The sequence below is a fragment of the Pangasianodon hypophthalmus genome, chromosome 26 (genome assembly GCF_027358585.1).
Source record: "Pangasianodon hypophthalmus isolate fPanHyp1 chromosome 26, fPanHyp1.pri, whole genome shotgun sequence".
Taxonomy (NCBI): Eukaryota; Metazoa; Chordata; class Actinopteri; order Siluriformes; family Pangasiidae; genus Pangasianodon; species Pangasianodon hypophthalmus.
In genome coordinates this window covers 7,003,131-7,212,951 of record NC_069735.1, presented here as the reverse complement: position 1 = coordinate 7,212,951, position 209,821 = coordinate 7,003,131, and the positions used below count along the sequence as shown (strand labels likewise).

Sequence of the window (209,821 nt, the reverse complement as noted above, 5' to 3'; positions counted from 1 at the left end):
TATTAAAAGGCCACTGCATGCCGTGTTGCACTAATGCTTGAGGTAGTCACGAAACTAAAAAGCTTGATATAAGCTTGAGTACGAAAATATACGTATATAATTTGAAATGTAAGATTGAAGACTGGATGTAGCATGGATTTTTAATGACTACAGTTGGAAGAAACATGCATATTTTCTCTAGGGTAGTGTTCCAAACTCATTAAACATATTTAATTTTGGATTTACGAAGACCATGATTTTGTAGGCACAGTTTTATGAGCAGTTAATTTAAGTCAAATGTAATGTTGTATTTATGAAGATCACAATTCTATGGCCAATTACTGAATCTATTACTTTAATTAATACTCTAATGCTGCATTTCCTTAAGGATAAAAGCAGTGCTTGAAATGCAGCAGCTGTGTTCCCCTAATCCAACTTGACTGATATAACACAGAGGTGCCAACTTCTTCAGGTTAGCTGGAGCATGAAGGGGAAAGGACGCAGGGTGCGAAGACATGCATTCGAATGGTTACTTTTGCTATGTGCCAACTTTATCTAGGTAAATTTTGTGAATTTATGTGAGCCAAAAGAAAGCCAAAAGGCAAAATGGTGATCTTTTTGGTTGGTTAAAAAAAATCGAAGAGTTGCTTATTATTAAGTGTCAGGTCAACTCAGTCAGCGAATTCCATTTCCCAGAACACACTGCAGCCTCCAAACATTGCTGCCCTGGACTACACTTCCCAACTCTCATGCACCTTGTCACGTTCGCAGTCACCAGATTTCTGATCATGCACACCTGTTCCCAATCACACTCACTCCCTTTATAAACAGACTTCCACCATGGACTCACCATGCACTCTGAGCACGCACAGTTTGCTCATTCAAATGTGGTCAGTCAATACCATTCTTTATCTCTCCAGTCACTTATGCTCCAAATCATGGTACAACACTCAGGTGTGGTCTCTGTTTTGATAGAGTTTATCGAATCTTGTTCGGCTGTTAACTCAATCGACCAGGAAACTGTGAACCCTTGAACATCCCGACTCAGCAGCACCCCCTTTATATCCATGCCACCAACGGAGGGCCCATTGGAGGAGGCAACATCACCCGCTGCACACAGCCCCTCCTCCTACAAGTCGGTGTGGTCCATCATGCTACATCATCAGTGCAGACAGCATATCCATGGACCAGCCCAAAGTGGTTGCCGTCACTGCCTGGCCAACACCCAAGAAGGTCAAAGACCTGCAACGATTCCTTGGCTTCACCAACTTTTACCAGTGCTTCATCAGGGGTTTCAATTCCATAGCGCATCCCCTGATGTCGCTCCTCAGGAAGAGACCTAAGTGCCTGGCCTGGAACCCCACAGTGGAGGAGGCCCTTAACCAGCTCAAAACAGCTTTCACTACAGCTCCCATCCTCAAACACCCTGACCCTTCAAGGCCCTTTGTCATCTAGGTAGATGCGTCAGAGATGGGGGTGGGAGCCAAGCTATTTATACCAGATAAGCTACACGCCAAACTCATCCCTTGGACACACCTCTGTAGCCACCAGGCACAATGGCACGCAACACACCTACCACATGCTTTGGAACAAATACTGGTGGCCGAACATGCTTGTAGACATGTACCTCACCGTCTCTTCCAAGAACCAAGAACCCTGCCAGCCGGCAAACTCTTGCCCCTGCCCACACCCCAATGGCCCTGATCCCCCATAGCTGTTGATTTAATCACCAACCTGCTGCAATCCCGTGGTCACACCGTTACCCTGGTTATCATTGACTGTTTCTCGTAATGTTACACCTCGTCCTGCACCCCAACCTACCCACAGCCTTTGCCACAGCAGGCCTCTTCAGCCATGTTTTCAGGTACTTCAGTATCCCAGAGGATATTTTGAGAAACTGGGGCCCCCAGTTTACCTGCATGTGGGCCAGCTTTATGGAAAACCATAAGCCTGACTTCAGGGTATTACCCACAAGCTAACGGTCAGGTGGAAAGGGTGAACCAGGAGATCGGCTGGGTCCTGCGCATGTACTGATGGGGCATCTAGGAGGATTGGGCTCAATTCTTGCCATGGGCAGAATACACCCAGAACTCACTCACTACATCACTCAGCAACGCAACTCACCCCATGCCAATGTGTACTTGGGTACCAGCCTCCGCTTTTCCCCTGGAAAACCAGCCCCACCAACTTGCTGGCAGTGGACGACTGGTTCCAATGGAGCAAACAAGTCTGGGAAAGCACCCACCAAAGTCACCAAAGGAGAATGCTGAGCGGCACAGAGGAGAGACCCCCGCTATCAACCGGGACAGGGTCTGGCTCACAACAACCCCAACCCTGCAAGAAATTAAGCCCCAGGTACATCGGCCCCTTCAAGGTTCTTAAACAGATTAACAAGGTTACGTACAAGCTGGATTTACAACGACACTGCCGCATAGCCCCCTCACTTCATGTCTCCTGCCTGAAACCTGTCATACCTGGTTCCTAGCCACAGACATCCCACCTACCACCCCACCTGCTCCTCTAGACATTGAAGGCCAGCCTGCATACCTGGTGAAAGGCAATCCTCAACTCCTGTTGCAGAAACTGCCAGCTGGAATAACTCTTCAAATGGGAGGGGTGCAGACCAGAGGACCAATGCTGGGTTTGAGCACATGACGTCCTTGAACCTAACCTTTGCCAGGAATTCCACTCAAGTCATCCTGAATGACTGAGGGGGGGGACCAGAAAGAGCAGCGCTCCCAGAGTGAGCCCTTCAGGTGGGCTCTGTCCTGTCAACTCACGTTTGCAGTCACAAGATTTCTGAGCATACACACCAGGTCTCAATCACACTCACACCCTTTATAAACGGACTTTCACCGTGGACACTTTGAAGTATATTGCTTAGTTTGCTCAATCACCTGATGTTACCAAGTCTGCATTTGCCTGCTATCGCTACTCTGGTTTGACTCTGACTTTGTTTCCTGGTTTACTTACTCTGCCTTAGCTTAGTATATCCTGTTTGATGATTGCCTGACATAAGCCTATTTCTCACCCTGAACTTGTCTCTTGTTTTGGATTTGTCTGCTTAGCTCCCATTAAAAAACCCTTTACTGCAATTGCATCTGTCTCAGCTTCCTCATACATGACATTACGCAGGAGTCACACGAGACTTTTGCCTTGCTGCTTTCTTATTATTGCTTGGCACACATCTAAAAAACAAATAAGCTTTTTGTGTTAAAAATCCATTTTTTTTCTCTGCCTTCTTGGATTTTCTCGTTAGCAGTGTTAGCACCTCGGTATAACATGTTAGATAATTATCAAGCCCTCTATGGAATTAAGGTGGCCTGTTATACTGGGATTGGAAACCATTAAAATAGTTCTCGTACAAATGCACTGAATAACTTTATTTTAAATATTATTTTATTCCATTTATCCATGAGTTCCAGTTCTGGCCAGATGCTGCACTGCAATTTTAGGAGAGTCACACAGCTCTCTTAAATAGTAACAGGACTGAATAGGTTTATTTCTGCAATTAGACAAAAGTCTTTAATGGACACCCTTCACAATGGGACCTAAAGGCATGTCTAACATAATCAAATACTGTCTTGAAAAAGATAGATATTTATTAAACATTTACATAAATATAGTACTTGGTAGAAACAATAATTTGTGCATCTTCTTCGCTGCAATTGGTTCCCTCTTCACATAACAACATGTCTCCTTTGAGTTTTACAGATGGCTTCATAGCTTGTTTTCTCAACACTGTTCTGTGTCCCACTCTGTATTTATTTCCAGGTCAGAATCAGCAGTCTGGCCCTTGCTTGCTCTTTTTAACATAATTGTTAATGAACGTACATGCTTTGCATAAAAAAGGCCATCTCTCATTTGGACAGAATGACACAAATTTGTGTATTTATGAGTCATTAGCACTCTGGTCTGTGTCTGTTTTTCCACCTTATTTATTCAACTGAAGTCACATGCACTAATTAGTCCCTAGGAGGACCCTGGGGCGATTTCAACCTCCCACTGATTAAAAAAAAACAAGTCTGTCTCCACTTTGCACTTGCACCCAGCATGTGTGTGCAAGACACACATATCTACACACACACACACATGATCGTGCACCGAAGCACAAACTCAAATCCATGTGACACACCCACACACCCTTACACAAGCAAGATAACACCAACTAATTGCCTACACGCTCAGACTGTCAGTGTGTTTTCGCTCTCTCCCTGCTTTCCTCACACAAACACAGAAATGCAGGTTTCCTCTCCATCCATCATTTTCTCCTTCTCCATTTTTTTTGCTCTCTCTCAAATGTCCGTGCACATAGACAGGACATGCAACAACCATACCCCCCAAACAACTAACCCCCCCCCACCAGTCTTACTGCATAATGTGTTGACAGCCTGTGCCCCTTTGAGGGTACAAAGGCATCCACATTCGCCTTATCTTGTCATCAGGCTTGCCAGACTGAACTGAGAATTTCCAACTTCATATAACATATAATTCATATAATTTCATATAACAAAAGCTATAGGCTATTCATTTGATTAAAATATTATGGAGTGATCTTTTGCAATATGTTTGTGCACCATTTAGATTTGAAAAAAATGTTCATGGGAGTTTTACAGTCTACAGCTTTGCTAATTGTATTGCTTCCAGGATTACATAATAAGATGCAGTAGGGCCTAACCTCTGTGCCAAATGAAGACCTCTGTGCCAAATGAAGACTCCTAAAATCACCATCTAAAACACTTGATTCGTCTTCTATGCCCATTTTTCTATGGCATCTCATGAATAAAACCATGAATTTCACAAACTGTGGCATGATATTTTCCATATTCCTTGAGTGTAGGCGATGTCCTGGGACAAAGTTCACCATATTCAGCCACCCACTCAGAAATGAGCTTTAGTAGCAGTTAGCAGAAGTGAGAATTTGAAAGTGAGGCATTTAATTAAGTCTTTTCACCCCTCAAGTTAGCTCTCACAGAGTGGAGACTTTTAAAAGAACGAGTATGCAGGCTAAATATCTAGCTCTCAAGAAACAGAAAGACTTTTTTTTATCAAGTTTTCTTGAAAAGGGCTGTGGAAAAAGTACTTCATTTTCAGAAGGGGTTAAAGCTCTTTCCCCTATTGAGTAGCTTCTATTTCACAAAATGGATGCCCTTCACAACATGACCAAGACCTAATGGAGTTAGTAGCATAATCACTGGTGTAGATGGAGTGGCCTGGTGATTGCGGTGAAGAGCTCTTTCCTTTTGCGCTCAATCTCTGAAATTGGCCTGTGCAGTATGAGAGGTTCTTGAGAAACACAAGAAATGCACACACAAAGGGATGGAATAAGGGGTGGGGTTGGGGGGAGGGGTGATTTGGTGAACAGAGGACACAAAGCTTTTCGAAGCCAGTGTACCTCTACGCTAATCTCTTGTTCCCTCTTTTGCTCACGTTTCTCTCACTCACTCACTCTCTCTCTCTCTCTCTCGCACATACATACACACATAGACACAGCATCAAGTCTAGCCCTGTGAGAACATTTCACACATCTAAAAGCTGCATAATGACAAGTCTGTCGTATTCACCCAACCTGACAATTGGAATCAAGTTCAATTTGCCTTATTGTTATATCATTACTCTGAGACACTCAGTGACGATTGAAATCTGGTATGATTCTATGTTCTTTGTAATCCATTTGCATAGAGGCGAATATACCATTTCAGTAGAGGGGGTGCTATTGACATATTTGTATTCAAGACAGCACAGAGCCATGTTCTGAATGCTCTGAGCCACTTTCAAATATGGCCAAGTTCTGCAAATTAGAAAAGCATCCGACGAAAGCATTTATCTTGGGGAATGAAATCAAAGAGGATCCAAGGCCAGAGCCTATGATCTTCAGCCTAACAGAGCCCGAGGGCATCAGGCTTGATCCAAACACAGAGTCCCCAATCCCTGATCTAAATCTCTAAGGAAACAACTCAATCGATTTATTAGTCCTCGCTTCAAGCATTTGCCTCAAGATCACAGAGGAGTTGAATAGACATGTGTTCTAAGTGATAACAGGGTGAAGATAATTCATGAAGGTGTATGCATAAAACATATTAATAGCCTGTTACATTAGGTACAGAGCAAACACAGAGAAATCACAAAGTCTTAAAATATCCAAGGTACTGTGATTTCATGAGCAGTGTGATTTTTGTCAGAGGGCATCACTTGAATTAGTTTAAATCCAGGAAAAGCAGGAGGGGAGTAGCATTGGGGGAGCCTAAAGCTCGTTTAGCCAGCCATAATCCGGTTGTTTTCACCATAATACAATCTTTTACTTTCCCTAATTATAGACTGGAACATGTAGATGGCAAATGCTTTTCCGCTAAGCCTTTGATGTTTATGCCTGACCTCATTTAGGTCAGATCAGACCATGATGGGATTTTAGAAATTAAATTATTACACTAGCTAATCCTTATTAATTCATATTTGTTTTTGTTTTTTTTCAACATGGATTTATCTCAGTTTAGATTAGCCATTATAGCAATTCATTATTTCATATCAGACTTTTAAAAGATGATTTAATTAAGGATTGTGACATTACAAAAAAAAAGAAAAAGAAAAAAAAACAGGACACGAGAATTATCTCTGGATAAGATGCTTTTCTGTCAAAAAAGGTAATTATCACACTAAGCTATATGAAGAACAGCTGATGCTTTATTAAAACTAAAGCTTATCAACTGATTACTTTGAATTAGACAGCTTAGGTTGCTCTCTGCAGTAGAAAAGCCCATCATTCCTCCTGTGCCTTTGGATTTGTATATAACATGGCCATATAAGGACACCCCATCCATTCTGACATTATTATTGCAGATATAATGACTTTATTCACACCCACTATATTTTTATCTGAGGAAACCTTATTATGTACAATGTAGAACTTTAATAATGGTCAATTTGTAAACTTAATTAATTATTTAAATTATTTCATCAGGTTCGAGAGGTGATTATGTAACAAATGACAATAAAGTATATTTTTCAATTTATATCATTATTTGAATAATTATCATTATTCAATTTATATAATTATTGTCATTAACATGAACACTTTATGTACATTATTATATGTACATTAACATGAACACTTTAATGTCATGCAATCTTGTCTTAGCTATAATATGCAGTATATATTATATATTTCAGTATATATTATATATTCCTGTTCCAACTGTAGCCTCAGATTTCTTTTCTTGGCTGACCGGAGTGGAAACGATGTGGTCTTCTGCTGTTGTAGCCCATCTGCCTCAAGGATTCTGCATGTTGTGTGATCTGAGATGCTTTTCTGCATACCACGGTTGTAAACAGTGCTTATTTAAGTTAGAATAGCCTTTCTGTCAGCTCAAACCAATCTTGCCAATCTCCTTTGCTCTTTCTCATGGTTTTCTTTTATTTTTTGCACCATATATGTAAACTCTAGAGAGACAGTTGTGCGTGAAAATCCCAGGAGAGCAGCCGTTTCTGAAATACCAGCCCATCAAGCATGCCACAGTCAAAGTCACTGAGATCACATTTTTTTCCCCATTCTGATGTTTGATGTGAAAATCAGCTGAAGCTCTTGACCTGTATCTGCATGATTTTATGCACTGCACAGCTGCCTTGTGATTGGCTGATTGAATAACTGCATGAATGAGCAGGTGTACAGGAGTTCATACTGAAGTGGCTGGTGTGTATATATTATATTATATGGTACATTCATTAACTATCTGCATTTTTTATGACATTCCCTAATACAGAAATTGTAAATATGTGGCAAATACAAATCCTAAATGTGCCAGAAACTATACTAATCCTTGTGCATAGCAGTGCAGTTTTTAAGATGAAAACCCATGGTGTGAAGAAAACGTCATCCCTGCACCTTCAGCAACACATGCTCAATGACATTCAGGATGCAGCCTGCCAGCCAGACTGTATCGCTTGCTCCCACAGCTTGAAGACGATAGTTCTAGGCGTTAAAAACCACCCGCAGGCAATCTTTTTCTTTCTCACTCTGCAGAATATCTGAACCATCCCTATTACCTCCAGCTGTCTGAACCAATTTTGCTACAGCGTTTGTGATTGACTTATTTTTTTTCCAAGTGTCTTGATACACATTTGAAAGAAGTACCCCCTGCATCCCCTCCCCAGCCTCCCTCCATACAGAATGAGACTCTTGTAGCATTCCAGATCTATCATTACCAGAGAAACCTCACACATTGGTATTTAAAGGTCATGATTTGTGAGTTTTGCTGTTGAAAGAACCAGCATTAGAGTTTGGGAAACTGCCATTCTGTTGCATGCCAAGAGAGTATTTTGCTAATTTATTTGCACATTCTACTTTTCAACAGACTGCTTCAAATTGTGAAAAGCACATGCACATGCTCAACAAACTACCCAAGGCAATGATGCACCCTGCCTATATTACCCACGCTTATATTTATTTTGTGCAAAAGATACCCCCCCCCCCCCCCCCCTTTCAAAGATAAAAAGACATCAGTATAAGGATTCATTTTTGGCATCCACATCAGATTATTTTCTGTTAACAAATGGCTTTAGGTGGATTATAGGTGGTATAAGGTAGATTTTTGTGAAACCAAATGCAACAGCACCACCAATGGTCATAAGAAAAATATACAGAATGGTATGAAGAAGTGAGGTTGGGGCTGATTTCTTTGTAGCCCAGACTGTAGATTCACGAAGCCTATCAGTGTCAGTCAAGTCTGATGAGTACACAGAGTGAATCCCCCCTAAATTTGATGTCCAACTGAGCTGATATTTTTCAGCCACCTTCGCTGACCCATCAGTAAAACACATCATCAGCAGTGATCGAAAAGGCACACAAATGAGATGGATTATACTGTATGAAAAAATTCTTTGGAGGAAAAATTAAAAATAGATAGACTAAGAACATACTGTCCAATCAAAGTACAAATTACATATAAAGGACAGACAAATGTTGGTTTGAACAAAGGGGTTACAACTTTTCTGTTTACTTTGAGGTTTGTTATTCAGAGGAAACATCACATGAACCCAGTAGGTCATTACGGGCTTGAATAGATGGTTACTAGAAGCACTTAAAAAATAGAAAGCACGGATGCAGATGCCTATCTGCTTCTAAGTGTGTGTGTGCATGTGTTTGTAATAGTTTGCCCCACATCATTCTTATTATGCCATTAATCAAACCTTGTAACATAACTCATTGCTCATCCCTAATAGTTTCCATGCTACTGATAGATTTTTAACTCTTCCATCTAAAATCATGACAAGAGTAGTTATTAAATGTAATATGCTTACTTTACTATTTTATGCTGTGCAGTAAGCTGAATTCCCGAGTACTTGATACAACTTTCTGTTGTATTACACTCAATCAGACAGTATTGCATACTCTAGTCTTTCACAAAATGGATGCCTGTACTTTGCTCTGTTTTGTATAGTCATATGTAATATCATGAATGTGCGTATTGAAACATATGTCAAATGTACATTGAATTTTCTTGAAGATCTGCTTTGTCACCTTGTTGTGTGCATATTGACAAAGTTTCTGATGTTGATAAGGGCATCACATCTGCTGCTCTGTGCCATGGGATAGCTTTTACACAAAGCCTGTCCTCAGCTTTTCAAAGCAACATTCAACCTCCTTCCAATGAAGGCCCTTAGGAGAGTATGTTAACAATGAAACAACACTTCTGCTTCTCACACACCACACCTCCAGCTCTCCTTGGCTGTGCTACAGAGAGCCTGCGACAGCATCATCCATTGTTATGGCAGGAGCGGAGTCTCCGGGGATGCTAGCAAGATGGAGTGGCTACCATGGGCCACAGAAAGGATTTATGCCACATTCCTCTGGCGGTGCTCTCTGTGCCATGAGCAGCGAGCTGGGGAAGGAAAAACAGAGCCATCGGCCAAAGGTGGTGGCTAGCTAGCCCTTAGGGACACAAGGGTATTAGTGATGAGAGACTTTGTTGGTAGACAACAAAGGGGGAAATGAGAATAAGAATGAGAGTCAGTACTCTTTTTTTGTGAGGTGGCTTACATCAACAACACTTTAATCTAACACAAGAAGAAAAATATTTCATGATTTGTCTGACTATTTTTTTCTGAAGGTTTAAAGAGAGGTTATGTCTTAAAATTCAATGGAGGGTTTCTTGGATATATAAGACCCTAAGGCGCTGGAGGTGCAGATATTAAAATTACTGTGAATGATGGGTGTGATATGCTGTTGCATAGGTAAGGCTGTGGTAGGCTTTCCCAAAAACTGGATATGGAAAACAGTTACAGTCCCAACCATGTGTACAGAACATACTGAAAATAGATTGTTACTAGATTGGGTTCTAGATTATCCCAAAATGAGCACCAGGCATGTTGACCAAATACAAGTCTGCCTATACGGGGTTTTGCATGTTCTCCTGTGTCTGAATGGGTTTCCTTTGGGTTTTCTGGTTTCTTCCTCCCTTCCAAAAACATGCCAATAGGTGGACTGACTGACAGATTGCCCATTGTCCATTCAAGATGTACCTGCCTCATGCCCAGTGTTCCCAGTGATACGCTCCATGACCCTGACCAGGATAAAGTAATTACTGAAGATGAATGAATGAACTTAGAGCAAGACATGTGACCTCATACTACTCCAGCGGGGTGCTAGGAAACACAATCCTATTGGATTAGAAATCCAATCACAGTCTTCTCTTCCTTGGAAATAGCAGGGACTGTTCATCAATATACAAGTGTGCATCAGTCAAATTGTTACGATTTTTCTTAAATTACTATAATAACCGTAATTATGTCACAATTGTGTCTGGCAAAGTCAGTGTGTTAGCTTAAAAAGAAGAAGTAAAATGCAGAAATCCATCATACATTACATAGCATTTGATGAAATCAATGAGCCTAAAATGAAAAGCAGCAACTGTGCTTTTTCATCCTGCCATTAATGTGATTCACTCATTTATTCTTGCTGTATAATCCGACATCTCATTGCTGCCGGTCTTTGTCTTCTATCTTGCTGGTCGGCCAATTACTTGCTCGCTACTGCTATCTAGTGGCTACATGAGGCTACAGGCTTTATTTATTCAGGCGCAGAGGTCATTCTGACATTCTTTTACAAATTAGGGAATGGCAGTGTACTATATGTAGCTATATGTACTCTGCTCTCATTTATTTTAGATTGAGGTGCCATTTGTGTCTCACTGATATTATATTTACATGTCAATATATCTCTACAGTAAAGGTACATTTTACATCGATAAAGTATATCAGATGAATAACTTATATTAATAAAACATCTACAGCACTGAGAAAACAGTATTTCTGACTGTCCCAGCCCACTACATCTACATTTACTTACATTTACTTTGAAATACAATCATAAAAATACTAAAATACAACTTTAGTTTTCTACGTGTACTCAACCCTTTTACCTGAAATATTTTGAAATATATTGAAATATTTTGAATATTCCACAAGTCACATGTTCAGCAGAAAGTTGCATCATCCAAATTTCCTGAAGATCATGAGAAGAAGAAATTAAGTTCTTCTATTTTATTTTCAGTGATGTTGTATTATTGATTGATGAGGTCGTTTTGAATGTACAACCCAAAGTACAGAAAATAAATTGATTATTAAAAAAATTATGGAATCACCCTTAATTGCTCTACCTTAATTGTTTTCCTCAAACAACTTTCTACATTTCATCCATGTAAGTTGGCCTGCCTGTAGTGTGAGGCAAATTTTCTACTGTGTTTACAGCAAAGGCCCCAGTAACCATCTGCCTCCTTAAGAAAAATAAAATCTATTTTTTTCAGTTTACTTACTGTATATTGCTCTCTAACTAAAACAGGCCACTAGGGATATTGTGTTTAAAAGCTTTTGTTTCAATGCAATATCTCAATCCTACACACTGGCTGCACAACTGCATACTACACAGTTTATCAAAGCATACTTACAATACAAACCAGTGGGGGAATACTAAAACTGACTACCTAGGGCCCCTAGGTGGAGGAGGCCCTCTAGGGGCTTGGACTAAAATTGTCAAGAAATGGGAATAGGGACCTCAGAGACTGTCTTTGCACAGGAATTTGCAGAACAGCCCTGAACATTTTTATGCACTATTTAGTATGGTAATATATGGCTTTGGACAAAGCCAGAACTGTGAACCTACTACAATATAGAATAGTATGTCAAATAGTATGTCAGAATATACACTAGGTTACTATAATACGATAATAGATAGGTGGCATAGACGACTATTCTTTAGGCTATGGTGGTAGACAGCCTAGGTATCATAATATTTCACACAGTATGATGTATACTAGTAAATATGTTGGATACCGTTTTCACCCACTAGTATGGTAGTAAATGTGCAGAATTTTATATGTTAATGCTTCAAACATTTGGCATAGTACATTTACTACTACAACTATTTAGGATACTAGACTGTAATAATGTACTATATGCATTTTGAGATACACTCCAGTTGTATTTTGTTGTATTCATCTTTTGATTCATCCTAATTAATTAGTAATTATGTGAATCACTCATCCAAGCCACAAAAGCTAGGCATGTGCTCTGTAGTGTGGCAGTATGTTTACTTAGGATGTATCCACTGTGTGATCCACTGTGTGACCTTGAGAGCTTGAGTCTCCACAGTTGCATGAAACAGTGCAATCTTTTCCTTGCACATGCGCAGATGTTCAAGTGCACCTGCTGTCTCTCAGTAATACAAATGCATGCTTGGGTATGAAATGCATCTGGTTGGCAAAGAAATATATACTAATGTAATTTTTTAGGGAAAGGGTTGCTTGTCGCTCTGAGTTGCTGTCACCTCTCCCTTCAGGTGACAAAATGCAATATGTGGTGTGAAATTAGGTCAACACAACACTGAAATAGCTGTGAGGAAGACGCAGGATGAGAAATGCATTTGCATATTCATATGGGCAGAATGGGCCTTCAGAAGGACACTTTCATCCTCCCTTACTCCGCACTCTGCCTCCCAATGAAGGGAGGTTTGTGGAAATTCACTATAGTCTTGTTGGTTTCTGAATTATTAAAAAAACAAGTGAATTTAATCACTGAACTTTTTATTTATTAAACTATAAAGGCTAGGTTTCAGAGGGGAGGATTGTCAAGCTCTGGCTTGTTTCCAACATCTTGTAAAAATTTTAAATGCAATAGTAACTCAAATTTGTGATACATTAGTATAAACATATGGCAGATCATATAGAGCAGAGCTGTCCTATCTTATGAGCAAAGGTTTGGCTAGAGCTTTTTATTTCAAATGTTGTGGATAATATAATAACTATATAATATAATATAATATAATATAATATGATGTAATATAATATAATATAATATAATATAATATAATATAATATAATATAATATAACAATTCAAAATTTATTAGACTGCCATACCATAAAATTAGTTTGTTGTCAATGAAAGCCTGTTAATTTATTGATTAGTTGTTTTAGTTTATCATGTTTTGGTGTCGTTATAAATGAAAATCATCAAATATTGAAGATTGAGTTTAACTGCATTCCATTTTTAGTTCATTTATTCTGTGAAGGATTTGTTATATGACCTTGGCATAAAGTACAATATTATTATTATTATTATTATTATTATTATTATTATTATTATTATTATTATTATTATTAAATCTGTTTAATTTATTATGTAATTTATACAAGACCTCGGGAATTTGATTTGATTGTCTATGAGTTGATATATGTGTAGGCCTGCCATCATTTCAGTCCCACAGGGCTCACTGGCTTCTGATTTGACTTTTTCCTGAAAAAGGTCATCTATTACAAACACTGGCAATTTGAAACCCCATATTTCTATGACAATGGCATTGTCATCTTTTATCCGTTATTTTCAGGCCTGTGAGCAATCTCAAACCTATTTTCAGATACACGGGACACCTTGTATGAATCAGCACGTTCATTCAGCATTCTGTTGTGATCTTTTTGCTGGTAGGGTTGCACACATGCATATTTGAATATCAATTTAACACCATTTTGAGCATTACAGTTTTAAATAACAGAATAAACAAGGTCACAGTGTTCATTCAGCCTCATGGGGGGAAGGATTTCAGAGGTGTGTGTGTGTGTGTGCGTGAGAGAGAGAGAGAGAGAGAGAGAGAGAGAGAGAGAGAAAGAGTATCCTAGTGGAGAAGGATGGGATTGTATAGGCTGCACTTCGGCATGCTAATGTTTCTTTTGATCTCCCCTTGCTTTCAGAAATGGTCTTGCTGTGATCCTGTGCTGATCTCAATTTCTTGTTAATTCACACACACACACACACACACACACACACAAATACATACACAGATGTCTTTTTGAACTCATCAATTCCATGGGGAGCTAATTATAGTGATATGTATTTTGCAATCTGAATCCTAAAACACAATTAATTTTTCATGTTAAAGCAAGAAATATTTTATATGTGCAAACTGTCTCTTGCATTAATTTTAATAATTGCTCTTTGTTGTACAAATGCCCTTCTTATATTCTAGCCTAAGCTTTCCACTAATCCTGCTACAGATTTAGCATTGTGGGAAAAATGGACTCTTTGTTTCATAGAATATAGAATTTGATCTTAAAGAATTCACGTGCAAAGCAAAGCATAACCTCTGAGCATAGCAACACTGATATTCAAATATCCAGTGCCTTCCAAACATACGTGGTTGGAAAAGTTAAGTCACTCATTTTTTCACAATAACTGATTAAAAGAGTGAAACTGAGATTAAGAAACAGTAAAGATTGACTTTATGTCTTCTTTTATACCAGCATAATTGAATTAAAGTGTAATAAAGGTAGAATTAATGTTGGTATAAAACCTTTTTTTGAGCACAGTAACTGCATTAAGCCTGCCATTAGATAATTAAGCCTGCCACTTTCCTTTGGTTTCTTCCCTTGGCGTTCGGATGCATAAACCAAAAGTAAGGTTTTGAATGAAAAGCAAACAATTACAGAGAAGAAGAACTACAAAATGATAACTGGGCAGGCCATTAAGTAACTAGTGACTAACAATTGGCAACAGCTAAGCAACTGGCAGCAATTTGGTTGGCTGAGGTGAACCCCTATGCAACCCACACACACACACACACACACACACACACCAACCCCCCACCCTCCCACAAAGCCCCCTGCCCCACCCCACCACCACCAACATGCAATGCACAAAAACACTGTGTAGAAGACGCACTATGTGAACTAGACTGCAAAATTTTAAACCCATGTTGTTACAACAGTGAAAATCATAACTCACTACTACCAAAGTTACCTATATTTATTACTGACTTCTTATGGTTATTTGCCCATTTTGACTACCAATTAAATGGATAGGAAAAATGTAATTATACATTGGCCTATAAATCAGGTCAACTTGGACATATTGTGTTCTGTCAGTGGAAGATTCAAGAATAAAAAGCTCTATGGCTCTAATAAATAGCCAGAATATTATTGTTTGCATTTGAATAATGAACCTAATATTTGAACAGTTCAAAAAATAAATCTGTACTGAGAGGAATTTTTTTTAATGCTAAAGGGATTTCTGGCTGAAAAACGTTTGAGAACCCCTGCTCTATATCATGTACAGTACCATGTAAACGTTCTTAGGCAAGTGTAAAGAAATGCTTTGCTGTCATGCAAAGATGCGTTCGAAAATAATGAATTTAAATGTTTCTACATAAAAATCTACTATAAATTTCAGTAAACAGTAATGAACTAAACCACCTCAATATTTGGTGTGACAACCCTTTGCTTTTTAAAAATGCATCAGTAGTATCAAGTACATGTTGTGCAGTTTTATCAGGAAATTGTCTGCTAATTCTTTTAACTATTTTGGAGAATCTGTCACAGGTTTTCTGGAGGCTCTGAATGTCACATTTGCTTTTTGCTGTTCTTTGCAGTCTGATTGCCTTTATTATGTTTTTTTTTTGTATGAAAAGTAGTCCACTGTGTAATATGTTACAGTCTTTACTGACACACAGACATTTTTTTAAATCTTGAATGAATGAACTAATGAATGAGCTAATGAATGAAGAAACTAACATAACAGCGATGAAGCTAGAAAGTGCTGAGCAGCTGTGCCCTCATGGAACCCGGGAACATTAAATAGCATTCGAAAAACATACTAGCTCGTCTGAGAAACATGATAAAGGTCAGATTAGGCACGTATGGCAGGTCATCAACTAAAGATGCCCATGGTACAGTAATTTAACTGCCTCTGTACTATTCAATCATACATTTAGGTTCTTCGTATGGCACTTCATTTCAGGTAAAACAACACACAATACACTGGCAAGGCAACAAAGAAGCTCATCATTCTGTCTCTTTCTCTATCCTTATACCCTGCCACTGTTTCCTTCTCTAGACACACACAGGCACATACACACATATACACAGAATTGAAGGTGTTAAGTATCTGGGAGTCCTGTCTCAATATGTCATCCTCCCATCTGCTGTCCACACACACTTACGCCCTCCCATTTGTCACTTTAGTCCTCTACTCAAACTAATCCAGCTTTTCAGATCAGCACAAAAGGACCAAATGATGTGTCACCTTGGTAAAACTGCAGCTGTCCTCGCACAGCCCCTGAGGTGACATGTATATCACTCCTTAAAAAGTCACGTTTATAAAATGTTAAGCGAGGCTTTCTTAGCGACAAACATTAAAGCAGTCAGTGAAACTTAATGTTCTAAAACTATACACTATAAATACAAAAAAAAAACATATTAGATATGACCGTTCATTTTGTGCAAAACATAATGAAAGGATAGATAGTGTTCATTTAATTATTTAATCCTGTAGAGGCTTTAATAAAATTATTCTTCTTTAAAATGTTAATAGGGACTTAACATTACACTGGGAGTGTTTTTTTTTTTGGCCTATGCATTCGCTGGTGCCTTGATTTGTAATTCAGATTGAGATTTCCAGTGGTTTAACACATTACTTAAATAATCAATATTTTTGTGTGAAATATTTAAAATGTTTAAAAAAATATTTAAACTATAATGATTTAGGACATGTTGTGTAGAATGTAAAAGGGGCTTAGTTCACTTGTGTGCAGTGCTCATACCTGACACTTTGTTTCTTTGAATTTGTAGTACATTTTACAATGGAACTACAAGGTTAATCATAAATTGAAGTAACTTAATAGAAAAATATTAAAGAAAGATATAATTGATGTGCATACCACTCTGCATCACCAAATATTATCTATATTCTAATATATTTACCTTACTTTGAGTCTTAGATTTTTTTTAATTAATTTTTTTTTAAGAAATGAAAAATGTGTTGCAGATCTCATCTGGAAGTTGCATCAAGTTCTATTTCATAAGTTTCTTCTTTTCAGTCTACATTTTGCAGCACCTCAGCTCTTCAAAACAACACATCTGATTGCACTCGCACCTAAACACTTGGCTCATCCTGATTGACTAAGCGCTAATGCTCTTAGAGCCACCGCTCAAGGCACTAATGGCGTCTGTGATCTGGCTTTAGCGCCCTGCCAACGTGTCAAACCACAAGCAATTTGAGGTCACATGAAACCTCCACCAGACACCAAACTCCTGTCTAATTCTCTAGCTTAATCCCATAATAGATCCCATGTTGGCAGTATATAGGGTTTCCAAGTCATTCCTTCTTAGCATATGTAGTGCTGGATGGTAAAGCTGGATCCAATCATGATTCTGTCTCCAAGTGATCATAGAGGTGAAATGGATGAACCTCTGTTGCTGACGTTAGTAAAGGTTTTTTCATTTTCAGTCAGACTGATACAAAATGGCCCATTAATCTTTTAAGGCAGCTTACTTAATAGCAGGATTATCCTCAAATCCACAGTTGTGGGTTAGTGGCAGCCCCATTGCCTTGATTACCATTATTAATGATTTCATTAAATTGCTGGACATTTTCACCTGCCTTCCTATTTCATCTGATTTCCTATTGTCCTGGCTAAGGTTACACACAGGTTAGTCCCAGGTATAGAGTATCTGATGGGAGGATAATTAATTTAATGTAATACAATTAACCTCTCTAAGCTTTGTCACAGAAGCTCTACATAAGAACAAGCATGTTAATCGTTCTCTCTCTCTCTCTCTCTCTCTCTCTCTCCACTCCTACATTCCTTAATCAGAACGGACAAATTCAGACCCTTTTCAACTTTTATCTCAAAACCATATTTGTTCCACTCTTTGAGCTGCTGAGCTGAATTCTCACAGGCTTTTAAGTTTATTTTATTTTTTTATTTTGTAACACCACATGGCCTCTCTAGATGTATGAAAATCCTTGAGGATGTCTGAAAGGATTACAACATGTTGAACCTGTTCCAAGCCTCGGTAGAAGCGTGTATACAAATTGAGTTTGACATGTATAACAATCTTAGATATATTTCTGAAAGAACAAGACTAAGCTAGCTTAATTTTGCCTGCACAGCATTTGTCATACGGGTGTCAGGGGTACATAGTCTAGAAAAAATGTGTCAGAATGTGATTTATTTTAATGCCAAGAACAATGCGTCTGTGCTTTCAGTATGTTTATACCGAAATATTTGTGATGTGCTTAGCAAGTCTGGTACAAATTTGTTGATTGGTGCTATATTTTCATTATTCAAACTTAGTGGTTATCTGCTGAGGGTCCAGGGTGACATTGTTAAATTTCATCTCAAACATAAGTCATAATGGTCAGTTATCACTGTTAGTACCTACAAACAAAAGAGCAAGAGCTTCTTTTCTCACTCACCATTTTCAGTGATGTTCAGTGTGATATTAATGAGGAATCCAACATAGAACAAATGGAGACAGTAAACACTAGACTTAAAATGCAATGGCAAGCATACTATTAGATTAGATTCAACTTTATTGTCATTGTACAGAGCCAATGAAAAGTTTTTTTTTTTTTTTTTTTTGCATATCCCTTCTTGCTAGGAGGAAGCTGGGGTTAGCCATGATACAGCACCCCTGGAGCAGATGCAGTTAAGGGCCTTGCTCAAGTGCTGGAGCTTGAATCCCTGATCATCTGATCAGTAACCCAGACCCTTGACCATTCAGCTAACACTACCTATGAAGGGACAAACATTGGTCAAACCTTTTCTTTTGATGGTAACAATATTAATTAATTGGCTTTCCACAAGATTTTGGAATGCGGCTGTGGGGATTTGCCCATTCAGCCACAACGGCATTAGTGAGGTCAGACACTGATTTCAGGAGACTAGATTGGTGTGCAGTCAGCATTTCAGTTCATCCCAATGGTGTTCAGTGGGGTTGAGATCAGGACTCTGTGCAGACCACTCAAGTTCTTCCACACCAAACTTGGCAAAACATGTCTTCATGGAGCTTGCTTTGTGCACAGGGGCATTGTCATGCTGGAACAGGTTTGACCCCCTTAGTTCCAGTGAAGGGAAATTGTAATTCTACAGCATACAAAGACATCCTATACAATCGTGTTCTTCCAATTGTGTGGCCATTTGGGGAAGAACTACATATGAGTGTGATGATCAGGTGTCCACAAATTTTGGCCATATACTGTATATTTTTCTCTTTTTTTTTTAATATAGTCTGCTGCCAGTATGCCTTTCATGTCCCACACCATGCATTTGTGAAATGCTGAAATCTCTATCTGTAGTGTGGTTTCCATCCATCAGTTTTTATGCAAAGTTTAAAGTTAAACATAAGAAAGTCTGAATGGAAAAATATCAGATTTTCCAAAACATCACAAACAAAGTTGGATCTGAGATGGAAAACCTGACGTATTGCTAAGAATAAATTATGAAGTGTGATAGAAATGTAATTTCTATTTATTTAATAATCCATGGGACTTTTTCTTGTACAATTATGTGATTCTGTTGCTCTCACTGGGCCAAAACCAAGAATTATGGCCCCTGGACAATTTTTTAAAAATATTTCTAGACTGGTTCTTCACTTTGTTTTAGGAATTGGAGTAAAAATCGGTTGTGGGGCGTTTCACGCATTTCAGCGTGACCTGCTGCGCATGAGGCAACAAAACGCAGAAAGGATTTCCACATATACACTCACACACCGTATGGCGAGCTGGTAACAGGTTGCAGGCAGCACTGAATCAGCTGAGCATGTTTAAAATGAGCTGAACCATTTAGAGGCAATTACCCTTAACGGCGTCCTGTTGGGATGAGACGTGCACAGACAATAGAGCTTTACATCTGACAAGTAAAGGAATGTCCAAAGAGTATGGTTCAGTGAATCATGTGTGTGTGTGTGTGTTTGTGTGTGTGTGTGTGTGTGTGTGTGTGTTAATTAAAGGCCAGCACTCAAGCAGTCTTTCTGAATGGCTTGGTTTGCCCTCACACACTGCATTGAGAAGACGCTTTTGTGCACAGGAAGTTCCACAGGCCTGCATTTAGTCCCAGTTGTATCTATTGAACATCCCCAGTGTTAAATCAACACTGTGTCTAAGACCAGTTGATTTATAGAGCACTGGTTTTGTTCTGTGTGAAGTGGCATTAACTCCATTTCCTGAAATTTAAAATCAAGATGTGCACTAGTCCTGTTTCTTTATGAAACAGCTATAATGCTATTGCATTTATAGTTCATTTATTTAGCATGGATATTTGCATGTAAATAAACAATATTAATATCAATTACTGAACTAATGGAGATAATGTGTGATGAATGTGATGTGTCATTAAAGATCTCCCTGCTTTCCATGCACGTGCATGTGTTATTATAAAGAGACAAAACTAAAGGTGCACTAGAATAAAATAGAGGTAAAATGTCATTGTGGCTCAGTGCCATAACTCACTTGTGTCAGCATTTTAAAGTCGTGATATAATTCTATAGGTTTCTCTGAACTATTTAACTCAAAGAAATGAATTCATATTTTCATTCTGAGACATTTCAGACTTTAGGAGAAGTTCTGAAGGCCACCCATGAAGTCATCCTTATTTCATCCCCATGGCATTCCAATATTTTTTAATATAATGCAAGTCACAAAATAATAACTCGACAACAAATAGGCTATATTTCCTCAAATTACTAAAAGCCATATGTAACTTTGGCTGGACTCAAAGGCTCTCAGATGCCGTTGTTGGTAGTCTGATGTTTGGATGATAAAAAAAGCAGCACTCATCCAAGCAAATCATACAGTTCCAAATGCAGTTGAAGTAACCTGAAGTGGTTGTTCTAGGCTTGTGTTATCTGGTTAGCTTAATTTAAGGTAACTTTAATGTTTACTAAACGCATAAGGGAGAATAAGGGAGAATTTGGACCCCTGCAGAGGACAATGAAAAAATCTGCCATTTCCTGGGGGAATTGGATGAATTGGTGAGTATGAGTTAGTTACTAGTTTAATTGTTTATTAGCCTATAAACTATTTTCATTAGAACATTAATTAAATCAGTCAGTCTAATATAATAGGCTCTGCACTCCCCCCCTTCTCCATGATGTAGTCTGTCTGAGAAAATCTTGTTAAGGGGCTGCGCTTCAATAAGCTAAAGTGTGAGGAGCAACAGGGCGCAACACCTTCTTCACACCTCGTGCTTTACCCGTCTGACAGATGGCACGGTCACATCTGCCACACACACACACACACACACACACACGCAAGCACGCACGCACGCGCGCGCACGCACACACACAAGGCGCAAAAGCTCCTCCTCTGCCAACATACAGGCTACACACGCATGTTCATTTGTCACCCATCCGTTTGTTGGTCTTAAAATGTGCACAAAAGTTTGGTCTCAGCATGATCTCTAAATAATAAAATAAGTTTGAAAATATCAAAGTCAGTGTCGGTTGTAGTGGTTTAAATCACTCCATGGCAATGCATATTTAATTTCAACCCGATTGCATATTAGTCGAGCTTATTATAGCATTTATAATATTCAACCGACTCCATACTTCTAATGGTGACATACAAACAACAACAACAACAACAACAATAATAATAATAATAATAATAACCAGTCTGTCCTTGTGTTGAAGTTCGTCTCCGTGCATCACACACACACACACACACACACATCCTAGGCCACTAGATATTAATAGGACACTTTATAAATCTATTTTTGATTCCCACCTAGAATAATATTCCATATTCCATACTAGGCATAATAGGTAAATCTAGACTTCCTAAATCTTCAGCTTGTATTCACTGCTGATGGTGGAAGAACTTGTAATCTAGACTATTTTTCCTATATACTAAACATAGGAGGGTGTATAACTTTAATAACCTGAGTATTATGAAATGTAGAGTAGTTTAGACTTTTTAAAGATGTTTAGGCAAATCCACGCGTAAAAGTTAGATTGTGTTGGAGTCACAGCTCGTATATAATAATATATATATATAATAACATTATACAGTCCATGGCTGGAGAGGGATGTGTGCTTTATGTGTAGTGACTGTCTTCATTGTTATATTAGAGTATAGGGATAATATGATAATATCAGGGTATAAAGTAAATACAGTTTTCAGTCGGGTTACACAAAGCAAGTGAAGCCTAATTTTGGCACTCCAATTTGCTACAACATAAGGAGCCTATTTGTGAAGAAGAAATGTTGCACATTTGTTTGCGCCCCTAAAAGTTTGGACATGACGTCGAATACCTTTTGGTGGATCAGAGCAAGCTCATTGGTTAGTTGGACACCTCATTTGCATAAGCTCCGGGTTTAAACGGAGCGCTGGCGCACACCTTCTCCACATCGACTGCAGAACAAGGAACCTACATGCACGAGCTGTAAATGGTTTGTGACTAGTTTTAAGGATTACTTACTTCAATTCTTAGGCAGAGATGCAGATTAAAAAGCTGCTACTAAGTTTTAGCTTAGTTGTGATCTTTGCTGCATGGACAGTGAAAGGCACAACAACAAAGTATTACACGTATGAAGAAGACGCACCAGGAACCTTTATTGGAAATCTTTCAACGGATCTGAAGCTCAACCTGTCCGAAGACCCGCACACGAGCTTTCGGTTCATGCAAGAGGGCAACACTTCACTAATTCGCATGCGAAAAAGCGACGGGCTGCTGACGGTGGGAGCGCGCATTGACCGGGAGAGTCTGTGCGGCTCCTCCACGCAATGCATGATCACCGCAGACGTGGTGGTTTTCTCCAAGGAAAAATTCCACCTGATCCACGTCGAGATCCACGTGAGAGACATTAACGACCACGCTCCTGTGTTTCCACGTGGCGAGACCTGGCTCGAGATTTCAGAGAACGCCGCCGTGGACTCGCGCTTTTCCATAGAAGTCGCCACGGACCTGGATGTCGGAAACAATTACATCCAAAGTTATCAGCTCATCAACAGCAGTCATTTTGGCATTGAGGTAGGAACAGGTGAAGATGGCAAGAAGTTTGCTCAGCTTGTGCTTGCGCAGAAGCTTGACAGGGAGCTTGAAGATTCTTACACACTTCAGGTAATTGCAAGTGACGGCGGAAGTCCACCAAAGTCTGGAGCAGTGACTGTGCGCGTAAAAGTGTTGGACTCTAATGACAACAGTCCGCAGTTCGAGCACGACACGATTAGAGTCGAGCTGCACGAAGACGCACCTGTTGGCTTTCTTTTGCTCAGAGTTCAAGCATTCGACCCTGACCATGGAGAAAATGGGGACGTGCGCTACGATTTCGCAGAAGGCGAATCCGGCGAGATCAAAAGCACCTTCGATGTTGATCCTGTTAGTGGAGCTGTGACCTTAAAGTCTTCGGTCGACTTCGAAGCGAGAACATCTTACGAGCTGCACATAAGGGCGTACGATCTGGGCGCCAACTCGGTTCCTTCGACTTGCACGGTCACTGTCGAAATCGTGGACGTGAACGACAACGCACCAGAAGTCACGATCAAGCCGATGGCCTCGAGGAGCGGAGACATGGCGTACATCACGGAGGCGGCGGCGGTGGAAAGTTTCGTCGCGCTCGTGAGCGCCGCGGACAGAGACTCGGGCGCGAACGGCTACGTGCGCGTCAGTCTGCACGGGCACGCGCACTTCAGACTCCAGCAGGCGTACGGAGACACCCTCATGATCGTCACCACGTCTGTTCTGGACCGGGAGAAGATCCCTGAATACAACCTCACTGTCATAGCAGAAGATCTCGGCTCGCCACCATTTAAAACTTTCACCCAGTACACAATCAGAGTGAGTGATGAGAATGATAATGCTCCATCGTTCAGCAAACCCGTCTTCGAAATTTCAGTGATGGAAAACAAAGCAGCAGGATCCTACGTGGCTTCTTTGGTAGCTCGTGATCCTGATGAAGGAGCCAATGGCAAGGTGACGTACAAGCTTCTCGAAAATGAAGTTGAAGGAGTCCCGGTGAGTTCCTTCCTGTCAGTAGACTCAGCTACTGGGACTCTCTACACAGTGAGGCCTCTGGACTATGAGCATGTCAAGCAGATCGAAGTGGCCATCCAAGCAACAGACGGCGGCTCCCCGCCCCTCTCAAGCACGGCTCTGGTCAAGGTCAAGGTTGTGGATGAGAATGACAACACTCCCTTCTTTGTTCACCCCATCCTCATTAATGGCTCAGCAGACATTCCTTTACCATGCAACGCTCCTGCCGGTTACGTGGCCCTGAAACTAGAGGGCCGTGATAATGATGATGCAATGAACGCCGAGCTCTCCTATACCATTATGGAGGATGAGGCATTCCTGTTTGTTGTAAATGAAAATACAGGTGAGATGGCACTAAAGCATGACCTGGCACTTGTATTCGGAGACACGGTGCATGTCAGAGTGGCAGTAAGCGACCATGGCCGAACGCCTCTTTTCCACACAGCCTCAATCCGCTTTGTGGTTTCGGATGCCATGCCCTTAGAAGAACAAGTGGTGGTGGTTCTTGAGGCAAGTCAAAAACAGGATAAGCCTATTTTTGATGCTTCCTTCATCATCATTGGGCTTCTGGGTGCCGCTTGTGCTGTATTGCTGGTCGCCATTGTGGCTGTCGCGTTCTCACGCAGGAACTTCCAGAGGAATGTCAGCTCCATTAGCAAAATATCTGGGGGAAACTTCCGAAAAACTCAATTACCAACCGACAGCATTGACTCGACAGATTCCAACAGCCTCTCCGGAGGTAGTGTTACAGTCACTGAACAGATTTCATCTTCGAGGGATGAATCATCTTTCTCATTTGAAGATGAACAAAGCAGGGATTCTGACAGTAAGGTAAGTAGTACACTCATGAACAAGGTCTGGAAGGTCCATTTTTTATTTATCTAGAGAAAAGTGTAAAAAAAAAAATGAGTGAAAAAATGTGAGTACTTATTGTCAGTTCTTTCCCTTAGATGTTTCGACCTCTCCTCACTAAAGGTCATTTTGAGCCAGTTTCCCTTTGGCAAGGAGACAGATACACACTTCAGATGAGGTTTGTTGAATTTATCTACACATACACTACACATACAGATTATATCCTTTGGTATAGCTATTACTGCAAGTCTGTGCATTCTGCTTATTTTGTTAATCAATTCACAGTGAAATCGGATCTGTCGATCAGACGAGCATGAGGGACAGTGGCAAAGGAGACAGCGACTCCAATGACAGTGACTCTGACAGCGGACAAGCCGGTCAAAAAATTGCTAACATTGGCCACCAGCGAGCTAGCAGTAAGTTGTGCTTTATCCTTTTAAGTCTTTATATTCTAAAAACACTGGCTTCATTTTGTTCACCTAATTATCAAGGCTTTAATTAGCTGGATTAAGTTTGATGAGAACAGATAGAAAAATAAAAATAAAATAGTGCAGGACAGTGAATTCCCAGGATAAGATCTGAAACCCATTTTTATACATTAGTATAATATGTACATTATATTATCTCATTTTCAGCTTAAATTAAAGTTTGTACTTTACAGTAGCCTGACATTTCTTGAGCAAATCATTTCAAATATACTAACTCTGAATTTAACTTGTGTATTTTAATCAAATCTCAGGTTCCTTGTACACTGCACCAATGGATGGAGCTGGAGCATGCAGAACCAGAGAGATTCCCACACACACTACCAGCACTCATGTGGGCAACAGTGGGTACACTGTAGCATATCGGACACTGGGCTACGGCCGCCATCCAGCTGCCGCCAACCAAGGACCATCCTTCAGAGACTACAGTTATAATGCAGTCTTCAGCCAAACCAAAGATTACCCACATGTCCCTGTGTTTCACAGGATGGGGACACAACCCCAGTATTACTATCAGCATCATGTGCACAGACAGTTAGACAAACAAGCTGTACCTCCCAGAGAGCCGATCACAGACATCATCAGCATGCCTGTAGCATCCTTTTAAAAAGAAACAAAAAAACCTCAATGATTTCGTCACAACACATGAACTTCACATTATGTTACTTGTTTAAAGATTCTGGGCTTAATTTGAACTTTAATTCGATCAGTGCTGTTTTTCTTCAGTCCTGTAGTAGTCCTACTTTATTTCTGGTCTTTATTTATACAATATTGTAGTAAGATCAACACAGTAACTTAGTTCATTTGACATAGATTGTCATAGAAGCTGTTGTATTATTATTTTTTATTTGTGTAAATAACTTATGTAAATAGTTGTAAGTAAAACATCTCGTATTTATTGACACCTTGTGTATATTCCTGTGTAATTTTGAATAAATGAATGAAATTAATGGCCTGAATTCTTTGAGTCATCTTTTTACTAGGCTCCTAATGCTATTGATTTAGTTATTTTTATAGCTATTGAATTATGGTACCTCTCCTAGTGAATTTGTCATGTGAGCAATGAGTATTAATGGTTAATAATTACCTTTTATCAGTATCTTTGTTGTCATGTGAAAATGTATATACAGTATCTTTTCAGTAGATATTTTTCAGTGTATGTTGGGAATAACTTGAGCTCAGTTTGGACAACTTAACGACTTTGATTAAGGCTCATAACTCTGAATTTCCAACTCAGAAAATCTCCTCAAGTTTAGCATGTGACATCATTTCAAAATCACAGCATTCGATTCCAAACGAGTTATACTGTTGATACTCATATTTGCTTTAGGTCAACCAAAATACAGACATATTTGCTTGTTAAATCTATAACGTTGACTATACAGTTCACTGTTTTGAGGAGTTAAATATACATCACTCATATCACTAAGATCAGCTGGTTAGAGTGTTGCTAACAAAGAACAAATATAGAGGAGTCCATGTTTTTTTCCACACTTTGTAGCTTTAATACACACAAAAACAGCATAATTCTGAATCCCGACTATCCACTTGCGAATTCTCAGCATCAGACCCCTTAGCGACTTTATTTTTTAATAAGCCTTCTGGCAAATCTAGAGACTTTTTGAGCAGACACTAGTGACTGTCCTACACTTCATACAGCTCTCCAGTTCACATCATAGCTGCTGGTTATACAAGTTGAGATAGCAGGTCCTAGCGACTCACCACCAGTGTGTAAAGCCTGACCAGTTTTCCCAACTCTTTTCAGAGGAAAGTAACTACCGCTTGCTCACAAAGTCACTAGAAGGCACCAGATGACACCAGGGGGCATAGTGGCTTAGTGGCTTAGCAGGCTTGCCTTGCAACTCTGGGGTCGGGGGTTTGAATCCCTGTGTGCGCTGAGTGTGTATGTTCTCCCTGCTTCAGTGGGTTCCTCTGGGTACTCCAGTCCCCCCACAGTCCAACGACATGTGCTCTAGGCTGACTGGCATGTCCAAATTGTGTGTGTGTGATTGTGCCCTGCAATAGGCTGGAACCCTGTCCAGGGTGTTTCTCCACCTTTAGCCCCAAGTTCCCTGGGATAGGCCTGAGGCTCCCCCACAACAATATGGGAAATGGAAAATGAGTTTTCTGAAGACACTTATAACAGAACAGAGTTTTATCAGTTATTCCATCTGTAACTGCTTCCTTAATGTCTGTTTACCAGCTACTTTCTACCACTGCTTCTTTCTTGACAAAAATCAGTGTTTTGTAAACACATACGTAAAGAGTTAGTTTGTGGTGCCATGACCAAAGATATTTTCTATTCGGATAAAACTCTATTAAGTGTCCAGAACATCCTCATGTACCATGTTTGGATATGCAAATGAGCATGACAACATAAAGAATATGCAAATTAGCATATAGTCATCTGGGACTTCAATCGATTTTTTGCAATGCTGCTTGAGTTCCAGCCACTTCACACCGGCTAAGAACCACAGAACCACAGATCCACAGAACCACATTATATCCACAGATCCACAGGTCCTTATATCCTCAGATCCACAGAAGCACAGATCCACAGAAGCACATCACCTCATATCCACAGATCCACAGAACCACATCTCCTTATATCCATAGAACCACATCTCCTTATAGAACCACACCTCCTTATATCCACAGATCCACAGAACCACATCTCCTTATATCCACAGATCCACAGAACCACATCTCCTTATATCCATAGAACCACATCTCCTTATAGAACCACACCTCTTTATATCCACAGATCCACAGAACCACATCTCCTTATATCCACAGATCCACAGAACCACATCTCCTTATATCCATAGAACCACATCTCCTTATAGAACCACACCTCTTTATATCCACAGATCCACAGAACCACACCTCCTTATATCCACAGATCCACAGAACCACATCACCTCATATCCACAGATCCACAGAACCACACCTCCTTATAGCCATAGAACCACATCTCCTTATAGAACCACACCTCTTTATATCCACAGATCCACAGAACCACACCTCTTTATATCCACAGATCCACAGAACCACACCTCCTTATATCCACAGATCCACAGAACCACATCACCTCATATCCACAGATCCACAGAACCACACCTCCTTATAGCCATAGAACCACATCTCCTTATAGAACCACACCTCTTTATATCCACAGATCCACAGAACCACACCTCTTTATATCCACAGATCCACAGAACCACATCACCTCATATCCACAGATCCACAGAACCACACCTCCTTATAGCCATAGAACCACATCTCCTTATAGAACCACACCTCTTTATATCCACAGATCCACAGAACCACACCTCTTTATATCCACAGATCCACAGAACCACACCTCCTTATATCCACAGATCCACATCTCCTTATAGAACCACACCTCCTTATAGCCATAGAACCACACCTCCTTATATGCACAGATCAACAGAACCAATGAGCGCGTGAAGTGAAGAAAGTCGGACTGCCTCCACTTCCCACAATGCATTATTTCTAACGCGGAAGCGCTTTCTGTATACACAAATACCTTCTGGTGTACGTAGAACGGAGAAAACTCTTTATGGCTGTCTTTTAAACTGAAAGGAAAACCTTTGTTGAGATATTTTTTGAAAGTGTTCGTATAGGGACGGTTTTTTCCTCATTCAGGCATGGTTCATGAAGATTTATTTGCACGTCTTAACGAAGCTGGATATAAAAACTGGCTAAAAGCAGGTTACTGCCTCCTGAAAGTTAAAGATGGATTGTGTGGATTTGCGGACAGTGAAATGCGGTATTTTCACAACACAGTCATCAATAACAACTTCGTCTTACAAAGAGGACAGAGGTGCAGGAGCAGCTGTAGACCGAGGGGAAATCAGGTACTGGTTTATTGATAATACTGCCCTGCAACCTTAATGGTTTCCACTACAAATACCATTACAAACCGTCAGCTAACCATTAAAACCATTACCATTATTTGTCCTTAATGGTATCCACTAGATATATGTAACATACCACCAATAGATGGCAACAGATTACCAGTAGAGACCCAGAGAGACCATTACAGTTTCCATTAAAACCAATACAATTGCCATTATAACCATTAAATCCATTACAGTTTCTATGAAGGTTTCTATTGTTTTTTTTTTCAGCAGGGGAAATAAATAGAATCCCATGTATTATCTATATATTAATAGTTCTTTATATTAATTATTAATTTACAGGCAGTAATACTCACTACATCTGTTAAACCAGACAATACTGAAAGAGCTCTGCATATGATTAGTTCAGTATATATATATATATATATATATATATATATATATATATATATATATATATATATGTATATATATATATATGTATATGAACTTGTTTGTATTCATGGTATTCTTTTCCAGTTTGAGTCTGCTTGTCCTGTCTGTAATGAGTGGAAGAGGGAAATATTGAGACACCACACAAAACCATCTGGTGTTATTAACTGGGGAAACTGCAGGCCCTGGCTGTGGCCTACTGAACACTGGGAGCTGGCAAAGGTAGGTTACAGTAGGTTACAGGTGTGTGAAGTGGCTGTGTATTGTTGTAGACCTTGAGTGAGTGTTGTCAGTCTGTAATAAGATGACAGTAGGTCCCTCTCGTCAGTCACCCATATTTCCTGTTTTCACACCTCTCTTTGTCTCTTTGTCAGACTCTCTTTCTGCATCACAGGCCACTTGACTGTTATATAATCATGGATGGGTTACCTAAAAAGACAGATAGTGTACCTGTATTCCAGCATTCCAGTACTGTGTTGCAGTTTCTTCCTGGAGAGTCAGAATTACAACTGTGATTTCAAGCAATTTACATTGATTGACAGGAAATCTGCTTCCTTATTTACAGTCCATCAATTACTCTTATATAATATTATTTAGTGTAGGTCTGTCCGCTTATAGAAAAACTGGTAACCTAAAGAAGGACATTGTAGAAATACGGCAGGGTGACAGAAATTACCCAGTATGACTGTGTTAAATGAAGTGGCTCCTCTTATCACATTCAACAACTGAGGTCATTTGGATTTGAATTTGTTTAATGGTTGTACTTACATTGTGTAGGCATTCATGCCACGAGGGCTGTCAGATTTATCCAAAGCAGACCAGTGTGATGCAGCAGCCCTGCTTAACCTCTTCCACTTCTGTGACCATTTCAGCTTCATCAACCCGACTCTCATAACAGAGGTGAAACACTATTGCACATTGTATTTCATGCTTCCAAACAATGCTTGAGACACACTCATGTTGTCGCACAAATAAGAATGAGCAAAGTCAGATTACATATATTTTATTTAAAGAATAAGAAAACATGTTGAGGAAAAGTCCTCATTGATTATGAAGCTGAGTTAGAAAAATGGAGGTTATAATTGACATATGCCAATCAGCCATAACATTAAAACCACCTGCCTAATATTGTGGAGGTCCCCCTTGTGCTGCCAAAACAGCTCTGACTCGTTGAGGCATGGACTCCACAAGACCTCTGAAGGTGTGCTGTGGTATCTGGCACCAATACACTAGCAGCAGATCCTTTAAGTCCTGTAAGTAGTGAGGTGGGGCCTCCATGGATCAGACTTGTTTGTCTAGCACATCCCACAGATGCTCGGTTGGATTGAGGTCTTGGGAATTTGGAGGCCAAGTCAACACCTTGAACTCTTTGTCATGTTCCTCAAACCAATCCTGAAAAATCTTTGCAGTGTGGCAGGGCACATTATCCTGCTGAAAGAGGCCACTGCCAGTAGGGAATGCCGTTGCCATGAAGGGGTGTACTTGATCTGCAACAATGTTTAGGTAGGTGGTAAAGGTCAGACCGGATGCCCTAGCCTTAACTCCCCACATGCATCAGTGAGCCTTAGGCGCCCATGACCCTGTCACCGGTTCACCGGTTGTCCTTCCTTGGACCACTTTTGGTAGGTACTAACCACTGCATACCGGGAACACCCCACAAAACCTGCTGTTTTGGAGATGCTCTGACCCTGTCGTCTAACCATCACGATTTGGCCCTTGTCAAAGTTGCTCAGATCCTTACGCTTGCCTTATCCCACCCCTTGACAGGTGCCATTGTAAGGAGATAATGTTATTCATTCATATAATGTAATGTTATCAATATTATTCACTTTACCTTTTAGTGGTCTTAATGTTATGGCTGATTGGTGTATAATTAAAAGTCTGAAACTAAAGTCTGTGTACATTCTTGTCTACATTCGTTTTTCAACAAAAAAGGTCGCTTTAAAACAATAAACATTACAAAAAGCTCTCATATTTCTCTTTTGCTTGTTTTTGATCATTTGAGATTCATTTTGGGGCTAAAATCAATGAACAATTTTGAACTACCTTGAGGATGACAGGAGAATAGGATGATATAGTGGCTGAAAAAATCAGCAGGATGTGCAATTTGAACCTGGTGTAAATTTGTTCCAGATATGTGGAGCTGTAACTAAAAACTATCTTTTCCAAGTCAGATAAAATTGAGTTCATTTGTCTGTAGTGGAGACATACGAACACAGTTCATCCATTTGGCTGATGTACACGTCGTATCCATCTGTTCCCCACAGGTCATACGCTGTAGGAATGAGTTAATGCACTCGTGTGAGATGCAGGTCTCAAATGAGTGGATGACACGCTTTCAGAAGAGCCTGGAGCACTTGTTACTAACTCTACGCCACGTCCCTGAAGTGGCTGCAGCAGGTCAACAGATCCAGGAGGTATAAGACAAAACAACACTACATAAATAAAAGTTTAAAATTAAGAGTGAATAAATATGAAAAATCTACAATCCAATCCAATATCATGGTTTTTGGTGCATATAGTATCTGCTTACAACTTATTTTCAAAGACATAACACTATAAAATAACACTGCAGTTCACTTTGAAATCATTTATGTGTACTTTAATGTTATGACTATTATAGTGTTTTATCATACATACCATTTATACTGCTAATGAACTGGTGATATCAGGTTCTTGATACAGTATAACTGATCAAATAAGCAGTATTTTGTTAATTCTAATACTTATAATAGTTAATGATGCCTGCAAAGATCACGTTGGGCAAGAAGCTAGTTTAAGAAACACAGTGATAAAAACAGTCATGTCTAAAACCTTGCGAGCTAAATGTGATTTGATGATGATTTGATCAAGTTTTTGGATAGCTACATACCAACGCGTAATGGACATAAGCCTAATATATTTAGTTTGTGATCAGATAAAGACTTTCAAAATGTCTGTGTTGCTCCTGTGCTGTCATGTCATCATCAAAACAGAGAACAGTGCTTACACACCCTTCACTTATGACAGCAGAAGAAGTTTTAAAATGTTTAAATAACCCAATAAAAAGAATATTTAAAAAGAATAAAAAGAAATTTAGCTAACAGAACAGAAGTGAGTGAATGAGTCAGCAGTTTTTTTCCCACTGAGTTAAGCTTGAACAGAGGTCAGTCGAGAGAAGAGGGGACAGTGAGGCTTGTGTTTTAATGCCGCGAGTGACTTTTACCTCAGGTGATGAGACCGAAACGATGTGGAGGATGCTGATAATCAAAGTGAAAAGTTGTGATATCTTTCATTTTCTGTATGTAGATTAGATTATAAATGTAGAGCATCTTTCAGTGGAATTGGTTGCAGCTGAATCTTTAATTTATCTCTTTTCACATTTGGAGGTAACCATAGTTTAAAATCCTGTATATACACACACACAAACACACACACAATTTACATATATATATCAGTGAAAACACATTTCTCAGTCCAGTCGCTTTAGATTTGGCGATTTTTTTTTCGGCATCCGCTTTTCTTTTCTTAAGGGTTGATAGTGACATTGTGTCATCTGTTATTCAAATTCGATATTAAAACTATATTAGCAGTAGGATAGTGAGAAAAAGTACTAGTTGTCTGCCTGTAAGCCTGCCATGCAAATGGTGCTTTCATTATCAGTAATGCATGTCTGTGATTGGCTGTTACTGACAGCACCAGAGCACTCTGCAGGTTTGAAGGATTGAGTGGCTTTATTGCAGCAAAAATGTGAGTTATTTGTGTTAAATTTCTTTCAGTTTTTAAATTTTATTTATTTGTAAACAGAACTGATCGGAGGGCCAGATTTGGCCGCAGGCCGCTAATTGAATAGGCCTGTTGTATAAATTCAAAAGCCACAATTTGACTGTGTGACAAAAATGCTAATCTTATTCAGGTACACAATAGCTAATATACCATGAGATCATGTGTATAAATAATTTAGTAACTGTTATTTTATTTTTCAGATGTTGTCCGTTGATCTGTCATTGCACATCCCTGGGGTGGACAGTGTGGATGGAGCCAAAATGGAAGGAGTATTCATTGAATCGATCAGCCAGTGTGAGACGGAATTGCTTCGGGAAACTCTGAGAGACCTGTTAAACAACAGTGAACTTGAGGGGAATATCATACCTCTGGTAAGTTTGACGTAAATTTTAAGACCAAAAAAAATCAATATTATAATAGTTATAATTATAACTATTAGAGAAAGTGACTTCCTCTCAGTGACCAACTGTAACCATGTCTGTGCCAACAAACTAAATTAAAACTAAATGATGGCTTGCTGCCATCATATTCTTGATACAAATTTAGATTTTTCCAAGAAGTTCATTTTTCCTTGTTGGCAAATTCACTGAAACGATCTGATTCTCATGACTTCTTGGTTAGGAGAAACTACAGAACATCTATAGATTCCTGAGCGGCCACAAGGATCTTGAAGAGCAGTTCAGGACAGAACTTCAGAGACTTCAGGTCCTGGAGGCACAACTGCAAGGAGCGAACGCTGACAATGCGGAAAGATGACTGCTACAGAAACGACAGAAGGAAAAGGATAGTCCTTGTTGCAGGAGTCAATACATGTAAATGGAAAAATCCATTTTGGTTCTTATCGTATATTGCAGGAATATTAGCAGTCAGGTCATTAATTCAGGTTTTTCACAACTGGACATTCCATGTATTTTGCAATGGTACACATTACCACACATGACTTGGAGGTTCTATTCATAAGGTACGATTCATAGATTTCAGTAGTATGCAGTTGTGTGCAAATCACAGCCAATAAATTGTTATAAAGTGTTTTTTTGATCTAGGACATTTGTTAGAATGGGAGGGGGGTCAGCATTATATGAATGTTTACACATGCCTCATGTTTACATAAGCCCTGATGCAATACAAAAAAGAAAGAAAAAGATTCTTGTAACTTTGTGTTGTAACTGCTTTGTAAGATAATAGAATACACTGACACTACTGACACTACACATCTTCATGCTTCACAAGAATTCCTCAGTGCTTTGAGACTCACTGGGAAACTTTCATGAAACTGTCTTATTCAGCAAAATATCTGTCAGTGAACCGGGCAAACATACAGCAGGATAACGCATCACATCACATCGCACATAACACATACTGTTATCGCATGAATTCATCTTGCACGATTATATAATAATAGGACCAAAGGAGAAAAAAAAACTACCTGTGTATTATTCTCACTTTCAGCTTATTTTTGAGCAAATGTATACTTTGCCTTCCAGAATTATTGGCACCCTTCATGAAAATGACCAAATATTAATATATAAAAAGGTGTACAAATATCTAGTGGGCACATGCATTTAAGGAGGTGTAACATAGCCCCCATAATCCAACATACACTGTATTGACAAAACTTTGTGGACACCTGACCCTCACACCCATATGTGCTTGTTGAACATCCTATTCCAGATTTAGTCTCCCTTTACTGTAATAATAACCTCCACTCTTCTGGGAAGGCTTTCCACTATATTTTGGAGCGTGGCTGTGGGATTTGTGTCCTTTCAGTCATAAGAACATTAGCGAGGTCAGGCACTGATGTGGTGTAGGAGGCCTTGGGGCAGAGTCATCACTCCAATTCATCCCAAAGGTGTACAGTGGGGTTGAGGTCAGGGCTCTGTGCAGGACACTCAGGTTCTTCCACTCTAACCTTGGCAAACCATGACTTCATGGAGCTCACTTTGTGCACAAGGGCAATGTTATGCTGGAACAGGGTTGGGCCTCTTAGTTCCAGTGAAGGGAAATTGTAATTGTGATACAGCATATAAAGACATTCTATACAATTGTGTGCTTCCAACTTTGTGGCAACAGTTTGAGGAAGGCCCACATACGGGTGTGATGGTCAGGATGGTCAAAGAAAAGAGTGTTGAAGTTTGATGCATTACTACGGCAACTGTCGTGGCAAATACATCTGCAAATCAGAATAAGAAAATGAGTTACAAAGACAAGGGGTTCTGGATGCCAAAAATCTATAGACTTTATTGAATCGAACAACAAAGCCGAGAAGGTCTGCAGAGCACGAGATTTACATAATCATGGCCCATGCTTTTATACAAGTCTAAAACAATAATCTCATCGGATGGTGTTGTCTTTTTTCTTTTAATCACACATCTGCTTCTCGTCCCAATTATTTCACTTTCCCTTTATCTTAGTTTTAACCGTGGCGAGAGTTCAGTCAGTTTATGTTTCAAAAACAACATTAGCTTTCACCTTAAAAACACCATCTACAAGGTCACACCAGTCCGTTCTCACAGAAACATCCCTGCAGGACCACAGGCCCAAAGTCACCCTTCCAAATGCACCAGAAATGGTACAGTGTAGTATATAAATGCTATTATATAAAAGCTCTGAAAGTTAATACATGAGGTGATTTAAGGTCACTTTTCAATACTGTTGCATAGATTCTGATTAACAAATGATATAGATAACAGGAAATTCCTCCTTACAACACTATTTACGACATCAAGAAACCTTTCGCAATTTTACATCAGCCCTATCTCGACATTACTCTGACCAAGTCTGAAGCAATTCAGGTAAATATAAGAAGACTATTTAAAAGCCTGTTTTAAGTCACACACTTCCTGTTGCCAGTCAAGTCCATATGCACACTTCCTGTTTCCCTATTAGGGTTTGGGCCCCAATAAAGCATTAACAACTCTTTCCGCGTTCGGCACTATTACCGCCAAGTGTCTAAAAGCCGCGGCTCTGAATCTGACGTGCGGCTAGACTAACCGTGTTTTCAGGAAGAGCACCTGGTTTAACTTTTTTTTTTTTTTTGAGCGATCCGCCGGGTGTTTCCGGCAAGTCACGCATCCCTTGGAAACATTTCCCTTTCGTTATAAACCATTTATGCTCTCTTTCATTACAGCGTTTCTGATTTTGCATGCGTTTTCGGCATGTGCAGCGCGTTGGCCCCTGTCGGCCACCGTACAACAATATGACCATAGAAACACCCAGCATTGAAGAGTGGAAAAGTGTGACTTTCTGGCAACCCTAGGGGTTAGTTGGCTTTGCCGGGTTGTTGGGTGAGGTACTGTCATTTCTACCATAACAATAACAATAACAAGAAGAAGAAGAAGAAGAAGAAGAAGTGAAACAAGAAGAAGAGCTGTTCTCTGTGATCTGCAGGCTTAATGGATTCCTACAAACGCTTCAGCGATGAAAACTACAAGCACTGGCTGCAGACGGCAGAGAGTCTGTATATACTGAGGAGTCACATTCGCGAGTTTGTGGAAAACGAAACCGAAAGCTATCACAGGTCTCTTCGGGAAACGCTGCAAGATGAAATCTGTAAATCAAAATGTAGTCTCCATAAATGTCCACCAAAATCAAAAAAGGTAAATCACAGTAGCAGAATATTATATGTTTACCTGCAGTTAGACACACTAGCACAAAATAGTCTTCACTTTGCATAATGACACTCTCAGACACTCTTTCATAAAGAGCACATACTAATTATTAAGGTCTTGTTTTTTTGTTATTGTTTCATAAACCTCATACTAGACACTTGAAAATTCAATTTTATTTGTATAGTGCTTTTAACAGTGGTCATTGTCACAAAGCAGCTTTACTGTAACATATAAATTCAAGATATAAATTTTAAACGTATAAATTTATAAGTTTGTTGCTAATGAGTAAGCCAGAGGTGATGGTGGCAAGGAAAAACTCCCTGAGAGTACATGAGGAGGAAACCTTCAGAGGAACCAGACTCAGAAGAGAAACCATCCTCATCTAGCTGACACCAGATAGTGTGATTATAAATAATTCCCTTCTATAACTGTGCAATTGTGTAAACAGGAAATTTATTACAGTTTTCACATGAAAATGCTTATTAACTATGTATTAATTATTATTCATAAGGACCTGATGGATTAAAATATAATGCTGCAGCAGGCGGTTGTATTAAAAAAATATAATAATGTATGCTATATTAAAAAAAAGCAACATGCATAAAGAGTAGATTGCATTTAATCTTAGTGCACTTGCATTATTTTTTACCCAAGACAGAGAAGCTTAAATTATCAATTCATGCTTAGTGATTTGCAGAATAATGTATTAATTAATCCTGGCTTATTGAAAAATTCATAGCACTTTTTAGTCTTTAATTAGTGATAACTAAAATTCATTTCACAAATGTATAATTTGAACTTTATTAGACAAATAACAAGACCTTAATTAATGTTAATTAACCCTTATATGTGCTACTTAACCTAAAGTGTTACTCATTTGTTCTACATTACACTGACCATGTTTAGGTTTACATAAACACAATGTTGTAACAGTTGTTCATTATTTCCGTGTACACTGGAAATCACATGGTGTGATTTTTCCAAATTAGGTCTTGTTTTAGCAAAAAGTCAATATAAAGGACAACTACACCTATAATGGTTATGTTCTTACCCCATAACTGATAATCAATTTACAGCCCTCTTACAAGGTGTATGAGAATATAATCTTTGAAAGGACAGGCGCACATCTGTATCTTTAGTGAAAATGTGTTCCTCAAATAAACACGGCTCTCCACAGTTCCCAATTTGTGATAAGTGTCACAAGTGGAAAGATGCAATCCTGGACAATCATAAGCATAAGGGTATTGACATACCCTGGAATAACTGCCAGCCGTACCTGTGGCCAACAGACAAATGGGAAGTGGCCAAGGTGAGTTCTGAGCAGCACACTTAACTCACATTCTCTCATCATTACCATTCTGTGTGGTGTATCTAGCATGAGATCATGTTAAAGGAAAAATCCACCCTGAGACCACTTGCAAAATTAATCTTTATAATAAACACGTGATGTTCAATGGTCCAAGATTTATTTGTAATGAATTTCTCAATTGACTTTTTATTTTTTAGCTTCAACTCCTTTCATCAACATATTGATCTATTTTTTACTTTGGCCAAACGTTTTCTACATTACCTACAATGCCATTTGACTGCCCACTGATAGTGGCACCAGTGGGAATTCATTTAGTCTGTCTAGCTCTCACAACTCACCATCTGCACACTCTGTGTAAACAAGTAAGGTTCCAAGGGTGCAACTTGCATGCTAATACCGACATCAGCGCCATCGTGCTTGTCATCTTGTAGATCACTAACTAGCTGAGCTGAGTCTCTGTCATAACTCAGTGCACCCATGACATATAGCTGTATTGCATACTGGAACTCTGAGTCCAGTGCTTTCTATCTGCACTACCTCTATGTTGGATTTCCTATTAATATAACATTCAAAATCACTGAAAAATTATGGCTTAAATTTTAAAAAATGAATCTTGCTCTTTTGTTTGTAGGGGCTAACTGCAAAACCTGACCATTATCACATATGTTTGTGATCACTGAATTTTCAACACCATTGTGACTGCTCTAACAATGTCCTCCAGTGATGTCCGTGCAGCAAACAACAGCAAACAATCTCACTGGAATATACAGCAAATTAGCACCAGATCCTCTAAGCACATTTCCAACAATATAAACATATTTAATAGGTTTCAGGGTGGAGAGTTCCTTTAAGGGATGCTTTGTATTGATTTTTATGGGTTTGTATTGATTGTATGGATTGTATTCCTCAGGTTTATATGCTACGTGGAACAAAAAACCATCACAGTTTTGATCAGTTTGATATTTCTGCCATTTTGAACTTCATGTATCACTGCAAGCACTTTGAAGCCTTTGCAGAAGGCCAGTACCTAACCAAGGTAAATTACTGAATCATTCAGGTCACATGCATTCCTTTTTTCATATTAATGTTTGTGTCTTAGCCTGCATAGACAAACCTGATAAATCTGTTTGTATTATAAGGATAGATTTTAAGCCCAATGGGACATCATGTTTATTTTCATTTTTCTGTTCATCATGAAGGTCATCAATGTGAGAAACAAAGTGATGCATTCCCCTGACTTCAGGTTAAGCAAAGAGGAGATGGATGACAGTATAAAGAATGTTGAGGAGCTGGCTAAGATTCTTGAGAATCATGCGCCTGGACTAAAAACCATATCAAAACAGATACAGAAGGTATCAGCCATTTAAGACACAACACAGCAACAATTATTTTGCATATTAAGGTTCAGTAATTAGATTTGAGAAAATAGAGTTAACTTTTTATTTCTCTAAGGTTCCAGAAGATCGCTTGGACGGAATTCCAAGAAAAAATGGGAAAATTGTTCTAAATTGTTTACATTTTGTGTCATACAGTTTAACAGAATTTTGGAGAGGTGTAATGGACAGGTTTCCCAGAATGACAGCAAGGAAGAAAGACTAAAGCTGCTAGACAGAGAGCAACATGCCCTGAAGGAGAAGATTGAGTCCCTGGCCGAATGCTTTGAAGAAGACCAAGACATTGAGCGCAAAGTAAGACTAAGATCCATGCTTGAATGAATATTGATGTACCTAACCATGTACAATAAATATCGGCTGAAATTTCATATTACACCTGAATATTGTTGTGTAAATACTTAATGCAAAAATGTAAAGACGTTATATATAAGTTTATAATATAACTGAATTGCAATATATATTGTATTTTATATATATATATTATATATAATATAATTGAATTGTATTGGTTGCTTATGTTAAGTCAATTTGGCCAAAAATGGCAAATTAAAAGACAAAAACAGCATCACATTTGCAGCTTTGAATCTTTCAACCAAATGCTGAAAAAAAAAAATAGCTGGTCTGTTTTTTATGTCCATGTTAGCTTCAGGAAGAACTGCATGGCATGAAAAATTTCCTGGACCAAAACAAAGATTTGCTGGAGAACCTGGGCCCTCAATTAAACCGGTTGAATGAAATACAAGAGAAGGTGGACAAGCATGATCAGGATATCAACAAACTGTCAAACAGAGTGGACCGGCTGGAAAACATTGCACCTGGTGGGTGAAAGATGAATGAAGATAGAATTAAAGAGGTAGAAACAGATTACACTTATACCTGCATAGACAATTTATCTCTTCTAAGATTTTGTCATTTTTAATTGATCCAAGGAAAAAGGTGTGTAAAAAACAATATAGATGTTATACCGATTGGATTTTATTAAAATTACTGCATAATATCCCCTTTAACCAGTTAAGTTATGGGTATCTTATAGCATTTAAATGGAATTATTAATGGAGAGCGTGAGCTCGTGGAAAGGTGTTAGTGTGTGTGCTAACTTAACTCACAATTTTCTCAATTTGATCTCATTCAAAGTTCTCAAAATGGTGGAGATGAAAGAGTAAACTTTTTTATTTTTTTTATTTTTATTTTTTTATTTTTATGTTCGCTATAATTACAGTTAAACTAACTTTATAGCTAACACATGTAGAATATTGTTTTGTACTTTAAAATATATGTAGATCCAAAAAATATAATAAGATAAATTGATTTGGTTAAATGTAAATAGTAAGTAATCATCTTGAGACTTGATAGGGCATAAATTGATATATCATGTGTAAACTATAAGAGTTAACACCTTCTATTTATATATTTTTTATATATACTGTATATATTGAACTGATTGTGATCCACAGACCCAGTGTTCAGTAGTGATGCACTTAAGTTCAAGAATCATGTGTTTGAAGAGGCTCGAAGAAGGAACATGCCAGAACCTGAATTTACAGAGGAATGTGAAGCTAGTGGTAACTAAACCATTAATTCTATTATAATTGATATGGATTTTGATACATTATCTAATCATTTTTTACTGCAGATTTGCAATCACACATTCAGTGTGTTTAGAAAGTCATTACAAATGATAATAGAGTTCACATCTCTCTATTGAATGCACTGATGGATATTTATGCTAATTCAAATTATTGTCTGTTCAGGTTACAGGGGTATTGTGAATGTGAATGGACGTACATTTAGAGGTTCACAGGTGTGTACGAATAAAAAAAATGCCCACCAAGAGGTTGCTAAGATAGCCCTGGAATACATGAAATCCCACCCTGAGTGGAAAGAAGAGCCAACTGAAACCACTTCATCAATATCCTCATCTACAGCATCCTCAAGTAAAATGTTTTCCCTAGGTTTTTTTTTGCATTCAATACTGATAGTCCACTGTCTTACGTAAAATACATCCTAGGACATTTTACTCAGACAATGAAGAATTTTTTTCTGCACTCTTTTCGTTTCTATTTAACAAAACATAATGCTGTCACAACACAGTGAACTGCTAGTTTATTAAGTAATTTCAAAATGGTAAGGGTTCTTGATAAAAATGCCAGTGAGTGTAGCTAAAAAAAGTAGGTATACATTATAAACAGGCAACGTAGTGCATGTTGAAATTATAGAGACATTGTCTTTAATCATACTTTATATGTTTCACTTTAACCATGGAAAATGCAGTTTTTGTTCTTTCCATTCCAGGCACCATCTATCACGGTATTGTGACTGTGGTCCTCAACAACCAAGAGATTGTGTCTGATGGGTGTAGTCAAGAGGAGGAAGCCACTGAATCAGCTTACAGGAAACTAGCCTGTCAGTTTGGCCTGACTTCCCTTGAAGGTGGGTGCCAAAAATTGTGTGACCGTAATGGTTATATAGATTTAACCATGGGCTTGATCTTCTTCAAGTCTTGCTCTTCCCCTTGCAGCAGGTAATACTTTTAGGACAGCGGTCCTGGAGCATTTTCAGAGGTGTAATTTCCCGGAACCACAGGAACGCTCAGTTTGCCAAGATGATAAGATCTTCTGCAAACTCCAGATCAGTGGGCCTTTCACCTTTTATGGCAAAGGTAATTCAGAAGATGTCTACACTGTCCTCCACTATAGCAATGTTTGATTGGACTACCCCTTTACAGCTCATTTTGATATCTATCACTGATGCTCCATACTTGTTTTATGAAAACTCTTTAGATTGCTCCTCAAAGAAGAAACAGGCAGAACATCTGGCAGCTAAGGTTGCTCTGCAGCATTTGTCAGGACTCTTAAACTGCAAGTCTTTGGCTAATGCTGATGACAACTGGAAAGGATTTCTGAAGGAACGTCTAGATGCTCTTGGTCTGCCGCAACCTGAATATGATTTTACATTAAAAAAAGTATGCATCGGTCATGAAATAGAGGGTTCTATTACCAGTGAAGATGATAATTCACACAGTGAGTTTGAATTTCTTTATGTAATGTCTAGATTTGTAACACTTTAGTGAATATTACTGTGCTATAAACACAACATAACATTACCTTGTAAAATATGCAGAGTGTGTTTGTTCTTCCATGCCCTTTTGTAATAAAGTGGTGTAATTGTTATCAAGTGTATTGTGACTCTGCAGTATCCAGCAGTGTCACTGCGGTCCAGGATCTACCTACAGCAGACACAGTCAGTGCTGTTGAGTGTCATGTGACAGAAACCCTGGACTGCAGTCATCCAGAGACGCCCAGCCAAGCCCCCAAAGTGGATTCTACAGGTACCCAGAGGTTTACTGTACATGTAGAGTGAAAATGTGCTATTACAGAGACAGCCAGTAGGATGAGCTGTTATCAAAGGGAAAGCACCTTTTGATTTTGCTGTTTCCATTTCAGGCACTATTTATTATGGTATTGTGACTGTTGTCCTCAACAACCAAGAGGTTGTGTCTGATGGTTGTGTTCAAGAGGAGGAAGCCATTGAATCGGCTTACAGGAAACTAGCCTGTCAATTTGGTCTGACTTCTCTTGAAGGTGGGTGCCAGTAATTATGTGACCGTAATGGTTATACAGATTTAACCAGGGGCTTGGTCATAAGTCTCGCTCTTGCCCCATGCAACAGGTAAAACAGCGGTGCATGAGCATTTTCACAGATGTAATTTCCCACTACCACTGGGACATTCAGTTCATGAAGGCGATAAGATCTTCTTCAAACTCCAGCTCACTGGGGATTTCACATTTTCTGACAAAGGTAATTCAGAAGTAGTCTGTATTGTTAACCACAATAACACTGTTTGGTTGGACTACCCCTTTACATCTCACTTTGTTATCCACCACTGATGCTCCATGCTTGGTTTATGAAAACGCTTTAGATGGCTCATCAAAGAAGAAACAGGCCGAACAGCAGGCAGCTAAGGTTGCCCTGCAGCATTTGTCAGGACTCTTAAACTGCAGTTTTGAGGCTGAAGCTTGCAAAAACTACAAAGTTTTTCTGAAGGAACGTCTAGATGCTCTCCATCTCAAAAATCCTGTGTACACATGTAAGGAAAAGAGAGGAGTCAGTGAAGCAGTGGAGGGTCCCAGTACAAGTGGAGATAATTCACACTGTGAGTTTGACTTTATTTTATATAATATCTGTGCTACTTCAGTCTAGTTAAAAGAGCCATGAAGAGAGCAAGACATTAGGATTTATAATATGAGTTTTGCAGTAAATTTGAACTTGTTGTGACTACAGCATCCTGCACGACAGCCATTAGCGAAAAGGTTTGTCTTCAACCAAAGGACACTGTCAGTGTGACAGAAACTCAGGATGCAAGTCCTCCAGACATATCCAACAAATCCCCCAAGTTTGATGATACAGGTACACAGTGGCTTGTTTTACATATGCAGAGTATTTGCTGGTAGAATAACAGCCAGTAGGAGATGACATTTTCCACAAAACATGTAAGACAATGATTACTTTTCCCAACTGACCTTTATGTGTGTGTGTTTTACAGCCATCAACACACTTCTAACATTGTTTCATCTCAAGGCTCCATCTGTAACAGTAGAAAATGTCAGCACTGAGATGGTTTTCAGCTGTCATGTGGACATAAACTTGGACAAATTCATGTTTCAGAACAACAATCAATACACCGCCAAGAAAGATGCCATTCGTAAAACCTATTTATTGCTTGGGAATGCATTGGGAATTTCCAAACACAAATTAGGTAATTTGCTGTGTCACAATAACTGCTGTGAGGGGCTGCTGGTATAAATGAGCAGCCGCTTCCCTTCAAACCCCCATTCTTGCCATTCTTATTATGCCATCTATTAGACCTCATGATATAATGTGTTGCACAACACTAATAGATTATTGTCGAGCTATTGATAGATATTAGATTTTTGCTTCCCGTTTGATATTAGAACAAGCCATCACAGCCTGTTGCTATCATATTGTTATAGAAATATGGTTAACAGATGTCTGTATTTTGTCTGCCTCCCTCTTTAAGACGAAAACAATGCTTCCATGCTGGTGAAACAGGATTTTTCCCAGAAGTCTCTCACCCTTCCTAAGGAAGTCTTTGAAGACAACAAGTGTTCCCTTAATGATATAACATACAGTTTAGTCTATGATGGAAAAGGTTAGTTTGCATGCATCACAAAATTTATGTATAATCAGTTTACCTTCATACATGTTGCAGTGCATGCCACATTATTACATTTTGCTTAAAGAAGGTATGACAAAAACCCTGATAAATGTCAGAGCAAGACCATTTTTATGTATTGTGTTATTTCCCATACTGCCATGTGTATTTGTATTATTTACTTTCTCTTTTTTTATTGGAATACCCACTGCATAGATTTTTGTGGATAGGGAAAAATTGACTTGACCTGACTATAAAATTATTATTATTTGTTTTTTTTTCTCTACAGGCTCCACTGAGGCAGAAGCAAAGCAGGCTGCCTTGCAGAAAGCCTTGGACATGCTAACCTTGCTCTTTGGGTTCAAGTCTTTGCCAAAGTGTAGCACAGTTGAGGAAACGGAGGCTCAGATTAATACCTTACTAAGAACAAAAGGTCAAAAAGACCTCATTTATTCACACAAACACAACCTGTATAAATGCTCAGTTGAGCTCCTGTTCAAAGACTACACCATGGAGAGCAAACACGAAAAGAGGAAAAAAGAAAATCTTAATCATCTCAGTAGCCGCATTCTTGGCCTGCTAGCGGTGGAGCCAGGTAAGAATCACAAAGAGGTTAGAAATTATAAGCTAATGATTAACTCCTAAATCATTGCATTCTAATCCCTATGTTTTTACTCAGAAGATATTTGCAGCATGCCATAAAAAATATAAGGATAAAATTAAATTATCCATTTAATAAATCTATAAAGGTGCAAAATGATTTACTAACAAGGCCTATTGAGATTTGCATCTTTCAAAAGAGCAAAACAACATTCCCATTTTGCATGTTTGCCATAATGGATATGCAGGTTGCATAAAAAACCCCAAAAAAACAACCAAAAAAAAAAAAAAAAAACACAACGGTATCTCTGCAAACAATTAAAATAAGCACACACACTGTGATATTTTGTACCTGAATTAATGTCTTTCACATTATATATTCTAAGCAGGATCATACTCCTTATGCCAACAAAGTGTTTTTTTTCCATTTTCCTTATATTATTTTGCACTTATATCACATTTTGTACATGTACCTCAGCACTTCTAATCAGCATTACCTGATGTGTAATTGTAAGAAGAAAAGAAAGCCATTATTTTTGACTGAAATTCTTTTCATCACATAACTTGTTAGGAAGTTGGGGTTAGAGTGCAGGGTCAGCCATGACACAGCACCCCTGGGGCAGAGCAGGTTATGGGCCTTGCTCAAGTGCCAGGTTGCTGGCACTAAGTCTTGAACTTACGACCTTCCAATCAGTAACCTAATAATCTTTTTTTTCTTTTTCTTTCCTGGTTTAATTTTTCTTAAATTTTAAGAAAAGCATTAATTTTTCTTATTCTATTAGCAGATAATGTTGCTTCTTTCTAGAAATTAATACTAAAATGAGCAAAATCATTAATAGAACAAGACTATTTCAAGCTTGAAATTAGTAAAAAAAAAAAAAAAGCTAGAAATAGGCTTAATAATCCTATTTTTGTTTTGTTATAATCTTGTAATAGGAAATACTTGCAAAATTTGTCTATATTCAAGGTATTTCCACTTGCTAAGATGTAATTCTTTGCAGTATGGAATAAATAATGAATCACAGCCAGAATGTAAGTATACAACAAGTTTTCATATACATTATCAATTAATTTATTGTTCTGCAGAGCCGAATACTGCATCTTTAAGAAACTGTCTAGATGACTGGTTTAAACAGAAGAATCTGAAGCAGCCTGTGTTTGAGAACACAGAGGAGGCTCATGGATCGAAAGTCACGTTCTCTGTCAAAGTTTCCTGCTCAAACCCAAGTGAGAACAATGCAATCAATGCACTCTCTAAATGACAATACAAAAGATTTGCTGTCTCTCACACATCTCTCTCTTTCAGATTGGGAAGACAGCATGAAAGTTGCAGAAGAAAAGCTGGTCGATAAACTGAGGGAAAGGTTAAAGTATCTGACTGATTAAGGCGAAGAGTATTATGAGATTTGGTACAGAATTTTTTTTCCCTTTGTTTAATTGTTCTTGTGTGAATGATGAATCTTCCAGGATGACAGTATTTTATGAAGGAGGCTTAACATTATCATGGGTATCATGGGCAATTACCAACTTAGGCAGTTACCTTAAAATTACCAAGTTTCTTTTCTAATTATTATCAGTGATCATCAACCATCAATTCACTTGGCATGTCACCAGGTTTTTTAAGATATCTGTTGTTAAACCATTCCTTACGAAACCACATTCTTGACCCCTCCAAGAGTGCTGTTGTAGTGAATATCAGCATGGCTGTGATTACCTATGGCACTCGGCTTGTGACCTCATTGCCTATGGCTCAATCACAGCCATGCTGATTTTCACTACAACAGCACTTTTGCTTGTGCGATATTGCATTATCGATCAATCAAATCAATCAATCAAAATTTATTTATATACCACATTTAAAAACAACAGGTGTTGACCAAAGTGCTGTACAAAACTAACCAACATGTAATAATAGTAAGAAAATTAAGATTAATAAAATAACACCAGAGAATGACACTTGATATTACATTACAATGACTCATAAGCAACGGAGAACAGGTAGGTCTTTAGTTTAGACTTAAAAAGATCTAGGGTCGGACAAGACCTAATCTGTAATGGCAAAGCATTCCAAAGGCGAGGGCCCGTAACAGAAAATGAGCGATCACTCATAGTTTTTTTAGCATACATTCTTGGAAATTAAAAACTACACTCTAGATGCTTGTTGATCTTTTGATTGACATGTAATTAAGATTTTTACAACTGCTTACCATCATCTGAAAAACACAGCCATAATAAGAAATATGCTAATCCTACAGGGCGTCTGAACACTTTGAGATGGGCTCATAGATGCCTAGATTGGAGAGATTCACCCTGATTGATGGAGAAAAAGACCAGGGCCAGTTTTGTTGTCTTGGATTCTTAGCTGTGGATGGGTCCCCCTACCTTATTTCAGAATGCAGCAGCCTGTGTACTTACGAAACAAAAATTCAGAGCTTATTACTCATCTTATGTAAGCTACATTGGCTGCTAATTAAATTTTGCATTGGAAACAAAGTCCTGCTCCTGATGTTTAAGGCTCAGAATGGTTTAGCTCCAGCATATCTTGCTGATCTCCTTAAGCAGTATAGTTCATCATGAGTACTTTGCTCAGTTGAGGCATTACTGTTAGTCCAGTCATAGCTCACCTGGTGGAATATGAAAGCCATCTTTAAAAACATACTTGATTAACTTGACCTATTCTAAGTTCTTTTGACTTAGTATGTTAAGAAACTCACCTTTTAACCCTTTAAACAACTATTTGCTTTTAATGCGTTCAGTATGTGGTGATATGTGGTGGCTTATGACCAATCAGTTCCATTGATACTAATTGAGAGTTTGAGAGTGATTAGCATGTTTTGATGATAAAATGTTCATTGCATATATTTTTATTGCAGGTCTACACTGAATATCAATACAGAGTTTTTAACCAAGAGGAAATGAGCTCTTTGTATGTAACCGAAATGTACAGCCAGTGAATTCTGTTTATTAACATTCTGCATGTTTTCTCTGTAATGCCTTTCGATCTCTGAATCAGCCTGATATTTAAGCAATAACGCACAAGCAAGAGTGCTGTTATACTGTGTATCACAGCATGGCTGATTTGGTCGGTAATCACAGCCGATATTCAGTACAACAGCACAATTGCGAGTGGGGTATTGCTTTTATAAAACAGTTTGATCAATAAGAAATTAATATCAAGTAACTGACATTTCAGACACAGTATGGCCAAATATTTTGTTTATTTTTGCTTCATTAAATGAAATATTTCCCAAAGAAGCCGCAGCTGCATAGAGTGTTGTGTGTTGTCTGACTGACAGCCCATAGTAGTAACGGTTTCAATGTAACTAACTATCGCTAGAATTATATGTAGCAAACTCAGACAAGTGGAGTGATACAAACAGTGAAATGTCCCAGCGCTGTTATACTTAATATAAGCACTTTTGGAATGCCGCTTAACCAATCAAATTAGTGGACTGTAACTAACAGTTTAATAACTGAATTTCTTTTCCACATGGTTTTAAAAGTGCACTTGTATCCATGTCTCCATATTTGTGACACTAAATTATTGACAATGAATATAGTGACTGTACACACTCAGTTCTTAAAGGAAGGAGAGGAGATGATTTGATTGGATATCTCAGCACTCCGCACTCCTAACTGCATCTCTTAATACTGTATTCATTCATATTCTTTTCTTTATTACATTTGTGCTTCTCTGCTGTTCTTATGTGTTTTTTATGCATATGCATCACCCATGGTCTTTTATGAGTCATATGAGAGAAGGAGGGGAGAGGCCAGGTCTACTAACTGAAAATCGTTTGATGCTCTGTTAAAAAAAGTGGAGGCGCCAGAAACACTCTTCTACAAGTTAAATTTTAAAATGTTAATGTTTAACATAAGCGGGGGTATGTATTATCCTGGTAGGGGGGGTAGGTATTTCATTATCCTGGAATCTTATCCAAGAAAAAAAGTGTTTTGTAGATACACTTTCATTTTAATTATTATAATCTATATTGGTGAAGGGAATCTTTATTTATTTATGTATAACAGGGTTGGTACAGGGTTGATACAGAACACTTGAACACTGATGGTAAAATTGGGTTGTATGTTTTATTGGGTTGTATCAGTACAGTTTTCATATGGGGTGTTCTTTTTAAGGTCATCACCTTTTACAGTTAGGATGCAGTGTTGCTTTCCAGCTGAATGCATGTAGCTGGAATAAAAGTTCAGTTCCGTATGGGTTTCTTACCACATCCTGAAAATAAGACAAAAAGCTACAGAAAACAATTGCTGCACAGGAAACAGCGTCTGTGTTCACACCAAAAATGTGAGAACAGTCTTGATTGTCATCCAGGTTATGTAGCAGAACTGAAAAAACACATGAAATTGAGGTACTACATGTAGGTCATTTTTGGTAAGATGGCCTTGTGATTCCACGTTGTATCACCATGTACCATTACAAATGCCTGGACATTCCTGTCTCTACTGTATACTACACACCCTTTTAATTTCCCTCAGTTGTTTTTTTTTTCCCAGTACTTGATACCATATTACAATTATTACTATAACACTATGAAACGTTTTGCCCTTTTTTCTGAGAATTTCCTTTTAATATTTTAATCTTTTATCCAATTTGTTTGTTTTCTCTTACCACTTTGTATTCAAATCTGTTTTAATTTACAGAGAAGCACTTTGTAAACTTGTTTTAAAAAAGTCTCCAATAAAAAATATTATTATTATTATTATTATCACCATCATCATCATGATGTCAGTCTTCATTATACTTACACTTATTAAACACTACACTGAGTAATGCACATGAACTTTGGTCAACATCTTTATTTCCTGTGGAAGATGTGTGCAGTTTGCCCCTCCGTTTTCAGAACAACACAGCATCAAAAAAAAGTGTGAGGTTTCTGTTTTGATTATCTTGAACATGTGGGTTGAGTGTGTGTGTGTTTGTGTGGGTGTGTGTGTGTGCGCATGCTAGAAGGTCTCTTGTAGCATCTCAGGAAACAGAAACCTTTCAATGGTGATTATTATTATTATTATTATTATTATTATTATTATAACAAGTTGTGTTTTTGCTCTGCAAAGTATCACAGAACAGATCATTATACCTCATACCTTGTTCACATGGGATTCCTGTCTTCTTAGTGGGCAAGGTCAGTCAAGTTTCATGCAAATTCAGCATTAAAATGTACACAGCCGAGTTCTCACCCAAGGACATCAGCATTATTTATTGTTCCTACAATAGTATTATCTAGATATTTCTGAGCTTTGAACATGCTTTATACATCTAACACTACAAATTTTCATGCCACCCTACTGGATTAGCCTCTCTGCAGCAGTCTGCTCCATGAGTTGAGTCTATTTCCCTTTACACTTCGAATTCCATTCACATTTATGCTTTTGGCAAATGCCTTTTTCCAAAGCCATTTACAAGTGAGGCAGTGTATAATCCAGGTATAGAGCTGCAGAGCCTACTGAGAGCCACAAGCCGCACACACCGAGACCACCTCAAAACGCAGAGGTTAAGGCAAGCTGGAGCAAACAGCTTTTCTAATCCAATCAGAGGGACGTACTGTAATGACATTAGCAAAGTCAAATTCTGCACTGATCTACACTTCATATGAATATTCAGTAACATGAATATTATTTCGCAAAATCGCATTTTCTTGCTTTTGCGCATTTCCAGCATTTTTGTGGCCGTTACGCACACAAGGCCTTGCGCTTGCTTTTCCCAAATGTCTTGAGACCTAGTATAGTTAATGCAGCCTGCTTCATAATTGAAACCGATTTCTTTTATTTATAGACTTGTTTTATTTTATTTTTTAATAGGTTTGATAGACTTACAGGGTATGGATATTTAGTTTAAGGTATCAGTGTTTGCGGTGTGATTCTAAACTCATCAGTGCGCACAGCAAAAGGTGCAGGTTTCTCGGTCACGCCTCTTCTTATATTCACACGCAAGGGGGAAAAAAGCTAAAACGCTCAGATATTAGCTCAAGGGCAACGTGTACACGTTAGGGAAAAAAATGCTCCAAAGCGTGTACTATGGCCAGATTGGCCAACAGGATGTAGAAAGGTTATTGGGGAAATATGGGAAGGATGGAAGCTTTCTCCTGAGAGACAGCCAAAGTGAGCGCGGAGCTTTATGCCTCTGTGTCAGGTAAGAATCATTTTTGTCTGTTTTATGCTACATAAAGCTTCACTGCGTGGAACTGGCACTACTGATTCTCAGCACTACTGATTCTCAGCACTCCTATGAAAAACGTTACCACAGTAAATATACCACTGGTGCATTAAGGAATGAGGAGTTTTGAAACCAGATCACTAGCAAAAAAGCTGCACATGGATGAAATAAATAAAGTTTCTGCACCGAAATAAAATTATTCAACTGCTGATGCAAAAGTAATCAGTGTGGAATGAAAAATTAAAGTGGTAGATATAATAGTAACTCAGTTTTTTTTTTTTTTTTTTTTTTTTTAATCAAGGAAAACTCCATTTGTCCACACATACAGGATTGTCCATTCACCTCAAGGCTGGGCAGTGGAGGTAAGCAGCATAAATTTGATTTCTTTCGAAAATTCTTGTTTTTTTTTTTAGAAAATTGTAAAGACTGAACAACAAAACTTCAAAGTGAAGGTAAAAGTATGAATCTATTCCACAGCATCAACACCACCATCAATGCTTAATTCCTTTTTTCATTTTCATCAGGGTTATACATTAACTCTGTTCAAGAAAATCTTATGTCCAATTGCAATCCCTGTTACAGTTTGAAAGCTAATGTAAAATTCCTGTTTGCATGATAACTGCACGCTGGACTGCTGGAATCTTCTGAAAGCATCTTTCATTCCCTGTGCTGCCCCCCATTTTAAAAAACATAAATAAATAAAAAAATCTTGTATAATGAAACCCTTGGCATATATATGGATATACAGATCAATTGCACTTTCTTTTCACTATAGTTTATTGGTTATATTGATAATGCTTTACATTAAGGTTCTCTTAACTAACATTATTTACTGTGTTAGTTCATAGTAACAAATCATAAACTTCATTTTCATTTTATGGTTCAATCTGCATTTTTTAACCATAAGTAATATTAAAAATGTAAGTTGATTGACATCTGTTTAAATGTTACATAACACCTGCATTCACTAATGTTTATTCAATGCATTAAGCATTACTAAGGTGTCAGTCATTGTGGAATTAATTCTCACTGATTGTATAAACAGTAGTAAATGCAGGTGTTGATTATTTGGCCTGTTTGGTTTATTATGTAAATAGTTAGTTACCTAGTTAGTTAACTTTGTTAATGTTTCCTATAGTTTGTTTGTTTATAATAACAATGTCTGAAATGAGACCAGGTAAGGGAAACTTAATGTCAAAAGTAATGGCTATATTTTAAGCATCAGCTGAAGTCTTCACATGTGGTAAAAATACATTTGCACTAAACTGACCATAGTACTTTCAAGAAGCCTTCCTTTTGGAGGTTTGTATCAATGTCAAGGTCATGCAAAGCTGCCTTTTGTCACATTAGATATACCCTGATTTCTTTTATTGTAGTTGCATGCTGCAAAGCACAAACATGAAATTTACAGATGGTGTTCTAATTTTACTGTTAAATGTCCACACCAAACGTTAGAAAAAAAAAAAAAAACATCAGAAAGAAGGTACACTGTGGCTTCTGAGTGACAAACTACAGATATATGCCCAAGGGTTATGCTTTCATATCTGTGGTTGTTTGCTAAAGCATGTAAACCTGTCTATATGCCGTTCCCACAAGCCTTAGACACACTCTCACACACACACACACACACACACACACACACACACACACACACACACACAACACACACACATGCACAACACACAACACAATAAACACATGCAAAGACTGTAATAAATATGCTAAAATAATTTTTTTAAAAATTGCTTAAGGGAGAACTGAACAGTGAGTTCTTTAAACACTCACAAACTATTAATTAATTAATTTAAGACTTTTATGATTGACTTTTATGACAAATAATTTTAGTACTTTTTCCTCTTATGTGTTTTCCTATTTTGAAAGGATTTTACTCATGATGAATCAGACATGAGTCAAGCCTGGTTAACTTCTACTATTGTGGGAGTGACAATTAGAATATCATTTCTTTACGTTTCAATATACACTCACCAGCCACTTTAATCTTTTAGATTGGAATAGCTGTCCAGTTCTGTTCAGTTTTGATATTTTGCACATTCTGAGATGCTTTTCTCCTCAGCACAGTTGCAAAGAGTAGTTATTTCAGTTACTGTAGTCTTCCTGTCAGCTCAAACCTGTGCGGCCATTCACCTCTTTCATTAACAAAGCTTTTCTACTGCAGAACTACAGCCCACTAGATGATTTTTTGTTTTTCACACCATTCTATGAGACTGTTGTATGTGAAAATCCCAGGAGATCAGCAGTTTCTAAAATACTTAAACCAGACTGGCACAACCTGATGTTTGATGTAAACATTAACTGAAGCTCTTGACCTGTATGATTTTATGCATTGTGCAGCTACTACAAGATTGTCTGATTTGCTAATTACATGAATGTGCAGGGGTATAGGTGTTCCTATTAAAGTGGCCGCTGAGTATATGTTGCACAGTCCAACGGCATTCTTCATGGAACCCCTAAGATCCATGAACTTTATGGAAGTCATCATTAAGAAATCAGTGAATACATATGTCTTTATAGTTATGCATAATTATATTACAATCCCTTTTTAACTGTATGAAGGAATAAATAAATCTCTCCATTTCTTATAACCTTTGAAGACTGAAAACAAGGAGAAGATACAGTGGTTCCAGTCACTGGATAAACTCATCGAATCCTACAAAGAAACCCCCCATAACATGGTTCCCCTACTGTATCCTCTTGAAAAATCACATCTAAATGAAGAGGAGAGACAGATTAGAGGTGAGCTTGTGTGTGCTTATCCTGTCATCAGGATTTGTGGTAAGATATCAGATTGTGTTTGATATGATGAAACGTTTGAATCAATAACTTCAAAGCATTTCTGAGCGAGTAACCGCTATCAGATTACATCTATAAATGTGCAAAGTGTGCCAGGATATAATTCAAGCATAAAGGTGCTAAAGGAGCCAGCAGTGAAATAAGTGCAGTGAGACTCAGTTTCCACTAATTGACCAGAAAATTCAAGATAGTTCTAGGAAGACTACAGAGAGCCACAACTACACAGTCAAACATAGAGCCATAATTTAATGCGAGTCCTTGAGCACATGCTCATTTGTAACTTATGCTAATCAAGAAAGATATATGCAACAAAGACTTAACATAAAATATAACCAAACCTATATAACTATTATGTTTGTACTGAGAAAGACATTTTAAGGCATTTTAATTGTCAGTCCAAGTTATGTTCTAGTCCTCCTAACATACTTAAAGTCACATAAATTGTTCCAATATTTTTACACACAGAAAGGTGATACATTGTTTGTTGTGTTTTCCACAAAACACTGACAACAGAGAAAAGCGAAGAAGCATGCGTTCACTTTTATCCTCATCAAGAGATCCAGCTTCAGTGAATATATTACTATAAGAGCAGTACATTATTATCATTCCACATAAACACATTAAAATATGTGTTTAAATGCTGGCATGGTGATGTTTTCTGAGGAGACCTTTATTTAGCATTTACAGAAGGAGTCACTAGTGTAGTGTTTTGTAACTGTTAGAGATTGACATGAGAGAGTCTTCAGGAGAGCAGACTTTGTGGTTTCTCTGTAACACAACAAGTTGCAAATCAATGCAGTGGTAAATACATGCCTCATTTGCTGTCTAAAAGCAAAACCTCATAATCTCATATTCAAAGTCTTCTTCCAGGACAGCACTGAGAAAACGGACCAGCATGACTGCACAACACTGAATTAATTATCTTGTAGTTTCATGACATTAAATGAATCAGAAATTTCTGCTTACGGTTAAAACAGCAACATGTTACAAAAGAAAAAAAGCCATCTACTTCATTTGAGGTGCAAATTGTTTCGTTGTTGGCTGAGAAAGCTATTTGCAGCTACCCAAGAAATAAAACATGACAGCATGTTGTTTTGGGAAAATAATCAACTATGGTGTGGTGTGATGCAAAATTACTGTTACCACCCCATAATTGATTATTTTCAGCACATTCTGAAATGTTTTGTGCATATAATGTTACAGTGATGTGCCAACAGCTACAATTTTTTTATTGAAGCATGACATATACTTTTTATCCATTTAAAGTTAAGCTTAATGTTGTGGAACATCTGCAAGACAAGGTAGTTCTTGGGCCATTCTCAGGATTCAGTGCTCTTTCTTTGTCCCCCACAGCTCCGTTAATATTATTAAAAAGCAAAATCAATACAACCGACATATATATGTGTCATTATTGATAATTTCATTATCGCTTGTTTGACTGCATGGATCAAAAATAGGTAAGCGTCATTTTCCCCTCTCTGAATATTTCCTTCTTGAGGGTTGCTTCAGGAAGGGCATCCGGCATAAAAGCTGTGCCAAATCAATACGCAGACCAATGATCTGCTGTGGTGCTCCCTAATGGGAGCAGCTGAAAGTTATGTTTTGAACATCCCATTTCAGATTTTCTCATTCCCTCTCTGCTATTATAATAAGCTCCACTCTTCTGGGAAGGCTTTCCACTAGATTTTAGAGTGTGGCTGTGGGGATTTGTGTTCATTCAGCCACAAGAGCATTAGTGAGATCAGGCACTTATGTCAAGCGAGGAGGCCTGAGGTGCAATCAGTGTTCCAGTTCATCCCAAAGGTGTTCAGTGGGGTTGAGATCAGGGCTCTGTGCAGGACACTCGAGTTCTTCCACTCCAACCTTCACACACCATGTCTTCATGAAGCTCGCTTTCTGCACAGGGGCATTGTCATGCTGGAACAGGTCTGGGCCTCTTAGTTCCAGTGAAGGGAAATAGTAATGCTACAGCATACAGAGACATCCTATACAATTGTGTGCTTCCAACTTTATAGTAACAGTTTGGGGAAGAACCACATATAGGTGTGATGATCAGGTGTCCACAAACCTTTGTCTATATAATGTATTAAATAAACAGGCACAAGAATTGGAGAATCATTGCCACCACTCTAATGAGTCCATTGAGTCAGTTTATTTGGTTAATAAGACTTGGGTGTTCAGGAATTGGACAAGATATTATAAGGATTAAACTGTAGATCAGATGAAGAATAAGTGCAAAAGAACCATGTCTGTGTGTTGTCAGGACTAGCAAAACCGGGAAAAAACAGGAATAACCCTAATATGTCAGCACCAGCAAGATAGTCCAACATAACAACATAAAGTGCTTGTTTTTAAAGTTATATGATTCTTTTTTGTGGTATATACAAATGTTTTGGGAAAAGAATAAGAAAAAAAACTTACAGTAATCTGGTTGCATAAGTATGCAGACCATTAACTAGTACTTTGTTAAAGCATCTGTTCCTTGTAATACAGCAGTATTTTTTCACAGCTTGAATTGGCAATTTTATTCTGCTCTTCATTGCAAAAATGCTCCAGACTGGTCAAATTGCAAAGGCATCTCCTGTGCACAACCCTTTTTGAATCATTGAGGCCATTCCAAAACTTTGATCTTCTTCTTCTGAAGCCATTTATTTGTTGGTTTGGATTTGTGCTGAAAGGTCAAAATGTTCTTTATCTTCAGCTGTCTAACAGAGGCCTGCAGGTTTTGTGCCTAGGTTGGTATTTGGAGCTATTCATGATTCCTTCTATCTTGACTAGTGCCCCAGTCCCAGCTGAAGACAAGCAGCCTCATAGCACGATGTTGTCACCACCATGCTTCAGCATGGGTGTGGTGTTCTTTGGGTGCTAAGCTGTCTTGTTTTTGCACTAAACGTATGCAAAAACAACTTTTAGACCATCAGACCATTACAAATTTTGCGAGATGGCTTTGGCAAAAATTAGGTGGACCTGGATGTTTTTCTTTTCTCTTTTTGTGAGAAAAGACTTCTGTCTAGCCACCCTACCCCATTAGCCCAGACATGTGAAGAATATGAGAGATTGTTGTCACATGCAGGGAGTGACCAGCACTTGCCAGATATTCCTGCAGGTCCTTTAATGGTGCTGTAGCTCTCTTGGCTACCTGATAATGTGTTTGTGACTTTGTCATTCTGTGTATGCTAATGGAGAATTTGCTTTCCTTTACTGATATTTCACTACATCTTTTAAGTCAAAGTTCATTTTCGCACAGTATGTTCAATTTATTTTCAGTATTTGTGAATTGTCAGGAAAAAAAAGTCCTAACTATCAAAGTCAAAAGTCAAAGTCAAAGTCAACTTTATTGTCAATTCTGCCACATGTTCAGCACATACAGAGAATTGAAATTATGTTACTCTCAGACCCAAGATGCATACAGATAACACACACACACAAAAAAAAGGATGTAAAAATACAAATGGAAATGCAAACTATGTAGCAAAGCCAGTAAAAATACAGGGCTATGTGTGCATGTGTGCATGTGTGGTGGGGTTTCAGACAACATCAAGAAGGCATAACTGAAAAAAGCACTCCGTCATGAAAGAAGACTTAAAAAAACAATACAAAATAAGCCTGATGTCACATAAGGTTTGTGTCCCTTCGGACCTGTTATTATTTTCATCCCTCTTGAACTGCATTTAGCCTTGTAGATTTTTTTGCATTATTCAAACATTAAAAAAATACATCATTGAAACTACAATTTGTTTAGTTGTGTATGTTGCATCTGGATTCATCACATGGATATAATAATAATAATAATAATAATAATAATAATAAATGACATTCATGACTATTTCTATGGAAAATGTGCAATTCAATATCATATGGTACACAAGAAATGCGTTAGAAGAGGAAAGTTAGGGGATTTTCCTATTTAACTTCCAATTATACTGAGTGATTTATTACTCACCTAAATTAGGGACATCTAACTTAAGTGATACTACCAACACTTGCCCAGTTCAAGTCATAGTTATGAGTTTCAAACTGACTGATGGGGTTGAAAAAAGTCATGCTTTTTCAGACATTAATGCAAAATAATAATCTGATCATCAGCCAGGCTGGAAGTGGGAAAAATATGTTTTCTTGAAAGTTAAAATATATTCCTGTCAAAAGAAGTGATATAAAATGCAGACAATTTTTTTTTCTGGAACTGGTTAGGTACAAATGGCACTGATTCCTGAGAATGTCTCTTCTGTTATCACTTACTTATATAACCGTTATAACAGTTTTATCCCTCACCAGCTTCTTGTTTTTCTTTCTCCTAAAGCGAATAAGACAAAAAAAAGTGCAGCTTATCGTGTTACTGAGAAACATAACCATGTCATATCTGAAAGACTCTTTGCTGAATGTTACAGCTTTACCTTGACTGCTACAAAGCACTGACACTGAAGACTCCTTCCATAAATGATAAATTTCTCCTTATAGAAAATGTCAACATATAAGCAATTATACCTGTTTTTTTTTCTTTTCTTTTTTTCCTTTTAATCTGTCAACATATAAGCATATGAGACATATAAGAAAATGTCAACATATAAGCAATTATGCCTGTTTTTTTTTCTTTTCTTTTTTTCCTTTTAATCTGTTTATGTGGAAATAACTCTCAAAAACTTGAGACGTGTTTCATAATCACTTAGGACAAATCGCCGAAAAGTGATTATGGGAAATAGGGATATTTACCTTTGAAACTTTTCTCCTTGATAATAGAACACTGATGACACAGATGTTTTGAAGGGAAAAACATAAATGTAATATTGTGTCCTTGGACTCATGGCGTTCATATTATGTACATCTAAAACACTGAGAATTATTATTATAATCACTTTTATTATAATTAATTATAAATTAAGAATATATGTCCACAGTAGATAGTAGAAGTTGTTTAGAATCTCAGGCACCCTTTAAAAAATATTTATGAATTATTTATTAATATTAAGTTGATGATTGTAAGCCATTCTTGTGTTTTATTGTTTGTTTTGATTGTCTTTGTTGCTCTGGCAGCTGTGCCTGTGGTTTTAACCACAGCCCTCAGTAGCAGATACATAATCAGTCATACAGGAGTGCATCTTATCTCTTTTCACTTCTAATTTAAATCTAACTATTCCACTGTTCATTTACCAGCAGAATCGGCCTACATGGAAATGTGAAAATCTCAGGTGATCCACTGAGAGGGAGTGTGCCTGTGTAAATAATTTTCCCTTTTCTAAACTACCTTTAACACCTAATACAAGCCTGTGCTATCTATGTGTTACCAATAAAATGAGTTTTGCCTCTATCTGCCTTTGTTTAGCTGGTGTATTTATATCTTCAAGTGACCCTACTGGCCTTTTGTTATTCAAGGCCGTGAAAACATTCCACAAGATGGCAGTGGAGCTGCTAAAGTTTGTGTGATTGACAGCATGCTTTCACTTCTGACTTCCCCTAAAGTTCAGAAGAAACTTTGTAAATTCAAGGCACCCTCCCAATACATGAAACCAAGTCTGTGTGATGGATTCTGTGCTCAAGAAATTTCCAGTCAAAACTGTTTAGCCTGTGTGCTGGATTCAGGAAATTCCTGTGAATAACTGTGAAAATAGTGTGTAAACTGCAGATAAGGTCAAACAAAGACATGTTTCTTCCATTTATTAATCGCAATGTTTTACTACCTGGCCTATATCTAGTGGCCCTTCATTCTTCTCTACGCTTTGCTAGGATGTGTTGTTCAGTTTTTATACAAAGTGAGTTGTTTTAAATGCATGAAAAAGTGATGATCTGCACAAAGTATCTTTACTAAAGATAAGGTTTTGATAAAATACAGGTCATTTTTTTTTAATGATAAACCTGACTGGAAGGAAAATACCAAATATTTTGACAATATGTTTGACAAGAATGTTCAATAATTAATGTGCCAAAAATGTGCAAATTGCACTTGTCAGGAGAAATGACAACAATTACTACTTATTATCTGTATTGTTTAAACAGTGCATTGTTAATTAACTAAGTTCTAATAAATGTATTTCTTACATTGCCTAAAGCATGCAAATAAACTCATATTTTTTTTAAACTTGTGTTCAAGTTTCTGGTCTCCATTTTAGGATATACAGTATACAGGGGAACTGTGGTTAACTTTTTTTTTTTTTTAAAGTTACAGTTGCAGTTTTGACATGAAATGTTCTAAATCTTCAGCATGGAGGACTAAGAGGCAACAAAGTTAATTTTTTGAATCACAAAGTTTCAGAACAATAGTGTTTAACAGTTAGTGTATATCTAATACAACTGTAGTAATATGAAACTATGTAAACTGTCATTTTCCTAAAATAAAATGCTATGACAAAATAAACGAATTAGAAAGAATAAACATGCCCTGGTTGGCAAGACAAAAGAACATGTGGAAGCACAGCGATCACATGCAGAATCACTCATGTAATGATTAGAGATGGGCAACTCAGAACCCTTACAAGAAGAGCAATATTGTATGTAAAATCCAGGAATAGATGGTACAGTGGAGCAGTTTATAGCATTTTTGCTTCATATCTCCAGTGTCCAGGGTTTGATCCTGAGCCCAGAGTTTGGCATTTTCTCCCCATTTCCACATGGGTTTCATCCGAATACTCCATTTTCCTCCCAGCTCCCAAAAACATGCTGGTAGATGAATTGGCTGTGCTAAAATTGCTCATAAATTTGTATCCCCACCTCACGCCCACTGTTCCTGGGATAGACTTTAGAAGACTGAGATTTAGTGAGAATTAGGGAGAGAGCCAGTTTGTTCACAAAACAAAACTGTTTCTGTTTTATTATTGGTACAGGTAGTAGTCGTATCTTATGATAATTTCATTATCTTGTACATTACTTTTATGTAAATTGATAGGTGTTGTGGTCTCACTGGTATTGTAATGACTTTCCAATAATTTCCAGTAAGAGTAAAATATAACATGGCTAGGGGACAATAAATAACGCAGTTTTTGGAAAGCCCCTGACTGTGGGCAAAAGCCAGCACTGTCTAGAGATTACTTGTGACATGCGCTTATCACAAGTCATGCCTTGCAGTTGAGTGTAAGATATATAGTATTACTTTAAAAAAAAAAAAAAAAAAAAAAAAAAAAAAAAACATGACCTGATGACATTTGGATTATTTCATTTGCCCTGTGTCACATGTGATAAATGCGTTTATTTGATAAATTAGCAGAAATAGATTGAACAGAGTGACATGATATACTATTGCACTTTACAATACCTATAAATGTACATATATTTCTGTATAATCTATTTCCTGGTATTACTGATCTAACTGTAATAACTAACAGTTAAACCCACAAACTAACATTTATAGAAATGAGGCAACTAAGTAGTCAGTTCCTTTTAATTGTCTATCAACTTTTATTTCCCCTTATGGAGTCTTTTTGTTTCAAAATCAAAATGAAAATAAATGCAACAGCATTTTTACTCATTCTTTATTGTTTCCATTTGTTTCAGCACACAAAGTTTAAAAATCAAATTCATAAATCCAAATATGAAAAAAATGCTCAATGCAGTACTTTTCAGTATGAAAAGAGTCAGCATGGAAAAGTAGGCTATTCTACAGGCTATTCTTAACCAAAGCTATGATCAAATGGGATCACAGTAACATTAGAAGTATTCATTATGAAAAAACACAACTAATCATAAAAAATTAATTAAACAGAAGAAGTTTTTTTCTTAGTAGAAAAACAAATCAGTCCTATTTCAGACTTAACCTTCTCTAAATGTACTCAGAAAAATTTTTCATTTCAAGATCATTGGAAATATGAAATATTTCTGAATTCATTTTATATATGAAAAATACATTTATGAAAGCATATAGTGCTAGATAATACAAAGTTGGTGTGCATATAAACAAGGTGGAAAGTACCCATGTGAAATGCTCTAATGCCTTTAAGGGAAGGATGTGCATGCAGTGATAGGGTTACTAAAAATAATTACTTCAGTAAACAGTGAAGCACTTGAAAGAAATTCATGTAAATTAAATCATTATTATTAGTAGATACAACCTATTTATGTATTCAGTAAACATGTCTCACTTTACATTTCTGCATGGTTGGCAATTAAATGTGTGTACCAAAGCATTTTAACTGATTGCTATAAACACAGTGCTGTAGTATATTGCAGTATCTACACATAACTAAAACCCATAGGCCTATTCATGTAATGTCTTGGCATCAAATTTTTAAAACAGTATATGTGAACTAGAAACAGGGAGCATAGCGCATGTCAATAGCAATACTGTTTCCCTTAATGTTTAGTGGGGTGGGGGTGGGGGGTGGGGGGTGGGTGGTGGGGGTGGGGGGATGACATATAGTGCAATAGCACGTTCTTTTTTCACTCATTTATAACCGCATGTTTTTGCACAACTCTTCTGTTTTAAACCCTCATCTACACCAAAAAACCACTGAGAAGTGTCATCTATGCAACATCCTCAAACTCTTTCTCTTAATGCTGGTTTAAAATATGTTGGTATAGAATGGTTCTTTAACCTATCACCTCAAGGATTTCGGCCCCTTCTTCACTTTGTTTAGGGGGCGTAACCTTGTGGAAAAAAAGAGAAACAAATCCTATGTTGTTATTGTGAACATAGGCCCAAGAGGACACACTGATATAAGTATAAGAAATATTAGGTAAATTTATATATATATACATAAGTATAAGTATAAAGGTAAATTAGTTTACCTGATTAAAATCATTTTTCTCAAGAAGCATTTGAACATTCCTGGATGGGTTTGGAATGGATGGAAACAGCTTCTCAAATAACCTAAAAAAAAAAAAAGCCAAATTTCAAAGCAAGATTAAATGTATTTGCACAAATATAATTGCATGCACGTATAAAGATAAATTGTTTGTGAATCTTTTTTGTGTTTCAGAGGTGTTTTAGTGTAATATTCTTGTTAAATTCTTATTACTCTTATTCATTATTGTTGAGCAATATGCTGAGTGACTGGACAACCTATATGTTCTCAGACACTGTGTGTCCTCAGAGACAATGCTATTTTACTGCTATAGGACTGATCTTGCTGTTACACTTTTCTCTATACTTCTGCTACTGGGACTACATTATCATGTATTTATGTAGAACCTATGTCCTGTGTTACTTTATTGTGTGTTGTGCCATGATCCTAAAGAAACATTTGATTCCATGTTATAAGGAGGAATGTCAATAAAACCCACTTGACCTGACAAACTACAGTTATAAGAATTATAACCATGAGTTATTTAAGTCTAGATCAAAATCAAGTTAGAGGACGCCAAGTAGACTTTGGCAGTAGAATACAGGATTTGTCTGTTACTGGCTCCAATATCATGCTTTTGTCCGGTTAAAATACTGAACTCACTAAAAGTGATTTTGTACAAATCTAATGCACTGAAATGAATCGTTCTGAAAAGGGTAAAACATACATCCTGCATTCACCCAATTCCTCATTTCTTTAGTTAAGTTCTCTAATCTGCAACTTGTATGACACTGCTGACAACTTTAGTGCATTACCATGCTTTGTACAGTATGTTAGCCAGTGAGTTTTTTCCCCTCACATCAAATTACACCGCCATGGAACTCATTCAGGCTACAAACAATGGACCTCATTTATCAATCTTTTAGTAAACTCGTGTGTAAATCTTTGCATATTTTGATCACCCATAACGTGTAAAGTGTATCATTTGCATGTAGTAATATAAGTTCAAGTGCACAGACAGCTGGAAGCACAGAGTGAGCAATGAGGGTAAAGGCAGAAAGGCAGAAGTGGTTATTTCTGACTCAGTTCTTTTTGACTCAGTCATTTTCACTCACTTCTATGGTAATAAATAAATTTCATAATATATAATATTAATAATAATAAGCAAGCACTAAATCCTCCAGCATCTGAGGCATTTGTTTACGGCTTGCAGCTATGGCAGACAGATCGGCCCGTCCTCCATTTCTAAGGCGGCATTTCTTTTGTCATAGTTGAATGATTAGTTTTATTTGTCTTAATTGATGGGTTTGTGTTGGCTCACTTGTTTCTTTTTCATATACTTTACTTAATGGCAATAATATAAAACAACAGCTTTCACAAAATTTTCTTGACGGAATTCTTAGTCCCTGACCTAGTGAACTAGCATGAGGATGTGTTTTTAATAGAGAATCCAAAGCACTTCTCTACGTCGCTCTGGATAAGGGTGTCTGCTAAATGCTGTAAATGTAAATGTAATTTAACAATACAGCGTATTCCATATATAAAAGTGCAATAATCCATGCAAATTATGTTTTGTAGACGATTAAGTCAAAATTAAATTAAGTTAGTCTTATATTAGTTAGTCTAATTAAAGTAAGATGTGATACTTGAAATGTTTACCTTTGGAACTTGCAGACCAGAAGAAAAGCCAAAAGAATCATAGGAAGCACAAAAGCAATGGATAGAATCACACCTGTATTAAGCTTGTAGATGTTTCCAGATGGTTTGACCACTGTTTAAAAGAGCACACACGTATAACATTATTTAAAACTTTACACTTAAAACCAAGGGGCTATTTGATGCTTCAAAATGACTCACCCATGGCTTTACTCCAGTCACTCCAGTATTTTGTATCAGAACAGGTATTTTCAGGTTTGGACCTCATTTGAATAGTGTAACTCCTTGTTGGATCAAAGTTTGTTATGTTATATGTGTGTGTTATATAACCCTCCAACTGTACTGGCTAGGGAAAAAAACACGTTAGCTCTGCAAGCACCGAAAGTAAAGTACAAACTAGAAGTATGAAATGTGTACAAATTCTTACCTCATTATTAATCTTCAACTCATAAATAAAACATGTGCTTTTTTTAGTACAACAACTGCTTGGCTGCTGCCACTGTATCTCTAAGTTTGTTGACTTAGTTACAGTTGTAATATTTTGTGGGGGATCCAGCTTTTCTGAAAAACAGTCAAAAAACTGATGTTGTGGAGTTACCTAAAATATCACATTAAATATCCAGCTCATGTATAATTACAAATTGCATTAGCACATATATTTTTGCTATGTAAATGACTGTACTTTTTCCCTAGACCAGACTGTTTGTTAGGCTTTGACCCATTCATGATTTATAGAAACATGCCTTCCCCCTTCTCACCATGGCATCTTGTATCGCTGCAAATTTTCTGAGAATGTTCTCAGTTCTATGTATTGAGGGTCTGCTTGTGGTAGTTTTATGATCTGGTAATGTGTATATAAGGTGCAAACATTGTATTTCTGGAGGAATTTAATGACTGGAGGAATTAAAATGTTAATCCTATTCTGGATAGCTTGATAGAAAGCTGGATAGAGTTGAGTGAATTTTGTTTTGTCAAACAAAAGAAATATGTTAAGAAAGATAACATTTTTCAGCTATATGTATTAAAGCTGTGACGTATTCCATGATTTTACATAGTAATTTAGTTTTATGATGATTCAGGGATTTTATCACCTTTCTGAAATGTGCAGTTGTACAAAGGTTAGGGAAAGACATTAAAATTCAATTGAAAAATGGCTGATGACTCTAAACAACAAGGAACTTGATGGTTAATTATTGTGAATTTAGAATGCTGGAATATAATTTTCAGCTAATACTTGTACGTCTAGTGGTGTTGTGTGTAATAGAAGATTTCTTACCGATATCTGCTGGAATATAATTTTGGCAGATGATGCACAAGTAACCATTTATGGAAATATTGACTTTAACAGTCAAATGCTCATGTATCTCCTCAAAGCGGCCTTGGCATTCAACCAGTTTCTTTGAACTTTCTGGCTTGCATTTTAAAGGGTAGTCCATTGGTGTGCTGCAAAATCCAATAAATGAAGAAAAAAACCATCAATTTCTAACATGTCAATTATCTTTACAGTTAGCAATACTAAACTGATAAATATTTGTATTGACAAGAATGAAATCACTCAATAGGGACAACAACAAAATTTACCAACACGTACTGAAATGAAGCTGAATATTGTGCATCCTCAGGAAGTGAATCTGTGCTCCAGGAACAACTTAATAGATTTACATTATAAATAAAACATGGGATTTCAGATATACCTGAGAAAAGAAGTCAGAAATCAAGGTGTCACAAGATTAAGAAAAAAAGACTTCAGCGTCATGGCTTTCATAAAATGTAACTACACTGGTTGACTTCTAGATTATGGCCAAACACTAGAGACTCAAATGGAAACTGAACATAAATAGCCACATTTAGTGGGTCTAGAAAGTCAACAACCCTTTTCAACATTTGTTCCTTGGGTTGTATAATGTTGTAGAACATTAAAATTCAAAATTCAAATCAAATTCCCCTGTTCTATTTATTTAAACACATTAACCACATAAGCTATGTGAAAATAAAAATTATTCTGAAAATAAATTACGAAAATTAGAAGTAAAACACCACCATTTCTTACGCTTGCACTATTTCCTAGTTATGATCTGTTCAACTAATTACCTTCACCTGTATTCAATAGTGTGAGGTATTTAAATAAAATCCATACAGAAAACAATTCAAAAGAAAAAAGACTGTGTAATGCTAACACTAAAGAATTTTTATTTATTTAAGAATGACACATCATGCTTTTTAACCATTTAAACATAGATGTGTAACATCCGCAAGACAAGTTAGTTTCTGTTCTGTCTTACATTATAACAGCTATAAACAGACGTTTCAGCTGCTTTGCAACATTAAGTGTTCTCCTGCAAGAAGCTGCGTTTTTGTCTTATATACTTGATGAGGCTGGCGAGGGAACTACTGTTTATAGCTATTATGCAAATGAAAACAGGAACTAACTTGTGTTAAGGAGGTTCCATAATGAGGTTCAAAAATGGTTAAAAAGTGTGATATGTTCATTAATTAATTACATTAAAAAATTATATTCACGGCATCAAACTAAGCAAGAAGTGACTATCTTTTCAAACACTGATACTTTCTTGTATACACATTGTACTGATGTGCCTCCAGCTGTGCGGTCCTCCTTTCCATTACAACCGATTTGATCCAAACCAATGCACTGATAGCATTAAAGCCTGTGCCACTTTAATATCCTCATGAAATCCTCTTACTCACAATAATGCCAGAAGAGACAGAAGCTCGCAATATGGTTCTCAAAATCATCCTATTTCTATATTATACTATCTCATGGCCATGCATTATATTAAAAAAGAAAAACAAGGAAGGTTTGCTTGTTGGAAGACAAATCTTTTGGCAAGAATACAAAATTTCAGTTTGTCTGGTAAAAACACTAATACATCATTCCATCCAAGGAACTCCATTTTTACAGCAAAACAACTCCCCTACTCTCCTAAATGGGGCACTTATCAGAATAAATACGAAAATATCTAATGCCTTATACAGCCACATTATTATTATCAGGCAAGCAATGGAAAATCGAACCATAAGCCACATTACAGTGATCCAGTACACCAAAGCAAAACTACAGTGGATAAAGTACAGGAAGTAAATGCCCTTAAGTTGTCTATTCAGAATTCTGACTAAAACATAATGGGGCAGTCTAATACATGTCCAAATGATCTTGAACAATTCTATAAGCTCTTAGATAGAACCATTTTGAAAGGGAAGTTGACTTTCTAAACCCCCTGTACATTCTTTCATTTCATCAAAGTTTTACTTCTAAATGTGATATAAATACAAATCCGTAATTTTGTTAAATAAATGTAAATGCCTATGGGCTGGATTACTTGAATTTATGCAATTCTCATGGTTCTTCATCAGTAATGCAGTTTTGCTACCCTGACAACAAGAAGAGAAATACACATTTAAATCAATTAAATTTTTTATACTGTACGTGGCATGCAAAATTACCACATAACAACATATACAAACATAGGAGTTCAGTGCCTCTTCACAGGAGTCATGTATGTCATTGCCTGCAACCAAAGTACAAAAATCAACACTGAATGATAAAATGTATGTTGCCAGTGAAAATAAACACTAAAATGGCAGAAAACTTCTTCATCTTCATCTTAATGGAGCGATCACTAACCATTTTCATCTGCCAGAACCAAGGAGAGAGTCAACAGCAGTCCACACAGCCTCATATTAAAACTGTGGCACGAGAACACTTTGAATAACACGTGACATATTTAAATACAAAGTTTCCAGTAGTTCACACAGTATTTTATATGTTGACAGTGTGTAGCATCTAGTTTAGAAAAGGCTAAAACCATCATAAACTGATGAGAAATGATGAGATAGTATCTAAATAAAACTATGCTTACCTCTCAGGGTCACTTCATGTGAAGTTACAGAGATGAATTTCGGCTAAAACGGTAAGTTACACAAGGGAAGGGAAATGTGTATAAGTTTACTGGAAAGCATATTGAGGAAGTGACAACGGGGGGAGTTTCCACCCTACTGCCTGCTACTTAAAGTGATAGTTTGTGTAAAATGTAACATTTACACAAATACAGTCAATAAGAATTCAATTTACAAAGCAATTTAAAAAGAAAACTCTATGAACAAAACTATGGTTACAGTTAGCAAATTGTCATGTTATCTAGTGGCATATAGGCTATAGCGATATCAAAACACATAAATAATACTGTAGAAATTTTTAGTCTGATCTGCATCTATATATAATGAGTTTAGATTTGTCCAAGTTTACTCTGGATTGCTTAGAGGCCTCACTAGTAACATAAAGTATTCATTCATTCATTCATTCATTCGTTCATTTTCCTATTGACTTTCCTGGTGGTGGTCATGGGGCAGCAGGAAGAGAAGATCAGCTTGGACTCCTCTATCCCAAGTCTATCCCCAGCTTCTTCTGTTTATCCCCACATGTTCTCAAACCAGCTGTAAGATATGATCTTTCCAGCTGGTCCTGGGTTTGTCTTGGGGTCTCTGTCCAGTAGGAGTACTTGGTACAGCACTAGAGGATGCCAAACATGATGCATGTTTGTAAGGTGCCTCAACTAGCTCCTCTTTATTAGGAGGAGAAGTGGGTCTACTCTGAGTCTCTCCTCATGGAGAGTAAGCCCAGAACAGTAAGCCCACTGAACCTCATTTTCTGACCCTCATTTTCTGACACTTATTCTTTAGGTCACTACCCTCAGCTCATGCCCATAGGTGAGGATAGGGACATAGATTGACTGGTAAATAGAGAGCTTCTTCTGCAAAAGCTTCTTCTGAAAAGAGGCATAAAGAATTCCAAAGCCACCCAAAAACAACGAATTGAGGATTACTGCACACACACACACACCCAGTGAATGTGGAAAGGCATTCGATCCATCACAGACTACAAAAGTAAGCCTGCCTGCTGCCACCCCCCCTCCCCCCCAAATGATGTCATGCTTTCCTATAAGCTAAACTTCTTTGCTTGCTTTGACAACGGCAGCAGTGTAACAACAACAAGAATCCTAACCACAGCAGATGACCAAGTCCGCAGGTTCAACACCCACGATGCGGGCACTGCAGAAGTTCATTTCACGAAAGAAGCATGTTGTCCTGGGATGTGTACTGAAAGACAGCTGAACAGCTGGCTGAGGTATTCACAGATATTTTCAACCTGTCTTTATCTCAAGCAGTATCCCAAGTGCCTGAAATCAGCTATCATTGTACCAATGCCAAAAAAAATCAAATATCAGCAATCTAAAAGGCTTTTGACTGGTTGTGCTCGCACCCATCATTATGAAGTGCTTTGATAGATAGGTCCGCTCCCTTATCAAAACCATTATCCCTGCCTCCCTGTTCCCATATCAGGCTGCATAAAAGACAGAGGATGCCATCTCCACCACCCTCCACACCATCCTACCTCATCTAGAAAGACCAAGCACAAACATCAGGATGCTACTGGGTACTGGCACACCAGAGACCTGAAACTGAGCCCCATCTTCTATTCCCTCACCTGCGTACATACCAACACCATCACAAAATTTGCAGATGTCACAACAGTAATTGGGCTGATCACAGATAGTGATGAATCAGCCTACAGAGTAGAGGTGCAAAACCTAGTGAGCTGGAGCTGGAGCTGTCCCTTAACACCACAAAAACCAAGGAGATTATCATCAACTTTAGGAGGTCATGTAATGGGGATGAATATGCTCTAGTCCTTGAAAGAGACAAGGTAAAGAGGGTGTCCAGCTTCAGGTTCATGGGTGTCCACATCTCAGAGGACCTCAGAGGACATGGTATTTCCTGAAGACACTTAAGATGGCTGGACTACCCCACCAGCTACTAATGACTTTCTATTGCTGCACCACGGAGAGCATCCTGTCATGCTGCATCTCGGTGTGGTTCTCCAGCTGCACAGCAGCCGACAGGAAAGCTCTGCAGCGAGTTGTCTCAAAAAATTGTTTGCACAACTACCAACCTTGGAGGACATTTACAACTCTCTGTCTCAGGACAGCAACCAGCATCTGCAAGGACCCCACCCACCACTCACCTGTTCGATCTTTTACCATCTAGCAGACATTACAGGACTATCTATGCCCACACAACCAGACTGAGGAACGGCTTCTTCCCCAGGGCCATCGCTGCAGTGAACCAGTCCTCCAGAATCCTTCCATAACTGCCTGCCTGACTCTGAACAGACTCTCACACTCCACATATCTGCTTACTGTACTGACAAATACCAGTCACAGACCAACTACACAGCAGCGAGATATCACTGGCACCTGCATCGCTACTGTCTGCTGCTGCTCTGTACTTTAGAATATTGATCAGACTGAACATTGCACACAGTATCTATTCTTTACTTGCATTTAGCAGTTTGTAAATGATCTCCTAGTATTGTTACTTTGTAACCTCCTAGTATTATTACAAATACTTGTTATTTTGAACATCTAAAACTACTGCACTACAGTTATAAAAATGCAGCTACTGCTGCTCATGCTTCAACATTGTTAATCTTGTTTGCATTGCTGTACAGAAATACATGCTATTTATGACAGTATATTTATAAACCAACTCTCAACACGGTTAATGACTGCATAATAGATTTGTTAATGTATACTAATAGAATCCAGTAAGGAAGTTGCAATTAAAATTTCATTGTACTTGTACAATGATAATAAATACATTCTATTCTAAACTGCGCTCCTGCTTCACTACCACAGACCAGTACAATGACTGGAATACTGCTGCTGTTGATCCTGTCCATTTGTTGATTTCATGCTCTTTTTCCATCACTCGTGAATAAGATACTTGAACACTTTCATCAGGGATAAAGTCTCTCACCTTGCCCAGATCATCTATGGGCTAAGATGATGATGTCCACTACCTAGTGGGCTATCTTATGCAGATAGGTGGATTGGCTATGCTAAATTGCACCTAGGTGTGAATGTGTGTGTGTGAATGGTGCCCTGCAATGGACTGGAGTCCCATCTGGGGTTAATTTTACCTCCTTGCACACAGTGTTATTGGGATTAGCTCCAGATGCACCGTGACCATGGCCAGGATAAAGTGGTTACTGAAGATGAATGAGTGTACCTTTTCTATAGCATCTGAGGCATCACAAAGAAGATGCCACTGTCTGCATTATTGCCATCTCCTGTGCTAGGGTGGTATTGCAGCAGAACCAATAACTGTCCATAGGCATTTATGCATGTTATTTCAGAGTAATTTGCATAGCCACAGCCCCGGTATAACTATGAATAGGAGATGGCAAGACAAGATGCTTTGGCTTTTCGACCGTTCTGCTTTCTGTTTCTACTTTTTTGATGCTCTGGACTGCCAGGGCACTCACATGGCATTGCCAGAGCATCAAGGAATGCTTTGCAGACTTGCATTCATAGAGTGCTGCAAGGTCAATCAACTGATTCACAAAATTGGGTGATATGACCTTGGACAGAAATGCTGAATTTAACCACAAAGTCTCCACAGTGTCATCTGGCTCCCAATACATGGATGGCAAGCTAATCACCAGAGCATGCAGTTCTCTCACTCTTTTTGCCAAAGTGATCCCTAGCAAAAAAGCAGTTTTTAGAGACACTCACCTCATAATATTGAAGTGAGGGAAATCAATATAGTTTGCAGATTTATTTACAAATAAAAACAAGTAAAAAATTGCAGTTGCTAAGTACCACCCATACCTCCAGATTTTAATGGAGACTATCTGGTGAGCTATAAAAACATTCCCAGACAAGTGAAAAGGTCAAAAATCCCAAATTTTCAACACCCATTTGAGCCTTATTAAATCCGTTACTAAAAAATGAAAAGAATATGGCACAAATAATGACTCCATCCACCAAAATTCGGTGACCAAGCAAAGAGGGCAGTAGTCAGAGAAGCAAACATGAGGCCAAGGGTAACGCTCAAAACAATGCTACCACCATCATGCTTCAATGTGTGAATGGTGTTCTCAGGATGATGAGCAGTGTTGGATATATATAAAAGTGTAAAGTTCACTTTTGGTCTCATCAGACCAGAGAATCTTTTTCTACATATTTGCTGAGTCTCCCACATGCCTTTTTACAAAATCCAAATGGATTTTATATGGCTCATCACTCTTCCTTAAAGCCCAGCTTTGTGGATTGTCCAGGCTATGGTTGTCCTGTGAACAACCCATCTGAGCTGTGGATCTCTCCAGCTCTCCAGTTTTCCTTGCCCTCTTGGTTGCTTCTCTGACTAAGGATCTCTTAATAAATGTCTCTTTATACAAAACTTCACCATTTCAATGATCAAACATTTTATTGTTTTTGATACATTGATAATTAGATTTAGTTTATGTAGAATCACCTGTTACTATAACAACAGTAATCTATTAGAAAGACCACATATAAACCTGTGATTTGCCTTGCAAAGAAAGAAAGAAAGAAAGAAATGAAGCTAACTGTAAATTAATATAATCCAGACACAAAAAGTCACTGATGTCTTAGTGCTTAGATTATGAAAACATGTGTGGCATGTCTATCTGACATAATGTAACTCACATTAGTCAACACAGACATGTTTTTTATATTTTATTTCTTATAATTTTTAACATTTTACTTTACAGGCTAAAGCTGGCAATCAGGCATAAATGTATTTACTTTGTGAATGTTTGATGTATGTGTGTTCATGTGTGTTCATGCGTGTATACACTTTAGCTCTTCTTTAGTTGCTGCTTTCTGTGCATTCAGATATTTCTTCCTTTCTCTCTTCCTAAAAAATTAACACATTAACACATTTTTTAAAAGATTAAAAATGCACTGCAAAAACAAAGGTTGAAAGAGAGAGAGAGAGAGAGAGAGAGAGAGAGAGGACAACCTTGGCCTTATCCCCTTTGGCTTGTGCTCTTTCTGCATTCACAAACATTCAAGGTTCAAGGTTCTTTATTTGTCACATACATTACATATATGTGGTGTATTAATGTAGTGAAATGTTTTTCCTCACTGCCTCGTCCCGCAGTGCAACTGTGATACATAAACAGAATATAATAGAACAGAATATAATAAAAGCCGAATATGATAAAAGAATATAATGAATAAAATAGAAAAATAAAATAGAATAGACTATATTAGACAAAATATAGATGTTATATGTAATAGTATGTAGAAGAATTGTGCTTCCCTTCTAATATGTTTCAATGATGCTTTCAGTGGTAATGAACTAACCTGTTTAAGATGGCACACAGTATTTTTATGCAGTTTTTACTAGTAAATGAATATTTCTTACCCTTTCAGCATAGACTGCGGCAAATAGATTAATGGTTGGATGTCAGTCTATTATGCAAATGCTTACATCATTTGCAGTAACATCAATTCTGGCATCTACCACATCCTCAATGTTACTGCTTTGCAAGCTATTCAAATAAAAGAAACGGTACACGGCTCTCGGAAGTCCACAGGGAATCTGGACATATACTGATGCACATTTTTGTGCTTGAAATTTTTAACTCTCAATACAGCCAGTAGTGTAGTGGTGACTGCAAAATGCTAGGATGAGACTACAATGTCCAACACTACACATCTTACCTATTGCGTTTTGGATCTATGTAGATTGTTAATTCATGTATTCAGTGTAATGGCACCTACAGAAAAGAACTTAGACATTCTAGTTTCAAAGTTAATCCCCATCTTTTCTGCTGACCGTGGTTATAATGAGTGGTTATCTGAGTTACCATAGCCTTCCTGTAAGTATGAATCAGTCTGGCCATTCTCTTCTGACCTTCCCTGATCAACAACTTTTGTCCACCGTTCACTCTATTTTTTTTTCTTCCATTTTTTTCACCCCACACCATTCTGTGTAAACTCTAGAGAGTATTGTGTGTGAAAATTCCAGGAGATCAGCAGTTTCTGAAATACTCAACCCAGACCGTCTGGCACCAACAATCATGCTATGGTCAGATTACTCAGATCACATTTTCCCTCATTATGATGTTTGATGTGTACATTAACTGAAGCTCTTGACCTGTTTTTGCATGATTTTGTGTATTTTATGTATTTTACCTCTTTATTCTTTTCAAAGAGACATGATTACGATCTCAAATTTTTAGCTTACCAATGAAGAGCTACATATCATTAGCACCTTTTTTCAGCAGCAGATTTATGGCCTTGAGTTTATTTCTCTATTCTGGCCCCCTAGTCGAATAACAGAGACAACACCCCAGGTTTAGAGGGAAGAGTCCCTGCAAATCAGTACAGACTTAATCTGGCTGAACACCCTTACTCTATAATAATTTATTGAGCACCCAGAAAGATGCCATTGGCAGTGCTATGGTGGGCTATGATAGCTGCCACATACACCTTTAGTGTAGATGCAGACTTGACACTGTCAATAGCATAAAGGGAATCTTTCATTAATTACCATCAGGCCCTTGTATCAGCCAGAGTGGCCTATTGTTCAAACCCTGAGAGAAAGCAATAAGAAAAATATCTAAAATTAATGAATCTAAATTAAACAATATCTAAATTAACGAATGATTAGGCAGTTTATGGTTCTCAATTTCCTCCAGAAGTAACACATTTTTATTTATTAAATAATGATCTTTCATAATTTTTATATCATTCTTTTTATTGATGTATAGTTATGTTGTGTAATGTCCATGAAATTTCCTGTCACTTACAGTGCCTTGCATAAGTATCCACCCCCACCCCAGAACCTTTCCACATTTGGTGGTGTTACAACGTGATACTGAAATACATTTACTACATTTATAACTAGGTTTAGTTTATACAGAGTGTCCGCTATACAAGTGCCTGTGAATGACCTGTTACTGTAACTACAATAACTTATTAGAAATTTTGCTAAAAATTATCATTATTATAAACCTGTGATTTACCTTGCACTTAGAAGTACTGTCAGTCATGCTGTTATAGAAATTCAAAAGTGATAGATAGATAGATAGATAGATAGATAGATAGATAGATAGATAGAAACTGAGTATAGGTGCATATAATCCAGACCCAGAAAATTATTGTAACCTTAGTGCTTAGACAGTGTGGCATGTATATGTGACAACTCACATTAGTCAACACAGACATACACATGTTTTATATTTTATTTCTTATGATTTTTAACATTTAACATTAGGCAATCAGGCATAAATCAGTTCTTTTTTCCTTAACACATTTGGTGTGTGGGTGTGTGTGTGTGTGTGTGTGTGTGTGTGTGCACTATAGCTCTTCTTTAGTTGCTGCTTTCTGTGCATCCAGATATTTCTTCCTTTCTATCTCTTCCTAAAAGATTAAGACATTTAAAATGTAGATGAGATTAAGTAAAATGCACTGTGAAGAAAACAATAAGAAAGAGAGAGAAAGAGAGAGAGAGAGAATGACCTTGGCCTTATCCTCCTTGGCTCTTGCTCTTTCTTCATTCACAAACTCAATTATTGGTTCCAGCTTTGCTTGACCAGAATATGGCACTACCTAAGAAATATTAACACAATGTAAAAAGGAAAACATGCCACTCAGTAAATACTGCAGACTATAAAATCACAAAAATATTTATGATTATTAATAAAAGCACATTTTGAGTTATAAGTTTATTTGTTTAACATATTATGCTCAAAACAAGAATTAATTAGAAATAGCCACCACATTCCTTCTCCATGCCACTTTATTTTTCTAACCATTATCATCTAGAAGAATTCTCTCCTTCCCTCTTGCTCCCTTTCTACTATGCTTTCAATAAATTTCCCCACTGGGGCTTTGTCATCTATGCCACTATATATTACCGTATTACACACGATAATGAACTAACTTGGTTAAGATGACACTCAGTTTAATTTGTAATGGAATTTTATTTCGAGCACACATACTGTATGTTCATGTAATTTTTACTAGTAAATGAATATTTCTTACCCTTTCAGCATAGACTGCAGGAAATAGTTTAATCGTTGGATATCTGTCTATCATGCGAATGTTTACATCATTTGCAGTTACATCAATTCTGGCAACTACCACATCCTCAGTGTCACTGTAGTGTTTTGCAAGCTCTTCAAATAAAGGAAACAGTTCTCGGTTCTCAGAACTCCATGAGGCATCTGGACATACACAGATACATTTTTTGTGTTTGAATATTTTAATTCTCAGTAGATCCAGTCGTGTAGTGGTAATTTTGCAAAATACTAGAATGAGACTACAGTGTCTAACATTATACATCTTAGCGATTGTATTTTGGCTCTATGTAGATGGTTAACCCGTGTACAAAGTGTAATGGCACCTACAGAAAAGAACTAAGACATTCTTGTTTTCATTGAAAGCCACCCTTTCAAAGTTAATCCCCACCAGCTCTTTCACTGGCTGCTTGTCCCAGCCATCAGGGATTGGCTCACTCTGTTGCTTTGGCTATAACAAACACACACACACACACACACACACACACACATTCAAGCACATACTGTATGTAGACATCTGGTTGGAACATTAAATAAAATGAAGCATTTAAGTAGATATAAAGAAAGGCAGAATGTTTGAGAGTAGTGTGTGTACTCACCTTAGCATTCCCCTGTAAGTAACTCTGGCAGAAGTCAGTAATTGTTTGTATATCCAGTTGGTCTGAAGGTAAATGATATTGTAAGTTGTCTGTCAAGTTAACCATGCGGATTAGTGGTGATTCCTCCTTCCTCACACGGAAATACTCCAAGATACGTCCATTCCGGGGTTCACCCGTGTCAATCAGTACAAACAAAACCTATACGAAATATTTCATTTTACCTTTAAACAGTCATACTTGTGTACTAAAATTATTTATAATGGCAAATAAACTGCCAATATTAAAAAAAAAATCTGTCTATTGAGTTTATTGATCTCTCATCCACCATTACACCATGATTTCATGAAATAGGGTATTTTTGTCTGTCTGTCAGGACCTGCATGTTTCATATAGTAAATCAACTACAAGCTATTAGATTTGTTACAATGTCATGGTATGACAGTTAATCATGGTTTAGGATCTGATGGTTATTGCAACACTGACATTTATAAATGTCAGTTTATAAATACTGACACCATAACATGCTTGTGCGTTTGTAAAGTGATAGCTTAGTACCACAATACTGTTATTTTCCAGTTATGTTATCATACCATAAAAAATGGCAAAAATATATTTTAAGAAAATATGTCAAACATCAACACACAGACAGGTGATGAATTAAAAGCAAAACCTAAAGTGTCTTAGTAAGGTGTTGGGCCATCATGAGCTGCCAGAACAACTTTAATTAGCCATATTATAGCTTCTACAAGTCTGTGGAACTGTACCAAAGAGATGAACATGGTTCTTCCAAAAGACATTCCCTCAAATGGTGTTTTGATGATGGTGTTGGAGATGGGTCACAAAAGAAAACGATGTAAATATCAGGAAATGAAAGTTAAAAATCTGATGTACGTATCGTCACATATTCATCTTTTGATCTCAAACCTAAATGTCTTCAGTGTAGAGTTAAAAACTAAAGAACTGGCCTTGCAGTTCCAATACTTTCAGAGGGGACTGTACCTCTAAAGGTCAATGAGATCACATTTCTTCCCCATTCTGATGATTGATGAGAACATTAACTGAAGCTGTTGATCTGTGTCTATATGACGTCATGCACTGCTGCCACATGATTGGTTGATTGGATGACTGCATGAATAAGCAGGTGTACAGGTGTTCCTAAGTGGCCAGTGAGTGTGAATAGATAAACCCTAAATTAGTTCCTTTCAAAGAAACATGGTTACAGCGTCAAATTTTTTAGCTCGCTAATGAAGACCATTAGCACCTTTTGTCTGCAGCTGAGTGGCCCTGAGTTTATTGCTTTATTTTAGGACACAGGGGTGTCATCTCTGGATTAACAGAGATGACTCCGCTGTTTTTGAGGGAAGAGTCACTGCAAACCAATACAGACTCATTCTGGCTGATCACCTTTAACCACTGATGAAACACTTCTATCCTGATGGGAGTCGTCACTTCCAGGAAGACAAATCCCTATCCACAGCGCATGAGGGCTCACAGAATGGTTTGATGAGTATGAAAATGTTATAAATCATATGCTATGGCCTTCAAAGTCACCGGATCTCATCCCACATTAACACCTATGGAAGATTTTTGGAGTGACAGCGCTCTATCTGCAAAACAATCTCTTTTGGAAGAATGGTGTTCATGCCTCTAGTACAGCTCCAGAGACTTGTATTATCTACAGTATATCAAGGTGCACTGGAGCTGTTTAGACGACTCATGGAGACCCTACACTTCACTAAGATATATACATACAGTATATAAAACACTGTGTACATACCTTGCCTCTATATTCTTTGGCGGTGCTTTTGAAGGCACGATATGTTTGTTTGAATCCTTTTTCAGCTTTATCAATAAACAAAACCAAGTGACTCTGCACCATAGAGTTTAGTATCTTAGATGACGTCTGAGGGGAAGCAAAGAGACAGAACCTCAAACTGACATTTAGGAACCAAGTACAAGCTGTTTAGAGGGAAATCTACAAAGACTTAAGTATAAGAACCTTGCCATTGTACTCAGTCACCAAAGGCATCTCATGGACTCTAATGAAGTGAATGACATCCTCTTTCACTGTTTTGCTTGTCATCTCAAATTTTTCTGCCATTTTTGACTAGAAAAGCACAATGTGTACATATTTAACATAAATGTGACACGTGTCTGCATTGTGTTATTTAGATTTAGTAATAAACTATATATTCATGTAGCAGGCTATTAACTGTTGAGATGATGCATATTCCTGTAGCAGATATGAAACAACTCATATTTCAATTTCTAGAAGTCAATGTCTTACCTTTCTGAGAAGCACAACTGAGTCATCAAATATATCATACTTGCTAAAGATTTGCTTGCTTCCTGTTACAAAACAGGGCAGGTCAGCAATATCAGCAGCCACGTCGTAAAAAATCTTTACTAAGCCCGTCTCAACATCCTAAACACACACATGTACTCACACACACACACACACACACACACACACACACCAGGAGCTTTGAGCGATTAAAGTAAAAATAAAAAAAAAAGATATAATACTACAAAAGTACTAGAGATATCACCTTAAATAATCCTAGAACCACAAGCTCGTCTTCTGCAATTAAGCTGTCCAACTGGCTGAGATCAGTAATAAGGACAGCACTAGGGCCCTCTCTCCTTTTAAGCCATGTTAAGATGGCGGTAGAGCTCTTCAGAACTAGAGCAAAAACACTTCTGCTTAGTCAATGCTATAAATATTAATAAAATGCAAAACGTAATTTAATATATTTCAAACCAGGACCATTTATATGCAATATAGTATGTTGGTTTCTCACAGTGACTGTGTATGCCTGAATGTTCAGGCCATCATGCTGTCGCAAACAAGCTCTTTTTGGCAAGTCACAACAGCTCTATGTCCACAGACAAAAAAAATTAAGCTTTCAAAGAAAAGAAGACAATACCTACTATGAAACATGGAGGAGGCTCAGTTATGTTTTAGGTCTACTTTTCTGTGTCTGGCATGGGGTGCCTTGAATCTGTGCAGAGCACAATGAAATCTCAAGACTATCAAGGCATTCTGGAGGGAAACGTACTGCCCAGTGTCAGAAAGCTCTGTCTCCGTCTCAGGTCATGAGTTCTCCAACATGATAAAGACCCAAAACCCACAGTAAAAGCATCCAAGCATGGCTAAGAACAAAACAATGGACTATGCTGAAGTGGCCTTCTATGATCCCTGATCTGAATCCTATCAAACATCTATGGAATCTGTGGAGCTGAAACCTGTAGTCTGGAGAAGGTACATTTCAAACCTGAGATAGCTGGAGCAGTGTGCTCAGGAAGAGTGGGACAAACTACCTGTTGGCAGGTGAAGAATTCTCAATGAGGGCTACAGATACTTTAAAGGTTGTGCAACAAAATATTAGGTTAAGGGTCCCATCATTTTTGTCCATCCCAGTTTCATTTGTTTTATTGTTTAAAATATTCTGATGAATCAAAAATCAAAAGCAAAGTCTGATTTTTAAAATATAGAATAAACAATGATGGATGCCAATTGCTTTTGTCAGTTTCAAGTTATTTCAGAGAAAATCGTGGATTCTTCTTTTTTCGTGGAACAGTACCAACAAATTTGTCCACGTCTGTAAATTAACAGAATCTGAAATTACTTTTGTTTCTGTTATTGGTGAGAGGGTATCAATTTGTAATCAATAAGCTGGACTAAGATAAGTGGATAAAAAAACATGGATAAACCCTGTACTAAGTGTGTCAGTGCCAATATTTGCCACATATTGTTAATGATAAGGTTTTGTTCGTTTCTGTGAACAACTTGACTTGGTTCAAGGTTATCTTTATTCCATATTACATCATGTATTAGGTCAAGAGAAAATTTTTTTTTAAAAATTCTCATTATCAAACCTGCTAACAGTACAAATACCCACATATCATTTCTTTTTTTTAAAAAAAGATTCGACTTTACTGTCATTGTGCAGAGTACAAGTACAGAGCCAATGATATGCAGTGGTTTTCACATATTCCAGCTTGCTAGGAAGCTGGGGTCAGACCACAGGGTCAGCCATGATATGGTACCCCTGGGGCAGATGTAGTTAAGGGCCCTGCTCAAGGGCCCAACAGTGGCAGCTTAGCAGTGCTGGGGCGTGAACCCCCAACCTTCTGAGCAGTAACCTAGAGCATTAACCGTTCAGCCACCACTGCCACATATCATTGCTCATAAACATAAAATTGTTCATTAGGTCAGTTACACTTTATTGTGCTTCTAAATAAGTATTGGGCCATCTCACCATAATAATTATGAAAAATATTATTTCTACATACCTGGACATTGAACGGGGTTATACTTGTCTCCAGAGAGGTACAGTCGTAAAGATGGGACTGTAGTTACATTCAGGAATTTGGCAAGGTCTTTTTCTTTAGAGACATCAATCTTTCCTAGTTTCACAGATGATTTGGTTTCCTTGAGCTCACTAGCTGCCTTTGTAAACTCTAGAATTGAGCCAAGAGACTCACCAGAGAGAGGAGCATCTAGACAAAAATGCATATTAATTAGGAAAATACCATCACACAGTGATCATTAATACAAAAGGAAGGGTAAAAATAATGTAATAAGGTTTAAATAATGTAAACTTCATAATAAAACTATTTATTTTTTTGGTACTTCACTGTGATACTATTTACCCATTTTTCCTACTGAATTCAAAATGTTGCTTTTTGCTCAAGATTTGTGATTAATTTGTAGTTTTTATATACTTTCAATATATTTTATAATTCACAAATGTTCTTGATCTATGTGTTAAGATTTTTATATTCGCTTAAACTGTGGACATTAATGTTGTTACTATATTTTGATCAGATACTTTACCAAAAGTCTTTACCAAAACAAGCACTTACAACAGAAAACAGACAAATATGTCTATTAAATTGTCTATTTAATAGACAAATATGCCTATTCTATTTATGTCTATTGGAGTATAGCTTCAAGTCTGTTATACTGAAACTAGTTTGTTCAAGTTGCTGGAATAACTGCAGCTGAAAACTACAATAATCGTTATAGCAGCACTATGCTTCAGAGTAAACTTTTAGAGAGCATATGGTTCCTTTTTGTAGTTTCTTTATGAAAGGCATGGCATAAATGCACACGCACACACACACACACACACACACACACACATACTCACAGAAGTGCACCAGTAACTGGCTGTGTTGTTTAAGTGCTTGGTTTAAGTTGCTTTCAGTAAGCACCAGCACTTCTTTATCCTCTGAAATGGGTTCATCCTCTTTTTTGGCCAGTACTCCACTTAAACATGCACTCAGCAAGAGCTCAGTGCACACGATGTATATCTGCACGAGCTTCATGCTGCCGTGTTTTACACCGAGCTTGCAAGCTTAATAACCTTTAGAGCATATGTAGGAGTATGATTAATAACTCTTTGTAGTAACTGATATCTCTGTGTACTTTGGTAATGGACTCCTTATAACCAATAAGAGGAGAGAAAGAAAGAGAGATAAGACTCACCACCGGCACAAAAGAGTAGGTGGGTGACCTTACAGAGCAAAACAGCACAGTTTTATCTTTTGGCCTGGACTGATATGGTTGTATAACCTCTGTGCTCACTTGTTGTTCCAGTAGAACAACTGCCTCACAGCTACAGTTTAACATTGTTATGTTGTCACATATTTGAGTAAAAGCAGAAGGCACTCTGCTTTGTACATCACATAATTTGTACATCACAAAGACCTCATTAAAAGACTAATTTTATATATATGTATATAGCTTTCAGTTAATGATATTCAAGAAAGCCCTCATCATTTGAATAAGATCTCTAAAAAGAATAATACATGACTTAATAATGTATTAAACAACAACATACTATATATATATCTGCCTCAGGGGGAATCTGAGGTAAAAGGTACTGCGTGATTTCACTCCGCTCTGTAGCTACCTGCTGCATGCTTCACAGTAAACTGTGCAGTTTGAATTGTTTGAATTCATTGTCAGGGACAGGACCGTATCCCTTTTCACTTTTAGAACTCAAACACGCATGTCAGACATTACACATATTTTACATTTCCATTTTTTATATTTTATAAATTTTTATATTTTTGCATTTTACAAATTTTAAAAATTGTCTGAATTAATGATACCTTATGTAAGAGACACATTTTTCACTTTAACAGTAGATTAAATTGTAATTTCCATATATATATATATACATATAGCTGGCATATATCTCTCTTTTGCACATATCTCAAGCACAAGTAAAGGCTTGTGCTTGAGATATGTGCAAAAGAAAAACATCTTTTAGTTCAGGAAAGCTTTTAGTATAAAAAGAATAAGGGTTACCATACATACTGCATACTACATATTTACTTATAATTATAATCACATGATACTAAGTGCAATGCCACAGTAAAAGAAAAGAAAAATTCAAAACAAAGTATTAAATATGAGTAAAATTAAACTAATGGATTTAATTAAAAAAAAAAAATAAAATGTCCCAAATGGTGGCAGTGCAAATTTTCATTTGAAAGGTGCAGCAGGCTAACTTATGATTACATTAAGCATTTTGTTTAGTCTGCTTATGGTGTAAAAATACCAATAAAACTGCGTGAACCAAAATTATAATTGTTCTAGAAGAAATTGGGGTGTAAAATACATTGGGTGCGTAAGACCCAACTTTGCCCCCCAGTTTGGCCAGCATGTCACACCTGATTCTTTTCCACACCAGCAGATGGAGGCAGAGGTATAAAAATCACTATGGGATTTTCCATAAGTTTCTCTTAATCACATAATTACTACATATTATTGATGTTATTACAGCATTAAAATCTGCTGAATATAGAATAGGGCATAATTCTATATAGTCATAGACGTTCTTGGATTTCAATATTCAGTTTTGGTGGTTTTATCATATTTATGCATAATCAAGCTTCATCATGATCTATTAGTGTATTTTTAGGGTTGAGCAAAGCATTAGATCATGAGGTCTCATTGATGGCATCATAGTAATAATAATGTGAGGCAAACTTTTAGACAGACAGCTGCATTCATGATTTCAATTATTTTTTTTTAGTCTTTCAGATCCATAATGCACTACTGGGTTCATGCTGAGTTTCCTCTGAATATCAAACAGGATTTGCCAATTGCACTGTTTTTCTTATTGTTACCATTTTTTTGTTTTTTTGCTGCTTTTATTGTTGTTACTGTACCATTTTCTCTGCTGTTTTGTTTTTGGTTCTGTTTTTGTTAAATGTTTAGTGCTTATGTTGTTATTTATTGTTGAATGTTCTTTGTTGAGTGTTGCTGTTGCTTGCTGGAAACTTGCTTGGTCATGTTTTGGTCTATGTACATGACCAAGACCAAGTCATATTCCTGTATGCAAATCATACAGGCTGTTAAAGAGATTCTGCCTCTGATTCTGATAAACAGAAAAGTTATACCCCTTTCTTACAAACAACAACCAAAAGAAACATTGAACTTACAGTTCTGTTGTGTGTCCTTTTGGGTAAATTTGTATTTTGATTGGACAATGCATGCTTAGACTAGCTACTTTTTAGGCATTTTAGGGACAAAAAGGGATATTAATGTAAATAATCCACATTGTTTGCATTTATTACAATCGTGACTGTATTCCTCATTCACCTTCTCAATGACTGCTGATGATATGTGTCAGCGAAGCAGGTTACAAAATATCAGCTGTAATGGATATCAAATTGACAAGATTGTTACTTATTACTTATACTAGTTACGAGTTACTGGTTCTTAAACTACAGTCTGGGCCCCAGTGTCACTTCTTCACGCAATTCTGTGTATTTTTCTTATGACCAGTGGCGGTGCTGTAGTGCTTGGCTACACAAAAAAATTCTAAATAATCAGCCTTTTGTTAAGACTTTTGTAGATGCCAAAAATGAAACCTTATTTTGATGTCTTTTTATCTTTTAAAGGCATGAGGCTTAGTCTTGCTAGCTCATTAACACCATTCACCCCTGACTCTTGAGATACTGTTATTAAGTGTCATGTTTTGAACAATTAGAACAGCCTTACTCTGAAGGGAGCTTATCAGATCTCTTATTCTCTTGAGAACCTTGTCAGTGGCTTTTTGTGATTATCTTATTTATGTTATTTTCTTCATATCCTAATGCTTTATAAAAGTAAATATTTTCTAAATATATTTAGTAAAGAGATTAAACATAATATACCACATTGTAATTATCATTTACTCATTTGTTTCTGTAATTCCTTGTAACTTTTCCAGCAAAGGGACCTCCTCCTTGATGGCCATTGTGTTCCTTTCATAATGGAGTAATGACGCTGTCAGTTTGCTGTTGTAAATAAATTACATCAGACAACATTATCATGTTCTAATGAGGTGTTTGGGGCACATTGCATATAGATGGATGACGCTTGTGAGACTTGGGACGAGAACTAATGTGGCCATTCCTTGCTTTGGTTGCCATGGAAGACAAGCTATCCATGCCTGTATTAAACAAACAGAGGAAATCATGCCTAAACCTGCAGAGAGGACAGCTTTATTTTTTCCTTTTATAGTAAAGGAAGATTGTCTGATTGATTTTGACATATTAGTTATAGTTCTATTCAAACATTAAAAATCTACTGGTTTCGTATTAGTAAATCCTAACTTTTTACAGTTATAATCATTAGTTAATTATCTAATGTTTAAGTAGTGTGATAAGATTTTGAACCATAAACTACACTGCTGAAGGTGAATAAATATTTATTTTACAACTGCGACTAAAATATCATGTGTCTAAAATAGTATTATAACCAGAGCAGGTGGCCAGAAAAAGTTATATGGGTAAAAGGAGGCATTGGGGGATTGATGACATTTATAGCAATATGTAACATGAATGGAGTAGCATTTAGGGCTTGTAAGCATTTTTCAACATTGAATCTAAGAAAACACCATTTAAAAATCTCAGCAGAATAAAAATCTATAAAAGTGACAAAAAAGTGACAGGGTTGAGTTTATTAGCATAAAATTACAAATACACAGAATGTGGTTAACTGGGAACCATAATTACCTAACTTTATTTTTTTATATTAATAATTTATTTTCAGTCTATAATTTGACTACCAGGATTCTACTTTCCAAGTGATCTTGACAGTCAATCTCATACTATCATTGAAAGAGAGGCTGCTACAAATGACGACCCCACAGATTTGGAGGAATACACAGCAACAGTGACTGGCTACATTAGCAAGTGCATAGATGATGTTGCATAGATGAGGTTTGACACAGACCTCACTCTGCACGCAAAATACATTGTCCTTAACCATTAGAGGACAAAAGCTTACCTAACAATCTCTCCCTCTCTCTCCATCTCTCTCTCTCTCTCTCTTTCACTCTCTGTCGAGCTACACATGCTACTTCTGAGATGCCAGTGATCCTGACCCCTTCTGCTCCCCGGACCTGCCTGACCCATCCTGATGCCCTACTTCTAGTTGGAGTTCTCATCGGTTGAGTTCGCTCGCTGCTCCTGGGGGTGGCCCCATATAGACGGCCTGAAGAACCATTTGGATTGCTGAGGATGGTGCCACTTGGGGACTGTGGAAATGGCTTGGGGATCACATATGGGGAGCTGTACTGTAATGGCTCGAGACTGCAATTGCTGTGGTGGCTTTGGGGCTGCAGTTGCCACGAGCACCTTCGTACTCAGGACTCCATCAGTGGACAGTGGATAGATTTTAACCAACCGGACTTCTTGCGAAAACTGTGATGAATTTACTGGTTGCACATTTGCACTATTTGTCCATGTAGTACACAATAATAGAAGGAATTTATCTATAATTGCACTATGCATTGCACCCAGATGAGGATGGGTTCCCTTTTGAGTCTGGTTCTCTCAAGGTTTCTTCCTCATATTGTCTCAGGGAGTTTTCCTTGCCACTGTCACCTCTGGCTTACTCATTAGGAATAAAGTCACATATTTATAATATATTTTTTTGAATCCATTTATTTGTGTAAAGCTGCTTTGTGACAATGTCCATTGTTAAAAGCGCTATACAAATAAAATTGAATTGAATTGAATTGAATGATGTGACTTCAAGACCATCACAACACATGCAAACTGGAAGCCTGCAGATGACTGCAGAAGTGAGCGTGCTGCTGAAAACTCAAGATGCTGCCTTCAGGTCAGATGAAAAGGCAGATGACATGCCCTGTCTTTGGCTATCAGAGAGGCAAAGTGCAACTGTGCACAAACAGTCTATGGTCACTTCCAAAACACCAAGGACACATGATGTATATGGCAGGGTATTCAGGCCATCACTGACTACAAAGTTACATCACATGTCTGTGATGGTGATGCCTATGCACAGTTTAAAGCACAGAACAACATGCCAGCAGGGAAGACCAACCCAACTTCCACCAAGTCCTTTGTCTGTCTGCCACAGACATCAGGAGAACTCTGTCCAGAGTTAACCAACCGAAAGCTGCTGGTCCTGACAACGGATTTGGTCAGGTGCAATATTACAGATGCAATAACTGACATTTTTGACATCCCCCTGATCCAAACAGTTGTCGCTGTGTGCTTCAACACAACCACCATCATCCTTGTGCCAAAGTAATCATCTGTGACCTTCCTCAATGACTACTGGTCTGTTGTACTCATACCTATTGTCATGAAATGCTACAAGCAGCTAGTCATGAGACACATAAAGAGCAATTGTCCCACCACACTGGACCCATTCCAGTACACCTACTGCCATAACTGCTCAGCAGAGGACACCATATCCGCTGCCATCCACCTGTCTCTGACCATGCACAAAAAGCACAATTGTGTGATAATACTGTTTATAGACTTCAGTTCAGCATTCAACTCATTCATCCCACAGCAACTCATAGAAAAGCTAAGTCTTCTGGGATTGAAGACCTCCCTCTGCAGCTGGATCATGGACTTTCTGACTCAGAGATCCCAGTCTGTCAGGATCAGCAATACCACCTCCAGCACCACCACACTGAACACCGGTGCTCCCCAAAGCTGTGCATTCAGTCCACTACTGTTTTCATTTCTGACTCATGACTGTGCTGAAAAGTACAGCTCGAATCACATCATCAAGTTTGCTGATGATACTACAGTTGTAGGTCTCAGTTGAGATGACTATTGACTATTGACAGGAGGACCTGTGTGGACCACCCACCACTGCACATCATCAGAGCAACTACGAAGAGAATCAAAAGCTCCAGCTTTCTTGTTGTTCATCCTCTCCTTTCTTGTTGTTCATCCTCTCACAACACCACCTACCAGAGCCCAGAAGCATCTCCATTTCCTGCAGCCATGATTGAACTTTCTAGAGGTTCCTGTATGCATACAGTTCTTGTATGTATACAGTTTGCCATCTACTGGACATATTTTAAATCATATAGAACTATTTGTGCTTGTTAGTTATAACTAATTGCTTCTCTTTCTATAGACCACACACACACACACCTGCATATGCCCACACCTGCACCTGCAGAGAGTTCTATGCAGAAAGGTCATATAATTGAGTAAATATTTGAATAGCCAGGACACCTTATCTGTATCTTCTGTGATCAGATGTCCACGCTGATTAAAATTGCTCTGAAGCAGTAGACCTGAAATTTGCATTGCAATCATCATAACTAGGATTAGATGCTACAAGATCATGTTTAACTTGACATACTACCTTAAAATTACATTTGATTTAGTGATACTTATCTATTTTGCGAATTGACTAATAACACTGCATTGGCTAGTTCATTAGAACTACAAGAGAGCTATGGAATATTTTTTTTTGCCCCCCTGTGCGAAGCTGACTCATACTTCAGCACTGAACAAAGCAGAATACCTTGCAAACTAGCAAGCCTTGATGCATGTGGCATTTTTCTCAGCACTCTCTCTCGCTCTGTTTCTCTCTCTATCTCTCTCTTTTTCCTCTCCACCACCAGAAAGAGTCCTTTACTGCTATAGACCTCTTAGTTGGTGCAGTGGGTTCATTGTTAAATAAGCCAGCCTTGTCTCTTTATCATTTGGTAGCCTATTAAACTGTGTGTAGGAGCTCCCCACGATCATTATATTTTAAATGGTTTTCATATGATACAGTACTTCACAATGAATTCTTCTCCTACTGCAAGCTAAATATACACTGATCAGCCATAACATTAAAACCACTGACAGGTGAAGTGAATAACATTGATTATCTCATTACAATGGCACCTGTCAAAGGTTGGGATATATTAGGCAGCAAGTGAACAGTCAGTTCTCGAAGTTGATGTGTTGGAAGCAGGAAAAATGGGCAAGTGTAAGGATCTGAGCGACTATGACAAGGGCCAAATCGTGATGGCTAGACGACTGGGTCAGAATATCTCCAAAACGGCAGGTCTTGTGGGGTGTTCCTGGTATGCAGTTGTTAGCACCTACCAAAGGTGGTCCAAACAAGGACAACAAGTTAATGCTGGCTATGATAGAAAGGTGTCAGTACACTCAATGAATAACAGTTGGCAGCGTATGGGACTGCATAGCCACAGACCAGTTAGAGTGCCCATGCTGACCCCTGTCCACTGCTGAAAGAGCCTACAATGGGCACATGAGCATCAGAACTGGACCATGGAGAAATGGAAGAAGGTGGGCTGGTCTGAAGAATCACATTTTCTTTTACATCAAGTGGACAGCCAGGTGCGTGTGCGTTGCTTACCTGGGAAAGAGATGGCACCAGGATGCACTATGGGAAGAAGGCAAGCCGGCAGAGGCAGTGTGATGCTCTGGCCAGTGTTCTGCTGGGAAACCATGTAGATGTTACTTTGACACGTACCACCTACCTAAACATTACTGCAGACCAAGTACACCCCTTCATGGCAACGGTATTCCTCAATGGCAGTGGCCTCTTTCAGCAGGATACTGTGCCCTGTCACACTGCAAAAATCTTTCAGGAACGGTTTGAGGAACATGACAAAGGGTTCAAGGTGTTGACTTGGCCTCCAAATTCTTGGCCTCCAAATTCTCAATCCGATTGAACACCTATGGGATGTGCTGTACAACCAAGTCCGATCCATGGAGGCCCCACCTCGCAACTTACAGGACTTCAAGGATCTGCTGCTAACATCTTGGTGCCAGATACCACAGCACACCTTCAGAGGTCTTGTGGAGTCCACGCCTTGATGAGTTGGAGCTGTTTTGGTGGCACAAGGGGGACCTACACAATATTAGGCAGGTGGTTTTAATGTTATGGCTGATCGGTGTACATACGATTGAGAGTTATTCAGTAGAGACGAGACAGTACTCAAAACGGCTGCAAAAAAATGTTACTGTAATATGTGTTAAATTACATTTCTATTAAAAGTATAGATGAACCACATTACCACACATGAAATTAAATAAAAAATGTTGGGCCAGTAAAATTAAAATTGAAATCATTGAATTCATCTGCTAAAAGTCAGATATTTAAAGAAACATTTATTCATTCATCTTCAGCCTATCCAGGGAACACTGGGCATGAGGTGGGAATGCGCTCTGGATGGGATGCCAGTCCCTCGCAGAGCACCATGCATAAACACAGACATGGGGAGAATATGAGAAACTCCACAGCTAATAACCTGAGCTCAATATCAAACCAGGTACCCTGGAGCTGTGATGCAGCAACAGTACTCACTGTGCCACCCTTGAAGAAAGATGCCTTTTTTCTTATGTTTCTAATACTATTTAATGCCAGAATTACACCCTATTTTTAAATTGTGAAAACCCACATAAAAGGCAACTAAGTCAGTTGTTTTCTCCTAATACACAATAAAAACAGTAGTGACTATGTTAGGCACAGAGACGACAGGTGCATGCAGTCCTTTCTGAAAGTACTGGATCAACAAGGCCAATTCTTTTGTCTTTTGGCTATATGCTGAAGTCATTTGGGTTTGAGATCCAAAGATGAATATGTGACAATAGATCAGAATTTCAGCTTGCATTTCCTGATATTTACATCTAGATGTATTAAACAACTCAGAATATGACACCTTTTGTTTAAACCCACACATTTTTCAAGTGATCATAAACATTGGAACATGTAACTAACAGGTGTATCTTATTGCCCGGGTGTGCCTTGTTAGACTGATTGTCTAAAAAATGTAATAGTTCTGAATGTCTGCTCTTGATTCAAACCCTGGATTTCACCTGTTAAATGTTAAAAAGGATAAACCAACATGAAGATCAGCGAGCTCTCTATGGGAGAAAACCAAGCCATTTTGAAGGTGAGAAAAGAGGGAAAATCAATCAGAGCCTTTGCACAAACACTGGGCATAGCCACTGTTCTGAAAATGAAAGAAACCACAGGTATACTAACAATCATAAATCAAACAGCAGGTGATGACAGAAACTATGAGAGCTGTGAAGAAAAACCCAAAAACAACAGTCAGTGACATCACCAACAAAATCCAAATATAGAGGACATACCACAAGATGCAAACCACTCATCAGCAATAAGAATCGGTTGAGCAATGTATTTCACCTTCTGAAGAGGAGACAGCAAGGAGAAACCCCCCCCAAAATAAACAACAACTGAAAGACGCTGCGGTACAGGTCTGGAAAAGCATCACAAAGCAGAATGCAACAGTTTGGTGATGTCAGAGGGTTGCTGGCTTGATGCCGTTATTGCTAGCAAGGGATATGCAACCAAATATTAAGTGCCATTTACTTTGATTTACTTTAAGACTGTCTGTTTTTATTCTTCAACTCACCTAAAAATTGGGTGCTCTGTCACCAAAGGTGCCACGCTGTGAGTTGTTTAACACATCTAGATGTAAATATCAGGAAATGAAAGCTGAAATTCAGATCTCATATTATATAGCAAAAAACAAAAGACTTGGCCTTACTGTTCCAATACTTTCAGAGGGGACTATATGTCGGGGTAATGGTAGATATACACTCTGTAATTATGTTCTGTGGCATTAGCTTATGACATTTAAAGTACATGGTGGTGTTATAGTCTTGTAATCAAGAGAAAAGCTACAATGAGATCCCACCACAACCCTCTCCCTCTCTGAATTACTCAGGTCTTCCATCTTTATAGTTGTAGCATCTAAAGATGCAAGAGATTTTTAGGTAGATGTTGCGCTCACGGCATTCTAGGATCAGCTTTCAGCTTCTGAGTATTACCAGTGAAACCACAAAAATAATGCATGTTATACAGTGGCAGAGTCAGGAATATTTTTGCAGGGGTGGCCAGGCAGGGGCCAACAGTCACTCTGGGGTGGCACAGATAATGTCATTATACAAAAAAATGTGCTCAACCTTAAAATACTAAGGTATTTTAAGTGCCCACAGCACAGTCAACAATAATTAATTGTACTTGTTTGAAATAAACAGATCGTTCACACAAAAATGAAAATTGTGTCATCATTTACTCACCTTCATATTGTTCCAAGCCTGTATGACTTACTTCCATGAAACTCAAAAGGAGATGTAAGGCAGAATTTTAACCTCAGTCACCAGGGTGACTTGAGACTAGCATTCTGCCTAATATCTCCTTTTAGGTTTCATGAAAGAAAGTCATTATGTTCAAAGTGTGCAGGTTAACCTATGGTGCTGTTACATAGGATCTGAAAGTCAACATCATAATATATTTAATCAATCAAATCTTTACTATTATTTCTGATTTCAGAGTAAATGTAATATTTCCCAAAGCTGCATAAATATCATTTAAAAAGGACCACAAAGCCCGGCAACTCTGTACTGAATCTGAATTTATTTTAAGTTAAAGTATGAAAGATTTGTGATCAAAACAAATCAAACTGGATTCTGCAGTTGTTGTAGTTTAAACCAAAGACAAATCACACTATCGTCATTTACAACTTACAACAAATAGTTTCTGCGATTGTTGTCGTTTAAAGCAAAGATATTCACAAACTCATCTAGGTTCAAGGACATAGAAAACCGATCTAGTTTCCTTACTGCTTTTTGTGCATGGCATGGATAAACCTCTGCTAAACTGACAATGTCATTTTAGAAAGCATTAAAAACAATCAAAGACATTTTGATTTCATGAGCTCACCTGCAATGACGTGTTCGTACATGGAGCGCGGGACTCCTCCACTCTTTGAAACGTGTGCTGTGGAAACTCTCACGAGAGCGTATACTCTTCTATCTTGCGGCGTGAAGATGAACCTGGCGAGAGTTTTGCAGCACGGTTACTGTCATAGATATGACAAAAATGCACCAAGTTAGAGAAAAATTATGTGTTGTGGCAGCAAAGAGATGGATCTATCAATAAGAAACATTAATTATTCTTAAGAAAAAAATGACTGAAAATGCAATTGCAACTGGGGTGGCCAATGGAGTGGCCAGGCTTCAGTCCATGGTCGCCATGGCCACCCCTGGCCACCCCCTAACTCCGCCCCTGATGTTATATCATTAGTTAAGAAATTTTCCTGGATTTATTATTGCCTAGGAAGCAGTTAGAGTGGTTCGCAGTGTGCAAATCCCTGCATCAAAAACAGTTTATAACCATTAGGTCTTGGCAGGACCACAGAGCATACTGGCAGTTTGCAAGGGAAGTATATATAGAAATAGGGCCACCATGTTGCAGTGCCCATGGCAACAACTTTGTGGTGCAGTTAGAGGAGGAAGAATTTTGGACTCTGCAGTTCTGGGATTCAAAAACCTACCTTTTTTGAGCTTCAGATAAAGCCAAATGATAGTAAATACTGTATATTCTTGCAAACTAATCAATTACCATCTTAATTATAGCATAGTCTTTACTTTATCATTGTTGATCATTACACCAATGCAGTGACCCCAGTATAGTCTGTGGACTGTGGCTTGTTAATGTGAAGGTAGAGTTTCTCATGATGTTTTATGGCTGTGTTATAAACCCTTCCTATCGTTTTTACTTTGTTGTGGCTGCTCATTACACCAATGCAGTGATCCCAGAACTGTCTGTGGACAATATACTCTTATCTATTATATATTCTGTTCCAATACAAGAAGCAGACTAGATTGATAATCTGGTTTAAGATAGGAGCTCTTCAGGAATGAAGCTCACCAGAGACACGGTTTTTAGCTACCACCTAATGTAACTGCATAAGCACTGGAATTACTGTTCGCAGCAACATACTATAATTACTTCCATTACACAGAATTGATTGATTGCAGAGGAGAAAGCTACATCGTATCATTAGCTTAACCAAAGCATGTAGGGTGCAGCAGAGACTCCCTCTACGTCGCTCATTTGGTTCGAATCAGATGCACAGTTGCTGAGACTGCAGTGTGATAAGAAACTGGAGACGTGGACGAGCGTTGACGAGCTCGACGTTTTCACCAACTCAGCTCACTTCCCAAGACCCACTGCGGCTGTTGCGCCGCTCGGTGCACGTTTCCCCAGTACCCTTCCTCCCCTCCACACCATCCACAGAACAGCATCACCGATACAATTTGATGAAGAGCTCCAGAATGCCGGAGAGTGCACGCGCTGAGTGACCGCCCTCCCTCTCCCTCTCCCTCTCTCTCTCTCTCTCCATTTATCTCTCTCTCTCTCTGTCTCTCTCTCCCTCCCTCACTCCCACTGGACGCTGCGATGAATCTGGATGGAGCGAGATTGCCACGACGGAGGCCCTAGATAAGTCGCTCCAGCTGAAAACTGGCCAAGGCATCGCGTCTGAGCAGATGTGAAAGCCACGTGTCTACGTAATGGGATTCCAGTCTCTCGTTTCGACCCGCACTCCCGCATCCTGTTCAGGCGCGCGGGTTCAGCACTGCGCGGGCACGTTCGCGCCGGACGCGCTCCACTTTCGGAAACGGGCTGCTGGGGCTCCGGAGGCAGTTTAATACAAGCAGAGGAAAACGCACAAACGGGCTGACTCTTATAAACACGGCAAAGATTGAAGTTTTAGAGGATTACTGGAATCCCGCAACTGCTGGAAATGTTTGACTGAAACAGGGGAACGGAAACACTGGCGATGTGCTTAGTTGGGGTTTACCGCTGCGGTCCTCTTCCACGAAGGCACGCGCCGTCGCCTGGCTTCTGACGCCGCGCAGAGCAGATCCCACCCTTACCACGGAGCGCCGAACTAATATGCAATGTTATTTTGTGCTGAAAGCCCTCGCGTCGCACCGTGATCAGGCCACACACCCACCCCCGCGCGACAAATGCGATCGAAAAAGTGTCTTCGGGTTAGGGACAAGCCGGGAAGGCTACGCCGCTGGTAACGAGTCGGATGCGAACCCAAGCGCCGTCCTAAACTGGCACGCAATATTTCTGCACTTGAGTGAAGACGCAGACGAGCCGGGGCATCACACGGCGTTTTCTATGGTACAAGTAGCATTCTCGTGCGGCAGAACTGATCCAGCAGGGCTATTATGCAACCGCAAAGAGCCCTTCCCTATGAGGGTGCCTAGGCTGCTGGACTGCTCTTCGCCCAAATCAATGTGGTTTCTTTGGAACATTTTCAGCAAAGGATCGCATATGCTGCAGTGTCTTTGTGGCAAGAGTCTTAAGAAAAACAAGAACCCAAGTGGTAAGCCCCCATGTGTACTACCCCCTCACCCTCCCTCCTCCTCCACCACCTCCTCCTCCTCCTCCTCAGCACTCCCCGGTTTTCCCGTGACAGCTCGAGTGTGCGTTTCTCACCGTGATGGGTGTTCTAATATAGTTGCATTTGTGCGCAAGTGTGTGTGTGTGTGTGTGTGTGTGTGTGTGCGTGCGTGCGTGGAGGGATAAGTTATTGCAGACCTCTCTGCTGGCGGCTGAGCATTAAAAGGCGTAGCACTAAAATCTACTACGTACCAAAGTCTGATTATGTATAAAATCTACTATGCACTACAGTCTGATTCTGGTTCTGTATAGGACAAGCAACTTTGATGCCGCGGTGTGAGTAGATCATTAGATCATCAGTGTACCCCAGACTGAGACTGCGGCGCTTGTTGCTGTGTGCGCGCGCGTTGCTTTACTGTCCCCGCTCTCCAGACTGTCAGTGGAAGAGCTTACTGCAGTAGTACAGGCAGTAGTAATGCAAAGCTTAGAGGCTAGAAAGACAAAGTCTCAATCAGGTAGACGACTGGAATGGCATGCATTGAAAACAAACAGACAAACAAACTTGGTAGCCCTGCGAGTCCATGCAGCAAACGCATGCAAATCACGCAAAACTATTGCAAATGAAACATGAGGTCCTCCCCAGGCCAGTCGCTGACGTGAGCAGCGACGAAAAGCTAAAATATTTATAATGCGCAAGGGTTTAGCTGTTCAACAGAAGCTCGGCGCTTCGAGCACGCGACAGCGTCAATGAATCAGTAAAAACACATTATTTTCTGTGCATAGTCTTTGCCTTGGCTTGTATGAATCAACAGCTTGAGGCTGGGGAATGTCTGATGCGCAGAACCGCATCAAAAGTAGGCGATCTTGTTTTGTCACAAAATATTGATGGTGTGATATCTAATCTCATTACAGGGCAAGCAATAAACCTCAGATATGATTAAACTTCATTCAGCGAGATGCAGCTGAGAGTTAGAAGGAGGTCTGGGCTTCTGTATTTGATGATATAACCTACTGCAGATTTGGCCCGTACACACTTGGTCTTAACATCCATCTCGGTTGACTGGCTTACAAATGGACTAAGTACAAATGTGAACGGGGTCAAATGCGTCTTGAGATCCAGTCAGTTGGGGAGGTGATCTGGGACGCATGTGGTCACTTTACATTTGTAGTGTAAACGGCAATGAGTCCTGATGTGTCCTCGACACAATCAAAACACCACCTAGTCACCGGTGTTGCCAGGGTCGCGGTTTGCACACGGAATCGGTATACATTTGAACTGAACGCACCACGCTGCTGCTGATGTGCGTTTTGCAAATATTTCTTTGATTTCTTGGCTTATTTAGGAGCATGCTTCTAATACTTCTTAATTACGAAAAATGAACGGAATGACATTACTTTTTAATATCACAACTCTTTTGCAATTCTGCAGTGATGGTCTTGATGGACATAGGGTTTGGAATAGGAATATTTTGAGTTTGGCAGTATGTTCATTCATAGTATGGAAACATCAAATAAATCACCATACATGAGCTCTAAACTGCTCCGAGTTGGACATGTAGCCTAATAGAAACAAAATTTATAGCTACAATACAGGAACACTGCTAATATATTTGATATTTGATAATATATGAGTTTATAGGGCCTGTAAATTGTGGTCAAGTCCTTAAGAGCACCCATGCTTTGAATATTTTCTCTGATGTGATCAGAGGGCTTGGTAATTTAACTAGGAAATAATATATGATTGCTAAATATAAGCAGATTATAAAATGAAAATACTAGGTGTGAACGGCTATAGGTTGTCCACTTGTAATCTGATCCCTCAAGACTAATGTTACCAAGCCTCAATAGGGCCCAGTGGGCCAATCTTCATAGCTATTGAATCGGAGAGACTGATCTTAGAAGCCAGTCTGATTAATTGCTCATTTTGCTATATAGACTATCTTTCATTCCTTCCGGTTTTATAAATGCAAATGAGGCAGAAAAAGAGTTGCTTTAAGCTTACATACACAAAGGTGAGAGATTCTTTATATGGTAAAGAATGTTGTTTTTCATATTACTTGCAAAAGCTTTTGCTTTCTAGCTGCTTTAGTGGTAATATAGGCTACTGCTCAGATACCTTCCATTGAGAAAGTATCACATAACTTTTAATTCAGTTATGAACCTCGGTAAGAAACAATGTGAGTATTTTCAGTGAGTGAAATCCAGTATTTTGTTTCTTTGCAATGATGAAGTGTGGCTGTTCAATAGTGTGGGACTTACTGTTAGCAATAATTGTCTTTAGTTTAATAGTTGAATAGTTTATTGCATTTCATCCAGTTTATTGCATTGTAGGTTTATGACCAGCAAACTCAAATTAAGTCTAGGAGAGTCAAAATTGCCATTACACAAATGAATCTGAATAGGCCATGTCACCATAGTACAACTATAGTAATGGCCTTTTCCAAATTAGTACATGCACAATTATTAGAATATTTCTGTTTTTCAGGATTATTTTAGTGGTGCATAGATAGAGTGCAATTAGTGTATCCAGAAGGGTTTTTCTTAATTTTTTATAGCAAAAATTAATATTTCATAAAGAAAAAGTGACATTTGGCTTCATTAGGGGAAAATAAAACAATTTTCTCACATATTAGGGTGTGCAAGTAACTTGCCTACATATATATTCCCTCCACTTACTTAAAATGTAACATGTTTAACAAATAAATATAAAAAAAATACACTTAACTAGGAATTTTGGCCTTTCAAAATATTCAGTTGCCAATATCACCAATCTTCTTTTCAGTAACTTTCATGAGCCAATCATGCATAGAATCCATGAGTTTCTTGATTTGTTCACAACCAAGACTTAAAATTAGCAAAATTATCTTCCAATAGAACAAGACTATTTCAAGCTTGAAATTAGTGAACATGTCTAGAAATAGGTTTAATAATCTCAGATTTGGTGTCTTGTAATCTAAAAGGAAATGCTAGATCATTTTGACTATATTCAGGATATTTTAATCTTGCTAAGATGTCATTTTTTGCAGTGCTGTTTTATAGAAAGTGTCTTCCAGAGACTGGTGGGAGATTTCTGTCCATCTGCATTCCCAGAAAGGCCCATAATGATAGCAGCTCACACCCCCGGTTCACTGGCACCTGTTTTCAGCTGGTGCTTCGTGTCCATTACTGACTGAGGCACAGGCCTACTCATAAGACCTTTGAAAAATCATTCATAAGGTATTTCTTGGCCAGATTATGATGATTCGGCTTGTGCAATTTTTGTACAGTTTTTCTTAAGCAGAGTTCATGTTTCAGGCTTCCTCACCTTATCAATGCCCCAGAGCATTTGACACCTACTACTTTGGGAGAATCCATAAAGTCTGCAGCTCTGGAAAAAGGTGGCAGAAAGGGGTTCCTAGAGGTTTCACATTTAATTCTTTGTTTAAGTCTTTTGCAGTTAATTTTTTCGTTTTCTTCTCAACATATTTTTCATGACCCAGCTGACTATTATTAACAAAGTGTTTGATTGTGTGGTGATCACGTCTCAATAGTTTAGGAATTTCAAAAGTATTGAATCCTTCTAAAAGACAATTCTACAATTTCTGTCTTTTCAGTGTCAGTTAAATCTCCTTATTTGGCCTATTTTACCTGTAGTAAAAAGCTGCCTATAATTATGCATATATGAATATAAGGTACTTCTCACTTTAAACCACACCTGAAATTATATCACCTGAAAATGATTATACCCAGTGATTATTTAGGTTAATAATAATTGCCATTTTGTGAAAGTGTGGCCTAGTCTTATCATAAGCCAGCCACTCGAGAGGTGGTTAGAACCAAATCTGGGCTGTCTTGCTTTCTTAGTATTTCTCTAGTTAGAGTCAAACCAATCATTAGTATCACTGTGACAAACCAAATCCATATGCGGAATGCCTTCAGATCTACCACTGTATGGCTTATGTTTAGCTTTTTTTAACTGAAGTCATAAAGTATCTCTTCATGCATTGCAAGCAAGAGCATGATATAAAAATTCTTAACCTTTGTTCGAGCAAAATTGGCCTTTTCAGGTGAGGACATCAGCAATATATATTAGACAGTATAGGCTAATAGTAGCTCTTGATTTATGTTATGGTTTTAATCATATTTCATGGCTTATTAGCAAAATAATTCAGTGTACATTATGTTTTACATCATGGTATATTTACATGCACCATTAAATCTTTCCTTTATGAGTACTTTTTAATAATAGTGGCCCAAAACATGCATAAAAGCTTGAAGCCCCCTACTAGCACTTAATCCATTTGTCTATTAAGATTTGTCTTTTATGTGTTTAAACCACTTTTATGAAGCTCTAAATATGTGCCCATGCAAAGTAAAATACTATCAATAGTGTTGCCTTTATTTTCATGGCCATTAATCCTCCCACCAAACAGTCGGATATATGAGCCCCTAGTAATAGAAGTATCCCAGTGGGATTCTTGGCTTTCATGTCTCCTGGACCAATACCAACTAATCAAAAAAGGTCTTCAAAGAATATTTAAAGCATATATACAGTTAGGTCCAGAAGTATTTCAGCTTTATTTTACTTCAGCTTTATTTTAAGAGGTTCCACAAAAATATGGCATTCACCATTCAGGAATTACAGCCATTTTCAACAAAGTACCTCCATTTTCAGGGCCTCAAAGGTATTTGGACAAAGTGACATAATTGTAAATATAACCATAATTTTAATACTTGGATGAAAATGCTTTGCAGTCAATGACTGCCTGAAGTCTGGAGCCCATATTCTCAAAACTCAAATGCTGAGTTTCCTCCCTGGAGATGCTTTGCCAGGCCTTCACTGCTGCCACCTTCAGTTGCTGCTTGTTTGTGGGTCTTTCTGCCTTCAGTCTTGTCTTCAGTAAGTGAAAAGCATGCTCTATTGGGTTGAGATCAGGCAACTGAGTTGGCCATTGAAGAATATTCCATTTCTTTGCCTTCAAAAAGTCTTGAGTTGCTTGCGCAGTATGTTTAGGGTCATTATCCACCTGCACTGTGAAGCGGCGTCCTACCAGTTTTGTATCATTTGGCTGAATGTGAGCAGAGAGTATAGCCCTATACACCTCAGAATTCATCCTGCTACTTGTATCAGCAGTCACATCATCAGTAAACACCAGTGAGCCCATTCCATTGGCAGCCATACATGCCCATGCCATAACACTGCCTCCACCATGTTTGACACATGATGTGGTATACTTTGGATCATGAGCTGTTCCTTTCTTTCTCCATACTTTTCTCTTCCCATCATTCTAGTACAAGTTAATCTTGGTTTCATCAGTCCAAAGAATCTTATTCCAGAACATGGGAGGCTTTTTAGATGTTTTCTGGCAAAGTCTATTCTGGCTTTCCTGTTCTTGAATGTTACCACTGGTTTGCACCTTGTTGTAAACCCTCTGTATTTACATTCATGTAAATTTTGACAATGATACGCCTACCTTCTCCAGAGTATTCTTGACTTCTGTTGATGTTGTGAAGGGGTTTTTGTTCACTAAGGAAAGGATTCTGCGATCCACCACTTTAGTTGTCTTCCATGGTCAGGTCTTTCGGGTCTTTCGATGTTGTTGAGCTCACCAGTGCTTTCTTTCTTTTTAAGAATGTACCCAACTGTTGATTTGGCCACACCTAAGGTTTTTGCTATCTCTCTTATAGATTTATGTTGTTTTTTTCAGCCTAATGATGGCCTCCTTCACTTGCATTGAGATCTCCTTGGACTTCATATTGGTAGCTCCAGTCGAACAGCTGCCAAATGCCTGATATCAACTCCAGACCTTTTATCTACTTCATTTGTCTTGAGGTAACAAGGGAATGGACCGCACCGGGTCAATTAACTTCTTGTCAGTCAATTGTCCAAATACCTTTGAGCCCCTGAAAATGGAGGCACTTTGCTTAAAATGGCTGTAATTACTAAATGATAAACACCATATTTTTGTGGAACCTCTTAAAATAAAACTGAAAGTCTACACTTTGATCACATCTTGATTGTTTTATTTCAAATCCATTGTGGTGGTGTATAAAGGCAAAATCACAAAAAACTCTGTAATTGTCCAAATATTTCCGGACCTAACAGTATCTATCTATCTATCTATCTATCTATCTCTCTCTCTCTCTCTCTCTATCTATCCATCTATCTATCTATATATATATATATATATATATATATATATATATATATATATATATATATATATATATATATCTTGCTTATAAGTCACCCATAAACCCAAAATTTATGAATGCTGGCAGTGTAGACAACTACAGCACTGTTGTCAGTGAGGAAAATGTGTAGTATTTTTAGAATTCACTTTTACCTTATATGTGAATATTTATGCAGAGTGTTTTTTGTTCCAAACACTGGTTTGTTGATGAATTCCCTTTGACATTGAAGCTTACCTTATTATTGTATTGCATTTGGCAACCCTGGCCTTGAATAATATTGTCATTATAGCATTTAGATTGTACCACATTGAGTGGACTTAGATGATGTGGGGGTAGAGTGTGTTGGATGTTGGTGTCAAATCCAGGCTGCCTTGGTGATGTCCCACTCTAAAATCAGGCTGAGGTCATGCAGAGTGCTGCAGTGGGCAGCAGCAAGAGTGGCTTAATGTAGCATGTAGGCCCTGAAATACTGAATGAAAATGAATAAAGAAATAATGAGCAGCCAACTAACTCGTGCCATACACATTTATAGGGTGAAAATTGTTTTGTGAAAAAGTCACATGAACTTACTGGAATGAGAAAAATGTGATTATTTTGTTTAATTGAGTGTGAAGTGCAAGGCCATGCTGATATGCCACCTGATGTTTTTTATTGCATTCGTATTTATGAAGTAATACATATTTAAAATATGTTGACAGAGCAAACTCTCGCTCTGACTGCAAAGATGGGTGAACCTGGTAATTCTGTTTTGCTGTGTGAATAAATACAAAGTTATTCTGACTGATCACCTTAATGCTATGATGAAACATTTATAATCTAATGGAAGTTAGATGGGTATGAAAATGATATCATGTTACTCAAACTAAGTCACTTTATGCTGCTTTTTCTTTTAATTTGTCATCTGCATGTATTTAATCTACCTTGAATTTACATAATTATCTTGCATTTTACATTATTTTTTTTCTAATACTTTTGTGATTGGTTTAACATGTCCAAAGGTTACATTAGTTTTAATTCAAGCAATGCAATCTGAAATTCGTTAGCCATACGGAGTTTTTTTATGCATAGCCTAACAAATCATAAACCATATGACAAATCAGCATATGGATCAAAGAAAACAATTATATGTGCCACAATTATTATAAAAGAGCTGGCTTCCCTTGTTGCTGTTTTCAGAGCTATGGTATTAACTAGGGCTGTGATACAATGAAACTATCTGAATTTATATCTGTTGACGCTAACTGTCACTTATCTGCAACCCTAGTTCTCCAAATATCGATATCTGTGTCTGTATTCACATTCAAACCCAAAGTGGTTACAGAAGTGGTCATATATACTTACATATTTGAGGTAGAACAGCATCTTGTGTGAATTCTGGCACTGACAGTTCCTCAAACTCAGCTACAACTCTGCATCTCTCACATTCATAATTAGTCTCAAATGGAGATGTGCGTGGGACTGTTTTTAATGCCACTTGCACAGTCACTATTTTTGTTTGTACCTGGCCATGATATTTTCTAACAAATTTAGTAGGATCTATTTCTAAGCAGCAGCAACTCTAACCAGGCAGTCACTAAGGATGCTGTAAATAATGCGTCAAGCATCGCTGCATGTTCATGTTAATGCACGTGGCCTTTCTTCCATATCTGGTCACTTGCCTCCCAGTCCTGAGGCTCACCTCTAGTTTCATCCAGATGGCCTGTGAACTTTTCTGGTAAGCTTAAAAAAAGCATTGTCTGTCAATAGCTAATAATGTGCTTGTCTTCCATTATATCCCTAATATGCACAGCATAACATGGAATCATTTTTTTTTTTTTGATCATACACAGAGAAAAGCTTTTTACACAGGAAATACCAGTGAGTGTGCTAATATGACTTCTGAAAGAAAGTACAATTCCTTATGGCAGTCCAAATGGAGTGTATAATAGTGCTTTAGTTTCTTTTGCTCCTTGCTCTTCAGTCCTCTAGTAGCTTTGGGCTACTTCTTCAAATAAAGTACTGCAGTGTTCTGGTTATTTCAGACCCAGGATAAAAACTAGGCCTCATCGTGCTTGACCATGCAAATGTGGCCTTGTGGTGTCCTTCCCAAAAAGTCTTGAGATTTTCCAATGAGGAATAAGAAAGGAAATGATAAAAGTCGAGTAGAAGATCTTGCTGGCTCAGCACTTAATCCTCATCAGGCTGTGTGGCACTATGACAATGCACTTGTCTTTGGAGAGCTCACACTCTGCAATCACTTCAGTCATCAAGGTGCATTCAATAAACTCTCTTTTTGTTTTCCTTAGGCCAGGGAGTTAATATGGAGTGAAATTAGAGTCAGCAGAACATGAATTTGTAATGTTTGAAAAAAAAAAGATGTGAATCTTAAGATAGTATTTGAATATATTGGTTCCAAATTCTACTATCTGAAATTCAGGTCTTGAAAGTTTAGCTAAAAAATTCATATTAAATTAAGCTGCAAAAAATAAAGCTGTTAAAAATTCAAGCAATCAAAAATATCTAAGAGTGAAAAATTCAGGTAGAGTGATTCAGAGAAAACATATATATGAGACAAAATTTTAATAATTTTTCCTCTGTACATCACAATGGATTTGAAATGGAGCAATTAAGATATGATTGAGGTGTAGACTCTGAGCTTTAATTCAAGGGGTTTAACAGAAATATTGCAATTTTTTTTACAAAATCCCTCCATTTTCACAGGCTCAAAAGTAAAAACTAACATAATCATAAATATTAGGATTATTTTTAATACTTGGAGGCAAATCCTTTGCAGTCAATGACTGCCTGAAATCTGGAATCCATGGACATCATCAAATGGTGAGATGCTCTGCCAGTTCTTCACTGCAGCTACCTTCAGTTGCTGCTTGTTTGTGTGTCTTTCTGCCTTTAGGTTTGTCTTCAGTAAGTAAAAAGCATGCTTAGTTGGGTTGAGGTTATCGGACATTTAAGAACATTTAATTTGTTTGCCTTAAGAAGCCCTTGAGTTGCTTTTGCGTTATGTTTTGGGTCATTATCCATATGTGGTTTGAAGCACTGTCCTATCAGTTTTGCAGCATTTGACTGAATCTGGGCAGAAAGTATAGCTCTATATGCTTTAGCATTCATACTGCTACTTTTATCAGCTGTCACATCATCAATAAACACCAGTGACCCAGTTCCATTGGCAGCCATACATGCCCATGCCTTGACCATGTCTGACAGATGATGTGGTATGCTTTGGATCATAAACCCTTCCTTTTCTTCTCTATAATTTTCTCTTTCCATCTGTTCTTGGGTGTTACCAGTGGTTTGCATCTTGAGTTAAACCATCTGTATTTACATTTCTGAAGGTGTCTCTTGATTGTAGAATTTGACAATGATATGCCTACCTCCTCCAGAGTGTTCTTGACCTGGCTAGATGTTGTGAAGGGGTTTTTGTTCTACAAGGAAACTTTAGACTTCCATGGTCTTCCAGGCCTTTTGGTGTTGCTGAGCTCGCCAGTGCATTCCTTCTTTTTAAGAATGTACCAAATTGTTGATTTGGCCAATCCTAAAGTTTCTGGTATCTCTCTGATAGGTCTGTTTTGTTTTTTCAGCCTAATGATGGTCTCTTTCACTTGCATGGACACTTCTTTGGACCACATATTGAGAGTTCCCATGAACAGCTACCAAATGCAAATTCAATGCTTGGAATCAACTCCGGACCTTTTATCTCTTTAATTTGTCATGAAATAATGAGGAAACAGGCCACAACTGGCTGTGACACTGCTTATCAGTCAATTGTCCAATTACTTTTGAGCCTGTGAAAATGGAGGGACTCTGCAAAAAAATGGCTGTAATTCCTAAACTGTTAATGCAATATTTTTGTTAAACCCCTTGAATTAAAGCTGAAAGTCTACACTTCAATTACATCTTGATTGCTTCATTTCAAATCCATTGTGGTAGTGTACAGAAGCAAAATTATGAAATTTGTGTCACTGTCCAAATACTTGTGGACCTGACTGTATAAATGTATGTGTACATATATATATATATATATATATATATATATATATATATATATATATATATATATACACACACACACACACACACACACACACACACCGTTCAAACATAACATTAAAACCACCTGCCTAATATTGTGTAGGTCTCCCCTGTGCCGCCAAAACTGCTCTGAACCGTGGAGGCATGGACTCCACAAGACCTCAGAAGGTGTGCTGTGGTATCTGGCACAAAGACGATAGCAGCAGATCGTTTCATTCCTGTAAATTGTGAGTTGGGGCCTCCATGGATTGGACGTGTTTGTCCAGTACATCCCACAGATGCTCAGTCGGATTGAAAACTGGGGAATTTGAAGGCCAAGTCAACACTTTGAACACTTTGTCACTTTCCTCAAACCATTCCTGAACAATTTTTGAAGTTTTGCTGTTGCCATGAAGGGGTGTACTTGGTCTGCAATGATGTTTAGGTAGGTGGTACGTGTCAAAGTAACATCCACATGAATGCCAAGACCTAATATTTGCCAGCAGAACATTGCCCAGAGCATCACACTGCCTCTGCCAGCTTGCCTTCTTCCCATAGTGTGTCCTGGTTCCATCTCTTCCCCAGGTAAGCGACGCACACGCACCCAACTGTCCAAATGATGTAAAAGAAAACATGATTGATCAGACCAGGCTACCTTCTTCCATTGCTCCATGGTGCAGTTCTGATGCTGACATGCCCATTGCTTTTGGTGGTGGACAGGGGTCAGCATGGGCACTCTGACTGATCTGCGGCTACCCAGCCCCATATGCAGCAAGCTGTGTGTTCTGACACCTTTCTATCATAGCCAGCCTTTAACTTTTTCAGCAATTTGTGCTACAGTACCTCTTCTGTCGGATCGGACCAGATGGGCTAACCTTCACTCCCCACGTGGATCTAGGGTTAGGGTTAGGGTTTGGGCGCCCATGACCCTGTCACCGATTCACTGGTTGTTCTTCCTTGGACCACTTTTCGTAGATACTAACCACTGCATACCGGGAACATCCCACAAGACCTGCCGTTTTGGAGATTCTCTGACCCAGTCATCTAGCCATCACAATTTGGACCTTGTCAAAGTCGCTCAGATCCTTAAGCTTGCCCATTTTTCCTGCTTACAACACATTAACTTTGAGAACTGATTGTTCACTTGCTACCTAATATATCCCAACCCTTGACAGGTGCCATTGTAATGAGATAATCAATGTTATTCATTTCATCTGTCAGTGGTTTTAAATTTATGGCTGATTGATGTGTATATCATATATTACATACATACAGGGTTGTATATGGGGAACGTACAGAATCCACCAGGGGCTTGCCCGGAAAACTACTGCTTATCTGGTTTATTTAAAAGCTAGAGCAGTGGTGTCAGACATACGGCCTATGGGCTGGGACCAGACTGATAAATGCTCTAATCTGGCCCTCTGAAATTGCTTGACCAGAAATTTTCACTTCCTTTAATTTTTGACTGCTTGAATTTTCAACTGCTTGAATGTTTTTTACCTGAATATTTTACTACAAGAATACGAGAATTTTTGGTTCAGGCATTACAAATTCAGGTTCAGGTGCTGCTGACCTTGATTTCACATTTTACACGTTGCAAGACTTTTTATACTCACTGCCTTCCCTTAAACCCTTAAAATGTTTGAAATAAATGATTTCATTAGTTATTTATAGCAGATTTCATCAGTTACTGCAAATGCTAATTTTTCCAGCACTGGTTTAAAAAGCCTATCTATGCATTATAGATCAATAGGCTATGATTAAGTTTGTGTGTGTGTGTAAAATGGCCAACCTGTACTCTCGACATATTTTAATTTTGAGGAAATCTTGAGACAATTCATTGGTTGAATGATAGTGTTCTACACACACACACACACACACACACACACACACACACACACACACACAGTTCCCTCCAAAAGTATTGGAACAGCAAGGCCAAATCTTTTATTTTTGCTATACACTGAAAACATTTGGTTTTGAGATCTAAAGATGAATATGAGAATTTCAGGTTTAATTTTCTGATGTTTACATCTAAATGTGTTAAATAACTTAGCAACTTTGGTGACAGACCACCCAATTTTTAGGTGAGCAAAAGTATTGGAACAGACAGTCTTAAAGTACATTAAATAACATGCAATATTTGGTTGCATATCGCTAGCTTGCAATAACTGCATCAAGCTGGTGACCCATTGACATCACCAAACTGTCATTTTCTTTCTTTTTGTCAAGCTTTTCCAGGGTTGTACCACAGCTTCTGTCAGTTGTTGCTTGTTTTGGGGGGTTTCTCCCTTCAGCCTCCTCTTAAGGAGGTGAAATGCATGCTCTGTTGAGTTAAGGTCTGGTGATTGACTTGGCCAGTCTAAAACCTTACACTTTTTTCCCTTGATGAAGTCCTTTTTTGTGTTGGCAGTGTGTTTTGGGTCATTGAGTTGCTGCATAATGAAGTTCCTCCCAACTAGATTGGATGCATTTCTCTGTAAATTGGCAGACAGAATATTTCTGTAGATTTTCATTCTGCTGCTACCATCATGAGTTACATCATTAATAAATATTAGTGAGCCCGTTCCAGAAGCAGCCAATGAGCTTGTATATTTTAGATCCTTTGGATTCTTTCTTTTTCCACACTTTGGCCTTTCTACCACTTTAGTTGAGGTTAATCTTGTTTCCAGAACTTTTGTGGTTCATCTCTGCATCTTCTTTGCAAATCCATGCCTTCCAGACATTCAGGACATTCCAAATTGTTATATTGGTAATCACAGGAACTAAATTGTTCTGCAGACATTCCACAATATTAAATTTAACTATAAATGGATAAATGTATCTGTTCTCCGTTAATAAACTGAAAAACTTAATCGTTAGCAAATTGCTTTGGTATAACAGGAATAAAGCACTTCAGGACATGATGTGGTAGTAAAATAATCAGCCCCATCGTGTTTTTTCCTTACTTAGTTACTCGCATGCACTTGTGCTGCATAACCTCAGAGCACATGCCCATATAATGAGACAACCACTTTCACCTTATCTAAATAAATAAGGAATAATCTTGGAGTACTCCATCCACTTGAGCATTGGACTTGTGTGAGCAAGTGGTGAAAGGTCTTAGTTTAGATCTGTCTACCTTAGTTTAAGGGACGCAGGCCTTCAAATAGCTACTTGGCCTCTCCAATATCCTGTTGACAGGGTGATAAGCTTCACAAATAAAGGTAGAAGGTGTCTGGGATTGAAGCAAAGCTTCATTTACTAATTGCACAATTTGAGACTCGGTGGCTAACACAAAGGCTGTTTAATGAAACTCTTTCTGAAAGTTTTCCTCATACTGGAATATTTCCCATGCCAAAATTAAGTGTTTTTGTAATTTATTATGAAATTAATTGGACATCATTTCTATCTTTGATTTCCCCCAAAATATCTACAAATAACAATTTCATAGCAGATGAAATATAGCGTAACTTACACTTGTGATGACCTTTTAATATGCTAATGCAATATTCTTCAGTTACTCTTACTGAGAGTTTTATTTAGTAGTAGTAAATATTTTTCCAACATTTCCATTTTCTATTTGTATTGCATTTTTGTTGTTTCATTCATGAGTCTGAAAGCATCACAATTTGCACTAAAATCATTCTACATTTTATTATTACAGATGTCCATAGGTAACATAGTCTTAAAATAGGAAGCCTCTTTTGATGTACACATTATGAAACAAAAAAAAACAGTATTATTAGATTATCTGTAAAGCCTTGTCAATTTTGTTTTACTTATTAGAGATCACCATTTATCTGGACAAGTAATAATAGTCTGGGTATCATCAGTTCTACTACTTTCTACTACCTTATATATGTGACACAAAGGTGTATTTATAGTCTTGATAAGTAGCAGGGAGGGGGGAACTGACTTTTAAAAAATGCACTGGGGAAAAAATCATTGGGTTGTACAGACAAACAGAGGACACTGTTATGGACCTTGACAGAATACTTCTAATAGCTGAAAAACAGATACGCAAGGTTCTTGGCAAGGAGGACCCAGGTATGTGATGTTAACATTACAAAGCCTTCAAAACAAAGGCATTAAAAAGTCCAGGAGAGCAGGAGGTGTGCTGGCTGGTGTTGGTCAGGGTTGGGCTTTGTTACTGCACTTAAATCTGTTTTTTAAGGACCTGTACGTGAGTTCTTCTTTCACCTCAAAAGTCAATTCTTTTGACTTTTACTTACTACTTTAAACTTTAAAAGACAGCAAAAATGAGATACCCATGCGATATCCATCACTGTAATCAATCTGCTGTTGGGTCATTACATATCAGCTTAACCAGAGGTGGGGCACCATTAGTACATAAAGTTAGGTAGAAAGGACTAATAAATCTCAAATATTGTAGTGATCATCAATATGCAATGCATAGAAAATAATGATACTTTTTTAGACAAATTAATATTTCTGAACTTTTTGGCTTCATTTTAATGACTTACAAAGATGTGCTCTTGGAAATATTTCTGGCCAGAGTTAGTGTCCTTCTCAGGTAGTCCAGCCAATAGCAAGGCTGTATCTGACTTATTTTTAAAAATATGTGTCCTTCAAAATGACTGGAAATACTGGGAAAAAAGTCATTCTGAAGCACTTTTCAGATGGTCATAGAAGGATTAGTATTATAGACAGAGACTTGAAACTTGCTGAACTATTATTCGGTTCTGACAACACTAATGCAATTGTGGACATCACATTTTGCTTCTACTTTTAGTTATAAGGTTTCAAATGTACAGTTGGGTTCGTAAGTGTACATACACCTTGCAGAATCTGCAAAATGTTAATAATTAAAAAAAGAGGGATCATAAAAATTGCATTTTGTTTTTTATTTAGTACTGCCCTGAATAAGCTATTTCACATGACAGATGTTTACATATAGTCCCCAAGACAAAATAATAACTGAATTTACTCAAATGAACCAGTTCAAAAGTTTATCTACGCTTGATTCTTAATACTGTCTGTTGTTACCTGGATGATCAACAACTGTTCTTATGTTTTGTGATAGTTGTTCATGAGTCTCTTTTTGTCCTGAGCAGTTAAACTGCCCACTGTTCTTCAGAAAAATCCTCCAGGTCCTGCACATTATTTGGTTTTCCCACATCTTCTGCATATTTGATGCCCTTCCAAAAGTGGCTATATGATTTTAAGATCCATCTTTTCACACTGAGGACAGCTGAGGGACTCATACACAACTATTACTAAAGGTGAAAACATTCACTGATGCTCAAGAAGGCAACACCATACATGGGTTGTAAAATTTGAACAGAATGTTCGGTGTAAATTGTTATTCTTGTCTTCTGGGAAACATGTAAATATCTTATGTAGCTTCTGAAGGGCAGTACTAAATGACAAAATAAGATCTTTAAACAAAATAATACCAATTTCTGAAACTGCAAAGTTGAAGACTGGAAAAAGACAAGGTGATTTTTTTTTTTAATCTTCAACTGTCCAGTTTGAGTGAGCCCGTGATAGCCTCAGATTCCTGTTCTTGACTGACAGGAGTGGAACCTGATGTGGTCTTCTGCTGTTATAGCCCATCCACTGCAAGGTTCGATGTTCTGTGCATGCTGAGATGCCTTTCTGCTCACCATGGTTGTAAAGAGTGATTATTTGAGTTACTATATCCTTCCTGGAAGCTCGACCCAATTTGGCCATTTTCCTTTGACCTCTCTTAACAACAATGCGTTCCAACCCACAGAACTGTCGCTCACTCAGTTTCCACCATTCTGTGTAAACTCCACAGCCTGTTGTGTGTGAAAAGCCCAGGAGAGCAGCAGTTTCTAAAATACTCAAACTAGCCCATCTGGTACCAATATCCATGCCATGATCAAAGTCACAGAGATCAGTTCTGATGTTTGATGTGAATGTTACCTGAAGCTCTTGACATGTATTTGCATGATTTTTTTTTGCATTGCGCTGCAGCCACATTAGCGCTAACTGCATGAATGTGTAGGTGTACAGGTGTTTGTAATAAAGTGGAAGGTGAGTGTATATTTTCATTTTAGCTGTGTTGTCTTTTGGTTTATATTAATTAGCTATATTAATTATATTAATTAATATAATTTGGTTTATATTAATTATATTAATTCCTTTCTGGCTCAATACCTGATAAATAAAGGGACTGCTTCCAAGGCAGAGCTTTGTAGTGATGTACATTATCAGTCAAATTTTGGACACAACTGCTCATAGAAGGGTTTTGTTCATTTGACTATTTCTACTAATTTAAAATAATAAAGAAGACATTAAAACTATGAAGTAACACATATGGAGTTATGTAGTGACCAAGACAAGTGTTAAACAAATCAAAACTACTCTCTATTTAAATTTCTTAACAGTAGTCCGGATTCCAAACTTTTAACTTCCCAAATAGACCAGGTATTTGTTGTTTACTTGTAAAACTATATGCTATATGCATGTTTAAAGTAAAAACTACTTATTAAAAAGACATTTAGATTCAGCAATAGAATGTACAACAGGGTCTCATAAGAAGTAGTACATATAGTACTAAAAAACCAGCCAGCTTGTAACATTTGTAACACTTACAGTCTACTTGTGATTCCCAAGAGCATTGTGTATGACATGAATCCATTTCAATCCATTGTGCTTCCACAAAACCTGTGATTTTTTTCTCCAGCATAAGCGTTTTGTATATATTTTCCCATTTATATTGTGTGATTGTAATTTATGTATATAATGTGTTTCATATTCTATCATTCTAGTTTAGATTTTTTGTTCCATTATTTTAACCTTAGGTAGTGTCAGGCTACTGGATGTGTACCATACATGTGTGTTTACGACCCTATTGGGGCCGAGGTGAATTTCTGTATTAACATCACGTTTCATAGAAAAAAAGTTCCCATTTACCTTATCTTTATCTGTGGGATGTGCTGGACATACGAGTACGACCCATGGAGGAAACTTATGGGACTTAAAGGATCTGCTGCTAACGTCTTGGTGCCAGATATCACAGCACATCTTCGCCTCGATGGATCAGAGCCATTTTGGCAGCACAAAGGGGACCTACACAACCTACACAATATTAGGCAGGTGTTGTTAATGTATATATGTGTGTGCGTGTGCTCAGCATATTTTATTATTAAATAACCATCAAAACTGATCTCAGATCTGCATAGAAATTAGATTATCTGGCAGCAGTAAAGCCTTGACTTCTTCCTGTAATGAGAGTGGTAATGCAACATCAGTCTTTCTTCTTGTCAAAGACTGTCTAAATTTGTTTTTCAGATGCATGAGCTGATAAGAAAAGTTTAATATGATGAATTAAATGCAATGACTTCACCCCAGTGCTTAGAACACTTTTTTGAACAAATTTCTCTTGACTTGCTGACAGTCTTGTCTAACGCGCTCATTTTCTAGTTTGTGGCCAGTTTGTGAACACCTTGATTATTAAGGTCTACAGCAGGTGTCAGAACAAAAAGTTTAGTCAGACTGAGAAGTTGCTATATTGTGATAATCAAGAGGTAGGATACTATCTCAAAGTATTTTAGGTTAAAGATAACTTCTCTTTAGGTACATTGCATTTAAGTTTATGAGAATGACCAGTTGACAAATATGACTATTAATACTGAGATTGGTCAGTGCATAACATTCATGTGTTTACAGTATATTATATTGTATATATACAGTATATTATAGTATATTATATTATATATACAGTATATTGTTGTGAAGGTACATAGGTTTACTGAAGTGAACACTGCCTTAAAAAGATAAAGTGGATATAAAAAGTCTACACACCCCTGTTAAAATGGCAGGTTTTTGTGATGAAAAATATTACACCATGATAAATCATGTCAGAACCTCAATGTGAAATTACAACATAAAAATTAAGTGAAAAGCCACCAGAAACATTTTAGGGAAAAACAGGAAAAATAAAAAAGTTACCATAACCCGGTTGCATAAGTATGCACCTCTTTTATAATTGGGGATGTGGCTGTGTTCAGAATGAACTACTCACATTCAATTTCATGTTCAAAAGTATATCATACAGCTGTCATCAATGCAATTACTCTGATTAACCCCAAATAAAGACAAGCAGTTTCTATAGGATTTTCTTGATCTCTTCTTGGTTTCACCTGACTGCTGAAGCAATGGTCTGCAACGAGCTTAGAAAACATGTAAGGTATCTCACTTGTCGAAAAATATCAATCAGTAGAGTGGAATAAAAGAATTTCCAAAACATTAGTTGTACCATGGAACACTGGGAAGGCCATCGTCAACAAGTGGAGAAAATGGGCAGGACAAAAAACAGGACATCCCTCCAACAATTACAAGGGCAAGACACAAACTTACCAGGGAGGCTGCCAAGAGACCTATGGCAACATTAAAGAAGCTGGAGGAATATCTGACAAGTACTGATTATTCTCTGCATGTGAAACAATCTCTCGTATTCTTTATGTGTCTGGGCTATGGGGTAGGGTGGCTAGATGGAAGCCCTTTGTCACAAAAAGTATCCAAGCCCAACTAAATCACCCCAAAACATGTGGAAAAATGTGTAATGGTCTGATGAGTCCAATTCCAGAAGATATAATAATACCACAATTCCAGAAGATATGTTTGGCAACGGGGGTTAGCATGTTTGCCTCGCACCTCCAGGATTGAGGGTTCTATTCCTTCCTCTGCCCTGTGTGCGCGGAGCTTGCATGTTCTTCGGGGGTTTCCTCCGGGTACTCTGGTTTCCTTTCCCAGTCCAAAGACATGCGTCGTAGGCTGGTTGGCATCTCATATTGTCCGTTGTGTGTGTGTGTGTGTGCGATTGTGCCCTGTGATAGGTTGGTACCCCGTCCAGGGTGTCCCCTGCCTTGTGTCCCGAGTCCCCCGGGATAGGCTCCGGGATCCCTGCGACCCTATGTAGAATATGCAGTACAGAAAATGGATGGATGGATTTTTGGCAACAAAAATTGCACATCACCAGAAGAACACCATACCCACAGTGAAACCTGGTGGTGGCAGCATCATGCTTTAGGGCTGCTTTGCTTCAGACAGAACTGGGGCTTTTTACAAGGTGGAGGGAATCATGAATAGCTACAAATGCCAGTCGTTTTTAGTGCAAAACTATCAGGTGTCTGCTAGGAATTTCACCTTTCAGCACAGCAATGACCCAAAGCATACATCCAAATCATCAAAGAAATGGCTTAACGAAAAGAAGTGTTTAGAAAAGAAAATGTTTTTAAATGGCCTAGCCAGAGCCCAGACCTGAATCCACATACAAAAATCTGCAGGGTGACCTGAAGTGGGCTGTGCACAGGAGATGCCCTCCACAATTTCACGGATCTGGAATATTTTTGCAAGAATGAGTGTGAAAATATTGCCAAGTCAAGATGTGTCACCCTGATATACTTTTACCAAAAATGACTGAGTGGTGTAATAAAATCAAAAGGTGCTTCAACAAAGTATTAGTTTAGGGGTATACACACTTATGCAACTAGGTTATTGTAAGTTTTTTAATCTTTCTTTTTTTTTCTCTATAATCTGACATGATTTATCTTAGTGTCAGTCTTTTCTTCACAAAAAACTGCCATTTTAACAGGGGTGTCTAGACTTTTCATATTCATTGTACATGTTGGTGTAATTATACAGTGAGGTAATTATAATTATAATTAAATCAGCATGTTTTAATAATGTTAGCAATTAAATGGTAATTTTGTGTCCAGTAGGAGTAGTCTCATTACTGTCTTTCTCTCTAGTGTCTCTCTCTCTGTGTGTGTGTGTGTGTGTGTGTGTGCGTGTGTTTATTTCGATGGTATCATTGCTTAGACCAGACAAAGGCCAGGTCGTCAATCCATTTATCATGCATAATCGCAACATAAGCTTTTTTCCTGCAGACTTGATTGTACCTGTCTCTCACCTTTAGTTAGTCCTGTTTGCAACTGCGTGATCAGCTTTATCAGAATGATTGTATTTCATTGTGGGGTAAGCAGCTTTTTAGTCTCTGATGCTGTTTATTTGAGGGTGCTGAATTATTGACAACAACTTATTGAAAGTTAAGAATTTGAGCTAAAGTATCTTAAGAATTTGAGCTAACTCAGGTAACCTTGAGTATCAGGTTATTTATGTTTTCACTAAATTAACTAAATATTAATTCTTTTTATGAAGGTAGTTCAAGAGGTAAGATGAACTGAGTCCACAATGAATCTTCCCAAACAGTTTCTCCCAGCTGAGGTACTATGCTGGATTATGAATCAGACACTACAGCGGACTGACATGATGTTTCTCACAGTAAATCAATTAATGACAAAGAACTAAACCCTAAAAAGAAAACATAACCCAGAAACACATTGAACATGTTTATATATTTGTGATGTGTCTATCGATTTGGTTAGTAATTGGTTGGTTGGTGCTGTATTTTCGTTATTCCAGTGAGAAGTTAGCAGCTATGTGCTGCACCAGCGTCACAGGGGGACATTGCTAGTGTAGTTACAATGGCATTTAATATAAGAGAAAACATTTCAATGATCTCAAACATAAGGGAATAAAGATCAGAGAGCGAGAAGTTTTTGATGTGTGATGACAGTGATGTTCAATGTCATATTGATGAAAATTCCAACATAGAAGTAGTGGAGACAGCAAATGCTGAGATAGAGCACAAACTTGGATCAGCTAGTTATTGATCTACTGTAGATGACAATCACAATGGCATTGATAGTGGTATTAGCATGAAAGTTGAAGCTTTGGAACCTGCATTGGCTTCTTTAGGTGGAGTTGAAGCAAAGAAGCAAATTCCCACTAGTGCCATTATCAGCAGGTTGTGAAATGGCATTCTAGGTAAAGCCAGAAACTCTTGGAAATAAACCAAGATGTATATGAAAGAAGTTTAAACCAAGAAAGTCAACTCTGAATTTCATTAAAAAATACACCATATAGCCAAAAGTATGTGGACACCTGACCGTCACACCCATGTGTGGGCCTTCCCCAAACTGTTGCCACAAAGGTGGAAGCACGGGATTGTTTAGATTTGAATTGAATGTCTTTGTTTGCTGTAGCATTAATATTTCCCTTCACTGGACCTCAATTCCACTGATCACTTTTGGGATGATTTCAAGGGGTTGGATGGCCAATTCACCCAACATCAGTGCCTGACTTCACTCCACAGCCACATTCCAAAATCTACTGGAAAGCCTTCTCAGAAGAGTGGAGGTTATTATGTGGAGTTGTCCAAGATTGGAAACTGTCTTGAAGGCTCTCGATTTGAAAACTGTAGAATGTCGAATGGTGAATTTCAAATTGTTTGGTGATGGACTCATAACCCTTCCCAGATTGATGAGCAGCAACAGTTGCATCTCTGTGGTCATGGCTGATATCTTTTCTTCTTGGCATGACGCAGACACACACCTGAGTGCTCCGGAACACCAAACTGCCAAAAGTTCTGCTTTTATAAAGGTAGTCACACTTGTTGATGAGTAAATAATCTTGTACATTTCATTAGTAGCACCTGGTTGCTAATTACTCTCTTAATGATTGTGGAAGTATGAAGAGTGTACATATTATTTCCCACCTGGTTTCTGAATGTTGGTTTACTTTTTGGGGGAAAAAATGACTACATATTGAATTCTGTTGTGTTGTTTGTTGTCACCTGAGGTTATTTGTTTGTTTACAGAAGTTGGTGAGGACCACACAATTGTTATTTAGGTTCTGTTAAATAAAAACGGGGAATTGAAGGAGGATGTACTTTCTTTTTCCTATGACAGTACATATGGCCATATAATTTACATTTTGGATGCCACTGAAGATCACATGATCAGATATTAATTATAAAGATTAATATTCAAGTTGTTCAATCGCAGTTGTTCTATTTTAAGTATATTATTCAGTAACTGTAGAGAACTAATAGGAAAGGTTATCAGAGTGAAGAGTTTATATCTGGACCAGCAACAGTTTTGGGGTGTTTAAAGTTTTATGAACTATGAGGCCTAGATACAATGAAAGGTAGAATGTCCCAAAGTACACAGAGTTACTCTCCTATTTACGGTTACGGTTAGATCTGGAGGACAATCTGCAGATGCAAATGAAGGTCACTTATGCTGAAAATAGTGTACATGTCCCCCAGGTAGTTACAGCTTATCCAAGCTCACCTACAACTGTTCCAGCCATGCTATACTGGCAAATCGTAGTTATAATAACAGGCAACGCCCTTTTTCCTCAACAGAGGAATCAGAGAAACTGTAGATTTGAAATTAAGTTGAACTGAACCATATTTTATTTTGATTATGTAGCACATGATTGATATCAGTGACTTGATATTTGTGGATGTGTTGGTTCCAGATTAGCCTGCCCTCTTCACTCAGAAAACATCTAGTCAATGTGCTACATTGTCACCGCATCCATCCATTCATCCATCCATCTGTCAGTGTTTTTGTGGATTCAAGCTGATGCTGTAACTCTTTTCCTTTGATAGCCAACTATCCTTGTTTTATGGATTGTGACTGCTAGCCCAAACTAAATGATCATTTGAACTTGATACTGTATGACAATTGTGCCCTTAGTATTTGGAAACATAACACCAGTTTCAACATTCAGACCATCTCTAACTAACCTCCAGGACTTGTACCTCATATTGCCTGGAATGTGTGTGATGTGGGATGTGCAACACACTGCCTGAATGAGTGGGCTAAGTTCTGGATGGTGTTCAGTTGTGCAGATCAATGTTAGCTGGCCACAAGCCAACCAGCGTCCTGCCTCAACAAACCTGTAATAGAATAAGCATTGACAGTCAGCCTGTGTCTCTGGCAGTGAGCCAGAAAAAACTGTATTAGCGACAGAGAGGGAGGAATATAAAGAGTGAGGGAGAGAGAACAGGAAAATAATTTGATTACCATCATGGCTAGAGTGGCATGACTACAAAGTCCACCACTGCAGATCATGTTTGACCACAGAGTTGTGCTCCTGTATTAATGAAAGTTTTGTAGGTGCCATTTTCATGTTTTATTTTCGTATTTCATTTTTATTTTAGTTTATGTTTGTTCAGTTATTTACGCCAATAAAATATTTTACTTAGCATATTTTATGCAGTATATTAGTAACAACTGCAGAAACTGGTAATCTAATCAAGGGTGCTTAGCTTTATATCCTTGTCTTACATACAGTACTTGCCTTACGCCTAGTTTCTCATTATGTCACTTCAATACATATTTCCTTCTGACTGTCTGCTCAGTGGGAATCAAATTCAATGCCCATTGTGGGCCTCAGGTAATGATAGGATGTCCAGTTGGCCTTTAAAGTTTAATTAAAACTTAACTGTCTAGAAGTTCCTTGAGGGGGAATAACAGGACACTCCAGTAAAATGTCAAAAGCTACAAGACACCATTAGTGCATATATCACAAGGATACAAAATAACAATGAAGAAAAGAGAAATATAGAAGAGGATATATCATATGTTGCATAATATGACACGGATTTTATACCATTTATTGTATTTAAAAACCTTTTGTAAATTACTGTGTGCTGTAACCTGAATGAGTGGGGCTTAGCAGGTGTAAGGTCATAAAAGTTTTTCACAAGAGGTATAAAAAAATGGATTTTATTTCATATTATCTGGATAAATGCCTTATTTAAAAAGTTAAAGGCAGGATAAAAGGAGATTATATTGCAACTTGCAGGTATTCGCAATTAATTTTAGTTTTTCAAGTTCACATTATTGCACTTAGAAACTCAAGAACCAAGAAATATACATCAAATCATTTTTTATTTATGCAGGGAACAGGCTCAGATGTTCAGGTCAGACTTCTCCATCCCAAGCCACAGAATCCAGCTCTTCTGTGGATCCCTGGGGTCTCCATCCAATGGGAAGTGCTTCATAAAGTTCTTGTGGGTGTTGACCGCATCCTTCTATGGTGCCCACCAACACAACTGGCTCCTCTCAATTCAGAGGAGCAATGATTCTACTGTGAGGCTCTAATGATTATCAGGCTTCTAATGACAGCTTGTGACCACAGGTGGTAGGGCAGTAGATTGGCTGGTAAACAGAGAGTTTTGTCCAGAGATCTGGGGCAGTGCCTTTGTACTTGCAAACTGGGATGGTGGTCCCTATTTTTAAAAAAGGGGCCCAGAGGGTGTGTTGCTATTACAGTATAGTCACACCCCTCAGCCTCCAAACGAAAGTGTATGCCAGGGTTATGGAGAGTAGATTCCATTTGATTGTTGATTCAGGAGGAACACTGCGGGGCCAGGAAACATTTTTGTGAGGTGTCTTGGGAATTTACTTAACCAGTCTACATGTGTTTTTGTGGATTTGGAGAAGGCCTATGATCAGGTGCCTCAGCATTTGTTTTGGAAGCTCCTGCAGGAGTATGGGGTATATGGGTCAATGCTTTGTATGATCCGGTCTCTATATGAATGCAGTGAGAGTTGTGTCAACATTCTTGGCATTAAGTCAAACTTGTTTATGGTTCCACTCCTGTTTATGGCTTTCATGGACATGATATCAAGATGCAACTAATGCTGGAGAGGTCTCCAGTATGGGGGTACAGAGGTAATATCCCTGTTATTTGCACTAACCTTTTGTTGCTGAATGTGAAGTGGCTGGGATGAAACTCAGCATCTCCATGACCAAGGGCAGTGGTGGCTCAGTGGTTAAGGCACTGGGTTACTGAGCAGATGGTTGGGGTTCAAGCTCCAAAATGTCTGCAAGAGCCCTTCAAAACAATCCCATTAAAAATAAAGCCTCAATGATCCACAGTCATGTTTTACTGTGGATATACAGAATTGTGCAGAAGTCTTAGGCACATGCAAATAAATACTGTAAAGCAAAGATAACTTCAAAAAATAGTTAAATATTTCTACATTAAAAAAATACTATAAAGAGCAGTAAACATTAATAAACTAAAGTCAGTATTTGGTGTGACAGCCCTTTGCTTTAAAAGTCTCAGGTCCACTTTTTGAACTTTTATAAGGAAATTGGTTGGTAAGTTTTACTAAACATTTTAGAGAATCTGCTACAGTTCTTCTGAAGACTCTGAGTGGCACTCTTGCTGCTTGTTTTGCAGGCAAAACCCAACAGCCTTCATTATGTGTTTTGTTTTGTTTTTTTCTGAATAGTGGTGCACTATGTGAACTATGTTGCTTTCTTTAGCAAACATTTTTCTGCAACACTTAATTTTTCGAAAAGGTTTGGAAATCCAAAATATTTGTACTGACTTATAAATGCATAAGTCAAAAAATAAATAAATAAAAAATACGTATTAAAAAAATAGAGTGACTATAACTTTTGCACAGTCCTGTATGTGCTTTTACTTGTATGTAGTCCCCTTTGGTGTCACCTGATCACAGTACATGATTACTGTAAATTTTCCTATGACAATTAGCAACATTTAAATGGATTGCTCTCTGGAAAGGCTTCTAATATACAACCCTTTTTCACACAGCCTCTAAGACCGCAATGCTCTGTACAGACACCCAACTGTGAAAACAAGTGTTAGACAAGCAGATTACAAAACTTTCCATAGCATAACAGCTCTTGTAGGAAACACAATATGCATGTCTATGTGTAACTTAACAGAGCAACATGATGAGAACAGAAAAGTGAGCTTTAGAGCACTTTGCCAGGTAAATAAGGGCTAAGGAAGCTGCAATATCTTTTCTCCACCCTATGTGTGCTAACAATCCTGTTAAATTTGTAGTGGCCTAAATCCACCCCTTCCCCCAGTCCCCACAATCTCTCTCTCTCTCCTCTGTCTATATGCATTAGGAGCTAGAGAAAAGTCTGGAGCTTGCTTGTTATGTAATGCAACATTATAGCCAGGGGAATGCTTATTGGACTTATTGGGACCTAGGTGCAGACCCAATCATGTATGGAACAAGTACGGAACATAATCTGATACAAAATAATTCATAAATTCATTATATTATCAATTAAATACATTATATGTATTTTGTGATATTGCATCCCATGGTATTATAAGCACAGTTTGCATAATTGGTTTCTCTGGTTTTATTTCATCGTTAGTCACCACTGTTTTGCATCACATATGATCACTCATGCTGAGACAATTTGTTTATTCATTCATGCTATTAAATGATTGTTCAGCAGTGCATTGATTTTGGCACCTTGAGAATTTCTTAATCTGATCATTCATTTGTCTAGGCCACCGAAGGTGTCAGACACATTACTGTCAGTCACCCCAGGCCTTTCTCCATATTTCATCATATGACATCTGAATTATTCATAGATGCCAGTCTCTCTCTCTCTCTATCTCTCTCTCTCTCTCTCTCTCTCTCTCTCTGATTTGATGGTCCAATAAGAGAAAAAAACATTCTTTTAACTATTGATTTCTAGTGAGAGTTTTGAATATGATAACCTTTTTCCGTAGTTGGAAGGGCTATGCAGGTTTCTGTATTGTTTTTTTCTTTAACTGGACAGATTCACATGATTAAAGTGCATTTGCTATAACAAGGCGAGATTGATGTTCTCAAGATCAAGCAGCTTGAGAGGAGGTTGTTTTTGTCAGACATTATTAACAACTAACAATGATCTTGTAGTTTGAAGGAAGTTCTGTTGAAGCAATTGTGTCATTCTAATGATGGGATATGGCAACCATATGAGTCTGTTGTGGAAGCTCACGTGATTTGTTGATTTATGATTTAGGATTTATTCGCATGATGTGGAAGCTCTTGTGAAGCTCTTTGTGATTGGCTATATTTTTGTTTGTTTTGAAGCAACAGCTAATTTTGGATAGGCCTTTTTTTTATACAGTGTTCTTTCTCAGCAGTGTAAACTTATAATAAAACTAAAGGTTTTCCTTAATCTGTGTCTCTTTAAAACTTGTCTCAATCGCTAGTACAGTTATAGACATTTTAAAAAGTTCAAGTTTACAAGTGAAGTGTAGCAACCACTGGAAGTATTTGACATTGCATCTTTTTCATAAATTAATCTTATTGGAGAGGAAAGAGAAAGAAGGTAGGAAGTTTTGAAGAAGTTAAATGCATTGACTGAATTTGCTTATGTAAGTTGCATTATAAACAGTTTGACTTACATATGATTTAGACTTTAGACCACTTATTTTAAAATGAGTACTCAAAAGTAGGCTGCTCTTTTCCTACATAGCTACTAAATTAATGTCTTATATTACAGCAATATAGCAGAAGAACACACAGTGTAAACTCTTAATTCACATACTTATTTATGCTGTATAGAATATATTTTTACAATTTACAATAGTTATTACACATGATAGTTGGGGAGGAGAGAATGTATCAGGTTTGTGACCCCATTGTGGTATACTGCAGATTACCATTTTTAACTTAACTTTAACAGCACAATTTTCACACAAAAGATCCCTATTAAATTGATTTCAAAGGAAAGCATAAAACAATAAAAAAATCACAACAAATCACACAGTCTATAGAATTCTACAAAACCTGGTCACAGTTTGCTTGAGGGCCAATATCTGACATCTGCCATATTAAAATTGAGTCAGTTTTGCAATTTTAACTGATGTGCTAGCTAATGTATGGGATTTTTGGTATTGGTATAAGTGTAACATTAGAAATCCAAAGGCAACAGAGAATGAGTCGAAAACAGTCAAAAACAGTGGTCCAAAGGCAACACACAGCATAGAAAAAGGGTTGCTAACTGGCAGACCACGGTCTAGATGTGGACTGGCAAAGTATTTCAGCGGATTCAACAAAGCACTTTAAAAATTTTTGTAGAAGAATCAATCAACATTCATATGTCAATCAAGTGCATTCCTGTAAATTTTTGTGCCAAGCTCAAAATTTAAATTTTGGTATATCAGAGCAGAGAATTTTTTCTGCATGGTTGCTGAGTCTCCAACATGTTTGTTAGCAAATTTCAGTTACGATTTCATATGGCTTTTTTTTTTTTAGATTTAAGGTAGCCTTCCTTTCAACTTGAACCAGTCTGGCCATTCTCCTCTGACCTCTCTCATCAAAGAACTGCTGACTACTGGGTGTTTTTTGTTTTTCACACCATTCTGTACATGGATATTCCAGGAAATCAGAAGTTTCTGAAATACTCAGACCAGCCTATCTGACACCAACAACCATGCCACGCTCAAAGTTACTGAGATCACCTTTTCCCCCATTCTGATGTTTGATTTTTTTTGGGTTGATTGATTTATGCCACATGATTGGCTGATTGGATAATTACATAAATGAGCAAGTGTACAGGTAAAGTGGCCAGTGAGCATATATGTATATAATTAACAGTATTAATACATATGGCATATATTTCAAAGATATAAAGTAGAACAGTTTTCTCTTCAAGCCTGGGCAAACACAATATTATGTTATTGTACCTTGGAAAATGGAGCTGTAAAGTAGTGTGTTTTATGAAGGCCATATTTTTTTATCCATTCTCTCTTTCTGTAAGCATTAGCTCTTCATTCCCCCTGTGTATGGAGCTGCAGAGAGCGAGAACAAGTGAGAGACAGAGAGAGAACCCTCCTTGTTTATGAATGCAATGCTGCACTGATCATATTGTAACTGCTGACGCTCCTCTGCAGTACAGTGACAATGGCTGATCAGTGACTGTGTGTGTGTATGTGTGGGGTATAGGAGCATTTGCATGTGTTTGCATTTGTTCAAATCATCAGCATGAGATTTCTTTAGCAAAAATCATGCATATAAGTCTTTGACAAAGTGACAAAAGACGCGTTCTGTGTGTACCAATGTACCAATAACAAGCGGTTCTTTAAACTAGTTAATGTTTTGGTGCTGAGACTGGAAGATTGGTACCTTTAAAAAACAGATAGTTTTGAGTTGAGATCATTGCTGCGTCAGCTCACATTCTGCAGGTGATTGCCTCTCCAACTTCCTCTTTTCTGGGATTTGGGAGTTCCACTCAAGCCGTGTTGCTTAGCAACAGGTCTAGTAGGGGTGCGGTTGGGGGTGGGGGGGGGGGGGGGGGGATTACCACTGCAGTGGGACTCTCCTTTCACTCCATCAATTAGGCCATAGGAGGAAGGGCCAAGGAGAGACTCAGCAAATCAGCAAACGTATGCATGAGCATCTTTCCTGTCACCTACGTATGAGCAGAATAGCACAAACCTGGTAAGAGGAATGCTGAGGCCAGCCTGAAAATCAGCTCATTTCAGTGTCTGCATTTAGTCCCCCTGTTCTATTCACTACTTAGCAGTGCATGTTTCATTGACATAAGCCATCTCTTTTGATATGTTAGCAGTACAATATTTTAAAACATTAGAAATTCTCAGATATTAGCAATATAAATATATATATATATATATATATATATATATATATATATATATGCACATAGACAGCACAAAATCACTTTGCATACTAGGGAATCACAATTTTGTTTATATTTCACAAAACCATATTTAACATTTTGTTACTCTGAGGTCAATGTGTCTTTGAATTTGAAATATATTAATTAAATGATCTTAATGATTTGTATTGGTAAGGATTTCACACTTTTTTTCTGTGCTTGATGAAACACATTGCTAGTAGGCCCTATTGCACTGTTTTACCATGTATGTCCTATAGATGGCTCTCCTTCTTCTCTGCAGTAAGACTGACCCAAAGAATCTATCATCTCTTACATCATATCCATCTCTCCTCTACAGTATCTCAGTCTGCATTCTTTTAGATCTTATGTCTGTTTTCTGAATTGCTTACTTATGCTCTGTCTTCTTTCCCTCACATTCTTCTCTCCCACTGTGTTACTTAGTTAATGATTCACCCATACAGTATGATATGGTGGCTCAGTGGTGTAAATGTATCCAGTTCTGCTAATATATCTTAATCCAAGATGTTTTCACGTGTCTATTTTCTTTAGCCCGCTCAGTTTAAGCTTTGTCTCATACACATGACCATAGAGCACTGCTAGACTTAGAATTATGTAGTAATCCACCCTCCACAGAACAGAATTAAAAAAAAAATCCTAATGCTTCAATGTCTGTGTGTGGTCATAGGTTCATTTATCTTCCTGAACCACAGCTCCACACTGTGGACAATTTGCCATAATGCTGCTTATGAAGCAGCAAAGTATTTGCATATTTGAAGGCACCAATTTGTTACCTATTTATGCTAAACTCCAAATTAAATGACATGCAAACTGTATTTATATATACTCACTGACATCACCAAATGTTTAACACCTCTAGATGTAAATATCAGGAAATTTTGAAAAAAAAAAAAAAAGAAATTCTGCTCTCATTCATCTTTTGTTCTCAAACCCAGCTGTATTCAGTGTAAAGCAAAAAAAAAAAAAAAAAGAATTGGTCTTGCTGTACCAATACTTTCAGAGGGGACTGTATATATACCCCTTAGGCATCTGCATTATTAAGTCAGTACAAAAACATTTTATATTTCCAAACACTACTTTTCCAACAAAAAAAATTAAGGTTACAGAAAACGTTTGAGACTACTGATGTTTTTTTTAAACTAAGAATATAAATATTGACTTTGTTTAATCTATTACTGTTTACTGCTTTTTATAATATATATTTTTTAAATGTTTAATTTCATTATTGTTGAAGGCTTTAGAGCATTTCTTTTCATGTGCCTAAGACTTTTGCACAGTACAGTGTATATACACTATATTACAAAAAGTATTCGGTCACCTGCCTTGACTCACATATGAACTTAAGTGCCATCCCATTCCTAACCCATAGGGTTCAATATGATGTCGGTCCACCTTTTGCAGCTATTACAGCTTCAACTCTTCTGGAAAGGCTGTCCACAAGGTTGAGGAGTGTGTTTATAGGAATTTTTGACCATTCTTCCAAAAGCGCATTGGTGAGGTCACACACTGATGTTGGTCGAGAAGGCCTGGCTCTCAGTCTCCGCTCTAATTCATCCCAAAGGTGTTCTATCGGGTTCAGGTCAGGACTCTGTACAGGCCAGTCAAGTTCATCCACACCAGACTCTGTCATCCATGTCTTTATGGACCTTGCTTTGTGCACTGGTGCACAGTCATGTTGGAAGAGGAAGGGGCCCGCTCCAAACTGTTCCCACAAGGTTGGGAGCATGGAATTGTCCAAAATGTTTTGGTATCCTGAAGCATTCAAAGTTCCTTTCACTGGAACTAAGGGGCCAAGCCCAACTCCTGAAAAACAACCCCACACCATAATTCCTCCTCCACCAAATTTCACACTCGGCACAATGCAGTCCGAAATGTACCGTTCTCCTGGCAACCTCCAAACCCAGACTCGTCCATCAGATTGCCAGATGGAAAAGCATGATTCATCACTCCAGAGAACGCGTCTCCACTGCTCTAGAGTCCAGTGGCGGCGTGCTTTACACCACTGCATCCAACGCTTTGCATTGCACTTGGTGATGTGTGGCTTGGATGCAGCTGCTCGGCCATGGAAACCCATTCCATGAAGCTCTCTGCGTACTGTACTTGGGCTAATCTGAAGGTCACATGAAGTTTGGAGCTCTGTAGCAATTGACTGTGAAGAAAGTTGATGACCTCTTTGCACTATGCGCTTCAGCATCCGCTGACCCCTCTCCGTCAGTTTACGTGGCCTACCACTTCGTGGCTGAGTTGCTGTTGTTCCCAAACTCTTCCATTTTGTTATGATAAAGCTGACAGCTGACTGTGGAATATTTAGGAGCGAGGAAATTTCACGACTGGATTTGTTGCACAGGTGGCATCCTATGACAGTTCCACGCTGGAATTCACTGAGCTCCTGAGAGCGGCCCATTCTTTCACAAATGTTTGTAAAAACAGTCTGCATGCCTAAGTGCTTGATTTTATACACCTGTGGCCAGGCCAAGTGATTAGGACACTTTCTGATCATTTGGATGGGTGACCGAATACTTTTGGTAATATAGTGTATGTGTCAGGTGTCAGATACAGATGCAAATACAGATGAACAATGGCTTTATTTATAAAGCTTGCAGGAAAATCCAAATCATGAGACAAAAACATGGTCAAGAAACAGGCAGTGGTCAGGCAACTGAAATAGGATAGACAGTAGAGAAAACCAGAGCAGGATCAAAAACCAGGTAGACTATAACAATGAATTGCTTGGTATCAACTGGTACAAAAAATAGAGTGTATACTTCGCGTTGTGTGTGCGAAATGAGAGTCCTTTTATACTGTTGTAGTTGGATACCAATTCTGGCATTGACATGACAGAACAAACAGCGTCCCCAGTCCCCACCACCTACCCCACTGAAGCGATTCGGGTGGCATGACATGGGGTTAAGGACATCATGGGCAGGAACCCAGCATCTCTCCTCAGGTCCCATTCAATGAGGTATTGAAGTTTGCCCTCCCTTTGGTGTGCATCTAGGATTTACTTTACTGTGTAAGCTGGTTCTCCTTTGATGTCGAGGGTTGCTGGGGGAGTGTCAGGGGAGGTTCTCTGCGAGGGGACCTGGCTTCAGTTGTGAAACATGGAATGATGGGGCTAGGCGGCTATGACATGGCAGGTCCAGTTTGTACGCAACCCCAGTCATTCTTTGTAGGATCTTGAATTGCCCAATATAGCAAAGAAACCCCTCTGTAATGCGACTGTCCTTGGTGGGTAACCAAAGTTGATCACCTGGTTCATAGCAGGGAGTCTCCATTCTGTGTTGATCTGCAAACTCCCTGGTCACCTTGGCTGTGTGTTCGAGCTGTTGGTGGGCTTGTTCCCACACTTGCTCACTCTGCCTGAACCATGCTGCGGGTGAGACGGTTGGGTTAGCATTCCACGGAAACAGCATTGGCTGGTATCCCAGGATGCACTGGAAGCGAGTTAACTTGTTGGCTGAGTGCTGGAGGGAGTTCGGTGCATATTCTGCCCAGGGAAGGAATTGGTCCCAGTCCTCCTGAATATCCACACAGAATGTGCGTAAGAAACACCCAATCTTCTGATTGGCTCTTTCCACTTGGCAATTAGCCTGGGAATGGTAACATGATTTTAGGCTCACTGAGATGCCAAGTTTCTCCATGAATCCTCCCCATACATGTGAAGTGAACTGAGCTCCCCGGTCTGCAATGCCACAGTAAAAGAACACGTGATTGAATATGAGCTCCGCCATTTCGAATGCTGATGGCAGGCCAGGTATGGGTAGATGTGACCATGGTCTCTCTTGTGTAGGCAGCAAGAGGAGATTTCCAGCGGGTAAGATGTGAGGTACTTTGGCTTGAGCACAGGTGGAGCAGGAGGAGATAAACCTCTGAATATCTCGGAACATACAGGGCCACCGGGACTTGCCCTGGAGGAATTGGTGGGTCCGGTGAGTGCCGGGGTGTCCTGTGGCCGGAGAGGTGTGAGCTCGAGTGATGAATTTGTGCTTTCCCACTGGGCAGGGCATAGAACCTCTCACTGAGAACCCGGCATGCCTGGCCTGAGTTTAATCTCTTGACTGTCTTGATATATTCAAGGTTTTTATGGTCTGTGAAAATGGTGAAGGGGTGAAGCACCCCTTTCAGGAAGTGATGGCATTCTTCGAGAGCCAGTTTGACTGCGAGGAGTTCCTGGTTGCTGATGTCGTAATTATTTTCTGCTGGGGATGAAGGCCAGTGGGTGGAGCTTGGGGCTCTCCACAAACCACTGTGAGAGGACAGCCCCCACCCCATCGCAGAGGTGTCTACCTCCACTAAGAATGGCTTGGAGGGGTCAGGATGCTTCAGGATGGGGGCTGAGGTGAATGCTGCCTTGAGGTGTTTGAAAGCTTGGTCCACTGCAGGATTCCACTGCAGCTTCTTGGGTCCCTTCTTTAGCATGGCTGGAAGGGGTGACACTATCCTGCTGAAACTGTAGATGAACCTCCAGTAGAAATTTGTGAATCCTAGAGAACATTGCAGTTCCTTGACGATATTCTGTGGGGGCCAGTTAGTGATGGCTGTGACTTTGTCTTGGTCAAGAGCACCCCCCACTGGGCCAATGATGTGATCAAAGAATGCAATTCTAGATGCATGGAACTCACATTTCTCTCCCTTTACATAGAGCTGGTTAGTGAGTAGTATGCCCAGTATCTGTCTGACGTGGCTGACGTGTGTTTTCTTGTCTGGGGAATAGGTCAGGATGTTGTTAGTGTATGCGATGATGAATTTCTCCAGCATATCCCATAGAATGTCATTGATCAAACATTGGAACACTGATGGTGCTGAAGATAGCCCATATGGAATGACACAGTATCCAAAGTGGTCAAAGGTGGTGATAAAGGCTGTAATCCACTCATCTCCTTCAAGGATACGCCCCAAGTTGTATGTGCTCCGCAGGTACAATTTAGAAAATGTTCTGGCCCCCCACAGCTGTTCTAACACCACTGGGACCAGTGGTAGGGCATAGGGGAAATTGACAGTGACTTGGTTTAGGCCTCGATAGTCAAAATATGGCCGAAGTCCTCCCCACCTTCCTCAATGAAAAATAAACTGGCAGATGCTGGTGTCATTGAGGGGCAAATGCACCCCTTTTTCAGAGCCTCCTCGATGTATTCATTTATGGCTTGGGTTTTGTTGGTGGACAAAGGGGAAATGCAGTTATGAGAAGGTCTGTCTCCTGCTAGGCACAGTTGTAGGGGCAGTGTGGTGGTAGTCCACTGGCTTTGACTTTGCTGAAGACTTCCTTGAATTCATGGTACTCGGGGGGATTTCCACATGGGACTAGATTTTGGGGCTTTCAGTGGTTGTTGATGCAATGCAGACTGATGGAACTTGGAGACTTGGAGGGTCATGGGTTTGCATCCACAGGGAACTTGTTGGTGACTGTGACAAGGAGAGATATCTGTTCCTGGTGCATGGCACTGATGTGGAGGGTTATGAGTTCAGTGCAGTGGGTGATGGACCCCTCCAATGGGGCCTCTATCCAGTGCTTGGACATTGAGAGAGTGTTGCAGTGACTGAAGGGAGTGGCACTTCTTGGCGAGGGTGCCATCTATGATGTCCGGCATTGGAGTCAATCAAGCTGTAACATAACAGACATTCTCTGAGTGCATGATCTGAATGGGTAACACAAAATTTGGGCAAGAAAGGAAATTGGAGAGACGGCTGCAGTTGCGGGTAATGCTTTTATTAAAGATGGCAATAGCATACAGATACAAAAAACTCACTTAGCTTAATCATAGTCAAAAAGGGGCAGAAGGTCAGGCGAATTACAAACAGGATATGCAAGGCAAAGACAAAATCACAAAAACCAGGGGAAAAAAACAAATAAAAAAACAGGCAAGAAGGCTTGCAACATGGTAACTAGAAATTATGTTTTGAGATTAGCAGAAGTAATTTCATTTCATACACAAATATGTCAATAAATGTTGTATGTGTCATAAAGTGTAGTGATGGCAGAAGGGAGGATGCTAGGCTATAAACTCTCAGTGTTATATCCATAAGGCAGCCCTTCTCTTTTTTTACACAATTCTGACCAGACATAGTGAGTCACTGACTCTATTACACTTCAGAGTTAGACAGACCAACAAATGCAAGTCCTCAGTGGTTTACTTAAACTCTTATAGTGAGCTTGTATGGGGGAGTCTGGAAGCAGACTGCCGACAATAGATAAGAAGCCTTTTTGCAGAGTTGTTGTTGTTGTTTTTTTTATGAAGACTAGAACTTGGAGACACATGAATTCCCTTCACTGGAACTAAGGGGTCTAGCCCCATCATTTTCCAGCATGACAATGCCGTTGTGCAAAAAGGAAGTTCATAAAGACATGGTTTACCAGGGTTGGTTTGGAAGCAATCAAGTGGCCTGCACAGAGTCCCGACCTCAACCCTACTGAAAACCTTTGGGATTGGAACACTGACTTGACCCCAGGTCTCCTTGCCTGGCAACAGAAATTCCCACAGCCATGTTCCAAAATCTAGTGGAAAGCCTTCCCAGAAGAGTGGCGGCTGTTGTAACAGAAAAGGGGGATATTAATATTAATGCCATGCCCTTGGAATAGGATGTTCAGCAAGCACACATTGGTGTCATGGGCACGTGTCCACATACTTCTGTGTACGTTACAAAACATTCATATCATTATACCTTGTTTTTGTATCTCATTTTTGCTGGACAGTTAGTCTAGTGAATTTGTCACCCCAACCATATAGACACCATACACTTTTGATATTTTACTTTGAGCAAAGTATCCCTAAGCAATACATTATATTCACTGACAATATTAACAAACATAAATTTCAGTCAGTTAATCTTTTTCATCACTTCATTTCATCATAATCATATAGCTATGGCCATTCTGAACAATAAAAATGATAGTCAATAAAGGTGGAGCTATGTGTAGCTATAAAATGAACTAATAGAGCTGTATTTATTAAAGTATTATTTGAAAATACTGTATAATAATGACTACATTATACTGTCAAAATAATGTGCTAATTATTCTCATCAATACTTTATTTAAACCAAATTGAAAGATGACTCTGGCTGATTTTATGTTTATCAAAAAGAGAAAAAAAATCGAATATGTTAATCATTCAAGTTGCTACAAACTGCAACATAGGTGTTTTTGTGCTACAAAAAAAAATATGGCATATAACAAAAAAATCATTTTACTAATTGTGATTATTTGTTAAGTAGCATACATATATTAGTTCATTGTTTTATAGGGTGACTAAAGCATATAATACTATCCTACTTTATCTAACATGTTCAGGTAAAGATGCACAGTGACATAAGCACTTTTTTAAGGAAGTAAGATTTTTGCATATTTTAGTCAGTCATCAGAAACACTTGTGATCCTGTAATACAACTTACATAACATCACATATCAGGTTTTGAGGTTTTCACTGAACTTACCATGTGTTTGCACTGAACAGCCTGCCTTTAAAGATTGACCACAACCCCTGTGATGATGGCAGACCAATCAGAATAATTATTATAGTGTTTTAACAATTATTCAGGTAGAGCTTAAGCAGTTGATTCTTGGCTTTCACAAAGCATGTTGTTCAAAAGCTTATTTGTCTTACTTTACCTTATTACCTGAACTAACCCTGTCTAGCCTCCAGGACCATGTTGCAATATACAACAAAGATTGGTTTGATTAGTTAGTCAAAACTATACATAATGAAATGGTGGGACACATGAAATCCAAGAGCAATAAACAAAACTAATCTATTATTTTGTATTTAGTTTTATCTTTTCATCTTTTTTTGGCATTATGTCATTGTTATATTATTTGGACTATTCTTATACACTTGAATGTCTTAGTTCGTATAGCCTATATCATAACCCACTGCTGCAAGCTGCTGTGACAGAAGAAAACTAGTCCTTCATATTCCCCTCTAGTGGATCTCTTGAATTATAACATCAGGATACCAGCGAAGACCTTTAACGATAATAAGCTACTGAACAATTAAAGAATATTTAGTATTCAGACAAATGATGCAAACATATCTGGAAAGCAAACTGACCGTGAAACAAAAGTGTGAAACATTTGTACCATTGCAGTGCCATGGCCTGTGTGCTACATTATGCACAAAAAATGTTCATTAAAGGTTCTTAGATGGTCATTGTAGCTTTTTAAAAAGATACAATGAAAGGAAACCCTGGAGGGTTCTACATTGCACAATTAAGGGTTCCAAAGTGTGGCAAACGAAATGGCTCTTAAATGGAAAATTTTCTCTCTAGAGAGACAAAAAAAAAAAAAAAAAAAAAAAAAAAAAAAACTTTTAGTACTTTAGATTTAACCTCTGTGTTAGAGTGTAGTTTTGTGTTCTATGATGAAGTGCAAAAAGATTTTCTTCTTCTTCATACATACAGTTTCGTCATAAGTGCTTGATCGACCGGGAGCTATCCAAGGTCCCTAAACTGCCTGCAGGACTACCGTAATCCCGCTTGAAGACAACACCAAGCTTTTGGTGAGAAAATCACCTAATTATCGTTATTTGAACCACAGATTCAAAGGAAGGAACTACGTTGTGGGACATAAGAAATAATTAAAAACGTGTTATTATTATTTAGACACATAATTTAGAATGCCACAGTGTGGTTTGACTTTTGACAACATTTTTTAGAAGATTTGTAAGCTTAAAATAATTGGTTTTATTTGCATATGCACTAGTTTAGCATGGCTTAGTTATCTGCCGCCTCCAACACACACACACACACACACACATATTCATTCACTTGTATTCACCCACGCGCTTTGATTGCATATTCACGGCAGCCCTGCAGTGCGTCTGCTTTCCGCCAGCATGTCTACACACCATGACAAGATAACAGAGAGGAGCTGCTGTCATTTTTAAACCCGCAGCATTTACACAGACGGCTCAAACAGTAGATGGCTCTCTTGAGTTTCATCTTGTTTGACTATTGCCAAGAACGTGGATTTTTATTACGTGAAATATGTGTTACTGTTGAACTGTACTGTTAATACAGAAGATTGCTGCAGGTTATTGGCGTAGAATAAAAGCAAAAAAAAAAAAAAAGGTGTAAAAAGATGTGCATCAAAACACTGTTTAAGGATGTGCAGCCTGTTGCTGAAGTTTGCAATCCTGATTTTGTTTGTTAGTGTATGTGTGTGTGTGTGTGTGTGTGTGAATCGTGACATTTTCCACGTTCATTCTGACCTTCTCATCAGTGTTCAAGCTGAATATAATAGACTAACTAAGTCTATGATAAGAATTCTCTTATCTGATGACATGATACGAATATTGCCGAATATTGCCTAGTCAATGTCACATTTTGGGGGATGGGGCGGGGGTTAATATGGGAATGGGCACATTTAGCAAAACATCTAGATTTTAATATACTTCATTTTCCCTTTGAGACAAAACGTGCAAACCACTGCCATGAAATCGGTCCAGCGCACCATCTGTCCACAAGGGATAAGTTTTGGGGGGAGCAAATCTCACCACCATGAGAAAAAAGTTAGTAGTGAAGCATGCATCAGGGTATTACCCCTTCTGTCCCCCAGTTACCCACCCACCCCCCCCCCAACACACACACACACACACACACACACACACACACACACACACACACGCACACACACACACACACACACATGCACACACACACACACACAGACACATGCACACACACACACACATGCGCACACACACATGCATGCTTCCTTTCGTCCCCCTCACTTTTTGCATAGTCATTTTCATAGTGAACTTGGTGCGCGTGCGAGTGAGGCGACCATACTGCCACACCCGGCAAGACACTCACACACACTCACACTCACACACACGCACACACACACACGCTCTTCACGGGAAACACGCGGACGTTAAAACTCCCCGACACGGAGATCCAGCAGTGTTCACCTGTGCTGTGTGTCAGTGTCAGGAGAGGGAGCGGAGAGGAGAGGAGAGGAGAGGAGGAGAGTGCTGGGAGAAGATCCTGATAGGCTGTAATGCTTTCTTGTCCTGGCGATAACAGGTCTGGTGGGATCCTTAGCGCTCAGATGTTATTCATTTCGAACTAAAAAAAATGTGGAGGCGCGGAGATTCATCCCAGAAGTCGGGCAGAGTCGTGTTTGCAGAAGAGCTTTTACACTGCTGAAGTGTGTGTGTGTGACGGCGCACGCAGGTTATGTGGACTCGCGGTGGAGATAAACACGTCGACGTGTGGCGCTTGGACTTTTTCCGCCAGCATTTCTGCCCTGACCCTTAAAAAAAAAAGTCGCTGTTTTTTTTTATAGCTTCGGTAATGAACGGGGACAAAAGCGGGACTCAGAGGGACAGAAAGAGAGAAGAAGAAACAAATCGCTCCGTGTCGTTTTGCTCTGCGCGTGCGGAGGTGAACCCGTTCCGGTTTTTGCCGTCTGCGTTTTTAGGAGGAGGAGGTGGTGGTGGTGGTGGAGGAGCGTGTGTATTTTTTTCATTTGTTTTTTAAGACATGGCAGCGGCAATCGCCAGCGGTCTGATTCGCCAAAAGCGACAAGCGCGCGAGCAGCACCTGCACAGACCGGCGACTCACCGACGCAGGAAAAGCCCGAATAAGAACAAGGGTTTCTGTAACAGCAACCTGGTCGACATCTTCTCCAAAGTGCGAATCTTTGGCCTCAAGAAGAGGAGACTACGGAGACAAGGTGTGAGCAAAATCAGTAAAGGGTGCCTTTTGCTCTCGAAGCTGTTGCGTCTCGGGCACACTTGTGTTTAATTAGACCTGAGAGCATCCTTGTGTAGCACTGAAAGATTCGCCTTATCCTCTTTCAGATTAGAGCAGCTAATTAGGCTGGATGTGATAAGAGAATATATTGTTTTCGGTTTAATTACACTTACTCTTCTCAGAGGCAATACGAGTAGATCCCTTCAGATTTTATCTGACACTTCTTGCTTTGAAATATATTGCTGATATTTTATTCATGCTTACACTTTTCCCCTGCACATAGTGTGTCTGCAAACATCTTTTGGACAACAAGATCCAGGTTTAAGTAAGATTTAAGTAACTCTTACATATGACAGGCTGATTAAAGGCCAAGATGCATTATCTCCTGCTCTGAGAGTCCGGCGATTTTAAGATGAAGCTTTTATTATTCATAGGTCAAAGGCTTTATTTCTGGCCTGATATGAGGAACATTGCATTTGAAAAATGCATGTTGTCTGGTTCTGATTCATTGCTCTGTAAGCGCTTTGAATGATCTGAATTAATTTGTGATTTCTGCCAGACCTAGCTGTTGCTTTCACACTCACATGGTAGTCTAAAACAAAGGTGTTCCCTTAGTATCAATTGGAAAATGCTGTTCCTAAATTTGCTGCTTGGTGGTTATAAACAAAATTGGAGGGTGTGGTTATGACACACATGATTACAGGTGACATTCGCTACTGCTTCTAGTGGACTGGTATGGAGATTACGTTAATTAAATATAATGTATTTGTTGAGAGTGCATTAAACATTATTTCATCTTAACACGATATACTGGTTCTTATCGAATCAAATCAGGTGTTTTTCTTTTGGTAACTATGACTTAAAATGTATAAGATATATTGTCTCTTCCAATTAATATGTTCATGATTGTATATTGTGTGTATATTGAGTAGAGAATTATCAGCATCACTGCCACAGTGATAAGTTAGGGCAACTGTAGTCTAAAATATTTTACAATGTCTGTATTATACTGTCTCAACCTCTTTCTTAGAATTATTATATGAGTCGCTTTTTTCCGGTGAGGTATATCCTGGCCTGTTGCTTTAATCCACTTTTATTATCTTTAGGTAGATCTGTGGCCTACATCACAGGAACATCTTATAAAGCCACAGCAGATGGAAGCTTTGGCACATTGTGGGTGGTTTTGGTTTTTGTGTCTATATCAAGAGGTGTGTGTGTGTCTGTGTGTGTGTGTGTGTGTGTTTGTATCTAAGTGTTTGTCAGGGCGGAATATCATACTGTGAATAATAGACATGACTGGCATGTGTGTGTGCGTGGAGCCTGGGGGGAGAAGTAATGACAGAGACAGGAAGTCATACTATAACAGGTGACGGCCATTTTGTTAAACTCTGACCGTAGTACCCTTTATTTAAGGCAGTGCTTATTGTGTTAACACAGAAGTTCTTAATGGACCAAGAATGTGTGTTGGATTATTTAGCCTGAGCAATGTCTAACGAAGAGGCTCTTGCCACAGAGTTTGACTGAGTTTTGAGTATTTTTTTTTTTTGCATAGAATGATGAATATTTGGGTTTATGCGCATGTCCACATTTGTGTTTGTGTTATGGAGGCTTTATAGGAAGCCATTAATTTTCTACCCACTTGAGCTTTATCAAGTCAATTTAACTGCATAACTGCAGCTATGACAACCTGTCGACAGCAAGGCAGGCGCTATACACAGAGACACCTCATCATCGCTCTCTCACTCTCTCTCTCTCTCACACACACACACATATACACACACACACATATACACACCCTTGCATCCATAAACAAATAACCTCTGAAAATATAGTTGATTTCAGTGCTCTGTCTTTTTCTTACATGCCATGCTACTGAAAACAGTTTACAGCTTGCTATGGCAAGTAAGTCCTAAATTTCCCAAATTACCCTCCTGAGACATGCACATGAATATGTGTGCTTGCTGGCTATACCTGTTGGTATACCTATTTTTCCATCAACATATGTTTCATAATACACAATGAAAGATAAAATGAGAAAGCACTTTTTTATAATACTCAACTGATATTAAAAATTAAATACTTAAATGCATTGCAATGCACTGCCTGACATTAAAGGGATCTGCTAGTTCCTGACCCACAATCGTTTAATTACAGCTTGTTGCTTTATGCAAGGGTGACATAGTGGTATTCAATTTAATTCTATATTAGTGGCTTTCACGATAGATTGCGACATAAAAAAGGCAAGAGGTGTTATAATCTGCACATTCTATGGACAGAAATGAGATATACAGTATTGTTGCAGAAAACAAAAATATTTCTGTCTTAACTCATTATGGCATATCATTCTTATACGCTGCAAATTGCTTGAGTAGTACCTACATGTGGCTTTAGTAGTACCTACATGTGGCATTTTTTTCAATTTCCCTAAAAATACCTGCATTAAAAAATTGGACACTCATCACTTTTAAAATAAGTAAAGCTATAAATGAGATAATAATTAATAATTAATGGATAATCAATGGATAGAGCTAAGACAAAACCCTAGAAATGTATATCTTTGTTTATTAATATTTTGTCTTTCATTACTACTGCTAATAACAAAAAATAAGTTCGATTAAGTCATATTCAGTTACTGTTTTGTGTATTTGTATATCGCCCATCCAGCTCTAGTGCAAAAAATCTATATCCACACTTATCCAAAACTAATTAACATTGTCCAATTAGATTTCTCAAATAATCCATCCTTCTTTTGAAATATAAGGTATAAAGTATATTGTGAGGATTGTGCATAACGCATAGACATTTGACATGTCAGAGGTGATAATTAGTAGTGTGAGGGGAGCAACCATTTGTTGGAATTTGCATGGCAGCAGTATGTGACAGTAATTTTAAAATGATCCATGTACGCAGTATATTCAGATGCATTTCAGTTCCATAGAAGGATTTTTCAAACAGCTAAATAAGACATTTGTCTCATGTTGAAATATTTTTAAATACTTGAATATTCTTAAATACTTAAGTATCAACATTACAAACATTATGTTTCTGATAAGTTTCTCTCACCCTGACATGCAAGGTCAGGGAGAGAGCCTTGCTGTTCTTAGCCTTTCTCTCTCTGCACTGCTTGCATACTGCTGTGCATGTCATAACACCCAACCATCTAGCGACATGTCTGTGCAAACCTGTATTAACTCTTTAATCCTTTAACAGTAGAAGAGTACTAAGATGTTTTTTCCTGTACTTGCCTAGTTGTTATTTTCCTGGTCAGACATGAAAGTTGAATTGAAACCTACTTCACTAAATAAAATTATTTTATCCACAACAAACTTCATCGTAACTAGTAAACATGACAGCTGACACTTTATTACAAATGGAACATCTTATAATTAATAAACAATCTTATCAATGCTGAGATTGGATTACTGTCTGTGTAGTGTTTTCCATGTTCTCACCATGATCGGATTTCCTCCAGGATCTCTGGTTTCCTCCCACCTTCCAAAAACATTCTGGTTGGTGGATTGTCTAGGCAAACTTGTCCCTAGGTGTGAGTGAGTGTGTGAATGTGTGTGTGCATGGTGCCCAATGCTCCCTGGATTGGCTGTGACCAGTACAAAGCCTTTACTGAAGATGAATGAATGAATTAAAAGAATGTTTAATGTTTAAAACAATACTTTCAACACTAAATACTGTCCTAGAGACTAACACCAACAAATGACACAAAAGAAGACAGAAAATGCATTTGTTGTTAGCTCTGTCGTCAGCCAGTGGTTGTTTCTACCATATACATATGTACGTGAAATTTGTACAGAAAATTTGTCGTTTTGAAAGTAAATGCGCTGAGCTGCTGGCTAACTCTCAGTTTTTAAAGGGAATACGGGGAGTTTAATTATATATAATCTAATCACACTTACTGATAGTTTCTTAATTTTAAACCAACCCCTTTTACAAATACACTGCTCTTCACCAGGTTACTACTCACTCTGATGCTAAGGAAAATACCAACGATATGTCTGCCACACCCATGCATGCCAATGCCACAGTTTTCTGCCCTTTTATCTGATTTTCATTGTGTTCCACAAAACATAAATCAAAAAAGCGATATTAGTTCCTGTCACATTAGTCCCTCAAATTCTTACTTACGCACACACACGCACACACACACACACACACAAGCACACTAGTGCATGCATACATGCTATCACAAGGATCCAACTGCATGTGAGGGGTTTCGTATGCCTATTTTGATAAATACTGCTTACATTGTTTAGAATTATGTTGTAGATATATCAGGTATTGTTATTTATTTTTATTGTTATTTATTTTATAGTTCTACTGCTATTAAGTCAAACGATACAGTATAAGCTGGGTCAGGTGGCCATGCAATGCTTAATTGTGAGCAGAACATGGGGTTATCATTCTATATGAGAGAATATAAAGATTATATGTAAGTATTATGCCATGATGTGTTTACCCTAGCTTACTCTGGTACTGTAATTCTGAAAGCAGTTATGCTTGTGTGGTAATTTTATTTATATTACATTACTGCTGAATTCTCAGAAGGTGTTAATTTTCTGTAACAGCAACTCTGACAATAGTGCTGGCTGTAAATAAATAACAGATGAATAAGTAATAAGTTTAAAAAATTGTAAGCATTGGCAAATTGCTTAAAGTAAATCCCTTCAAGATAGTAACAGACCTACTCCTGTGGATTATTTTCCTATAATAGCATATTGCGTCATGTTTTATTCTTTGCTTATAAACCATAAGTGCAGGATTGGAAGTAGCTACATATCAATGTATTCAGTTTATATCTATGTATTTTAATATGTTTTTTTTTAACTCAATGAACATAAATATTAATTTTATCCTAAGATATAACAATCAGTGCTTGATTGCAATTTGAGCCAAAACCACACTTGAACAATGTATTAAATGTCATCAGCAACATATTGTCAGTTTGAGTTGATGAGGAGGCATGCTTTCCCATGTCGGAGGAAGAGAGGCGGCTTTAATGTGTGAATGTCTCATTTGTACACCACCACATTTCTGTTCGGGAACTACAGCAACAACTCCTGATTGCTTATTGCACCTCGGTCACACCTAGTGACTTTCTATATGTATCAGTTCCATCCCACCTGTCTCTTTCAATCCTTTTTTGATTGTGCCTCAAAAATGGCTTGATAAAGGTTTAGTAGTCTGTTACAGATACCAATATTTCATTTTATAATCTAATGAAAGTGTATTAGAAAAATTGTATTGAAGTTTTTTTTTTTTTTAATTTAATCATACCCATAAAAAACAATGTTATTTTAAATAAACAGAAACCAATTTATACTACAAAATCCTACACATTTAGTAGTGGCCCCAGTAAAATTATATCCAATATATTTAAATGCAAAATCATCTAATAATAGCATTTCCACTCAGAGAGATTACAAAACAGATTACAAAAAAGTTACAATTAGACCACACAAATTCATTTAACTGTTTAGATCCAGATGTGTTTCACATCATATCATAATTCTGAAATATAAATGCATTTATTTAATTAAGTTTTCCTAAAGGTAAGTCATTCATATAGTATGTATGAGAAAGTGGTACCACATCAGTTAGTAAGGCTGTCGCCAATTATATTGTCAGTGGGTTCTATTTATCATCTCCCTTCAGCTGTGAGATTTTTAATCTAGTGTTTCATCAGCACAAGCTCTGTGGAAAAACCAGACACACACACACACACACACACACACAGAGCACTTGGAGATCTCTTTAAAATGTAGCCATTCGCCAATTACATTGTGTGACACTGCATGTCTCTGAAATCTTGCCATTTCCTCTGGCAGCACTAGAAGGTCGTCTGAAGGGCATCTGAATCAGAGGGCTCTTGTTTGCTCACTCGCTCATTAATGCCGCCTGAAACAAGCAAAAGCTTAGTTAGTAGGTTAAAGGTGGGTTCGTAATTTTCTGATGATGAGTGAAAGTATAATGGAGAATTAGTAGCATGTTGTAAATGTTTTTGAAGCTTAAACTATTCTTTATTATTCTAGAGAATTATTGTATACAGTGTTACATTGTATTTAGATAAAGGTATAATGTGGTAACATTTGAAATTGTGAATTAGTATATTAATGTGCTAGATACTGATGTATCAAAAAACATTATTCAGTGTTCACTTTGAAATAACCTAGAATTGTTTATTTTTTTTTAAATAAGGATGCATACTTTTTGAAGAACAAATATGCCAGGTGAAAATCTGAGATTTGGGTTTTTTTTTCATTATTTTAATAAACTGTTGAAGACCAAAAGAAATTCCTTTAACAGGTCCACATAAAATATCCTAAAAGCATCCCTAACCAAAGAATACTTGCCCTGCTACTATAATTGTTCTATGTTATTGTATGTTAATTTATATAAACGTAAAGTTATAATGAGATACTGTGTTTTTTAATAGTATTGAGTCATATAGTGTGTAGTTATCACACTATGAAATCTTCACACTATTTCACCCTTAGTGTAGTTAAATACTGACCATAGTTGCTCAGGCTTTTGCAGCGTTGTATCTCACATGCTTTGATTGCTCCAAACATGACAAGATATTTCAAGTCTGACACAGAAAATCAAAGGGTCCTCTTGTTCCTGCATCATTGGACTGTTGTACTGCAAACAAAGCTGTGCCTGTATCTGTTCAACATTTCATGATCAGCCATGACATGACAGGAGACAGCACTCTCAAGCCAATTCCTTCTTTTGTCTTAAAAGACAGATATAATCCCACACACCTAGGTAGACGCAGAAGAACACTCGAGATGAAGAGATTCCCCAGGATAACCAAGACATATTTGTTAAAAAAATAGACAAGAAATGTCTGTTGTAGAGGACAGGAAATGGGAATCCCTGATACGGTCTCCCTGGCAACAGTCAGGATGAGGGAAATCCTAGACAGGAAGAATGTCTCCATAGTAACAGACTGTGGGTGAGGGTGGGGCTGTGAAAGGAGCCGGGAAACTCTCCATGGCAACAGAGCCAGAGTGTGACACTGGAATGATTCAAGATTCCTGAGGATTTTAGTGGATATAATCATAAAAAAGAAACATATGAATCAATTAGTTCAGCACTTATATCCCTGTCATTGCATTCATTATGGCTCACTGTAATGTGATGTCATATACCATTAAATAGTTATCATCTCCTTAGCAGATATCCTCATTTCTTACATTAAACAAGATAGAAGTTAGAAAAGAGATATTGCTTTTAAAGCTTAGTCCGAACACACACACACACACACACGAGGTGTGGTCTGGAAGAAAGTTAATTAGTATAATGTGATAGTGCTAATCTGATTTTGAATCCTGGTTGATCACAGCATGTGGCACTGAAGGCAATCTGCCTAGTGGAGGGAAAGAGAGGGAGAAGTTGTTCTCAAATTTATGTGAGGAATGTTCCTGTACATCTGAAAGTGGGTCACTGCCATCTGGAGTGTGTAATAGTATGGGGGTGTACAGTAGGTGTTTGGGTTCTGTCAAAGACACTTTGTTGAATGGGATTCCCTCACCTACATAATCCAGAGAGGAAACAGTGAGTTGAAGTCAGCAGTGAGTTGAAGAACATTAATCTTTTCCATCTGTAAGAGATAAACTAAATATTATTGACCATGGCAAATACATTTAGCATGTACAAAACAGACCCCCTACCTTTAGTCATAAAATGTCATATAAACAAGACAACACTACTTTAAAAAAATCTATAGAGTAGTATTTGTATGAAGGGATTCTCATTTTAAATGTACCTTTTAGGCTACACACACACACATCATGATTATCCTTGTGAGGACCCTTATTCATGCAATCTAGCTAATTGGAACAACAATTGGAATGGTGTGTTGTGGTCAGTTGAGACCAAAATCATCTTTTTGTCTGTGCACAATTTAACTATTGTTTGGGCAAAAATGGGAACTTCATTCAGGGAAAAAGTGGCCACTAAAATATTATGTTGGATCATTTAAGCTTTGCAAGTGTTTTGTTTTGGAAATTAGTCCCATTAGTCCAGGGGCTCTTGTGAAGATTAATGGCATCATGAATACTAGAACTTTTTAGTCCAAAACCTTGTTGCCTCAACAACATACATCCAAATTTACAATAATTGGTTACAGGATCACAAAATAATGTCAGCCTTTGGATTCAAATCTTATCGAAAAATTGTGGCCAATTTAAAAAATGTAAAGCCAATTATTAAATACTATAGAGTTAAACTAAAAATGTTGCCCATTTAATGTTATTTAATGTATAAACTATTTTTGCTCAATTTAATGAAGGGTGCCAATAATTCTGGAGTTGAATATATAACTATATAACTCTAACGCAGATATCCTTGTAAGGACAAGTACAACATAATCCACTGCCATTGCTACATCAATATGACACACTCATACTGTATATATCCATTTCTAATATCCTATGTCCTGCTATTGGTTGCACCTATAACTCCTCCAAGGTTTTGACTTTAGGGCTATAATGCATCCCATTTATAAGCTGCCATGCAGAGAAAATAATAATAAATATTGCAATAGGTGATGTAAGACAGCTTGTCGAATGGAGTACTCACAGGAGGTCTGTTCTGCAACATGATACTAAATCCGATATCTGACTCTGTATAATGTGATATTTACTTTGAATGAAATACTCACAGGAGAGCTGTTCTGCATCATGGCTGTAAATCGTCTGATATTTGACACTGTGTGGTGTGATATTTATCTTCTTTTGTTTTCTGTTTTTGTCTCTCTCTTTCTCCTGGTCTCAGATCCCCAGCTCAAGGGCATTGTGACCAGGTTATATTGCAGGCAAGGTTACTACTTGCAGATGAGCCCAGATGGATGTCTGGATGGGACCAAAGATGACAGCACTAACTCCTGTGAGTTCACTTTACAAGTATTATTATGTATTATACTTTTTTTTTTTATCATGCATTACACTTTTACTCCCTAAATGATGCTTTGACAGTCTGTCATATAGCTGTAGAATAAATGTGCATATGGATCTACTGCCCATTCAGCCACAAGAGCACTAATGAGGTCAGGCACTGATGTCAGGTGAGGATGCCTGGTGCATTCAGCATTCCACTTCATCCCAAATGTGTTCAGTGGGGTTGAGATCAGGGCTCTGTGCAGGCTACTTGGGTTCTTCCACTCCAACCTTGGCAAACCATGTCTTCATGGCCAAAGACACTGGCATTGGCACCTCAATTTAGTATCTTGTTGCTGCATAGATACATAGGTTTGTGCACAATTAATATTCAGCACATGATATAAAAAAAATGCAAAATAATGGAATGTGCCGGATCAAGTTTTTTATAAGCTGTCAAATATGATTAATGTGATAAATATAACTATTACTATTTATGCACCATGTAGTAGATTCTTATTAGATTTTATTTCAATGCTTGCTATTTTCTCATTAGTATCAACTTTTTTATTTAAAATTTTTTATATATTTAAAATGGTTGTAATTTTAATTTTAATTTAAATCCTTGCTAAACCCATCTCTGAATCTGGTACTTTCCTGCCATAAATAATTGCATAACTTTTGAACTTAAGTCGCCAGTTCTGAGTACAGCCCTAAATGTCTGTTGTGGACAAATACTTATTCTTGGTTACTTGGTTGCTTTTCTCCTTCAACGGCTTGGTGATACAGGTAACAAAAGCATATTTTGCACTTCATTCTGTTGCTTATCTCTTCAGCAATGTTCAACCTCATCCCAGTGGGCCTTCGAATCGTTGCTATCCAGTCTGTGAAGACAGGACTATACATTGCTATGAATGCAGAGGGCCATCTGTACACATCGGTGAGTAAAGCATCTTCTTTGCCTTCTTGCTTCATTCTTATGCTGTGATTTATAATGACCAAAGATTCTAAAGATCAGTTCTGCTGTGTATTGTGCACGGCTTGTATTTTGTAATCACAATTTCTGCAGGAATTTGAAGATTGTAATAAAAGCTATTAATGAGTGGCGGGATATACAGGCAACCGCAGAATTAGAATTTTTAAAGTAGCATGATATTTTCCAGTTTATTTCACAAATACTTTCACGCACACGTCAACATTTGTTCAAAGAATAAAAGCACTGAGTCTCTTCCTGTAATATCTAACAAGGTTGGAAACACTTGTAGAATGATCTTAGACTCTTCTATGCAAAACATTTCAAACTCCTAGTCTTAGGATCAAATATGTGGACTTCCGTCTTTAATTCAGACCCCAGGTTTTCAATATGGCTTTGGGTCAAAGGTGTTTGTATCACACGACTATTTCTGTATGGATTTGGGTGTAAGTTTTAAATAATTATCTTGTTTAAGGGATCCATCTACAGTCATGTTTTAACTTCTTGGCACAGTCAACTAGGCTGTATATCCAGGTATATAGTGGAATTCTTGATGTCATTAGTTGTGGTTCCAATCCGTTATTGGACTTGTTTAGGTCGACACTGTGTGGAGTCATATACTGTGTTTGATCAACAGCAGAGCTTCTGGAGATTGAGAGCAATTAAATATAGATTTCTTTCAAGGAAAACAGTTTGATTTCATAATTCTTTAAGGGTGTCAATCATTTTATTTTGTCAATAATTTTTGTTTTGAGATGAAATACTATTTAAATATTAAATACTATAATTTCATAAATAAACAGTCTTAGGATTGTGACTTTGGGTAGAGGAAAGTTATGAAGTTTTTGTGACTGAGTGGAAAATCAATGTGTGTAATGCTTATTTTATATTCAATTCAATTCAGTTGTATTTATATTGTGCTTTCACCAGTGGTCATAATTTCTGCAGCTCTACAGAAATCTTGATATAAATATAATTTAAATTTATCCAATCATTTTTGTGAATTCTCTTGAAGGATGAAAATATTTCTTGAGTTGACTGTACTTACAAAGTACACTATTGAGATAGCACTTTGAGATTTTCTTAGCACTTTGAGATTTTCTTTAAAATGTAAAGTGCTTTATAAATAAAATGTATTATTGGATATTCACTGCATGACAGTATGTCTTTGTTACTTATTCCTGTAAATGGTTTGTAAGTATTGTCTAGATCTAATTTCAGGTATATCTGACTTCTATAAGCTCAAGATAGCATATATACGACTTGGCACATATGCACCCATGCACACTTGGGGAAAAATATGCCTGTATTTGTGGGTGAATGGAAGTCTGGAGCCCACATTGATATCAACGATTTATATCAGTGCAAATCTCAAGATTTCAGGAGCGCCATGAATAGTTCTGATCTGTTTTTCCATTGGACCATAATGCAGTACAAGGGTTGCTGTAATTTTAATGTATACATGCATAGATTTTGGGGCATTCATGGCTCATTTGGTCTAAATGTATTTGCCATACATATTAGAGAATCTCATTCAGCAAGAAATAGTATAGCTTTTCATGTATGTACAGAGATACTGTATGTATTATGCATCAATAATGGACATATGGACAAATGGATGGATATATGGACAAAACTTCCTGTGCTGTCATGATTTAGTTGTAGTTTTTATCTTTTCACAAAACATCTGTAACATTGTATATAAATAGTCCAATATAGACACTCTATAAACCATCTATAGACCATTAACAACCTGTCAGACTATCAACTAATTCTAAACAACATGCCAACAATTTATGGCTGTTGATATTTGGTGGATATTCTATACACATTCCATAGATTATTATTTCCGACTTATTTCTTTTTATTTTCCCTTTATTTGGATGGTCCAGTTTATAGCTCTAGATTAGATGTTTAGTGGATCACCTATCAATTTGTCCTTAGTCCTATCACAATTTCAAATTCATGTGAACACAACTGATAGATTTTGTGACATTGAAGTGTAGTTAATCATCATTTGACATGTTGATAATCAGTTGGTAGGCTGCTTCATGAGAGCCTGTGGATGGTTTTTAGAGTGTCTACATTGAATTATGTAAACAAAGTGTTGGGATACATTCATGCAATTTTATTGGATGTTTTGGGAAGTTGTCATGCTAATTAATTTTAGATTCTTACTCTGACTAATATGGCATAAAGTTTTAGTCAATGACACTAATTACATTTAGTAGATAAAACTGCATAGTAGTGAAAATGTACCAGAAAAAAACTGTGACTAAACATTTTCAATATTTATTAACAAAATACTGCTGCAACCACTAAAATAATGTTTTTTATGTGCCAAATGCAGCCTACCTCTACATCTTAACTCATTCAAAATAGAAAAATGTGAAATATTTAAAAAGCCTTTTCATCTGTAATAACTAAATTGTCGTCTGACAATTTTGTAATTTTTAAATACATTATTTAACTGATTTTATATGCAATTATTTTTCTTTATCCATTTCTATCAGGTGTCAGTTGTCTGCTATCTGTTTAAATATATCTGATATTTTACACTATATAACCACGTTCATTGTATTTTATTTGCCTTTTCAAACCAATTACCAAACCAATCAAAGCAAAATTACGTAAAATACGAGTTGTCATTCTGGGATAAAGGCATGTGGTGTTTTCTTTAATTTTCTTCTTGATAAAAAGGCAACAAAGAGGGAGGATTGGATAAGAAATAGTCACAAGAAAGAAAATATGTGGAATGCCATTGAATTCTCTGCTGTTGCAACTGTATCTTTTCTTTCTGTCCCCAAGGAAGGCTCATCAAAATGTGTGAGGGCCATCAACCTGACAAGAATATAAATGATCCTCAACCCTGACAGAATGGTCTTATCCGACAAAGTTTAAACTGTTTACCTCATTTTCCTATCTAAAATGTGCAATCCTCTCCTCATTTGTCCTTTGAAAGCAAAAAATGGACTGTTTGTTTTCAGTTAGAATATATATTTATAATTGTTTTGAATGGGTTTAAGATGGATTGAAAAGGAAACTCCTCATATGCAGAATAATCCCTTTGATGGTGCTCAGAAAACCAGCCTTCTTTTGCTGAGAAAAAGCCAACCTTACATCATCTGTATGCTGAAGAAGAGTTGATCCCTTGCCATGACAATCCTTTAAAAATCAAAACAGCTTTAGAGCTTGTTCAGATACAGACAGGGTTTATGTCTTTCAGGCATGGTTCAGAGTGAGATTTGTGATTATACTGTGAAATGAATATAGTGATTTTACACTATATGGCCAAAAGTATGTGGACACCTGTCTACCACACCCATATGTGGGCCTTCTCCTAACTGTTGCCACAATATTTGAAGCACACACTTGTATAGGATGTCTTTTTATGCTGTAGCATTACAATTTCCCTTAGACATTACATAGTCCCTTAGAACTGAGAGGCCCAAACCTGTTCCAGCATGACAGTATGCACAAAGTTAGGTCCATGAAGACGTGGTTTGATAAGTTTGGAGTGGAAGAACTCAAGTGACCTGCACAGAGCCGTGACCTCAACGCCACTGAATATCTTTGGGATGAATTGGAACACCATCTACATGGCAGGCCTCCTTGTCCAACATCATTGCCTGACCTCACTAATGCTCTTGTGGCTGAATGGGCAAATCCCCATAGCCACATTCCAAAATCTAGTGGAAAGACTCCCCAGAAGAGTGGATGTTATTATAACAGCAGTGATGTGACTAAATCTGGAATGGGATGTTCAAACTTTTGGGAGGCACCAACTTTTGGCCATATAGTATTCATACAGTCATGAGGCACTTTGTGGCAGCAGCGCAATGCATAAAATCATGCAGATACTGGTCAAGCACTTCAGTTAATGTTCACATCAAACATCAGACTTGGGAAAAAATGTGTTCTCAGTGACTTTGACTGTGGCATGGTTGTTGAAGCCAGACAGTAGTCTCATGCACAACTGTCTCTAGAGTTTACACAGCATCCTGCGAAAAAAACAAAAAACATCCAGTGAGTGGTGGAAACTCCTTGTTGATGAGAGGGGTCAGAGGAGAATGGCCAGTTTAGGTCAAGCTGGTTGTACTTGCACTGTTGGTCTGTCTGTTCCTCTTCCACGTGTCAGCGGATGATGGGGGCTACTCGCCCGATCCGCTCTTGCATGTTTTGGACATACACCGATCGGAAGGGCGAGGGTTGCTCCTCCCAGGCTTCCTAGGCCACATCCAGCAGCCTACGTGGTCGTCTTCCATACAGTAGCTCAAAGGGGGTGAAGCCCATGGATGCCTGGGGAGTCTCCCATACGGCGAAGAGGACATAGGGTAACAGGAGGTCGCAGTTCCCATTTGGATATAAATGGGGTGCCTTGTTCTGTGAGCAGATCCTTGGGGATCCCCATGTGGCTGAAGAGAAGGGCGAGTTCCCTTGTGATGTACAGGAGGTGGCCTTCCAGAGGGGGACCGCCTCGGGGTACCGGGTGACATAGTCGACAACGGCCATGATGTACTCATGGCCCCAGGCAGATTTTGGGAGCAGCCCTATGAAGTCCATCCCCACCCGTTCAAAAGGGACATCAGTTATTGGGAATGGGACGAGGGGAGCGGGCAGAGGTTTTTTTGGGGCAGTTTGTTGGCACTGGGGGCAGTGTTGGCAGAAGCAGCGTACCTCGGCATCCATTCCTGGCCATAGGAAGCCATTGCGCAGCTTTTCCAATGTATTGTGGGCCCCCAGGTGACTCACAATCGGCTCCCATCCCACCGTCGTCCTCTTCTAGGGCCATGCATGCTGTCTGGTTGCATGCGTTGGTTAGATGGCCGCCTCCACCGGTGTCGTGGTCTCCCTGACATTGAAGGTGCAGGGGTCGCAGTCTGGAATCCAGTCGTCCAGTCACATCCGAGTAGTAGAGGTACCTGCAACTCAGGCACGAGACCCACCAACAGTGGCCTCTCGCTGGGCGGGGCCCTGACCCGGACACAGGCAGCAGGGAGCTCCCTCACATCTCCGAGAACGCAGGAGACAGCGAGGCTCCCGCACGTAAGGGCTGTTCGGGGCGGGACCGCTGGCTGGCTGGGCAATGGTGCTCCCAGAGTCTAGGAGAGCTGTGGTGGGCGTGCTGGTGGATGTGCTGTCTAACTCCACTGTGACTGTTGGAGCCTGCCATGGGGTACTGGCGTGTTCCAAGTGTGATCGCTTGTTCCATCAGGAAGCAATACAGTTTGCATCGCCTGCTGCCAACTGCAAATCACAACTTTGCTTTGTACAGTTCTCACTCAGTGTCATTTAAAGAAACAAAGGTGAGGCTTTGAAACATTTTTCTAAATATTAATATCTCACAGGGAATTCAGAATTGTTTAAATAAATACATAAATACATAAATACATAAAGAAAGAAAGAAAGAAAGAAAGAAAGAAAAATTAATTGTGTATTTGTACTGTATGTGTCAACACAATGTCAGGTTGCAGTGCATTTTCAGTATGCACTGTTACTATGGAGTGTGTATTCTCATGTTACACTGACAGCATAACACTTTCTGAATGCAAATGGAGCAGGGTTCTTCTTTCTTATAATGAGAACTGTGGTTTTAGCATACTCTTCCTCTGACACCTAGTCTCTGTACTCAACAGATGGCTGGGTGTGAAGTGATTCTCTATGTTTTAATTACGAACCTCTTCAGTTGTAAAATTTCACTCTCTTATTCATAACATAGTTTTTTTATTCAATATCTCTGGGTGGAAAAGGAGTCCCAAAGGAAATTTGCAAAAAATCACCAATCAATTGCTGTGAGGCATTGGCGTTAAGACAAATGCAAAATCACATTAAGGTTCCAGGATTCTAACTAGCTGGAAGATTTTCAGACTGGACAGAAGATCATTCTCATTCTAATACTTTATTATTTCTATGGTAACAGCTAATTTACAGGGACTTGAATAGTGGGCATGCTACATAATCTAAGACTAATAATGAAGGGAATAAAAATGGGTCTTTATTTAACAAAAAAGAAGATATAATGTTGGATATGGTGAAGGTTTCTATAAAGAGACATTTATTTAACATTTATGGAAGGAATCTCCAACATCAGTTCAGTGTAATTGTCTGTACGTTTTCTGCCATGGGAGAATTTTCAGGACAGAGGTTTTTGCAGTTTCTAAGTTCTCTGAAACATGACAAATTGCATTTTTTTGTCTTCTTGACTTCAGGAGAGAGAAAAAGAGAGGCTGATGAGGGAATGACATTTTATAGCTACTCATATCTAAACTGTAACAGGAATTAAATTGTTTCACAGTTGTTTCACAACAATATACGATATGTGATTATAAATTAATAAAAAGTATGTGTTGTTCTTTAATTAATTGAAAAAATACACACCAGTGCATTCCATTAAAATAAAAAATAAAAACTTTGAAGTGATAATGGACTGTGTGGTTGATTATTTTACTATACAAGGATGCTTGTTGTGATTTATTCTTTACATAAAGGAGAGCAGTGTGTGCATTGGACCACATGCTTTGTTGGCATTAGCTATGAGGGACATTTTGCTGGTATGGCTTGTGTCCATTTGTCCCTTTAGAAAGAAAGATTTATTGCAAACCAATAAAAAATTATTCTGTCTGACCACATTTATACTACGATGAAGCATTTCTATCCTGCTGAGAGTGAACTCTTCCAGGATGACAATGTGTGTAAATGGTTTGATAGGTGAAAATTGAAAAAAATTCACCTCTGGGAGGTTTTGGATTGACATGTTAGACAGCACTATCATCTAAACACTAACTGTGAGAAGATCTTTTGGAAAAATTATGTTCATCCATCCAGTACACTTCCAGAGGCTTACCATGGCACATTGAAGATGTTTTGGAGGCTCATGGTAGCCCAACACTTTACTCAGGCACCTTATCCTAAAAAGCTCAGTCCTACCTTGTTTATAAATATACTCACAGTATTAACCTGATGAAGTGCATGAGGTGTGTGGTGATTGCTTAATGAGGTGGGCCTGTACAACATTACCCTCAATGTCTTTGTGCCCATGTGGTGTGTGGCCTGGCAAGCATATCTCCCTGTTGTGCTTTGTGGCTTGAGTGTAGAGAATGACAAATTGCAGTAATTACTGCCAAATGACAGAGTGGAAGGCTTGACTTATGTTGAGGCTGTTATTTATTTCCCATCCGTTCACTTTTTTCACCAGAGGTTAGCAGCTGGAGCCATACTTTTCTTGTTTGGTCTATACATTAATACTATAGGAAAAAACACTGAAAGAGTTCTGAAAGATTAAAAGAGAAAAGATTGGTGAAACACATTCCATTTTACATTTTACATGTGTTAAGTATTAAGATAGAGAAGCTGTGCCTTTCAAAACCGCTTGCTAGAATATTTTCACTCCCACTGGTAAAAAGTATTACTCCTTTGTTTGTAATTCCAGATATGCCTCGCTTGTGGAGTAGCATGACAAAAAAGCGTTCACTCTACAGTCATCCATCTGTGAGCTAATGAAGAAGGCAGATAGTGCTTTCCTCAGAGCGTGTTATGCTGTGCAGCTTAAGCAGCAGTTCAAAAAGAAGGGGCTGACTAAAATCTTAGAGGAAGCATGTGCTAGCCTTCACCCTCCCTGGTTGGTATCTATTGTAATAGGGCAGGTGACCAAATTGTGAAGAAAAGGTTTACATTTGCTACTACGTACATATTTATTTTACTGTTTATCTTCTATGTCACTACCCAGTGAAATATATAGTTATATTAGTAATATAGCATATTATTATATACATACAGTAATACATTTTTGTATTATGTATATTTACATTTACATTTATGGCATTTGGCAGATGTCCTTATCCAGAATGACTTACAAAAGTGCTTTGAAGTCTCTGTCAATAAATACATTCTGATACTGGATCACAAGTATCAGAATACTGATGGGTCGCTAGGTCACAAAATAAGAATACCATCAGTCCAAAAACTCTGTTGGGAGGTAATATAGTAACAAGCGCTCAGAAAATACAAAGTGATTAAAAAGTGACAAAATTAAAGTGCTAATTTACGTACTTTGGGAAGAGATAGGTCTTTAGACATCATTTGAAGACTGCGAGTGGCTCAGCTGTTCAGACATCTAGGGAAAGTACATTCCACCACATAGGTACCGGAACAGAGAAGAGTCTCGATGCATGCTCTCCTTTGACCCTGAGAGATGGTGGGACCAGTCGAGCAGTGCTAGAGGATCGGAGGGAGCATGGTGCTGTGCAGGATGTGATAAGTGCTTTGAGATAAGTGGGCGCTGGTCCGTTTCTGGCTTTGTAGGGAAGCATCAGTGTTTTAAATGATGCGGGCAGCTACAGGAAGCCAGTGGAGGGAGCATAGCAATGGGATGGTGTGGGAGAACTTAGGAAGGTTGAAAACCAGTCATGCAGCTGCATTCTGGATCAGTTGCAGAGGACGAATGGCACTCAGAGGCAGACCTGCAAGGAGTGAGTTGAAGTAGTCCAGTCTCAAAATGACAAGGGACTGAACAAGCACCTTAATGGCCTGTGTGGAACGAAGTGAACGAATCCTTCTGATGTCATAAAGGAGAAATTGACATGAGTGTGTCAGATTAGCAATGTGAGAGGAAAAAGAGAGTTGATTGTCCATGGTTACCCCAAGGTTGCGTGCAGTAACTGAAGGCAAGCTCAGAGAGTTGTCCAGGGAGAATGCAAGATCCTGACATGGGGATGAATCACCTGGGATGAACAGCAGTTCAGTTTACATGCCATTATGTACAAACAGAGTGCCCTGCAAAAGTATTAAACCCCTTTAAGACTCATCAGATTTGTCTGGATTACAAATGACACCTTGATATTTTGGGCTGTTATATGTTATTTTAAATGACTGACCCTCAAAATTAATTCATTTAATGTGACATTGTATGTAGAAAACTGAAAAATTCTGTTTGCATAAATATTCAACCCCTGTGCTGTAAAAGCTCCAAGTTTACACGGATGAACAGTATTGGCAAAACAAGGACACAATTGGCTTGCAGCTGTGACTCATTAAAAAAGTTCACTTTTTCTGGATAAAAGACCCCCTTAATTCAAGTACCATTTGTCAGACTGTGAATCTGGAAAGCTGTGAAAATGAAGACCAAAGAGCATTCTAAGAAAACTTGAGATAAAGATCTAGACATGCACAAGATAGGAAGTTACAAAATAATATCCAAGTGTTTGGATATCTCAGTGAGCACTGTTGGATCCATTGTGAGGAAATGGAAGCTGCATCATACCACCCAGGCCCAGCCTAGACAAGGCTGTCCCATAAAACTTCCAAGCCAAGTCAAAGTCCAGATCTCAATTCATTCAAGAATCTGTGGTACTATTTCAAAATTGCAGTCCACAAGTGTCATCCAACCAACTTGAATAACCTGGAGTTAATCTGCCAGGAAGATTGGGCGAAAATCACTCCCAAACAGTATGCAAAGCTGGTAGGAACTTACCCCGAAAGAGCTATTATTGCAGCAAAAGGTGGTTCTACCAAGGAGAACCAAGTAGGTGTTTAATACTTGCGCAAGTAGCAATTTTCAATTTTTTATTTGTTTAAAGATCTGCTGACAAATGATCAATTAAAAATTTACTTTAAGAGCATATTAGTTTGCAATAAAAAATACTGGCTGGAACAATCTGTGTAAGTGTCATTTGTAATCCAGATGAATCTGATGTGACAAAGTCTAACTGTACAGATGTCAGTGTTTGGCTTTGATGTTAAGATCTAGTTCCAGTAATGTGCTATTCCTTTTCTTATAACAGAGGCCGACTCCCTTTAAAACGACCTCTGCTAATGTGATATTAAAACCAGATGTATGTCATAACCCATCCTGTTGCCTTTGACATCAAAAGCTTTCAGCTAACAGATTCTATTACCTTCATGTTCTAAATTAAGTTTGTTTGGCATTCATGACTTAATGATTAATGATGGTGTTCATGACTTAGTAATGTTTGACCAGCTTTTACCTTTCTTATCTTATTAAATTACCTTTCTTATATTCTCTTTTCCACAGAAGTTATGTTTTGTGTATTATAAGAGGAATAGAAGCTGTAATAACACATCACTCTCCAGTTTGGTTGTGGTAAATGAGCAAATATGGTAATGACTCCATCTTGAAAAAATCATCTTAAAAATACCTGTCTTTTAAAGTTTGGGGCAGGAAGCACTTGTCCATTTGAATTTGTGGTTGTAATACCATTTATCTCAAGAAACAGAAATGGTTTATATTGGAACAGAGTGTTTGTTAATAGCCAATGGTTTCAACATGTCGGCTGTGCAACTCAAAAAAAGTCATGTGCAACTCACAAAGTGATGTGCACCGCACAAAGTGAGGGGTGTGTGTATGTGTGTTATTTGGGGACAGCAAATAACTAAACCATGCTAATCTAAACTAGTGCATACCATTTATCTGGATGTTTTGAGCATTTAAATAAAACGTATTCACTGATTGGTCTTTGTATGATAGATGGTCTTTAGTTGTACCAGTTATGCATTTGGATGAAGACACATGACATTGTAATCTCCCACAGACCTCCTCTTTCCCACACTGAAAATTATTTTGAAGAGCTCCACAAATTTTTGTTCATAAACATTTGTTCAGTACATGGATATGGAAATGTTCCATAGCTGGAGAATGAAATGGATGGCAATAGGATTCCTACAGATAATAGTGATGGAGGTACTGATTTTGAAAGAAAGTAAGCATTAAAAAAGTAGAAAAAGTGAAAGTAGAAAATTCTATTTAACAAAGGAAAAATGTAAAAAACCTGCTTAAAATGATTTAATACTCCAAATGCAATGTGCACTTCTGCAGTGACAAAAGATAATTAAATATTCAATGTTCAATCCATTGTTGTACAGTTTTTCAAAAAAAAAAAAGAAAAAAAGAAAAGAAACACATATAAATAGGATGTGTTTCCACAAAAGTCTGTGAGGGAATTAGAGGCAATGGGTGTGCAATGATGGCAAATATATAAATATTTAAAACACTTCTAATTAGTTTTTGCATGACTTCATCAGTATTGAGGACTTTCTGTTGATGTGCCTGAACTACATGGCTATGGGTGAGAGATTTTCCTTAGCATCTCTGAAAGCTCTTTTACTATATTGTGCTTCCCCATGTGTGTTAAGGATGCCTAGACCAGAACTCCTTTTTGAAGGCTTGCCAACATCCCAGTTTTTGATGCATAAAAAGTACATCCCTCCCCTTTTGAAAAATTAAAAACCTGCAGAGAATGCCCTTTTAGTCTTTAAACTTTTATGATGCCAGACAGTCACATTCAATTTGGCCCTCTGCCTTTCTAACTTCCTTCTTATTTTATTTGTTTACCTTACCCACAATTCCACAGGGTTATTAGCACTGTAGTGCTGTGCAGTGTTAGAACACTCCTACTCCCTTCACTGGGTGAGGAAAGGACAATATCCCTTGGGAAGTTTCAGTCAAAAGGTGACATTCTCCATTAGTATTGCTTCCCACTCGATCTAGCTAGTTTTTAGATCATTAGCTTATCCTGCCATGCCTTACAATTGCAAATCATACACATGTATCTTAGGGATAATACTGTATGGTGAAATGATGTGACTGAGTTTTGAATTAGAGAGGTATTAAAATCACTTTCATTAGAGTCAGAGCTTAACTATGAGTTGCTATGTTGGCAAACATAATAGAAGTAGAGCCCCCAGAGAGAGGTCTAAATGAATGCCTACCCTTGATTATGGATGTATGTGCATTTAAAAAAGCCTCGGCTAATTAACATTCTAGCTGTGATGCAATGAAATAAATGCCAACTAAAGCTCATACTGTGTTTTGCTTACTGAATTGCACAGACTATACAATAACTACTGCATAAAAATAACCAAAATTTTGTGTTTTGCTTTGATCCTCCATCAAAATAATGTGTCCATAATGACTGACATGTTTAGCAAAGCCTTGTGCAGGGATCTAGCTGTCGTATTAGGCAGAAATAAATACTGTTTTTTCCTTTCCTTTTTCATGGTCAAAATGAAAATGAATCTCACCAGTGGTTGATTGAGAATCTTTGATGATCAGTAAAGAATCTGCTGCACACAAGTCCCTGAAAGGATTAATTCTGCATTGATAATCTTTTACTTTATTGTATTTTAACTAGGATAAGCCTCAAAATAATGACCGACCAGTATTTTGAGTAGCATTTCCTTGACCTTTTATCAAGGTCAAGGTGTGATACTAGTAGAGAGCTCTTAGTGTGTGTGTGTGTGTGTGTGTGTGTGTGTGTGTGTATGCATGTGTATGTGTGTGTTTTCATTGATTGCTTTCTTTAAAGGACTTAGAAATATTGTGCTGTGAAGCATGTTCCAACCTGCTGAGGCTTTCATTCCAATCATGTATAGGTGCAATTATATTTGAAGACAACTTCTCCAAATTGCTTGGTGCCTTTGTTGAACCTGATTATGTTACCTTGGCAACATTTCAGGAGTAATACTTTTAGGTGACAACATTTTTACAAGAATTTTAATGTGGACATCACATTCTCTCTCTCTCTCTCTCTCTCTCTCTCTCTCTCTCTGGCTTTCTGTCATGTGCAACAATATATGTGATACTTTTTCTATCTCCCATGTACACTCACTTTTTCTGTACATAACTATTTATATTTTTGATTTAATATATTCTATGTTCTGCTGTTTACATATTTCATATTTATATATAGCATGTTCATCTTGCACCATGGTCTCTTGCACTTTAGTATTGTTTTACCCTTGTTATTGTGTTGCATTTTTGTATTTTCGTATTCTTCATTTCATCTCCCCCTTGACGTTATATCTTTGATTCTGTGTTTGCACCTGACATCAAGACAAATTCCTAGTACTGTAGAGTGTCCTTTACTGTACCTGGCAATAAATTGTTTCTGATTCTGATCTGATTCTGATATCTGTTTATGAAAAAGGCTTAATTACTCCCCAGTATATGTACACTAATTGCCAAGTATAGTACTGTACATGCACAGAATATCCTCTTCTTTAAGCATGTGCTTATCAAGAAAACTTAAAGGGTTATGCCCTATCAGACATCCATGAAGGTTTTTAGTAATCTAAGTGATTAAATTGTTCAGTAGTGGCAAGACAAAGTGACTGCACATGGAGACCTCTCTTGGAGACCTCATTTGACTGGCAAAATGTTTTAAGATTAGATCACAAGTCCAGTCACCTTAATTTACCAGTAGACCCTCCAGTCTGACAATAATCCAGTTGGCTTGCCACAAACTGAAAATCTTTAACAAAGCTAATGTAGTTACATTGTGTTCTGTATAACTTCTTCTTTGTCTTGCAGGAACTTTTCACACCAGAATGCAAGTTCAAAGAGTCGGTTTTTGAGAACTACTACGTCATTTATTCATCCATGCTCTATAGACAGCAGGAGTCAGGTCGGGCCTGGTTCCTGGGCCTAAATAAAGAGGGCCAGCCAATGAAGGGGAACCGGGTGAAAAAGACGAAACCAGCTGCACACTTTCTACCCAAGCCCATAGAAGGTAAACATGTTTTTATTGCTTTGGTTTAGTCACGTTTGCTAGTTCCTTATGAGTGCTTAAAGTTCTAAGAATTTTCGAAAAGCAATTAGATAAACATAAACCTAAAATACAATTGATGGAATATAATGATCCATACTCTATATTGTTATTAACAGCATTGGAAGTAATTGTGTGTAAATAAACATGTAAAGTGATTAGTAATCATCATCTTAGACATACTTTTTGATACTTTGAAGCTCAATTCCACAAAACTGTGCACAGCCTGACTTTGCCACAAGTAAGAGCTGCTTTTCTCTTGTCAACATTCTCTGCCCAACCAATGTTGTTCTCTCATCTGCAGTTGCTATGTATCGTGAGCCCTCCTTGCACGATGTTGGTGAAGCAGTCCCAAAGGCTGGAGTTCCTCCCAGCAAAAGCACAGAGCCAGTGGTCATGAATGGTGGCAAGCCTGTCAGCAAGTCTGACAAGGAGACATAGCCCTATTCCCCTTCCCCTCCCCTTTGGAGGGACTCTCCACATGTGATACTTTTTAGAAATAAAATCACACATTTGTGTCTTTGGCTTGTGAAAGGAAAAAAGAAGAAAAATCTCCCTCCTGTAGTGTTTATCCACTGGAACAAATGAATCAAGGGGTGGTTGTGGTCAAAGGACAAGGGTGTATTGCTCAAAAAGACCGTGAGAGTGTAGAGGAGATGGCTGAGGAGGGAGAGGGGGGCCACTGAATGCTCAGCATTAAGAGACTGTCATTGGAATGTCCTATGCGATATGGAACATCTTTTCAAAAGTCCCTTTTCTTTCAGTCCTACCTTTATTCCTGTGACAATCCTCTGTGAAAATGCCATATTTTCATCTGCCTTGTCTGGTAGCTTTGCCTGCTGACAGCTACCCACAGTTTTTCAGTTGGACCTTTCATGTTATTGTGGTTTTGCAGAATACCACAGTGCACCAGCATTTGTCTTGACTGATTGCTGTACAGATACAAATTAAATATGTTATTGTTGCTGTTTTTTTTTGTTGTTTTTTTTTTCTTGTTGGCCCATTTCTTTTGTTTGTTCTTTTCTATAATATTTTTCCATGTAGACTGTCAGGATTGGTGCACATAAATGAAATGGGGACATTGAATGAAAACTTGGGGACATTGAATGATTGACATGAAAACTTGCTATGTCATGTAATGTAGATGTGTTTAAGATACAGTAAAAGTAGAGACAGTATGAAGCTGCCAAATTAGTTAAAGAGTGGTGCTTGGGTTAATTTCTTCCTTTTAGTTATTATCGCTCATAAGAATGACTGACAGAATGGCACTGAATTGCACTAGGTTTTAATCTGTGAACAGTTAAGAGATATGACATTGATAATCATGCCTCCAGGCATTCAGGGTGGACATAATTCCTCACAGGGGAAGAGTATACATATCACAAATACCCTCAATATGCCTCAGCTCACTTACCTGACTCTCAGATAACAGCTTTTTAAAAAGGAATTTTGTCGTCTGAAGTCAACATAGTTATCGGCCTCTATGTTTTTTCTAATCTGACTGTAGTACAACCAAGCCCTGAAGCCCATGACCAATGACAGCAACTGTTCATGAGTGATGATGTGAATGATGATGGCTGAGTGTATGTTGATGCTGTCACACAGGTCATGGCTGCATTTTTAAAAAATGGTCAGATGTATTGTTATTCCCTTTGCCATTTATAGTAGCAAACTTGAATATGAGATCTTAAAAAGTGGTATGCTGTTGGTACGTAGGTGGAAACGAAATGCTGTGTTTATCATGCTATTTTTATGTTAGGATTAAAATCATGCCTGAATACACAATGTTTTCCATTCGCAATTAATTTATCATGCCACTCATGAAAGGAGGTGATCACGTACTATAATGGAAAAGTACCATCTTTCACTGAGTGTTTGTGTTATTTTGTTTAGATTTTCCACTGATGAGGTTTCTTTTATGGAGTTTAATACAAAAGGATATGGAAATATCACTGTGCATCAATAAATGCTGTTCATAAAACTTAGACATATAGAGGATATTGAACATTATTCATAATTAATTAAAATAAATAAACTGCAAATATGTTGTAGTCTGCCATAAATGAAAGGGTTTTTTTTTATTCAAAAGCAAATATAGTATTATATATATATATATATATATATATATATATATATATATATATATATATATATATATATATATATAATATTCAATTGTATTGCATCTTCATTATATACATTTTTTGGCAAGACAATTGCAAAATGCCTTCCCACTGTTTTTATTTATTTGGTTTATGATAATTGTTATATATGTATATATTTATGGATGCTGCCATGCTAATGTTAAATGATTTCCAACAAGACTGCTATTTCTAATTTCTAAACACAAACAACAGCCAACCATATGTTACTTTTGCATTAGTTTATTAACTGTTTTATTAATGCAATCTCTTAGATTGTTCAAAACAGTAAAATATTTTCTCAGTGTCACCTAGAAAAAAGACTGAAAATTGCACTATTTCAGTCCAACATTTGGTTTTCATTTGAAAGTCCTTTACCTGTAGGCTTCTAAGATGTGTTTTTTTTCCTTCTGGGCAACCAAACTGTATATTTTGCCCTGCTGACCAGTTTTAACTGGTTTCATAGAAGACTGGATTTATTTTTGTAAAATTACAAGATGTGCAATCTTTGTTTTTCACTATCTCCCTGTGATGTATCTTCCCCATTTCACTCACATTTTTTCCATTTGTACTTGTATGTTCCCATGTTGCCATGGACATTCATTTTCTTTGTTTGTCCTTTGTATGTGTTGAGAATATTAACGGCTGGACGATATCCCCCCAATCCCTTTCCTTTTCTGAGGTTTTCTTCCTTGATTCACCATATGTTTCACCTGTTGCATGGTAATAAAGGGGGAAGACTGAAGACCTGCATGTTGTAGGCTATGTGTATCAAGACAGTGATTAAAACGTTGTTGTACCACTAAACTTTACATACAGTACATATATGCAAAAAAGAGTCTGCAGTGTACAGTTTGTCAATCCATTGTATACACAGAGACAACATATTGAATAAAACATTTATATGAATTCACAAAGTTTTAAGGAAGCCTGTCCTACAAATTTTTACTGAGTTCTGAATATATGGACACTAAAAAATTGGTGATGGGAATAGGATCGTATTGCTTTGAATCAAGCACCTTATGAAGACACTATAGGTTGTTTATTTTATTTTTTGTATTTGTCAGCTACGCTATATGGCCAGAAGTTTGTGGACATCTGACCATCACACCAATATGTGACTTTTGAACATCCCATTCCAGATTTAGTCCCCAATTTGCTGTTATAATAACCTCCACTCTTCTGAGTAGGCTTTTTCACCAGATTTTGGAATGTGGCTGTAATGCTACAACATACAAACACATCCTATACAGTTGTGTGATTCCAACTTTGTGGCAACAGATTGGGGAAGACCAACATATGACTGTGATGGTCAGGTTGCCACATACTTTTGGCCATATAGTGTATCTGTATATTTTTTAAACAATTTGTAGTAATCAAATCAACTTGATTTTTACAACAAATGATGACCTTTTTTTAATTTAAAGTAATTTGAAATAATATTGTACTATGGAATAGTTCTCTTTTAAAAAAACATTTTTCTTGGATGTTTCTGTACACCCTGGCATCTCCTCCAGGGTGTACAGAGAGCATTTTGTATGTCTATTAAGAAAGCAACAACAGACCACTTTTCAGAACGAAACATTGTCAAGCCTGGGATCTGTAGAGATGGAAGCAATTTAAACAGTCAAAGGTCTGCAGAAGAACTGTAGCAGGTTATCCAAGATGGTTGAATCAAGTAAATTTCCTTTAAAAAAACAAGAACAAACAAACAAACAAAAACTACACAACAGTGTACCTTAGAGAATTGATACCAGTTGATATGTATTCTATTTTTTTTTTCCTTTTTTTTTACTGTTTATAGCACTTTATACTAAAATTTGATATTTAGAAGCTTTTAAGTTCCTTATTTTTGGACTCATCTTTGCTTTACAGAATTGCTTTATACTGTATGACTTTTTGCACAGGACTGTAGATATTACGTTTAATACAGCTCAAGAATTCAAGGCAATTTGTGGAAAAGAACTTTAGTACATGCATGAAACAATGTTAAGTTGTATGAAGATTTTCATTGTAAGCAACACCAACTCAGTTTTTTTTATGTCTAATGCACAACAATTCAGTACACCAAATGGCAGTCACTCTCATGACAGCATTAAACAGCAAGCTGTCTGGAATTCATAACATTCATTACACTAACTGAGAAACCATGGCCTTGAGTATGTATTAGCCATCATATTGATGGATGGATTTATTCAGATGTGTCTTTTGTTCACAGTAAGGAGCACTCCAATCCTTCTTTCTGCTTCAGATGTTCTAGTGAAAGCCTTTCATGTGGAAAATGAACCATCATTCCACCTTTATAACTTCCGCATGCATATCAAAGGAACACATACAGTATCAGGGGATTGCTGGGTGGAAAAGGTTTGTCTAGTAGATAACTAAAATTATTAATTAGGGAATGTGTATTTGTGAAATCTGGAAACAAATAAGAAAAAATATAAATATTAAACTAAGTGGAAATACCATACAGCTAACATGCAACAGATTTGTAGGAAAAGAAGGTGTTAGTACATTTGGATTTTTGGAACTCTATTTCCTCTTACACTCTTATGCTCTCTTCACAGTCACACAGCCAGAACTAAGGGACTAAGTAGGGGTGGGTTTCCCAAAATGTTCGTAATGCTAAGTACTTCGTTATCTCATTTGTTAGTAGGTTCTTTAAATAAGGAGTGTTTTCTGACAGCCTTTATAACTAACATAGTATGTAAACTCTTTCATAACGAGTAACCTGACCCATTCGTTATGAGGTTGTGTGCAGTTCTACTTCATAAAGACAGAGGGAGCTAATTTCTATACAAAAATCCTTTCAGTTAGATAGAGTGAGCGTGATCTATTGTCATAGTGTTAACTTTTTAATTAACATAGTTTGTTTTTGTACAGCCAACATGATTTGATTATGTATATTCAAAACTGTGGAATAAAATTAAACTCCACGCAGCCACCCAAGTTCAGGGTCAAACCCAAGACCCTGAAATTATGTGATAGCAATGATATCCACTACACTACTACACCATGCACAAATTACTCAATTTAATACTAGTCGGGGTCAACATATTCTCATCTTTTCCATGTAGCTCTTACAAACAAACAAAATTTCTGTTGTAAATTGTTGATTGTGCTTGTATCTATCTGCATCTGTTTATGCTTCTTAAGTCACTGATTAATCCACTACATTTACCTTCGGACTATAAAAAAGCCACCCAGGTGGCTTTTCTCCAGGCTCCAGCTGGGCAGCATCAACAAAGAACTACTTATATCTTGTTTGTTAAATCTCTGAAAGCGAAAGCTTTCAAGAATCACTCGTAAAACAGACTCGTACTTCCCAAACATCCATTTTTAAGATTCATCGTTATTGGGAAACCCACCCCAGAACAGTAGGAGGTTCTTTTTTTGCACTGTGTCAGAACTGGCACAAGACAAAATTAAAGTGGATGAGATGAAGGACTAAATTGCTCTCTCCCAAATCAAGGGACACTTCCTATGACAATACTTCGAAAGGCCTCTCAGCAACTCTGATCAATGCTGCTCTTTTCCGGCTCATGTAAGAACTGATATACACATGCAAGGCCTGACATAGGTTCTAGCTGAAAAAAATATGGAGTCTGAGGTCCATCTGCTCATATTTAACATAAAAAGCTAATACTATCATTTAGCCAGAGACAATTTCACTACTTCAATTTAAATTGATGCTTTGCTTTTCTCTATGTGGTGGAGAATTATGTTCTCACAATAATTTTAGCTGACTCTGCAGAAATTCAGAATAGAGACATATGGGCTCTTCATTCATTTAAATGTGATTTGCATTCTACAGTGAATAATATCTCTCTTGGAGTGCTGATGTGAATCCTCCCTGCTGTTTTAAATATAGTAAGGACACTATTAATAACAATAGTGGAAAATACATATGGTTGAAGTCTTTAAATGAGTACTCAAAGCTTCCCTTTTCTATATGGGTCATTCTACACAAGTCATGCAAATTTAAGGTTGGTAAAATCAGAAATTTAATTTCTTTTGGTTTTTGCATTGCATTTCTTCTCCTTTCTGTTTCATATATTTTTATTTTTGTTATGTTTATTTATTGTTTATATTATTGTGTCATTGAGTTCTCTCTGATCCTGTGACTATATTGCTGCACTCTTTCTGCTCTGCTTTTTGGAATATTAGTTTTTCTTTATGTGGTGTGGTCTTTCTCTGAACGCTCCGTAAATTAAATATGTAACATTGTATTACATTTGCCCTTATCCAGAGAGACTAATAGAAGTTCTTTGAAGTTGTTGTTGTTCCTCTTTCGGCTGCTCCCGTTAGGATCATTGGTCTGCCTATTTGATTTGGCACAGTTTTTTACGCCGGATGCCCTTCCTGACACAGCCCTCCCCAATTTTATCCTGGCTTGGGACCAGAACCGAGAGCACACTGTTACATGCAATCCCAGTTGCTGGAGCTGGTTCCCTGGTGAGAGAGCTAGGGGATCTAGGGCATCTAGGGGAGGTTCATTCTACCACCTAGGTGCCAGAACAGAGAAGAGTCTTGATGCATGCCTTCCTTGAACCCTGAAAGATGGTGGGACCAGTTGAGCAGTGCTAGAGGATTGGAGGGAGTGTGGTGCAGTGCGGGGTGTGATAAGTGCTTTAAGGTAGGTGGGTGCTGGTCCATTTTTGGCTCTGTATGCAGGCGTTTCTGTTTAAATCTGATGCGGGCAGCTTCAGGAAGCCGGTGAGCCAATAGAGTGGTGTGGGAGAACTTGGGAAGGTTGCAAAGTCATGCAGCTGCATCAGTTGCAGAGATCGAATACTGCTCAGGGCAGACCTGCCAGGAGCGAGCTGGACTAGTCCAGTCTTGAAATGACAAGGGACTGAACAAGCACCTTATTGGCCTATGTGGATTGAAATGGACAAATCCTTTTGATGTTGTAAAGGAGAAATCAGCATGAAGCTGTCGGATTAGGATTGTGAGAGGAAAAGGAGAGTTGATTGTCCATGGTTAACCCAACGTTGCATGCAGTGACCAAAGGTGAGATCTGAGAGTTCACAAGATTTTGACATGGGGATGAATCAGCTGGGATGAACAGTAGTTCAATTTTGCTGGGATTAAATTTCAGCTGATCATCTGCCATCCATGATGAGATGTTTGCCAGACATGCTGAGATCTGAGTGGAAACATGAGTGGCTGAGAGAGGGAAGGGGAGGATGAGATGAGTGTCATCCACATAGCAGTGGTATGAAAACCTATGTGAGGATATGACCTCACCAAGAGTTCGAGTATAGAGGGAGAACAGAAAAGGACCAAGTACTGAGCCTTGTGGGACACCGGCAGAGAGTCCATGTGGAGCAGATATGGTTCCCCTCCATGTCTCCTTATATGACCAACCCTCCACGTAGGAAGCAAACCATTGCCATGCTGTGCCACAAATTCCATGACTCATGAGGATGGACAAGATCTCATATCTGGGAAGCTCTGGCTAGGCCATTCAAAAACATTGATCTTCGTTTGATTAAGCCATTCCTTTGTTGATCTGGCTGTAGGCTTTGGGTCACTGTTGAGATGACCCAGCAGAAGCCTGAAAGTTTTGTATTAATATTGACTGGTATTTGTAGCCATTCATGATTCTTTCCACCTTGAGAAAAGCCCTGGCTGAAGAAAAGTAGCCCTAAAGCTTGATGCGGTCACCATCATGCTTCACCTTGGTGTTCTTTTGGTGATATGCTTTTTTGCACGAAACATACCTTTTGGAATTATGGAATTATTATACCTTTTGTAATTGGTTTCTTCAGATCATAACACATTTTTACACATGGTATGTGCTTGGATATTTTTTGTGACAAAGGGCTTCCATCTAGCCACCCTACCCCATAGCCCAAACATGTGAAGAATATGAGAGATTGTTGTCACATGCAGAGAGTAATCAGTACATGTCAGATATTCCTGCAGCTCCTTTAATGTTGCCGTTGGTCTCTCGGCAGCCTCCCTGGAAAGATTTTGTCTTGTCTTTTTATAAATATTAGAGGGACGTCCTGTTCTTCGTAATGTCACTGTGACGCCCCATTTTCTCCACTTGCTGATGCTGGCATCACGCTGTTCCATGTTACATCTAATGTTTTGGAAATTCTTTTCTACTACTACTGATCAATATCTTTCAAAATGTGAGATACCACACATGCTTTGCAAGCTCTTTGAGGACCATGGCATCAGCAGTCAGATGAAACCAAGAAGATGTGAAGAAAATCCTACAGAAACAGATGGTCTTTATTTAGGGTTTATGAGAATAATTTCATTGATGACAGCTGTATGATAATTACTTTTGAACATGAGATTGAATGTGATCGGATCATTCTGAACACAGCCACATCCCCAATTATAAAAGGGTGTGCACAATTATGCAACCAGGTTATTGTAACTTTTTTATTTTTCCTGTCTTTCCCTAAATGTTTCTGATTGTATTTAACTTAATTTTTATATGTTGTAATTTCACAGGGTGGAAAAAGTTCTGAAATTATTTATATTGTTTTAATTTTTTTCATCACAAAAACCTGCCATTTTAACAGGGGTGTGTAGACTTATTATATCACCTACTGGTTGTCCTTCCTTGGACCACTTTTGGTAGGTACTGACTACTGCATACCAGGATAACCCCACAAGACCTGCCGATGTGGAGATGCTCTGACTCATTTTCTGTAGAATGAGCCACAGATCCATATAGAATATTATTCACTCAAAACTAAAGCTAACCTCATATCTTTATTAAAAATCTGAAATAATCTGATTTTTTTTTTTTACATCGTTCAATATATTCCTGTACTTTGTATACAGATGACCTAAATTGTCCCATTATTACATGCCCCAATATTTTTAAAATATTTTTGTTCCACAGACTGTTGTCATTCTCTGTTGTCGAGGACAGATCTTTTGTATCTCTAACTGGCTGTGGCTTTATTCCGCCATCACTCAGAGACTGAACGTTTTGGCTGCCATGGTGATGCAGCATGATGCAGGAGAGCAAATAAAGGCGGTCATAAAGATCCAAGGCATGCTAGTAACATACCACTTATGCTCTCAATCAATGAACAGGCAGCGGATATCATACCAAAGGCTTGCACTAACATTAAGATAAAGTGTCCACCATTAATTCTGCATACAAGTTCTTCCTTGGTCAACTTGTTACGTAAAGGTCTATATGGATTTATAACTTAAAGCTAATATTAAAATATTAATATTAAAGTTCATATCTAGAAAAATTCAGATGGTATATCATGTCTATATTAGTCGCTAGCTGTTGATGTCTAAAAACACCAATGAGTCTTTGTGTTTAATTTGGTGACAGAAAATAATTATGGTGCATTGAATAGAATACACAGACAAGATTGAAAAATTGCAGCTTTGCTAGTAATATGAAACAAAGGGGAATTGTGCAATTAAGTTGCACATAAACATTCTAGCATTCACTGAGTTGTTTTCCAGACAGCATTAATTACATACCCTCAAGTAATAAACACCTAGCAGTCCTTGTTTGGCCTTGTGGTGTCTGAACGGCATATAAAAACTGTGTTACCCCAAGGCCAGTTATGATTTTCACATAAAGGACAGGAATATAATGTTATCAGTGGAGTCACATTGTGTTTTGCTTCTAAGTAGCTGCATTCATATGGTAATTGGCACTCCTTTGGCATAATCTAGTGCACTCTTGCCATTTCAGAAAGTTAGAGACATTAGTCTGTCTTTTAACAACTTGAACTAGAGTCTTCAATTACCAGCCATAGAAATGCAGGAGGAAACGCACACAGGAGAGCTTCTAAAATGCAACTTGTACAGAGGAGAACATCTTTCTCTTTCTCTGAATGGTATCAGTATTCATTTCCCCCCCTCAAATCATAGGTTTATCAATCTGTTTTCAATATACAACAAATTCTTCAGCACAACAGAGACTTTGTAGAATAATGAACATCAGACCTTTTGATTTTTTATGCCAAATGATTATTACTGAAGTCATAGATAGTTATGCCTTATGATGAACATCAGATTTGACCATTTGTAATGCATGACTGTTGATTAACACCCCACTCTTTTCTTACATTTTAAGTATTATACTTTACATATATTATTAATAAGAATTCATGGACACTTATATGGCATTGAATGGAAAACTCTGCATATATTATAATTTCATCTTTTAGATTACAATTTTCAATGGTTGTCCAATCTGTTTTTACACAACATTCATTTGAAACAAGCAAGAAATATTTAATTGTATTTCATTTTAATGAAGCAAACAGAAAACCTTTACAACCTCCATCATGTATTTTGTTTACCTGATGTGAAGAAGACGTTAATAGAAAACCACACTGGTATCGTACTGTAACCCAGACATTTCCCCTCCAGATCATCAGAGTTGCCTCAGTTCAATGCACTTAAATGCAAAGCCTTACAGTTTGGAAAAAATCAGAGATCAGAAAAAATGTCTGCATTCTTTTACGTTCTAAGCTGTGATTTATCTGTATAGACTTTCTGTGTGTGACCTTGCCTTGCCTCATTTTTGCCTTTGTCTAGCCCATAGATTTTGATGTTTTTTCTGATCTCTGATTTTTGGACTCGCCTTGTTTATTGACCACATTTTTTGATAACATTTTGGATTTGTCTGCCCTTGAAGTAATTTTGGTAATGACCTGGACTCACTCTGATTTGTTTTTTAATAAACCTCATGCATCTGGAGCCATATTCTGTCCTTTGTTATAGAAAGCTTCAGCTAACACCGTGAATCCAGTGGGAGTGCATGACCCAGTTGCTTCCTAGGGTTAGCTGCTGGGCAACCATGATCAACAGCTTCGGCAAATGGCTTCCACCATGGAGGAGGTGCTCCAAGGCTTTAGCAGGCCTTGTAGCACCAGTGAGTGCCTTACAGTGAGCACCAGCAACTCCACATCCCTATACTTATGTGATTAATGTGGTTACCAGGAAGTGTACTCACAATGCTTTCCTCTCACTTTACCTGAAAAATATGATGGTTCTTCAGGAAAATGCAAGGAATTTGTCATGGAATGTGCTATCCTCTTTGATAGTGCTCCATTGTATTTCTGTAGAAATGTGAATAAAATTTACCAACTGGTAACCCCTTCTGACCGGGAGAGAGCTCTCCTGGGTCACTGCTATGTTTAACCCATGACAGCCAGTACTACACAAACTTTGAAAAAGAATTTTAAGACTTGTTTGACCATCTAGAATCTGTGAAGGATGCTGGAGAGAGACTGCTTCTGGTAAAGAATGGTAACCTGTCTGCTTCTGATTATGCTTTAACATTTTTCACTCTGGCAGCAGAGAGTGGATGGAATGAACAGGCATTCGCTTTAAAGCAGGTTTTCTGGCAAGGGCTCAGCGATGAGCTGCAAACTAAGGCAGTGTGCAGTGACAACACACTATTGCTCAGTTAACCCATTCTGCCTGCCATTAGCATAGACAACCTGCTCAGGTCTCATGAAGTCAGTATCACCTCCAGTGCCAGACATCAGCCTATGCCCATTGCTACAGAAACTGAATCCATGGAAATCGCTTAGATCAGGCTCCCCCCAAGGAAAAAAGCAATGGAGGGGTTTTGCGCTATGTCTCAACAATGGGAACTAAGGACACTACTCAGTGACCTGCACACTACCTTGCCTGTGAAATTATCTTGGTGATCCAAATCACACTTTGTCCCAGCTCATGTAGACTCAGCAGTGGCAGAAAATTTCATGGACAGAACTATGCCACAGATTTTGAATGACTCTCTTGTTCCCTCTCTTGACTCTCTTGAATATCTCTAAGCAAATGGTTCTCCTCCATCAGCACACATGCACGCTTTCATTATCACAAAATCCCCAATTAACCCCATTGTTCTAGGCTCTCCCTGGCTGTCTACATATGACCCAGTGATCTCCTGGAATCTCACCATTGTCTGTCTCTCCCATGTCACTTCACCTATGTAGAGAGTATGTATTGAATGTATGAACACCATGTATTGGGCTTAAGGGCTTAATGCTGTCACCATGAAGTATCGTTATCCTCTGCCACTGGTTCCATGCTAAAATATTCACCGAACTTGACCTGCAAAGCATCTCCAACTTGAAATGCATCAGAGAAGGAGAAAAAAGGAAGACAGCATTGATCACCAACACTGGTCACTATGAGTATCTAGTCATGCCATATGGCATTGTCAATGCATGCTCTCTCTTTCAGGCCTTCATAAGGAAGTGGTCCAATAGGTCCTTCTTCTGATGATGACATCCTGGTATTCTCAAAGTCTGAAATGGGACATGTCACATAGGTATGGGCATTTCTTAAGAAGTTACTGTTCTGTATGTGCACAAACTTGTACATCACAACAGATATCTGCAGAAATAGTAGAACCGCTTCCCATCCCACAAGCACCCTGGTCTCACATTGCTCTACATTTCATAACGCTCCCCCGAGTTTACAAGGTTGCAGAAGCATCCTTATCATCCTGGATTGTTTCTCGAAAGCTACCACTAAATATAAATGTCAGTCTGTCCTCAGGTTATCATCCCTAGTCAAACAGCCAGACCAACCAGGAGATCAGGAAGTACCTCAGAATCTACTGTTCCAACGACCAACAGGACCATTCCTCCACAGGCCTCACTCCCTTTCAGTGCATGCTGGGATATCAACCAGGTCTATTCCCCTTGTCAGAGGAGCCATCGAACATGCCTGTAGTCAATGACGAGATTAGAAAAAGTAAACAGACTTGGAAGACAGCTCACATCAGATTGCAAAGAGCCATCCAATGGCCATTGCCCACACCAACCCTTGCACCCCAGACAGATAGTCTGGCTGTCGACCAAGGACCTTTGCTTGAAACTACCCTCACAAAAGTATCATACAAATTAGATCTGCCGTATCAAACAAACTAGAACTCCCACCACATTACAAGATAGCACTGACATTCCACATATCATTACTCAAACCCTGTCTGTCTTTGCCATCTCTCCAGGTGACCAAAGCATGACAACCAATGCTTATTCCGTTAAAATGCTCCTCAGCTCCAAGTGGCAGGGTAATGTGACATACTACCTATTGGATGGAAGGCTATGGACCAATGGCACGGGTCTCCACCAAACACATTCTAGACCCATTACCTGTCTCTGTGTTTCACAGAGAGCATCCTGATCACCCAGCACCCAGACCCAAAGGAAGATCCCACCACAGTTTGACTTTGGGAGCCACCTGGGATGCCAGAGGGTACCCACCCCTGAATTTTGAAACTCTTTTCGGGTTGTTCTCATTTCCTGTTGGTTTGCTATAAAAAGCACATGGACCATGACTTCAATGTGAAGCCTTACAGTTTGCCTGCATTCCTGTGAGGTCTGAGCCATGATTTATCTGGATAGCCTTTCTGTTTTATGATCTTGCCAAGCCTTGTCTTGTTTTTGCCTTTGCCTAGCCCATTAATTTCGATGTTTGTTCTGAACTGGACTCTGCCTTGTTTATTGACCACGTTTTTTAAAACGTATTTTGGATTTATATGCATTTGAAGTAATTTTACTAATGATGTGGACTTTCGCAGTTCTCTCTGACAGTTCTGACTGTTCTGCTTTGCTCTGTGTAAACTCTAGAGGCTGTTGTGTGTGAAATTCCCAGGAGAGCAGCAATTTCTAAAATACTCAAACCTGCCAATCTGGCACCAACAACCATGCCATGGTCATTAAAGTCACAGAAATCACATTTTTTCCCCATTCTGATGTTTGAAGTGAACATTAACTGAAGCTCTTGACCTGTATCTGCATGATTTTATGCAATGTGCTGCTGCCACATGATTGGATGATTGGATAACTGTATAAATAAGCAGGTATACAGGTGTTCCTATTAAAGTGGATGGTGAGTGTATATAAAACTTACTGCTTAGAATTCCCATGAATTTGGTAAATTGCTTTTGTTTTTTCAATAAACTGCATCTCACAGGTGTGAAATCTATTACAGTCACTCTTGCTTATTATAAATCTGTTGGCACTATAATTCCTTATCTTCAATATTATATAGTTGCCTACAAACCAATCTCAGGTCAGTAGCAATGGGAATCTATTTCTCGCCCATTGTTTCACTAAAGGGTGCCATTTTATATGGATCTACCATAAGATTACTTAACCTTATGTGCTAGATGTATGTAGTAAATAATAAATATATGTCAGTGTATATTGGCATTAAACAAATAGATTTAAACTAGAATTTAATGTGCACTGGCTTCTGGCTTGGCTTGGCTTTCTGACAGCTTTTCACAGGGGGAAATATCAGTCTAGATCCAAGACTGAATTAAGGATAATATTAAAGGTACTTTATGCTGTTAAAAGCAGGACTGTAAAGGTGCCAAGAGAGTTACAAATGCTTATGAAACATTTTCTCCCCAGCAGCTTTTCTCTTTGAAGTCTTTATTGCTTGCCTACAATTAGGGGGCCAAGCACCAAAGGTGCATAGGCACCCTATTTTTATTCTAACTCTTCTTCTTCTGGCTAGGGAATCTATGGCAGCCCAAGCCCATAGAAACATCTGGTAAAAAATTGTGAAATTTGGCACACTGGGGAGGGTCTAAGGAACATTCTGACCAAATTTTGGCCAAGTGCCGCCACCATTTCTGTAGAGAGTCAGGATTTAGGCCTTATCACAGTACAGAGACAGCACTGGTTAAAGTGGTTAAGTTTTATATTCACCTCTAGTCCCCATCTCCTCTCTCTCTCTCTCTCTCTCTCTCCAGAACCACCACTACCAAAGCCACAGGGACTGCCTGGCTCCATAGTTTTGGGACACTGAGGTGGTTTATTTGCAATGCCCCACCTTTCTCTGTTCTCCTTACTTCAACATCCCTGACTCACCTTGTGACCTCAAATGGTCCTTGCCACTTTGAGTAATTTAGAGCTCAATGTGAGTAATAATACAAGCACTTTATTTCCCTGTGAAAACTCACATGGTTGAGTCCCTAAATACAGCTGGGATTGAGATTCCTGAAGTGTGGAGTTTAAGGTCAAGAATTTATTGAATTTCATTCTTCCTCTGTGAAAGTTCCTCCTCCCAATTTTCCCACACAACATGTAAGCTATCATGTGGCCTTCGGCCATATAATAATTCAAATGGGGAGAACACTGTGGAGGCTTGTGGGACCCCTTGTACTACAAATAACAAGGTGTGGCAATGGGGGTGTGTTTGAGCATCAGCTGCGGACAGAGAGGTGGTGGGGTAAACCAGCAAGTAACATGTGATGATTCTCACCTGTGTCTTATTACTGCCAGTGTACTTATTTGTGTTTCTTTGTGCTTTCAGTGACTACCGGAACCAGACAGGGAGTGAGTGATCTAGCTGGCGGATCATGCAACACACACACACACACACACACACACAGAGGAGCATGAACTTGAACTCAAACAGAGCAAAAGCTGTGAGTTCATGATGGGCCTTTTTCTGTTTATTTGTCCTTTTTTGTTGAGTTTTTAAAAGTGCACTGAAAAGTGAAGTGTGAATAAATGTGAGCCAAGAGCTCTGCTAAAATTCTGCCCGTCTCCTGAGTCTTCCTCCGCACCCTTACACACTGGGTTCTGCAGTGGTGCCAAAACCTGAGATTTTGGAAGACTCCAGTGCCGCCATGGAAGCCTCCCCACTCAGCGAGATCATAAAGTCCCTCGCCAGCCTCCATCAAACCCACAACAGATGCTTCTCAACAGCAGCCCGGGAGAAGCTGCTGCAGGCCACCACATCTCCAGCTGTGTCCCCTGCCACTCTTCCCCTGCTGACATGCACTTACAAGCTTTTCGAGCATGAGAAGCAGTGTGAAAATGGCCAAAGGAGGAGTGAGCTGTCCAATGAGCTTTTCAAGCATGCAGCAGCTGCTTGGTGGTTTTTCCTGGTCCAGGTGTCTCTCTCTTTCTTTGCTTTCTCTCTCTATCTCTCTGTCTTATCCCTACTCCTCCCCCAGTCCCAGCTACCTAGAACTGAAGCTTTTCCTTCCCCCCTTCTCCTCTTTTTTCAGATGTATCCCTCAACTCCCTCCCTCTCCACACAGGTAGAAACTGCTGTGCTCACCAGGACTGGGGAAAAGCCCAGATAGGTTTGCTGGCACGGTGGGTAGCTGGGCATTTCCATGATCAGCATTCCCTCATGGATGCATGAACACTGCTCTGGATCCATGACAAGCCACAGACCTCCCGTGATTGAGCAGGAACATAAAGCATGTTGGTGAGTATACCCATTCACAATACTTGGGACAAATTGGCCAAGGATTCAAACATTAGTAAGAGGAATGTTTGTGGATGGATCCTGCAGGAGCAGGCACTGTGTGGAAGGTGCGCAGTGTTGGCTGGGGAGGCTGTGCTGGGGCCAAGGTCAGCTTTGCATTGGGAGACACAGAGGGTGGAGAGGGCTCCACCCCTCCACCCTTTGTGGGGATTTCCCTCGGGTATTTCCCCTTGGAGCAGTCACACAACGAGACCCTGAGAGTAACTGATGATCAACAAATCCAGCCTAATGTTGTGCTAACCCACCCCTACATTTCAGTTATTAAGGATAGGTTTTATCAAACCAAAGAAGAGAAGACCCAATTGTTGTTACTGAAGAGCTGTAGGAAAATCCTCTTCTATCCGGCTCATCATAATCCCATGACTGGACATGAGGGGCAGGATAAAACACTGAACTCTCTCTAGGCCGTTTCTATTGAACGGACATTCATGGCGATGTTCATAGGTGGTGTGTGGCATGTCGTGAATGTCAGCTGGTGAATCTGCTGACCACCCAAAAGCATCATTGCACCCTCTTCCCTTAATCAAGGTCCGCTTTGAAAGAACTTGGCATGGATCTTGGGCCATTTGAATGGACTGCATGAGGGCATTGCTTTGTGTTACAAATTACCATCCAAAAACGGATGAACTGGCCAAATGGTTTAATCAAACACTTGAAAATATGATTTGTAAGTTCATTCACAATGATGCTTGGAATTGGGATAAGTGGCTCGAACCTCCCACCAGCCTCTAAAGGGTTTTCCCCATTCTTATTATTTGAATGGGCACAGCAAAACTACTCTGGCCCTGATCTTCAAACCTTTCCTAAGATCTGTAACAAATCTGGCAAACAGATTTGGCTTATTTTTGCAGAACGGGCCAAAACTAACACAGATACGTTCTGTACATCTGATGTGAATTTAGGCCAGATCCGGTCCAGCTCAACTTTTAATTTTAATTTTAATTTTCACTTCTGGTCCAAATGTGGCGGAGAATCAGTTACAGACCAACACTGATACAGCTCCACACCTTAAACCCCTGGTTCTCCAAGGCAGATGTGGCCCAGATCCTGTAGCTTTATTTGCATATGAGTGCTAATAAATGGTATATTTTAAAATATTTTAGTTTTTTATCTTCCAATTACTTAAAATGCTGTTTCAATTATTATAACAGACATAACCCTGCTTAAGCAATGCGTATAAACATAAGAGGTTCGAGAGGGTTGCCACGCACGAAGGATGGCATAAGAGGGATTGGAACCAGACTCGCTCCCTTCCTCTCTGGGGAGGCCCAGTTGGCCGACTAAGCCCTCGTGCCAGGGGAGTTTGCCGACTATGACACCCTCAAGGGGGAAATCCTGACGCATTGGAGACCAGCCTGGGCACCATGCTATCACAGGGCTTAGACGGCGAGGAACACCCAGTGCTGTACATAAGCAGAAAACTGACCCCTGCCGAATGGCGATATGCCATTGTAGAACGAGAAGCCCTAGCCATCAAGTGGGCCATTGAGGAACTGAGTTACTACCTTGTGGGCTGGCACTTGGTCACAGATCACACCCTGCTACATAAAGTTTAAAGAACTTAAGTGCTATACAATACCTTTTGCTTTTTATTTGTGATTTACAGATTCAGAAGATGAAGTCTATGCACAATAAGTTCTGATGCAGAATAAGTTTTGTTGGCCAGGTTATATTCCAGTCTGGAGTTGTAAAATAATACAAGCACAAAAGTATAATAATTCTGAATTACATTCTGAAGTAGGTTACATTTGCATCACTCTATATTTGCGTACAGAGCACAAATATTTTTCCCCTTCAAGGAGGTCAAACTGTTCCAGGGCCCATTTCACCTATAATAGTGTGAGGCTAACCTCTTCATCTTGGCCTAAATGTCATGCAAATTGGGATGCAATGTGGCATCTCAAATTGTGATGATTGCAGTGTGTGCTGAGACAGGTAAGCTTGGAAAACATTTCACAACACACACACACACACATACTACCCCTCCACATAAACTCTGTCAGGGAGAGAAACTGAGGTTTAGCTAACTCACTAAAGGCCTCTTTAGAGAGCATAGACTGAATTACCTTTCTGAGGAGGGAAATAATGAATGACGCACCAGAGATTAATCCAGGTCATCCAACACAGCTATTTAATACTATTAATAATTCCATTTAGTACTTTGCTTTCACTCATTTATCTTAACTCTTCTTATAGAACATAAAAGATACATAATTCTAAGGCAATGCAGTGGAATAGATAACCGTTTAGCAATCCCTAGACTCTCAGCCCTAGACTCTCACTTGTTAAAGTGTGTGTTCTGGAAAGGAGTTCATTAATATTCATCGATAAATATAAAAACGTTTGAAGAGTCTATAAATATAAAAATGTTTGCCTTCTTTCTGATGTCAAATATGATGACATTTTAGGGCCACTGTTTAAAAAATAAAACTGCAAGATTTTGAGAAGTCATAGCCTAATATTTTTAGAAAAAAGACATAATATATTGAGAAAAAAGTCATAATATCTGATATTGAAAATGTCGCAATATTTAGCGAATAAAATTGTAATATTCCAAAAAAAAGTAAAAAGTTGAAAATTTCAAGAATAAAGCCAGACAGAATGGCACATATAAGAACAATGAAAATAAAGTAATATGTTTACTTTACAAATAAAGGAAAACTTCTGGCGCATCAGCATCAGATTATTATTAGTATTAGAACTAATTATTAGTATTAGAACTCTGCAAGAAATTATGTTTATTTAGAAGAAAGTACCACACTTACTTGGAGGAAATTGTCTCTTTTTTAAAGGAAAAATCACAGGCAGAACATAACAGATATAACTCTGGCACAATCAGTACAGCAATTGAATCCCCAATGCATTATAGTATATGGACTCACCATAAGGCTTATCATACAAGTCCATATGCCGTAATGCATTGGGAGTTACTCTTTTGAGATTATTTTGATTATAATACAATATATCATTCTCATTGTCTGTGTAATACACACCCTCAGTGAATAGCACACAGTAGTCACCTTCAGTAGTCTTGAAGCTGAGCACTGCTTGTGAGAAAATACTTTTACCAAATCCTCAATATATCTCATTTTAGCACACAAAGATTGCTTTATATGTACCATTTTGTCAGAGTAGTATGACTTAATTCTCAAATATATTATGACTTTTCAAAACCTTTTTATTTTTTAAACGGTGGCCATAAAATGCCACATTCCTATAACCTCTTGCAAGGAGCAAAACTTCAGCATGAATATGTGAATTGTAAAATCAACTGTAAATTACACACAGAGACACATTAACACTACAACCTGAACACTTGACCAGGCATTAGCAAGCGGATGCAAGTGGAACAGGTACCACTTAGCTAGCTCTCTAATGATTAGCCTCTAATTACAGTTAGAGACCTCTGTCTTTCCCTCTCTCTCTCTCTCTCTCTCTCTCTCTCTCTCTCTCTGTCACTCTCTCGCTGTCTGTGAAAGGCTTTTCTCTCTCCCTGCCTGTGGTTTTGCTTCACTGTGGGGACTTGACTACAGATCCACTGCTCTGCTATGTATGTGGGAATCCCTCTTGCTTTTACACTGCCTGGCCAAAAAAAAGGTCGCTGTTTGGGTTTAAATAAGCAAATATTTAAGAGCCTATGATTGGATCATTACTGCAGTGATTAATATGTTTCAGCTGGCAACAATTCTTTTAACCTTAACTGATGCAGTGTGTAGCTTCTCATTTTTTAAACAACCATGGCAGATTACGTATCCCATGGTCGTGGAAAAGATGTTACTAAAGGGGAAAATTGTTGGCCTGCATCAAGCAAAGAAAACAACTAAAGAGATTGCTGAAATCACTGGAACTGGGTTATGAAATGTCCAGTGCATTATTAAAGCCTGGAAGGATAGTGGTGAACCATCAACTTTACAGCAGAAATGTAGTCGGAAAAAAATCTTGAATGATCATGATCGGAGATCTTTAAAACGCTTGGTGATGTCACATTGTAAAAAAAATCGACAGAACTCACGGCTATGTTTAATAGTAAAAGTAAGAGCATTTCCACACACACAATGTGATGAGAACTTACAGGATTGGGACTAAACAGCTCTGTGGCCACAAGAAAACCACTTGTTAGTGAGGCTCATCGGAAAAAATTACTTCAATTTGCTAGGGAGCATAAAGACTGGACTGTGGAGCAATGGAAAAAGGTCATGTGGTCTGATAAAATCAGATTTACCCTATTCCAAAGCGATGGGTGTGTCAGGGTAAGAAGGGAAGCACATGAAGTGATTCACCCGTCATGCATAGTGCCTACTGTACAAGCCTCTGGAGGCAGTGTTATGATCTGGGGTTGCATCAACTGGTCAAGTTAGCTGAGTACTGAATGTACTGAATGACCAGGTTATCCTGTCAATGGACTTTTTCTTCCCTGACGGCACAGGCATATTCCAGGATGAAAATGCTAAGATTCATCAGGCTTAACTTGTGAAAGAGTCGTTCAGGGACCGTGAGGAATCATTTTCACACATGAATTGGCCACCAGAGCCACAGGCCAAAGAGTCCTGACCTCAACCCCATTGAAAGTCTTTGGGATGTGCTGGAGAAAACTTTACGGAGTGGTTAGACTCTCCTGTCCTCAATGCAAGATCTCAGCCAAAAATTAATGCAACTCTGGATGGAAATAAATGTTGTGAAGTTGCATAAGGTTGTTGAAACAGTGCCAGGACGAATGCATGCCGTAATCAAGGCTAAATGCAGTGCAACAAAATATTAGATTGTGCGACCTTTTTTTTGGCCAGGCAGTGTATATTCTAATATACACTATATTATATAGTCTAAGAATATAGTCTATATTCTACACTGTTAAGCAGATAAAACAATAACCTTGCAAGGAGGTTAATGCAAGAGGGATGCAGTGTTTATACCTCAGAGTCTGTTTTTCTCTCTGTGTTATAATTACAATGTTATTAATATAAATATGTTTAATGCAGTGATGGTGAAAATATTCATGCTAAAACAGCAGTTGTGGTTTTCAGCAGACTTTACTCTCTTCCGTCTTATTTGATGAGATTGGATCACTTGAGAGTCTCTCCAGCACATTTTGTATCATCACTTATGGGCTCCTTGGGTCGCTGGAGGACTAGTAGTTCGGCCACAGCGCTCTCTCACCGCTTCAGCCTGGGTTCGATTCCCGGCCATGGAACCAACCCTAGCCACTGGGGTTGTGTACAACAGTGCGCTCTCAGTGCCTGGATAAAATTGGAGAGGGTTGGATCAGGAAGGCATCCGGCGTAAAAAAAAAAAAACTGTGCCAAATCAAATACACAGACTAATAATCCACTGTGGCAACCCCTAATGGGAGCATCTGAAAGAGGAACAACAACTTATGGGCTCCTTGACCCACTCTCACAGGTGTAACCACAACAGGAGACACACTGGCCTGAAAGGATTTTAGTGGTCGTCATTATAACTCACTTTCTGTTAGTAAACAGTCTCTGCAGAGTTTCTGGCACTGTGCACCTCCCACATTTCACTGTGTCACAACACATCACCAATTTGGAAGTCTTTTCTGTAGTTCAAAAGCATTGGTTGAGCATGGATCATAAATATGGGACTCATTGCAGTGCTGGAAAATTATTTTGTCATATGCGGACAGGTGCAATGTTTGTCCTTATTTTTAGAGGAGCAATTTTCCTGAGACCCCTTTTCTGTGTCTATGCCTTCTGCACATATATTCACACACATGCTATAGACCTAATGCCAATCCAGAATTCATATATATATATCAACACCCCATCCTGCAAGTGTGGCAGCAGTTGCCTTGGCAACAGTCCTCTTCGCTGAAACCAGACAAAGGTTTTTAAACTGAGTGAGAGGTCTAGCATTTTGATTACTCTACTCTGCCTGTTCATGCATGTGTCTTTTTGCAATGCACATGCCAGTTTCCTTCCATCTTTCTTCTTGCTCCTTGCATTATGTTGAAAGTTACTGTGCCAATTATTGTTTCTCATTTTTCATATTAGATTAGGATTCATTCACAACAGTCAATCTATTCCCTGTACAAACCTCATAATCAATCTATTTTTTTTTCAGTTCGAATAATCACAAACCACTCACACTTTTTAAATGAAATCACAGTCTTCATTATATTTAACTTAATTGGAGGGAGAGGATTTGGCAGGCACTGAATGCCTACAGAGAACAGTGAACACACTGGTTATCTCACACCTTTTGGAGAATGGAATGAGATGTGGGTCATCATGATTACACATCCAATTAAAAATATACTTAGGCATGTTGCTTTATAAAAACATTTTCTCTAGCATTTTAACTGTTGATTGTGGCTCAAACAGTTCTAGTAACAGTGGCTGATATTTTTAGTCTGGCTTATGCAATGCCACGTATTATATAAATGTTGGCACATATTAAATAAAATTGCAAACAATTTTCCACACAATTTGTTCTATTTAAGGAGTGTTAAGGGTCCATCTCATGGCAATACTGCAGAACATTTGTACTGTCTATGCTTTAGGGCATGATGAATATTTCTAACTGAACATATAAAGGGTTAAATATACAATTTCAGAAGTGTATATATGAGAGACATGAGAAAATTTTCATACACATATTTTTTTTTCCTTAGGTTCTTTGGCCCAATATTCCATCTTGTGATTTATTCAATTTCACTGAGGTGTCACTTTTCCTTGTCACTGTATGGGGGAGTGTTGGTGGTGTGTGTTTCTGTGTAGGTGGTTTTAGCCCTAATTCAAGAATGGCGGTGTATTTAGCAGTACCCCCTACGTGCCTCCCACATGTCAATCTTACCAGCCTTATTCAGTGAGGTGATTTGACAGCCACCTCAGGAGCGATCACTCAGCTTTTAATGAGCATGCTCAGAATAACGACCAAAGAAACACATTTTAGGAGCTACCCAAAAAATGTTATATGTATTTTTCATCTCAATGTTTAAATTATGTGGTCTGCAACCAAAGGTGCCATGTTCTATGTTGTTTAACATGTCTAGATAAATATCAGGAAATGAAAGCTGAAATTCTGATCTATTGTCTCATATTCAGATTTTGGATGTCAAATCCAAATGTCTTCAGTGTATATCAAAACTGCTGCCAGTTTACACCTATCCAGCAGCTAATTCAGGTTTAAGGTGTGGAAATGCAAGTATGGCTCCAGAGACTGCAGGTGCTCACCAACACAAATGAATAATGCATATATCACAATGAATGGTCCTGGTTCTCCATTCATCTGGCTGAGGCAGACAGGGCTTAACAGGCCCTTAACAGATACAATGTACTGTGCACATTTGCTACAGTTGAAGTTTGACACTAGTAGTTGGCTTCTTTGGATTTTTCTCTTGACCTATTGGTACAAAATTTTACTTATATGAAAACTATGAAAACCATGCCACTCTAATTGTTTTGACTAACATACATTTTGATACCTCATGGAGAAGAACAGAATGTAAAACATTTGGGCTACAGAGAATACAGGGGTTCTGCACATTCAAAGTAGTGTACGGGTGCAAACCCTGTTACGTATGTCTTAGACATCATTAGGGAAAATTGGGAGGAGGGACCTTCTAATAGCAAAAATGAAATTCAGTACCTTCTGGACCTGAGAGCAAAACACCACACCTAACAAAGGAGGCTTTGCATCAGGAATGGCAATCCTCACTGTATGACGTGTAAGGGAAATTGAGATGTATATTTCATGTATACTGTATATTTACTAATAGATATATATATATAACTATATATGAACAGCTTCTACTTTAGTTTATACAACTTTAGTTTATATTGTTGTTAAGAAGTTTTTTAAGCTCTATATATATAGCCATAGGTTACAAATATTTATCTGTGAACAGCAGTTTAATATTACAGATGTATTATCTAAATACTTATCCATTAAAACATATACACCATTATGAACACCTGTATACCTGTCCGTCTGCACATTTATGCAGTTATCTAATCAGCCAATCATGTGATTGATTTGAGCTGCCAGGAAGGTTATAGTAACTCATATAATCACACTTTACAACTGTGGTGAGCAGAACAGCATCTCAGCATGCACAAAACATCAAATTTTGTGGTGAACGGGCTACAACAGCAGAAACCACATCAGGTTCCACTCCTATCAGCCAAGAACAAGAATCTGAGGCTATCATGGGCACAGGGTCACTCAAACTTAATAAGTGAAGATTAGAAAAAAATCACCTGGTCTTTTTCTTTATCTTCAACCATGGTTGTAAAGAGTGCTTATTTGAGTTACTATAGACTTCCTGTCAGCTCAGACCAATCTGGTCATTCTGCACTGAACTCTGTCATCAACAAGGTGTTTCAGCCTGCATACCCTCCACTCACAGGATGTTTTTCGTTTTTCACACTATTCTGTGAGATTGTTGTGTGTGAAAATCCCAGGAGCTCAGCAGTTTCTGAAATACTCAAAACAGCCCATCTGGCACCAAACACAATGCCATGGTTAAAGTGTCCGCGGTCACATTTTCTCCATTCTGATGTTTGATGTGAACATTACCTGAAGCTCTTGACCTGTATCTGCATGACTGTTCAGGTGTACAGGTGTTCCTAATAAAGTATATAATAATACGGGGGTGAGCGCCAGTTTGGTGCACCAGCAGAATAAGTGGGTAAGGATGAGCCTGCACCTGTGGGTGATTTACTAACAAGCATGTTGTGTTTCAGTGAGTGATGGCAAGGAGATTGGGGGGGGGGGGGAATAGGTAATGGGGGGGGGGGGGGGACAATAGAGAGACATGAGATGAGAGCCACATAGTGAGAGCTGACGGAAAATAAAACGTGGAAAAGGCAGTGATGCTGAAAAGTGTGATGAAATGCATGTGGGGAAGAAAAAGGAGATCATGAGATTGCACAACTGAGCAGATACTATTTAAAAACAGTTGTTTATGTATAAATTCTGAATAAGTTTTTTTTTTATTAGTTCATGCTCTATAAACACATTAACAATGACATGAACTGTCAATTATAAACATCTGTTAATTGTAAAATTCTTTGTTCAAATCTATTAATGATGAATTAATAAAAGTTACTATATAGTGTTACCGAAAATTGACATAACAGTTTTGGTTAATATAATTTTTCACCTATCCTTCAATTGGTTATGTGTTAATAATCTGAAACAAAAGTAACTGCATTTTAAAACAGCTGTTCTTCAAGTGATGACTCGTAATATGTTCAGGGGTGTGTACTAACAATATAAAAAAGATACATTTTCATATAAAGTTGTCTTACTGTAATTTAACAACAAAGAAACATTTTTGCTGTTCTGAGTCATACGTCACTGCAAGCAGCTTGGGAGCCATATGATGCTCAGCTCAGGACTGTGGCACATTATCATGGCTGGACAGCAGATATAACAGCAATACTTCTGTGTTTAGTGATTGAGGGGAAGGCACTACAGGTGTTAGTGGACCTGAAAGAGAAAAAACATGGGAATATAGCTACTCTCAAAATGGCACTTCGGCAACATTTCTGCCAAACACAGGTGCCCACACCACAAAGTTGTCAGTTGTGAGAGCAGCAGCGAGAGAAAGGAGAGTGGCTGGGAGTGTTAGCTGAGGAGCTAAGCATGATGGCGAGACTGGCCTACCCATAGTTCACAGATAAGGCCCTGTACGAGCTGGCGCTGGAAGCATACTTAAATGCCCTCGCACCAGGGAGCCTGCAGTGTCATGTGCAGTTGGCAGTGCCCACCATTCTTGAACAGGCAGTTGAGGAAGCAGAGCATGTGGAGTTAATCCTGAACACCAGCGTGCCAATGTGGTCAGCTCATTGCGACGCTGCAGTCAAAGCAGAAGGTGAGGAGGAGTTGTCAGGCCAGGCAAACACAGACAGCTGGGAGCCCACAGATGTCAGCCTAAAGAAGGTGTCTGAGAGCAAAGTGGTGATGCGGGGTAAGGGGCAACTCCCAGTCCAGATAAGGTGGTTACGGAAAGAGCATGAGTTTTGGCTTGTGCCTATCCAGGATGGGATTCTACTTCCTAATGGCAACAGGCACTTTCCTTAATATCCGGGGCAACATGTTGCATTGGGACAAAGAAACAATCCCCCTTACAGTGCAGAAAGGTGGGGCATGGACTGCGGTGACAAACGACAATCCGATGGAGCTACCTCTGACTCCTGTGCAGGAACCCACTGGCCCTGGAGGAGCTGAACACACAGTGCCAGGGTTGGTTGGAGGGTGGGGGTGGGGGGGGTGATGCTGGAAGAAGTTCACCATGGGTCTCTGTGGGAGACATTCTCTCTCTTGGAGGAGCTGAACACACATTGCCAAGGGGGTGGGGGGAAACTCCAGAGCTCGTGGGCAGCACTCCCAAGCAGCAGCACAGACGGCAGGGGCGGTAGTGTGTAGCGACAGGGCTCAGGGGTGAGATGGTGTAAAACAGTGACTGTGGATGCTGCTGATGTCCGACGTCGTGGCGAGAGAGGAAGACTGCATGCAAACTGAGTTAATGCAGCATCACACAGACACTGGCAGGTGCCACTTGCTCCTGAGAGAAGATGGCGTTTACACTCAGAATGTATTGGTTGTGGCAATTCTGGGTGATGCCATTTGGGCTATGCAATGCCCCGGCCACCTTTGAATGGCTGATGGAGCATGTGCTGGCAGGCCTGCCAAAGGAGAGGTGCATTGTATATCTGAATGACCTGTTAGTGCACGCACCCAGCTTCAATGATGCTCTCTGGTACCTGGAGCACCTCCATCCCAAGAACTGTCAACTCCTCCAGCACAAGGTCCAGTTCCTTGGTCACGTGGTCAGTGGTGAAGGTGTTGCCACTGACCCAGAGAAGGTGGCGGCCTTGCAACAGTGGCTGACACCATGCAACACTGAAGAGCTTATAAGCTTCTTGGGGTTGGCATCCTATTACCAGCACTATGTTTGGGGCTTTGCAGACATTGCTGTGCCACTGCACTGCTGACGGCCAAGGGCACCAAGTTCCAGTGGACTGACAAGGCCGACCATGCTTTCGCCTCCCCAGCAGTGCACTATGTTCCACCCCTGTGCTGGTGTTTCCACACATCGGCGGACAGTTTGAGGCAGATACGGATGCCAGGAATCGGGGAATTGGTGCAGTGCTGTCGCAAGTGCAGGATGGTATGGAGCGGGTTGTTGCATGCTACAGCAGGCAGCTCAGCAAGGCAGAGTGAAACTACTGTGTCACCCGGCACTATCTACTGGCCGTGATAGCTATAATTAAACATGGTAATTCTAATCATACTTGTATAGTACGCTGTTCACACTAAGCAGTGAACACACATCTCTGTAGTTCAAAGAGCCTGAGGGCCAGGGGGCTCGTTAGATCACTAGGCTGCAGGAGCATCAGATCACCATCCAACGCTGGGCCAGTTGATTCCACAACAATGCTGATGCACTGTCCTGTTGCCCCTGCCTCAAGGAGAGCTGCCAGCACCACGATCGCTTGTAATCGCACGGCTCTGTCAGGGTGCGAAATTTTAGTGTGACATAGACCATGCGGCAGCTTTGGCAATGCTTCTATTGGCCAGGGTGGTGAACTGATGTGGAGCTGTTTGTGCACTGCTGTGAAGTCTATATGGCATTTCGAGTCATCGGCGGCCTGAGTTGTATGCAGTCCCAGATCAGAGTGCTGTGACCACCACAGGGAGACCACTGGAAAGTTTATTCTGCCATTTTGGTTTTGCATAGGAGCTGCAAAGCCACGGAACTTCAAGTCTCAGGTGATAACGGAGATGTGCCCATAGCTGGGGTCCAGAAAATGTGGACTGCACCCGTTCATCCACAAAGCAACAGGCTCATCAAACAGTTCAACCGGACGCTGACCACGCAACTGGCCATCGTCACTGACCACCACCAACAAGCTGGGACCGTCACCTGCCTTTGGTGCTTTGGGCATGCCAGACAGCAGTACAGGAGTCCAAAGGGTTTATGGCATGATGATGTTTGGCCATGAGCTGCAGCTGCCCACAGACCTCACATTCGGGCAGCCACCTGGGGCCGAGGACATTGCGTCAGAGACAGACTATGAAGTTGGCACTTCAGCTGGCCCATCAGAACCAGGGCAATATGCCAGCTCCTGCCAGAACTGGGCTTACGACACACAGTGCCAGGGGTAGCTATTGGTGCTGGGCACCCGCATATGGCTCTACAACCCGTGGCACAAAAAGCGACGCTGCCGTAAGTTGCAGGTGGACTGGGAAGGGCCATGTGAAGTGATGGTGACACTGTCCAAGGTTGTGTACTGAGTCCGAGCAGGGTGTCAGATTGTTGTGGTCCACTGGGACCGGCTTTCCCCATACAGGTGTCTGGGGGAGAGGGGCCTAGCCAGACTGATGGAAGTTGTGCGCCAAGGTAGCCCAGGAGGTCGCCCACTCATTTAAGGGACTATGGATTGGACTGAGCCATTTTGGGAACTGTGTTGGGGTCACTTGGTCAGTTGACCCTTGAGGTGGGGTGGGGGGTTGTGTGGGAAGTATTATAAAGTATTTTTTCTTAGCTCCTCCACCTATTACTGTGTCATTACTATTGTTGAATAGTAATGCTGAATAATATTGTTGCTGTTATCACATCACAGAGTGTACATTCATCTTCAGTAAAATGTGTTTGTATCATTAATCTTATGGTGAAAATATTTAGTACTCTACCTCTCATGCACATGCTTTATTTTCAGCTCAATTTTTTACAATACCAGATCAAGGTTCTGGGGTGAAGCAGAGATTGTTAGATACCCCAGTTCAACTGTACTGTACTTGTTCTCAGACAGTACCATCTGAAGAGCACTAGCGACTCAAGACCATACTCAACTGTTAGGAAAAACCGTTAGGTTGATAACAGATCAGTTCATAAAAATGTTTTGCATGTACTTCCCATGTTCACATGCATTTCCTTCCAGTTCTCCAGTTTTGTCCCACTGTCCAAAATAATGCCAGTAGGCAGGCTGTCTACACCAAATTGCCCGTAGGTGTGATTGGGTATGTGCAAGATGCCCTGTGATTGACTGGCATCCCATCAGGGGTGAAATCTACTGCCTTGCACCCAGTGTTACCAGGATAGACAACTCTACATCTACTACTACACTACAAATCCACTACAACCCTGACCTGGATAAAGAATAAATTATTCTACAACCCTGACCTGGACTGAATAAATTATTAAAATTACACATAGTACATTAAAAATACAGTATAGTGGATATACTGTACATTTCAAATTGGGAAATGAATGAAATAACTCCCTCTTTGATAAAAAAAAAAAGAAACAAAAACATGTACATTACAGAAAGTTGAACAACTGAATGTCAGAATAAACCAGCAGCTTTCCCCACACTGATTCATACAACAGACAGGTTATTATTTATTTTGTTTATTATTGCCATGGTTACCCAGTACCTGAACATACAACTTGCAAGTTCTGGTAGAGACTGAAGGGGGCTAGGAGCAGTAGTGGCTCAGTGGATAAGGTTTGGGGCTGCTGATTGGAAGGTTGGGAATTCCAATCACAGCATTGGGAATTCCAATCACAGCACTAATGTTGGGTGCTTAATTAATTGTATACTGTCTTACTTGTAAGTTGCTTTGGATAACGCCATTACCCAAATGTGTAAATGTAAATGTTGAAGTTAGTGAGCCTGAAACCATATGGGCTATCAGTGTCACTCTCTTTCCATGGCAAGGCCCTTGTGCAAGGCCTATTACCAGCTCCTATTCACTATTTCACTATTAAACATAGCCGTGAGTTCTCCTGTCGATTTTTTTACGATGAGACATCACCATGCATTTTAAAGATCTCCGATCACGATCATTCAAGATTTTTTTCCGACTACATTTCTGCTGTAAAGTTGACAGTTCACCAATATTCTTCCAGGCTTTAATAATGCACTGGACATTTCATAACCCAGTTCCAGTGATTTCAGCAATCTCCTTAGTTGTTTTCTTTGCTTGATGCAGGCCAACAATTTTCCCCTTAACATCTTTTCCACGACCATGGGATATGTAATCTGCCATGGTTGTTTAAAAAATGAGAAGCTACACGCTGCATCAGTTAAGATTAAAAGAATTGTTGCCAGCTGAAACATATTCATCACTGCAGTAATGATCCAATCATAGGCTCTTAAGTATTTGCTTATTTAAACCCAAACAGCAACCTTTTTTTTGGCCAGGCAGTGTACTTTATGATAGACATTCTCCATAATAAGCTCCAATAGTCCAAAGCCGATAAGGGGGGAAAAAAGTCATGCTACCATCCTGTCCCCTTTTGCCAATGTCCTCTAACAGGGCAAAGTGCATTAAATCTTTAAACCACCAGGACCCATTTGTGGTTCCAAACCTACAGTTCTTAATTTGGAAACTTCATACGCTTCCTATTTAATTAATTAAATATTCTAATACTTGAATACTTGAAGTTTTTGAATACACACATAACCTTAAGTATCCCTTAAACAGAAATTAAATATCCCCTAAACAGAACCTTAAACAGAAATTGGCTATTAATTTCATGAAGGTAGGCTACTTACTCATTTCCAGTCACTACATCTTTTCAAGGTTCACATAACCTTGTTTGCCTCTTGTTTTGGCTCATTCATGCTTCAGCTCTGCCCAAATTGTTGTATTCACATGTTAATACCCCACTGTTTGTCTTGTATCTTTGTCTTGTAACGTGTTCTCTTGGTTTCCATTCTTGTTTATTAGTTCCCTAAATCAATTCTGGTGTTTCATCATTTTTCACCTCAGCATGCTAAAAGACTGAATTGCCTATGTTAACCCTGTCTATGGTACTATGAAAAATGTTATGACAATAATTCAAGGATAAGCCTTAAAAAGACATATACAATACTGCCTCTGGCTTCCAAACATCACAAAAAATAACAGAGACATGTTTGAGGGAGCGTGCTAATTGCTTAGTTTTATCTGCATGACTTAGAAGGCATGGTACAGACAGGTGACTAATTAAAAAAAAAAGAAAACAGTTCCACTGTTGGTCTGGGTCCACTTATCTCCCAGAGGAAAGTGTTACTTCAAATCAGTTTAAAGTTTTTTTGAACTGATCACTTTGATCCTGATGAAAAATTTCTATACTGATGGGAGTGGTCTCTTTTTCTGACCTGAGAGCTCACCAAATGGTTTGATGATGAAAATGATGTAAAGCATATGCTAAGACCTTTGCAGTCACCAGATCCCAACTCAATTGGTCCCATGGGATATTGATCCTATGGGAGATTTTGAACTGATGTGTTAGATAGCACTCTCCACCACCAAAGTACTGATTGATGAATATGCAGGGTGTCTCAAAAGTTGCCATATATAGGGGAAATTATCACTTTTTTAGCAAAATGTAACTTTATTTACAAAACGTCCTCTACACGATTGCCATTTTTTGAAAACACACATGGAGTCATCTCTCCCAACTTTGGCTGCCAGTTTGGCAACAGTGTTGTGTGTGATGTGCTTGCCATGTTTCCTGTTACAGTCCATCGCAACCTTGTGAAAGCATGCCAATCCAGCCATGAGAATGATTTCAATACGTTCTTCTTATGTCAAAAGCATTCTTAAAGGCTATCTGAAAAAAATCTATAATATAAGCTAAGTATGAAAAATTTTGGAAGACATTTTGCTAAAAAGTGTTAATTTCACCTATGTATGGAGACTTTTGGAACACCTGGATGAATTTTGGATGAATGGTGTTCATCCCTTCAGTATAGTTCCAGAGACTTGTAGAATCTATGACAAGGTGCTTTTAAGCCGGTGGCTGGTGGTTTATGGCCCAACACCTTACTAAGATAATGTTTTATTTTTTCCTTTAATCTGGCACACATCTGTGCATTGACTATTGCTCTGTATTGATTTATAATCCTACTATTCTAGCCAAAAGAAGGCAAAGTGAATTTCATGGACTTCCTACTAAAAAGCATCACAAGGAATTCGGTTTCTTTTACTCGACATTTTATACTGCATTTAGTACTACTTTTGATAGTATAATAATACTATGAATAGTATTATATGCTACTCAATCCCTCACTTTTTGTGCTGCAATACATTAATTTAACACATTATACAAGAATAAAATTCAAGAGCATTTTACATGAATAAAATTCAGGCAGAATGCTTAATAATTCCTTCCATCTACTTTTTCTGTGAGATTTCATCCAGCACAGAACAATAATGTGATGTTCTTGAAAGTGCATTTGTAATGGGAGTACATTTCTTGTTTTATTTTATTATGCTTTCCCTTTTGTGGAATCATAATGAAGATGATGATGTATTAAAAATTATGCATTCAGTCAGAGGATTTGCAGGAAATAGATTGAATTTTCCAGGACTGTGCCAGAGCTAGTTTTGAATCCCTTAGAGTGAGTGGTGGTGTGTCCCCTAGGGTATAACACCCAAGCTGGGGTGGGACTGATTTAACTCTAGCTTTGTCATTGCTGCTCTAAGAAACAGAAGAATGCAATGGGGTAGGCATGTGTTGATGATGCCGGCAGTAAAAACTCAAAATGTGAAAGAGCAAAGGAGGACAGAGACATACAGCGGGAGTAGAATATCAAACCCTGATAAAGTGAAGACGTGTGACTAGAAAATGGTGAAAAATAAAGAGGAATAGGTAATAATTTTAGTGTTGGAAAATGCTAATCAAAATCAGATTCAGCAATTATAATAACATGTTCTCTATGTTACAGATACTGTGATATTTTCATCTCAGATTTTCCCCCTTCTTATTGCTAATTATTAACTGTGTTATAAATTCACTGTCCATTTTAATAAGAACACCTGTACACCTGCTCATTTATGCAGTTATCCAGTCAGCCAATCATGTGGCAGCAGCACATTGCATGAAAATCATGCAGATGTAGGTCAAGAGGTTCAGTTAATGTTCAAATCAAACATCAGAATGGAGAAGAAGTGTGATCTCTATGACTTCCAGCTCAGTGCCAGATGGGCTGGTTTGAATATTTCAGAAACTGCTGATCTTCTGGGATTATCACAAACAACAGTCTCTTTTCACAGAATGGTAGGAAAAACAAAAAACATTGTGTGTGCGACAGTTCTGTGGGTGGAAACACCTTACTGATAAGAGAGGTCAAAGGAAAATGGCTAGATGGTTCGAGCTACCAGGAAGGATATAGTAACTCATATAATCACTCTTTACAACCACGGTGAGCAGAAAAGCATCTCAGCATGCACAAAACGTTGTATCGTGAGGTGGATGAGCTACAACAGCAGAAGACCACATTGGGTTCCACTCCTGTCAGCCAAGGACAGGAATCTGAGGTTATCATGGGCACAGGCTTACCCAAACTGGACAATTGAAGATTAGAAAAAAAATCACCTGGTCTTAATCAAAGGCTGACTAGAAAACCATATAACATATATCATTTTTTTCAGAATATCTACTATTCTTAGGTCATTTTATTTATTTTCTTATTTTTTCAGGTATTTCTACAACTGCAAAAATAATCTACAAGTGTCCAGGAAACATGGGAATCCTAATATTGTCATACTGGAATATCATCTCACCATTAGCCAATTAATTATGCATACTGATATAGGGATGCACTACATAGCACAATAAAATCCTCTCAGGTCTTTTATTCCACCTGCAGACCATCATAGAAAATTATTAAATCCAGTTGCAATAACTTATTGACCAACCTTGAATTTTTTAGTCAACACATTTGAATCAAGATGCCAGACCTTACAGACAGATGACATTTTATGACATTTCTGGCAGCAGGTGTACCTGAAGGAATCCTATTATGGAAAATATATGTTTCCTCTTTCTCACTTTCATTCATTCATGTGTGTGTGTGTACATGTGTGTGCTTCTGCCGTAGAGATTCAGGAAGTGAGCTATGCTTTAAATAAAAAGCTAGAATATAATTTACTCACTCTCTCTCTCTCTCTCTCTCTCTCTCTCTCTGTTTTTGCTTCTGCTTCTACTAGAACACAGGCCAATTGCTCAATAGATGTTCAAAAATATTCATCAGTGTATTTAAAATATCCTCCAAAATTTAAACAGTATTATCCACCATAACCTCTCAAACTTGACTGTATCTCAATTACGTGCCAACATCTGGTTTTACTTGATAGCCTCTTACCTTGGTATCTGAGAAAGCCACTGCATACCAGGATCACCCCCCAAAACCTGCCATTTTGGAGATGCTCTGACCGAGTTTTCTAGCCATTACAATTTGGCCCTTGTCAAAGTCACTCAGCACATCAACTCCATCAAAGTCACTCAGCACATTCCAACACATCAGCTTTGAGAACTGACTGTTCATTTGCTGCCTAATATATCCCACCCCTATACTGTACATATATATATACAGACACACACACACACACACACACATATATATATGAGAGAGATAGATAGATCGATAGATAGATAGATATAGTATATGCATATATACTTGTTTTTTGTTTATTTCCTGTTTAGGAAGTAACACAATGTTTCATAAGGACATTAAACATTCCTCTTCACCTTATCAGTTTTAGATTTTTTTCTTGTCTTGGTTTTGCCCTTCTTGCCTTTCTATTCCTTGTAAGCTAAGAATGAGCTGGAGGAAGAAGAGGACCAGGAGAAGCACAAGGAAGATGATGAATGAGGATTTCTGGATTTTGTTTTCTTCCTTGTTTGGGTTTTCTTTTTTTTCCTTCTTCTTTAAGACAAGGGGTACTTCCTCATTGGATGGATCTCTGACCACTATAGCATTCTCTGGCATTAAGGAATGGCCCTGAATCTCTTCCTTTGCTGATAGTGCTGGTTAGAAATACAAAAACAAGTCATTTTTGCTGACAGTCATGCTTGCTGCACATATATTTAAGATAAGAAATATATTGTCATTACACAATGCAGAAAAATTAGTTCATGCTTCTGTTACGTCTAGGTTGAATTATTGTAATGCCTTGCTGTCTGAATGTTCCAGTAGATGCATAAACAAGCTCCAGTTAGTCCGAGAGTCCTTACTAGAACCAGAAGATATGACCCCAGGGTGCCCTCATGTCTGTGTTACCTTCTGGCTCTCCCTTTTAGTTATGGTGTCATAGCTAGTCTTGTAGGAGTCCCTGCTTGCACTCTGCACGCAAAGTACATTGTCCTTAACCATTACGGGACTAAAGCTTACCTAACAATCTATCCATCTCTCTCCCTCTCTCTCCCTCTCTCTGTCGAGCTACACATGCTACTCCTGAGATACCACTGATCCTGACCCCTTCTGCTCTCTGAACCTGCCTGATCCATCCTGATGCCCTACTTCTGGTTGGAGTTCTCATCAGATGAGTTTGGGTGGCCCCACATGGACAGCCTGAAGATCAGTGGGATTGCTGGGGATGGTACCACTTGGGGCCATGGAGATGGCTTGGGAATCTCATATTGGAAGTTGTACTGTGATGGCTTGGAACTGCAATTGCTGGGGTGGCTTTGGGGCTGCAGTTGCCACGAGCACCTTCGTACTCAGGACTCCATCAGTGGATAGTGGCTAGGTTTAACAAACCGGACTTCATGTGAACACTGTGATGAATTTACTGGTTGCACAATTGCACTATTTGTCCATGTAGTACACAGTTATAAAAGGGATTTATTTATAATTGCGCTATCCTTGTCACCCAGATGTGGATGAGTTCCCTTTTGAGTCTGGTTCCTCTCAAGGTTTCTTCCTCATATCATCTCAGGGAGTTTTTCCTTGTCACCATCGCCTCTGGCTTGCTCATTAGGGATAAATTCACATATTTACAATTTATTTTAATTTAATTTAATTTGAAACTATTTATTTCTGTAAAGCTGCTTTGTGGCAATGTTCATTGTTAAAAGTGCTATACAAATAAAAATGAACTGAATTGAATTTTTTAAATGATGAGATAATTTATGCAAATCTAGCAATACCTTTGTTAGATTATTTAGCTTATTATTCAGTTATTCATCTTAAAGCATTAAGTAAGTACTAATTATTCAGTAACCATAGATAAACTGTGAGGCAATGTGAATCCTTGCCAAGTCAAGTGGGCTCTGTTCTTTGCTTGCTTCTGGTTCACATTGTCATATTGACCTGGATCACCAAGGCTGACTCCCTGTCATGAGTCTACCCTGCAAGCCCCAAAGCACCCAGTGATGAGCTCATTCTTTCTAGAGTACACTAGAACTGTGTGCTAGACGGCGTTGCACTGTCTCTTACTGTGCCTATTGTCCTGTTTTGGTAGTCATTGTACTACCTTGTGCTGTTTGCACATGTTAGCACATGCACTTTATGTAGAAATGTGTAGTCTCTTGTAGTTCTGTGTTGTTTTATGTAGCACCATGGTCCTGGAGGAACATTGTTTCTTTCCACTGTGTACTAACTAGCTGTATATGGTTGAAATGACAATTAAGCCACTTGACTTGACTTGACTTCCACCCTCATGCTTTGTGGGCACTATCATGTGGGACATTGACAGGGAGATGATCACATACTCTCCTGCATATCAGGGGCCAGCAACCTGCCCAGTGGGAAAGACTCATGGCAGGGAGTTGAGCAGTGATAGTGCAGTGGTTAAGTTGTTGGACTACTGATTGGAAGGTTGTGAGGTCAAATCTCAGCAGTACCAAGCTGCCACTTGAGCATGCCCTCCTGCACACCAAAATGCCCAAATCTCTGTGTCGCTATGCCACTCGGCTAATCCTGTTCCAGCCTGTGCTTGAGCAAGATCCTTAACCATTAACTGCTCGGTTGGATAAATGTGATTTGTGTAGCATGCATGAGGCAGGAGCTTGTTAGTGGGACAGGGGAAACCAGAAGATTACTAAGCTTGACAGGGAGGTGGTGGGTATCGCTGAGAAATAACAGACACACTCTGGGACTTCCTTAATTGTCATTATATTTCAGCATAAATTGAATGAACTAACGTACATGACATGAAACATATAACAGAACGACATAGACAATATAACAGTACAAACTGACTATCTAGGCATTGTTTCTAAAGAGTGAGATAAATCTCTGTGATGGAAAGTTTTTACTTTTGTGAAGCAAGGTGGTTGAGAGGTTGGAAAAGGAAATGTCTTTTCCTCTAGATTTGTGGGGGAAACACACAAGGGAAAAAAACCTGGCCTGATCACAGACCAGAATACACATTTAATGGATTATCAATACAGACTCATAACAAAAATATGAAATAAAAGAGGTAAGAATTCACACGTGTATACATATATGCATATGTACAGCTGTTATGTCACAATGCATAACAAATTGCATTAGATGACCTCTAATTCACAGTCTTTTCTCTTACAGGCATGCACACTTAAAATGGCGCCTTTGAGCTGCAATGAACAAGCGATGAACCATGCAGTTCAGCTATGCCACATTTACAACCAGTTATCCATCAAAACACAATCTGAAACTAAATAAAACACTTTATCTACTCAAATAAAATGTTATTTTGTCGAATGAAAGCTGTTTTGTGCGTTATTATACAATTTTAAAGCTAACCATGTCAAACTGACTCACCAAGTGGAAATATGATCCTGCCATGTTTAATCGACTCTGCAAATGTTGAATCATACAATGTAACAAGGTTTCAACAAGTTTTTTTAACTGTTTCTACACAGTTTCAAAAGTTTTAAAACTATATTTTTCTAGTTAAATTCCCTGAGCTCAGATTACGTCTATCCTCAGCCATTCTCTGTCTCCGTCTTCCCGCACACCTCTCTCCATGCACACAAAGGGCGGGGCAGAGCAAAGGAAAGCTCTAATTGGTTGAGATGCTTGTTAACTTAATTGAAGCTTAAACCAATCAACCACTGCAAATAATTTACAGGTTGGTATGTTTCTACTGAAGTATGTGATACTGACAGAATTTTGAGTAAATAAGGATTAAATTCTCTTCTTCCTTTCTATGTACTAATTGCTCATTATTTAACCTGGGTTACTTCTGGTCTACCAAATGCCATAAATGTGAGTGGAAAGAAGTTTGTGCCTGCTGCCCTGAGGGACAGACCGATCACTCACAACCTCTGCAACTGGCCACTCACGTAGAGCTCATGTTCACGCATGTATTTCGATATTTTGGCATCCTTGAGGACATCATGAGGGACAGGAGTGCTCAATTCACATCCTGGATGTGGGCCAGTGTCATGGAGAAGCTGGGAGTCACAGTCAGCGTAACCTCAGGTTATTTACCCACGAGCCAATGGGCAGGTGGAGCGAGCCAACCAAGAATTCACAAGATTCCTAAGAACATTGTGTGTTGAGAACCAAAACAACTGGCCAAAACTCTCTCTGTCACTCTGCCACTCAGCTAACCCCGTTCCAGTCTGTGCTTGTTTATCAACCACCCCTGTTCCCATGGAATGCTAACCCCACAGACTCTCCCGCAGTAGGTGATTGGTTTAAAGTGCTGGACTCCAATTCCCAAAACACTTTGCAGCCTACAAACATGGCCACCACAGACTCCGTTTCTCAGCACCCACAGCACTCACACGTTCACAGTCACCTGATTACTGATTGCACACACCCTAGATTCAATCACCACACACTACTTAAGCACACAGCAAACACTCACTCACCACGAAGTAACACTCAATGTATATTTGCCTGACTTACCAAGCCTTGTTCATTGCTCACATTATTCTGGTTTTGACCTTGTCTGTTCATTTTTTTTGAGTTTGTCTGAGTCTGATTTTGTCCAGTTGTTTGTTGATCACCTGAAACTTTGCCTTTTTTTTTTTTACTTTTTGGATGGTGCTGTCTACACCAGAATCTGCACAGAACTCCACTTCCCTAGACGCACTTCCACCTACAAACATGGAAACCTTGGACTACAACACCCACACACCATGTTCATGGCCACATTCACAGTCACCCGATTACTGATTGCACACACCAGGACTCAATCACCTCCACACACATATAAGCACCATCACTACACCAGCACACTGAAAAGTATTCACTCAGCTAACATACCAAGCCTTCGATCTATGTTTGCTATTTCTATTGCTTCTTTTGTTATTGACCCTAGTATGTTTCCTAGTTTCTTGATTTTTGCCTTGTTCTTGGATACTCTGTTTTCACATTGACCCATGGGCTATTCTATGTTTTTGATCTTTGCCTCCTAATTTGGATTTGTTTGCTACTGCCAGTTGTTTTTAATAAAAACACTCTCTGCAATTGTCCAAAAAAATGGAATATGTGGTCAGTCAGATTTAGGAAAAAATACTATATATAGTTTACATTAAAAATATTAAGTCTCATCAAAACATGATTTCATTGCTTTTATTAAACTTTATTTAAACAAGTTATAAATACTAGAATTTAAACAAGAATTTGAATTTTATAGAGTGTGCATGATCAATTCATGTAGTATTAACGTAAACCATTTACATTAAGAAATCTCATGAGGATATTGACACTGATGGGAATAAATAATAGAATAGTGCAGCGGTAATGTACCTGTTGCAAAATGCCAATGACCTGGGTTTGATCTGCAGTTCAAGTGCTTGTTCAAGGCTTTGAATATACATGATCATATCATTTGTTATAAGACTAATTTGAATGCTAGGTGTTCATTTGTTCATTTTTAGGGAATGCCAGGTTACAAAGGAAAAATCAGTAAAACATGAAGGATGGATTGAATTTTTTATAAGAGAAAGACAAGCTTACAAAGTTGGATGAGTTACATATACAGGTGCATATAGGTGTAATAACCTCAGCGTCCTATTTTTAGATTTATGACTGATGGCACAAAAACAAGTTGAAATTTAGCAATGTCATTCTCTCTTTTCAAACAATATTCTGATCATCCTTGACAGATTTTCCAAGGTCTGAGGCTACGATAGTTTGACATTAATCTTTTGCAAAAAAAAAAAAAAAAGTACAGAAGAAAGAAAGGGCAGCTAATGGGTGGAAGAAGGGTTTGTTGTTATAGATGAAAGCAACTTCCACCATAGAAGAAAGGAAGGATGTGCCAGCAATTAATTAAAGCCTCTATGTACTATATTTGAAGATTTCTGGCTGTCAGTAGAAATGATTTTGGTAACACATTATTTTAAGGAACATGTATTAGGGGTTACTTGAGGTCTTGTCCTTTGCTCAAAAAAAGACCTCAATTAACCCCTAATACATTAGACACTTAAATGGTATATTCACTACGAATTAGACTTTATTAATAAATGATTGTATTGGTTCATAATTGGGGATCTGTTATAGAAAATGCCTAATAAATACCCTATCCGAGTATAGTAGATATATTTAATTGTTCTTCCTTTTACCCCATGGAGTATGTTGTCCAAGCATATATATATATATATGTGTGTGTGTGTGTGTGTGTGTGTGTGTCAAATGTTATCATTTTTGCTGTATCTCCATCACCCTTTTATTCATTGTATATGTAGCAGGCTTAACAGCACAGAGAAGGTCCACAGCTATTTGGGGACCTCCCTTGTATTTGAGATAGCAGGGGTCGATTTCAAAGACCATACAGGTAATTGGGTAAAAGGGTATGCAACATTTTATAAATGCAGTCGCCTTCTTGAATTTATGCAAAGTACAGAAGCCTTCTTCATTGTATGCAATGTTTTATAATTGTGAGGCCTTTTTGAATGTATACAATGTTTTTAAAATGCAGAGGCCCATTTCCCATTGTGGAAACAGTGTTTTTTCCCCTCTGTAAGTGCTCTAGAGTGGAATGAGTGAGTAGTACATTTTTCCCATTGGGACAGTGAGAAATAATTCAGTCAGGTTGCTTGCTGATATACAAAATAGCTACTACAACTCAAAATATGTAATTGGACAAACAAGATGTTTTTGGTAAACTTCATTTTTTTTTCTGTTGCCAAAACATACAATTTCTAATTGAGCCAATGTTAAAGGATTGTCACTACAATAGAAAATATTCAATTTACAGAACTCTAATTGAGCAACTGAACAATTTAGATGCAACAAGTCACTTGAAAATATTGAGACGGGGAGGTCTACAATTTTTTACAGTACAGGCTTGATATTCAAATAAGCATATTGTCACCAGAAGGTGAAGAGCATTATTGTCTGCATGGTATGTGATCCTTGGCATAACCATGATAGCAGCGCAGAAGTAAAATGTGGCACTTGTTATACTTTTTGTGCATTTATTATGGATGTGGGAGAGCTGGACAAACATGGACAAGAAAAAAAATGTGGGTGTTTGGTATGCTGGTCATAAAAGGTCAAAGAAGATGACAAATTTTGCGTCTTGTCGAATGCCACTCAAGAGATCACCTGATTCCCATAATAAGAAGACAAGTCCTACAGAAGGGCTTTGTCAAGACCAGACTATATTCATTACACAGTCAACCACAGTAGGTGCTTTGTGAACCCAGAATTTAATGTTACGTTGTTTTATAAAGGCTTTTGTTCGGCTTTTAAAGTCGTTTACCTGTAAAGTTTTTACTTACCTAATCAAGTATAGAAAGAAAACATTCACAGCAACCTACTGAAGAGGAATTAGTAATTAGTAATGAGTTACCATATGTTTCACTTTACAATACTGCTCCAGATCATCATTACGTCCTAGGAAACTACACAGTAACACTTCAGTTAGTAAAATCATTAACTCAGCAACACTATGAAGGTTGTGGGTTCGAGTCTCAGGTCCGGCAGGGATTGTAGGTGGGAGGAGTGAATAACCAGCACTCTCTCCCACCCTCAATACCATGACTGAGGTGAGACCCTTGAGCAAGGCACCAAAGCCCCAAACTGCTCCCCGGGCGCCGCAGCAAAAAAGGCTGCCCACTGCTCCGGGTGTGTGTTCATGGTGTGTGTGTGTTCACTATTGTGTGTGTGCACTTGGATGGGTTAAATGCAGAGCACAAATTCCTAGTATAGGTCACCATACTTGGCCACACTTCACTTCACTTCACTATAGTCTTTATTTTATATATACACAAATAACATTTGGTAATATTATCTCAAAGACTATGAAAGTAAGATACATACACAGAATAATGTATTTATATGAGCCATGTCTTTATGTTTGGTGATTATTCAAAAAAAAAAAGGTACGGGTACTAAGAAATTACAGTAATTCTGCTAGACAGTAGGGTTTTAGCTAGGCCAGTGTGCAAATTGCAAATTGGCACATTTAAAGGTTGAAGATGAGCTCTGAATGGACAGTGGTGAATATAGGGTGACCTCTGCCTCCTCTGAGCATGCCTTTTTTTTTTTAAATATAATTTTTATATAAAGCATTAAAAAATATGTATTTTGTTCAACTGTGAGTGTTGGAGTAGGCTGATAGAGCGTCTACTTTGCATCAGCTGGTAATTCTTTGTAAGGCTAAGGAGGTAAAACTGTTTGAGGAGCTGATGTGATTAGTAATTAATCAGAACTTAACTAGTAGTTCCTCAGGAGATATACTGTATAAGATTTGGTAATTAATTGCTTAGTACTTGGTAATTATTACTTATTTCATAATGAACTACTAAACCATTACTTCACTATTACTCACTGAGTGATTACCCAGTATTCATTAGTAGTTAATATTATTGACTTTTAGTAGTTAATATTATTGACTTAGGTGTTAATAGAGAACTCTTCATTAGTTCCTATTAGTTACTCCATAGTTATATATGAGTTAGTGAACAGTAGGAGTTAGTAACAGTAAATTGTTACCTAAAGATAGATTGGGATTATGCCTTGTTTAAAGATTTGGCTCATGCAGCTTTGCAATGGGAATGTGTTTTTAGCACCACTGAAAACTCTGGAATGCTGAGAGTGGAAGTGGATCACTAGTCGATTTTCGTTTGACCAGTGCAGTTTTAGTTGATCTCTGTTCTAGGGCTTTTATCTACAGGTACAATTCAAAGAGAAACTGGAGACAGTACTGGCATTTCCAACTACTGGCCAACCAACTACGAGAAGAATAATGACATGTCTTTCATTCATTTATATCTCTCACACTGCAAAACATTACATTTCCAAAACCAGGAGCAGAAATGACAGCAAAAATGACAAATTGTCATGCCATTGCAGAGTTTCTAAATGTAATTGGGGAACTAGAATGCATACACACAGTCATAAAATATATATGTTTTTTAAAATTCTATTTATTAATAAGGTAGCTAAAGTATCTTACAATAAGATGCCAACCTTTTTACATGCCAAGAGAATCTACAGCTGTTATTGTTACTGCCGTTTACATACCACCTGATGCTAACACCAAAGCAACTCTTGGCTATCTGCTAACGGCCATTAGCAAACAAGAGAATGCTCACCCTGATGGTGTTTGCATTCTTGCAGGAGACTTCAATCAAGCCAACCTCAACTCTGTTCTTCCAAAATTTTACCAACATTTACAATGCCCTACAAGTGGGGAAGACACTCCTGACCAGGTCTACAGTAATGTTAAGAATGGATACAAAGCTTCACCCCTCCTCCACTTGAGTAAATCTGATCAACTTTCTCTGCCCCTAACCCCAGCATACTGTACAGACCTGTTATTAACAGGGTCAAACCAACTGTTAGGACAGTGCAAGTATGGCCTGAGGGGGTTTCAGAACAACTTCAGAACTGTTTCAAGTGCACCCACTGGGACTTATTTGAAGATCAAGACATTGACCTTTATACTTCCACTGTCTTGTTCTACATTAATAGCTTTGTTGACAACATCACTGTCAGCAAGCATATCTTGAACTTTCTTAACAGAAAACCATGGATGACCAAGGAAGTTCAACGCCTTCTGAAGGATCACAACACAGCCTTCAGGACTGGCAACAAAGAACTGTGCAGTGCTGCCAGGTCTAACCTGAATAGAGACATCAAGGAAACTAAGGCAGCCAACAAACAGAAGATACAAAATCACTTCAACAATGCAGACCCCCGTCGTGTATGGCAAGGCATCCAGACAATCACAAAAGGCAGTAATGACCCTCTCACCAGCAGCAGCACTTCACTGGCTGCTGAGACTCACTTAACAGCCTCCAGTGGTCAGACACTCACTCATGTCACATGCTGATCTCACACGCACACTTCATGGTGACCGTGCAGGTAAAGCCCCTGGCCCAGAAGGAATACCTGGATTGACCAAAAATGCCTGAAATCCTCCACCATAGTGCCAATCCCAAAGAAGACAGCCATAAGCTGCCTCAACAATTACAGGCCAGTCACACTCTCACCTATAGTTATGAAGTGCCTGGAGGGACTGATCCTAAGGCACATTAAGTCTACCCTACCACCTGCACTAAACCAGCTCCAGTATACCTACAGAACCAGCAGGTCTACTAAAGACGCCATTGCCACCGCCACACTACACTGCTACAACTTGAATTGTGAGGGACATATTTAAGGATGTTGTTCATAGGCTATAGCTTGGCATTTAACACAGTCTTCCCCAGCAGAATGGTTGCCAAATTATACAACCTGGGTATTAACTACTACTTGTTTATTGTGGATTAAAGACTTTCTAATATACTGCAAACAGTCAGTCAGGTAGGGCCCTCATCACCCCCAACTCATATAGCACCGGGGCTCCACAGGGCTGTATGTTAAGCCTATGTACACCTATGTACACCCACATTTCTGAAGATCTCACATGGTCAACAAACACCATCTCCCTGGTTAAAAAAGCACAACATTGGCTTTACTTTTTAAGAACACACAGGAGAGCCAGAACATCTGCTGGTTTCTTTTTACTGCTGCGCCATCGAGAATGGCTTGACCTATAGGATCTCTGTGTGGAATGGCAACTACCCTGTGGCTGACAAGAAGGCTTTGCAAAGAGTCATCAACACAGCCCAGAGAATAACCAAATCCCAGCTGCCAAACCTGGAGGATATCTACAGTTTCCATTGCCTGCGGAAAGCCTCCAACATAATTAAGGTCCCCTCACACCCCTGCCACCATCTGTTTGCCATGCTGCCATCTGGGAAGCACCATCAGACAATCAGGGCACACACTTCCAGACTACTGAACAGTTTCTACCCCAAAGCCACACTCAACTTAGCACTGCCTAATGCACCCAGCACTACAACTCTACCTCATCCCCCAGAGTCTGCCCCCTCCACCTCCATACAACTCCCCCCTTTAACAAGTCACTACAATACACCCTGGATGAGTGCATTTACTGATATTTATGACAATTTAGAAGTGCAATATTTTTGGGGGCTCCAAATGTAAAAAGTTAAATACTCTTTTATCTCTGACTTTTTTGAACATTTGAAGCCATTCTGATACATTCAGACAGCGACTCATGTCAAATAATAGTTTTAAGTCATATCAAATAATAGTTTTAAATTTTGGTGTAAATATTAAATATAAATGTTAAATATAAATTGTAAATATAAATGTAAATATAAGTATTAAATATAAAGTTTAAATGTAAATGTATAACTTAAATGTTTCATTCATATGCTAATTGACCCTGCCCTCCCAGAGTAGGGACACAGCACCAGTACAGTTGTCAAGTTAACACCCTACTGTGCTAGTTTTTGAGCAAGTTTGAAGATGTGAAAGGCTAGTGGCATTTTTGGGCTGTTTTTATTTTAATCAGCAAAGGTTATATAAAGTAGTAGGTAGTGCAGTGGTAGAGTTCTTGCTTTTACTTTTCAATGCCAAAACCATGGGTTTGAGCCTGTGTTCAGGTGACCGAGTGGAGTTTCTTTTTTTATTTTTCCCAAATTTCCTCTTGTTGATCAATAAAGTACATCTATCTACATAGCTATTTATTTATCTAGCTGTATGTTTGTCAGTGCTATACAATTTCCAAATTAGTTTACATCACTTGAGAAAGAGACTCAGAAATTTGCAACTATACTGTCGTGGATACTACAGTGATCCTGAACAGATGGTCGTTTTCTGTTTTTAGATATATATTGCAAAGATTGATTCAGAGTGCTACGACTGGGTCATGGTTAGATCTTCCAGCAGGACAATGATCTAAAACATACACCCAAATCCACACAAAAATGGTTCAATGACCACAGCTTTCTACATGGGAATATCCCTGTCCCTTGACCTAAAGTCCACAGAAAACCTGTGACCTGTATTCTCTTATTTCATCAAGTGTTGTAGGGTAAGACTGTTATGTTTCTTTTATGTTGATAAATGGAGGTTGCACAAAGTACTAAATGCATGGATGATGTGGTTTTGTTGAAACTATATTTTTTTGAGAAAGATTTTTTAAATTTCTTAGTATTTACCTAGTATCTTAGTATTTCTTAGAAATTTACTTCAATTAAAGGTAAGATGGGCAGCACGATGGCACAGCAGTGGATAGCGTTCCAGGGCTCTGCAGTTCAATCCCGAGCTTGGGTTACTATTTGTGCAGAGTTTTGTATGTTGTCCTTGTATTCATGTGGGTTTCCTCCAGGTACTCCAGTTCCCTCTCACCTCCCAAAAACATGCCAGTAGGTGGACTGGTGATTCTAATTGCCCGTAAGTGTAAAGGAGTGTACGAATCTGTGTATGCATGGTGCCCTACAATGGACTGGCATCTCATCCAGGGTGTATTCCCACCTTGTGCCCAGTGTTCCTGGATAAAGCAGTTAATGAAGATAAATAAATAATGTTTTTGTACATATTCCATGCACTATTTTCTGCCAGCCAGCTTCTATGGCTTCATTAGCACTCAAAGTACTTCTTTTGTCGTAATTATATCTTGTGGTGTTTAATAAACAATTTATGTTTGACAGGGGAGAAAACAGTTGCTCTTTGTAGTCTTTCACAAACAGTTTCTGCAGTTGAGCACCAGGGCTGGGTGAATATTGTGCGTACATAGATGATCCTCGATTAATGTTTGATACAGCTTTGTTTTCTATTAACAGGACCCTTCTGACAAATTTAAGCAAAGCTATTTCAAATAAATCTGTATTTTATGAGCTCACCTTCTGGAGCACCCCCAGCTCACTGAACATGTGGCAGATAAATGTTTAGGTTCTTTGCATCATGTGTGTGTTACTGCTGCTCTCTACTGGAAGTGTTCTAATAAAACAGCCATTATCAAACCAAAGTTAGGACTACAACAAATGAGATGTCTCAATAAAGACTAGATATTTCAAGTTTATATATTTTTAATTCTAATAATTTTTTGTGGTGGTAGCACATCCATCTTAATGTGTGTAATATTAGAACCCATAGAGTGATTAAAACAGGACTAACAAGGTCTGCCAGCTGTGACCAACCTAAGTGAAAGAAGTTATAGTAATAATAAATATTAACAAACTGGGGAATCATTTGTTTTATGTTGGTTATGCTTAAGAATAGAGAAAACAGAATGCAAAAAATGTTGTTGGTTGTCCATGTAGTCCAAAAATAGCTTAGAAGACTGAGAAGAGTATTATCTTGCAGTTCAGTTTTTACATTTTTAAATGCATAACATACACTATATGGCCAGAAGTTTGTGGACACCTGACCATAACACTCATATGTGCTTTTTCAACATCCCATTCCAGATTTAGTCCCTCTTTTATAAGTTGTTATAATAACCACTCTTCTGGGTAGTCTTTATGTGGATGCGCCCATTCAGCCGCAAGAGAATTAGTGAAGTCAGGCACGTAGTCTGCATTCCAGTTCAAAAAGGTGTTCACTGGGGTTGAGATCAGGGTTCTAGGCTGACCACTCAAGTTCTTCCACTCCAAACTTGGCAAACCCTGCCTTCATGGTTAATAAAACAGAGCCACATTTTCTGCCATCATTGTTGTACATTAATTGATCCAAATGGTCAAATATTGTGATAATCAGTTTTCCAGGGCTCAACCACTTATTTAGGGGTGGCAGTCATACATGTTACCTGTGTGTTTTCACTGTGTGCTTTAAATGTTGCTTAATGAAATGATCATGCAGATATAGGTCTTCAGTGTAATTATTGTACTTCAAATGTACTCTGACTGTAATATACAGGGTGGGGCAAAATCTCAGGGCTTTTTCTTTAAAATCTATTCTCAGTGTAACTGATTGTTCTCAGTGTAACTGAGTGAAATTTACATCTTACATGAAATGTTACATGTAATGATGACAGACATCACCAGCATCACTGTAGCAGAGCTCCAGACTAACATTTTTAAGAACTGTCCCAGGACCATTTATTTCTTGGGTTAATTATTTTTTTTTTTTTTTTTGTAGTGATTGGTTGCAAGCGAACCTCCTCTCTCAGCTGATCTGTCAGTGGCTATGATGTGCGATGGATAGCTGTATAGAGTTTAAGCTAGTCACTAACGTCTGCTCAAAAAGTTGCTAGATTTCTCGACAGGCTCTTGTTTGAAGTTGGGGTCCAAAAAGTAGCCAAATCTAGTGACAAAGTCTCTAAGTTGGCAACACTGAGCCACACACTCCAATTTTACTTTATTTAATTTATTTTTCTTTTCTACTGCTGGCCCATCCCTGATAGCAGCTGTGTGGCACAGTTTTCCTGCTCAACTTACAGCTGACTGACATGGCCATCCACCAAACACAGCTAAGAAGTAGCCACTTTTTACAGCATACTAAAAAAGTCCCACCCTCCTTACTGTGTTCTAACATTCTTATTCATACACTCCTTATTCATACACGTTATTAGGAACACCTATAAGCCTGTACATTCATGCAGTTATCTAATCAGCCAGCCATGTGGCAGCAGCGCAATGCAAAAAATCATGCAGGTACAGGTCAAGAGCTTCAGTTAATGTTCACATCCAACATCAGAATGCAGAAAAGGTGTGATCTCTGTGACTTTAACTGTGGCATGATTGTCGGTGCCAGATGGGCTGATTTGAGTATTTCAGAAACTGCTGATCTCCTGGGATTTTCATACAGAAAATCCACTAGAATCCACATTAGAGTTTACATATAATGGTGTTAATAAGAAAGGACAGAGGAAAATGGCTAGATTCGAGCTGACAGAAAGGCTACGGTAATGAAACTGGATAGTTGTAGACTGGAAAATGACCAGGTGATTTTTTTTTTCTAATCTTCAACTGTCCAGTTTGATGGTGAGCCTGTGCCCATGATAGCCTCAGATTCCTGTTCTTGACTGACAGGAGTGGAACCCAATGTTGTCTTCTGCTGTTGTAGCCCATCCACCTCAATGTTCAATGTTTTGTACATGCTGAGATGCTGTTCTGCTCGCCATGGTTGTAAAGAGTGATAATATGAGTTATTAGATCCTTCCTGGCGGCTCGAACCAATTTTCCTCTGGCCTCGTTTTCACCCACAGAATTGTCGCTCACTCAGTGTTTTTTTGTTTTTCACACCATTCTGTGTAAACGCTAGAAACTGTTATGTGTGAAATTCAGAGGCGAGCAGCAGTTTCTGAAATACTCAAACCAGCCCATCTGGCAACAACATCCATGCCACAATTAAAGTCACAGAGATCACACTTTTTCCCCATTCTGATGTTTGATGTGTACATTAACTGAAGCTCTTGACCTGTATCTGCATGATTTTATGCATTGTGCTGCTGCCACGTGATTGACTGATTAGATAACTGCATAAATGAGCAGGTGTACAGGTGTTCCTATTAAATTGGACAGTGAGTGTATATACAAGATACATACACAGTGTGACTTCTTAGCTAGAGATCTAGCTTTGAATATGGTAATATTTCGTCATGGGGTATATTTAAAAATGTCATTATCTCTTCACTTTATTCTCTTTATATAACAGATTTAAAAAAAAAAAAAAAAAAGGTGAAAATAATCTTGTGATAGAAAGTGATTACTCCCATAACTTCCAATGAATCCATCAAAAATAATGTTGCGTGGCACGGTGGAGCTGTGGGTAACATTGCTGCCTCACAGCTCCAGGGCCCCTTGTTCGATCC

The 209,821-nt window shown here is 38.6% G+C and overlaps 7 protein-coding genes across 15 annotated transcripts; 5 read left to right on the top strand and 2 right to left on the bottom strand.

Moving 5' to 3' along the window:
- Positions 1-22,496: 22,496 nt before the first annotated feature.
- On the top strand, positions 22,497-26,559 carry pcdh8 (protocadherin 8). Its single transcript, XM_026932363.3, has 4 exons — positions 22,497-25,103; positions 25,223-25,302; positions 25,410-25,540; positions 25,864-26,559. Exons 1-4 carry the CDS (start codon positions 22,737-22,739, stop codon positions 26,214-26,216), a joined length of 2,931 nt encoding a protein of 976 aa, XP_026788164.2. The 5' UTR covers positions 22,497-22,736; the 3' UTR covers positions 26,217-26,559.
- Positions 26,560-29,112: 2,553 nt separating this feature from the next.
- LOC113537541 (uncharacterized protein CXorf38 homolog) lies at positions 29,113-35,016 on the top strand. The gene is made up of 6 exons (XM_026932060.3): positions 29,113-29,490; positions 30,013-30,147; positions 30,703-30,825; positions 32,193-32,342; positions 33,891-34,061; positions 34,312-35,016. Exons 1-6 carry the CDS (start codon positions 29,281-29,283, stop codon positions 34,444-34,446), a joined length of 924 nt encoding a protein of 307 aa, XP_026787861.1. The 5' UTR covers positions 29,113-29,280; the 3' UTR covers positions 34,447-35,016.
- Positions 35,017-36,883: 1,867 nt separating this feature from the next.
- Positions 36,884-48,955, top strand: si:ch211-91p5.3 (uncharacterized). 3 transcript variants are annotated; one of them, XM_026932088.3, is made up of 22 exons: positions 36,884-37,286; positions 38,476-38,607; positions 39,518-39,643; positions 39,807-39,959; positions 40,140-40,295; positions 40,645-40,819; positions 41,456-41,563; positions 41,753-41,935; positions 42,294-42,431; positions 42,520-42,660; positions 42,782-43,021; positions 43,195-43,329; positions 43,445-43,582; positions 43,671-43,799; positions 43,921-44,154; positions 44,283-44,408; positions 44,545-44,757; positions 45,040-45,171; positions 45,464-45,769; positions 46,861-47,001; positions 47,081-47,183; positions 48,648-48,955. In XM_026932088.3, the coding sequence occupies exons 1-21, from the start codon at positions 37,083-37,085 to the stop codon at positions 47,158-47,160; spliced, it is 3,390 nt and encodes a 1,129-aa protein (XP_026787889.3). In that variant the 5' UTR covers positions 36,884-37,082; the 3' UTR covers positions 47,161-47,183; positions 48,648-48,955. The 3 variants fall into 3 exon arrangements, with proteins under 3 accessions (XP_026787889.3, XP_026787890.3, XP_026787888.3); XM_026932089.3 differs by having other exon boundaries at positions 42,523-42,660; positions 47,081-48,955; XM_026932087.3 differs by having other exon boundaries at positions 47,081-48,955.
- A 1,632-nt stretch (positions 48,956-50,587) lies between these two features.
- Positions 50,588-60,833, top strand: LOC113537271 (SH2 domain-containing protein 1A). 2 transcript variants are annotated; one of them, XM_034299966.2, is made up of 4 exons: positions 50,588-51,925; positions 52,251-52,311; positions 54,562-54,703; positions 59,915-60,833. In XM_034299966.2, exons 1-4 carry the CDS (start codon positions 51,792-51,794, stop codon positions 59,935-59,937), a joined length of 360 nt encoding a protein of 119 aa, XP_034155857.1. In that variant the 5' UTR covers positions 50,588-51,791; the 3' UTR covers positions 59,938-60,833. The 2 variants fall into 2 exon arrangements, with proteins under 2 accessions (XP_034155857.1, XP_034155856.1); XM_034299965.2 differs by having other exon boundaries at positions 50,589-51,925; positions 59,912-60,833.
- A 2,238-nt stretch (positions 60,834-63,071) lies between these two features.
- LOC113537654 (interleukin-5 receptor subunit alpha) lies at positions 63,072-69,115 on the bottom strand. Of its 4 annotated transcripts, none has more exons than XM_026932263.3 (11): positions 69,003-69,115; positions 68,768-68,845; positions 68,608-68,651; positions 68,463-68,514; positions 66,716-66,818; positions 66,401-66,567; positions 65,552-65,685; positions 65,326-65,470; positions 65,128-65,239; positions 63,473-63,554; positions 63,072-63,331 (listed from the first exon to the last, which is right to left on the bottom strand). In XM_026932263.3, exons 2-11 carry the CDS (start codon positions 68,820-68,822, stop codon positions 63,275-63,277), a joined length of 951 nt encoding a protein of 316 aa, XP_026788064.3. In that variant the 5' UTR covers positions 68,823-68,845; positions 69,003-69,115; the 3' UTR covers positions 63,072-63,274. The 4 variants fall into 4 exon arrangements, with proteins under 4 accessions (XP_026788064.3, XP_026788065.3, XP_034155771.2 ...); XM_026932264.3 differs by having other exon boundaries at positions 68,623-68,651; XM_034299880.2 differs by having other exon boundaries at positions 68,768-68,829; positions 69,003-69,113.
- Positions 69,116-75,728: 6,613 nt separating this feature from the next.
- On the bottom strand, positions 75,729-83,052 carry zgc:136472 (uncharacterized protein LOC678514 homolog). The gene is made up of 11 exons (XM_026932377.3): positions 82,794-83,052; positions 81,934-82,140; positions 80,187-80,320; positions 79,925-80,062; positions 79,637-79,744; positions 79,415-79,540; positions 77,638-77,835; positions 77,369-77,489; positions 77,004-77,185; positions 76,479-76,568; positions 75,729-76,379 (listed from the first exon to the last, which is right to left on the bottom strand). Exons 1-11 carry the CDS (start codon positions 82,969-82,971, stop codon positions 76,317-76,319), a joined length of 1,545 nt encoding a protein of 514 aa, XP_026788178.1. The 5' UTR covers positions 82,972-83,052; the 3' UTR covers positions 75,729-76,316.
- An 11,729-nt stretch (positions 83,053-94,781) lies between these two features.
- Positions 94,782-160,752, top strand: LOC113537750 (fibroblast growth factor 14). 3 transcript variants are annotated; one of them, XM_026932381.3, is made up of 5 exons: positions 94,782-96,095; positions 145,039-145,149; positions 145,976-146,079; positions 159,437-159,635; positions 159,976-160,752. In XM_026932381.3, exons 1-5 carry the CDS (start codon positions 95,654-95,656, stop codon positions 160,110-160,112), a joined length of 993 nt encoding a protein of 330 aa, XP_026788182.2. In that variant the 5' UTR covers positions 94,782-95,653; the 3' UTR covers positions 160,113-160,752. The 3 variants fall into 3 exon arrangements, with proteins under 3 accessions (XP_026788182.2, XP_026788184.2, XP_026788183.2); XM_026932383.3 differs by lacking the exon at positions 94,782-96,095 and adding an exon at positions 133,857-134,045; XM_026932382.3 differs by lacking the exon at positions 94,782-96,095 and adding an exon at positions 135,238-136,225.
- Positions 160,753-209,821: the final 49,069 nt, after the last annotated feature.

Coding starts and splice junctions, on each gene's coding strand:
- zgc:136472 (XM_026932377.3), bottom strand. CDS start 82,971: ATGAAGCTCGTGCAGATATACATCGTGTGCACTGAGCTCTTGCTGAGT. Junction 79,745..79,924: donor CAGTTGTGCTTCTCAGAAAG/GTAAGACATTGA, acceptor GTGCTTTTCTAG/TCAAAAATGGCAGAAAAATT. Junction 77,836..79,414: donor CCAAAGAATATAGAGGCAAG/GTATGTACACAG, acceptor TATTTCGTATAG/GTTTTGTTTGTACTGATTGA.
- pcdh8 (XM_026932363.3), top strand. CDS start 22,737: ATGCAGATTAAAAAGCTGCTACTAAGTTTTAGCTTAGTTGTGATCTTT. Junction 25,104..25,222: donor GCAGGGATTCTGACAGTAAG/GTAAGTAGTACA, acceptor TCTTTCCCTTAG/ATGTTTCGACCTCTCCTCAC. Junction 25,303..25,409: donor AGATACACACTTCAGATGAG/GTTTGTTGAATT, acceptor ATCAATTCACAG/TGAAATCGGATCTGTCGATC.
- LOC113537750 (XM_026932381.3), top strand. CDS start 95,654: ATGCAATGTTATTTTGTGCTGAAAGCCCTCGCGTCGCACCGTGATCAG. Junction 96,096..145,038: donor GAAAAACAAGAACCCAAGTG/GTAAGCCCCCAT, acceptor TCCTGGTCTCAG/ATCCCCAGCTCAAGGGCATT. Junction 145,150..145,975: donor AGATGACAGCACTAACTCCT/GTGAGTTCACTT, acceptor TTATCTCTTCAG/CAATGTTCAACCTCATCCCA.
- LOC113537541 (XM_026932060.3), top strand. CDS start 29,281: ATGGTTCATGAAGATTTATTTGCACGTCTTAACGAAGCTGGATATAAA. Junction 30,148..30,702: donor AACACTGGGAGCTGGCAAAG/GTAGGTTACAGT, acceptor TACATTGTGTAG/GCATTCATGCCACGAGGGCT. Junction 30,826..32,192: donor ACCCGACTCTCATAACAGAG/GTGAAACACTAT, acceptor TGTTCCCCACAG/GTCATACGCTGTAGGAATGA.
- LOC113537271 (XM_034299965.2), top strand. CDS start 51,792: ATGCTCCAAAGCGTGTACTATGGCCAGATTGGCCAACAGGATGTAGAA. Junction 51,926..52,250: donor GCTTTATGCCTCTGTGTCAG/GTAAGAATCATT, acceptor TTTTTAATCAAG/GAAAACTCCATTTGTCCACA. Junction 54,704..59,911: donor AGAGGAGAGACAGATTAGAG/GTGAGCTTGTGT, acceptor TTCATTTACCAG/CAGAATCGGCCTACATGGAA.
- si:ch211-91p5.3 (XM_026932088.3), top strand. CDS start 37,083: ATGGATTCCTACAAACGCTTCAGCGATGAAAACTACAAGCACTGGCTG. Junction 39,960..40,139: donor TATCAAAACAGATACAGAAG/GTATCAGCCATT, acceptor TGTGTCATACAG/TTTAACAGAATTTTGGAGAG. Junction 43,800..43,920: donor TTTCACATTTTCTGACAAAG/GTAATTCAGAAG, acceptor AAAACGCTTTAG/ATGGCTCATCAAAGAAGAAA.
- LOC113537654 (XM_026932263.3), bottom strand. CDS start 68,822: ATGAGGCTGTGTGGACTGCTGTTGACTCTCTCCTTGGTTCTGGCAGAT. Junction 66,819..68,462: donor TGAGAATTGCATAAATTCAA/GTAATCCAGCCC, acceptor TTCTTTTCTCAG/GTATATCTGAAATCCCATGT. Junction 65,240..65,325: donor TGACTGGAGTAAAGCCATGG/GTGAGTCATTTT, acceptor TCTTTTAAACAG/TGGTCAAACCATCTGGAAAC.